The sequence below is a fragment of the Thunnus thynnus genome, chromosome 10, assembly GCF_963924715.1.
Source record: "Thunnus thynnus chromosome 10, fThuThy2.1, whole genome shotgun sequence".
NCBI classification, from domain to species: domain Eukaryota; kingdom Metazoa; phylum Chordata; class Actinopteri; order Scombriformes; family Scombridae; genus Thunnus; species Thunnus thynnus.
The window spans coordinates 14,500,139-14,765,155 of NC_089526.1; the positions used below are offsets into that span (position 1 = coordinate 14,500,139).

A 265,017-nucleotide genomic window follows, 5' to 3' on the forward strand; every position below is an offset into this window, starting at 1 on the left:
ATCCACGACAGAGTGTCTTTCTTTGTACAATGAAATGACTCAGTGCTGCTATAGGCCCATTACTACAGTACCTTAAATGGATCGTAAACCATGGAAGACATGATCTGTGTCCAAAAACACACAGACGAAATGAGCACTCCTTTCATATTCACAGACAATTAAAAGACTAATACATAAACATAGATATGACTCAGCACACGTATGTGTGAAAGAGAAAGAAAGAGACCCTCAGGTGTTGAGCGGAGGATTTACGGTGTTATGGGCTGCCTTTTATGACGACGACCCTCGGTTTTATGTCTCTAAAGGGCTCCATCCTCACTGGTGGTCACGCTGCCATCTTTGGCCTTGTTTGCCCAAGTTTGGGGGTTGCTACGGCGATTGCGACACCGTTTCTTATTAGATGACCTTTCAACACGCCTGGGCCACCCGGACAACTCTCTGCACAGTTCAGCTGTAAAGTGTAAAAGAGCCAGACAGGTTATTTCTCTAAATGCATGGTAATGAACCCAACGTCATGGTGCTTGTTCTACATGAAGACTGTTCTACCTTTCAGATACTCGTCTTGTTGGCACACTGTCCTCATACAGATCTCATTGTTGATCACATAGACCCGAGGATGGCTGTGTCAGAAACAGAATAAAATATGAATATCAGGGAATATTGTGACACAGTTTGAGTCCAGCTACAGTAACAAAAATGTATCAATCAGTTCTGCCAGTTCAACAAAGTGCATTTACTCAAATAGTCTTTTTCTTCTACTTTATACTTTTACTCCACTACATTTCAGAGGCAAATAATGTAAATTTTATTCCATCTACATTTATCTGATGGCTTTAGTTACTGTTACTTAACAGGTTAAGAATATACATTCAAAACAGGATCATACATTTTTTTTAGATCAAACTACCCAACACTATATAAAGTATTTAAAATCAGCTCTACCTCAGCCAACTACAACATTAAAAGCTGCTTACACATTTATGCATCATTAATATTAATCCAATGATGCAATCTGTTATAATAAAACACTGACAAGGGTCATTCTGCTGCACAACGAGTACTTTCATTATTTATACTTTTAAATATATTTTACTGAAAATAATAATTTGAATGCAGGAGTACTTTTAAGTAAAGGATCTGAGTACTTCTTTCACCACTGATTTTTGCAAGAGTCTGTGTGTGTTTGTGTGTGTTTAAAGTGTCCCCCCCAACTTTTCGTCTCACTCATAAATGTATAAATCACTCTGCAGGTGAATTACTGAATTAGAAAGTATTTCTGTAGAAAAACTGCAGGTCACCTGTAGAGGCAAAGCCCACCAATACACTTCTTGATGGGCCGATGAACCGAGTACATCCTGGTGCAAGGATACATCTCCTCCCTGCAGTCTGCGGAGACACAAAGTTACATGACGTATTGAAATTGTATCAAGCACACTAACAAGATGAGGCAGACCGAAACTTGCAAATTGGTGAGTATTTGTGCCAAGAGCTTAGTTTAGACGCCCTCGCTGTTCTGTAGTCACTCACTGGCTGGCAAGGGTGTCTCAGTGCTCTCTAGAAACAAGGAGAGGACACACAATCAGATTGGGAAAAACATCTTAGCAGTGACACACTGCAATGACTCACAGACTGACAGATGATATGCAGCATAACTGGTCCTGATCTAAAATGTGACATATATATATATACTCATATGAAGAGAAGAGAATTACCCGTCTCCTGGGCTTGGACTACAGCTGTGAGTGCTGTGGAACAGAAACCACATGAGGGGAGTGTTTCACAGCATTAAAAACAAACACACAGCGACTCAACCATAATTAAACAAGATGATTTGTGTGTTCTGTTTGGCAGAGTTACCGTGGAAACTGCAGAGAAGCAGGACCACTGGAAGGATGCCCATTCCTTCAACTTGTAAGAGGTACGCTTTACGAGCTGGAGGAAACCAAAGAGGAAAAGAGTCAGGATGATTTCACAGAGTGGAACTGTTCAATATCCTCACTCAGGATTTTTGTGCTGTTTATGTTTTCTTTAATCCCCTTGCAGGTAAATTCTCCCAACACTTCACGTCACAGTAATGTTTTCCCTAAAGTTTTGCTCCAGCTGAAAATACACGTGTAGAGGAGTGCTATGTTTTGGATAACAGACAGGTTGTCATCGTTGATGAATGCCTGATGTAATGCTGCTTCATGTGGAATAATCGGCTCTACAGTGTATCCTAGTATAAATTGGACTGCAAATAAACAGCTACATAAAGTAGCAGTGGGGCAAGTAAAGAAAAAGTTTAAAATGACACTATTAAACCTTTTCTAGCTCTAAAGAGTTGTTTTCCTCTATCCTTTTTTTCCTCTTTCTCCCTCTCCTCTCTTCTCTCCCGCCCTGCATCATTCCTCTCGTGATGTGTCAGTGTAACTTTGGAGTCCAAGATGTGAGTTCTCTCAAAAGAATGTGTTTTTTGTGCCCTATTTAAGCACCCCTCCACCCCTCCTCTGTTACAGTCGCACATTCTTTTCCAGCTCTCTCTTCATAGGACATATTAGTGCTTCCCCAACTGTACGATCATCACCAGCCACTCTGAGCATGACAGTTTTGCCACAAGTTGAGTCTTTTCTGCAGCAACCTTCAGTCCCAGAGTCATACATTTGCATTTAGGGAAATTTGAAACTCCGGGTTGTCCTGGTTTAACTCAGTGCATGCCTCTGTTGATTTGTTTATTCGAGTGACATGTTTTTCACTGCTTGTACTTACTGAACTTTGCATGCAACCACACACCACTTAACTATACACTACAAATTCTGATGTGAATCAGTTAATCGGGCAAGCATTCATAATTCATCTAATCAATATGAAATCCCTCCATTAATATCTTTGGATGTGTTATTTTACATCTGCAGATGATGTATTTTCCTACAGAATGTGTTAAAATCAGGTGAAAAAGATGCATAATTAACTTGTACTCACAACTTTTGCTGTCGTCCACAACTTCTTTAGTTTTTATGAATCTTTTGTCTTCTGTTTTTTCCCCTCCTTCTCTCTCCTTCTCTCTCTCTCCCTCCTCCTCCTCCTCCTCCTCCCCCTAGCCTCCTTCCCATCATAATTTTCTTACTTTCACTTTTTTTCCCACCAACCCCAATCTGGTGACAAATTCAGCATGTATGGTTGATGTCTTCATGTTTTTCTCTTCGGTTCATACGGCTTTTTATGGCCATCTTAAGTATTTTAAGTTATATATATATTCAGTTACAGCGCGCTGGACCAACACACAAAGCAAAACATTCGGTCTGTCCTCACCCAAAAAAAGTAGGGCAGGTGTTCTTGTTCATTAGATAGGCTACGTTAAATGTGTCAAGGTACACAAGTGGCAAAGGGCTAACACTAACTGTTTTATAAGATATAAAGATCAGAGATGCATGATTTGTCTGGATAGATTTGCTACTCTTATTGTAAGAGCAGGTAGATTTTTATGAATTTTGGCTATTTTATTCTCATGAGATCAGCTCAGATTTAAAGGACATAAATTAACAAAAGTATCCAACCACTCAATAGTGGGCCTCAGCTTTGACTTTTGCAATTTTTGACATAACCAGCAGGTGGAACAGCATACTTAGAAAAGCAGTCTTTGGCCTCAACATAGAGGTCAGTCGAAGTTACTGACTGTTACACTTGTCAAGGCTACTAACAGTTGAGTTAAGGCCTCTGTTAGGTTTGATACTGGATTAGTCTAATGTGAGTTTCGCCGACATAACTGAATGTGTTTAACATGGATTTCAACTCCCTATTTTATGTGTTGCACATTCCTGAGCACAAACTATTTACATGTAACTTCTCTGTCACTACATGGTTTATTGCTAGAGGAATAAATTAATTCTTGCTTGGTTTATTTGGATTTTGGGGAATGTTTATCTTCTATTAGGGGGAAATTGCTGAAACAAAAAGATTAAATGTATTTAGGGAGATCATGTCTGTCATAACAGTCTGATTTTTAGCTTCTTTATTAATTCTTTATTTATTCCTGTGAGTGATTTTGGAATAGCCACATTTCAATATTGTACATTAACAGAGGATACCCTTCAAAAAGTAAAGCAAGCTTAGAATTGCACAAGTAAATCTTTATACAAACGTATTTGCTCAGATGACCTATTTGAAATAAAAATAGTGTCACTACATAGATGCCAAGAAAGTTTGTGATCTATGATGAAGTCAAGTCACTAATTCTCTGTCATCAGCTCGGTGAGACCAACTTTGACATTTTATGCATAAAAATGTGTCCAGTTCCTCAAAAAAGACAATAGATGTGGCACAGTTTCCTGCAAAATGACAACTTTGATCAGCAGTAGTTGCACTCAATTCAGTGATAAAAATAAGTAATAGGAGTTTAAGGAATTTTAACATTTTTTTGTGGACAATTTATGTTTGTATGTTAAATATCTGTCATCCCTAAACCGCAATTTCTCAATTACCAGTTTACATAAGTTACCTTTTAAGTATTCCAAGATCCCAAAAGATGCTTTTCATTGGGACTGTTATAGCTACATTGGAAGGGAAACTTGATGCTGCATTGCCTCCCCTGGGCTTGACTAATATAAATATTGCTACACATACCCCTGAAGTCACAGACAACAAAACTCTCACTGGCTCCCACCCCATAGGCCCTAGTTGGTTCAAGAGAGAGACACTCATCATCCCCTTGACATATCGGGGCTACACGCACTGCAGGGTGAGTGCCTGCGGGGTGGCCCTAACAAGGTCGACTGGGGGAGGCTGATGACAGCTTGACAGATGGAGGCAGTGTAAGCAAAAGAGAGGAGAAGAGGAGCCAAGAGCGACGGTCAATCCTGTGAACACATCATCCTGCCACTCTGCCCATGCTGCTTCAACGTGAGAGCAACAGGGAGCTGGGAGAGGCTAAAGATGAAGAAATACAAGGAAGACAAGAAAGTAGTCAGGTGTTGGGGGAGCCAGAAAGCAATGCAGAATGGCAAACATGCCAGATAGTAAACACATGATAATCTCTTGACTTGTTTATTAGTTGGATGGCATTGCATGTAGCATGCCAGGTCTGCAATACATACTCGCTCACTGACCTCCTTTTCACCCCAGTACGCTCCTCTGATGTCTCCTCGTCTCTGCACTTCAACCAGCTGATACATTTTTCATCGTTGTTGTGTTTTCTCTGCATGAAAACAAACACGCGCACACACTCAGGGGAGCACCTGAACTCTCCCACTAGCACATTGCAATTCTCAGTAACTGTTCATTCATAACTTATAAACTAGATCCAGTGTTGCCCGTCAGTGCCTCTCAGTGTGCAAAAGCGATAATTCGAGGCTCTCTTACTGAACCAGTATCATGGCTCTCGATCCTGCTAAAACGATTAAAGTCGCTGAACGTTAACAAGGGTGGACGCAGAGAAAGTTTGGAGCGTAAGTGAAATATTAGGCCATGATGACCCGAGTGGTTTTCTTCACTGCGGGGATACATTTCAGACACTGAAATCTTTATTTGCTCCACTCCAGCCATCAATCCGGCTCTTATATCGGTGTGTGTTTTTCCAGACATCATTCTTGCAACATGTGACATCTTTTATCAGATATCTGTCGAAATATCGGTTACATCTAATATAGGTTTCCACCCCATTTTCGTCATACCCTCTCTGTTTATGGTAAAAGATAAACATTAGTTTAAAGAAACACAAGAAACTCGCTTCAAAAGCTAGAAACAAGGTAATGTGATGTGAGATATAAGATATAAAATAAGATGCTTTATAGACAGTGAATGTGACACCGTGTAGACCCTCATAATATTTTATACTTTGGTGAGCATCATGAAACTGGAATCTTCCTGATGTTGCAAATCTAAATCGAGGTTGTGGTTTTCTTGATTGGACAGTATGTCTTCCATTTTCACAAGCGTCTGAAAGGGACTGTTGTGACCTAGATATACCTACATGAGTTGAAGTAATCTCTGTGACATTTTATTTGTATTTTAGTCAGGACAGCAGTCCGCATGTAAAGCTGTCATCGTTTCCCCTGTTTTCATCATCCCTGCTATCTGTCCTCACGGACTTTGGATTTGCACCTCGATCAGCATCTTTGTGTTGGCACTCCATTGTTTCTGTGTACCGTGCCATGTGTTTCCATTTGTCAGACTGTGTTCCTCCATTAACTCCCCACCCTGCTGTCACATGAGCCTTGTTCCTCTGTTCCCAGAAAACAACGCATCCCAGACAGCCGTATCTAAAGGAGATATCAAGTGTTTTAATGTAAACGTACTATAAGACACAGCTAAAGCAGTTCTTGGTTCACATTGGCAGTGTCTTGAGAAGAGAGAAGTCCAAAAAGCGAGGGCATAAAGGCCGCCAAGAGTGAGGGGTGCACAAAGTAGATGTGACCATAGAAGCAAAGATGAAAGGAAACCACAGGGTGGCATGAGAGGAGAAACACAAGGCAGAAGTAATCAGCAAGAGATAAAAAGAGAGCAGAAACGAGGGAGTTAACAGGCGAGATGGGTCACAGTGTTCCATTAGATTGTGCTTTTACAGGCTTGTGGTCGCCAAGGCAGCCTGACTTTTGCATTTGAAGGGCTGTGGGGTGCAGATAGTCAGAGGGAGGTGATGATGTGTATGGTGTGTAAATAGATGGGGTTGGGGTCTATTTATAAATCCATCTGGAGTGGCCCTTAGCAGGGGTTAGCACAAGCCCTACTGGCATACACACTGCACATTAGCAGCTTGCTACCAACAGGGATCCACTCCAATTTGAAACTGTAATATTTTGCACGCTGTTATGTAAAAGTTAAAGTTGCAAAGTTAAATTCCTGCCATGCATTGCATTTAGTGATTGCAGCAGAAGTGAACAGAGCCGGGAAGAAAGTTTTTGTACTATTTTAGACTTTTAGACTTCCAAGGCCTTTGCCTCTGCAGTAGCAGACAGCTGGTATCATCATAGCATGATTCAGTATTGGCCTAAGTGTACAAAGTGGCCATTAGCAATACCAAAGCATACTTTTGAGGGCACCGTAACTGGAGTGCAGGTAATTTTTCAACTAGTAATTGCCCTCTGTGACAGATGTAGGACAGGAGTCCCCATGAACAGTATGGAGGTCAACCTGCCATCTGTGTATATTTCACGTGAGCTTTGTTTTACTGTCAACACATGAGTCCGTCATGTATCCTAGTACAGTATATTATAATGACAAAAAAGCAATTTTAGCTTCAAAATAATGTATACAGAAAGTGAGAATGAATATCATGTCTTTCCTACTGCAGGTTGTATGCCTGAGGTCTGTATCAATGAAACTTGGAAGAGATCACACTGGTGTCACTATCAGGTTGTATTGTTCAGTCCAATTTTAGATGTACTTCTTCTGTTCAACAGCACCTGTTGCTTCACTACGTCAGAGATGTCACTGCTCCACATAGGTGCTCTTCTTCAGGTTTATTATGAAGGCCTCACAAGTTGTTGATGATATTTCTCAAGTTTTTTATTCTTCATATATCACTAACAAGTAATTATATTGCAAAATATGAAAAAAGGGGTTGCAAGGTTGTGAGCTCTGTTGATACATAACTGAAACATAGACTGTCATCAAAACACAGTAAAACGTGCCAAAAGTTGGGGAGCCCAGTGTTCATGATAAATGATGTTTTGTCTATCATTAGGCCCTGCAGCGGGCTCCATTCCAACGTCAGGGATCAAAGTTTTTGGGAGGAGTCCTTAACACTTACATACTGTTCAGGTCAAATTTGGCCTAATTTGACATTTGAGAGCAATAAAAACACTTTTGGCACAAAAAATGAAATATTTCAACATAAAATAAAAATTTGTACACTGTTTAAGGTGACAGAGAATAGTGTAAAATAGTTGGAAACCCAAAGAATACACATTCTCTGCTCTCTGAAAGCGTTATTAAGGATTAATCACTCATTTATTAATGACTGATAAGGTATGAATAAAAATAGATTTGTAGTTCAGAAATTTGGTACAGAGAGAACATCAATGATTTAAATGATTTAAATTTGGCAACCAAATTTAATGTAATATGTCGATAAGTCATCCAAATTAAATGACCACATAGGTTGTTTGTACCTGCACTGCAGAACCACCTATTGGAGCGTAATATGCTGCTTTCCGAAAGATCCGAAAGATCATGATTTGCCTTAAAATATTCACTTGAACCGGGGTCACTACTTCCTTGAAGTAAGTCAACCGTCTTCGTCATGGCAACAGTTAACACCATGCTACAACTCACAGTTGGAAATGGGAAGCAAACAGCGGTCTCCTGCAGCTAAAGTCCACTTTTTCTATGTATCTAGACATCCACCCAAGCCACCTCCTCCTAATGAAGAAGTTACCTTATATAGACATCATCGTAACTACGTCACTTCTCCGGGTCATAATTATAACGGCTGTTAGATGGAGTCTGTCACTCAAACGTAACTATAGGTTTTTTTGGGAGACTGAATATACACCCTATAGGGTCGTTTTTCTTGGGAGGACAGACTCCAGTTACAATAGGAGTGGAGTTGTCCTCACAATACAGCGTTTTGTGTGTTTTCAGAGATCCATCTCCAGATTTAATTTAATTACAAGAGCTTTATTTTATTAAGACAACAACTCCAATACAATTTTCTTTACAGGCATTGTAATACAACTCAAGCTTTCAGACATCAAACTTTTCTTGTTTTATCTAGACTCTTCTTATTAAGACACACATATACATACTGGAATTTATACAACAATGGAAGTGATAACTCTAGTAAGAATATTTACAAAAATATTAAAAATACAGCACCTCATACTGTATACATTCATATCTATAAGCATACATAAAAAAGATATTGCAGCTTTTTTTTCAACGTCAAACATTCATCGAAAAACTATCAAAACAATTCCATGAATATGAATAATTTTATACAGACAAAGTTTATCTCTCCCCCCTTCCTTCCCTCACCAGCTCCTCTCCTACTCCTCCTCCCTCTCTTATTTTTCTGGCCTCCTTCTCTGCCTCCTCTGCTTTCCTCTTCTCCTCTATCGCTGTCTCCATCAGCCATGGCCCTCCCAGGTAGCTCAGGATCTCCTCTGGGCTTCCACGCTGCTTGGGCTGCGGGTGGAGCAGCTCGCGGAAAAGAGTCATCACAAACGGGCTGAGGCCCTCAAACTGAGAAGGCGGAGGGTTGTCACTGTGGTTTGCCTTCATGATTGTGTAACTGTCAATGTCCTCCTCACCCCTCCACTCGCCTCCCCTGATCTTCTCCTCCTGGTCAAACCACTGCTTGTATCTTCTGTAGCCATGGTCATCATGGGTGCTCTCCTCCCAGGGGAAGCAGCCAGTTAATAGGCAGTAGATGAGTACACCAAGGGCCCAGCTGTCAATAGAGGGCTCCACTGTTATCCAAAGGTCTTCCATCTCCTCCTCAGTTCCTTCACACTCCCTCCTCTCCCTCTCCTTCTGAGCCTCCTTGGCAGGCTCCACCTCGGGAGTACAGAAGGGCGAGTCATACCAGACGCCGCGAACGGTGTAGCCGATGGCCCGGGTGAGACCAAAGTCACCCAGCTTGACCCAGCGACAGGAACTGTCACACAGGAAGATATTCTCAGGTTTAATGTCACGGTGCACGAAGCCCAGAGAGTGGAGGTGCATAACAGCACCGCTCAGTTGGGACATCACCCTCTGGACACATTCTTCATCCACCCCATCCTAAAACAGAGACAGAAAACATACTCTTTATAACTTAACATTTCAGATTATATGAGAGGTCTCATTTAGGTGAAGTCTGGTAAGAACACCACATCATTGGTGTAAGACAAACTAAATCTGCGTCACCAAAGTGGTTTGTGACGCTCTTGGAAACCCCTGCTTTACTTCACATGCTTCCCTCTTCAGTCAGTGAGCAGGGTGCCCTTGTTCTTATCAGCCCTCTTAATGTTACTGGCAGTGACAAAATACAGAAGAGGGAGAGCTGAAAGCCTTTATGAAGCAAGTTTTTACTGACATAAATGAGAACTAAAAAGGGCAGGGTCAGCAGTTACATTTTCCATGAAATTCCCTTTGAGAAAGCAACAGTACAGACATATAGTATGGTCTAATGGACTATTGCATCTGATTCTCTCTGTCATGCAGATCAGCCTACAACTGTGTCTACTTAAAATTACGCTTATATAACTTAGTTCTTATTTGTTTTGTCACAGGCATAACTTTTTCTAGTACAAAAGTGCTTAAAGTAAACACTTCCCATCTCCTGCTTCAAGTCACTTTCTTTTTCCAATTATAAACAAGTTTAATCATGCTTCAGTTGCTACGAGTGGATATTGTATTGCAGCGGATATTGTAGGTAAAACAAATGACAGACATTGTCAGTAAATGTTCTGCAGATATGTTTAGTATCATAAACTATCATAATGTTTCCTCATTTGTTTCTTTCAAAACATATTTACTGTGGCAAATTAGTAGGATATAAACATAATGCCTGGGAGACAAGGTTGCAGCCTCTAACAAGTAATATTGCAATTAATATTACAACCTAAAGTTAATATCTAACAGTAACAGAGCACATGCAAGCTTTTCTTCTGCTGAAACTAGAGGAAACATCCTCTGTACTTCATTTTGCAAGCAAAAGTTCATCAGGCTGGATAATTCAATCATTAAAATGTTAAAATGTTAATGACACACATCACCCAAACTGACCTCTGACACTATTACGTTGTAGAGGTCACCATAGAGACCAGCTTGCTGGGCAAAGACATAGTAGGTAGGTGTGGAAAAGAAGATGCCAAGCGCCCGTGTCAGAGAAGGATGGGTGCAGTAAGAAAGGGAGAGATTGTATTCACGCAGGAAAGAGGTGAGAGAGGTAGACTCACGAGGGAAGAACTTCAGAGCCATCGGGGTTCCTACGAGAAATTAAGCAAGACAACTTGTTGAATTCTGAAATATTTCATTAGCTTTAGCTTTGAATCGTGTCAAAAAACTGTCATCATGGAAGGAATGAGTGTACTATCCATCACTAACACTGTGAACAAATATAACTTCCCCTTTGGGGCGACTGCATTACACAGCTACACCACAGTTGCAGCAACTCTATCCCAAAGAATGTACCAAAGCACTTCATTACAGCCACAGAAGTGCAAAAGGTTAAGTGAACACTCTCAAAAGACAGATCTGTTCTCACATAACTGTAGTACTGAGCCAACACATGTGTACTTTCTTCGTTAGAGAAAAACCTGAGTGTGAAACCTGAGAGATAAATGTACTGCAGTGGAGATATACCATTTCACTGATTTCACATTAGGCAGTAGGAGTTCAATTAGAAATACAAGCATTAGGAAATTTGATTTAAATAGAAGTATAACCAGCTCAAACTGCCATGACCTTTAACCTTAAGTCTTGCACTAACCTCTCTTTCTATGTACGGCCAACATGACCTTTCCATAGGATCCTTCTCCCAGGAGTTTTACCACCTGGAAGTGGTTGGAGACCTTCAGGGTCGACATGGACTGCGCCGACAGGTAACACAGCTCGTCAAGTTCCTGACCTGCTGCAGCCTGTTGGATACACACACACGCATACACAAATCAATATTAAATGTCATTGCATGATCCCTGCAGTCAGATGATGATTTGTTCAGTGGCGTCAAGAGAAAGAAGATCCACAGCTTGACTGGCATGTGTTGATGTTAATGATAGATAACTTCAGAGAATGAAGTTTGAATCGGAGGCTGTGTATGCTGGCGTGTTACCTGAACCTGCTACGCGGCTCATTGCGAAACAAAAACTCTGCAACTTAAAATCACATATATCTCATTCCTTGCTATAGAAATGTGCTAAAACCATTCTCATGAGTTGCAAGGGGTTTTCATTGTGTTAAAAAAGGTGGGAAAACACTTTTGCATGCTTATTCTTATTAAGAGTTGAAGGAACTGGTGCTATCCCAGCATGCATTTGACAGAAACTGGTGGAACATATTGTGTTAAGTTCCGCTGATCTGGCATGATCTCCAGTGTCCTATAGACAGGATAAACTTCAGACATCAATACAATGTCTTATCAGGGCGATCAGAACATTTGGCGCTGTCACTCAGCTTCCATCGTCATTCTGTGTTTCATGAAGTCACATCCATGATGACATCCTTAGAAGAAGATCCTCTACCACATGCCCCAGCAAATTAGGAAGGGTGTGTACGGTTACGACACACAGCTTAACACAAAAAATAAACGTATTTTTACTTTTGACCTTCCACATGTACACTTGCGTAACTGACCTAAGAGGGCAATCAATTTTGCTTTTGATCGAATTAGCCTTGTTTCTACCTTGCAAACACATTTTTGGTGGTTACTGGTTAGTTTACAAACATTACGCTAATCTTTTAAGTCTAATTATGGTAACCAAGATTTTCCAATCACTAATAAATCTCAGGTGGTGATAAGAGATGAAATGGTCCCATTTTACAATTAAGATTTATATTAGGAGATTACCTGAAAGCCAAAAAAGATAAGCAGTGCAGAAAATGAATGGATCTTATGAGTTATGAGTTGCTCTTTGACAAACAAATGAATCTGATGTGCAACCAAAAATAAGACTGCAAGTTTCATCTGGTCAGAGTGTTCTGCTTGGCACAGATATTAACAAGACAGCTCTATTTTAATAAGGGCAGATGACCACCTGTTTCAAGATCAATGGTGTACGGACTGATGTTGCTCTATCGGTGCACCAACAGCCTCCAGTTTGTATCTCCAACTTTTACTGCACTTGAGACAATTACCAAATGCAGGGAAAGTCAAATTGGAGATATTGTATTGTGTCAACTCATATTAAAGGATAATCACATTAAAAAGGTGTCTATGTTAAATCATTTATGCCATTTCAGGGTTTAATACTGAAAGCACATGCAGTGTTAAATTTCTGTATTCAAATCTCAGTTTGGTATCGTTTACAGAGCAGTTAACACATCTTATGTTTGTCATATTATGACATTCTTCAGCTGCTCCTCATTCCGCCACTGCCAAATTGCAGTGAATGTAAATTATTACATTTTGCAAATTACTTGCAAATGGCTTTTATCCAGGTCATGGTTGAACAGATGATAAATGATAAACAGATGATAAATCTTCACAGATGCATCTAAAACATTTGCAGCAAGAGCATCCTGATATTTACATGTCCTTGTAAGCAGGAGGCGATTATTAATTAAACCCCTTAGATAATGGCCTCTTGGCAGAGCAGCAAGAGATCTGAGATTCAAAAAGTCTCTATGATTTAACCGAGGGCTCTGCACAAGCTAACATAATTAACAACTTTGAAGTCCAGCGAGAGCTCAACGTTACAAGCTGAAAATCCTTCAGAGACATTGTCTATCAAACCTTTGCAGCCTTGAAGCCATGCCTGCATGTCATCTCATCATATACCTGTAGCTGCAAAAACACACACCCGACCATCTGGACAAACGGCATATAATTACAGTTGTGTGTGTTTTGCAGTTTGTCTGTTTTGTGTTTTTGCACAATATAATAATTTCATGAATATTTCTAAACCCAGCTGGCTGTCATTTAAGTATTTATGTTGGATTTATATAAAGTCCAGTACTTACTGTCATTTTCTGTTCAGTTGATTGATCTCTGTTCACTTTGTGTCGACTTTCCAGCATCTAAAGAAAAAGACCTCCTAACAAGCTGCTCTCGCTGCAACTAGCTACTGTCCAATGCTGGAGATCTGCTGCTGTTTGTCCTCGACCAGACTGATAATGAAACTGGAATTGAAGCAGATATTTTTGCCTTTGCTCCTTGCTCCCATGCAGTAGCACAGCAGCTTTATAGATGGAGGCTCATAGATGTTTACTGGAGACCTGGATATTGACTGTGTGCTTCTCCCCAGGAGACCCACACACTGCTCTCTCTCTCTCTCTCTCTTTTCCTACTCTTGTGCCAACTCTCTCTCTCTCTGCCTCTTGCCTGTTATGCCTGCAAATACGCGTGAACCAGCAACAAGGTATTTCAAACCTCTCTCTCTCTCTGCCCTTGTGTGCACGTCCCCCCCCCTCCCTCCCCCACTATACAGCAGTGTTAATGTCCCACTGTTAAATCTGTCATTCAGCCAGACCAGATTAACCCATCGCTCTCCTTCCTCCTCTCTCCTCAACTGTCATTCAGTTTCTTCCCAAATACGCCCCCCTCTCCTCCCATATCTCTCTCACTTTCTCACCCTCTCAGTCAGTCTGAGTCAGTGAATTCCCCCCACAGTGTAGGATTCCTCATCTAATCAACAGGTATGCTGGAATGATCGGAATAGGCCAACGAGTTGTATCCGTGATCCCTGCATCTTACTGGGATTACAGGATACAGTCAAGTGTGCAACTTGTGGACCCTTTTATTGACCAGTATCATTGTCCGCTCTCCCTGTATTGCATTCCTGTCAGGAGCCACAACAATGTATGTAATACATGAGATTTATTTCACCTCCCATGACACGTTTAACTTCTTGACTCAGTTAATCTCCCTCTTTTTTTATCACCATCAACAACAACTTTTTCCCACTCATCTTACTCTTGTCATAAAATCCATCTCCCTTTATCTCTTTCCAAATGCATATTATTTCCTATCATCACAGACTGACATGGCTAACAGCTGAAAACTTTGCCTTAAACAGCTTCATTCTGTACCTTGCTGTCTACATGCCAGCATTGTTTCCTACCCAGTGCCAACTGCAGGTCAGACCTCATCTCCAGATCCCTCGACACCCTCCTCCTCTTTCTGTCTACTCAGATAGATTTCCCTTGGTACTACATACTACAGGACTATTAATGCAACTGGCTCAATGGCTGTGTTATGTAACACAAACACTCGCTGCTATCACAACGGCCAATCCCCCGCTCAAGTTACTACCACTGCTGTGTTGCGACCGGTCAAGACCAACATGTATTTCCATGTTTGTACTTGCACCATAGGGTCCTTTGGCCCCTGCTGTGACAACCTTCGCCACTCCACCACCAAAACACAACTTTCATCACTTTTACTAAGAGGGTTTCTCTTTCATTCACAAATACAAAACACACACACACACACACACACACACATGCACAATGCAGAGACAATGCACACAATTATATCCTACTGGTGTGCAGAGGCACATATGTAAAAGAACACATGCTCATGACATCTTTGCTGACAGTTCCTAGCAAGTTACATAACAAATGTCTTTGCTATTTGGTTACACTTCTGTATTTTGAGTGCTTTTGACCACCAAAAAGGGAAAATGCTTACACAAGAGATGGTCCTCTTTTCTAACTCTTGCTTCTAGATAGAGATATATACAAATCTGGTGTACAACAAACATGAGCAGACAGCAAGACTTTTATCATCTCTTTTAGCTCTTTTAAAAAAGAAACACGACAAAATATTTCATAATAGAGTGTCTTATTTGTTTACATTAACTAAATCTATTAGTGCTATTACCGTACACTTCCCCTAATGTTTCTATTCTGGTACGTGTTTTTGAGAATGGTGCAATGAATGAAGTAACACAGATTTAAAGAGAAGATTAAGCACTTCAACACAGCAACAGTTTTGAAAACTTGTCAGAGAGTTTAAACAATGTGAATTGTGCCAATAACATAACTTCTCATGTATTTCATAACATTCTGAATGAAAGTCGCCTCCAAATTACAACTTCAGCATAATTCTATGATGTACAGTGTAAAGGTATTGATGTAACCCACAGTCTCTCAGTGTTGTTGTAGATAATAGGATATATCACAGAAAGGCACACTCATGAATGAGGGAAAACTGAGACACAAGAAGCATCATGTGATGAGTGTTGTTTTAGTTTCAATATAACGCAGAATGTTTGGACCAGACATGACTGCTGACTTAAAACTGTCTCAAGATGATGTTCTCATTCATTATTTAGCACCTTCTTACTGTTCTTCAAATATCTGAATCATATATTTAACTTAAAACTAATGACGGTCATTAACATGCACAAACCAGTAACAAAAAGTATCAGTATAACAGACATTAAGTAGTTTACCCAGAGATTTAGAAGCATGAGTTGATGTAAGACTGGAAAACACTGACTTTGTGTTCTTAGAGTGACCTCGATGCTAACAATCCTGAGCTTGTTTAATTTTTAGAAGGATGTCAGTTGTTTGTGCAACTGTCACTTCTCAGGTCTGTTGAAGTACTTAATTTTGAAACACAGTCATGGTTTTGTAACGGGGTTTAGCGTGAAGGAAATATAGTGTCTCTGTGACATAACAGTGGAACAGCACCTGTCAAAATAGCTTTTATGCTTGTTATAATCTCCTGCTTTTTTCCCTTAGCTTTATGAGATTAGTGTTTCCACAGCAGTGCAGCAATGCATCACAGTTATATAGTTTGCTTGCTGCAATGTTTTCTTCTGTTTTCTTCAGCCCCCTCCTCCCTGAAGAGAAGGCAAAGATGAAAGGATTAAGAGATGAAGGATGAAAGGGGCGCTTGTAACACACATGCATGCCAGCTGTTACTGTGTCGTTCTGATCTACAGGGCTTATGTGTATTATTTATGGTTCCACAGACAGGCGACTTTGAATGAAGCTTCTCTGGTTTGAAGCGAGAACTAATCCAATGGTGCCTCTCTGTGGACAGTGTGTGCTATTGCATTACTGAAGACAACACAGACTTTTTTCCATTTTTAAAATATTTTGTACCAAATTGCAACACCCTGTCTGTAAAATGTCCTAAGAATGAACCATTAAATAGCTGCAAATTTCTTAGAAAATTTCCAGGAAACTAGTATAAAGTTAAGAGACCTGTAAAAATAAAGCATTACAGTAAGTTACAGAATCAGGTTATAGCCTACATTATCTCACTCTCTCATCCCTATGATGTATTTGTATTGTTGTCTTCTCATCTGCCTCAAGAAGCTACAGTATTCTGCTCAGTGTTGGAAGAAGTACTCAGATCCTTTACTTAAGTAAAAGTATCAATACAGCAATGTAAAAATAATCCATTACAAGTAAAAGTCCTGCATGAAAAATCCTGCTTAAGTAAAAGTACATAAGTATTAGCAGCAAAATGTACTTAAAGTATTAAAGTAAAAGTCCTCATTTCATCCCTCTGACTGATATAATATTATATATGACATCATTAGATTATTAATACTGAAGCATTAGTGTGTAAGCAGCATGTTACTGTTGTAGCTGCTGCAGGTGGAGCTAGTTTCAACTACTTTATATACAGTTAATTAGTTTAGTTCAGTGGTTCCCAACCTAGGGGTCGGTCCCCTCCAAAGGGTCACCAGATAAATCTGAGGAGTCATGAGATGATTAATGGGAGAGAAAAGAAGAAAAAACAATGATACACAAATCTGTTTTCAGTTTTTAGACTTTTTCTCTAATCTTTGATTTTTGGCGAAAGTACCTCAAAATTGTACAATACTTAAATAAATGTACTTAGTTACTTTCCATGTGGATGTAGCTATAAACCCAGTCAAGGTGTTTATTTGATCCCTGATAGGCCTGTGGAACTAGTATGCAAAAAATAACAAAAATAAATAAATCAACAGCCACAAACCATTAAATAAATACACAAGAGCATGAAAGAGGATTTGAAATCTTTCCTTACATGACAGTGACATTTGAACATTTAATTAATTTGGCCAAAAATCACACAGCTAGAGCTGTAATGATTAGTCGATTAATTGATTAGTTGCCAACTATTAAATTAATCCCCAACTATTTTGATAATTGATTAATTGTTTTGAGTCATTTTTTAAGAAAAATCATTTAAGAAAAACATGTCAAAATTCTCTGATTTCAGCTTCTGAAATGTGAATATTTTCTGGTTTCTGTGACAGTAAACTGAATATCTTTGGGTTGTGGACTGTTGGTCCAAAACAAGACATTTGAGGATGTCACCTTACAATACAAACAACTTTAACCACCAGGGGCAATTTGCTTGGAGCAGCTTGTTGTACACACAACACAATAACATACAAACAAACAAAAAAATAATACAAAATGCAGCCAAAGGACAAAAGGAATTCAAAAAACAAACAAAAGAAACATCCACAAATAAGATCAATAAAAATAATATATTTATTTATATAGCACTTATCAAAAACAAAGCTACAAAGTGCTCCACATAGAATCACATAAAAACACAGCTATAAAAGTGCTAAATGAGCAACATAAAAAGTCAGCCTGACAATAAATAAAATATTAAAACCCATAAAACAGAATAAAACAATCAGGTGAAGTCAGGAACGATAAAACCACTGACACATAAGTTTGATAGCCACAATAAAAAAGACTAGGCCAAACAGTGAAACTGTGATTAACATGTTTCACCATTTTCTAACATTTTATAGACCAAATAACAAATCCAGTAATTGAGAAAAATAAGTGACAGATTAATTGGATCTTAATTGCAGCCCTACACACAGCCAATCAAAAGTTATGTCTCTGTCCTTCCTTGGATGGCTATAAACATTAAAGTCCCCCTCCACTAAAGGGACCTCTTGTTCCTTTAGTTGAATGTTTGAGCTTCACTGTGCAGAATGATGTATCTGCAGATTTTGACACTAGAAGGCTGTTTTCATGTTCATCTGCTGAAAGTGGAAAGTTTCTCTGTGCTCAGTGAAAATCCGTTTCAAAAGGCCGGGCATACAAGCATGATTAGTGACATCACGACTAGTTTTGAAGCCAATTCTGGTCTAATATTCAACTTAAACATGTGGAAACTTGAAGCCTCCCGTGCACAAACACTGAGAATGAACTTTACAGTGAAGTAGGAGACGTCTTGTGTCCAACAGTTACACTTATGAAATTAAATATATTTTCATATGTAATTTTAAGGATTTTAACAAGATAATTTAACTTTTTTTTGGTGGAAAAACCACATTATACACGAATTATTATTCAAAGTAGTATTTTAAAAAACATCTTCAAGCATGTCTGGAGGGGATCTTTAATAATATGTTATTTTGTATATATTTGTATCTTTTATTTCTTAATTTTCATTGTTAAAAAGTTATATTAATTATTCACTAGTGTGCCGTCCCAGGAAAACAAAGCTGCGGGGGTGCGGTCTTTCCTGTAGCCGAGAGCGGAAGCGGAAATTCGGCCATCTCCTCGTACATTCAGGCTACAACAGGGTCAGTACACACTTGATTTGGATATTTATTGTGCTGTGTTGTCAACAATTTTTTTGACATTTTGGCTTGTGATTTGAACGCGTACATTCCGCATTGTCCTGAAGCGGGACGTGTCCTCGTTGAAGCTCGTACAGTCTAGCAGTCCTGTTGCCAGTTGCGAACTAGCACCAGCTAGCTGCTAGCTAGCTAATCTCTCCTAGCAGCAGCAGCAGCAGCAGCAGCAAGTGATTTATTTTACCACTCAGGCTGGTCGCTAACACCAACGTCCGTTTGTATATGATTCACTGATGAAATGAGGACACCACCGTTTGTTGAATGATAGTTTGTCCGCTCATTCGTACCCAGCTACACCTTCTTGATACGCCTGTTTATACTTCACCCAGACTTCATCCAAACCCTGGTGCGGCTAATTTGAGCTAGCAGACGACAGCAGCCGTTAGTTTTGGATCAATCAACTTTATTTAACTGCTCGTCGACCTGCTTTGTGCTTACAAACTCCGTGACAAAGACGTGCTCGTTTCTACGCTGCTGTGGATGACACTGTTTGAATAAGGTGAGGGTAACCAATTAACTCTGTGTCTAGACATACAACAACCCAGCGTTAAGTTTGACTGGTTGCTGGTTAGTTAGATAACTTGGCAGGTGTGACGGGGAAAAGCTGCAGTGCTCCGGCTGAGTAATGATTGTTATCGTCGTTATCTGTCTTCAGTGAACTGGGTGGAGGTAACTTCTTCATGGAGCTGTGTAACGCCAACTGTGTGCAAGTGATAGGAGACATTAGCTATGGTGTACTGGAAACTCTTCAGCTTATTGGTAAACTTAAAGATCCCCTCCAGACATGTTTTAAGATGTGTATAAAATACTCTGCTTGGAACAATAATGTGTGTCTGATGTTGTTGTTCCACAAACAAAGTTCAGTCACCTCGTTAAATTCTTTAAAATGACATCTACTCCTTCTCCTCCATGAACAAATCCAGAATCTATAAATGTGCAAATGTTTTTCATTTCAAAAGTTTAACCGATGAACACAAGACGTCTCCTACTTCACTGTAATGTTGATTCTCAGTGTTTGTGCACTGGAGGTTTCAGGTTTCCACATCACACTTGTGGAAGTTGAATATTGGGACACAATTTGCAACAAAGTAGTTGTGATGTCACAAATGCTACTTATTGAGCCTATCGGCTACATTTCATAGCCTAGGTTAGGTGTAACTGATTTGTTGGCACTCAGTCACATGGCAGCAGTTGTTAGTGTGTCCTTAGCTGTTTATGTGCTGATCTAAGTAAGTAAAGCCTTTCTGTTATTAAAAGATAGGTTGACAATTTTTCAAGTGTGTCTTAAAACAACAGTCAGGTGTCCATATGGACACTGAAGGAGGTTTTCCTTGCTGTAATCATTCCTCCTGTTCATACTGGCTGTTAAAAGACCCCGTTCAAATGTGCTTAAAATGTAAGTGATCGGGGCCAACATCCACAGTGTGTCCACATAGTCATTTTGTGCAAAAATGCATTTAAAAGTTGATCTGAAGCTTATATGAGGCTTCAGCAGTCTGAGTTAGTCATATCAAGCGGATATCTGACACATTTACAGTCTTTTTAGCACCGAATTCCCTCTTTGTGTTTCCCTGTTGAGCTGCAGTGGAAGTATAGTAACAAGAAGAGAGACTTTGGCACTAAAAAGAGTGTAACATTGAGAGATATCTACTTGATTTGACTCATTTAGACAGCTGAAGCTCCATATTAGCTTCAGATAAACTTTGAAATACATTTTTGCAAAGAAGGAGGCTTGTTGATTTTGACCCCCATCATTTACATTATAAGTACATTACGAAGGAATCTTTTAATAGCCAGTATGAGCAGGAGGAATATGGCAAGAAAAACCTATTTCAATGTTCATTTGGGCACCTGACTTTTGTTTTAAGACAAACTTGAAAATGTGTGAACCCGTCCTTTAACGATAAAATTAATAAGTGCATACTTTCTTTTCCCCGCAGAATTATAATATTGGTAAATAAACTTTTTCTGGTCAGGGTGTCACGGATTGTGTAGCATAATCAAGACAGCGAGCAGCAATAGATACAAAAGGCATGCACACATGTCTCTTATCAAAGATTAGTTGGCATGTCTGAACTTTGAAACAGAGCTTCAGGAGTCTCTGAACTGACTGATGCAACTGTTGCCTCATGGTCAGTTATGCAACATGGTCTCATATTTGTCTGACCTACAATTATGAACATGTATGCTACGCTATATGTGTCAGGCTGATTTAAAGCACTTGAAGGTAAACAGGACAGTTATGGCCTCAGTGTATTTGTCTTGAATAAGTTGATTAATTTAAATAGTTGAGAACAGCTTATTTAAGAATGTGTTACACAGATAGGAGTCTCAAGTCCACTCTTCTTGACATATCTAAAAAAGAATAAATCCATAAAATAATTAAATAATCTCATATTTTTGTGCCTATCAAATGGTTCAGAGGTCAATCTTTGTACTTCCCTGTCACTGTTGTGTATCCAAGAAGTACTGCTGGAGGCGGAGGAATGGAGAGAGCTGTGAGTGCTCATTGGCCTGGTTGGAGGGAGATGGTCGTGAAGCGGGTGGGATGGATTCATCATCATCCTCAGTAAAGAGTTTGCGACTTCCTCCCTTAAGAGAAGGCAGCTGAGGGAGTCGCCAAGTACTGCGTTTGGAGATGATCTTTAATATCCTCTGTTGAACTTTCTCCAACTCCCTCTCTTTTCCTTTGGTGCATCCAAAGAGAAGACCATGTCCAAACACAAGCAGTGATCTAATTAGTGTGTAGTTTTTTTAAAGGCAAAGGAATAATTGAATAATGATTGGTGTAAGTGTGGAGAGCTTTTAAATATACTGACAGCAAAATTAGGTCTGTAGATGACTTGGTTACCTCCTGACGCCAGTTTCAGAAAGTTTTCATTGTTTTGCCTCCCTCTGTTGCTTTGTGACACGGACCGAAGTAGCATCTATAAGGTGGGAAAAATGGGAGATTGTGGCTGTGGAAGGATGCATCTGGTCAGCAGCAACGTGTCGCTCTGCTGTGTAAGCGATCAGACACAAACAAAGCTCAGTAGGTACCGAGGGATTCGATATTGTGCCATGAAATCATTCTCCGCATACCATTACGCCAGCAACAGCCAGGATGTTTATGTCAAATTCAGACTTTGCCATCAGTTTTGCACAGTAGAATTAATCATTTGTTGCACCAGACATTTTTCTCCCGTTTGTCAATCATTCCGTTTTGCTGATAATATTCTCACTGCAGAGCCATGTCTTATGTTAATAGTTGACAGAAGTAAAACCTTTTTTTCTCTATTGCAGCCCAGTTGCTTCAAGGTTTTATAACTTGAAGCAGAGTAACTATATTCTGAGGTGCCCTTGCCCACGGCGCTTTATTGAGTTTGCATTTGCATATTTGTGGCCCATCTGGTAGCTTTAAAAAGTCTTGCCATACTCTTATGACCTCTGTCACAAAAAAAGACTGTCATTCATCATGTTTTCGTTGTTTTTGGAACTCAGTCTTGGTAAACTCTTGATCCACCTGAACACCACATGTTCAGGATGATCATTTATAGTATCAATTTAAGGATGAGGTATATTAAAGAATGATGATATTTATGTGATGAGCAGCAGAGCGCATGTAAGAATGGTTTTAAAAAACTATATTTCTGTTATTTGGCACTAATGTTACATAGTTTACAGTGATGATACAGTTGATGTAGTTTGGACGTTTTGAAAATGTGAACATAGGTATTGAAGTTGGTAAATGATGGTAAAATCTGGACTTGAAGTTTCTTATTCCCAAGACGCTTGGCACAGTCCAGCTCAGCTAATGTAAAACCCACTGCTACAATTTAGATTTGTCAAATTAAATTATTTTCTGAGTCTGTTAAAGTATGACGAGCAATGCAAGAGGCTTTTAATTTCCCCCTGTGGCCTGTGTTGGTTCAGGAATAGTCTGTTCGTACCACCTAATTAAATGCCTTCATTTTCTATTCTGACAGAATTAAAAGTCGAAGAACCTTGACTTTAATAAGTAAGATAAAGCTTATAACAAATATGTTCTATCTCTGACTATCAACCATTTGTGGATCAGCCACAAATCATGTGATTTTCTTGCTGAATATCTGCTTTGTTCTTATTTTATTATGGTTACTTTGGAGCTTGTTGCTTGTTCTTGTATGTTTGTTCAGCTGTAACCTCTAAATGACTATGCATTCATTTTTAATGTTGATCTCAATCTTGCTCCGTAGTTTTCATCTCCCTGTGCCTGTGGTTTTGGGACCCAATGTTGCCACGGGAAGAAAAAGACAAACTGAGACACAGCACTCCGTGAATGAGTGGCGCACGAGATAGAAAAACCAACGGACAACGAAAGGAGAGACCCTTATTCTGCATCATTCTTGTGTAACAGGTGTGCATGACGCCGTGTTTCTACCTTCGCTGATACAAGTGGCCACATGATTTAAGATTGATATCTGGTATAACCACCATCTTTCACACTGATTGTTCTATTCAAGGTCCCACACTCTTTTTTTCACTCACTCTTATGCTCGCCTACATCTCCTCCAGTCTTCTCGTTTCTTTGTTTTTCCTTTTCACTCTTTATCCTTCTTGTGCTCTTTTCTTTTGTTAGTATTAACCAAGTCTTATAAATTTGTCCATGTTGGAAATATCAATGTCCTTTGCCCAGTAAGTAGTTTGTTTTTGTATCGTGTGATAAACTATGTTTTACAACCCGTCTTCTCCATCTGCTACTCAGATTGCAACAGAACTCGAAGGCCCGCCGGTTGCCATGTCGACCTCATCGCTACGGCGACAAGTAAAGAACATCGTCCACAACTATTCAGAGGCTGAAATCAAGGTTGTGTGTCTCTCTGCTTATCTGGCTTTTCTTCTTCTCCTCTCACGTTTACACCCACATCCCCCAGCGTGTCCACGATTTAAGTGTAGCCCATTTGTCTCTGTAGCACAGATGACATTATGTCACAGCTGATAATCTAATATTTTTTTTATAGCAACCTCCTCACTCTTTCCTCTCATTGCACACAATATGAGCTAATCTGATCATATAGTCCATTCATTATTTTGCGTCTCTCCATCTTGTGTGCTGATACAGTTTGCATTATTACTCAGAACAGTAAAAAAGTAACAAAGTAATGGATCAAAATGATCCTTATCACAGACAGTTTGGGTAGTGGTTAACTGAAGTTTGTCCCTTGCTGTGTTTTTTATTGTTGTTCAGGTTAGAGAGGCGACGTCCAATGACCCATGGGGCCCCAGCAGCTCTCTGATGTCAGAGATAGCTGATCTGACCTACAATGTTGTGGCCTTCTCAGAAATCATGAGCATGGTGTGGAAGCGCCTCAATGACCACGGCAAGAACTGGAGACATGTGTACAAGGTTCGTTGTGGCAATATATCACAATAAATATTGTTGCGATACATAATTAATACAGTGTACTGTACTGTATATTTTTCTATGTAATCTTTCTGTTTATGTAGCAATTAGAGTTTTTGAATTCTCACATTGTAATTTTGTGAGACTATGTAACTGTTTGTATTAGGGCTGCAGCTAATGATTATTTTAAATTATTGATTAATCTACTGATAATTTTCTTGATAAGTTGAAACCAAGTTGTCTTACTAACAGTTTAAAACCCAAAGATATCCAGTTAACCATCATGTTCAACAAAGAAAAGCATTAAATCATCACATTTAAGAAGCTTATTTTTGTAATTTTTGCTTAAAAAAATTGTGTTTGAATTAGCTCCTACATCCATTCACATTGGGTGTGAATGGATGTAGGAGCTAATAAAGAATGATTAGACCTTGTTTACTGCTTTAATGCGGTCACTTATATTACCTCAGTAAGAGGTCGAACTTTTCCATAGTTGGTGATTGGTTTTGTTTCGTATTCTCACCAGGCAATGACTCTTATGGAGTATCTGATCAAGACGGGTTCAGAACGTGTTGCCCAACAGTGCCGAGAGAACATATACGCAGTCCAGACCCTCAAGGATTTCCAGTACATAGACAGGGACGGAAAGGACCAGGTACACAAACACACCCGTTCCCACAGAACTGTATAGACACGAAAGTTAAAGTGATTAGTGAGTAAGGTCCACCTTTTGTAAAATGTCCTTGAATGAACCACAAGAGGCTTGTTTGATGTGTGCTTGCATTCCACAAAGTGTTTCCAACCTCTTGTGCAAACTTACAAAGCCAGTTGTAAAAGTGTTTTATGGGATGGTGATAGCTGAAACCGTGCTAAGTTTACAAGTCGTTACACCAACAATCAGAGGTGCCGTGTAACAAACTTTATTAGTAATTAAATTTACGGCCATTTTTGTAGTGTTTAACATTAAAAGCGTTATACTGATTTTCATTCAGTCATTGTGTGCTTGTACTTGTATTTTTTCAGGGGGTGAATGTGCGAGAGAAAGCCAAACAGCTAGTGACACTGCTGAAAGATGAAGAGAGACTAAGAGAGGAGAGGATCCACGCCCTCAAAACCAAAGAGAAGATGGCACAGACCTCCAGTGGTGAGATGGCTGCTTTAACCAGTGTTCAAACTGATGGAGTTTTGGCTCACAGCATGAAGCTCTGATTAGTTAATAACCTGAGACTGACTCTCATCTGTGCATATTTGTTTCTGTCCCAGCCTCCTCAGCTCCCTCGGCACCCAGCCTGGGGGGAAGCCTGTCAGTGGGCTCTCACTCTGGAGGGGCAGACCCCGAGCAGGCCTGGCCACAGAGCTCTGGAGAAGAGGACCTGCAGCTCCAGCTGGCTTTGGCCATGAGTAAAGAAGAGGCAGAGCAGGTAACACAGAGCCGCCTACTGGAGGGAGGCTAATGCACAGTTATATGACTACTAACTGCAGGAGTATAACTGTATCTAACTTTGCAGTTTAAATCTGTTGCAGCACCTTTGTACACAGAGGGATATTACTGATATTATTCAATACATACACCTAGCTTTGCTCTCACCATGTAACCCCCCCCCCCCCCTCCAGACAAGCGAGGACCCTCTGGAGGACGCTGAGCTTCGCTATGCAATCACACTCAGCAAAGAGATGCTCCAAAAGGTCAGGGGCAGAGAGTGTGCCCAGCTGACTGGCCAGCCAGTCATTAACTATCTGTCTGTCTGTCAATTGGAATTTCTCAAACACACATCAACTATTGATCAATCAAGAAGATGAATTTATGTTCATATTTGTCATGTGTCATTTTCCTCGAGAAACAAATTTGCATCAGACTGCAGTAATACTGCTGAGATAATTTCATTTGCTGCACAGTGATACATTCATTTGTAGTGCTTACACTAAAATAAAGTGCACTACGTAGGTGCTTTTCAAATCCTTGTCAAGATGTATTAAAAATGCACAAAAGTGAGCACCCAAGAAACTGATCAACTATAATTGAATTGTTGAATTTGCATGGCCTTGGCAAATATTAATCATAATTGACTGAATTTAACACTTAGTGATTTTATTCTTATTCTTTCCAATCTGATATCCTTTCTGACAGCATGCATTTAACTGTAGTCTTTATTTGAAATATGCCCTTTTCTTTACTGTTTACCAATCTGCTGTTGTTACTTCTTTGTACTGTGTTCACTGAGTGCAAAACTTAACTACTGTGGGAGTGGTTGGATTCCTGAACCTGCTCTGTCACTTGACTGGTTTAGTTTATAAACTAATGCAGGGTTTTTAAAGCATAATGCTGTTATTTTGACTGACTCAGACATAAGGCTGTTCTCTAGCAGAAACTGCTGGTTTCCTGAGGCATTAGTCAGTGTTGTGCTTTTGACAGTCAGTCTTCTTCACAGTGAGGTATGATAAAAGGTGACATTAGGTAGGGGTGTCCTGAGTTGATTGAATACAAGATCTGTATTAGCGCTGATCAAGGCGTTTTTTAAGATTGGTGGGTAATGGTTCAATAAAGCCTGGTACATTTACTTCCTTTTTTTTTTTTTCTTTTTTTTTTACTGTGACTTGCTGTGCTTCAGGTGGGTTAGATGAAGCTCCACTGCACTCAGCTAAAATACGCACGGCGTTGTGAGCAAGTAAATAACGAGCACCACAAACAGATAAATACCAGCAGTTTCCATGGAGTATTCATAATGACAACATGTGTCAGCAAGCACACCAACCACAGCTGCTTTTACAGCTGTACCACGCCTCTAAAGTGCTGCTGTTTGTTGAAACCGAATTTAAACCTCAGTATTCTGTTTATGTTGGAGAGTCACATCCCATCCATGTCTAAGACATCCTGCAGCATCAGTTCTACAGTTCTTTCTTTTTTATTTAAGGTAGCTTTGTGACAGCAGTTCTGAATTAGCTTATTTTCTAGAAAGTGCTTTAAAAGATACAAGCATTGTTTTTGCAGAAGCACTGTGGGAATCAGACAAAATTTCAAATTCTCACAAGCAGTGGGGGAACTGATCGATTTGTCTTAATTATCTGATTGACTGTAGATAACAATTAAAGGTCAGGTTTTCAGTCACCAACACCACCGATTCAGACTTCAGTTGTGGAATTGTAAACTGATCCTGAATCTGTGCCTTTTGGTGTGCTTCCCAAGGTTGTGTGTCTCATGTTGCTGACATCATAGTGTGTGTGATTGGCAGGAGGAGCGGCTGCGCAGAGGTGATGACCTGAGACTGCAGATGGCCATCGAGGAGAGCAAGAGGGAGAAGCTGAAGCCAGAGGAGGTGTGTGTAAAATCTGTCTATATAGATAATTTATCACTGTCTCAATTCTCTTTATGTGCATGTGCACTTGAGTATTGTGTTAGCTGTTATTTAAATCTGTTTAATGAAATCAGCCACGAATTTGAAAATTAATCATTAAAAAGTTGAAATTAGTAGTGGTAATAAGTTAATAAGGACAGCATGTTCAGTGGAATAAACCAAATGCTGAATCTTTATTGGAGTAGGAGTGCACCGACCATACAAATTACTGATCTGGCTAATTTGGAACAGACAAGTCACTTTTCACATCAGAGTTTCTGATAATTATTGCATTACGACTCCTCCCCATGTAAAAACCTGTTCAAAATTGTGTGTCCAAATCCACTATCCTTGGATTTATATTTGTCTATCAGGCCAGACAAGTCAAATATACATTTGATGTAGCTCATCAGTTGTGTGAGAGTTTAGAATTTAGGATACATTGATCATGTTCATGAATACTGTAGGAAACTCCTTGTAGCTTATGTTTGATAGTTACAGATGTAATTAACATTTTACGCTGAGAAGTTATTGGATAGTTTATAGTTTATTTATTGATTATTGGTAGTAATTGGCATGCTGAACTTGCTAGCTTAATTCAGCCTTGATCGAGTGCCTGAAGTTTCTACAGAAACCGTGTTTCTGTGATGCACACAGGTCGCCTTCATGCCACAAATGGAGTGTAAGTGAATGTAAACACCAGGTTATGTCACAGCAACTCACAGTTGTCATTTATCAAGGATGGACAATTATTTAAAAATGCTCTGGTTAAAAATCTACAGTATTTTTTGTCATTTTTATCAAGTTACACAACATTGCACAAACAAGGAACTAAGAACTGATTGATTGCTTTGATGTTTTATTCTGACTGTCAGTTGGTCTGTTTTTCTTTCCATTTCCTCCTTCTCAGTTTTATGCATTTCCTCTTTATACATTGGCTAACCTCAGCATATGTGCAGATTGTGTCTTCAGATTTGTCAGCTGTATGTTATAATCTTTGATATATTGTCTCATTCAGAGCGCTCTGATGGAGCTGAGTGCCGTCGACCCCTGGGGGGCCCCTGCTGCTGGTGCTGCTGCTGCTGCCACTGTTGGCTCTGCCGGCCCCTCCCCTCCACCCACAGTTCCTGCTCCTGCTCCTGCTCCTGCCCCTGCCTCCGGCCCGTGGGGCGCAACCTCCACAGACCCATGGGGGGTAGCATCACCCACATCCCCTACAAGCTCTGACCCCTGGGGTGGGGGAGCCCCACCCACAATAGCCCCTCCTCCAGACCCCTGGGGAGAGACGTCCAACAAAGTTAACAATGTCGACCCCTGGGGAAGCTCAGGTAAGCAGCTACAACTCTGCTCACGTGTTGCCTCTTGGGTCGGTGGGAGTGTCCTCGTGACAGAATATCAAAAGAGAAGCGTGTCCTGCTCTGTGCATGAAAGAGGATCTGAAGACCTCTCGACCTTTACTCCTCTTCACTAGACTGTTCCATTTCCTGTCTACATAACAGACACATTTACATTAAAATGTTACATTTTCTGTCATGTCACCATGCTGTCATTCATCTTCTCATTCACTCACATGCTTTCAGTTTGTAATAAGGAAAGCAGGCATGCTAAATCCATTCTCCTTCTGTGTCTAAATCAGGGATTTTTATCCTCTTGTTTCTACTCAGGACTGACTGTGGCTGTGTCTCAACCAGAGCTCTCTCTTCTCTTGCCCTTTTGTGCCTTTCTAATGTGTAAGGTAGCATCTTGTTATCTCTCCTTTACCTCCACTGAGCTTCAGATACCGAATAGGTGAAAGTAACATGGCGAAAAGCCACAGAAAATCTGCTTTCGCCCGTCCCCACTTGTCCAGTTAGTGGCATTGCAGAGGTCAAGGAGAGAAACACCTGTGTTGGAACCCAGCCCAGCTTCCTGCTCCCTCCTTATTGTGGACTGTACCTGTAATGTGTTGTGTTAACCCTCCCCTCCCCTGCGTCTCCTCCCCTCCCCTGTAGCTGTGACCCCCCCAAGTGCCGACCCCTGGGGCCCCCCAGTGCCTCCCAGCACTTCCTCTTCGGGGGGGCCAGTAGACCCCTGGGCAAGGGACGGGCCTGTCCCTGCCTCTGACCCTATCACCTCCGACATCTGGAGTGGCACCGCCAAACACACTAACGGCACAGGTACATTCACACTTAAAGCTACACGGACTCTCACAAACACTGAGGTACAGGTGCACACTTTTTGTGGGGATTTTTCATAGTTTACATATACAGATTTTTCAAGTGCATGCACACAGAACAGTTGTCTTGTCCTACATTTCATCCTCCCCAAGTATGTGTGGTAGTGCTGTTTTATATCGTGGTTTATTAGGGAACATTTTTTATTCAGTGTCTGTGACTGACTTTCATTTCCTCCTCTTAGGAGATCCTGAGCGACGAGGATCCTCAGCAACAGGCTGTGACAGCACAGGCTCACCGGTACCCTTTGACCTGTCGTCTCTTGGTTCCTCACTTCCTGTTCGTAAGACTCCTGAATCCTTCCTCGGCCCCAATGCAGCACTGGTTGATCTTGATTCCTTGGTGTCATCTAAACCCAAACCCAAACAGCCGCCGCCTCCTTCCATCTCCTCTTCATCAGCGCACAACCCCTTCCTCCAGAACACAGGTTAGTTACAGCGATCGTGTTAACGAGGTCTAATCTGAGAGACGAGAAGTAACCACAAATTTTAAGTTCAGCTTTACATTTGTTGACGGAAAGGTGAGATCAGTCTTGCAGTTTCAGGTAGAGCCATGTAGGTTCACATAAAGTATACGATTTATGATGTCAATATCAGCAATATTCGTATTCACAGTCAAATTCAATAATAATTAAAAATGCATATGCTGAAAAGACTATTTTGTTAAAGGATAAAAGGTTGGCAATATTTTATATTTTTCTGATTGTCAACAAATCTCAATACTCAAACGCTAAAATCAACATTGATCCTACTAACAAGAATCTCCTCTGTAGCCAAAGCCTGATATATAATTTGTTTTTGCCATAATCCTCCATTGTTGTCCACAAACTATTAAAAACCCATCAATGAGCCAAACTGTTACTCTGATTGATATTTCCCTTTATTATAATGAACGTGCGCACTGCAGGTTATTTGGAGTTAATCTCACGTACACGATACTGTTAATACTGACAAAGGCACCAAATGTGTATAAAATCATTGCTGAAAATAGTCCTCATCAATTTTAGGAAATTACTGAGTCTGTTAGGGTCACTGATGAGACAGACATGTTGGTGGTTTTGGTCTTTTCATGGGATTTGTTGACAATAAGAAAGACATAATAAAACATAAAAAATGAGAAAAGAATAACGTGTAAGTAAAAAAACTTAAGATAGTCTCAAAAGACTCATCTGTAATGAGGTTTTTGTTGTCATCTCTGTGGCCCTCAGGTTCATCTCCTGCTCCTGGCATGGCAGTGACTCCAGGCAGCACCATTTCCAGTAGGGGGGTTTCTCCAACACCTGCCTCCTCCAACCCTTTCGGTGTGGCCCCACCTATGACCTCCATCTCACCTCAGCCCTCATCACTTGGCCTGAGTGGCCTTCGCACCAGTCCTGTGCCTCCTAATCCCATGCTGGGCATGGTGCCACCAGGAATGGGCATGGGGCCAATGAGTGTGGGCATGGGGGCTCCAGGAATTGGCATGGGCATGATGCAGGCCAGCCCCATGGGCATGCCCTACAGTGGGCTGTCGCCTATGGCACCCCCAGGCTCGACTATGTTGGGTCCTGGAGGGGCAGCTCCTCCTCAGCTGATTTTGGGTGGGTCCACTGGAACAGGAGGAGTGATGGGTGCAGGAGGACCAGTGGGAGGCGGAGGAACGACGGGAGCAAGCACCAATCCTTTTCTTCTTTGAGGAAGTGTCACCACTACTTCGCTCACCTGTTTCCACCTCCTGTCAAACCTGCTGCCCCCTTTATTCATCCCCCTTCAACACAGTTTGTGTCCAAAAAGAAAAAAATGTCTACATCTCTATATTTAAAGAAAAAAAACAAAAAATCAAAAATTATGTTTATCTTTTCCTTCAAAAACATTACATTATTTCATTTCATAGTAATTTTTCCACATTTAGTTCCTTTCATTTCAGTATGGGATGTTTTTGGTTGGGAAATAGAGATCTATTTATTTTTGTTTTAATCCTGTTTCGTTCTGTATCGTTCTTCATGTTGTGTTTTTTTTCAGTCCTGTCTGAGATGAAGGTAAGTCTGTGAGAGCAGGAGGCATTTTCAGAAGTGTCACTCTACTATATTCTAATATTACTGCACTGAGAGAAAGATGGAGGGAGAGGGGAAATAGCCACTAACAAACTGAGCAGAGAAACTGTCGCACCTGCCACTTCCTCTTTCCTCCTTCTAGAATGAAGACAAACACTGAATCACTGAAATGAAACGAGTGCATGAAGGATGATTTTTAACGAACTCCAGACTGAGAGATGGACTGAAAAACCTGCATAAACATTTCAGGCACAATGTGGTCAAATTGTTTCAACTATTTCACTTTTAATATAATTTAATGTTAAATGTAATTTATTATTTTTTTCCAATTTTTGGGAACAAATAAACAAGGAAAATCAAACACGACGATGCCATTTAAATCAAATGCTTATTTTTTTTTCTTCCTGATTTATTGTAGAAAATAAAGAGAGCTCTGACATGGGGGGGGAAAATGATGGAATGAATGTGTGTGTGTAGCAACGTGTGAACGAGGTTTTGAATGCTCATTTGTGAGTGTGCAAGTATGGAATAGTGCAAACGCCTGTTTCTGTGTATATGTATCAATCTGTCTCCATTTTTCCTGCGTTCGATCTTATTTCAGTGACTCAGAAAGGAAGAAATGACATCCATTATTTTTGTTTTTCAAAATTGTCACTTGTATTAATACTATGTAATGTTGGGATTTCAAATGAGGTATTATAAGGGTCACACATTTTTCTGCCAATCTTATTTCACACTTTTTTTTTTTTTTTTGTTAATCAGAAGCATTAGATTTTTTCCAATCACACTTTTCATACGGGATCCCTGGTGAACAGGTCTCCCAGAGCACCACTGTCCTTGTGTTTCATCCCTCTTTCCTGCGTGGGAGGGAGAGCTACTGATGCTTCTTTTAAAAAAAAAAAAGACAATATTTCAATGAATGAAAGAAGAAGAAAAAAAAAACAGGGACTTGATGACATGCTCCATGCTGTTCTTTTAATTTAGTTTGATGAATTTATTGTTATTTTATATCAACAAGAAAAAATCTCTTTTATCGGGTAAGGTTGAACTTTGTGTGGTGTTGACTGTGAACATTCACATTTGAAAAGTAAAATGGAAAAAAATTAAAGAAATTTATGAAATAAAAAAAAAAACAAACAAAAAAAAAACACAGGATGTGTGTTTGGCTTGTTTCATGCTGCCCGTATATGAAATCTTTACTGAGTACAATAATGTGACGAGAATAAATTTACATTTTTATTTTCTTTGGTGAACAAGTTTATAAATCTACAATCCAACAGAAAACATCACCCTGCCAATTACCTGCAGAATATAAGCAAAACAAAAGCGATTACAGCATATGAATTTGAATGAAGGTGATAAAAAAAAATGTTTAACCTCAGAATACAATGTTCAGTCATATGCGACAAACTTGATCCCAAACTTGCTGTCAGAGAAGCTTCAAGATGCACGACAGTGAGGCAGCCTCTGCATAGAGTTTAGTGTAGACGGCTGTGAAGAGTCACATTTCTCTGAGAAGTTCTGTTGTCTTTTCTCCAACAGACAGCGAGAGGGGGTCAAGCGAGTAGAGAATCCCAGTCGAAGTCGTCCTGGATCTCCTCGCTGTTGCTGTGGAGACTCTTTAATGGGGGACGGTGTCGCGGTGCCATAGTCTGAGGCTGGATCCCAGCTGAGACACAAAGAGAAAAACATGGATAAATTCAGTGAACAATTAAAAGGAAGTGAGGCAATATTGAAAAGGATTTCTTTCTTTTTTAAATAACTTCTGCTTTATAACGGTCATGCATTTACTATTTTAAGAAACAGCATAAAACTCAAGAAGAGCCTTCCACTAAATTACTTACCGGCTGTGTTTGCATGCTGTGTCATCTGGGGTCTCTGGAGGCTGTGTCCCTGCATATGCAGAGCCCTCCGAGGCAGCTGTGCTCCATTGGCTGGGGGTACTGTGGGAGAGTAGGGGAGGGGCGAGGGGTGGGTGAGGCTGGCGAGAGTAGGAGGTGGATTGGAGGAGAATGGTGGGACCTGTAAGGAGTGAGGGATGCCGAGGGCCAGCGGGGAGTTATTCCCAGAATTGATCATGCCTCTTTGAGTGAAGAAGCGGTTCAGAGAATCACAGAGGGAAGTAAAGAGTGCCGGGTCCAGTGCCCAGTCACACAGCTCCGCCTGACGCATGCTCTCCAGCAGGTCTGGCAACAGAAAATAAGAGAAATGTTAAAAGGTTGGCACATCACTGCATGAAGGTTTTCAGTCCATAATGTTCTGTGGCCTTTTAGAAAAAAGTTATCATGGGAGCCAAAGCCCGTAGTAAAACTTAAAAAAATACAGATTACCCAAAAAGTCTCATTAGCTGCCACCAACTATACATTCTGGCTGGTAAAATGTTAATAGAAGCTGTTACAGTAGGTGTAAAAGACAAACATCTTAAAGAGTCAGTTCACCTAAATGACAAAAAAATGTATTTTACTCTTATCTGTAGTCTGCAGATAGTTTGAGTTTTGTTCGACTAGGTTTTGAGATGTTTGTCTCTGAGATTTCTTCCTTCACCTCAATGCAATGAAGGTGAATGAAATTTCATTTGTAGAGGTCACAGCATTAAAAACTGACATTAAACAAATTTGACAGCAAGTCATTTTATAAACAGTGTCCTCATTGCTGCAGCTTATTTTCATTGTTGAGCGATAGTTGGCTATGGAAAAAAAAAATGCCCAAAATAGTTTTCCAGAGCTCAAGTTGACATTTAAAATATTTTCTTTATCTGACGGTCAATTCAAAACCCAAAGACATTCTTTTACTATCAGATATAACAAAGAAAAGTGAAACAAATTCACATTTGAGAAGCTAGAACCAGAAAGTGTTTGTTTTTTTACTTGGGGAAAATGAAATGATTTATGATTTATGTAATATAATAATGATTTATTTATTATCAAAATAGTTGCCAATTAATTTTCTCTTTACACAATGATCTGCAGATTATCCAGGATATAGGGTTTGTGGAATGACACATTGCTACTGAATTTCTTAAATGTAATTTCTCAATGTTTAGGGAACCACAAATGAAAGTCTGTTCACCTCCAGCAGATCAAAACTTCAGCAGATAAAACCCAAACTATCCCGAGAGATAAGTGAGAAAATTATTGTTTATTTGTCATTTAGGTGAACTGACCCTTTAAACAAGACTGTTGTAAACAGCACAGACCTGGGTGACCAGTGAGGTCTATGTTTGCCCAGTCTAGATTGCTGGCGATGCGGAAGCTCTCCTTCAGAGAATCTGGATTACTGAACCAGTCAGCTGGCACCGCTAAGGTGAGTGGGAGGAAGGTAACATTAGATTTTACATTTAACATTGAACTTTCCTGTGTTATGTTGCTGGTTTGAATACAATTCAAGCACATTTGTTTATGAGAAGATAACGTGAGACTCACTGCACTGCGAAAGACGGTCTGTATCAGGAGGGTGTGCAGCCGCTGGTGGTGCAGCCGCAGGCGGTGCAGTTGCAGGCGGTGCAGTTGCAGGCGGTGCAGCTGCAGGGTGAGGAGACATTGGCAGCAGAGTTGGAGTGTGGAGTGGGGTAATGTCGCTGCTCGGCACAGCCAGGGGAGCAACATCCGCTAAAAAGAAAAGACGTTACTCATTTAAGATGTTTGTATCTATAAAGAATACTTAATGCACACAAAATACACTTAAAGGATAGTTTCACAATTTTTCAAGTCTGTCTTAAAACAACAGCAAGGTGCCCAAATAAACATTGCAACAGGTTTTCCTCGCTGTAATCATTTATACTGTTCATACTGGCTGTTAAAAGATCCCCCTCAAATGCGCTTTCAAATGATGGGGGACAAAATCCACAGTCCTTGTTTATCTATTTATCTATCTATCTATCTATATGACTCTTGATGACAGACTTGAAAAATTGTGAACCCATCCTTTGAATCCACTCAGTACTTACACTGTGAGCCCCCTCTCTCCCGCATAGTCTTAACTAGAGACTTGAAAGATGCATACAAGTCTGGCAAGTTCAGCTCATCAAAGGTGAAACGGAGCGGGAGATCAGCAAAGGAGTTTAATGAGACAGGAGGGGCAGTGATAGATGAGGGGACGGCAGAGGGAAGGGCGACAGATACAGAGGAGTGAGTGTGTCCCGACACGGTGCAAACAGGCACCGGCACAGAGTTCGAAGCACCGGAGAAAGTGGAAACAGATTCGTGCCTTGAATTAGTAGGAAAGGACAGAGTGTCATCTGTAGAAATATTGATAACAGGCAGAGGTGTAGCAGAGACAGTGGGGTTGGAAAAAACGGGGCCTGGTGGATGTGGAGGAGGGAAAGAGTTGATGGAAGACATTGAGGCAGCAGGTGGGAGCCCCGCTGCAGGAGAGACAGACGGATGAGGGACAGTGAGACTGGAGACGGGAGATGGCATGTAGGGGGACTGTTGCTGTGAAGAGAAAAGACAGGATGTTATATAAGGTGCTGTTTTTAAAAAATGCTCAGAAAACTAGGCTGTGAGGGGGGAAAAGGGGGAGGAAGTGACTTCACCTTGCATGGAGGAGGAGAGAGGGAGGCAGGATGGGGCGATTGTTGCTGGATGGCACCCAGTGGCTCTGCCTTAAGAAGCTGGTGGTCTGTGTGGGGGGTTGGTTGTGGGTGATGAGGGGAGGGCTCTCTCTCTGGTGCTCGTGGAACCTGTAACAGGGCAATGTTGGAAAAAGTAATTAAATAATTGTCAAGGTAAAAGCGGCAATAGCAAATGTACAAACACTTCTCAAAAGTCCCACATTAAAGGGTCAGTTCACTCTAATGATTACATTCAGATATGCAGATAGCTTTTGTTTGTTTTTCCAGTTTTTTGAGATACCCATTTCTCAGATTTCACATTCCAGTTCAACAAAAGCGAATGGCAAATATCCCACACATCATGCTATCATGTTTTTATAGGGACTATTTGCTTTTGAGAGCATATTCTGTGGATTATCCAGAGTAAGAGAAATGTTGTTTCTTTAAAATCAAGTCAATCAAATTTTTTTTTATTATTGCAATGCTGTGAACACCACAAATGGAATTCAATTCCCGTGTGAAATCTCAGAGACAGATACTGTATATTATATATTGTAAATGACAAAATATGTTTTGTTTTGTGGTTGTTGTTGTTTTTTTTTGTAATTTGGGTAAACTGACCTCTTTTAGGTAAATAAGTATTAAAGATAAAATGTACTAACGTATCTCATGTAAAAGTGGTACAAGTAATTAGCAATCACCACTGTCAGATAAATTTAGTGCAGTAAAAAGTACAATTAAGTGTAAATTCTGATGTCTCTCTAAATGGAAACACTAAATTTATTGTACTTCAGTAAAAAGTACTTGTACTGTGTAGTTTGTTTACACCTGTTACTATTTGGCATTTTGACAGTGTAGGTTTGATGGTAACGAGTGAGTGCGTGACATACATCCAGCCTCTCCTCTTCCTCTTCTGGATAGGGACGTTTGGGTGCCCTCACTTGATTGACCTCTGCAGGTCCGTCCATTGTCCAATAGGAACCCTAGATATACAGTACATCAGGGTCTCAGCTTCACATACGTTTAACCGATCATCTATCCATCTCACATGATGTAACATATCCTCGTAACATAAAACAAAAAAACAGTTTCACCTTGCCAGGGTCATTCTGCGGCCGAGGGACTTTCCTGAAGCATTTATTAAGGGACAGATTATGCCGAATGGAGTTCTGTTAATGACACAAAGTTATATGATGATATAAGTCAGCCAATAAGACAGCAGCACTCTTTCCGTACTAGTTGGTGATGCAAATAATATTAAAATCACTTTTAACAAATTCATACTTAAGTAGCATGGTTAATACTATTTAGGCTTACCTTCCATCCACGGCCTGCTCGGCTGTAATAAGGAAAAGTGTCACTGATCCAGGTGTAGATGTCATTCAGACTCAACTTCCTCTCAGGTGCAGCTGCTATTGCCATGGCAATGAGAGTGGCGTAGCTGTGAGGGGGTTTCCCTTTACAGTTAGCAGAGGAGGGGTCCGGCACAAGGGGTATGAAGTCTCCCCTCTCCCTCCCTCTGTCTTTCTTCTTGTCCCTCTCCCCTCCTCCTCTCTCTTTACCCGAGCGCAGGCTGCTGATTCCCAGCTGGGGCAGCCAGTCTATGCTGGTGAGACTGGAGTCCAAGTCAGAAGACATTGTCTCTTTTTCTATCTGTCCAGGATCTGGGGCATCAGATTAGAAAGCACTGGATTGTTAGTTTTTACTTTCTCTTTACTTAAAACACTGTAACAAACACTGAGAAATGCCACAGTAGATTCTCCTCTGCCTGTAATGTAAAACTGTCAACCGTTCTGTTCCTGTACTTCCACCCAGCATCAATTACAAACCAGTTGGTTCAGACACAAGAAAAGACAACACGTTTCAAGAATATGCCTGCATTTGAATGTGCCAATGCTCCCTATACTTTGTAATTTCTGAGGAAGAAGAGTGACTTGCTTACCTCTCTACAGTTACTCGAGGCCCAAGGCCTTACAAACTGTTAATATTTTATGTGGTCATCAGTTGTGCACAACTGCTAACAAACTGGTGTCCGTCCTCCCCTTCAGATCTCTCGCTTCAGCATGTCGATCCTCAGAAGTCCTCCAATCATACCTTTGGTTTGTGTAACTTTGGAGAAATACACAAAAACTTATCGGAGAGCTTCCTTTTTCTCTCTCCCTCCCTCTCTCCTATCCCTTCCCTTTCTGTCTGTACATGAATGACGTCACCCACTCCTCCCCCTTGGTGACATCACTCTTTGCTCCCGCCTCTTGTGAGCCGGTCCCACCTCTCCAGCTTGTCACTGTTTGAAGTAGAAGTTTCTGCAGCTGTGGGCCTATCAGGGTATCAGGGAAGAGGAAGAAATGATACGTTTCACCTCAGGGTATCTGCATTTTTGACCCATGACGAGGCATGAGAGTATGATACAGATAGATAAACACAACACACAAATTTAAAGTAGCAGCATCACTTTATTGAAGCATCAGTATGTTGGAAGCAGTGAGACTCTGTACAGTATGTATAGAACAGAACAATAGATGTTGATCTCCCTACAGAGCGCTGAAGAAGGCGAGGAGGCCGGTGTCGGGGGACGGGTGGGCCAAAAGCTTCTGGATCTGACAATAAAGTTGAAAGAAAATACAGTATGTTTGTCATTTGCAATACTTAATCTGGCAGTATACTCAATATGAAATCAATTATGGCATGTTGGCAAGGGTTTATGACAGAAAAGAAGTGTCAGATTTAGCTGTGATCACTTCAGTATGTTGTCTCACCGCACCCTGACACAAAGTCATCTGCAACTGGTTGACAATGTCTGTGATAATGGTGTATTTTTGGCGGTCATCTCACTGTGGTGACATGCCAAATTTGTTTTCCTGTCAGGCTTATATGTATGACACATCTAAACAAACAGAGAGCAGCTATACTAAGCACCTCCTTGAAGTTGGGGTGTTTGGCATCTTGGACCAGCTGTAGCAGAACAGCCTCTGTGGTGGTGAGGAAAGCTCCACTCTGCTTCAGTCGGGACAGAGCAAACAAACGGTCTGTCTGGCTGTGGGGGGAAGCACAAAAGTCTGTCGTAACACACTCATCTACAGTTTCTAAACATACAAATGGCAACAAATTGATATTTGAAGGGTATATATATCATGCTTTTCTTATTTCCTGTTATTTATATACTGTTATGATGTCAGATGTATATGTTAAACATGGTCAAAGTTCCAAAACTTGAGGTTGGCGTATGTAGATATGCTCCCTGCAAGTCAAAGGTCAGGGCTTCAGCCTGCTCTGAACACTTTGTTTTCAATGTTTTTTTTCTACCAGATGTCAGTTCGTTGAGCATGTCCATACACGGCCGTCCGTTCTGTAGCCTTTGATGCTAAGATTGTTGCTGAGGTTTTTCCATGTGTTGTTTCTGCTGTCTGTCCACTTTCATGTTTCGGATCAGATTTCATCTCGAACATTTGAGAAGTTGACATTTAAATCTACTACTGTTTGATTACATAGCCTCCAAAATGTCTGCCAATGTGCAGCTTTTTTGGGGGCTAACCAGTCAGAACAGAGTGGGCTCATCAGGAGGTGGGCATTAAAGAGACAGGAGCTAAAATGACCTCTTTCAGACAGAGGCTGAACCAGTATAAGATAAATAGTTTTTATAACTGTAAATCATGCAAAGATATTTCAGTAGAGTCCCACATTAAAAATACAGAACTGTAAATGTGCATAGTATGTCCCCTTTATTCCCAGTGATGGTAATACTGTATAACAAAAAAAAACAAAAATCCCCCACACCTACCTTCTAGATGAGACGGCATCAGCCACGATATGAACCTCCATCCCCTTTTCAAGCAGGTCATACGCTGTACACTGAGAAACACACAAGGAGCAGAGATAAAATGGATTTAGCATTTACACCAAACTCATTGTGCATTTATTAAGACTGTGGAGGCTCTGTGACACACCGGGGTAGAAAAGAATATCATATTATATTAATATAGCGTAATAGCTTTCATTGAAGGCAAGGAGCTTCCAATCGTCTGTATGTTCTCTTCTATGGTGCAGAGGAGGAGTCATGTCATGTAAACAGCTAAACTCCCAAAATGAAGATGCGCTCTTACCGCGATACAAGCGTGTGCCTCTATTCCGCACAGTATGAACTGTTTGGGGTTCCCCAGGGTCTGCAGCTCCTTCACCACATCCTCTGTCATCATGGTGAATGACGTTTTAGCATGAGCGGTCAGGTCCGCTGCTCCTAGCTCTGGTACTGTGGGTCCCAAACCTTTAGGGTACTGCTCTGTCAAGATGGGGGGGATGCCTAGAACACGACAGGCCTATGAGCAGGAAGAGAGAGCAGGCAGATTTAATCAGAGGTAGAGATATCTATTCAAATAACAAATAGATTTACACATGAGTAAGGCTGATAGCTGGTATGACTAATGTCATTTTCCGACCTGGAGCAGTCTGGCTGCATTGCTGACAATGTTGGTGAACTGAAAGATGTTGGGTCGGAACTTCTCTTGCATGTCACACAGCAACAGCACTGAATCTTTGGTGGAGAGCCTGCCGATGCTTGCCACTGCAAGAGCAAGATTGCACAAAAGAACAAATTGTTTTCAGATACATTAATTGATGCAACATGTTTTGTTCCACTATTAAAGGACAGGTTCACAGTTTTTCAAGTCTGTCCTAAAGCAACAGTCAGGTGCCCAAATGAATTGTTGTAATCATTCCTCCTGTTCATACTGACCATTAGAAGATCCCTTTACAGTGCACTTACAATGTAAGCAATGAGGGACAAAATCCAGTCCTCTTTCTGTGCAAAAATGTATTTAAAAGTTTATCTGAAGCTAATATGAAGCTTCAGCCATCCAAATGAGTCAAATCAAGTAGATATCTTTCAACGTTACAATCTTTTTAGTACCAAAGTCTCTCTTCTTGTTACTATACTTCCACTGCAGCTCAACAGGGAAACACTGTCCAAAGAAACACAAAGAGAGAATTTGATGCTAAAAAGACTGTAAATGTGGCAGATATCCACTTGATATGACTAACTCAGACTGCTGAAGCCTCACATAAACTTCAGATGAACTTTTAAATGCATTTGTACGGAAATGACTGTTTGGACACACTGTGGATCATTTTCATTAAAATCACATTAGTAAATAGTCTTTTAATCGCCAGTATAAACCAGGGGGTTGATGAAAATCTCTTTCAGTGTTCATATAGGCACCTGACTGTTCCTGGAAAATTATGAACCTATCCTTTAAGGGTGGACTCTAACTTTGTCAAAGAAACTGAACTTCTTTTCTTAATTGCATTTTGCATACACTTGATAAGGAAGAAACATTTCTTCCTTGCACATAATACATTTCCTCAAAGGTTTTTACTGTGATTACACTAAAGATGATAGAAACATAAATACACAAAGTTACACTTGAGTGACATCTGTAAATGCTGCAACCAAAGGACCCTCAAGGGTACTTAAAAGATGACTTACTGTTGTGGTCTTAGTGGTCAGATTGTGAGCTGGAGGAGGGGGTGACTGCAGAAGCCTTTAACTGAAAGGTTAAAGTTTTAGTTCATAGGTGACGCCACCAACTGGAAACCAATAGAAAATGTACATATTTTACTTGCAGGTGAAAGAGGAAGATACAAATTGATCGTTTGATTAAGCATTATCACAACCTTAACCAAATGGACAGTTAATATCTGAAATCGTTTTAAAATCAGTATAGTTCAAAGATAAAATAATAACTAACCTTGCATGTAACGAAGAACCCACACTAGTACAAGGGTCTCGCTGTGATAAACACTGCCTTCCCAGAAGCCTACTGACCAATAGAATTACGTGTCCTAGGGACTGATGTTTCTGTGAGCCAATAGGAGCCTGGCTAACTCAGAAAGGCGGAAACCAGAACGATTGAAGATGTCTGACAACGCAGAGTCTCCAACTGAAACGCAAAAAGAGGAGTCACAGTCACCGCCAGACGACTCGACGACGAGTGAGGAGAAGAAAAAAAGTACGAAAGCGTAATATATTGATATTAGCACTCACTTAGCGAATAATAGTTGTTTACGAGGACTGTTGCTAATGCTATAGGAAACAATTCCGGGTGTGTGACGTAAAAGATAATTGGCAGTAATGTTGGCCAATAGGATGGTTGTATTTTCCTGTTTAGCCAATAAGCCTTCAGCTTTTTAACACTGTTGGGTTGGGGAATAGCTAAAGCTAAAGCTAATGTTTATGAAGGCAAAATATCATCTGTTTGCTCTTATTAACACTTTACAGAGAGGCTATGTGTTTCTATAGTTTATTAAATATATATATCAACAACTCAGCTCGTATAAAGGGTCATTTATCAAGGCTAACAAGCCCCAGTTAGCTTTAAAACTGTCAAAACCACAGTCCAGTTTGTTGGAAATGTCCAGTTTCACGTTTAAATTTTCCATAAGTTTGCTTAAGAACTGCTAAAAATACTCAAACTTTGTAAAATTTCCTTATTGCTTTCAACTCCAGGAAACAATATTTGCAACTCTGCCACATAACTTTGAAGTATTGTATGACATATCTTATTAAATGTGTGTATTATCAACAACCATTAATCATTAGTCTAATACTAATTCTAAATTAAATTTAAGTTTATCTTTACATATTCAAGTCACGGTTAACGTAATCATCAACGTAATCATACATAGTTATTTGACTAAAATTCTACAATTGTGAATGTAAACAATGTTCAAAAACTGTAGCTCCAACTTGAACATCAGCTCTGGGCAGCATAAGTATAGCATATATTTTTGTGATTAAATTAATCCCTGATGAAAAAATAGCCTATATTTAATTTATCCAGATTTTATAACCTCATAAGAATAAATAGATTAAATGAAATACGACTACGAACAATTATTATCACTATCAATTAATCTTTGGGTTATTTTCTTGAATAAAAGATTAGTCGTTTGGTCTATAAAATGTCAGAAAATGCTGATCACTATTTCCCTAAGCCCAAACTGACGTCCTCAAACGTCTTCTTTTGTCCTGACCAGCAGTTCACACCCCAAAGATATTCAGTTTGCCATCACAGAAGACTAAAGAAACCAGAAAGTATTCACATTTAAAAATCTAAAATCAGAAAATTTGGACTTTTTTTCTCAAAAAATGACTCCAAGCCAATAATTGATTATTAAAGTAGTCAATTAATTTAATAGTTGGCATCTAATCAATTAATCAACTAATTGTTGCAACTCCAAAATGAATCTAGTTACCTTGTCTACCTAGTCTTTCATTCAAAAACTTTGATTTCAAAATTGTAGCATAAAATATGGAGAAAGGAAACCTCAGCACACTTACATTCAATGCAAGTATTAAATAGTCTTGAGAAAAGGAAATCTCAAAGCTTCTAATGAGAACAAATTGAGCACACTTATGCCCTTTAATGGAAGTCCATATATGGAAATTCAGTCAATAATTGTAGTTTCCAAGATCCAAATACATAGGAATCTCCTCAGGTACAACTAACACAAAATCTGAGAATAAATCAATATAACCAGGAAATCAAAATATTGAAAACTGATATCTGTAATGAGTAAACAAAAGGGAAATACTTGACACAAAAAATTGCAGCATAACAAATTGTGCATTAACCCCTGCACAAACTTTTCACATCACTTTTACACCATAAACACATATAATTGAGGGTCCATTGTAAAGATATGTAAATCTGAAGTATTAAGTAGAAGTGAGCCCTGATAGCTTTTGTTTTTGCACTGTAGCATAGTTGTTATACATCAATGGATTTAACTGGCATCTCTCCAGAAATTCCCCTGAAGCGTTCAAGTTGAGAATTGCCTGGACCAGTCTGGGTGGCAGCAGCACCAGCAGCAGTTTCACCTTTTATTTCTGTCCTTTTGTTTTATATAGTTGATGTGCTGTTGAAAGCGGTGGGAGACACTCCGATAATGAAAACAAAGAAATGGGCAGTGGACAGGGGAAGGACGGTACAGTCTCTTTCTCAGTTCATCGCTCGCTTCCTCAAGTTTGATGCCAGTGAACAACTGGTAAGTGATAAGTTTGTTTACTGGCTTGTCCAATTCCCAAATCATATCTTGGAGGCTTCAACAGCATTTTTCTGCTACTTTCTCTTTCAGTTTATTACATATAACTCTTTTTTTTCTTTCAGTTCATCTATGTTAACCAATCTTTTGCTCCCTCACCGGATCAAGAAGTAGGGGTTCTCTTTGATGTGAGTACATATAAACAACTGTATTTTTTTGTATTTACTGCTCATTTTCCTCACTCTAAAGCAGATGTAATGTCTTTTAGCTATGATTGTTTTAAGCAGGAAAAAGCAATAGATAAACACAAGTCACATTTGTCTTTTTGAACTCCCCACCCCCAAAAAAGAAGCTAGTCCGTGTACCTTTGAGTTAAGATTATTTTGTCACACAAACCTAAAGCATATTTACAAATGCTATTGCAACATAGTCGTACACATGTATACACAAAATACCATTTTTTTCAAGATTTGTTGCAGTACTGGCCAACAATATACTATATATTTTACTTTTTTAAATCTTGTAAGTTTAGCAAATGTGCAATGCCCTTTCAGATATTACATATATGACATTTTCAGGATTATTAACATGACATTAGCCTTAACAGTCAATTTATCTGAGACTGTTTCTTGTCTTAAAGTATGTATCACTCGGTAGAAAGTCGTAATATTGCCTCCTCCCCCCTATTATAGGAGATATACTGTATATATATACATGCTCTAACAAATAAACTTTCAGGCTTCAATCAGGAAGCAATTTTGGATACAACCCCCACTATAACTTTCTTTAATACAGTGGTTTCTTTAATATAGTCTCTTAGCCTTTTGATGAAATAATAAATTAATAGCATGAGTAACAGGCAGACCTTTGGGCCTGGCCTACACCAGTGGATGGGTCATGTGGAGCACTGACCAGCAGAGGGGGCAATAAGAGGGATTCTCCATGTGACACGTGCCAGTGTCCCTGGCCACTGATTAATGTCTCCATAAGTGACAGTAAAGACCTCAGAGTCCAGAGTTTAGTGGACAGTTGAAGGTCCCACAGCTTTCACTGCTTGACGGGCCGATATCTAATCAAAATGTACATTTTTTTTTGTTTCTTTCAGTGTTTTGGCAGTGATGGCAAGCTGGTTCTACATTACTGTAAATCTCAAGCCTGGGGTTAACTACTTCCTACACCTCCATTTGGGACTCCTTTTCTTAAATTCATCCTCCAAGCTTGCACATAATGTTGCTTTTGCTTCTTTGCAATTTGTTTTCTTTAAGTTTTTATGTATATACATATTGTAAATAAATTATTGTGACTATATAAAGATCTTTTCAGTGATTTTTTTCAAATTTGTTTTTGTTTTTTTAGGCATCGCATTTGGCATCTAAAAATAAACACTTAGTGGACACAGGATTTTGCTTTGTACAGCAGTGGTGCTGATTAGGAAAAAAGAATAGGAAAAGCCTATTCATGTGGATAAGTTGGTTGAGAGTTTCATCCCTTCTCTTAGTGTAACAATTAAATATCAGGTAAAAAACAAAGTTTTGATGTAGAAGAACCTCAACTGTAGGCGATGGTGTCTGACGGTTGGGTAGGAACTGCCACTGAAAAGGGATAGGACATAGGAAGAGAGGGGGCACCACAGCAACAGATGGACTTAGAGGGATTACATGATTCAGGATGGGTTTGTGACATAAATTCCCAAGAAAGACAGAAAAGGGAGTCGAGTGGCGAGGAGACAGACACTCAGTCGCTCTATCAGTCTTGCATCTCCATCCGACTATTGGCCAGGAGGATTAAAGGGGGGAGTGCAGCTGGAGAGGTAAGGGTCACTGATGCTCATCCTGGAAGAAGAATATTGGTGACAGATACAGAGAGAAAAGATGAAGAGGATGGTGACACGGGGAATCCGTTCAAGATGGAGCAACTAAAATCAAGTTCTTAAGGAGCTTTTTGATTAAAGGCTCTTGAACAAGGCAGAGAGGACCAAGGATTGTAGGTTTAGAGGACTGCGAGAAAGGAAAGTTGTTTGACTGTAATAGTTCCGTTGTGTTTTACCTGAAGTACTACAAGGGACAAGAAAAGGTCTTTGGTAGGTAACTAACACTGATTATTCTACAATAATTGCACTATATAACACTTGTTGCTTGTTATTTAAGTCTAGATGTGTTAAATATGTTTCAAGTGAATGCAGGTTCAGATGGTGTGTGTCTAGTTTTTTAATCAGCTTCTTAATTATTTGTAAAGACAAAAAAACCTGCCCATGCACTTGAAAACCAATAACTTAATGTTTATCACAGAATTCAGTTTATGTTGAAGAATGAATTTTCACTTTTCTCTAGAAAAATAAATATTAGTATTAAAGTCTTTATCCTGCTTGTTGATAATTCTAGCAAAATCTTCAGTGGATTAGGCTGCATCCAACTCGCTAACATGCTGTTGCCAACTTTTATCGGTCATACTTCTGCACGTGTATAATATGTTAACACTGACTGTAAAATCCAGGCTGAAGAGTGATGTTGGTAACTGAGAAGAAACTGTGTTTGGAGGCAGATAATAGTGATAATAAATGGGGGAAATGCAGTATGGAGTTCAAGTCTTATAAAATCATTTGACAGATGCATAGTTCTCTTAAAGTTGATTCATTTCAGGACACCTCGGCCTTATCCTTTGGACATTTTATAGATTTTTTTTTAAATATTTATAAAATATTCTATGTAAAGATTACAGAAATGTTCACATTTGTGCAGATTGAAGGGAAATCTTATCATTGCCTGTCAGATTTGATACATTTCCATTTTTCATGGTCAGCGTTATTAAGAAAACAGAAACCTCCCTGAGTGGGCTCTTCTCATGTAGATCAGTTATTGTTGACACTAAATCCAGCTGGTTTAACCTGTGTTTTGTTGTATTTCAGGGGCTGACAGGGAGACATCACATAACACAGAGAGTCAGCGGAGATGGCCAGAGTGCATTTCACACCAAAACACACCTAACACAATCAGATTAAAGATTAACTGGGATTACTAGCAAAAATTTCATTTGGATCTGTGGCTTATCCATAATTTCATCAAAAAAGTAATCTCTTGTTTTGCGCCCCTCTGACTTGTCTTGTACTTAGTGTCCAGCGACAGGGTTCATAATGATTGGCAGGCTGGAGTGTCTAAATCAGGAAGCAGGAGGATATTAACCTGGGTCACAGGACAGAAAACATTACTCCTTCTTATCAAAACAGCTGGGCAACTGGAAGATTTACATGACCTCAGCTAGTATAATGACTCTTACTTACTCCAGGAACATTCAACAAAGTTACATGTCACCATATGGACACCTCGGCTGAAGCCTTCGTGTGCTCCGCTCAACCATTTCATTTTACTTTCTTCCCAGGTGATCATTTGCCTTTGAAGATGTCCTGTTACTCCACTTTATGTACACAGCATTCAGTGATAAATTATATTATTTTTAAATGACTTTATGCTTTTTTTAGTACGGTCACATTGCTCTAATACTGTCAGACATCTGCTAGTGTAAAGCCTTGAAGGTTTGAGGTCAGAGGATGTATGGCCACATCAGTTACCCCAGGGATCAATAGCAGGATATCACACTAAAGCTGTCTGAGCAGCATACTGTTATGTCCTTGCATCCCACTGTTCTCTCCTAGTGTGAACCAGTGTCCATCTAAATCCCCTCTTGTTCATTTTTTCATCCCATCTGTCCTTTCCCACGTGTATCATCTTCAGGGCATCTTATCCCGCTGCTATCTCCTCTCATTCTCTTTATCTTCCTCTCTTTTAATCACACTGACTTTACAGTATTGCTTTGTCATCTTCTGTACTGTTACATCACATTTATCTCTGTTTTCCATTTAAACCTGGCAATCTTAAACCCACACCAAAGCATCTGTCCTACTCTCCCAGCTCCATCTGTGACTCTAGTCATACCTGCTGTCCCGTTTTGTCTTGTCTCTACGTGCAGTATCCTCATTCAGCCCCAACTGTCTCCCCTCTCTGTAACCTCCCCCCTTGCCTCCTCTTTCCTCCCCTGTGTGGCCATGCTGGAGCGTATGTCACGTCGCTCTCGCTCCCTGCTCTCCCTGACCTTGACCACTCTGGCTCTGGCCCTCTCCATCCTGGCTCTCTGCACGTCCTACTGGTGTGAGGGCACTCACAAGGTGGTCAAGCCCCTCTGCCTGTCGCCTGTCAAAATGAAGAACTGTGGTCAGAACAACAGCGAGCCTTACACCACAGGTACTGAAAAGTCACATTGTCTTTCACCTCTCCACTTCAAAAACTGTTTTGTGCTGCTGTGCTGCGCTTACTGATGCTTTATTCTTTCTTTAAAGTATAATTCAGATTGCTGGTTTACTGTAATTAGCCCTTACATAAATGTACATTTGACTAGCCACTTTTTTTGAGGTACAAATTGCAGTTTTTACAAGCTGCTCTTCTCATTTTGTCAAGGTTTCATTCTTAATCTTTAGAGTGAGCAAGATGTGTGGCTAAAATACTAACCATTATGCCAGATATGCAGATTCCTGCATCTCATAAACAGCTATGCTACTAAACTCTACCATTAAAATAGTTTTCTACATGTGCAGGTGTGCAAAACAACAGCAGTTGTGTGAATAGGACCATTTCAGAACATTTAGCTTCGAGTTGGCCTTGAGAAAAAGAAGACCATACCAGGTTCCCATGCTGTCAGCTAAGAACATGTGTGTGCATGAAGCTGTAGTGAGCACATGAACAGAGAGTAACGACAGTAAAGCTAGATATCTGATGAGTGGGAAAATTGTTGCCTGGTGACTAATCTCAGTCTTTGTTGCAACATGTTAAAGGGCATGTCACAATGTGTTGTAAACAGCAGCAGTTCATCCTAACTGATGTCAACAGTTATGTGATGTTTTTTTGTTTTTTTTTAGCATTTGGCTCTGAGAAGTCTCAACTCAGGAGAGCAACAAGTGAATGAAATAGTGTAGGATATTTGCGGCATTGGTGTGCTTCTGAGAAATCTGCACGATTGCTATTATTTGACAAAACAATATTAACTCAAGAGGTTTCAACTGCAATATCACAGCCTTCATAAAAGGACTTGACATGGATGGAGTTTTGTCAGCGAGTAGTCACACTCAATTTCCATGATACTTAATGTAAAACTTAATCCAAACTCTCCTAGTAACTTAAAACACTCTTTAGACAAACTGAGGTTGTTGTGTGTATACAGTACATAGTTTGTACAGTGCAGCATGTTATGTGTGCGTGGCCAGGTGGTCAGTGTGTGTATCTTCTCATAAGTCTTCTAAATGCAGCTGTCTGATTTTGACTGTGCTAAAAAAAAGTCTGCCTTGACTGTTGAACCTCATTACATAAGTATTGAATTTCTTGATCTTTGCACTCTGTCACAACAAAACAACCAATATCTAGAACTAATCCAGCTGGATTCTCCCCCTGTTAGAAACTCAATGTCCCTGGTTTTAATCTCTTTTTGCCCACCTTTGTCTGACCACGAATTTAACTGTGGCTTAGATTTAATCTGCGGGGTGTGAGGGTAGTTCCTAAAGAGAGGTTTTACACTGCCTGCTCCCTGTGCTTTATTTTTTTTTAACAGACATGCTTAATCCACGCTGAGATTAACAGTTCTTACTGCATAAAGGAATCAACTTTGATTACTATGTACTTTGTGTACTTGCACAAAAATAAGATATACCTTTACCAACAGCACAGTGGTGGATTTAACTCCCCCCTTACACTTCTAAACCTGATTTCAAACACACACGTGGCTACATGTTACTGTAAAACACAGAGGCTTGTTACTTTTGAGGCTATGGTGTGATTTGCATACTTGCAGTTGTTTTTCTGCCTGTCTCACTCTAAAGGACATACTCACCTCCATTCATTCCCCATCAACACACACCTGCATGCAAGGTGCAGACTGGAAATGACCTTTTGGTGCATTATGTTTTGCTTTTTTTCAGTCAACATATCCATTAAATATTAGTGAGCAATATGTGCATATATAGTATGCACGTCTGTGTGTGTGTATTTGCTTGCCTGCATATGCATTTACTGTACGCTTCTGTTTTAGATTCTCCTCAGAGTGGATCAGTTGTTTGTGATGGTATCTCACAGGAAGAGTGTGTTTGTTTGATGTTTGCATGATTTTGCACTCATTTGTGTGGGTTTCCTTCAACTTTCTAAAGCAAAGTCTGGATAGGTTTAGAAAATACAGATTGCTCACAGATGTGGGTGTATTTTGTTTTTTCGTGAGCTGTGAAGAAAGAGATGGTGACTGGCCCTCCGCTCAGTGTCTGCTGTGTTACTGTCCAGCCACCAACTCTATTATATATTGTATGTATTATAAGAAGATACAAAAATGAACATAAAAATGCTCTTCTCAGTGTCATCTCCTTGTGCTTTCACACAGAGAGTCCAACTCAGAGCCCCTTCAACCGCACGCTGTCTCCAGCCAGGAGGGAGGAGCTGGCCAAGATCAGACAGAGGCAGCTGGCCAATGCAGTTCACTACATCTGGGAGACGGGGGAAGACAAGTTTGCTTTCAGATACTTCCACACTGGCTTCTGGGAGAGCTGTGAGAAACACAGCGATGGTGAGAAGCACACAGGCATCCAATCATATATTAACTCACTTACTCTCACCTGGTCTCAATATTAGGTCAGCTTTTATGGTTCTTTCAACTCAAAGAATAATGTTTTCATTTTGTTCATATCTGTGAATTATGTTGGCAGGGGAGAAATGCCGAAGCTTTATTGAGTTAACTCCTGGAGAAACACAAGGTGAGCTTTGTATCAACGAACCCTCCTGTGCTGAAAAATATTAAATTATTCTTTTCGACCAATATTAATGTTTTTTTTCTATGTGTTTGCGTGCATTGTGTGTGTGTGTTTGTACATGTTGCAGGTGTGCTCTGGCTGTCAGTCATTTCGGAGTTTACGTACATCGGCCTACTGGGGATGGGCTTCTTACTCATGTGGCTGGAAGTCCTGTGCTCCCATAAAGAGATGCACTCACTAAAGATCAATGCTTATGCAGCTATCTGTACTGTGCTATCAGGTGAGACCTGGTGTACCCTTCAGTTTGACATTGTGTTGTGTCTTTTTTCTCCCTACACGGCCAGTAATCCTATATCTATCTCTTCATCTACAATTTACTTGGTCATCTGCTTTTCCTGGACTTAGTTGTATGCTTTTTCTTTGTTTCATCACCCATATAGGTCTTCTTGGGATGGTGGCCCATATGATGTACACCACTGTATTTCAGATGACAGTCATTGTGGGCCCCAAAGACTGGAGGCCTCAGTCCTGGGACTACGGCTGGTCATTTGCGTAGGTGGCTGCCGATCAGAAACAGCATAAATGCTACAAGCCGATATTGTTCAAGCATGTGCATAAAATACTTGCTTTACAAGCTATTATGATATGCCTCTCTTCTCTTCTAGTCTTGCTTGGGTGTCCTTCAGCTGCTGCATGGGGGCTGCCGTGGTCACTCTCAACTCCTACACAAAGACCATCATTGAGCTCCGTCGCAGACAGAGGCTGCGTTTGGAGGAAGCAAGAGCCGCCACTCACGCCCCATCCTACGATGAGGTGGTTCCAGGGGGCGGGCTCTACTCTGTCAGTGGCCTGCTGCAGTGCCCAGACGGCATGATTGACGTGGCGTGGGCCCCGAATGGCAGTGTGGTTGGAGTGGGAAATGGGGACGTGCCAACGTTGGTTTTAGTAGGAGGCTGCGGGCCAGAAGGGTGTGAAGACTGTGAGAGAGAGATGGACGAGATGGAGGAGGCCATGGACCGAGCTGATTCACCTTGTTAAGAGATCAGTTACTCCCAACAACTAAAAAAGGGCTTAAAAACTGAAAAAGGAAAGACATTGTCGACATGCTGGAGTCAATGTGAGCAAATAGATGCTTTTATTGTTCTCCTACATTCGACTTTCAGTGAAGTTTGGACGTATTTATCAGGTTTGAAGGACAATGATTGATACATATCTAATATGAAACCCACAACGTACTGTATACAGTATGTAGGCCACACTGACATGCAAGACTGCATGTTTTTCTGGGTATTTCTCAGTGCCTCATGGTAGGAAAGCAAATGTATGTCTCTGTATGTAAATGCATATACATGTTTGTATTATTCATTCTTTATACCTTCAGATGAACTTGCAATGTGTCAGTATGAGAGTCATTTTAATAATTCTGTTATTTCACACCTTAGACCGAACGGATGTTTCTTCTCCTGTTGATACCCAACAGAACAGCCTGTCCTGTAGAGTAAATGTGCAATTTAATCTCATTTATCTGAGTGGGACATTCAAAAAGTGTTCTTTTCCACACTCTTCTCTCTACTGTCAGATATGGAGGAGCAGTCTTTTACTACATTTTTTGTTTTTGCAATCTTTGTGAAGTCAGTTTTTGCATGGATTCTTCCATGTTTTTGCTCATTTGTCAAACTTTGAGTATTCTGATGCAACGCATGTATCCCAGATGATACAACAAACGCGGTCTCTCTGCAGATGCACAGACAAACCCATACGATAGACACATAGAGATAGAAAGATTACAGAGATTTCGAAAAGTCTGCTCTCTGATGTTGAACAGAAGATTATGTGTAAACCAGTAATCCCGAGTTGGATGGAAAGAAGGAGAAACAGAGTGAGGAGAGATGGGAGGCATGTGAAAGGATGGAGAGGGAGAGGGAAAGGGAGAGGGAGGGGGGGGTCGGAATCAAAGTTGAAAAGAAACGCCGGCACGCACACCCACCGACTGCACACACACACTTGAACAACAACACCAGTGTGATGTGTACAGTGAAAACATCACACTTTCAAGGTAATTATCACTTATATATGGACATTCCACTCTACTCCTCACATGTCTAACTTAAAATTGTCAAATTTAAAGCTAAATAAATTTACCTTGAATGTCTGGAGGTTATACATTTGGGATAATCCTGGATTTACTGTCTGGGATAAATACAATTGAAAACTTAAGACCTAAAGCACCATTTTTGTCAACCCCCAGCATTATGTTACACAGTATGTTTCTAGGTCAAACAGATTTTTTTTTGTTTCCCGGGTCAGATAAATAACTTTTTTTTCAAAGTACAGATGTATGAGCGAACCTTTATTTATTTTACAGCGTATAGATTACAACACACAAGAGCTAAACCTCTTGTAGGACATTTCCACTTCTGTAAAAAAAAGCTTTAATGAGCTAACACTCAGGTATGAGACTGATATAATTTTTTTTATTAACAATCAATTTATCTAGAGCCAAAATGTCATTTTAAACATTTGTAATATTTATGATACACAGTCTTTGTATATATGGTATATGGTTATATTCTTCAGCATTCATATTGGGTTATTGTAATTGCTTGGCTGTACATGTTTTAAAACATTATGTTATTACTTGTCTCTATTAGCCTCTATTTGATATAAATGCACTGACAAACATTAGTAAAACAATCTCACATACAGTATGATGAAACTTACTGGAAATTTTAGTTGCGACCAAGACACTGCATAGAAGAGTATTTACATAAAGGGGATGGATGGATCAAAGAGGGGAAATCATCCGATACTTGGTGGAGGAGAAGAGGAGGAAGTATGGAAAGGGTCTAACAAGACAAAAGAGGGTCACTTTACTGTTTAAGTGGTTCATAGAGGATAAGACGCATTGCATTTTCATTCTCAATCACTCCTTGGATGAACTCTCCTTCAGCCAGGCGCTCTATGAGGAAAAAAAGAAAGAGTAAGAAATGTTAGAGAGGGAGGAAAGCAGTAAAAAAAGAAATACAGCAACAATACAGCTCATCTAAGAAATATAGTCTTATCTTCTGTGTGTGTGTGAGACAGTAGCATGCAAGTGGAATCACCTAAGGTTTCATCATCTATGGCTGTATAATAAAGCTTGCATGACAAAAGTGATGCTGTAACTAGGGACCAGGTGGATTTATTGCTTGTATTGTTGTTAAGCCAAACAGCTGATTGTAAAATGTAATCTTCACTACAGGATGTAGGAACAGCTGTTGAGGAAAGGTAGTAAGAGCTTAAACAGATTTTTATCTCTCTCTAATATAACTACATAGTGATGAGAACACAATGACCTGTCATGCACAGTGGGGGCACAATGTATATACATGCGTGTTATTTCCATTACCGCTGTCTTTCTTTTCGAAGACCGACCACAGCTTGTTGGCTCTCTTCTCGGGTGTGTTCTCATCCTCTGGTAGCAAGGCCTGCTCCTCCTTGGGGATCAGCTTAAATATGGCCTGTGAGAGGGGGGTTGGGTATAAGATGGGTGATAATGCTCCATCATCTCTCTCATACAAATAATGTATAGAATATCAACACAGTACATAATACAAATGTGTCCAAGCCAAGAAGCATATCGACTTTAGGATGAGTGAGTGAGCTCTGATGTTCTATTCTTTTACATACAGAGAAAAGTTACCAGCCAGCATCGTTGTCAGGAGCCACTGTATAATTTGTGCAATTTGGATTAATTAAATCTTACAGAATAAGGTAGCCTGCACATTACATTTGATCTGCCTGCCAAGTGCAACTACAAGAGCTATCCTAGAGGACTTGAGCATCACAATCTACATGAAGACTATAAATTGTTGGTTCTGTTAAAATTATTAATCGAATACAGCAGGCCGCTGCAGCATGATTCAGACCTGTGTGTCATTTTTCACATGTAGTTCATCTGCTATGGGCCACTTAGAATCCAGACGATTTTAAATGACTAAATGATTGTGTACTTCACGTTCAGCCCTTAAGTGTGTGTCCCACTTAGAGAGGAAGCACTCATCTCCCACACTTAAGACACCTAGATTAACATGGATTAGTGCCAAGACTCAGGCCACAGGCCAAACACTAAGATGTCATCTCTTTTCTCTCTGTGCTCTCCCTCCATCTTGCCCCTCTGATCCTGTGGTCTGCATAGTTCAGTCTGTGAGCTTGTAGATGACAAGTACTTACCGTTGAGTTATGAAATTAAAACCAAGCAGTGTCAAGCTGCAGCGTACCCTCAACTACAGTATACTTGACCCTGTTTACACCCTTTTATTATTATCCAGTCTGGCGCTTGAGTGTACTCAAGGCTAGACTGGTTAATACTGAACTGAACTAATATTGGCTATTCCTGCTTTAAACCCACATCTAGAGCAGATGAGGTCTTTAAGGGTTATTCTTAGTTTCTGTGCATATAGCAGATCTGACTGTTTCACAGACTGGGAATAATCTCATTTTGTCATAAGTTTTTGAGCTTTTATAAGGGCTTTAAAATGTAGCTATTGTGCACAGTGGTTGTAAACATAATGCAAATGGACTCAGGCCAGTTGGCCAGGAGTTAAATCCAATTACAATGCCAGCTGGATTCCTGACTGATCTGTCTAAACCCCTTATGATTCTATCATCACTTGTCTTAAATCAGAAGACAAGAAACGCCCATCAGACTGGGTTTTGATTATAGAAAAACAATGGCTGGCATTTATCAAAATTAGCATAAAAAATAGTCCAAAGTGACAGCCTCACATATAAAAGAAACCTGGATTAGATTCAGGGATAATGAGCAAACTCTCCATTAGCTAAACCTGTAATCACAGAGAGGAGGAGGGAGTCTGTGGCCCAAATGAGCAGGCAGTTTGTTCTGTGATCTAAATACCATGAGAGGGATGGCCACTTTCAAACAGAGGCAACACACCGTAGATGGACTTTATGAGGCGTAGACAAAATAACAGGAAAACCTGACAGTAAAATGCAGTCCAACAATAACATGACTATCTCTCATCCTTTCATTACTATCACTAGTGTCCACCACACCCCTTTACCTGGCAGATCTCTGTCACTTCTGTCTTGTTGATGTATCCGTTCTTGTCCACATCAAACAGAGAGAAAGCCCACTCCAGTTTTCTGGTTGTCTTCCCAGTGGAGGTCATGTGCAGCGCAATGATGTACTCCTTGAAGTCCAAAGTGCCGTCATCGTTGGTGTCAAAGGAGCGAAACACATGTCGTGCATAGCTCTTGGCATCGCTCTCAGGGAAGAAGCGGGAATAGATCTCCTCAAACTCTTCTGGCGATATACGTCCTGTTGGGCACTGCTTCTGAAAGTTCTCATACCACTGGCAGATCTCGTGTTCAGTGAATTTGGTGCTGAGCTTCAGGTCCTCCAGGATTTCCTTTGATATTGCACTACTTGTAGTATTCCCCATGGTAGTTGATTGTCAGTTCTCTGTCTGTTCTGTGACAAACTTGCCGGCAAGTACTTGCCACTGAACTTCTCCTTTATTTTTGTTCACAGGCTTGTCCTCTTCTTTTGTTTTCAGAGGCCAAACTGAAAAGTGATTGCAAAAGAATGTTATAAACACATGTAGTATAGTCCATGTATGAAATCCTAAATTTATAAAAAACTACTCAGCAATCAGAATGATCAAAAGTGTAGGGAAGGCTTACCTGTGTGTTGATCGGACAGACGATGGCTGAAGAATTGAGTGTCTCAGCAGTAAGACAGTGAGAGATAAGGAGGGCAGGGGGAAACACACTCCTACTCTGGATGACTGGGTTAATTCTGTTAATGCGGGATTTAAGGTGGCTGAGCCTTTGACTGAAATGAACCCCCAGATCCTAATTTTCTCTATTAGATCTGGAAGTCTGGAAAGATCTACATTGTATGACTGTGTTCAGTTCATTCCTTTATTGAACTGTTTAATAACTGTATGTATTCTGATTTATTGCTTAACCCTCCTCTTGTCCTCGGGTCAATTTTGACCAGGAGGACAACAGGTGTCATTATGTGCTGTCATCAAAAAAATTGAAATGGTTTCAAAACAGTATCCTGACTAAGAAATTATGAATTATTTTAACTATAGTTGAGATCAGAGGAAAATATGTTGATGGATTATGGCAGACTGGTATATGTAAAAGTTTAGTCAGGATACTGTTTTAAAACCATTTCAATTTTTTTGATGACAGCACATAATGACACCTCGGTCAAAATTGACCCGAGGACAACAGGAGGGTTAATAATTGTATTTAAAGAGAAACTTATAGGTAGGTTTTTCAACCTGGACCCTATTTTCCAATCTTTTTGTGTCTAAGTGACTGATGGGGACAATACTTTTTTAAATTTGTCCAGTATTGTGTGAGAACACTGCAACTGGCAACCCTGAAAGAGGCTGCAATGTAATCTGATGGGGCAATAGCACCTTGTCAACGTATACGTCCACTAAAAGTGCTTGTTTTTGCCACTGACATGCTCAGATTGTTATTATAAGTGTCTGACACCATTATGGAAAGGACCATACAGAGAAATAAAATGTTTTCCTTTACCTTTCACTTGAGCCACTCAGTTTTTTATTGTGTCTAACTAAGTTGCTCAAGGATAAGTTTCGTTCTGAAATCTTGAGTTGTGTTGTCGTCGAAATTAGCTAAAATATTCAGCCATCACTTTGAAAATCTTTTAGATAAAACTAAGCTACACTTTCTGTACGCCAATACAACAAACTCTTCCTGGCACTCCAACTCTGTCATGGCTGAAGATTTCAGAACGAGACTTCTTCTTGAGCAAGACTTTGTTGGACACAATAACAAACAGACCGGATCAAGCAAAAGGCAAAGAAAAACATTCTAAATCTCTGTAGGGTCCTTTCCATAATGGTGTCAGACACTTACAATAATAATCTGAGCATGTCAGTGGCAAAAACAAGCACTTTTAGTGGACATATACATTGACAAGGTGCTATTGCCCCATCAGGTGACATTGCAGCCTCTTTCACAGTTGCCAGTTGCAGTGTTCTCACTCAATACTGGACCAATTTCAAAAATTGTTGTCCCCATTAGTCACTTAGACACAAAAAGATGAGAAAATAGGGTACAGGTTAGAAAATACCAAAGTTTCCCTTTAGTAACTCAATATTAATCAATAAACGGAAGTTCTATGCCTTTCAGTGCACCTTTGTAGTGAGGACCCCTTCATGAGAAGAATTTGATCGCACACTTAACATTACTTTAAAAAGTAAACTGCCAAACAGATTTGCAAACATGTTCCTGTGAACAGTGAACATGGCTCCTGGTAGAGTTTCAAGGCTAGCTTTAGGGTGTTCGGCAGCATATAGCCGCTATTTCAGTGGTGGCCTTTCAATGGGTTTAGTTGACCACTGACAACTAATTCCAGACTACCATCTGTCCAAGCAGTTAAAGTCCCTCTCCCTCTACCTACAATCCCATCTACGGCCCTCACATCATCACTGCCGGTGTTCTCCGTGCATGACCTCCTTCCTGTCCTGCATCCTAGCTATGATATTGCTTTACTCTTGCTGACTTTTCTGCTTGGCCTTGTTTACTAAGCTAAGCAGCCCTGTCATCCCTTCTCTTAGCCTTTTTTGGTCCCAGGCTCAACTTGTATTTCCTTTTTCCTCATCAAAGTTCTAGTTCATGCACTAAAGGGCTGTTTCACTCAATGATCCATACAAACATGCGCAATGATTTCCCTGCCTATATTTATGTAAATTAAGACTTTTCTTCAGTCTTTCTTCAGGCTTCTCTGTATATGGCCTCCATCTTTTTGGTCAGCAGCCATCACCCTACAGGAGGGGTCACAGCAATAATAACACTTTGGCAGACACATTTACGTCATCAGTCTGTTTTCTTTGTGTCTATTTTGATTAGACTGAAAGTATTATCTTGATTGTCTTAACTGTTAGGTTAACCTAACAGGGAAGTGGGGGCACATAGCAGACCTCATGTGTTACAAAGGATGTGTATATAGAAAGATTGCAGATGAAAGTATTGTTTGTCAGCATTTGCGGCCTCTGTTATATGTACCATTTTTTTTTTATATTGCACGATCATCAGCCATGCCTGTTTTGCAGCAGGATTTACTTGCTCCATAAATATGCTTAGTGAGTCCATCTATTGGATTACTCATGCCCTGTCCCGTCCCACCCGATCCAACACTTAGCCAATTAGCATCATCATCATCCTGTGACTGCCATGGCCAATAGAATTACCCCCTCCTCTCCAACAATCCCCGACATCTGACCTATACCCTAGGCTGGGCTAATTTGCCAGAGCTGGAGCAAACAGGGATTTGTAGTCACTTCTGAAATGTTTTTCTCCTTGTGGAAAATGTGAGGATTCATGTGATGTGGATGTCTGGCATTTAAGCACAATATAATTTAATAAAGAAACAAATGAAAATAATTTCTTTAACTATTACACTGCAACACTAAATGTAATATATATTTCACTGCAGGCAGTTGCATATACTACACATAAAAAAATGTGTAATAACAGGTGAAAGTTTGTCAATAGCGGGAATCAACACATCTATAAATACCTGCAATTAGACTTGTGACTCACCACTGGCAAGATCCCAGGTGTCTAGGCAGCATTATAGAGCATTAATGGACTTTATCAAGCTTCACCTGTGTTACAGCATCGAACTGTCAGACAGTTTTACGTCAACACTGACATATATACTGCAAATAAGCCCCACTCAGTGTCAACACAGCGGGTCTGGCTAATGTATTCATGTGTTTCTTGATGTGAATTATGAAACAAGGTATTTGTTTGCAATTTAAAGGTTTGTCCTGAATGAACAGCTCAGTGAAAATAAAAAGAATAGAGAAATTGTTTTCAGAATAGCCAACAGTTCAAGGAGCATATTTCCCAATCGTATTTTACGACCGTCTCGTGGTTAATTAGAGTCAAAGTTTTAGGAGGAAGAGTTGCTACCGTTGACATGTGCTAAATAGGAAAATGTTTTAATAGCTCAAACACAGCTCAAACAATGCCTTGGTGGGACACAACTCAACTCTTAAGACTGAAAGATAGAGAAACAGAGGAAGGGAGTAGTTCCTAGATAAATATCAGCTAATGGGTTATAATGAGGCTTAATGACAGACGAGAGCTTCCTTCTGAACGCAAGGAAAGAGAGGAACAAACAAACGATGACAACAATCTTGACAATTGTGTCTACCATCTTGTAAGGCCTCATGTTGTGACGCATTGGATAAAGGTAACAGCGTTCGGCCCCCTGCTCCCATTTCTACATCTATTGTCCAAAGAGAAAGTCTGAAGCACTTTTAGGCTTTCGCTGAAATCACTCATATATCTGGATATTTTCTGCTGACATCTGAGCTCTCGATTCAACACTGAGGTAAGCAATGTCATACTTTTTGTATAAAATACAACATTTTTGTTTTTCTAAAGTTATCAATATTAACACAATGTCCTGCCTATTGTCTTGACTGCAATTAACCAATCCATCAGAATTTCTGGTGTAAGCAAATACCCCACTCATATTATAATCTATCCAACTGATATGAAAGATATGCAGCCCAAAATATCAGGTATCTTTGGGATCCTGGGATCTTAATTTCAATTAGGGACAAAGCTTAGAGGGCTTGAACAATTTTGGTTGCACAACATGATTATATAATGATAGACCTGCTAGTACCCAATGGATTGAAGAAACTGAGGCTTATGTTTTGCACTTTGCTGAATAAGGCATTCATGCAGTCTACAGTCTTAAGTGGTTCCAAGGGGGCAGGCCAAAGAAACAAAGATTTTACTTTGTATCTAAAATTTTATTAAATGGCTTTTTCTCCTAAATTATTTTTCTGTATTTATTTTACCCAGCTAGCCAGTCCGTTGTCCAGACATTACAAATTTGTGTTGTACAGCCAAACATTGTTCACACCCATATATATTTATTTTAAATTAAAATAAATTTTTGGGAAATGTGTGTAAACATGATAAAAGACATCTAGAATATTTCCATTTGATGGAAGAGTGTTACCATAAAACAAGAGTCTTAGATTTGAATATTTCACTCAGTGTAAGTAAGATGGTTTGTCCAACCTTAAAGCTATGTAAAGAAAATGTGTTAAGAGGTTGATTGGGACACTGTGTTATGTTTTAGGGGTAATCAAGAAGAAGAATCTGCATGCAAAATCACTGTTGGACATCTACCAACGAATAAAAACATGACAAGCAAGATGGAAACCCTTGATCCTTCTGCTTTATCAGCTGTCATTTCTACTGTCACCTACGACCCTAAATCTGAGACAGTGACCTTACCAGGAGGGGTCGTCTCAGTGGCGGGCATCACCGTGGTGACCGGGGGTGCTGAACTGTCCTGTGGATCATGCATGCTGGCCTTTGGTTTTTGGGGAACTCTCATTGGATTCAGTTGTGTAGCTGTCGGGCTGTGGGACCAGTTAAACCAGTCTAAAGGGGGAACCTCTCACTTACTGATCCTGGGGTTCGTGATTCTCAGCCTCAGTTTAGTGGTGGTAGGAAGCGTGGTGGCGTTTTACTTCCTGACAAAGAAGAAGAGAGAGATGACCCGACAGGAGAGAGAAGATGGAAAAGAAGTTCTTGTAGAGGAGAATGAGAGAGTAATTAAAAAAGTCACAGTGTAATCAGTGGTAGAATATCAAGAAAAGGTATGAAAAATATGCACAGATTTCCAAATGGACTAAATAACACGGTCATGTTGGGCGGGGAATATCATTCCTGTTGTGCTCAAGTCTACTCCATGTCTGTACCACTCTTTACTTAAGTAGCACATAGTAGTATTCTCACCACTGCCTTTACTCATGATGCCAGTATTTTCATCCTCACAAGTGTCAATTTTGCATGTACCATGTAGACAGAACTTGTAATGTTCATATGGTATAGTAGAAATGGACTGTATGTAAAATGTATATATTTGTGTCTGTGAGAGATGGAGAAAATGGAAAAAAGGGAAAGAAAAACAGACCACAGGATTAATACATGGAAGAAGGAAGAGGATGAAAATAATAAAGGACATTGTTACAGAGAATAGAAGTCTGTTAAAAGGTTTGTTCACACGAATGTCACACACACAAAAACATATTTTCTTACCTACTTATAGTGGTATCTAGCCAAGCAGATAGTTTTGGTTTTATTTGCCTAGGTTTTAAGATACTTGTGTTCAGCTACAACCTTAATAAAATGGAGGGGAAGTGTTTTTTATTTGCATTGAAAAATGACATTTGAGAAACTCAACAGCAATGTCTTTTCAGAAACAATGTCAGGTTACTGCAGATATCCAACAGGCATCACTGTCAACAGTTTGTATAAAGTTGATTGTATAGAAAGTTGTTGACAGAGAGATCTTAGGATTTTTCATTTTTAAAAGCTTTTTTAAAGCTTCACTGTGTGTGCAGGTGCACAGCTATGCAGCCTTTCAATAAAGGTTTAAGACAAGAGTTGGCCTTTAAGGTTTAATGGAAGCAGTGGTTGACCTGTTAAAACTGTAGTGAATTTAACACAAAAAAAATCAACAACTGTGGGTCAAATCAGAAAAAGATGAGATACCATGAACAAAAGTTAAGCCAAAGGTATTGTAAAAATGAATCAGTATAGTAACAAGAAAACAGGATTCATAAAAGTAAGTAGAACTAAATGTCCAAATAGGCACATCTCAATCATTGATTTTATTATTTACATCTGTGCATTCCCCACTGTCAAAACTGTCAAAACTAGTGAAAAAGGCTAATTAGTCAAAATAGCTTTAGTTAGCATGCAAGTATCACCAGTGAACAGAACAACAATAAGTCCCCAGAGGACGTACAACACAATAATTCATCTGGTAAACATGTACAAAAAGTAAATTCAGAGTAAAACACATAACAACTGTCAGTTAAACTGCAACTGCTACAGGACTGTGCCAGTAGGGGTTGCTATTAGCAACAGCATGAATAGACATTTTGACTTGTTATTGCAGGAAAAGGACAAGTGGAACTGATCATGTTAAAGGATAGGTTCACATTTGTATAAGACAATCAGGTGTCCATATGAACCCTGAAAGAGGTTCTTGCTGTAATCATTCTTCCTGTTCATACTGGCTATTAAAATATCCCCTTCAAATGTGCTTTCAATGTAAGAGATGAGGGTCAAAATGCAGCATGTCCACACAGTCATTTTATCTAAAGCTTATATGAGGCTCCAGCAGTCTGAGTTAGTCATATCAAGTAGATATCTGCCACATTTACAGTCTTTTTAGCACAAAATTCCCTCTTTATGTTTCCCTGTTGAGCTGTTGTGGAAGTATAGTAACAAAAACAGGAACTTTGGCACTAAAAGACTGTAACATTGACAGATATCTACTTGATTTGACTAATTTGGACAGCTGAAGTTTCATATTACCTTCAGATAAACTTTTAAATACATTTTTACACAGAAGGAGTCTTGTGGATTTTGGCCCCCATCACTTACATTGTAAGTACATTATGAAGGGATTTTCTAATGGTCAGTATGAACAGGAGAATTATGGCAAGAAAAACCTGTTTCAGTGTTCATTTGGGCAAATGACTGTTGTTGTAAGACAGACTTGAAAAATTGTGAACCTGTCCTTTAATAATGGCTCAGTTCCATTCAAGGTCCAAGGAAGCCATACTGGTGAGCCACCATGTAATATACCAGGGTCATGAACTTGGGACTCAGCCATCATTAATATTCTTGATTGTACCTGTGTGTTTACTGTTTTTACATGTCAAAATGTCTGCTGTGAAAAAGGTATATAACATCTATGCATAAAAGTGAAACCTGGCATTGCTACGAATAACTTAGGTTAAGCAAGAGAAACTATACTAGATATTAAAGTAAGGTCAAAAAAGAAGGACTTTAAATTTAAAGGCTTCTTGGTGCAAGTCAACAGGACAAGACACCAACAGCCATAGATATCAACAGGGTGAGGAAAGAGGAAGGAGATGACAGGGTAAAACAGGTAAAATGTGTTTGTATCTCCATCTGCTGGAAGTAAAACGAACTGTACACTCATCCATTCTTTGCTATGAGTTAATATAATAAATACTGTGTAGTGTTGTTTCCAACTGCCCCTCACTGTGTTAAATGGCAACTCTAGCTCCAACTGTTGCCCAAGTTCTGCAAAGATGCTTCTATAAGAAATGATGTTGCTGTCATCTCTTGTGTCTTGATTAAATCTGATACCTGAACAATAGTATCTACTGGCACCATTCATAATGCAAACACTGTTATCTTTCTGACACTGTTTCACTGACTTGGAGCGACATATTGAAAGAGGCTAGCTAGCTCTCAGTGTTTTTTCACACTTTATCGAGTACATGAATGAACATGAGGTACATTCTTGGGAACAAAATGCCAGAGATATAAAACAATACATAAGAAAAAATAAATAAATAAAATAATGAATAAAAAATAAATACATAAAATAAATACGTCAAGTCAAGTCAATTTTATTTATATAGCCTAGCACCAAATCATAACAGAAGTTAATTCAGGTCACTTTTCATATAGAGCAGGTCTAGACTGTCCGCTTTACAATATTATTTACAGAGATTCAACATTTCCCCATGAGCAAGCACTTGGTGACAATAAAACAATAGAATAGAGTTAAAGAAAGACACTAAAAACACTCATCAACAGTTTTTACAGCATTCTTATCAGTGCATAATTGAATGGTCTGTAAGCACTGCTCACATTCTTTATGGAAACCTGAGAAGAGAGAGGTTTCTTGTTGGAAATTACACTTATGAATATGAAACTTGATGATGTAAGCTCTTTTCTCATTCTTTTCTGTTGTCACTTTAAAAACCCAAACAGTACATGTTCATGCAATAAAGCAAAATAAGCCTCTTGTCACAGTCTTTTAGTAACTATGCCAAAATAAATAAGGGACAGCTTCAACATGTGCAGAACAAAATGAACACTATACATTAACATCATTCTTAAAAGTCTTTCAGGGTAGAATTAGTGTATAAGCTTTAAGCCAGCTCTCAGGTATGTGAGGCATTTCGACAGGTATAGTTCTTGGACAATTTACAGATCACCTGACTGCCTGCTGCAGCCTTCTTGGTCACGTGTCATCGTTCAAGTTTCAGGAAACTTTTTTTTCTCCTTCTGAAAACAAAACTGCCCATGTCCCGCCTCCTCTCCCCGCCTATTGGTTACAGCCTACAATTACAGCGTTCTGATTGGTCAGACGGTGGATATGTGCGCGCACGTCAGAATCAAACAACACCCCCTTCTTTAAACTCGTTTATGTGTAATTGATATCTTCCACCGAAGATATAAAACGCCTGGAATTTCATTGTTTTGGAGCAATGAAATGAAAGTTATTCCGGAGTCCTCCGTCAAGGTGAGTTTGTTAAACGGCAGCTGAGCAGCACGACGACTCGGCTTGTTTTTTTGGCAAAGTCTCAACTTTGTAAAGTCGCGGCCAAACATCTCAAGGTGTCCACTGTCAGTCATGTTACTAATTTATACAGTATGTCAATTCAAGTGAGTCATTTTAATCGATTTGTGTTCTTCTTAGCCAGCCGTTAAGGCAGATTAGGCTAATTATCGACTTGTGTAACTAACGCTAACCTGTCGCTGTCCTTAGTCATGATTGAGTGTCTACATTTAGACTTAACCGTTTTAATATGTGTGTGTGCTATTTGTGGGGCTGTTACACACACACACACACACACACACACACACACACAGGGAGAGAGGGAGAGAGAGAGAGAGAGAGGGACACTCACTCCTTATGATAGAAGTTTAAATATTTAAAAGAGACACTTTCTTTCATATTCTGGCTACATACCAAAGGAGCTTTGGAGCACAGTAGGAAAGCCTAAAGAAAACAAGTATTGTAACAATAACCATAAATCACATTCAACTTTGAAATAAGATACCATTTTGTTGCCATATGTGTAGCCTTATTGATGTTCTACTTATGATTATTTTCATTATCTGTTATTCTGCTGTTAATAATTTGGTCGTCAAGAGACAGTGAAAAATGGCCAAAGTAACATTTTGACATTTCTTGTTCAGTTCACTATCAATTGAGACAATGAAAAGCAGGAAATCTTTAAAACTGAGAAACTGAAACTAGGGATTGTTTGACACTTTTGCTTTTTCTATCCATTGGTTAAGTTGTGTTGAGGTTATGGGCTGAGTATGTTCAAACCACTGAACTGCTGATATAAGTATAAAGGGAAATCCATCGAGACATGACTGAGTGGCTGAGTGTAACAGTATGTTTACATACATCTGGAAGGTTTCATTGAACATTTAACAGGTTTCTGATCTTTAATAATGTCTTTTGAATATAGACCTTGACTCAAAAACCATTGGTATTTAAATTTCATCCTACCTGAACAGGTACTTTGTTTTTGTTTGCTGTTAAACAAACCGGGTTAGTCACGGATTATAATAGCAGAAAACCACATGACCACATTCCACCAATTATGAGCTTAGAAAAATTAGGTGGAAAAAAAGAGAAAAATGCATGTCCAAGCTTGAATACTGCACAGAGAAGTTGACTGTCCTTTTGCAATTACGTCGCAGCAGTGTAGAAGAGATTTCCGTCATATATCATTAATTTTCTCCTTTTATTTTTCAGGATGGATTCTAAAACACCTCCTGACATCAGATAAACTTAACAGACAGCTAGCTGAACGCAGCCTAAGAGGATGCTGCTCCTGTCAAGTACAAATGGAACATAAAGTTGTGGAGGATGGGTGGTGTTGGTGTTAGGAGAAATGTTAGAAACTAGTTGTATTAGTTGGAAAGGAAATATAGTCAGGAGAACAACTTTTTGCCACAAAATTGGCTCATAGATTTGTAAAATCATTTACCTTTTGGTGTTGAGTCAGGGAGTCCATTTTGACACTAAATAAAGCAGATAAAAATAATTGGCTGATGGAGTACAGTGAGAGAGTTCTGTGCGGGAGCGGGGAGGTGGAGCTGGATCCCAACATTGTGAGTGAAGAGGCAGGAAAACTGTATTCAGAACTACAGGTAAAGAAACCCCTATTTTTTTCTTTCTTTTAATAATTTCCATGTGAAAATATGCCAATGTTTTTATTTTTTTGAATGAGATTGTTGTGATCACACATTAATGTTTTCTAACTCTGTTGCTTTGCCCTATCACAGACAGTTATTGAGACCCATGGTGAAAGTGTGGTGGAGTCACTGGTACCCATATTTGTGTGGGTACTGGAGGGGCTGGCCAGCTGCAAAGCCCAGCTGAGAGACAGGGAGGAGGAGGCGGAGAGAGAGAAAGCAGAGCGAGAAGAGCTGCTGGAAAGATACCAAGCTGAGAAAGCACTGAGGAAAGAAAGTCAAGAGGTGAGAAATGATGGATTTTTGAGTATTGATGTTGTATGTTATAGCATGACTTAATTTACATGTTTTTTAAAAGCTGTTGAAGTGTGTGTTTGACTGCTGTTAAATCATTTTGTTTCACTTCAGAGGTATCTGGAGCTGGATGACCAAACTGAACAAGAAAGAAGAGCCATGAGAGGGAGGGAAAAGGAGCGAGAACGGCGAGAGAGAGACCTAGAGAAGAAAGCGAGAGAGCAAGCTGATCAATGTGCGTATTTGAATATTAATCCAGTTTTTTCATCTTTCGCATGCATATCATGAATAGATATATTTTAAACCTTTGCTGAAGCTGAGATATAAAGTTTTTAGTCATACTAAATTAGATCCCTTGGCTGTTTCTTGTTTTATCACTAGAGAGGGATGCTAACACCTAAAACTACATTTGTTGCGTTTGTCTTGCAGTGGTGGCCTTGGAGGAGCAGAAGGCGAACCTGAATAGAGAGCTGAGCACACTGAAGCATACTTACAACAAGGTCAGATAGTGCTGTTTAGTCTAAAAACTATCACCATAAACACCTTATCATACAATACTTAGCTCATGTTTTTGTCAGCATTTTCCTTCTGACATATCATTGCCCTTCTCCACTTTAGTTGGCTCACACACATCGGGATTTGTTGGAGAAGAGAAGGGACTCTGAAAGAGATTCACCTCTAAGGTTGTTCTGAAATAAATATTTTATTTTATTTCCTGTAATGAACCATACACGTGCTACTGTGGATCATAGCCAACAACAAAATCAAGAAATCAGACTCCAGGTCTATGCTACATTGAATCCTTTGTTGCATGTTACCATACATTTGTGAATTTACCAATCACTATTGCATAACATAACAGTAACAACAGTATATCTAGTTATTAGCACAGTATGTACTGTATTAAACTAAAAACGACAGTTTGAAGGCCATTTTGCAAATGTAAATTAAATTTAGCCTTTCGGTCACACTAGCCACACAACATATGAGCACATTTGCCATGTTTCATTGCTGTTAAGCATAAGTCTGGTGATTTTCTATATTTTGATTATTGTCAAAAAATCCCATGAAAAGACGAAAAGCCAACAATTGATCATACTAATAAGTATTGTCTGTGTGCCTGATATAGTTTATTCCTTTGTGCCACAGGCCTTCTTTTTTGTCCAAAAACTATTACCATTCCTATCCAAAGATCACATACACAGATGCACTACTTACTGTTTTGAATGACATTGGCTAAAAACTACAGTGCCCAGTTGTTTTAGGAAATGACTTTGCCTTTTGAAAAAAAGGAATTTATGTCTTCAGTGGGAACCAATGGGCCACTGACATGATAGAGGATTTATTAAGTATTGAGAGATGACACATTGTGTGGTTTTCATGGAATTTGATGACAACAAGGAAAATATAGAGTAATATCAGCTTCTTCATTTAAATGAAATATTTGCAGAAAGTATTAGCTAATTTGTCAGAAAGCTATACAGTTGTTGGTTGATGTTAATCACAAGTCACATGATTCAGTAATGATTCAGTAATGGCAAGAGTGTTACAGAAGTGTTGCAAAATGTAGGAAAGAAGCACAAAATTCATATTGTTCATTCAACTGACTGTTACACTGCATGTCACATTTAGGAATCACATACGTCCCAAGAATTCTGAATTTCCATCCATCCAAGTCTCGTCAGAATCCAGTGTTAATGATAAGGTAAACAGACTCTATTTATCTGTATTTTGAACATATTTAATATAATATTCTGACAGAGAAGTAGCAGTTGTCTCCTGCTCTTTTTTTTAGCAGACTATCCAAAGACCACATTCAAACTCTGGTCCTCCGTGTCTGGAAGATCTCCTAGCCAAGGAAGAAAAGGCGATTGACATTGCAGTGAAGTCCACCTCAGATCAGTTTGTCAGTGACATCATAAGCTCCACTCCTGAACTGAGACAATTTCATGGCTGGGTGGATGCAAGGTAATAATCCGAAACCATGAACTTAGTTTTGTTTGTTTCAGTTGGAGATTTGAGTGGAAAGTATGTGAATTATGTTTAATCCTTAACTAAACCACATCACATCAAACATTCCTGTATTTTCTCACATTTCTTACTCTCTTCTTACTTTTATTTGCCATCATCATCATCATCATCATAATCATCATCAGCTCCCCAGTTAGACCCAACACGGAAGAACCAACGAAAAATGAGTTGGAGACCAGCTTGGAGGACGAGATGAGGGAGGTGGAGGAGGAGAAGAAGGAAGGAGAGAAGGAGTGTAAAATAGAAGAGCAGAAGGAAGGAGAGATGAAGGAAAAAGCCGAGGAGGAGGTGGAGGAAGATGACAGCATGGAGTGGGAGCTACGCAACACAGATTCAGTGTTCTCTGAACTGTCAGAGCTGAGTCGGGATTATGTGGAGAGTGTAGACCGAGGGGCCAGCGTCAGAGGTAAATGCACATTTATAGACATTTTTCACAAACACAGTTGATGCACTTTCCCTTCATGGTAACAAGGGGTTTGATCAAGGGTCACAAAACTGGCCAGGAAGTGTATCAGTCAGTTAGCATTTTGTGACCCACAATCAAATAGTTGTGCTTTCATCCGACAGCAGAGACAGACAAACACACCCATCTTTAAGACAGAGCCTGTTTTTGTTATATGTTGCATTGAAACACAAAGTAAGTGATCGCAGACATCGGAGGTGACAGAAGGTTCGAGTCTAAAAATAATCTGGCAATTGTGAGAAACTGTTTACACCAAGCTAACATGAAGTGCAAGTACATCAGTGAAACACGTCTCCTCCGTCTGTAGGTTTCATTAAGTTCTACTTCCCTCTTTACGTTTGCACCATTCCCTGCAGAGCCTTTTGTTCTCGGATGTGATTGCAGAGTAAATAGTGATGATAGATGTATTATCATATTCCTGTCAGAGTTGTATGTGTGCTCAAGCATTTTTTTTTTTTTACACTTTTTCTCTCTGTGTAGGTAGTGCAGACCAGTTTGAGGAGATTCTTTCTCAGTATGAGGAACTGAAAGTCACCAAGTGAGTCTTTTATTTAAGTTCTTTGACCTTGTTACTAGTCCAATGTGACTATTTGAGTGTTCAGGGGATTTTCCAAATACTTCTTGCTCCAGTAGACACAAACTTACAAGAAGAGAAAAAAATTTTTGTCACTCATTTGTTGGAACTATTTGCTTTCTTCACCTGACCTGATCTTCACCTTACCCTGATCTGATTGTTAATTTCTGAATAACCTTCAACTTTCTGAACTGTTTTTTTTTTTTCCCCAGTGAGTTAGTAGAAGCTGCTCGTAAGGCTTTATTATCTCGGGTAGTGGAGCTGACTGATGACCGTTCGGCTCTCAAACTGGAAGTGACCTCACTTCAGGAAACAGCCTCTCGATTAGAAGGCCGGATGAAGGAGAAAGAGGAGGAAATTAAAAGGTGTAGAATATTGTTTTAGATGTTTTCCTTTAATTCTCGATACTTTTGTAAATTGCAGGTATTTTGTTATTGTAAAATATAAAAACAAGAATTTTGCACTTTGTATTTTTTTCATAGACTTCGGAAAGAACTGGAGGCGTGCCAAGCTGAGGATCCTGATGTAAGGAGACTTTATGATTTTAAAGCTTTAATCTACGGTATCGCAAAGATTTAGTGCAGCAGTAATACTGCAATGGTGAAGCTTTTCCAAAATTCAGTGGCCGCTCTATATTAATGATGATGATATATAAATCTCATGCATTAAATCGCATCAATCGTTCAATTCAGGCCTCTCTACCTACATCCATGCGCCACTTCTCTCGTTCTGAAATGGCTCGTGTGGTCATGGAGAAGAACCAATACAAGCAGCGTCTGTTTGAGCTGCAGGAGGCAATCAGACGTAGTCAGGCACTCAGGTAACTATGCTACTGAATCAACATAGTTGTGTAGATGTTTTTTTAGCTCTGTTATGTTATTTGATGTAAAGTTGATGTCCGTTCCAAAAGAGAGGTTACAATATCAATTGTGCATCTGGTTTTTGCCTCCAAACTCATTTAGTGTTTTTTCTTTCCTTTTTTTTTTTTTTTTGCAGAGCAACAAAGGAGGAGAGGTTCACAGAGGACAGGAGATCAAGTGTTTGGAAAAAGTAAGTGTTTGTCTTAAAGGGACAGTTTATCTAGGAATAGAAATGTTGACACTATAGTGGCTTCTCATCCTCTTGTTGATAAAAATAGCAGTGAAGGTTAGATGATGTTCTCATAACACACGAGAGTTGGCCGCTGAAACTTTGTTCCACAAAACAACAGGTGTGCTGCTGCGTGCCAGAGAATAAAAGAGGCAGTAAAGCTGCCTCAGAATACTGAAATATTGTAATTACTGATAGAGTACCTTAAAACAACCCGATAATATCGGAAACAGTTTGGGTGTGTGTATATATATATAAAAACAAATGGGGAAGTTGAATTTTGAGTGATATACCTTTTATATGTTTGTTATGTTGTCTCGAGCTACTGTTACCACAGCAACCTATAGTTAATAAACATACAAGAATATCAATTACAAAGCCAAAAGGATTGTTATTCTCTTCCTTACAGCATGAAGTAACTCTGTAGCACTCGGTTTCTAACATAGTCACCAAAATAACTACCATGTCAGGGTCTATTTGTTTAGAAGTACTTGAAAATGCACATGTAAATGCAATGTACATAAAGTGTACATTACTGTTCCTCAAGATTGCTCTAAGGCAACCTAAGCGTTCAAGTGAAGGAGCCATGTTTCGATTAGGTAAACTGTGACAGCTGAGCAATACATTCCTGAGAGGAAGGAATCTTTGCTGTTTTTGGATTCATTGTGAATCTGTCAATTAAGCCACTTGGCAGTAAACAGACAAGACAGAAAGACTGAAATAAACGTGTGCCAAGTAATTTCAAGTTTGGTAATATGTTGTAGTCAGATGTTTTATGATCTGTATAAAATATTGAAAATTGTTTCTTTTTTATTAAAGGTTCAACCGTTTTTTTGGTCTGTCCAAGGACCCATTAATCTTGCCTCAGGCTCCTGCATTTGCTCTTCCAACTTCTCCATCACTAACTCGCTCTCCTCTGGGGTCTCCACAGTTACAGGCTGTCAGTCAAACTCAGGCAGAGTAAGCTGGCCATGTCACTCTTGCATATGCTCTTCTATTTACGCAATGATTTGCAACTAAATGAAATGATTGTAAATGGTTCCACTGAGCCGATTGACAACAGAAACATTTTCTCTAGATCTGCTTCTCCTGCTGCTCTCTCGCCTCGTGTCAGGAGGAGGGAACTCTACAGAGAAATTCGCTCACACATTTGGGGAACACTTGGAAAACGACAGATACACGGCTGGAGCACGCCGCTGGCAAACACACAGGTAGGAGAAAGACACACACAGGTACACAGAAAGGTGCTAATCTGAGAGGGAATGTTGAAGAGTACATTTAAAATGGGCGAAAAGCTTCACAGGGTGTAATGTGAGTGAGAATTGTGCATTTTTGTTATCATACTACATTAATTTTAACCAAACCAAGCAAAGAAAAAACACCCTCCAACCATCCTGCTGTTAAAATTGTACAAGCTACACCTAATTTATCACAGCGTTGAGAAGACATTTGTAAATTTCCACGATCCTAACAATATCCTTTTGATTAAATGTCATTATTATAGGAATCCCAGGAACCGGTCCCAGAGCCTAAAGATGTGCCTGTTTTAGTGCAGCTTAGGCTGTTGGATCAAAGAGACTCCACTGCTAAGGTAAATCTTGTCCCTGCAAAATTCTTGGACAAGAATGCTGGAAGACTTTATACCTCTGATGCATTTAAACATAGTTCTTAACTTATTTTTTCTCCTCAGCTGAACTGTGCTGTTGCAGTCACACCTGAGATCTCAGGAGAGGCCACAGTATGTCTGTCATTATCCTGGTTAAATAGCAACTGTAGTCACATGCTAATCACCATGTACAATGCCATCCAAACCATAACTAACACTGCCCAGGGACAAGTTCTTTCATGCCACTCATCTCTCCGAACTCCATATCCATCCCTCTCTGCCAGTGTTCTGTGTGGGTAGTTTCTGGCCCTCCCTCCAGCAGCGATATTACAGTGATTGATCCAGCAAGGTCCAACACAGTACTGGATCAGTTCAGCCTCCCTCCCACAGCTCCTGCCCTCTGCATCTGTGCTGTGCCTCCCATAGGTCAGTGCCAGTATAATGGTCTGCAGCGGCTGCCTACAGACAACATGTCTAATGTATTCTGAACATGTATTATCTCCTTCCACCATTCTGACGTTTAACAGGAAACACTGAAAAGTCGACACTGCTTATTTAGCTTTTCCTTTGACACAATATGTTTTGTTTTGTTATGTCAGGTGACGCCACAGGAACTGTGTGGATTGGAACTCAGGAAGGAAGGTAGGATCTGCTGAATAAGCAGCTCACTTCAATAAATAAGACTCTTGTTGGCATAGCACTCTCACCAACTCTTACTCTCTCTTTTTTTTTTTTTTAACCCTTCTTCTTTCTCCCTCTGTCTCTCACAGTATCCTGGTACACTCGGCCTCTGCTGGCAGGAGGCGCTGTCTTCAGTCTGTTTCCCTCTCAGAGGGCATTCATTCGCTCACGTGAGTTCTGTCTGCTGTGTTTGAAGTATATTTACATGAAAATATACATATTAGCATTTTTATTGTCTGTAGTAACATGACATTGAGTTATCATCATGTCTTTCTCCAGAAATGTGTGAAAATAAGCTACTTCTTGTAAACTCAATGTCACAGGTATTCCCAGGGTCAAGTGATAGCCGGTCTAGCTGATGGGACTTTAGCTTTTTTCTCACACAGTTCAGGTAATGGCTTTCTGTTTCCTCTTCATAGTTATATCTGACTGTCTCAGCTAGTTTATCTCTCAATTTTGCATGCTTCACAAAACTTAATGTTTGGTGACGTAAAACGATGAAGTGCTGTGATCGACAGGTGACTGGAATCTGCAGTCACACACAGTGATGCCGCTCGGATCGAACCCTTTGCAGCCTATTCGCTGCTGCCTTGCAAAGGGTGGCCGCTTGTGGGTGGGATATTGGAACAAGGTCCATGTAGTTGACATTGACAGTAAGACAGTTGAGGTAATAAACAGAGGAAGTACGTACAATGTATTCAGTGTCACATTCAGACTGTCTTTTGAACTCACCGTCATTATTTCCTATTATTTTACAGCAAGTATTCTCAGTCTCTGAGCGCAGTGAGCAGCAGGTTCGTTTCCTTTGTGCTGGTGGAAGTGGTGTTTGGACGTCCTGCCGACTTGACCCAATCCTCAGGTTGTTTGACTGGTCAACTGGACGGCCGCTGCAGGAAGTTGATTTTACTGCTTTGGTCACTAAAACATTGGGTACTAAAATTTTCTTTTTGTTATAAAGCAATTTTATGTGTAAATAATACAATGCTTTACTTATTATTGACCTCATTTATGCCATATCTGAATTACAAATTTAAGTTGTTTTTTTTTGTTTTGTTTTTTTTAGTTTGGGTTGTTTTGTTTGAGTTTAAGCTCTTTCCCACAGCTCAGCTAACACATTTCTGTCTGTCTCTGTAGGCCAGTCCTTCCTGACACTCTCACCTCTTCAGATCTCCTCTCTCATTGTCATCTCTGGCCGCCTGTGGGTGGGCACAGGAGGTGGTGCCGTCTTCTCCATCCCATTATCTATAAGTGAGTTTTATGCAGACCAAGACTATTGATACTTCATTTTTACGTTGTTAGAAATGCACCTATCTCTTATTAACTATATTAATAACCGTCCATAGCATCAGAAGCGGTTTCTATCCCATATTGCTCTATTGCATCAGCCCAGCTGTGTTACCATGGACATCGACAAGCTGTCAGATTCATCATTGCTGCACCTGGTAAGGCTCATCATGTTTTCTCAGGGAGCTCTTGCAAAGAGTGTTTGCATGCTGTATTTTTCTATTAGTGACTTTGTAATCATGTTTCTTCCCAGGTTGTTTGATCACCTGCCCAGGCAGCAGCACTGTCACTACCTCTCAGCTTATCCTCAGTGGAGGAGAGGGCTACATCAACTTCCGCATTGGTGAGTTGAAGAACTGAAAAATATAACAGTTGTATAAAGTTTAAATCTGTCTAATGTGTTGGATCAGTGGTTGTGTCAAATGGCTTTTCAGTTTCAGTTTACCTAACTGATCCACTTTCTCCTACAGGAGACGATGCAAATGATGGATCGGCTGAGTTGTCCCAAGCTACACCTCAGCGGTCTGAACGCAGTCACATGATCATCTGGCAGAATCCCACCCCTCCTTTGCCCAGCCCTGCCCTCTGATATTGATCATCTCCCAGATCTGCCCTTTTGGAATAAAATGAAGATGCAGCAGATATAGACTGCTGAGACGGCACTGGCAATATTGCTTTCATGGAAGTGAATCAACCACCTTCTCAATGTGACAGCAATAAAAGTATCCTCTAAAAGATGTATATGATATAAACTGTTTCATTCTTGTTTACCTCATTCATTTTGTACATCTATCTTTTGACTGGATTCATCCAAAAGGATGATGCTGCCTTATTGTGTGCCTTCATCTGACATAATATCGTTATTGTGGAATTTGTCAATGAGTCAACTGTTAAGATCTTATCCTCTGTCCTTTGTCCTTCCTCCTGCATGGTTATAGCCAATTTCTTCCTTCGCACTAACAGTGCATTGAGTTTCACTGACCCTTGTTGCTACTCGCACAGTGATCCTTCACATCCCTCCTCCATTAGGGGGGCAACATTTGTTATAAATATTTTTATCATAAAGTTTAACTTAATAATGTGGCTGCTCTTTAAGCAGCTGTCTTCATACTTGTTGTTAACTGTGAACTGGAAGCAGGCATTGCTCTCCTCTCAACATAAAGACAATCAGACACTTTTTATCTCCTGTTGCTGCATTGAGATTGATAACTTCTTTTCATCACTGTTTTTGTTCGCTTTCTTTTTCTTGCATTTTCTGTTGTGAGTATTAACTCAAATTCAACCCTTTCATATTGCACGTGGTGTAATCGCAAATAACTGCACATTTTAAATGTGTGTCTGTTTATGAATATGTGTGATATCCCATCTTCTTCAAGAACAATTGCAGTGTTTGTCCTGAGAAATTATTTATTTGTCTTTGCTTGATGTCTTTCTGTGGATGTCATGAAATGCTTTGAGTGTCTTAATTTCTTTAATGTTTTATTTTGATTTCAGGATATTTTGTAAAATAAGGGAGATAATGTCTTTCAAGTGTCCTATGCAGTATTTATATGCAATTACAAGTGCACATTATGTCGTTAAAGCTTCTCCTTATTCTTATTGCAAATACAAGAAAGACCTGAGAACTGGTTCTGACTCAACCTTGTGCAAACTTGATTACTGTCATTAAAAATATCTTGAATGATTCATGTAGTGACTTGAATTCTGACCTAATGTGGCGCAGCAACACCACACACACACACACACACACACACACACAGTTAAGTCAACAGATGAATTAATGCTTGTAAGGAAATAATGCAATGCAGATTGATCTCTTTCATCTTCATATATTGGAATACATAGAAATGCCTATTACATTACAATCCTGAGTGTAGTCCACATACAAAATCTTAGATGAGATGATCCACATTCTCACTGATTTCCTTATGAAAAGATGAATCACACTGACAAACAGTTCTTTCATGGGAGCGAGGTGTTTGTAAAGAGGATGACAACCAGCGATGACACTCCTTTGCCTCAGGCATTTTGGCCTGCATGCTGGTTAAGGACAGCCCTTCATGCAACAGTCTTTGGTATCTTTGGGTTCCACTTCTTATGTTGGGCTGCTGTGAGTCCTGGGGATCCGTATCCTGCGGCTCAGTGAGCGGGCAAGGCGGTCCACAGCTCCACCAACAGTACCCCCCAGCTCCTTTTTGGAAGTCAAACCCTCAATGTTGCCACTGTACCACATGACCCAGCCTGCTAGGGAAAACAGCACAAGCAGAGCTCCGCTGTACACCAGCAGGTCCCCAAAGTCCCGCCCTTGGATCTCCAGTGGAGCGAAGACCCCTAGCAGCAGAGATATCACACCCAACAGGTCCATCAGCACAGCAAACACCAGGGCCAGCTTACAGTGGGACAGGCCGTCATACTTGGGTGCCATGCCTGCACAGAAAAAGAGAGGGGAGGATGTCATTTGATTGTGATTGTGGTTGATTGGACTTAGCATAAAAGCTGCAATTTGCATTAAAGAAATATATATTTTTTCGTTTTAAAACAATATGCAAATTAACTGCAGCTTTCCTGAAATAATAATAATAATGATCTGATTTTTTTTTTCAGATGACATTAATTACATAACTAATAATGTTTTGAGAAGAAAATAAGTTAACATTTTGCTATGATGGTTGTTTCTTACAGTAGTTTATTCTTGGTAGGATGAGGGTTAAAATAACAGCAGCATGAAAAAGTATTAATTTTTAATACTGGCGTCTGTTTTCTTTGACTTGTTTGGCATACAGGACAGGTGCCACACCTGCTTCAAGAGCCTATTATCACTTACACGGCAGCAAAGTCTACATTATTACGAATACATTTGTAGAAAACATACACACTTACCTTTATGTTTCCACATTTGCTGAGTATTCAAAATGTAAAAGTATTTATGGTGGAAATTAAGTCTTTTGAATCTTTCAGGCTCGAGTCTGTGAAGCCACCAGTCAAGTGAAACCTGACACCTCGTCACCGGATTTACCTGTCCTGCAGTCTTTGTCAAGCTGGAGGTGTGTTTTCCTCTGTGCATATTTTAAACATTGACTATTTACATACAGTCAATGATTTTAACATTAACAAATGAAGTAATACATGTCATAATTCTCACATACAATGTTATTTTTATATATTTACAAAAGCCACACCGCTTTAAATAATGGCATTCGCAAATTAATCTGTAAAAAACAATGTTTTTGTACTGAAACAGTTAATAAAGGTCTCTGCAGTACTGTTCTCTCTTTCTGTACAGTAAACTGCACCCCATTAATTTTATTATCTCCGGAAATGACGTAAGAGAATGTTGGGAAAAAAAGCCATAATTGTTATTGTTAGCTTGTTAGCTAGCGGACGAACTCGTGAAATGGAGATATGACAGAGTAATAACGTCTTATTACATGTGCACGATTAAGTTATAACAACCGTAAAGTGGTATGTACCAGTTTCTGCACAATATATTTGTATCACGGGGGATACTGGGGATGTCTGAATGACGGGATGAAACACTGAAATGTAGATAAAAGGATGGGATTGTAATTTTATATTCACAGCTTAATTCTTGCTAACGTTATACTACCAGGCTAGCAGGCCGTTACAAACTAATATATGAGTTACACATCCAGTTAAACTGTTTCAGTTTATGCGAGCATGACCAGAAAGGAGTTTATGATAAAATTGGCTTTGTTTTACTGTCTGTCTGCACATAAAGTATGACAGTAGTGGAAGCTGGCCGGTGAACTATGAGCCACCACTGCATGTTTCAAAAGTCGTCTTCTGTACAGTGCAACAGTGTGTAATGTCTCAGATAGTTAACAAACATAACAGGGTAACATTTCTAATAACTAATCTATTGTTCTCCTCCTTGTCTGGGGTATGGAGATGGAGGACGGAAACAGGTCAGATGCTGCCTCTACATCCAAGAGCCACGCAGGCTCACTCCACCTGCAGAGTAAGATTGAAAAGTAAAACTGATTTTTTTTTAATGCTTTTAGAGTAGGTTAGGCATGATTCATTCATTACTGTGCACATTTTCTCCCGTTCAGCTCCAAAAAATGAGGACACCTATGAAATTGCCATCCCCTATGAAGAGAGCAACTTTGAGCAGCAAGGATTTTTCAACCAGAGTGATCAAAATTTTGATGGTGAAAGTCAAAATCAATATTTTGAAATACACTTTTAGAGTAGAATATCTTTGTTGTCATTTTACAACTAAGTTTCCAATTTCTGTATTGATTGGTAAAAATAGAACATCTGTACAATAATTATTTTTTCCTTTACACAAAATACTGATAATTTCCCAAACTATACTGTTCGTCCTCCTCAGAGTCGCCTCCATCTGCTGGCCCATCTCCAGTTAACAACTCATACATGGTGATCACTAACCTGCGGACCCAGCTACAGATCTCTCTAGAGAAAAACTCTTGGCTTCAGAAAAGAATTGAGGACCTGGAAGAGGAGAGGGACTTCCTCCGTTGCCAGCTGGACCGCTTCATCTTCTCCACAAAAAGCCAGGGACAAGATCAGAGTCAGAGCCAGTACAGTAACGGTGAGGGAAGGAGACAGGTGCGAGGTGATAACCTGACAAGCAAGAATGAATGAGTAGAGATTGATTAAAAACAGAACTTTTGCTCCAAATCTCTCGGGATGGAAAACAAATTCTTACCTTTTGGCATTTCTTTCCCTGTAGGTTATGAGTCTAGACGATTCAACTGGAGGGGAAGAAGAGACGAAGATCGTTCTGCTGGTACAGCAACATTGAGTTTTTCATTCTTAGATGTAGCTGTGCTTAAGTATAGCCTGTTTATTGTTAGGAAAGTTAATGTATCTCATCTTAGATTGCAGATCCTCATTTATCACGACTGCATTCTCCTTACAGAGCTACAGAAGACAGACACACAGCATTTCCCCTCTCGTCAGTTTATCCAACGAAGACCTGGTCCTCCAACTATGGTGCCTTCCAAAAACCATGTCTCCAATCCCATAACTAATCAGCTTGCCTCTATGAATGCTTTGTTCAACTCTACGCAATCCCAGGCCCTCTTGCAAGGCCATAGCCATAGCACTCCAAGCACTACAGTCAGTGGCAGCAGTGGCAGCAGTAACAGTGCTACAAGGTCATCGATGAATGAAATGAGCGGACATAGCAACGTAGGTACAGGTAATACAAATCAAATGGCATAAAGCTTTGCATCTCTTGGAAATGAAAAGAAATGTAAAAAATAATGTTTTTTGTGGCTTTTATCTCGTGGGTTTTACTAAAGAGATTATTTATTGTCTCATCAGATTCTCTTTCACTCCTGGGAGAATCTGACGAGTACTTGGAGCACGACGGTTACCTAGAGGAGGAGGAATTGATATCAGGTGAAGATGTCATGCCAGATACCATTAACAGCAACAGACACCAATTAAAGAGAAGACGGGTCTTACGAGCCCCTAGAGAGCGGCAAAGAGGTAAAGGAAGGATTTTTGCAACAAAAACCAACATTTCATGACTAAACTATAGTCTGGCATTACACTGCTATAGCTAACTCTCTTGTTAATCCTTGTTCTTTAGTAAAAGATGCTGCTGGAGTGCTGTTTCGCTACAAGAAGATCCTACTTACATATCAGCGCCTGAAAAATATGTCTAAAGCCTTCCAAATTCATGGTGTGGACCGCAACACGGTGGCTTCCACCACACCCATTGCTGAGCTGCTGCTAGTGGCCCCAGAGAAGGTGGCAGAGGTTGGCGAGTTCGATCCATCCAAGGAGAAGCTGCTGGACTACGCCCGCCGTTGCTATACTGCCTTGGATGAGGAGACGCTCAGCAGGGTGCAGGCCTTGAAGAAGAATAACCTGCTTCTGCCCATTTCCTACAGGTTCAGACACTGAGAGGAGAAACAGGTCAATGGAGGTTGTTGGGTTCTGCTGCAGCAGGCCCGCTCCCCTCTGACGCACAGAGATGTCCAGAGGCATAAGTGCCCGCTTTCTCAGTAGCCGGGATATGGTCATGTTAACTGTGGTTGAGATCCTTTTTTTTCCAGACAAACAAACTTTTAACATCTCACTTTTTTAATCAATATTATGTACAGATACATGAGTTTCTTCAACAAATCCTCACCATTGCCCCAATAATACTGAGGATGTGGGGGTGCCTGCTGACACAAACACACGGGTCTCATTGCTCAAAAAGCAAAGTGGCATGTTAGTGTGATTCAGAATTTTTGGTTAAAGATATGTGAACTACAATGTGTCTTTGCCATTATGATTATAGAGGGGATTCCTTTTCCCTGGTACTTAAATGAGTGTAACCAGCTTGACTCATTTTATGTTTCAGCTGTAAGGTTACCTGGAGTTCAGTTATTGGTTGTCGAGATTATTTCAGTTCCCGACAGCCATATATGATTTATAAGCATAGCAATTTGTGTCACTTTATTTGTGTGCAATCCTAAAAAAATATGGTAGCTTTCAATCACAATGTCTGTGTATGTTAAAATTACACTGCACTGCATTGATTTTGTGGTATTATATCATTCTTTTAAGAAACCGTGATCATTTCCATGTGTTTAGATTGTTCTGTGTGTATTGTATTATTTTTGTCATTGTCATTATACCCTCAACCATTTTCACTTGCCTTAAAGCAGTTTTTGTGACTGCCTGGTATGAGAGACATGATAATTTTGGGTCACTTTCACTCTCTGAACACTCACTGAATTAGAATCCGGGAGTCATTTTGCGTTCTCCTTTCCTTTCCGTTTCTCCAAGTTTAAAGGAGGGGAGAACTCTTAAAGAGAAGAAAACGGATACAATCATGAACTGACAATAGGGAAGACTAGTCCGACATTATGTGGTGCAAATGCCTTTTTCACAGTAACATACTTCTGGCAACACAAGACACTGTTGTTTTTAGTTTAATACAGTTTAAATACAGCCACAGACATGTTGGTGATATTGTAAGTGTTTGACTTGTAATAATATCTCTACCTGTTGGTCTTGGGCCCAGTTTTAACAACACTACTGCTGCATTACTGTGTTCCACTAAGGGTTGTACCAAACCTTTTTGTGAATTATCTGCACTAAAATACAGTATATGCCACTCCTTATGCTTCTGGTATTGAAGCTCTTGTAATGCTTTTGTGACAATAATACCTTTTGTAAAATGTGGTACAGAGCATTTACAATGATAAACTGTACTGGCTATTTGTAACATTGTGTAACTATTGGTTCTGTGTGAAAAATTGTGGACATTAATCACACAAACACTTTTACAACGAGAGCAACTAGCTTGTACACAGGGATGATCTATTATTGCTTCCTAATATTCAACTACAAATGCATGTGAAAAGAGCTCTTTGATGGTCTGTAGTTTGTAGAGGTGTTGTCAAAATTCATATTCATTCAAAGCAGCAGACATGTTGATAATATTGTATGATAATGTGTTGTGTTTATACTGGTACAGTGAAATAATAAGAACCCTTATATTAAAACAGATATGGTTAGAGTGGTATACAGTGACTCTGGGTTTAAATTAACCTATTTTCATAAAAGTAAACAGACATAGGCACTCCAATCTGTGGCCCTAATGCCATTTTCACTGTCTGATTGTTTCTACGGATAAAAACGACGGACTGTAAGGTGCAGTGTAGCTGCTAAGCTGACTTGGCAAAATCACATGAGTGTGCAGTGTTTTACAAACAAATCTGTATGTCTAATTTTTATCTCATGAGTAAAAAGTGTATCACTGAAGCCATGCCTATCATTCACCAACTGCGTATGAAGACTGAAATGTTATCAAAGCGTATGATTTCTTACAAAATGTAGATTTTTCAATCTGTAACATTCAGCGTCACCACTCACTGAAAAAATACTTATGATTCACTACCTGTACCGTTGATACAGAAATGTATTAAAACATTTGATTTCCTACAAATAATGACATCTTATTCTGTTATGTCCATCACAACCACAATGAAAATTCTCATTGTGCTAAAATCTTTCTATTACTGTGATTGATTAGGGGGTTTTTTGTGTTCTTTGTGGCATGTTTTAACCACTGTGTGGTGAAGAATTACAGAGCTCATTCAGTCACTGGCATATCTTAAAGACTATATAACAATATAATCCCACCTAGTACATATATAAACAATTATGCAGAGAAAAAAAAATTAAGCATCAGAACTGGACGGCTGGCTTAACTTATTTTCATTTCCTCACTTCAAACAATGTAGTCGGAATCTTTGGGAATAACACTGGATATGATTTTTAGGACATAAAAAGAATGAACTATTGAACTATTGATTCACAAAATTAAACTCCCATCGCAGATTTTGGTAGTTTGGCAGGCGAAAATGAAACTTAATATAGTTGGAAAAAGAATAAGAAATGAGCACAGTGTAAACTTCTCTTTGTCACTTCAATGAGCATATTGTTTTTAATGCCTATATTCAATATTCTGTTGTTTATTTTTTTCATTATTATTTTTTTATTGTTCTTTCATTTTCTCTTTATTTCTTATGTATTGTTTGTGAACCTCCCTGGCGTTTTGTTCCCAAGAATGTACCCCAAGTTCACTCATGTACTCAGTAAAGTGGTTAAAAAAACAAACGAACCTAAGTCTAAAGAGATAAAAGAATGACTTTTTTAAGCACACACAAAAAAAGAAACCAGCCTAAGTCTAAAGAGATATAACAATGACTTGTGTAAGTAAAAAATAAAGTAAGTCTAAAGAAATATAAGAATGACTTTTGTAAGTAAAAAAAATAAAAGAAAAAGAAAAAAAGGAACTAACCTAAGTCTAAAGAGATAAAAGAATGACTTTTGTAAGTAAAAAAAATAAACTAAACTTAGTCTAAAGAGATAAAAGAATGACTTTTGTAAGTAAAAAAACAAAAAAAAGGAGGATAGAAACTAATCTAAGTCTAAGGAAATGAAATAATGTCTTTTGTAAGTAAAAATAAAAAACTTCAATGAAGGTCTTTTTTTCCCCACTCACTCACCGGAAACCTGTCATTCATCAACTTCCGGTGTCACGGGGTACCTGGGAGACGGAGCAAAAAAGCGGGCATACCGATATCTTCTTTATTGTTTTCGCTGGCCTTAAAGCATTTGAACGCGTATACTTTTGTCTTTAAAAGTTTAACAAACCGCGCCGTGTGGGCCAGTGACCCGCCGGGATTTGTATTTGTCTCGTGAAACAGTCTCATTCATTCGGTTTTGGAACCCGCGAGCCGCCGCGCAGCGTCGCGAGCAGCAGGCCTATTCTTCTGGCTACAAGCTCATGAGCTAACGTTAGCAGGCTAACACATGAGAACACGTTTTCTGTCCCAATGACTCTGCTTTTACGTTGTAAATAAACACCACACTGCTAATGTGTGTGCCGGTTATTAAGTTTAAGTAATTCTGTTGCTAAGCGGGCTGCTAGTTAAAGAGAGTTTACTTGAGCTACATTAGCAAGCCACCTGTTTTTTTGAAGTGTTGTTCACTTTGTTGCTAGCCTAAGCTAGCCGTCGCCAACTGAATAACGCAGTCGAGGAAAACATAGTAGCCTCAACTCACAGAGATGTCGGACTTCGACGAATTTGAAAGACAGCTGTCTGAAAACAAACAAGGTAAATGAACCAGTTTCACATCAATTACTGAAAACCGCTATTGATACTGTCGATTGGAGCAGCCGCCACCATGTTACCTAGCAATGGATGTGTCTATTTACTGGAACACTGTATTAGCCAGAGTCGTCAGATTCGATGTGGCTGTACCATTTCTGTTGCACTCGTCATATCTAATGTCAAATGTTGTCCGTCAGTGTTAGGTTTCTGGAGTGCATCTGAACTTCTGTAACTATATCGATATAGAAGTAAGTTAACTCGCGTTGTTTCTGTATGCAGGGTCAGGCTATAACATGGTATGCTCCTGCCAATGCCAGATGACTGAATGATTGGGACAGCTAGCATTCATTCTCTGCAACTGTTGTGTCTAGTGAACATTCATAATGCAAGTCGTCCATACGTTTGATTTCGTACTGCCTTCTGCCACCACCCATAGCTACTACAGTTATCGTACATTAAGCTCTCTTTAACCTAGATTTACAGTCACACGCATTACACCACACCTCCGTAGTGGATAATGTTAGTCTATGTATGTGAATTGCATTTGTTCTGCTCAGTGTGAGCTTGATAAATTATACATTTGGACAAAAGTTCAAACTACATACGCCTGTTTTGTCTGTTTTGTTTGGATACATTGCGTAGATTGGTAACTAGTCAAGTCAATGTCATAGCATTGTTTAGCACTTTTCATACACAATGGCAGTTCAAAGTGCTTAACATCAGCATAAAAGCAATTAATCAATATGATAAAATCATTTTAAATCAAAGTTTAAAAATACAGAAATAAAACAATTAAAAATTAACACCATATAAAAAAAACTCACACACAGAGAAAATAATAAAAAATAAAAGGGGAAAAAATGATAAAGAATTTAAAAGCAGTTGTCCAGCCACACACACAGGTAACAAATTGGCCAGCCATAAGCCTGAGAAAACAGAAAGGTTTCAAAGGTGCAGTGTGCAGAATTTAGTATCATCTAGTGAACCAGACTTGGCAGAAATGGAATATAATGTTCATTAGTGTGTTTTAATTAGTGTATAATCCCATGTAAATAAGAATCGTTGTGTTTTTGTTACCTTAGAATGAGCCCTTTATATCTACATAGGGAGCAGGTCCTCTTCCACGGAGGCCACAACATTGCGCCGCCATGTTTCTACAGTAGCCCAAAACAGACAAACAGACCAAACACTGGCTCTAGAGAGGGCCTTTCTAGAGAGGTTCTCCTGCACACTTAGAAGGGGAGGATGGGGGGAGGGGTATTCAGTTGATTGTGATTTGCAACCTCACTGTTAGATGCCAATAAATCCTACACACTGGTCCTTAAGTTTTCGTACAAACTTGAGAACAGTAATGACTGATCTCAGGTCATCTGGTAGTTTGTCACCAAAGTAACTAAAAGGTCCCTCTGAAGACCGGGATCTTGCTTTGGTTACAGTTAGACGACAGCTACCAGATGACCTGAAGGGTCTGGTTGGATTGTATTCAGTGAGCAGGTCAATAATATATTGGGGAGCCAAACAATTAAATATTTCATAGACATCTATACAGCATACTATTGCTAAGAGGTGTGATCTTATTATAGAATTGCTACCATATACATGCACTATCCTTACCATGTGAAATGTACAGGATATACTTACATATGTTGGACAGATGCATGTTCACTGGTGTTATGCATCACCTTTCTAATTTCAATCTGAAGTCAGTTACTTTACTGGAGTCTTAGAGATGAAAACTATGCAGATGTTTCTGTTGACAATTATTTTTATCCCTGAATTTCTTTGTTTCCATTTTTCCATTGCCTACTTGTGTATGTGATTCCTTTTTATGTACCATTCTGTAACTTAACAATCATTCTGTCCCTCCAGCTGAAAGGGACAAAGAGAACCGCCACCACCGCCGCTCCTCTTCCCGCAGCCGTAGCAGAGAGAGGAAAAGGAGGAGCAGAGACAGGGATAGACGCAGCAGGGACCGCCGTGGGGACAGTAAGGAGCGCAGACACAGACGCAGGTTAGTACCTTCACATGGGCTGGGCGATATGACCAAAATCTCAAATCCCGATTTCATATCCTGATCATGATACCTATCCCGATATAGCACATTTTAATTCAATGAATAAATAGTTGGTCCGTGCCATGATACTTCTGTGTCACATCTGTAGCTGCAACCATTAATCGATTAGTCAAACGGCAGAAAATAAAGTATCTGTTTTTCGATATTTTCTGACATTTTTTTAACCCTTACTATTCGGGTCAAATTTGACCCATTTTGACATTTGAAAGCAGTAAAAACACCATAAATGACATTCGTTAAGCCTGAAATTGTAGTGGTCTAGAATATACAAAAATGGAAATATTTCAAAATTATTTATTTTTGTGCAGCTGATATAAATATTTGTACATAGAGGGTGTTCTGGGTCAAGTTTGACCCGTATTTATTCAAAGGGATTTTAAAGAGAGGGTCAAATCAAGGTAAATGGTGGTTATGTGGGACCTTCAAACTGTCACGACAACTGCCCGTGTTCCCACCATATTGCTACATTTGCAAGGGTTCTCACCTAGGTGGGAATCTGCACCTGCAAAAAAGCCTATAAAAAGTAACAAATCAAAGCCATCAATTACCATACAACCAACATAGTGGTCGCCACAGTAGCACAGTATCACAAATCTTACAGTCTCAGAGTCAGTTGCCACAAGGGGACAAAAGAGGGAGATGCAACTTCTGCAGTAGGGCATGTGATTTACGGTCAGTGTTGATCGATGTTTTCAATGGTTATAATGAAACCTACCGTACAAAAACATTGTTGCATCCTCAACTTTCAATAAAATTCATAGAAATAATTATGGCTGTTTTGTTCTCCTGTTTTAGATAACATGAGATCCCAATATAGTGTGATAGTTGAAGTATTTTCTCTATAAATGAATAGTGTCAAACCTAAAGAAAACACTCTCCTCCCTCTTAAACATGAATGAAGGATTAATTACCCATTTATAAATGACTGATAAGATATATATATATATGTATGGATGCAAAATACATTTGTGGTTCACTATCTGGTATAGGGACTAATTACTGATTATAATACTTGAGCCGGGTCAAAAATGACCCGCTCCATACTATCAAGGGTCAGAATATGAACAGTATGTAAGGGTTAATGAAATGATTAACCAAAAAAAAAAAAATCAGTGATAAAAATAATTGTTAGTTGCATCCCTAGTCACATTATCATGTATCTCTCCCCACTGGCCTTGCAGTTCATGTAATTACCACAGGCAATGGGTCGTTTCAGTCAAGCATATGCAACGGCTGAGAATGGTGTTGACCATATTAATTTGAAGAAGCTATTTTTATCTCCGCCAAGCGTAAGCCTGGAGGAGATCATGTGTTTGGTCGTGTGTGTCCGTGTGTGTGTGCGTGTATCTGTCCACAGCTAATTTCGCATACAACTGGACCCATCAGCCTAACATTTTTTGTGCACATTTATGACTGCATGCTCAAGTACCTCCCATGGTTGCAGTGATTCACAATTGTTGAAAAAACAATTTTTATAAGACGTTATTTACCGCCATTGACTGCTACTCCTCACTCCTCTTAATTGACCAGTAGGGGCCGCAAGTGATCAACAACTTCAGCAAAAGGCATTTCCGCCAATGCCTTTTGAGCATCTTCAGATTAATTCCATACCCGATATGTAATGATCCACTAAAGTTAGGCACAATATGAGATGAATAAATCCCCGTTAGCTTCACTTCTTGACTCTAAGCAAGCTGGGAGGGTCATTTGAGTGAGATTCAACGCTTCTTTGTTTGGGAGAGGAGAGGAAGGTAGGCAGGGGGTTTTATTTTGTGCGGCGTGTTATAACAAAATGTTCTAAATAAATAACAATGTTTAAATTGAGAAGTTTGGACTTATCATCCCATTTATTGCTACCTTATTAAGTTTATACAGTTAGGCGAACCTAGGAGGAAGCTTTGTTACAATACCATTACACTATTCTATGCATCTTAAAGAAAACTGAGACTATACATGTCCTCAGAAATACCAGGCGGAGGTCTGCACTCTTCTAGTTTGGTTCTGGTGCTGTTTCATGTGTAAATAGCCTGTTTAGCAGATGCCTTAGAGCAGGGTCACATAGACGTACAAAAGCATGCACACTTTTTGGACTTTGGCATCCACTCTGAGTGTGCGCACATGGATGCCTTTTTGCCACACCAGCATGTCTTCTCTACACTTTGTACTTCCACTCTTGGCACCGAACCAGTCGCCTACTGTACTGTAGGTGGTTGCAAATTCCAAATTCAAGCAATTTCACTCAGAAAATGACATTTAAAATCCATTGGCATTAAGCATGCTCCTGGCATCCATTCAAAATTTTGGGTGTTGATTTTGTCTCAGTAACACAGGCTGAAGCTATTCCTGGCATCAGTGCAAATTCATAAAAGCTTAAGAGCTGTCTGCAGGAAGTTGAAAAATTTGTGACTATAAAGTGTAGCAGTTGATTTATTTTGGCTGTCTTTAGATGAGCTAGTTGGGCTCTGTGAATTAAACCACTAAAAGTAAACCGTACTTTGATTAATGAAATGTTATTTTATTAATAAGAAAGAATAATATTTCAATAACAGGTTGACTTTTTATGTAGTCTATTTTGGACAATGTTATGTTGATGTTCTGTCCCTAAGCTCTGTGTCACAGGTACTAATGACATTGTTGTAATTTTGCCTTAAGCTTGTAGGACAAGCTTTTGGACACAAAACAACAGCAGCTGCAACCTTTTTTACGTTCTTGATCATTTCAAATGTTAGCACTGAATATCAAAACAAAGTTATAAGTTATAAAATGTCTAACAAGAATTTCAGATGCATCCAAGAATTACAAATCACACAGACTGCAGTTTATCTCCCGGGACACACTCTGGTGCAGAATAACATCAGATGTTTTTTACACTGGCCATAAAGCATGTGTGAGATTGTGTCATGTTGATTCTGAGCTGCAGTGTTTGATAAAATCTCTTTAGGCTTGTTGTTGTGGGAAAATTTTCATACAGATGCGAGTTTTTCCCACAACACTGCCAACCATAGTGATAACTACTCACCATGTCTGTCCTATATCTAGGGACACATGCTCTCTTATGGACACGCAACACATGCACATCTTTCTGAACATGATTGGGAAAGTTGAGGATAACATTTTCTGAAAAATATGCTTTCCTCTAGATCAGATATTAACAGTCAAACCTATAGATTACATTTGGACCAATATGCTTTTCAACAGTGTGAAGTGCATCTATATGCACATCTCCATAGTGGCTACTTCAATAGATTCTCTTGTTGGATGTGACCTCTGCCAGTCATCCTTGTTGCTCCTTCTTTATTTTAAATACATTACTGGTGGATACATTTTCTCTTGTTGTAACAGCCTGTGTCAGCACTTGGTCAGAAGATATACAATTTGACCCCTCCCACTTAACTTTTGCTTTCATTGCACCATTAATGGCTCACAAATGGCATTGAGAGAGAGAGAGGCTCACTGAATGTGCTGTGTTGTCATTTGAACTCCAAAGGATTCTGCGCTTTTAGAAATACACAGATGGCCAAGGCTCCTGATAGATGTTTGTATTTGGCGAGGGGTCAGAAATTTAGGCTCTAATTTTGTGACAAGGAAATGTTGGTGTATGTCATGATTGATTTGAGAGAAATGTGAAACCCTTCCAATGTCATTTCAGCTCACCATCCAGCTACCCCCAGGACAATGCTGGAAGGTAATACAGCAAACTTAACACAAAGCTGGTTTGTGCATTATTGCAACAACTGCAATTAAATGACGTGCCTCTGATTCTATGTACTATTGTCTTATTGTGTAAATGTCTGGATGGGGTTTGCTATCCCTTCTATTCCCTTCTACCTTCATTTTTACAAGTTTTACAATGTTTTCATTGATGCAAATCCCCTCAAACTTTCCTAGATTTTGTTCTATATTTTGCATATATTTTTGAAGACATAGCCCATCATCGGCTCTAGTAGTTTTGTGCAGACCTAATAAGAGATTTCTGTTCACGTGTTGGCTGTTCTTCTTTTACTTCACCTCTCCTCTCTTCATCCTACAGTCGTTCTCCGCATCGTGAGAAGAAGAAGAAGGTGAAGAAGTACTGGGATGTTCCCCCGCCTGGTTTTGAACACATCACTCCCATGCAGTACAAAGCCATGCAAGGTAACTTCTCAATTTTCTTTTTTGATTACGTTTTAATAGGGTTCCTATTTACAGAGTTGGAATTTTGTTTTGTTGTTACTAACATATGTTTAGTGCAACTTTACCTTACAATAGTGTGTCAGTAATATGCACATCAAGCACCTGTATGATTGGCGTAGAAAATATATTATTGAATGTTTCCTGTGTTCGTCTTTACCCCCCAGCTGCAGGCCAGATTCCAGCCACAGCCCTCCTGCCAACCATGACTCCAGATGGCCTGGCTGTTACTCCCACCCCTGTACCTGTTGTGGGCAGCCAGATGACCCGGCAGGCCCGCCGACTGTACGTGGGAAACATCCCCTTCGGGATCACAGAGGTGAGGGGAAAAAAACAGCTTTTAGTTTAGATTAGATAGTTAGATTACCTAAAGCGTCTCTTTCATCCCGGTGGAGTTCATCATTTCTACATTAAAGGTGCAGTGTGTAGAATTTAGTGTCATCTAGCAGGACGGACTTGACAGCGATGGAATATAATTTTCATAAGTATGTTTTAATTAGTGTATAATCCCATGAAAATAAGAATTGTTTTTGTTACCTTAGAATGAGCCCTTTATATCTACATAGGGAGCAGGTCCTCTTCCGCAGAGCCCACCATGTTGCACCGCCATGTTTCTACAGTAGCCCAGAACAGACAAACCAAACACTGACTCCAGAGAGGGCCTTTCAAGTTTTTCACAAGTTCGCAGCCTCCGCAGAGCCTCCTACATGCTTGGAAGGGTCGGGATATTCAGTTGGTTGCAATCGGCAACCTCACCGCTAGATGCTACTAAATCATTCACGCTGATCCTTTAATTGGAATAAATGGTTTTCTTCATTTCATCCTTGCCTTCTGTTTAGGAGTCCATGATGGACTTCTTCAATGCCCAGATGCGTTTGGGTGGTCTTACTCAGGCCCCTGGAAACCCTGTCCTTGCAGTACAGATCAACCAGGATAAGAATTTTGCCTTCCTTGAGGTGAGATAATACGTTCATGAACATATCATTTATTGGGTAAATCTATGAATTTAAGTTAATGACCTGTATTTTTTTCTGTACAGTTCCGCTCAGTGGATGAAACAACACAGGCCATGGCTTTTGATGGCATCATCTTTCAAGGCCAGAGTCTTAAGATTCGCCGTCCCCATGATTACCAGCCCCTGCCCGGCATGAGCGAGAACCCCAGTGTCTATGTGCCTGGTACACAGCCAATTAATGGTTTTTACCTCTACGTACTGTTGGCATAATTCATAAATAATTTGATTTTAATACAAGAGCTTGCTCTAGTTGTTTCTCTGTTCATGTTTCTCACTGTCATGTTTGTCTCGTGTAGGTGTGGTGTCCACAGTGGTGCCTGACTCGGCTCATAAGCTCTTCATTGGTGGCCTGCCCAACTACTTAAATGATGACCAGGTCAGTGTGTGTGCCTTAAAGGTAGAGTCAATGATTCTGGAAAAAGATGTTGAACACAGTATTTGTAAAATTCAGCGAATATCTCCTCACAGTTTGCTCGCTGTCCCTTCTGTATGCTGTATGCCCTGGCTCTGTAAATGGGAAATAAACAAAATTAAAGCTGCAAGCAGTAATGATCGGGCCCTCGCGCCGTTGTGTACGTCGTGTTGGGAGCAGTCAAAGTGCTTCAGTCACAGGCATGTAGATGTCTCTTATAGCAATTTCCTCTGTCATGGCGAAACATCAAAACTCAACGCCACGCCACGGCCACACGCTTCAACGATAGCTAAATTATAGCATATTAGGCACATTACTGCCACCCTCCGCTTCGGATTGTAGACCAAATATTAAATCCTACACAACAATCCTGTCTGTCTAATAAACTCAAAAAAACCCCCAAAAAACTGCTACTCCACCCACTTGGCAGGTTCATTAAAGTTTTAATACTGACCTAGGAGGAGATAGCGTTTATTCAAGGTCCAAAATTGGCACAAAGTCATACTTTCATGGATGAATTGTGGACTTCCTGTTAGATTTAGGTCAGGGGTGAGATTAGGTCAGCGTATGATTTGTAGGTCCTGATGAGACGAATAATTGAGTTTTGGTTCGACATTCCTACGGGCCGTGGCGGCCATTTTAGTGACATAGGTGACACATTGTAGAGCACATTTTGGCACTTTGGGGATAATTTTTACATTTTATCAAATTTTTCACCAGACCTGATGTGCTTGCCAAATTTGGTGAGTTTTTGAGCCTGTTTAGTGGGTCAAATTTAGGGTTGAAGTGGCGGATTAATAAAGAAAAAAGAAAGAAACAGAACAGATACAAGAGGAGCTTCGCCCCTTTGGGGCTCAGGCCCTAATAAACACAACACTATTCCAGCCAATCAGCAGGGGGCGTCTGTGCTTGTGCACAGGACAGCTGTCTGTGTGAGGACATGACAGTCTCCCGTCTCCAGCACCCATTGAATGGCGGGAGGGAGGGAGGGAGAGAGGCTGTGGCCAATTAACATAGAAAGTGTTTTCTTATGGAAGAGATATGCTTCCATTTTATTAAATGTATCAGTACACACTGAATCAGAGACGAACCCCCTGCGTTTTTTATGCTCTGAGTTTATTTCTGTCACCAGTATTAGCTGCTTGGAAATGAATACTTTGACAGTTTCTCTAAAAGCCCACTATAGTTTGAGTTCATTATTGTTTCAGTGGATTTAACACAACACACAAGTATTTTACTGTACTAACTTCCGTGGTCCTTGATTTCTGAGACTACAACCTTTTTGAAAGGTGTAAACACTCTTTTGGTCTGAGTCTCATCCTCTGACACTATCCCTGTATTAAACATTTTCATTAAAAGCTTTTTACAGTTCTGTTTATTGTGTCATACTGAATTTTTGGAAATAACTGAACCTGAAGTGACTCTTGTGCCTCATGTGTCTCAGGTGAAGGAGCTGTTGACGTCTTTTGGCCCCCTGAAGGCCTTTAACTTGGTGAAGGACAGCGCTACAGGCCTATCTAAAGGATATGCCTTTTGTGAATATGTTGATGTCAACCTTAATGACCAGGTAACCACAAAAAATAAGTTCACAGGACATTGTGACATTTATTATTCCCCTTTTTAATAAACAGACATTTTTTTAATGGAAATTTGTCAATTCAACCTTCTACAGGTATTTGCGCTCTGAGTTACAGTATAATTGAAAACCTTTATCATTTCAGGCTATTGCTGGGCTGAACGGCATGCAGCTGGGAGACAAGAAGCTCCTGGTGCAGAGAGCTAGTGTGGGATCCAAGAACGCCACTCTGGTAAGTGTCCAGGGGCTGGACAGATGACAGCAGGGTGGTGGGAGGCTGGATGCTCATGTAGAATTGTTACAAGAGATATATTAGATGTTATAGATATAGATGGTAGAAGAATAATTCCTTATTAGATCAACGTTAGCAATGTATCTGCTACACACAACAGTTTTGTGTTAAAGTGTGTTTACATTATAACACAAGAAAAATTTTTGCAAACACATCAGCTAACGACAGCTGAAAACAGTCTTTGCATTTGTGTGAATTTCAGTCTGTCATTGAAATTCATGGAACTTAAAGGGAAACTTTGCCGATTTTCAACCAGCATTGTATCATTACAACGTGGGTAGTATATGCAAATGAACAATGTTTAACTTCCCTCCATGTTGCCTGCACCCAGAGCTTCACGTTCATTTGTTGGCAAAAGTCTCAGACTTTGGAGATCTGCCTTAGACTATAAACTATGTTTCGTCATATTCTGTAGTGGTGCCTTCAAGGACTGTCAAAGGTGGGTCTCGCAAAACACCATGTTATGCTAGCAATAGAGAAAAGCAGACAATAAAATATCATACTACTAAATACTTAAAAATATCAGCATATTTGGAAGAAAACTAGTTTAATGATACAAGGCCGAACATCGCACTGTGGAATCAGACACAACAGAGTGTGGATGAGAAAGCGACCATGGTAGCTATGTTAGAGCTGTGAGCGAGAGAGAGAGAGAGAGGCGCCGCAGTTAGACAAGCGACTGCAGCATTGACCAGTGCGGAGAGAATGCTTTGTTTACTGACGGAATATTATATTGGACTTTTCCAACTCTGAATACAGATCAGAACTATAGCGACTGTGTTACCTGTAGCTTAAGCGCCTGCATTCAGCAAGAGCATTATCCAGTCCTGGCTCCTCATCGTCCAAAATGGGTAAAAGAAACAGCATTTGGTTGCAATTTCTCACCCCTTCGTCCATGATTGTTTCCCAAAACAAGCTGAAATGAAGACGACAGAGTCGGAGGGTTTTTTTGATTGTCCATTGGCACTGTGCAGCACGCGTTTAGTTTGTAATGATTCACATAATGTTAACTGACTCCAGCACACTGTTTGTTTTATGATCCTTGCACACCGGTGTGATATATCCAGACTCGATGAGGAAAAACGTTTTGTAAATGGAAAATAAGCCTCAGTAAAAAGATATAACGCAGCTCCCTAACTTTGTGTCTGTACTTGCTGCCTACGTTCTGTAAATATACTGTCAGTAGATGATCGGACAGGACGTGTGCAATGCATTCTGGTTGTTGTAGGATCCCCCCTTAAGAGCGGTGTGGGCAATCTACAGCCTTTTTCAGCTGTTTTCTCTAGTCATAGGGCACCAATTTCAAAAATAATTGCACATTTCTACTACATAGGTGACCTAGTTTTTAAGAAATAATATTTACAGCGGTGAATTTTCCCTTTAAAACACACTAGACTGAATGACTTTTAAACTCGTGTTTCATAATGAGCAACTGCAGTATTGTCACTATGTACTTGTCAGGATTTCCACAATCAAGTCAAGCTCTTTTCCTTCAGGTTTATTAAAAAAACCAGGAAAAAACAATCAATGTTTTGATATAATTAACTTTACTGGTGTTTGTCCTGTCCACCATGTAAGAAAATAATCATGATTTAACACATAATGTATTTTCAGATGAAGAAACAAGAAAACACTATCAATAAATAAAGTACATCCAGATAAGCAGCATGAAGCTGGATACAAAATCAGTTTTCAAAACCTCTTTTGAGAAAGTGAGTTTTGATTGGTTATGTAATCTTAAGTCCTAACCCCCGTTCCTTACATTTTCTGATACCCAGTGGTAAATAAAAGCAAAACCAAAACAAGATATGAGAAAATATTTTGTAATTTACAGGAACCAAACAAACCTTTCAGGGATTTCTTAAAAGTTTTTTAAAAAACTAATCTTTTTTTAAAACCTCTATTTATCCAGGAAGTCTCTTGAAATGCATTATCTCATTTCTAATAGAGACCTAAGAGTGACTTGGCCAAATGGCAGTGAAGGATAGATTAAACAAAGTGGCATAAAAAAAACATTCACATTATGCACAGTAACAGAGGACCTGAGATGCATAATAACTTGCAACAAGCTGTTATGTAAAATATGCCATTAACCTTGTTCTAACCTTTGCGTCTGTCCTTCCAGACAAGTATAAACCAGACCCCCGTGACGCTGCAGGTGCCAGGTCTGAATAGCTCAGTGACTCAGATGGGTGGTCTGCCCACCGAGGTGCTGTGTCTGATGAACATGGTGGCACCAGAGGAGCTGCTGGATGATGAAGAGTATGAGGAGATCGTGGAGGACGTCAGGGACGAGTGCAGCAAGTACGGCCAAGTCAAGAGCATTGAGATACCTCGACCTGTGGACGGCCTGGAAGTGCCTGGGACCGGCAAGGTATGAACTGTTTATATCTGACTCAGTAATCCAAAGTAGATGTTATAATATATGATTTGATGATATGCTAAATGTTGTTTTCTACACTTTTTTGTAGATCTTTGTGGAGTTCATGTCAGTTTTTGACTCCCAGAAAGCCATGCAGGGGCTGACAGGAAGGAAGTTCGCCAACAGGGTGGTGGTGACCAAATACTGCGATCCAGACGCATATCACCGCCGGGACTTCTGGTAGAGGAGGCATGAAGAGAAGTGGGGGTGGGGGAGGGAGGGAGGGAGGGATGGAGGGGGATGTGTACTTCCTATTTCCAGATCAGATCCCTCTGAGTGATTTGGTAGAGCAACATTTCAGGTAGATCTGAGAGTATTAATCATTTGGCAAATGGCTTTGGTGGTATCCAGTATATCATTTGAGATCTACAAAATGTCTAGCAGTTAAAACACAGATTTGGACTTGGAGGAATGGGAAGGGTTTATATTCAGTCCATAACAAAGAGGGGCTAGGTTTGGGTGGTGAGGGTATAGCTAGGCGGGCAGGGGAGGGGAGGGTGGGGGGGGGTGTCAAAGATTTTTGAGAAATGTGTGTAATAATAGGTCCAGGTTGGGGTCAACAATTTTTATACTTTGTGAGACAGGGATGTCATTTTGGGTGGGAGGGGGGTGCCACACTTTAAGGTTTGTATTTAAATGGAGGTAGCCTGTTTTAAGTACATTAAGAAGGAGTTACAGTTGGGAACTAACTGGACTATTCCGATTGAGAAGAGGGATGGGAAAAAACAGGAGTGTTTATTTGTGAAAGGGAGATGTGGGGGAGATGGTTGAGGAAGATGAGGGCATTTTTGTTTGACCATCTAATGTAGATATACAGTAGCTGTAACATCCACTTCGGTTTTGCCATCATCATTAGAAAGACGAGAGGAGACTCCTCATTTTTTGGATTTTTTTTTTTTTCCTATGTTTGGACTTCATAATTTCTTCATGTTCCTTCATTTTCGTCAGACTACTGCCCCCCTCAGGACGATTGTTAGAGAATCTGTCGTCTAAATGGACTCTATCTGAATGTCAGCTGTTATTGTTCCAATACTGTGTGTAGCTTCACTGATTTGAGCTGTAATATCACCTTGTATTCAGGCAGCAGAATAACATGAACTGCAGAAAAGAACGTTTAATTATTCCAGTTTGATTTTCTTTTCTTTTTTTTTCTGTTTTCTGTCATTTTCTTTCACGTCCATCTTTTGTGCACAGCTTTTAACAGGTGCGATTGTCATGTCTCAGCAGTTCAGTCCTGTAATATTCAGAGAAAATAAACAATGGAAGATTGGGAGAGGCAAACAGATTGGTATCTAATAGGGGATTTATCTATTCCTTACCAAAAAGCCTTAAATATTATTCCATGTCAATTCTCTTTGGAAAGAAATTCGGCTTGCCCCTCTATCAATGCTGTATGTTCATAGCTGTCACTATCTTGTGCTTTAGCCTTGCATTACCAGTTCATTTTACCCTGTTTCCCTACAATTTTGGGATGTAAGCTGTGTTGGACCCCGTTGTTTTTTTTTTTTTTTTTGTGCAACGTCTCACCTCTTTGACAAGACCAAATAAACACATGACTAATACTTACGACTCATGTTTTACAGATGACTGTTGATGGGCACTATGCTACAGAGTGAAACCAAAACCACCACTTCTCTCTGTTCTGTCAACTCTCAGCCTGATTTATAAAAACAAAAACAAAAAACAAATTAGATAATTTGATAACTGATGGCTTGTCTATGCAAAAAAATGAAAACTAAACAGTGTTGCAACGGCTTGTTTCAGAGATGAATGAATCAAAGCCTGCAGAAGACGACTTACTATCATACACCTAATTGAATTTCAGCAAAATTCATCTGTTATGATTTTAAGTAGTTACTTTTTAACTGAGGATTTTCACTAAGAAATACTTGTTGGTATGTTAAAAAGTTGTCCATATGTACTTAAACAAAATCTGCTTTTCTCTCATCTCCCTCATCTTCTGCCCTTGATTCTCTGAGGACCACATGTTCACACTGTACGGGCTTGAGACTATACTTTCATTTGATACTTTGGGTTGCTTAAAACAGAGCTGAAGAGAGATTGTGTCAGTGATAACACTTGAGATGTTCCTCCTTACTTTCTGAAGTCTGCTTTTTCAGTGTCACTGTGTCATTTAATTTTTTTTTTCTCTAAAAAAAAAAATGATTTCTTAAACTAATTAAAACCTAAAACCACATCTAGTTTATAAAAGCTGAAACAGTCTTTCATTTGTCCAATTTGTTTTCAGATGTTGATTAAAAACTGAATTTACATGATGCCTTTTATTTGTTGTGCTCCTCTCTTACGCACTTCCACATCCACCAACCCACTGCAGCACACTTTTATTCAAGTATTCAAGTGGTGACATTCACAGTTAATCATGGAGATGGAGTAGACTGGAGCCAAGTCCGGTCAGTTTCATTCAGTTGATGGCATAATTTATCAAGCCCTGTAGTTAATGATGATGTCCAAGCGATGGAGCCATTTCACAGTTACAAGTTATTTTATCAGATTGCTTAAAGTAAATTGCTATATATTACTTCTCATACTGCAACAGAGTGTGGGTGAGTGTATTTTCCACAACTCAAATCCTTGCATCCCATCGGCTCCTTTATTGCTGAAAACTCAACTTCTTCGAATATGTTTTTGCAAATATATACTTTACATATACAATTCAAACAGGAAAATCTTCCAGATCATTTTACAATGCTGCTCATCTTATCTTAAAACAAATTCAGAGGTTTACTCTTAACCAAACACTTCATCTTCCTAAACCTAAACCTTACCATACCTAAACATCAGATACTATCATAAACTTATGGGACTCTTTTTCTTATTTGGTTAAAGTTACTTCTTCCTTAAGTCCTATAAGACATATTTAAAATAGTCTTCTGTCTCTGTTTTATTTATTTATTTATTTTCTCATGTCATACCCTGTGTACATATAATTTGAAATAAGCACCTTTGGGTTTTTTTTCCCCTCCCTGGACATTAATTTTAATGTTATTTGAGTGTCATTTGGTTGATTTTAAACCTGTGTATATAAACAAAACTAATATTTACACCTATTATCACATAAGTTAATATAATTATGAATTGCTGGAGAAGCATCTATGCTTGCTGTTTCAAAATCCGCCCAGATATCAAGTTGTTTTGGCCAATGCTTTTTTATTTCGATCAGTCCACATGAGTTCACAGTCCCGGTCAGCAGCAATAAATGCCATAAAGGCCGTGTCCACCTGGGATTTATTCAACAGGGAGTTCCTGTAAAACAGTTGCAGGAAATCATCAAATCTCTGACATGAAATAATGTCCTGTGTCAGCTCTATACTGCCCATTTCCATCTGCATCGCTGCACCCCACTGCACAAGACCCAGCAGCAGGGCCACTGATGCAACACTCTATACCCTGTTCCCTGAGGGCGAAGATAAAAAAAAAAAAAAAAACAGCTCTGCCGGGCTGCTGGAGCCATATCCACTAGAGGAAACATGTTATACTGACCCTGCCTCTCTTATAGATCAGGAAACTCAGGCTGTCTAACATAGGACCTATTAAATGTTATTAGCAGCCCTCCCCGGGCCTGGTGCTGCAGTGAAGATTGTAAATACATTATCTCCCTCTAGTGGTGAATGTCAACCTCTGTGATGGTCATTGTCATTCTGAGCAGTGCTCCCCCATTGATCCTCATTCAGAAAGATAGAACACTGCAGCAGAGGGAGAGTGCAACACTGAAGTAGGATGGATGCGGTACTCTATGTACATGGGCCAGTTTGCATTCAACTTACAGGAGTTGAGATAATGTAAACATCTCTGCCAATAACTCAAAAACACAGGTACAAACAGAGGTCAGGTTAAATGCAAATATGCATTTTTGATGTCACAGTAGGAAAATCACTGGTGTAAATAATCAAATGAATGATGGCTGAATTCCATTTAGCTGCTTTAGTTTCAAGGTCCTTGCTTCACGCATGCTGGTTCAATGTCACACTGGCCATGAACAGAGCCATCGTTAATTGTTATTAATGACACGTGCTCTGCAAAAGGTCTTAGCAGCGCTTGTCAATCTTGGTAACACCTTAGATTACGGTCTGCAACATACAGCATAATCACTCCCAATTTACAGTGTAATTTTCTGTACTAACAGTGTACCAGTACAGTAGCTACCGATTCATATATGTAGGTACAAGGAAAGATTGAAGTTAGGAAACAGGGGTTTACAATCTGGTAATTTACAAAAGATTTATGCTGCAGGTATATTTAAAAGATCCCCTCCAGACATATAAAAAAATGATCTGTTTGGAATCATAATGTGTCTAATATGGTTTTTATACAAAAAAAGTTGAACCCTGTAATATTAGAATGGGTATCTGTTAGTTACAAATGCTATAATTATACTACAGTATAAATTCTTGTTAAATTCTCAGATTGAGTAAACTGACAGAACTGGACAGTGTATGTGGGATCCACTGAAAGTAAACTACTGTGCCTGTATTATATGGTAATGAAGGAACGTGTCAAGCAGTGCAACTGTGGATCAATGATGTGTTTAGTTTTTTGGACAACAATGTGGCACAGTGGGATAAGATTTGTCAGGCTTTGGATACACAAAAAATACCAGAATGATTTGTTTGGTTGTGGTCTTTTCGTGGGACATTAACAAAAATACAGATACATATAATATCGCTGGATATTCTCCTTTAATCGGGGAAATATTCTCACTCTCCACATATGAAATGGATGCAGCTATAATGTGCACAAGTGTGGGCAATGTGTGCATGGGTGCATGGGTGCATACATGCATACGAGCATACATGTGCACAGCTCAGCGTGTTCAAGCATAAATCAGTACTGCTGACAGGGGCACTTGAGTGATGTCAAGAAAAGGTTGTTCACATCAGCATACTGTAGATTATTGATGGCCTCGGACTGTCTGTGGACATTTTCTATCAATCTCGTATGATGGAGGAGCCGAGATAGGCTGTGTAATTAGAAGCAAAGTCATTTTAAAGAATTGACACACATATGTGCATTAAAACAGATAGCTGTCCTCCAGATTAATCAATTTATCATGGCTGTCATGTGCCCGACATGTTTCCCATATCTCTGAGAAAGTCTAACTGCAAACTGCGCCAGCCACACTGCAATCTCTCCAAAAAAAAAAAAGGAACAGGAACAAGGCTTGACTGTTTTGGACATTGTAGGTGTTTATTTTCCTGTCACAGCCTACAGCCTGATTCGTCCCTTTCCTCCAATTCTTTCCTGTTCTGTCTCTCTGTCCCTGGCTCACTCTCAGTTTGCATCACAGTCCCCCCCACCCCTCCCCCCCTCTCTCCCCATCCCCCCTCACCCTGCCCTCCCAGAGCGTGGCTGGCCGCTGGGGTTGGCCTCTCTCTCACTGTGCCACGTATGTAACCTAAACTGTGTAAGAGCCAAGCAGGGCTGGGCCACGAGAAAAGCTTTCCACAAAACCAGGCTGAGACTCAGAAATCTCCCAGGACCTTGTTTAGTGAGGAATGAAATAGGGCTGCACAATATCGTTTCCCTCTCCCAACATCTTCATTTCCGGATGGTGTAGTCCATATTTGCATCTACTGTACCTCGGATACTGTACCTCAGACCTTTTTATCCCACTTTCATCTTCTTTTTCCCATCTTTCTTCCACTTTATTTCTCTGTCTCCATATGTGTCTCTCTCTCTGTTGCTTTTTCTGTCTCCCTCGTTTCACTTAAACTCTCTGTCTCTGTCAGATTTTCACCTTCCTCACACTGTATTGTGTTGCTGTAAAATGCTATCCTGGCCCCTCTCATATAAACACAGGCTCCTCATTCGCCCTTACTTAATGTCATTAACAGGTGGCTGTCAAAAATAGACATGTACACACACACACACAAACAGCGAGGCCGTCACAGATACAGACATGTTTTTAATGGCTGGGCTGTCATCGTGTGCGTAGACCACCCTGCAGCACTACTGGTCATTGATTTAAGATCTACAACATGTATGGAGAATGAAAAGGGTGCTGTTGAGATTGAAAAGGAGTTGGAGGTGCAGTCTGGGGGCCAATACCAGTGCACACACACACATTTAATCATGAACCATATTAACCAACCAGGCTGCAGCCCCCTCCCCTGTTACACTCACTTTCCATAACTCTTACGTACCTCCTTCCCACCCCTTTTCCCTCTCTCTCTCACTAACTCTCTCATCGCTATTCTGCCCCTCTGTTAACTTTCAAGCTTCTCTTCCTCCTGAACTGAACAACACACACCAAACAGGTCAGACTTATTCCTCTTTTAAGTGTATTTTTTGCTTTCTCATGCCCACATGTCACACAGGTAGTGGTGGGTATTGATGGAGACATGATAGAGAGAGTTTCTCATCTCCACAATGTTTACAACACAAAATGCACTCGTGTGTAGCCTACAGGTTTATCTTCTGCTCAGCTGCTAAAGAACGTAGGTCAATGCACCATCGTTTATGTTGTATTATCAACCTCAAAAACACACGTGTATACATGCTTTGGATCGTCTGGTCTTACAAAGTGAGCATTTGTCTGTGTTATCCCGCCTGTAGAGTAGCCTGACATGTCTGACCCCTCTGATCATCCTGTGGTTAATATGGATGTAATGTGATCGAGGTTTGTAATTCTATGACCACTAACTTGGCTGTCAGCAGCTGCAGTCTTAATATTCTTTATTACAGTTAATGCTGGTGGGGTATTCTAATACATGGCTGCTATTCCAAACCTGTGGTTCCTTAGAGACATGCGTATATGCTTTAGGTTAGCTCTTGATATTAGAAGATCTTCACAATGCTCGCTCTCAACAAGTGCTGGGTGACGATGTTATTGTTTGTGTTGTCTAAATAAATGATTCCAAGCAAGCTGTAATTAAAACCTGCTACAATAAGTAACTCAAGAGTTTGTTTTACTCATATGACAACAACGTTATGCAGTAAATGACACCATGTTATGATAACACAATATATCTATATTAGAAAATATCCTCACAAATACCCTTGATGATGATTTTAACCACATTGTCTCTACTGTTAATCATACAGTAGTTACATTAACTAAAGTTTAATGTAAACACTGCCAGTGAAATACTTTAATTTCTAGACAGCATATTGCACTTAATATAAATTTAATGCAAAATACTGTATCACTGCAGACAAACATAAAGCCTTGTATTTAGTGGGTTCATGAGGTGCATTGCCTATATAAAACCTCTGATGCTGTCAGCGCAAAGCTTTGAATTAAGTGATCCACCAACTGTGTGTGGCCTGCTGGTGCTGCCTTCCTAACTGGCAAGGCCTGTAGCCACCACTATGTGACCTGTTGGACTGCACGGCAGAGTTAATTACTGCACCCCACACTCTGTCAAAGGGTTCAGGCTTGAATTATCACCTCTCATGCACCCGGCGCAGTACAACCACACCGTTGTCACTCACGTTGTTTAAACTGCTTTGAGGGCCCCTCACTCACAGTTCGGAATAGTAAAAACGACTTCATAAGCCGGGACATAGCTACAGTGCGTCTGCCAGTAACACACACACACACACACACATATACAAAAAGTCAGCCATGGCTGCAGGTTTCTAGTGTTTGCTGGTACACGTAATGCAGGATGAGAGGTATTTGTGGCAACCCATTATCCCTTAGATCAGAGGGGATCTTAGTCTAAGCTCGAGATAGTGTACCTGCTCAGGGAAGAGCTCTGTTGTCAACTCCTGTGGGAAAATAGAAGATGGGAGGTCCAGTCTGGCGCTGTGGTGTTATCTCTCACCTTGACCCAGCACCAACCAACTCGACTAGCTCATCCAGCCCAATTGTTTCTTCATCTGAAGCAAAATCTGCCTTTCAGGGAAACGCCATATGGCTTATCTATTGTTGGCTGAGAGCATGTCATATGGCTTTTAGCAGGGAATACTGTAGATGCTGATAAAGCTGTTGGAAATTAAATATTACGCTGGTGATGAAAGGATTTTGCTCTTGTGAAGCATATGCTGGCTGCTCTTTCATCTTTTGTTTCATCTCTCTGTTTCAGAGGACTGGATGGAAAACAGACACTGGCTCTCCTGGTTCTCGCCTCCATCTCTCACCATTTTATCATTACCTCACTTTATCCACCCCCTACTTCACTGTGGCTTTATCGCTACCTTTTTAAGTCCAATTTCAGTGTCCAGCCCACTTATTTTTACTTGATGCTCTGTTCTTTCTGACTGCTTTTACTCAATTTGCCCATCTATCACAGAATAGCACCCTAAACACCCATCCCCCCATTTTCAACTATCTTTACCGTTCTTACATTTTCTTGTCTTTACATCTTCTATCTGTCCCTCCGATCTTTAACCTAAGTGCCCTGTCTCTTTCCCCACTCTTCCTTGGACATCCCTAGTCGAGATCAGTATGTGGTCCAACTTCTTTGTGCAGCAGGATGAGGATGGTCGCATTGGGGTGGCAGGGGCTATCCAAGGTGGGGGTTTGGGCGGCATGAAAGGTGGAAGGGGACAGAGGCGAACCAACAGGATGAGTGACAGCCTAGAGGGGAAGATCAAGCTGGCATTCTTCGTGTCTATCATTGGTGTGACCCTGACAGTGTTGGGCATGGGGACAGAGTTTTGGGTGGAGCTGGCCCAACCAAAGAATTTCAATGGCAACCAGACCTGCCAGATGGCGCATTATGGCCTGTGGAAGGGCTGCATCCGCACCCTATGGGTGGCTGACATAGACCCAGAGAGGACAAGCTGCGGCCCCACTGAACTACCTGGAGGTGAGACTCTGGCTGTGTGAGTTTGTGTTCAGCTGTCTGTCTGTCTGTCTGTGCTGTCTAGGAGGTGAGCAGGTGAGATTTCTGGAGGGAATGTGTCTGTTTTGTTACTCCGACTGTCTGCTCACGTCTGCTTTTCTGCAGCTGAATTGCCCAGCCATACAAGTCTAACCTTAAGGCTGCCTCCATGCTACAGTATGAAAGTGAATTGATAGAAAAAAGGGTCAAAAGATGTTTTTGAGAGGTTGCAAGTTGTTGACATCATTGAGAAAAAAAAAACATGTACACTTAATCGCCACAATTTTTCTTTGCCATCACTATTGATGTGAAAACAGAGGGAGCAGGCATAACTAATATGATGTATGCCCTCTGGGAATATATGTACATCTGTAGGTCTTTTATCTGAGCCCATAAGGGATTGAGGAAATGCCAACACCGTTGGTTTTAATAAAAAAATATGCATCCCAACAGTAAAATCTTAAAATTTCTGAGCGACATATTTATGATTTTTGATTTTTTTTTCCCCGTGCATACATGTATATCCTCTGTAATCTTGCAAAAGAATAGAGGGGATGGTGGTGTATGTGATGCCGCCTGCATACATATGTATCTAGGTCATCCTACAGATAATGTGCAAATTAAATCATTAAAGAAATACGATGCTCGGAAACAGATCCAGTGGAATGAGACATTGCAAGTGTTGGACACACACAGTAATGCTGTTTTCAATTGTTGTCTCATTGCGACAACACAAAGCAGCGCACAGGTACATGTAACATCATACAATATAATCTCTGTGATTCACAACATTGGCAGTGTAATGAAGCATTATTAATTTCAAGGTTTTCCCCTGACTGGGTACCTAATCATCTACTGTTGTACACACAGTACAGACAAGTGATAAAAGGGCAGACCACAGGTTTATTGTGTTGATGAACATCCATGTTTAGATTTGTGACAGCTCTCTCTAAAAGCTCTTTATTCAACTTGACCGTGGTTAGGTTCTCCAGGGTGCGTTGATTATCTGCATAATGACCTATTTCTGTCTGAAAAGCGAATGCAGGATATGGAGAGAGGCAGGTATTGGAAGAGCTCAGATAGAGATAGGAAGGCTTAGCAGGAATCACTGCCTATCTCAGGAAATCTGCTGAGACACAGCAAAGCTCTGAAGAAACTCTGACAACAGGACAAAATCTCCCCTCATATAGCAGAGTTGTGGATCACATATACATAAGTACTATTCACATACATCACCTTGAACGATGTGTCACAAGATTGTTTTTCTATTCAGCTTTCAAGGATTCATCTTGCCTGTCAAAATGATCCACATCTCTGGCTGCTTCTAGCGAGCAGATATATATCTATGCCTCCGAGATGGTCTGTTGGTGTGTGAGAACAGCCAGTATGCTTCTGACAATCTTTCTCACACGTCCTAACACTGTTGGCCCATGCTGCCTGTTGCAGATGGCCGTGGGCTCGTCATGTTTGGAGGAAAACAACTGTTTTGCCATCTCTGCTTCTCTCTGTTTCACATCCCTGTTTACACATGCCTCTGGCTTCCGTCCTGAACAAAGTGCGGCCCGCTGATGCCGTGCCTGTCATCTCAAGACCAGCTATCCATCTTTGCTGCCTGCTGGAGAGGAACATGACGGCTTAATAATTACAGGCTCAGCAGGGATAGTGATAGCAAAACAGGTTGAGTGTAATAGCATAATGTGTTAAAAAAAAATCAGTCGGCTGATAAATGGTGTGTCTGCCTCAATAAAAAAAAAAAATCTTTGCGAATGTGTTCAGGCACAAACATATTTGTGAGTGAAAGAGATGTGTGAGAATGTGTGTGTGTGTGTGTGTGTGTGAGAGCTAGCATGTGGTCATCTTAAAGCACACATTCAGTGGGTGAATATCTTCACTATGCACTTGTGAAGCCAAGTGGAATCTGACTACTTCACAGTTTTTGTCTAAATATAGAGAAGGGGAAATGAGGGAGAGGGACAGACAGGGACTGAGGGAGAGTGTATGTCTAATGCAGTATTAAGCAACCCCTCTGTGTTCCTCCCCCTCTTGACATCTCCTGCTCCCTACACCTCCTTCTCCATCTGTGGCTCCCCTCTCTCTTCCCCTGCTCTCACCACCCCTCCATCTGCCCCCAACTCACTACTCCTTTTCCCTGCTATCTCATCCTCTGAGCCTCTATCCATATTTCTTTTGCATCCCCCTTCGTCGCTTGCTCACCCCCCCATATCTTCTCCCCCTCACTCCTTGTCCTTCTGCAGCCACGCCTCTCCATTTCTATCCTCCATCTGCCCCTTCTCTCTCTCTCTGTCTACCTCTCTTTCTCCCCCTCTGCCATCCACTCTCAGCGTTTTACCGTCTCTCACCCTCTCTGGCGGCACCATATGTGCAGTGCTGGGCAGTGTCTGTGTGTGTATGTGTGTGTGTGTGTGTGTGTGTGTGTATGTGTCTCTGGGTATTCCAGCTAATGCTCGACAATTGGATATAAATAGGAATGATGCCTGGAAGGACAGAGTGCATGGATGCATAGTGGGCACATCACAGAAGACCAGCGGCCATCCATAGGAGTGTGAGTGTGTGTTTGTCTTGTTAGTCTGATCTTTTCTCTTTACCTACAGAATCCAACTGCACCTACTTCAAATTCTTCACCTCTGGGGAGAACGCAGTCATATTCAAGAAGACGACTAACAAGAGTGAGACATTCACATACCCTCCTCAGTTCCCCTGCAACCTTTGTGACACATACAGATACAAGCTGAAGTTACACTACAGCCACTATCAATAAAGATGTTCACTGGTGGGCTCAGAGGACCATGCTGGTGGTTTTTGCATGTTTTAGGCCATTAACCTCTGTAGCCACCCATTTTGTGCAGTAAACCATAAGCTATCAGACTGATGAATGTGTTTACCCTGCTGCCCAGGCGGCCCACTGGTTTCAGTGCAGATTTAAGATCAACTGGCTGAGACTTGAAACTTACATCACAGTAAACATACTGTAAAGTTTTGAAAAAGTCCTTGTTGGTGCATTCATGCTGTGATATGCAGTATATATATGTATATCAAACCTGTTTATCATCACTTGGATAATGGGATCTGATAGTTTTAGCCATGCCAGCAGTGTGGCTCTCTATGGTTGGCGATGTTGGTCTTGATCTGTTAGTCACAACTTTAACATCTCAAAAACTTTTGGATTGCCATGAAATTTTGTACGGACCTTCATTGTTCCCAAAAAATTAATCATACTGACTTTGGTGATCCTCTGACTTTTGCTCTTGCGCCCATCACCAGGTCAGTTTTTTTAATAGATCCAATATTTTGGTTTATGACCAAATACCCCCACAACTAATGACATTCCCATCAGCCTCAGTTGTATTTTGTGTTTAGTGCTAATTAGCAAATGTTAGTATACTGATACGCTAATGGTCAACATAGTGAACATTATATTTGCTAAATATCAGTAAGTTAGCAATGTCATTGTACACATGTTAGCATGCTGATGTTAGCATTTAGCTCAAAGGTGCTGGTGTGCCTGCTCTCTTAGTCATGTCTCCCTAAAAGTGGTTGCAGTTTACCAGCCAACTTGCACTTATCTGAATTTCCACCAAGCACTCGAAGACACCAATAGGGAAACTCTTAAAAATACTAGACGTGGTGTCAAGAGCATTATCACAAAAACAAAGTAATGCAACTTTAACAGAGCATAAAGTTGAATAAATGTTCACTGTGATGATTAATTCACAGTTTTAAGTCTCTGCAGATTCATTTTAAAATCATACAGGCATGAACAAATGGCTGCCATGGAATATAAGAACAATGCATTAATCCCTCTAGGTATTGTTGGCAACAAAACCACAGTTGTAATAGTCTGTAATATATTGCTTTTATTGTTGTTTTATCACCTCCTTTTTGGCTTCTTCTGCCTTTCACCAACAAGACTCATCCCTAAAGCTCATATCTGTTGTGCTTTAATTAATAAATTAATATCTGTGTGGTGGAGTGTCAAAAAACACAAAACTGGCACTGGCTATTGTGAAGTGTTGATCAGTTTTTTGGGTTGCACCTGTCCAGGTTTCCGATGCCAATAAAATTTGTTTTAAACAGAGCCAGTACGGGAAGTGGCACAATTCACACCATGTTTGTATTTTTGACACATCAAAATGAAGTCGAATCAACTATAGGCCCAGTAGAATCAAGTTTTTGAGTTGAAGTGTTGAAATGGTTGATTTTAATTAATGGCTGGTTGGTTTCCAGTTCACAATACCTCTGTCATCATTGCTGCAGACTTCTGAGAATGCATGAACATGCATGAAGCTACAGATTTCAACTTTAAACAAACTTATTTTCACATATTTTGTCATCCATTTTTCCATTTTATCCCTAAAACATATACACACATAGATGAAAGATTGATTCTTTGATTTAATTCAATTCTAAATGCTCTTTTCCTCTTTTTATTCCTTGCTCCTCTTCTTTCTAGGCTTGAATCTAGCAGCAGCTGTCTTGGCATTGATAAGTCTGACCATGATGGTGATGGGCGCCATCTGTATCATCATGTCCCTCAGCAAAGGAGTTCCCTTCTTTCTCAAACCAGCATCCTTCTGTTTTATCCTGTCAGGTGGGTTCAGGGTTACCTCACTGACTGATTACTAGCAAGACAATGATTTGATCTTTATGATCAGTTGTAAGATTTTAATCTCTTTCAACCCTCCATTATTTCTCTCCACCTTTGCAGGCGTCCTGGTCCTTCTCTCTATCCTGATATTCCACCAATCAGTGTTGGCCCTGCTGTCCAGTGACCACTCCATACCAGTATACCATGAGCTGTCCTGGTCCGTGATGTGTGCAGGCTCAGCGGGAGCCATCCTTATTTTTGGAGGTCTCCTTTTCGTCATCCTCTCGCTTCCTTTCAGCCCCTGGCAGAAATGCTTGCAGCACAAAAACAGCGCCACTTAGCACTCAGCACTTAGCTAAAATATGCATACAGTATTCTTGATGTCTTGCTTGAGATCCAAGTGTAAAAGTCTGTTTCCTGAGGGGTGCAACTTTGAGCTTGCTTTTGGCATTTAATTTGTCAGAGCGCTCATACAAGGTCTTAATTACATAAATGAAGAGAAGTCAGCAACACATGAGGAAACCCTCCAGGTTTAGGTTTTGCAAACATTTGTTCCAGTGTTTTTAGTTATAAATAGATGGAAGGACTGACAGGGCTCCTGCTAACAGTTTAATATGAAGCTTTATGTGTGTTTACTTAAACAAGTATCACAAATAGACTTGTTGGCCTGCCAAGAGCTGTACAACCACACATAAATCTAATGTCTCTGCTAGTATAAGGAAGGTGAATAAAACATTTTTTTACATGCTCAGCCACTTTTAAATCTGTTTAATATGGAAGCCCATTTCCACAGAGGAGGAAATATAAGTAAGTAAAAATATAGAGAGAAAAAACATGAGAAGTTTGGCATGATGCAAAATTATGAGATTGTAAGTCAAAGTTTTGACTTATTAAATCAAAATGATCAGAATCTGTTACAAGGTACAAAGAATGTGTTTTGGCCTTTATTTCCACAAATGTAACAAAGGAGAAAAAGAATAAAAAGAGAACAAAAGTAAGGTGATAATAAATAATGAAATAAAACAAAAATATTTTTAAAATTAAATTTAAAATATGTAATATTTTACTGTAATAGTTGTGAAATGGGATATAAAACTTGGAATTAAAGATTGATTGTGCAAATGATGGATACTAAATCAGAAATTATCACACAATATCCCAAAATTTTGCCTTACTATGAGTTTTTTTTTATATTTATCATTCTTATTTTTTTCCTGATGGAAATGTTCTTCCGTAGTTTGAAATTTCATAGCACCATCAGTATGTATCACCATCAATGCAGCAACATATATTTTGTTTTTGATCATGCTTACAATCAGTATGGAGGGGGTCTATTATCTATTACATATTGCCTTGCCATATGGATAGAGTCAATACTTAATATTCTAGCAGCAAGTGCAGCTTTTCACACTTGATAAACAGGAGACTTTAGTTTTCATTATTTATTACTTATGTGTGTTTTACAAAAATTATTGGGGGAATACTGCTGAAATTTATCAGATGAATGTATGTTGAATTAAATCAGCTGTGAGAGGATTTTGTATATCAGAGAATTGTATGGACTCACTATGTACATAACATGTATGTGTTTATATTTTATGAATGGTCACTGTTTTGTAGTGTCGTCTCCAGTCACTTTATTTGCAATATGTATACAGTAAATACACTTGATCTTTATCATAGGATGATCACCTTATCTCTCTGCTGGGAAATGCTATTTTACGAAATATATGCTGTGCTTATTTCTACTTGTATAAATGTACAGTTTGTGGCACCAGTTTTAGTTATCATTAAAGAGATTTGACATAATATTTCTCTTTTGTTTGCAGGCATGACACTCGCTCTGCCCTCAAACTTGACATTCACCCATTTTCACCCTTCTTCCAACAGTATGACTCCTAACCTCTTTGCCAAACATCCCCCTCCCCCCAAAACCCGCTCCTCTATAATTAGGCCAGAGCTCATCGCAATGCATTTCACTGCAGAGGTTGGGAAACCTTATCCTTGAATTTCAACTATGTACCCCCCGGCCTACTCTCATACCTCTGTGCCCTCTCATCTCCTCCACCCCTGACCTCAGTGCGTCAGTTTCCCTGCTGTCTCCAGGGCCCACTGGTCACTACCCCTCCAGCCCACCCCCCCTCTGCCCCACACACAGACTGATCAGAGATGTCCCAATAACTACTTTCACACCTAGCCCACTAGGGAGTGGAATCACATATACTCACATGCTCACCTGCACGCACACACACACTTTGACACATGTATGCTTTTAACTCCCAGTGAGAAGAAACTGAATCCACATGACACACTATCCTGGTTGTATATATAGCTGTTAATAGTCCTACTGAGACTGTGTGACAAGTGTTGCACATGCACTAGTTGCATGTTTATAAATGGAAATGGGCTTCCTAGAGTTCTTGATAGAAGACGTGTAGATTGTCCACAATAGGTTGAAAGTCATAGAGGAGAAAAACCTCCTGTGGTATTGTTGATATATTGCCAAAAATATAAATGGCCAAATACTTAAAGGACAGGTTCACAATTTTTCAAGTCTGTCTTAAAACAATAGTCAACTGCCTAAATGAATACTGAAATAGGTTTCTCTTGCCATTATCATTCCTCCTGTTCATACTGGCCATTAGAAGATCCCTTCATAATGCACTTACAATTTAAGTGATGGGTGACAAAATCCACAAGCCTCCTTCTGTGCAAAAATGTATTAAAAAGTTTATCTGAAGTTAATATGAAGCTTCATTAATTTAGTCAATTTAGTCAAATCAAGTAAATATCTTTCAACGTCACCGTTCTTTTTAGTGCCAAAGTTCCTCTTTTTGTTACAATACTTCCGCAACTCAACAGGTGCTGAAAAGACTGTAAATGTGGCAGATATGACTAACTCAGACTGCTGAAACCTCATATAAGCTTCAGATAAACTTGTAAATACATTTTTGCAAAAAATGACTGTATGGACACACTGTGGATTTTGGCCCCTGTCACTTACATTGAAAGCACATTTGAAGAGGATCTTTTAATAGCCAATATGAACAGAAGGAATGATTACAGCAAGGAAAACCTGTTTCTCTCTTTATATGGGCCTTGTGAATCTATCCTTTAAACATTTGTTACCGTAAACTGTGAAGAGTAACAGTGCCTGTGTAGTAGATTACATGAGTTTGCTTTGGCAACCTCTCGCCGCTGCATCACTGTGACTGTAACAACATTGCAGAAGGTATGATAATACTAGGCAAAGACACTCCAGATAACTAATCCTCGAGGCTCAGGGGCACTGCTAGGAATCTCAGGCCCGCTGTCAAGATGTGACACAGCTGCCTTCCCCCTGCCCGAATGCATTTGAAGTATCATCTCTTGTCTCTGAAGGGACTCCTCCAGCTTGATCCGCTCTGGAATTGCTCCCACTTTCCTCCTTCCTGCCAGTGATGATTCCTCTGAGGTCACGAAAAAAGGGACCAAAGTAGACCTTGACTGTATTTCATAATTGTTCATGCAGAAACATGCATAAGGTACCAGATGGGCCCGTCAGAAAAAAGATGATGTGCTCAGGTAGGGCAGTGGTCATTGAAAAGTACACTGAATTAACTTTCAGTTGCTTTTCTCATTATCCTCTTTGGCAAATACCGCCCATCTGGCACTATCCATATATTTGCAAATATTATCTGCCCCAGACTGACAGAGAAGGTCAAAGTCTTTTTAGGATCACAGCATGCTGAAGATTAGCTGAGAGTCCTTGAGTAACTACTAAGAGCAATGTTTGCTCACTAATGATGAGCTGTGTGTGTTATACAGTGGGGGAAGTATTCAGATCCTTACTTAAAGAGGACATAACATGCTTTTTCTGATTTTCTGTCATTTATATACTGTTATAATGTCAGATGTTGTTGTTGTTGTTGCTAAGGTTGTTCCATGGGGTGCTTGAGTTTTCCACTAGTGTATGTACAGATGTATTTGTGGAGTTTATATTTCAAGTAAAGAACGAGAAAAAGACATGAAATCCTACTACTATAGTTTGTTTATGTTGCCTGTTAAAGTCTGCTAAGGGGCTAATCAGCTAATCAGAAAAGAGTGGGCTCATCGAGAGGGGTTTTTTAAAGAGACAGGAGCTAAAACGGCCTATTTCAGACAGAGGCTGAACTGAAGGGCTGCATAAAAGAACAGTATAAGATAAATAAGGAGTTTTTTGAACTGTAAAGCATGTAAAGATATTCAAGTAGAGCTCCAGAATACAAATAGCGACCTGCAAATGTGCATGTTATGTCCTCTTTAAGTAATAGTTGCAATACAACACTGTAAAAACAATCCACTATAAATGAAAATCCTGCAATAATAATGTTACCTAAGTAAAAGTACACAAGTAGTATTAGCATAATGTACTTATCGTATCAAAAGTATAAATACTAAATGCATAAAAATGTCTCCTGTAATTTGAATATTATTAGTATATAAGTATAAGTAGTTAATCAATAATATTGCATCCTGTTTTATAAGCTCATTACGAGTTTTGTATGTAAAATCTAAATTGGTAAAGATGGTAAGTACAGCTTTCAGATAAATGCAGTGGAGTAAAAAGTACAATATATCTCAATGAATTGTAAGGAAGTAGAAGTATGAAATATAAAGCACGAAATGGAAATAAATTGTACATAAGTACAGTACTTGAGGAAGCGTACTACATTTTATCACTAGAGCCTGTCGACAAACACTCTTGAGAGATACTCATAACATAAGCAGAAACTAAACATATAAAGAATCTTTCTTTAGAAGGTACATGTTCAGTGTGTACTTTGTAAGAGACCCCGGCCTCTTTCTCAGCAAAAAAAATCAATAAAAGACAGCAGTCTGAGTATGTATGTTATTGTTTTTTTTTTATAAACTTCGTGCAATACAGTGTTTAAGTTTATCACACATTTAGATAAACCATAATCATTTTTCTAGATATATCTATTCTCAACTACATACTATTCATATTGCCCACATAAATGCTATCTGTGTGCAGTTTTATCACATTATTCTTTTTCTGAAATGAAATCAAAGAAATGAAAATGTATAGAATCTGGAAGCGTCTGGTTGTTTTGTTTCTTCGTTACATCATGTAGCAGGGGGTGTCCATGGTTCAACCCGAATCTGCAGTCACTCGGTTTCAAAGAGAGAGAGAGAGAGTGGGTGGGGCGGGGTGTTGGGGGGGTGGGTGGGGGGGGGGTTGTTTACATGTGTTTACATTCTCATCAACATAAACAGAACGGGTCAGAGTTCGGACTCAGGAGTCAGCGGTCACAAAGGAAGCACAGTGAAAAGAATCTTTGGGGAGGTTAAGGGGTCGTCTCTGTGGGGACTCTGTTATTGGTCATGTGACAAAGTAGAGGAACACTAATCATGTGACCAGTTATGGGCAGGGGAGGGGCCCCGAGAATGGTGGCACAGAGTGGGGCGGGAGGAAACCACCCAACAAGAGTCCAGGGAACAAAACACTTCAGTCAAAACCTGCCCTGCCCAAAATGCATACCATGTTTGAACAGTGGTCCCGAAAAAACATATCTATAGACTTTACAAATATATGTATGTGTAAATTACAATGTACATGTATCTTTTCAAAAGTTTTTCTCTATAGTGTTTTTTTTAAACCCCCTGAACAAACATATACATATTGTATTTTTTGCCACTGAAAGTGATGAGTTGCATGTGTCACTTTGGGACTTTTCATAGAAAAAAATGATTCGGTTTTTGTTTTTCTGCTCAGGCAGCAACCTTTACCTGATCCTGTACAAATGTATTCTATGTCTCTTTTTTCTGCTTCCTCCAGTCAGAGGTTTCTGTTAATGCCCAAGAACAAACATCTTCAACACGACTATAGCTACAAGTACTACTGTTAACACTGATTAGAATGAAATAAGACTAACAGAGGCCCATAGAAAACTCAGACTCATAACAATGAAGTTGGTCAGTTGTCTCAGTCACTCACATTATTGTTGCATTTCTTTCGGTATCAATATTGGAAGACAATTTACAGTATTCACATCTGACTTCATGTTATAAATGAAAATCATATAATTAAGGGGGTAAAAAAAATAATACAGGCTCTCATTCTCCCACATATTGTGCACACTCATGCTTGACATTTGACACAGTTACACACAGCTCACTGAATGTCCCAGTGGCTCTGCATGGAAGAAATTCACAGTTAAAGTCGTTGAGATCTAAAATTAGAGTGAAAAAAAAAAACCCCAAAACATGAAAATTAAATTTTCATTCCAAACTATGGTGTTTGCAGATACATCTAGCCTGTAATAACACTAAGAATAATCACAACAACAATTTACATTAATGATGATCTGGTTAAATTAGCAGTAATATTGCACAAAAAAATATGTGAAACATTTTCATAATAGCCCAAGGTTAATTGCGTTTGATCATTAACAAAATAAATCATTTCTAGCACATTAAAATATCAAAATAGTTTCATTGTGAAAGTTCATTGTTGTTGTTATTATCGCTCTGTTATTACTCTTCTTCTTTTTGTTCTCAGTGAGATTGAGTAGACTAAATAACAGTGAACATGGAGGGAGAGATATAACATTTCACCTGCATGTCTGTCTTTCTATGCGTCTCCTGTTAAGCCACACAAACACAGTGCTCCTCTCTATCCTCCCTCTTTCACTACTTCCCATCCTCCTCGTCTCCCTTCCTCCTTGCCTCCCCCTCTCATATGCTCTCTCTACACAGGCGTTGTCTTCCTATTGAGGGTGTTAGAGTTGCTCTCCCTGTCTCCCTTCAGCCTGTCCAGAGTCCCCATCCCTCGCTCCCTGTCTACTGTGGATGAGGTGAAAGGTGGGGGGCCAGAGCCCACTGAGTTGGGCATTGGCGCATTGGAGTTGGAAGAATTGGAAGGGTTGTGGGACTTAAGCGAGGGAAGTGTACCACTCATCATCACTCCCCCTCCACCTCCATCCTTTGGGAAGCAGTTGTGGAGCTGGTAGAGTGTGGCCCTGTCCACCGTTCCATACATGGGCGGCAAACCCCCGAGTTTAGGGTCGCGAGACAACGTGTAGAGGGAGATGTCGCCTCCAGCCAGGGCCGTGTGGGAGCGAGAGTGGGGGTTAGGCAACGTGGACACTGAGATAGGACCCTGGGAAAGCAGCGCAGATGGTGGGAGGCCAAAGTTCTTGCCCCCACCTCCCCCGACAGGTGAAGGGTCTCGGGAGCGAGAGGGGTCGGTGGAGCGGGACGAGGAGCGGGACCTGCGGCGGAAGCGGTAGCTGGGCAGACGGAGCATGGCGTGCGTGGTGCTCTTGAAAATGTCGGTGCGCGAGCGGCAGCGCAACTCCTTGTTCTTCTCGATGTAGATGTTGACAGCCAGTACCCCCACCATCTCAGCCATGATGAAGGAAAGGCCTCCGAAGTAAAAGGACCAACCGTAGGAGTACTGCCACTTCTTATCCTCGTCCTTCTTGGGAGAGATGTCCCCCAGTGCAGCCGAGATGTACACAATCACACCAATAATGTTGCTCAGACCTGAGAGAGCACAGAAATACTGTATTTACACAAGAGCTAAACAAACTCAGACAGACTGACTTACTATTCTAATAAACAAATTCATGTGACATGCTATTTTCAATTAAGATAACTGGCAAGATGAGGGCTGAATGTTAAAATCTCCATTAAACTGACATAAGTGCCTAAACACAACGCGACACTCCCAAACAATTCATAAAAACTGTTATGGCAAGTAATATTCCCCAGACCACGACTTGCACATGCACATAGACTTCCACACAAGCAAACACACACATACAAGCACAGATACATATAATATCTACCCACAGATGAACATACAATATCGTTAAGTTACCTGCAGCCACGAAGAGAATCCCCGCCCCCAGGATGATGTTCCTTTTGCTCTTATAGAAACGACTAGCAGCGATGCACACCCCTCCCATTAGCAGCAGGATGGCACTGAGGATGGGGAAGATGTTGGAAGCCCTGACTACCCCTGCACCGAGGAGAGAGTAATGGTTAACAGCCAAAACAAGAGAGAGAATTTTCTTGAGAAACCCTCGCCCATCTGTTACTGTAGAGCAGAATAAACAAAGTAATAACCACAAATGATTAACTAATACTTCTTAACCCATGTTTAGACAGTGCGAGGATGTAGAGTAATAGGCATAAAGAAAATAAAAATGTTGCTCTATTAGAAATATACACAAAATTCTTGGTGGAGAAATTAATTACTGAGTTCCCGGCACACAATTGAATCAAACCCTTCCCATGTGGCCTTTAGTGCTTTCAGGAGGTCTGCCAACCATGCAAACACACACACACACACACATTAACACTCCTCTCTCATCTAGGACAACTAGGCCACGAGAGAGAAAATGCCACCTAAATGCCAGCAAAATGCCTCTGCAACATTGTAAACAGAACACGAGCTTTTCTCTATGTATGCACGGGAACACATGTAGCATATCATAGAGCAGAATGATATCACTGCAGGGCACTGAGTGCAAACTAGGGCACCCCATCTCCACTGACTTTCAGTACACATTGTCACATGTTTATTTCTTGCTGAGATAATCTGTTGAGGAATGAGCAATAAAACAGCCAGATTAAAATCAGTTTTAGGCTTATTTTCTTTCTTTTTTTTTCAGGCTTATCACGACTTCCATGCCACTCATCATCCATGCCTAGTAATGCTGGTGTTGACTTACGTAGGACGTACTCTGCCCCGTCATGGTCAAAGTCTGCATCCTCTGGGAAGTGGTTGATCTGAGAACACACTCCTCTCTTCACTCCTGAGATGTAACAGGAGAAACAGGGGTGACCAGACACAACAAAAGAACAAAAGAAGAACTCAAAGAGAACAGCAAATATCCTCCTGAGAGACAAAGTGACACCTAAGCACGGTCATATCTGTGCCATAAAACTCTTTTTTTTTTTTAAACTTCACATACATATAAAGAACATCACAAAGGTTAATGGCTCCTCTAGGAAATGCAAGTTAGCAATGCGCAGTCTCCACACACATTCAGTACATACACACATCGAAATACATACAAGTATGCAGACACAGTGGCAGACAGATAACTACCCGCCGGGGTCTTGCATGTAGACAGACAGACGAACGGAGGGACGCACGTACGATGATGACAGCACACCACTGTTGCTGATGGATGGATTGTGAGAAAGATGGAGTGATGGGATGAAGAGACACAGACGGAGGGAGAGACGGACAGATGCGGGGTGAGCTGGTCTCTTTCTCACAGCTCTTATATTTCCACAGGTTGGTCTGTAAAGAAACAGATGGAGGTACAAAGGGGCGGGACGTCAGTTGAGCCACACGGATCACTGTTATCTTCTGCAGACACAGGCTCAACAGACTTCAGACTGTTTCAGGTGGTCCTCATACACATTCAAGGCATTTTCTTGAAACAGTAATGTAAGCACATGGTTTCCTGAATGACTTACTGCATCTAAACCACTGCATCTCCACCAGCAACTCATAACATGACATAAAAGTAGCCCTAATAGCTGGGTTGTCCTCACAAGTTTATATGCTTGATGAAAAAAAACCCCTACAGAACTGAGAAAGAAATCATTGACAGGTTATTCAGAGCAACCCCACACTCAGTAAACCTGCAGAAGAGCCAGAGAGAAGGACACATCTCTATCCACAGCATAATGTGCCACCCACCCGTGGGCATAAATCTTTTAGAGCTAGCATGTCCTGCATTTCCACTCCAGCTACACCTCACTGCATCACTGCACGACTACTGAGCGTCCGTCTTGGCTGAATACTCCACAGACATCAAGGATAGTTGACCTCTAAGCCATGCCAAGAAACTGTCAGCTTTACTGCACTGCAATGTGAGAGAAAAGACTGAAAGAGAGGGGAAACTACAAGGCGGGGAAGAAGAAGAGGAGAAACCAGTGAAAGATGAAATATAACGTTTGGGGGAGTGAAACAGAGGGATAGTAAGAGTGAGACAATGGAGGGAGTGGGTGGGGGTGCACTGCAGTAGTGCTGCAAGGGCTATAGCTTATCTCTAATTGGCTGCTTTGCTATCAGGAAGCTTAGAGATGAGGACAAATTAGCTTTGTACAATGACCAAGCCCAGGATGGGCCGGGGACGCTTTACGAGTAGAGCCAAGCAGGTTTTCCTGGAGACAGACGAACCTCTACCGCAAAAGGCACAGATCGTTAACTCACACCACCCCTTTGGTTGTAGCTGCTTCACTGTTCACTCTGTCCCAGCCTTTACTAGCCTTTGAGTGTCAGCCAGGCAGTGTAATGTATAATGAATTAGTGGCTTGTGTTGCAGTGACAAACTGAAGATTGAGAGATGCCATTTTCTGTATCCTCTGTCACTTGGAACAAGAAGTCGATGGGTGGCGGGGTGAACACGGGCCTTTGTTTCAACATTTGGATTAAATTACTGCAGCCTGAATCAAAGACAATGATTAATGGATTATTCTGAGTGAGGGTTACGCTTCAGTATCATGCAATTATCCTGCAATTATGCAAAATTGTTTTCTTGTCACTGTGGCACGGTCCAACAAATACCAGTGGAATGTGTGTGTTGATGCTAATAATGATTACTTAAGTTTCCTGATGTCAAGTGAAAGACTGACACTGCTGAACTTCAGTCAGTCAATATATTTCTGCTTCAAAGCTTTGACATTGCCACAAGGCGAGAGGTTTTCATTCCACAGCAATGAGTTCAGTTCAGTTGGATTCATAATCACTACCCCCAGTGTCCAACACCACTAATTCAATTTTGGTGAGTGTTAAACAGTCAAATACTTGTCACAGCAGAGGCTGATTACAACAAAGTCTAAATACAGAACTCTCCATCTCTACAGTGTGCTGTAATGAACTCCTCATGTTTGTATGAGCTGTACACCGTACACAGTTTATCAGTAACTCCATCTGCTGTCTACATAACAGCAGATAAAGAGTCCAGTTTCTGCCCCCCCCCCCCCCCCCAACTCCAAGCTGGGCATCACTTCAAGTCACACAAATCCCAAACCCTCAGAGCTCAATTTGAATTATTCCACTGGGAAAATACTATCCATTCCCTCTTGCCTGAGATAAGAAAACGAAGACTAAAAAGAATGCATAAAGGACAAGATTGACATTTTGAGAAATATGTTTATTTGCCTTCTTGCTGAGAGTTAGATAAAAAGATGGATACCACTCTCATGTCTAAATATGAAGCCTGGCAACATCATGATGATGACTAGACTCCAAGAAGTGACTGAGCCTGGCCAAGAAGTAGTCTGATACATAACCCCCCCGTAAAACCACAACATCTCGTTTTAACCCTTTGGTATTTGTATGCAATAAACAAACTTTAAAGGTGCTGGTAGATGGATTTTGTTACCTTTAGCCGGGTTTACTGTGGTAACGATCTTCTCATCTAACTCTGCAAGTATATTTCCCAAAATGTCTAAACTATTCCTTTAAATTTTTTCAGTCACATTAAATCCTCAGTGCACTCTGCTTTATTTCTCCTACTCAACCTTAGATAACAACAAATCCTGGGAACAACAAGATCTAGTCTGCCCAGATTTGGATCTACTTAAATGCTAAATGGCAAGAAAGTAACCAAAGCTGCATTGCTTTATGTCAGTTTTTCCTGCACCCTTCTAACTGAAATTAACAACCAAAGCACACTTGTTCACATGCATCTTCATCAACCCAAATCCCACCCATACACCCAAGATGTCTCCCACAACATCTTCACTACCTTCCAGGCAGCATATCCTCCAGAGTCCAGAGTGGGTGAGCGCCCCAGGGTCCTTCTTGTCCTTGTTATGGGGGTCGTCCTGGGTGACGTTGGCTGTGCTGTTGCAGATGAGGGCACGGGAGTACAGCCAGTAGTCCGTCCCTATTGCCACCGTCATCAGGCCGAAGGCAGCGAATGCCCCCACGGTGGTGAGAAGGATCTGGATCCCCTTCTCACACACCATGCCTTGAGAGAGAAAGAAAGGAGGAGGAAGGGAGGGAAACAGAAGAGGAAAAGGGTGGATATTAGCGGTGCAAAAGAGGAAGAAGAGAAGGCAAACAAGAATTTATCATGCAGTTAGAGATTGAGGAAGAATGGTAGAATAACCAAGCAAGAGTGTATTTATAATCATAGATAAAGTGCAGTTTATTAAAAAAAAAAAACAGACAGAAAACATGTAGGTGAGATGATGAGGGGCACGATGATGTGAGGGGAACAGGTGGGAGGAAGAGAGGGAGGCAGTAAGAAAAGTGAATAGGACGCGGATGTGGGAGGTGCACAAGTGGCTCTATGATGTGTCCTTGGAGGAGAGTTGGATGACTCTGCTGACTCCGCTTAACAAGACAGAATTGATGTGAAACACAACAGATCACACCCTCCCAATCTCAGTCTACTCCATATTCATGACCCTGACACCGTTCTCCCCCTCAGAATCAGCAGGGCTGGACATGAATGCATAAACACACACACACAACACACACAAACACACAGCTATCATGAGATCACCTTGTACCCATGAAAGTCTTTATTAGAAAGGCGATGTGGATGCATTTCTGCATGCACGCTCCCACACAAATAACATTATCAGATCAGATTGACCCATGCATGTCTGAGCTGCTACAAGTCAGCAGCCTTCAGTCGCTACTGTAAACTACATATTCTCTTCTACTTCCAACACTAGAAGTTTCCCTTTCACACTGATGAAACTGATACTGACAGAGACTGTAACAGAGTGAAGCAATATCTAACGCAAAGTGTGACAAGCAGAGACTTACCTGACGGCGAGTTTCTATCCTTCGACTCAATTTTGAAATCTTTCTTTTCCTCGTCAGTGAAGAACGTGCTGTCCCCTCAATCCGGACAGCATCCATCGACTGTTTTCACCCGCTCCCTTCTCTCCTTCGTGCGCTTCTATCTCTTTCTCTCTCTCTTTCTGTCTTCCTTTCTCAATGGAAAACTGGTGCCGGTGGAGGTTGTGGCTTGGACGGTTGTCCTGTTCTCCGTCCGTCCTTTGTTAGCAGAAAGCTTGCACCAGAGAACCCATGGTTACTCCTCTGCTGCTGCACATGAAATAAAGCAGAGGACAGGGACACTTAGCATTTTGTTAGTTCATTTAGTAGTTTTAGGCCCTGACGTTGTGGATGAAAACAGAATAGGCAGGATTTAAAATGAAATAGAAAACCATTGTCTGTGTATATTCTCCACAACACAATCTTTTAGATTCATTTATTTACAGTTAGGCTGACAAATCTGTTGACATGTTTCAGCAGAAAGCCTTCCTAAGAGCATGTATGACAGCAGTGAGATGTCTGTTTTGGCTGCACTGCAACAGCAGGGCCAACCCTACAAACTTGAATGTCTGTCCGACTGACTGAGTGATAAAGTTACACTATTGGTCGGCTGAAGTCAGCCGAATGCCGCTGAAGCTTGGGACAGCCAAGTATCCCACAATGCTTTTCGCACCAAATGGTGGCTATGGCGGAGATTGTGAGCCAGGCCAAAAGCTGTTGTAAATTTCGCTTTAGGACTGTTAATATGTCACTTAATTAAGTTTTAATATTTTTTCAGGCGAGAAAGTAACCATTTAGATTCCCAATATGTGGTCAGTTTATCCAAATAACACCTATTTGGAAATTTGTTCCAACGTTTTTTGAGATGTGATGAGCCATTGGCCGGGTGCCAGCCAGTCATCTCAGCTGCTGGCAGTCCGAATCCCGAGATGACCAGCCAGACAAGGTCCGTTGTCATCCCAAGGCAGAGTCGGACTGGCCTTTCCTGAGCACGGGAGAAATCCCGGTGGGCCGGTCGCTATGTGGGCCACTTGAGCAGCCCGTTATAAAATACAAGAGCCTCTTTTATCTTTTCCCTTGATGTCACCAAACATTTAATTTCTTGTTTAGACAGGCTTTATAACTTTATCTGTAAAAATAAGCCACACAAGGATAAAAAAGGAGGTCTGTGTCTCTAACTGAAGGAGGTCTTAACGTTTTGGACTTTTCCTCATTCAACCATATTATCAAAATGAACTGGATCAAAAGTTTCTAAAAGATCCAGATAGCATGTAGAATATTATCCCACACACAAAAAGTAGATGGTCTTAATTTTTTATTAATGTGCCCTTACAGTATACTGTTAGTAAACTCAGTATCAAACTCTCCAACTGTCAGAGACAAGCTCTTATGTGTTGGTCTCTTCTATATCAGCACAACTATTCTCCTCACAAATGTTTTTTATGGAATAATGTCAATATCATATACAGAAACAAACATTATTTTTTGAAAATTGGTTTAACAACATTTTATTAAATAGCTGTAAAACAGTATCTTGAAAAGCACTCTGTAAATAAAATGTATTAAATATATTACAATGTAAGATTTTTTGCTTGAAAAAATGACAAACGATTAAAGGATGATTAAAATAGTTGTAATTGTCTGTCAATCAACTAATCAACCTACTATCTATGATCTACTAATTGTTTCAGCTGTAAAACTGTATGATCTTTATTGCAAAGAGGCCAAACTGTATAATTAGAAATATAATCATTTTACACTACAGATGCTTCTTTTTAATGCTGCAGAGCTTTGCTGTTCCTGTGTTTGAGCAGATTGAGTAATTATAGTAGTGACAGTATTAAAGGCTAAAGACAGAATGACTCTAGAGCGAGTTGTACTGCATCTAGTCTGAATAAGAGGAGCAAGAGGGGGAGGCAGAGAGGACCAACCCGACATTGTTACCATAGCAACATTGAATTCCAAAGTCTGGATCAGCATAGAGCGAGGGGGGGAAAAGGAGAGGGGCAGGCGATAGATAGAGGGAGAAAGAGGCAGAGAGAGCAAAGCAGAGAGAACAGAGATGGGAAAAAGAGGCAGAAATGAAGGGGGAATATTTCAAGTCACTACCATGAGTGTTGACTCTGAGACTCAGACAGACAGACAGACAGACAGACAGACCAGTGCGCTAATGCTCTATCAATAGATATGTGTGTGTGTGTGTGTGTGTGTGTGACCACTGCGACATAGATGCTCCCGGACACACACACACACACACACATGTGCACACACAAATACACATGAATATGCCATCGGTTACTGGAGAGGGAATGAGAGGTTAACCCCTCTTTTGCTCAATAAATAAAGAAGAAAATATGATATGATGAAGCAGCACACATTATTCTACAAACATGATTTAGCAGACATAATGCAGTGCAGTCAGGTCTGTTAATATTTGATGATGCAATATGGCACCGTGATCAAAATAGGTTACATCCTGTTTGCATTGTGAGACCCAAAACAGAGCTGCCTAAGAGACAGAAGGAGAGATGGAAGGAGAGACGGTGTGTTGTGTGTGTGTTTTTTTATGTGTGTGCACATTTCCTCCTCAGTGCATCTGAGGATGGGACTAGTCCAATCTTATTGAATCCCAGTAATGTTCCCCTCAGCTCCCCTCAGTTAGACAGTTAGCCTCGTATCTCTGCGTTCAGGCTCCTTATTATGTAAACTGTCAAACGACACCACCACAGCGTGGCTTATTTATACATTGTGGGTGCATACTGTATGTGCAAGCAAACAAGTGAATGTGATTGTGCATGTGTGTGTTTGTGCGTCGTATGACCTTCCAACCCTATCAACATACTGCCTCTCCCTGAGGAAAATACATATCTAGAAGGGATTACACTATCTCCAAGGCCTGAAAACGCAGTATGTGTATGTGTGTGTTCTTTGACTCCGGTATTTAATGAATGACCTTAACAATAACCTACTAAGTTATTCCCCTTAGCAAAAACTCCCCTGTGTAGAAGATCATAATTGCCATTTAATTATCTGTAATTTCTATTTTCCACCAATAATTAAAAAAGAGGGGAATGAGGAGCAAGTGCAAGAGAGCGTGAAAGAACAAGAGGTCAAGAAAAAAAGAAAGTGTGAGAGTTTAACTAATAATAACTAATAACTTGAGTTATAGTAACGAATTTGGTTTAACTGGAGAGAAATTTTGGGTAATTTGGGATTTAGAATACAGATGGATTTAAGAAATATAAGTACACATTTGCCTTTTTCATAATGCTGAGCTACCTTATCCTTAGTGATGCTTTTATAGTGTGTTTGGATCACTCAGGAGGACTCTGGGCCAGCCAGAGGCCAGTTAGCTTCAGTAGGACGCACTGTAGCAACACAGGCCAACAGTTTAGCTTTGGGAGCTGGTTGCTGCAGGGACCATTACGAGACCAGGCCCTCACTTGTCAGAAAACTTCAGATGTTATCAGATCTACCTGCGTGACTCATTCCCAGCATGACAGAATACCTCGCTCGCATAAAATTCAAGTGCACCCAATGAGTTGTGGCTCCAATAATTCAGCCATAAATCACACAGGAGATTTGAATTTTGTAGCAGCTGCTCCATTACCTATTCATTGCATAAATCAACTACCAAACTGCTTGTTGAATAAATGATGACATCTATATGTTATCCCACACATGTGAATGGCAACGGCCTTGTGTGAGCATGCGAGAATGTTTTCAATGTAGATACACAAGCGAGTCACACCACATTGTTGCATGTCCAGGAAATATGTCTGCTTGCCAAATAACCTAAATAAGGACTGTAGCTTGTGAAAAAAAAATCAAGACTGTAATGTAGCAAAAATGACATGAGCTTATACTGAATGCTTGACCAAAAAAAAAAAAAAAATGCACTAGGCCTACTTATGGTGACAGCTCTAAAAATACAAGCAGCGTATTCTATTCTGAGTGCTCGATGGCAGCAGTGAACATTAAGAAAACATGCCTAAATATTCAGAGCAGTGGCTCTTGGTAGCTGAGATGATTTCCCTTCTTAATCATGAGAAAAAGCTAAACACCTGAGCTCACTGCTGAGATCCCACAGCTGGCACACACACACACACACACACACGCACACAAATTTACATGCAGGCCGACACAAACACACACACACACACACACACACACACACACGCAGGTGCATAGAAAAAGATCAACACGCAAACAAACACTTGGCGTGCAAGCACATATGCAGCCTCAAACCCCCCACTACTGTCAAAATGATGACAATAAAATCATAAAATAGGTCATCTTTAAAAAGGCACTTCAAAGCATAGCAGAATTTCCATTAAGCTCGTGTGAAGAGTCCACCAAGATCCTCAGACTGCATGTGACCAAAGTCCCTGCCTGTCTGAGCAGAACAGCCTGAGGAGGCAGTGACAGCAACACCTTGGTCTAAGAGGCTCCCAAAATAAAGTGTCTCTGGATGACCGGACACTCATGAACCCATGAACATATGCTTAAACACATGTGCACGTGCAAGCACGCACGCACATGCATAAAAACACCCATACTCCACTGAGAAAGAACTCTCTAAGTGCAGATCTGAGACAAAGAAAACCCTTGAAATTTATTGTTTTTATACAGAAACAAGTGTCTTAATTTATTATCCTGCCATATAAATGCAACAGAGGAGAAAGAAATTAACTGAATACTTGCAGCTACTCAGAAAAGACAGTGGTCCTTAATAAAGACAGCAGGGCTTCTCTTGATCTACTGTGGCTTGGATTGTGCCTCATTTGTACATTGCTTTGGACAAAAGCATCAGCCAAATAAATCCATGTAAATGTTAACTAATGATTTTTTTCATTTTAATCTATAAAATTTCCAATTTTAGACAAAGTGACAAATATCGATCACCGTTTGTTCAAAGTGACATCCCAGAATAGCTTGTTTCATGCAACCCGCTGCCCAAAATCAAAACAAAGAGCAGAAAAGCAGAAACATTTCACATGTGAGAAGCCAGAACCAGCAAATATTTGGTATTTTTGTTTGATAAATGTCAATTAATTAATTGATTAATTGACAAATCGTTTCAGCACTAACAACACCTACTCTATGTTTCCATAGAAGAGGCTGCAACTCAAAATTTGAGCAATCTCAATCACACAAGCCAGTGGCTCCCAAACATTTTGGCTTCTGACACATTACACTGAAGTATGTTTACTTGCTAACTTGTCACAGGTTTCATAGGTCTCTGATGGGGTCCGTGCAATCAAAGAGTTATTTTTCCTTCCCAGTATGTTTTATGTGAATGCTTTTAGAGGCGTGAAGATGTTAAGTTTTACAGTGATTCACAATCAAAAAACAAAGATTAGATAAAGTGTAGCATTATTATGTTTCATGCGTTCCTATCCTGTTAATCATCTCGCAGCCTCTCAGATTTATCTTGTGGAAACTGATCAACTGACTGATAAATCCTGTTAAAAACGCTGGTGAAGTTGTGTCCAGTGAACTTAGTTTTTAAATGATAATATTCACATCTGAGACTTTCACACATGCAAACTTACAGATATACACATCCTGTTTCTTATCAGTGAAGAGGCTTTGGTCACAGGTCCCACATTGTGCCTCCAGTCCAGTGAGCATGCCTGCCTGTCAAACACTGTGTCTGTTGTGTGTTTACGCTGCACGCCGCTGAACAGACGGGGCCGTACAATATATCACTGACACGATATGGTTCAATCACAGGCTCTTACAACCCTGCTCTCAAAGGCTGCGCTAACTTGCGTGAAGCACTTAAAAACACCAAAGCTGGGGGTTAATTGATGCACGGGTCACAGCCGGTGAGACAGGAATCAATTAGAAAAGCTTTGGATAAAAGCCTCTGCACACTGGAATTATAAACAATGTTGTGTACTGAATCAGCAGGATCTCCAAATACAGCCAGCCATGAGTGCAAGCCATGATTTGCACTCACTAAGGTACAATAATACATTCATGTTTACTTTGTCAAGTACAATAAATATGCAAGGGTTTGTATTTGAAGAAGGTACAAAGTAATTGAACGTTGTATGTTCATTATTAGATTTGTTATGGGACCCTGATATTATATATTTAAACTGAGGTATTTGTGTCTGTTCCTCTCAAACAGTGCTGGGTTTCCTCGTGATCCCCGTCTGAAGAGAGGAAGGAACACTGTGAAGCCTTAGACCATCAAGAAAATTGCAGCAGAGGCATTGATCCTCTGAACAATAGCTACAATAGCTACATGACAGATGTGATGATCATTGCAGAATTGCCTCTCCTCAGAGAGAGAAACAAGAGAGTGAGAAAGAGACGGACAGACCTGACCACCAACCAGAATTAGAGTGAAACAGCAAAAGACGAAACAAGCGGAGACATTCAGAAGTTACAGAGATTCTTTTTTTTCCTGATATTTCTGGACCACTCGCGCATTAGATGATAATGATTTGGCCGGCGCTAGAAAACAACTAGAGTCTGTGTGGGCTACGCACTGATATTGACTGCAATGAGTCACCTAACAGCGTAAACAGCAGATTGTAGAGCTGGCTGAGAGGTTTTGAAAGTAATCCAAAATCCACAGAGACAATCATTAAGGTCACACACACATCACACACATAGTGCAGGCGGTTTACCACGTGGGAAGTGGAGGGGGTGTGACCAGCAGACGGCCGGGGGCCAACCACACCTCAAAGAAAGATTCACTGATCATTGATAGAAAGATGACAATGACAGAAACAAAAAAATATATATATACTTCCTTTTCAATGTTAGGAAAATGTTTGATTTTTTAACTGCTCATAATTAATCTTAAAGGCCCTTTAAGGTGCAAGAATGAGCAAACTTCAAAAATATAATGTCATGAAAAGCCATAATCCTGCAGTTATTGTTCAGATCAAATGCTTTATGTGAACTCCACATGTTGTAAGATGAGTATTCTCAGTCGTACAGAATGGCAATTATGCAATTAACGTTTTTATCTCCTATTATAGTAAAATTTTAGCTCACAATCGCTGCCCACGTTCTAACACCAGCACTTTACTTGATGAGGGAGACGATTTAAATATATTTAAAAGTTTAACTTAATCCCTGTGTCACTGCCCACATCAAGTGGATCTGCATTACAGCCTTAAAAGCAGGTGGAAAGGAAAAGCCTGTTCCCCAAAGTGAAGGGAGGCAGCAACTAAATCCACAGCTCAGCAGGTAAACGCATGTGCTGTAGTCACTAAAACCGCAAGTGACCAGTGACTGCTCCAGCTGGTTATTTCACATCAGGTAATCATAAAACACACACACAAACAAACAAACAATAAACATTCAGAGTTGTACCTGACACGGGCTGCAGCTCCGGAGATGACAGGTGTAGCTCACTACCTTGTTTTTGACTCTTGAGTGCTGCAGTGCACACTCCTAAAGCATCTCCTATTCAGACATTTCACTCCACCTTTAGCCCAGATGTGATCTGAGCTGTAATGGAAAAATGAATGATTGATAGAGCGCCAGATGTTTGCTGCCCTTTACCTCAATCCTGGACCTGATCTGTCAGAGCACAGAGCACAGGTTGGCCAGTGAGAGGAGACAGTGGGCTGAAAAAGAAAACGAAATCTTTAAAACCGCATCAGATAACATCATGTGGCCAGGTCCAACATGATGCTAAGATGTTGGCCCTGCGCTGAGAGCTGCAGAAGCTTGTGTGCAGACCAGTGATTAGACACATACAAGCTCAGAGCTACGGGGCTGAGAGCGTGCAAAGCTCAAGTATAGTGATGCGGACTGCGGTGCATTCATTAATAGAGTAGCTACACACATCACCCTGCCTGCATAAGCTATACACGGTGGAAAATGGACGCCTAGCATCAAGCGGCCGGTACAAACTCAGTGGACTGGGACACAAATCACACACATCAAGACGCACATAAAGAAAATAACTCCTGATTGTCGGATAAGTAGCCGGACAATTCAGCACATACAACAGATATATTAGTCCCAACACATGCGGTGCGGTTGCAGAGAGCGCTTCAAACGAGCTATTATAAGGGTTTCATTTGCATAATAGACGCTGCCGTCGCTAATTATAGGCCCGCTCAAAAAAGGTAGGAAAATTATAATTCAGGATTTAATCCGCGAGGTGGTAGAAGAATGAGAATTATTATCATTGTTTTTTTTTCTTCCTCTAAATTCCTATCTACACTGTCAGTAGTGGGCTAAGTTACAGGCAACGTGAGACAAATCAATGTGGCGTGTAAATTACACCGGATGAACTGTGATCCATTAGGCTGCAAAGTGAAAACAACAGTGACACGGTGTAATTAATATCATTAAAGAAGCTTGTAGAGGTCTTACCTGCAGGCTTTCCTTTTTTGTATTTTTTTTATTTCAGAGATTTTCGCAGCGCGTCGCACTCCCAAAGAGAAGGAGATGGAGGGAAAAAAGAAGAGAGGGGGTGGACGGTGGATGGGCTAAATAACGGGTCTATCGAGGCAAATAAATAAATATATAAATAAATAAATAAATAAATAAATAGAAGAGGGGGGGTGATGAGAAAATAAGAAGCACGCGAGGGACCGGATTCTCAATTCCTGATTAGATTCAAAGCAGCCGGTGATGGAAAAAAGGGTCGAACATGCATTTAAAAAAAAAAAAAAAGAAGGCTAATACAAAACACGTCACTGAACACGGATTTGTCTACAGTGGATGTGGCCGCTGCTTGTGTGTGTACTCGGGGAGAATGCGTCTCTCCCCCCCCCCGCCCCCCACCCTCACCCTCCACCCCCACCACCACTACCACCTCCCCTCCGGTTGGACGAGCGCTCGCCTTGCCTGTCTGCTCTTCTGTTTCTCCCACACTGAGCCCGACGCAAGCAACTTGTCGCATCCCACCAAAACTCCTTAATGATGTGAGTGATGACGGATAATGTCAGAATCGACACAAGATGTAATCTACAAGATCACAGTGAAGGTTTAAACCCCCCTATCCCCAACCCCCCACCTCCTCCCATATTGAGAGAATTGGTCTGGATGTGCTTATTGGAGCGTGCGCCGCGTGCAGGGGTGTGCGTTTGTAAGTAGCCTATTAGCCATGACATGACCAGGTTATGTAGGACCCTATGTGTGTTATAGATGTCGATTTTTTTTTTCTTTTCTTTTTTTTTTTTTTGTTGTTGTTGGAGAGCGACTCGATGGAGCGCCAGTGGGACACTCTTCCTCTGTGGTAATGATGATGATGAGGGCCGCGCTGGTAGTTCTGGGAAATGCAGCAGCACGAGTGCAGCCCTGCAGAGAGAAAGAGAGATAGTGAGAGGGAGAGAGAGAGACAGAGAGCGAGATAGAGAGAGAGAGAGAGAGAGAGATGTTAAATCATGGAGTCAAATATCTACAGGTCAATATCACTGTATCGATACAGACAGACATTCAGCAGGAGTTCTATAATAAATGGGATAACTGAGCATCCTATCATTGCCATAATTATTTAGTCAAATGACTGTACTGATGATAGACCTTGCTTTTTATGATATAAATTGTGTCGCACACACACACACACACACACACACACATACACACACACACACACACAAATATAGATACATACACATAGCAGTTCAGATGCACAAAACTGAGCGGACAATGACCTTCAATAGTTTTAAAATGGCTTTGCTGCCCAGTTCACCCCTTTCTCTCTCTCTCTCTCTCTCTCTCTCCCTCTCTCTCCCTCCCTCTCTCTCTCTCTCTCTCTCTCTCTCTCTCTCTCTCTCTCTCTCTCACACACACACACACACACACACACACACATACATGCACACACACAAACATGTACACAGAAAAGAGAGAGGGAGAGAGCTAATACAGAGTGACAGGTCTTTCATGCAGTAATGGTGATGGTGAAAAGAGAGATCCACTCAACCCACACTGCACACACACACATATAAAGTCAAACACACACTAGCACACATGCGTGTAGAGACAAACAAAAAAAGGAGACAGAAGCAAATACACACACACAGGCCTGCGCGCACACACACACACACACACACACACACACACACACACACACACACACACACACAGAGTGAAAACTACATTATTACAGAAAAGTGGCAACAACCACAAGTCACAATTTAATCTCAATTGTTTACACCAGCAGTCAGGCTTCATTCATCAGGAGAGACGCTCACACACACAGAAAACTCTCATTCCTGGAAGTCAGACAGCAGAGTGCTCGCGCTTTTTAGTTTTATTGACCGGTGGATGTTTGATGTTTGACTTCCTAATGTAACACCTCTCTCTCTCTCTCTCTCACAGACACACGCACATACATCGCAGTTACTAACTGCCTGCATCATTCACATTCTCGTTTTATTTCTGGATTGAATTTCAGATCATTTTGTGATTGACTGTGAGTCTGCAAATCTTTAATTTCAGATTGCATTTAATTTCTAGTTTAGTTTTTCCCTTGTTAGTCAGAAACCACACACTGTTGCTCTTTGTATTATTAGCTGACCTACACAGCTCCCTCCTTTACTCTTTGTGACCTTGACCACAAACTGGCAGGCTACTTTTTTCCACTGTGTAAAACTTTAAGACAGAGAGTTATTGTTGTTTTATAACTGTTTTGGAGAAAGAGAAGTTTAATTGAAGGAATTTTCACTTCACTTTTACTGAAGACACTTGAAATTATGATTTATTTGAAAATTTGATGGCAGTTTTTTTAGTCGTAGGCTGGTTATGATAAACTTTTACTAACCTTCACGCATATGTAAACACATATTCCAGCAAAAGCAGGCACGCACAAGCGCATACACACACAACACTGATCAATTGTTGCCCTGAGGCTGTGGTGGCTTGCCGTGACTGAGGAGGGAGCCTGGTTAACACCCAGTAGTTCACTGCAGTGCAGTGTGCATTCACTTACTATGGTTCCCTCCATCACAGAGACCAACCAGAACAGCAACCTTTATATATCATATTCATTTCGGTTCAATGTGGACTCACGTCACTACAGTTCATATCAGAGAGATGTTTTCAAGGATTACTTTACTATACAAATCAAAAATAATATTAACCATATCTAAAAACATATAACATCAATATATATATAAGTTATATAAGTTAAAGATTCAGAAGCAGATAATCAGAGGGGGCACAGAGTGAAATGAACCCATGTTCAAGGTTTTATTTCTATTAAGCAGAGTAGTGAAAGTGAGTGACAGATGTCAACACTTTCAAGAACAGTGATCTTATCACAATTGCTATTCAATTATGTAACTCAGGATTATACAGCATCAGTTCCATTGAAGCATCAAAAAGCATTTGTTTTTTTTTTTCTTTACAGAGATGGTCATGTGCAAGAAGACTAGGCTTTATGCAGAAGCAAGCGTAGCTACACCCTTTTATGTAATCATGTAGAGGCAAAGAAAAAGGCTGGGGGTAGAGAGGGAAAAACAAAGAGGTACAGAGACGAAAAAAGGAAAGCACTGCCGCAGTTTAAGAGGCACTGAATGATTATCGACTGGTTTTAGAAATTAAAACGAGAAATGGTTCATGTAAAGGAAGAAACAGAAAGAATACATCCTGCTGTCACAAAGGTCACAATGGGGTCGGCAGTACACTAAAGGTTGGAGAAGTGGACTTTTGACCAGAAGGTTTAGAAGAAAGAAGATCTAGAAAGAAGTGAAATACTTTGATCTTTTCTGATAGCTACTGCAGAGGTGCCCTTGAGCAAGGCACTTAACCCCCTAACTGTAACAGCAGAATCAACAGTAGAAGGCTGCAGTTACACAGGGCGTCTCCTTTATAATGTAAATGTGTGCAACTGTATGAATAAAAATCAGGGCAACATTGAAAAACCGCATTTATGCTTCACAAAAAAAAAACAAAAAAACAAACCCTGAACAAAGGCGAAAATATGGTGATAACTCCATGTTCTCTTTATATGCTCCCCTGGATTGTAAGTCTTTATTTCCATCCCACACATCTTCTGTAGGACATCAGTGTGTTTCCCTCTCTCCAGCATCACAGTGATAATGAAAACCAGCCATTACACAATGAAATGTTGGTTTAACTCTCATTTCAGAGACATATCGTATCGACATATCCATATGCATGATGTGCCTTAAAAACGAACAAACAAAAAATAACTGCTCTAAATTAAAATACTTCTGTTTTTGATGTGCAGGTCCTTCTTGTCTCGAGAAGAGTGAATACTCCTGTTTACTCTTCTGCATCTTTGAGATACTGTACAGTATTTAAGAGCAACTTGATCAGAGCAATAAGCTTTGGGAGCATCTGAAAATATTCCTTACATACTACAAACCTCCCACAATATAACCGTATTTTGTATATTTGTGTTTTGCGTTTACACAATTTCATATTAGGATAAAACACCCTACATTGTTGTATAAAACAGACTGTTGAAGGAAAAGTCAGTCTCACCCAAGGGGATGTTCAGAAAGTTTAAAGGCAGAACCTCCAATACCTGCTGTAACATGCAAGTCAATCAAGAGAAAATTAATCAGCAACTATTATGAATCAGTTCATTGATTTGTTGGCTCCAGCTTCTCAAAAGTGAGGATTTAATGCTTTTCTTTGTCGAATTTGGCAGTAAATAGTAGAAATTTGAATGTGAATGTGTCCCATTTTTCACTATTTTCTGTCTATTCATAGACAAAATGATTAATTGAAAAAAAAAAACATACTACATTTTCATCAAAGCAAAAATGTCCAGATACTCCAGAAACATATGGCAATGATGCACTGTTGCAAATGGCTGCCAAATGTGTTGTTTAAAAACTGTCTATGTAATGTCAAAAACAGAGGACCCACATGTCACAAACAGTTGCATTGTTCTTTGAGTAATAAGTGCAAATGTAACTAATACTTTCATCATATAAGTTTCCCAGATATATAAAAAAGCTAATATGCTTTAAAAATTATTCTAACATGTCTTTAAAGCATATATCTTGATCCTTTTTTGTTGTGTTCATAACTGCATTCTGACCATCTTATGAATAGACAGCAGGTCCAGTCCAACCCATCTGTGCTGCAACATCGACTGACACACAGTGCTGGTCAGTGATGAAGGAAGTGTGCATGAAAAGGTAGTGAACTAGTCCCAAAGCTGGTCCAGGTCAGTGCAGAAAGTGTCCAGTAGAGGGCGTCACAACCCTGTATCAGTATCCGGATGGTTCTTTCTTCAAACCAGCATGCACTGCATCCAGAGGGTATGTTGTTGGTTGTAGTGCGCCTGTTTCAGAGTCTTCATCCAAAAGCAAGAATGAGTCAGACATTTTCTTGATGTGACTTGGTCAAATTGTGCCAAAGCTTCATTCATAATTTACAACAGCTATAGAGAAGTCCTCATGAGCAATTTTATCTACAAGAAGTTAGAAATTTGTATCTTAAACAAATATGTAAAACATAAAGTTGATTACTCTTCATGATATTTCAGAACATCATCCGCCTGCATCTGTATTTTCTTTTTTTACAAATGTTAACAACATTCACATACATTGTTCTCATTTCAGAGTTATTCTATAGTTAACTAATATTTTTTAATAAATAATATTATTAATACTACTTTGAATCTGGATTGATGATGTAAGAAATTCAGACAAGAGTATATTTAACCATATTACCGTTTCGTAAAAAGGTACATTGTCCATGTATTTGCATGAATCATTTATCTATAAAACTATGTGCATCCTCAGTCTTTGTTATCTGTGTTTTGCATTGTACATTTCCAAGTGCATACAAATTTCCCGCAGCACTGCAGTATCTTCGTATTATACTGCAGCCCCTCGCTCTCTCCCTTCCTCACTCTCCCTCTCCTGCATCTCCCCTGTCACTCACCTAACATCTAAAGTCTTTCTAGGAAACACTCTTTTCCCCTCTTTCCAGCATGAAAAAACCTGAATTTCTATTTTTTTTCCCTTTTCTCCTGTTTCTATTCCTTGCTGTCATCGCAGTTCCTGTAAAATGTTTCTTTCAGGCTCCTTTGTCCTTTGTTCATATTGTTCCAAAGCTACATTTCTTATATTTGGTCACCCCGCCCCCCCCACTACATGTCATATGATCTGTGCTCCACATCAGCCTTTGATCCAAGCTCAGCATTTGATCTCATCCACATCTAAATGTTCAGCATACATGATGATGAGGAGTCACTGTCTCTCCTTCCCTCCCCAGTGCTCCCTCTTTCTAACAGGGGGAGGCACTCATGTGCATGTGTGTATGATAGTGAGGGGGGTGCACAGGCGATGGAGGCATGGCCATGGGAAGGGCCTGGCCTTGGGGATGTGAGGAGTGCGACCTGGGCAGGGTGTGTGTGGAGGGGTATCCAGCAGACTGTGGGGGCATTTGGTAGCTCCCTGCAGAAGAAGACCCTGAGGGCGGGCTGCCCTGGATGCCTGTCTGAAGGTTGCCTTTGGGCGGCGCCGGGGGCGTCTGATTGAGCTGGATGGAGATGTCGCTGGAGGCCTCAGAGGTGCTGCGGCCTCGTTTTGGTGGGGGCCAGGAGGACTCTGGGTGGAGGTACTGGCCGCTGTAGTCGCTGCTCTCCGACAGGCGGGGGCGGTAGAGTGCAGGGTGGGGGCGGTACATCTCTTCCTCGGCGTAGCGCTTCATAAAAAGATAGACTGACATCACCCCGGCCCCCTGAGACAGTGAGTGAGAAGAGGAGAGGAAGATGGGGAGATAAGATGCCACAGGGAGAGAGGGGTTAGGTTACATAAATGAATCGAGCTATGAGACAAAATAAAACTTCAAAAAAATAGTAACAAGCGGTGGCCGGGGAAATCAGATTAAAAGTGACTGATAGGAAGAAGTGCAAAAAGGATGTACAAGGCAGAAAGGTGCAAGGACTCTGTATATGTGCTTTTGATCGCTAAGGATTGAGAAAGATGATGGTATACTGTGTGCTTTACATTCTTGTAAACTCATACAACGTAGATTAAAATGGTATGAAAATCAAAAGGAGGATATGAGAATGTGGAGAAAAGAGAAGATGGTGAGAAAAGAGTGGCAAGAGGAGGGGAGGAGGTTTAGTTCACACTGAACTGTCCACTGCACCACATTAAGAGCAGTGCTGCTGCTGATGATGGGAAAGAGGCAGAAGGAGAAGGGGGAGGGGAGAAGGAGGGAGGAGAGGTGGGGAGATGAGCAGAGGAGTCACATGAAACTGCACCATGCATGGATGCACACATGAACTCACACACGCAAGCCCTGCAGTCCTGCACATAACCATTGATACCTCACATTGTCTCCAGAATACTTATTGTCTTAACTGCTTGCCAATTCAGGAAATATCACTCGTACCATATAAATTAAAATACATTCTCTGCGTGTAGCGTATGTATGCAAATAGTTTTCTTACCCATATTTTTTACCACTCAGTTACACACAGAGCCCAGACTGACCTCTTTGAGCAAGAAGGAAGAGGCAGCGAAGGCGAAAGACCAGCCGTAATGGTAGTTGAAGAACTGCTCGGGCTCCCTGGGCCGGTTCATCACCTCATCATTAATACTGGAGATGTAGAGCACCAGGCCCACCACCAGACTGAGGCCTACACACAGCACATTAACAATGACAGAGTAAGAGAGAGAAAGAGAGTCAGATGCAGGGACAAGGGAGAGCAAGGAGGTCATTATATAACTATCCAGACATCTGCACCAATATGGCGAGACTTTAGAAGCAAGATCAAGAGAGAGAGAGATGGGATGTAAAGTGACCACGCCAACCAATTAGCTTCCAAAATGCTAACATTAATAAAGAGATGGAGGAGAGATCGAAGAATGAGAGAGAGAGTCTGTGTGAAACATAATGAGAGACAGGAAGGTTCATTAAAAATGATTGAAGGACAACTAAAGATGAATGACTTCAGGAAATGAAAGATCTTTGCTTCATTTTTACCTCATAGAAGCGAAACAAAACATAGCTCATTCATGCGAAAAAAAAAAGTGTGGCAGTAGTGTAATTTCCTGGTAGCATTGTAGTAGCAAAAATAAGTTTTTTGCTGAGAGAACTGGATGATCCTCTGATTCAAATATTTGGCTTATCCTTTTTCTCATGTTGGACTTTTTTTTTTTAAGTCTCTCAGCTTCCTTCATCCCCTATTTGCATTTATTTAAACTAAGCTAAACCATTTTCATTCTTTTATTCATCCCAAGATCCAACAATTAGCTGATAATCGATGCCAAAAATGCCAAACTTTCCAGAGTTCCAGCTTCTTCATTTTGAGGATTTGCTGCTATTCTTTGTCATATGTGAAAGTAAATTGAATAACTTTGAGTTTAGGACAGTAGATTGGACTAAACAAGTAATCACCTGGAATATACAAAAGTGTGATGGGCTTTACTCACTATTTTCTGATATTTTAGACTAGACTACACTAGAATAATTGTTAGTTAATATTGTCTGGATTTATACATTTAAAGCTTTTGTCTCCCCCTTCTGGCAGCGAGAGTAAAGGGGGCCCTTGGCTGTGATTGCCTGACACAGGCATGCAGTACTCTCTCATGTGCACCCTGAATGACAAGCACATAGAGAGGGCGGTCCACCGGCCCAAAATCTGATTTTTGATGGCCCACCAGCCCAGTATGCCTGATGGCCAGTACACCAATAGACATAACCTACTGTTGCAGCTGTAAAACAGTGGGTAACTTGTTTTGAGTGTCACACAACCCCTGTGAAATGACTCGTTTCACTATCAGAATTTGATCCATTCGGACCTATAATATTTGGAAAGTCTAGAAGAGCTGCACGATTAACGGCCAAACAGCCAGTGCAAGAATGTCGCGTCCGACATGATATTTAAAAACTCCATATACTGTGGAATACAGAGAGATTTTTCTGGTGGTGATAGGCTTAATCAGCATTGTGTGAACTCATTTGACAAGGGCTTGAATGTAACGGACATTCATTTATATGTAAAAGTTCCGCACTGCAGGTTCAAATTTTGTTCTTCTCGGCCTGACACACTTTTTAAAATGCAGCATACTGTGAAAACATTGGTGTGTTCAAGTCAGCACTCAGTATAATCATTGTATGGTAAACCAGACTTGGCTTTCAAAACTGAAAGACCCAGAAAACATCACATACAACATTAAATACCCCCACTTCAAGGAACATTCACATGCTCTCTCTTTCCTGCCTTAGAAAATGTTAAATGCATGAGGTACAACATATGGCCAACATCGAAGAATCAATATTCGAAGAAAGCTGCATGCTGTAAGCAGCGAATAGGAATATTTTTAGCTTTCACTGCAATATTCAAATGCACCAGAGCTGTCAAGCTGTTCTGCCCTTTACATAAACGGCTGGTTTAAGAGGTTGTGTTGTCGATTTAAAATTGAAAAGCATGGAAAATGCAGAAACCATGCTGCTGTCAATCCTGCAATGACAGAACATCTTTGTCTAAATAAGTAACATCAGAAAAGAGGGAAACACACAGGCATGCATATATGAAGCAAGTAAAAGAAGAGAAAGTGTGTTGTATATGCGTGTGTGAGACAAAAGAAGGAAAAAATTGAGATAAATTTAGTGTCTGCAAGCAAGCATAAGCAATATTCTTATGGTGTTTGTGTGTAAATGAGAAACAAAAGTCACAGAAAGAGGAAAATAGAACAACATCAACCTCTAACCAAGCTTGAACAGCTGTGGCTACATGCTGTGTTTTTCCTCCCCTCTCTGAATTCTGTAATATTAACCAGAACATGGTGTCACTGCACCCCGCCTGCCGACCCAAACTACAATATTTACAAGACCACCTTGACAGTGATGCAAGCAGAATAGGTTTATATACCACTCTATAGTCCACACACACACCGCAGACCCAGTGACTCAGAATACTGAAAGAATAAACTCTGAATGAAGGAGCAAGTAGGAAACAAGAGGGAAGAGAGGGACTGAGAGGGGGTTAGAAACGGAAACAGCAAAGAAAACTGAGAGGCTGGATGAACAAGAGAAGGGAGGAGGGGGAGGGGAGGGGGGTGAGCAAGGAAGGCAGGAGGAAGAGAGAGGCTTAGTGCAGCAGAATATCTAACCACTGAGAAGCAATTTGATACACTTGCCCCTTATTATCACCCTATTATCAAAATACCTCATAAAGTAAAGCACTGTGACACTTCCAGCACAGGCTATAAACATTACATAACCCCCCCTTACATAACAACTAATATTCTGCTGCACCCTCTATCAGCAAGTCCCTGCCACAGCAAGCCTGAACTGTTGTAGCAGACTGTTGTTTGATGCTCCTCTGAGCACTGCAGTACTGCTTCCTTCTCAAACATGTCAAGCGAAACAGCCTCCAGAGAACATGGGCTCCAATTTGGCACCTTTACTTCATTCACAGAGTACAAGAAATGGAAACATTACAGCCACCTGCTGTTCAAGGAGGTTAACTACACTAATGCAGATAATTCAGATGAAAAACCTGCTTATGATACTGTGGGAGGGCTGGGTGATATGGACAAAATCAAATATCATAATATTTTTGACCAAATACCTTGATATCAGTATTGCAACAACACGACTATTGGTTCCTTTACAAAATACTGACACAATGAGATTTTTGATAAATAAACATCAGTAATGTGGATATAATGACTAAGTGGGTAAAGACAAATAATAGAACAACTAGAACAGTCTTGTAAGTTCAGAAAATTACATCACCTTGCTCAATAGCAACCTTTAAAACCAGGAAAAGACAACACTTATGCCATATATTACGTTATCCAAAATCTAAGACAATATCTAGTCTCATATCATGATATTGACATAATATAGATGTATTGCTGAGCCCTAGGAGTATTGCATGTACTGTCACAGTCACAAGTTTATGTTTTTGTCATACTATCTTAGAAATGTGAGGAAAGCCTAACGGTGAAGTCGATAAAGTAATGCAAAGTCAAAATGACAGAGGAGCTCAAACCCTGCGGGAGTCTTGAAAACTAATCCAGTCACCTTTTCTGATGACAGCCTACACACCTGCCTGCATCATACACTAAAAATAGAGCAGTGATGGAGTGTCTCCATATGTGACACAGGACACACCAGGCTGCGGTAATCAATCACAGAGTGAAGGAATAGTGACAGCGGGACATGAGTAATGCTGCCCAACCTGAGAGGATGAAGAAGATCCCGGAGACAAAGGCCAGGATGGTGCGCTGAGGCCGGATGTGTCCGATGTTACTGATGACGAAGGCCGTGAAGACAAAGAGCAGTGACACCATCGGGAAGGGCGTGGCTGTACGCACCATCTCTACAGGAAGAGAGGTCACAGTGTTAAACAAAGTTGAAGGGATGTGTTCTTAAACTGCTGGGAGAGGTGAAGATTAATGTTTCTGGGTGTTAAAACTATTAAATGTATAATATTAAGTATGCTAGGTTTGGTGGTGGCTGGCTGTTAATTCTGTCAGTATAACAGAGAGATGGGAAACAGCTTTTTGTAAGGACCAATCTTAACAGGATTTATTTATGGTGAAGTGTCTTTGTAACTCTGGGAAACAGAGTCGTGATATAAAAAGTTACCAAGATGGTACAACAAAACATTGAAAATAGTTGAATACCTGCTAGATTAAAGAGTAACATGAGTGAATTTCAGCTTTTAATCCATTTTTAATCAGCATGCTCTGTTCCTACAATGTAGCTGCAAATATTCAGTACTGCGAGTGGAAAATATAACCTGCAACCTTTCATTGTGTTATTTACCATTTGAAAAAGCAATGATCAAATGATTGTTCTAAATATTTTAACAATGATTTCTCCTTTTTTTTAATATTAAAAAAAATGATGACTGTGAAATTTTAGGTAGCAAATTTTTTTTCAAAATTGACTTATAGCATTTTGGAATGAAATCTTTTATACAGACATAAACCTCCTTTAGAAAAGGAATTTCTGGATTAAAAAACAAAAATAACAACAAAAAAACCCCACTTTTTAAATGTTGATTTTCTATTTTAATCTAAAATATATTAAACCAGGCAAATAACTTAATAAATAAATGTTTTTAAGAATGAACCAGCTTTTCCGAATCACTTTAACGTAGTTCATCTGATAACTGTTGGAGAACAAGTGATATTATGCAGGGCTTCAACTAACAGTTATCTTCTTATTTTGATTAATCTGTTGATTATTTTCTCAATTAATTAATCTATAAAACATCAGAAAACTATGTCCATTAACAAATATCCATCACAGTTCCCAGCATCCAAAGTGATGTCTTCAAATGTCTTGTTTTATAGACCAACAGTCCAAAAGAGTCCAAAAGCCAAAGATATTCAGTTTATAGTGATATAAAACCAAGAATTTCATTTGAGAATTTTGCTACTCTTTCCTTAAAAACTGGCTTAAACTAATTATCAATCATCCAAATAGTTGCAGATTAATTTTCTGTTGATTAATTAATCGACTAATCTTTGGAGCTCTAATATTGTGTTCAAATTTCAGTACCCACAATCAATCAGCAGGGGGACTCTGCATTACTCATAACTGCAGACTCTCCCCAGATGATGTGTAATGTCACTGGGTTGTTACATGTTTTACTCACTGAGGATGTTTGCAGTGTTTTCAGTGGTTATCTCTATATCCGGTTCGGTGAAGTACTCCGACGCAACACATCTCCCGTTTTCTGATCCTGAGAGGAAATGCACGAAATGGAAAAATGTTGGGAGTTTGCTTTTAGGATCAAAGTCAGTGACGCATGTAGAAACAAAAAAATCCTAAACCAAAAAAAAAAAAGCGTGTGGGCCTATGCGGTCCTGCTCACAGGTAATGTTCATGTTTTGTGACAGCTATGATTCTGGAGGCTACAAGCTTGCTATCTCTCTTTGCTCCCCTTCCTGATCTCTCACTCTGCTGGTCTGTTCTCTCTCTTTCTGTGTGTTTGTCATTGTGATATTGTGTACATATGCACAGACACGTATCAACACTGTTTGGATGTGTGTGTGTCTCCATATATGAGCATGTGTGCATCTCCTGCAGTCGTCCTTTAACTTATAAATGTGAGTATTGTGTGTAGTTGTCGTACAGTTGAGTATCGTCCTACCAGCCACGAAGCAAACTCTCCAGAGGCCAGAATGCAGGGCCATCTTCACCTCCATGCTCTGGTTCTGCTGGAGGATGATGCCCTCCACTACAATCAGCCAGTAGTCTGTGGACACGGCCACCCCCACCAGCAGCAGCCCACAGGCTCCAAACACTGTGGACAGGATGGTCAACGCACGGCTGCTGCACGAACTCATCTGGAGGGTAGAGCAAGGGGGTGGGGGGTGTTAGAGCAGAAGAGGCATTGCACGTCAAAACTGCAGAGACAAAAATGTAGGTAAATATGGAAGGGTCACAGAGGGGAGGTCATTAGGGATGGGGAAACACTGAGACAGACATACAAAGCCACACACATGCAAACAGCTGCTGGCTAGCTTCCTGTCTCGCCTTGTTATCGCTCAAGATGAGTTAGTGACACATCCGCTCGCAACCAATCCTGTTAAAGGTCAGCGCAACAGATGATGACTTCACGGTAAACCAGTGAAGTTGGGCAAGGACTTAAAAAACTGAGGGATAGATAATAACACACTCAGATCAGGACGAGGGGGGAGAAGTCCTGTGTGACTCACACATGGTCTTTCTGTGCCTTAGTTCTGGCTGACTGGGAAGGACTTCACTGCAAATCCTTTGAGCATGCTGTCTGTATGCATTTGTGAGTCCGTGCAGTGCATGTTTGTGTGCGTGTGTGTGTGTGTAGTCTCTGCTTAATTTGGACCACTATTCACTATCATCAGCTTGACGAATAATGGAGAGTAAATGCATATGGGAAACGCAGAGCATGTTTACTATAATCACATTGAGTTGAGTTATTATGTGTTGCACTAGGGGGATCATTACTTTCATTTTACCTCATACCTTCCATTGTTAGAAATTAGTGAGAAATTAGAAATTAGTTTCACTTTTGCTTTGATTATTTTCAGATGTTGTATTTGTATCTGAGTGTGATGGGTGCTGATCTCTTTGACCAGTGGTTTCTTCTCCCTTTCATGCAGTTGTTTTGTACTGATTTACAGATACTTCCTTCACAAAAACTACAATGTTTTAATACTTTTGCACATTCTTGAGATTTATACACCTGGTGGCCATTTAATTAGTAGTCTTTAATTAGTAGATAGTGTCTCTCAGTGGCTGTACATTTTTCATGGCGCATGCATGCTGTGAATTTCACATTGTATCTTACAGACTGTGCAGGCCACTAAAGAACTTAAAGTACACCAAAGTCACTTAAAATGAAACGTGACACACAGCGTATTATCTCTGGAAGATTGTGGCTGTGAAACACCTGCTCTGCACTGATACACTCATTCACTCAAAACTACTAGTGTCACAATTTCCACATAATTACACACACAATGCTTTCTACAGACTGAACTGTAGACAGGCAGTTAAATGAGTTTTTGTCATTACGTATTTGCCATTTGTTGTAGCAGGAAATGTTTTTCTACTTCTCAATTGTCCAGTTTTGGCAATCATGTACTGATGATAAAGACAGTTCATCCTCATGTTCTTACAGTTGCTAACAGGAGTGATATCAGGCACGTTCCTCTGCTGATATAACACAGCTGCTTCAAGGTTTTGAAGAGACATGTGTATGAGCCTCAGCCCTCTGCAGGTCACTGTTATGCTGAGCTGTTATTTACATACTTGTGGCCTGTTTAACTGTCACTACGAAAATCTCCACGTTGCTGCAGCTGATCTTTTTCTAGTTTCTTGCACCATTCTGTGTAAAACCTGACCTGTGTAGTGCACAGAAAAATCACATGCCGGTCATTGATTCAAAGCCACATCATTCACACATTTTCTCCATCTAACACTTCTGCATCTTGTCTGCAGGCTTTCACTAAGTCACTGTCTTTACGAGTGGGCTATTTGCATAAAAATGTGGAATAAAATACATCATCTTTAGGCTGACAGTAATTAATTTAACGCTGACTATTTATCAGGCACTTATGAAAGCTTTGAAAACAGAAAATTAATGCGAAAATACCAAATTACGACATAAGACCCACTTTATTCTTCTTCCTGTCTCTCTTTTTCTAACAAACCTTCAAGTCTTTGAAGAGCGGAGTTATAATAGATACAGTAATTCTAGTGGGGAATAAACTCTTAAAGATTAAGCTTGGCCCCATCTTATCTGGACAGCCATTGTGTGAGACGTGACCACTATAGAAGTAACTTCAATTTCTGTGCGGCAGCGAGGATGAATAGAGCTTGTTTTGTGAACAAGGCACAGGAATGATGTGTAAGAACAGAGCTGGCTGGTGCTAAAGGGTACACATCAGAGAAAGCCTCAGAGAAATGACAAGCTTGGGCATGTTCGGACTGAAAGAAGCAGATGAAGTACAGAGTGAGTTACTAAGGGGGCAGACAGATGTGAAGGAAAAAGTATGAAATCCAGTTGGACAAACAGAAATGAAAGATGTAAAACAAGAGCAATCATAAGACAAAGTTATGCAATTTACAAATGGAAGTACATAAATCTGAGATGTGGACAGTTTTTTTACTGCCCTGTCTTTAATCAGAGGTTGTGAATTGAACAGCAAACCCAGAAGTGGCCATCACTGCAGCTGACACTTGGGGACTAGTGAAGGGATGACAGGGGTAAGGCCAGAGGTTGGGCACACAGTTGCAATTTGAGCCAGTGTGAATCAAAAACAACTCACTCAAATGACATATGACTGAAGCCACAGAAGGAGGAGATGTAAAGACAACCAGTGAGCAGAGAGTGAGGCGGCAAGAATGAACAATCACACCTTCCAGCAGTTGGACGATGTGCCAAAGTGGTCAGGAATGAGTGTGAATCAATTGGAGTTGCAACACTGCAGAAATGAGTGGTGGTGCCTGAGTGGCTCTTCTAGACTTGTTCAGCACCACGGACAGCACCCTCATCTCTCTCATAGACTGCCAGTCAAAACAGCAGCCGAGCTGAAGAAAACACAACATGATCCAACAGAAGAAACCTCATCCTGCTGGTTTATAATAGATCATGGATAGATAATCCATGTATTCTACTCAAATCATCCCCAAAAAAAATCCACTAAAGGGCTGTTGCAGCTTTTGGAGATTTGGGATTGAGATTGAGCGTGAAAAAAATTCAGTTTCCGTTAGATTTGTGATAACAATCCCATTTTAGCGCTCTGAGACAGGCCCCTCAGCTCCCTCACCCAGAAAGTAATGAGCCAATTGAATTGGTTAGATAGGAGCCACAGGGGGACAAAAGGTTTAATTCTCTCTAATCTGTCACAATCTACAGACTGACACCACCTCTAAGCCCCTCAGGAAAGAGAGACACCAGGAGAAAGAGGGCGTGATGGATAAGAGGAGAGGATATGGAGATGGTGCTGCTGAAAACATCCAAGCAGAAGTGGCAGCAGAAACAGAGAAGTAACTGTATCTGGAGAGAGTCTTAAAGGCAGGAGCAGCAGGAGTATATGGAGCAAATATAGGTTAACACAGGGAAAGACCTTGGCCCAAAAAAACAGAAGTATAGAAGAAGAATACCCTACATGGACGCGCACGACGGGAATGCGCCTACACCTGTGCTAAACTAACCAACCTTGACTGTTCAGCATCGCAAACGCAGCCCGGGAGGACGATGAAATCACTCAGTAGAAAAATAAATGACTTCATAACGACTAAATGAAGATATCGTGACTCAATGGGTGGGTTTGCTCATGATCTCTCAAAGCATTTCAGCTGCGCAGCCCACTCCAATAAAACTCACACCATTTCCACGGAGTCAAGCGGACACTAGTTAAACATCTTTGCACAATATTTCCTGTAAACTACATGTTTGCGAGGCGGAATCTGTATCCTCGCAGAGAGGCTGAATGAGGCAGTGATGTGCGCATAGGATTGTTTAGAAAACCCCCCTCTGCTGTCACACACACTCACACGCGGAGTTTGGAGATGATAAACACAGACCAGGGAACATGTGAGCGACTCAGACAGAAAATCGGGATGAAATGGGGGTGAAAAAAATGAAGAGCTGCTTAACGACTTGGCATTCAGGTAACTGTGGTTTTATTGCGCGCTCTCAGATGAAGATGAGCGTTTGTCTTTACGCTAACACGACATGAGGACACGTTATGAATGCTGTCATCATGAACATACATTTGACATGACTATAAGTCAGGTTGAAAAGGCGCCATCGTCGCAATTACTGCCTTAAAAGCACAACTGTAGTTATTTAAAGGGAAAAAATACTCACCCTGCCACGAGAGTCGTGCGCACACGTCAGTAGCCAAGAAACCTCACACCAGGGAGGCTTGGTGGATTTTGGTCTTCCTCCCCCTCTCTCTCTCTCTCCCTCTCTCTCTCTCTCTCTGTCTCTCTCTCTCTCTCTCTGTCTTTCTCTCCCCCCCTCTCTCTCTCTCCTCTGTGTGTTTTCCCTTAAGCCCCCTTACCCATCCTGTAAATCCCTCACTCTCTCTTTCACTCAATCTGTCCCAGGCACTGCGGTGGATCGGTTCAGCAAGCTACTTTGGCTACAAAAGAGACATAGGAGCAGGAGGGAGAAGTGTTGGGAACAGAGAGAGAGAGAGAGAGAGAGAGAGAGAGAGAGAGAGAGAGAGAGAGAGAGAGAGAGAGAGAGAGAGAGAGAGAGAGAGTTAAAGAGATGGGGGGGGATACAACTGTATTTTATCTTATCATATCCTTTTATTATCCTTTTACCTTTTGTTTTTGTGCAGTAATGTTGTATAATGTAGTATAGCTCATGTTGTATAGTATATATGGCTTTTATTCTTACATTTTTAATCATTTTACTTATATTGGACTTAATTATGATCATACCATTTAGGTAAGATTTAGATTTGTGTGTGTGTGAGAGAGAGAGAAAGGGAGAGAGATGGGGCAATGAGTTTGATATGAAGGGGAGGAGATAAAAAATATTTACAGTTGCCTTAAGTTAAGTGAATAAATAGTAGAAAATATATACACAACCTGTCCTGTAGTACAATAAAGTTCATTTATGACTTATTGAAACATTTTTATTTAATCCCACATAATGATCGAACAAGAGAAATTGGACAGCTGGTAACCTCTCTATCTCCCTCTCTTTCTTTCTTTCTCTTGTCGTCCCTCTCTTCCTCTTCCTCTTGCCCCCCCCCCCCCTCCTTTGTCTCCTGTGGTCCATGTCCCTTGGTCTATTTTTAGACTGCTGGTGGAGGGATCCTATATTTTTAGTAACGATATCAATAGTCTACAGCACACTCTGACCTGAGGGCATGAGCGACAGAGAGAGAGAGGAGAGAGGAGAGAGGAGAGGAGGGGGGTGAGAATTAGAGATAGAGGAAGAAGAGACAGCAGTGAGGAAGAGTGATGATATTGTGTCATAGTGACAGTGAGTGATGGACTGCACTCACAACTCCAACCAGAGAGAGATGAAGGTTCAGTTACACAAAAGCAGATACTGTCAATTTGATACAACTAACTACTGTGTTGTAGGTTGGATGTACAGTTTATATCAGAAAAAGAGCCTCATCTGCCACTTTTTAATTTTATCATTACTGGAATGAATATAAAACTCATTTAAACATTTAAGTCACACATCCTGATATGATAAGTTCTGAATTACAGCATAATAAGGGACATCAAAACTAGGATGCAATGTTTTAAAATGAAAATACACATGTACATCTGTCAAAATTTCTACAATTGCACTGCAAGCAATTTACTTTCCACCACAAGCATTCGTCACTTCAATGCCTGAACACTAGAAGTAGAGAATATATAAAACGGATCATAATGTTGATGTAAAGGCCCGGACAAGACAAGACAAGAGGAGATACTCGTATCAACAGACAACAGTAGGGGGTATTTCAAAGAGATAATAGCAACAACAATAAATTCTGACACTATGATTTATAGAGATTGGTGTAAAACAATGCAGTAAAGTATTTACAGCGCAGCGCTGACAGACAAGACAAACAGTGAAGAAGAGAGATGAAGGGTAGATAGAGAGGAAGAGAGGGCGTAAGAGGAGGGAGGTAGGGAGGGAGATGGGAAGTTGATGAGATTTTAACGTGAAGGTCAACTTGTTATAACTCAGATCTCTAAGGGGATATTAGTCCCATCATGATGCTGGAGGGTTTGGGGGGGGGGGGGGGGGGGCGGTGGGGGGCGAGGAGAGAGTGTGAGGCTGCTTCAGAGGAGGGAGTGAAAGTGAGATGCCTGAGAGGTGGTTTTGCTGGTTCGACAACTACAGTACCACAGTAAATAGAAGGGTCAGCATCTTCTCTTTCTCTCTCTCTCTCTCTCTCTGTGTTTGTGTGTATGTGTGTGTGTGTGTGCGCACATGCTTGAGATTGCACTTTTGTGAGTATGTGTGAAAGTGAAGGAAAGGGAGTGAGCGTGACAGAGAGAGGCGTGTGGAGAAGACAAAGCGAGAGGCTGTTTGTTTCCCGGCAGCTTCACACAGAATGAAACACTTCACTGTTATTGTTTTATTCAGTAAGTTTATTTCGATGTTCTTTTTTTGCCAGCACATAAAAACATAATAACTCAACTAACAGATACATAAATGCATAAATTATCTATTGTATTATCTATTATTGATTGTATTATTTATTGTATTGATGTATTGTGTGTTGTGACATTTGACCTCAACTCAAACTGAATCACTGCTCTGACCGCTTACAGTTGACCACGATTAAAGGGGTACACACACATCTGCATTTACACAAATATGCAGAGAAGAAGAAGAAAAAAACATAATGATGCTTCAAGGGAAATAAAACATATTTCTGTGTAAAATGACCAGCTGGTTTATGAGATAATAGCACTGAGACTGGATTATTAAACTGTATGTTTGCAGCCAACTGCTCTGCTCTTATAGTGTTTAATGACAGTGCCGCTGTTATTTTTTCCATGTATTGAACAGTCCCAGTGAGCCTCACTTTTAATTACAACTAATCAATGCTGTGAGGACGTCATTACACAGCAAAAAGCTTTATGATATGTAGCACAAAAATAATAAAGTGCCTGTACCTGTGCAAGCTAACGAGCCTCTTGTTTCAACTGGAGAAAAAATTCTTGAGAGGCGTATTTTCTGAGACTATAGAATATTTTAATGCAGTTGTAGGATATCTTTAAGGAGCGCAATTACTGCAAATTGTAATATGGATTGTGCTATTCCCACAGCTTGCTCAAGAATAACAGATAACAGTTCTATATGAATTACAAATGAAGCAGCTCAGAGTGTGGTGGTGAAGCGAGGACTTCCTCCCAGTGATTATGGAGTCAGGCAGCGTGGGCCTGGGCAGGGGGTAGCACTACATTAATTGTCACATCGTACTCGCTGTGTTGTTTCAGCGTCTCAGTCGGTCAACTGAGGTCACTGGTGTGACGCTAAACTGAGCGCTACGCCAGAGGAACCTGACTACTGAGCGCTTCCACAGGATGACTGTCTAATTGAAAAAAAAAAAAGGCTACACGCTCAGTTTGCGTCATAGTCAAAGTGTCATTCAGCCAGAACGACTAACACATTCACACACAGAAAAAGAGTGAGATAGATATTTCAAAAGACACATTATAGTGCTTCTGTTGCTGAATTACTGTACTGGCTATAAACACAATGTTCAACTGGAATACACCTGCTAAGAAACCTCCTTTCTTTTTAAACATTTTTAGCAAAATTATTTAAAAATGATGTTTTGCCTACTATGTGGTTTGTAGCTGTATGAGAAAAAAAATGTAATTGTTTGGTAAAATGTGGCTTCTCATAACACAAGATGATTCTAACAAAAGTAATACATGGAAACAATTTTATTGTAAAGCTAAATAGGTATATATTTTTGGATAATCTAGTACTATAGAAAACTAGTGTGTCAAAGAAACTGATTCTAAAAACACGGCATGCATAGGGATGAAGTATGTATTCATTTATCAGATTCAAACTACAGTACTCTTATATCAAGTAAAGGCATGTCTTACAAAAACACTCCAACATGGTTACATCTATATCGGTGCTGTTTGCATTGCTGCAACATATTTGAATCTGTGACTAGCAAGGTAAAGTACACACATCAAAGAGAACGCATGAACGTGAAGGTGTCTTGGCATTGTCATGTAAACGTCAGAATTTGGTTATGAGAGGTTTCTGTAATACTCACTGCTAGTGCTCATGTTCAAATTCTCTCTTACAGTATAAAACTACTATTAGTGGGATAACAGGGTGGTTTGGGTACACTTCGAAGGGGGGAGCTATCGGGTTTTGGAGCCATTTTCAAACGGCGGTGAGAGGTGAGGGGGCAAAGTCTGGGTTGAGGAAGGAGAAGCCCTCAAAGTCCTCCTGGTTGATTTCCGCAAGTACATCCGGGTCAGAGGGAGTGAGCGCTGATGGAGCCGCTGTGAAGAACTGGTCGAAGTTTTCTCCTTTTTTCCCACCCTGATGAAGATGAAGAGAAGATTAGCATGTATATTCACACATGTGTGGTTAATACTGATTATATTCACGCCATCCATCAAAATATAAGAGAAACCAAATTATAAATCCACCTCCATAACTCTCTCTCACCCACACTTTCCGTCTCTCTCCAAGGAGCTCTTTACCACACCTAGAAAGTAAGTGGCTCACATCTCTTCTCCAGCTTCTTAACAGCATTTGACAGCCATTCTGCTGGATGATATGAATCTCATTTGGCTAATGGGCCTGGCCTCTAACCCCTGAGCATACTCAGCTCACTCAAGGCGCACCTCACCATTGACCAGTGGGCCCACAAACTGGCGTGTGGCAGGCTAATGATGACATACATTTGCATATGGGAGGAGTAGGCAGGGCCCCAAGGTCAGAGGGTCCTCTCTATTATGACTGGACTGTCTGTTCCATGGCACTCAAAGCAGATCTCTAGGAGCCAGCGGAGGTGATGAAAGAGAGAGAGGAGAGGGGGAATGGGAGGGAGGGAGGCACACACTGTTTGAATAGAATAAGAAAAGAAAGGAGGGGATGAAGCTCCCAAAATGGCTAACACAAAGCGGAGAGAGAAAGAGGAAGTATGCAGGGAAATGAGGGAAAGCGTGGGAGTTTGAGAGAGAGGAGACAGATGGAAGAAAGTGACAGCTCCAATTCCCTAAAAGTGTCCTCGGAGAAGCAGAGAGAGAGAGAAAGAAAGAGAATGGGGGAAAAGAAGAGAATGACAAGAGAGAAAGAAAGACAGAGAGAGTTTGTAGTCCATCTGTTCAACTGACAGTTCTGGGTATGAAGGGTGGCTGGATCTCCAGTCTCTCCAGACGGTCCCAGTCAATCCAGCGGAAGAATGGATGCTCCCTGATCTCTCTTTCCGCCTCCTCTCCTCCACCCAGACGCTTGGCCGGGTGCTTTGTCAGGAGCTTTGGTAAGAGCGAAGAAAAGGAGGGGAAAAGTGGGAAAAGAAGAGTGTTATCAATCTTTTCATCTAACTCTCGACAAGACAGCGAATAAACATATTCCCCAAAATGTTAAACTACGTCTTTAAGTAGTCAACAGTGTGCATGGTGAAACTGAGCTGTATTCTTAAAGTCGCCCTCCAGTCATAAATATGTTTTCCTTCTTGTTCCTTCACTCGATGTTTGAGCTTCACGGTGCAGAATGATGTATGTGCAGAGTTTGACACTAAAAGGCTGTTTTCACTTTCATCCGATGAAAGTGGAAAGTTTCTCTGTGCACACTGAAAATCTAAGTTTAACACATGTACCTATGAGCATTATTTGTGAAATCACAACTAGTTTGGAGCCAACCGTGGTCCAGTGTACAACTTACAAGTGTGATGTTGAAACTTGAAGCCTCCAGTGCACAAACACTGAAAATGGACTTTTTAGTGAAGTAGGAGACATCTTGTGTCCTGCAGTTAAACTTTTGAACTGAATAATATTTGCATATTCATAGATTCTGGATTTTTCAATGAGAGGGAGATCTTTAAATATTGTTTAAATGTATTCTTTAAATGTAATTTAATGTAATTTCATTTAATTTGTCTGATTTACATATGTACTTACAGTATCTTGATAATGCATGAGTACGAAGAAAATGAATACTTACTCCCTTGCAGATAGCGACAGCTTCACGTGACAGACTTTTTGGGTATGAGACGCATTGCTCCATGATGGACTGAAACAGCTCCTCCTCATCAATACCATCAAAAGGTGGCTGGAAGAGTGAGGCAGAGAGAGAAGCAGTACAGTTAAGAAAAGAGAGTATCCATGAAGAACCGTGGGCTAATTGAAAGCAAATACATTGAAATTAAAGTTCTTTGAAACTCTTTTGAAGTGATTACAAAGAACGAGTACTGGAGGCTTAAGAGTCTGTGCACACGGGTCTATTGTTAGGATTAAGCTCAATGTTACCTGTCCTGCCAGCATTTCATACAACAGTACTCCATAAGACCACCAGTCCACTGCTTTATTATAGGGCTGATATGCCACAATCTGAAAAGGATGGAGAGAAAAGGAGAGGAGATAAAGAGGAAGAATGGCAGTGTAGAGATAAGGGAGTGGGAAAAAAAAGAGAAAGCACAGTCATAGCAGTCGGCTGCTTGGATGATATTCAGTTATCACAGACAGCCGGAGTGAAAAGCAGAGCGAGCGAGAGAGGAAAAGAAATGTATGGCATTAGGGGAGGGTGAATGTATGAATGAGCTTAGAAATAATCAACATGTGACTTTGGATTTGTGTGCTTGTGTGTGTGTGTTTGTTTGTTTCCCTGGTGTGTGTGTGTGTGTGTATGTGTATGTGTGTGTGTGTGTGTGTGTGTGTGTGTGTGTTTGTGCAGGGGGCTGAGCACAAGGGAACAATTCCCAGCCCCTGGGGAAATATATTGTATCTCTTCCAAAATGGCAGATGCAGGAGAATCAATGGGTGTTTACATAAGAGAGTCAATACCCAGGGGTCCCATAGCAAAGGTTTACAATATCAAAGACGTGCACAACAGTCACATACTCTCTCTCTCTCCCTTTAGTCCGCACATTAAACATGCTGGATATCACCTTCAATCACTCCTTCAATTAACTTATGATCACTTCACAGAGACACACATGCACACACATGATTTGTACTGTAAACATTATACATCATACAGTGATGATATTTTGCATATCAAAGGGGTGTCAAGAAAAACCACCTCCACTGTTCTGCAGAATTTCAAAACATCTGATATTCGCATCGACATCGATGACATCTCTTTCAGTTAGTTTTCAGTGGTTTGTCTCACTTACAGCCCGTGAGTCACGGGGGAATTATTCACGGGGGAATGTAAGAAAGTACATTTACAGCTTTTGACAGCTTTAGTTACTAGTTGATTTTAAGGTTAAAATTTATATACGTTTATAAATTATTCTGTATTGTTAAAGATTAAACCAGCAGTTCCCACCTTTTTTATCTTGTGAGCTCCTCAGTGTGTAGTAGTACAGTAGCTCGTGTTTCAGATGTTTACAAGTTGTTAGCAGCTCCATTAAAGAGACATTTCTCCTCTAAAAGTCTCACATGGTTTCATTGAATTAATTGTTCAGGGCCCAAAGAGTAAAATTTTCTTCACTTTCTTTCCCAAAAAAGTAAAGATTAAAGAAAAGTCTGAAAAATGAATCCAAATTTATAGCAGAACTTTGTTTTTTCTTCTTTCCTCCACCATTAATCATCTCACAACCCCTCAGATTTATCTTGAGACCCTTTGGAGATTGAGCAGCTACAACAGTAAAATGTTGCTTACACGTTGATTCATCAGTGTTAATAATGTACTTCATTAAACATATTTAATATATCAGTCACTGCAGAGGAATTCCTACAAAACTAGTACTTGTACTTTTAATACTTTAAGTAAATTTATCTACTAACTGATTTCTGTACTTTTACTCAAGTAAATCTAGGACTTTTACTTGTACTGGGGTATTTTTACATTGTGGTATTGCTACTTTTACTTAAGTAAAGGATCTGAGTACTTCTTCCACCACTGTACCACTGTACACTTGGCAAAATTGGTGATACAAGGTCTCTGAAGGACAATCGTGATTTCTGTGCAACGTTCTGGTCGTACAGGCACACACCACTGCTAATTGAATCATGTGAAGTTAATTATTCAAAAATGCTGACAAGGTCACAGAGGACGGAGGAGATGAGAGGAGCTGCAGCACAGTAGCTCGCTGTCTCACAGCGCTGCAAAACAGGTCAAGCAAACGAAGAGGCGAAGACAGAGGTGAAGTGAGTGGAAATGAGGGATCTAAGGAACAAATAAGGGAAGTTCAGGAGTTAGCGTTGACGGTGGAGAGAGGGCAGAAGCCAGTGTACCTCAGGGGCGATGTAGTCAGGGGTGCCACAGAAGGTGCGTGTGGTGTCGCCCTCAAACATGCCCTCCCTGCACATCCCGAAGTCTGCTATCTTTATGTGGCCCTCGCTGTCAAGCAGCACATTATCCAGCTTTAGATCCCTGAGAAAGGAGGAGATAGATCACACAGGTATGAATCATTTTGATAGATAACATCTTTATAACAGTCATTAGCTACAAAAGACATGATAAATCTGTGCCATGTCTGTGTGCTGCACTGCGGAGCAACGACAGTGCCAAACCAGGCCACGTTAGATGAGCAGCCCATTTCTTTACCTGTAGATGATGCCTTTGCTGTGGAGGAAGAAGAGGCCGACTGCTATCTCTGCTGCATAAAACCTGGAGGAAAGAGAAAGAGGAGAAAGGAGGGTGGTATCATTTCTAGTTGCTTTATCTTTCAGAAAATTGGCCAAGGTTTTCAGCTAATTCAAACGAGGATGATGACAAGAAGAAAGGAAAGAGGGAATGGAGCTCGAGAGGATGATGAAAGGGAGAGTAACAAAATAGATGAAAGGCAGGATGATGAAGAAAGAAAGCTAGATATGAGCAACAGGGTAAGAATTAGTTTTAGATGATTGATCAAAGATTATTGATTAGATGAACAGCCAGGGGGAGGGAAAATGTAGATGAAAAGATGAGATTAGTGGGAGGAGAAAGTCGTAGGGAAAAAGAAGAGGGCTGGTACTTGAGTTGATGACTTTTTATGAGTCACCAGGTGTAATGAACAAAGTGAAGAGATGAGTGTGTATGTAAAGGAACAGAGACTAAAAGAAAGGCAGGAGATGAAACACTGTGTAGATGTGATTAAAGGTAAAAGGAGCTTTCTGACAACATACGCTGCATGAGCCTCTTTGAACTTCCCGACTATCTGAATGTGAAACATCAGGTCTCCCCCGTTGACATATTCCATCACATAATACAGACGGTCCTGCGGAAACAAAACAGACACACATGGACACACACGCACTCATAGTACATAATCACCTCTTGTCCAAATTAAAAAGCAATCTGTTAAAACCCCTCCTCCAGGACCAAGGACCTTGTTAAAGAAAGCAAGCTAATTATTTCATTTATTAATCGAAATCCTCAGCCAACCTGGACTGAAATAACTCCTGGGAGGACTGCGCAGTCAAAATGTCAGGCAGGTTTATGGACAATTTAATGAAAGTTATGTGTTTCATTTGGGGCCCTATATACCTTCTGCACACACACACACACACAGATGTGCAGGACACACACCTCAGTCTGGAAGGCGCAATAGAGCGATGTGAGGAAGTGAGGGCGAGAGGAGAGCGCCAGAACCCTCCTCTCCACCAGGGCGCTCTCCGTATCCTCATCCTGGAAGAGAACGTCTTTCTTCAACACCTTCACAGCAAACAGACGCTCGCTGCCTCGCTCCTCTGCCAGCAGCACCTGTGACAGAGAAAAAGACAGAGAGAGAGAGGAGAGAAAGTTACAGTAACAACAAGGAGACAGACATCCATCCCAAGAAATTTAAAGTAGCGACTGTATGTCTTTAAACTGCTGAGGTCCATAAATAAACAAAATGTATATTTATAGACACTACACCGACTGTCTGGTGTCAAGAAAAGAAGAGAAGGACGAGCTCATTTGCTGAAAAAAAGCATTTTTAAAATAAACTTTATTTTTATAACTTTTTATAACTTTTTAAAAAATTCCTCACTCAGTGTAACACAACAGCTGTTTTTTCATTGCTTTAACACAAATACATTTAGTGTTCAACACTCTTGAATGCATCTCTCACTACAGCTTTATTTCTTACTCTAGATTAGAATTATGCATGTGCTGTAATGCTGCCAGTAGAGCGTGTTTTTTTTAGGTCATTGTGTTGTAAGTGACAGGAGGGTGTTCTAGTTGGGAGAAAACTAGTTCTGCTGTTTTAATAAAATGATGTGCTTTTGAGGCACATTTAAATTACGGGACGTTTGGGTGCATCTCGTGCATGTAATCAAATTATTTGGACAGATGCCTGAACAAGTTCACTGCTGTTACTGAATATAACAGTTAATTAAAGCTGCTTTGTGCTTCCAGATTTCAAGACACATTAATGTCAAAAGTGAAAAAGCGAAGCTGCTCTTGTGTTTTTATCAGACATTAAAAACACATTCAGCGGCTATTTTCTCACTCCTGTGGAATTGGTTTGTAGCTGGTTGTCGTGAAAGCTAATGATGCAATAATTTTCTACAATGAGAGCCACATGACCCTGGTTATATGGTCAAAAGCACTGGGAAGTGCTGACAACAACACTGTTTAAAATTTTCTGGCCGACCTGCAGTGCTGAGCTGTAATGGTCACTGGCTAGTGGGGATAACGGATCTCATTTTACTTTCAAATAGTGGTGAATAGCACAGAAAATTACACAGTTTTATTTTTCAGAAATCAATGTGACAACACAAAGGTGTTTGTGAAGAAGGCTGTGTGTGCATGTACTTTGCGTGTGTGTGTGTGTGTGTGTGTGTGTGTGTGTGTGTGTGTGTGTGTGTGTGTGTGTGTGTGTGTGTGTGTACGCAGGGCTATTGATGAACTGCCAGTCACTGAGAGGAATCCTGTTGTCCTCTGTGATCATGTCTCTGCAAACGGGACCCATCACCCTCTAGAATACTACAAATCTTAGCAATACAGTCACATTCTTCTCTTCTTTCCCCCCCTTGTTATCCAATTTCCTTTTGGTCATTTTGTCACTTTTATGCCGCGCAGTAATCCTTCTCTCTTTTTCTCTATCTCTGTCTCACTTTGCCTCACTCAGCAGCCGTGGGGTCTGTCTCTCCTTTCTTGGGTCGTTCAGTTTTTTTTTTTCTCTTGTCTTACGTAAGTAGAGTCTATTTCTCCTGTCCTCTGTAGACTCTCCTCTGACAGTTATGAAACAGCACAGGGGGATTTCAGAGGAGGAAGAAGGACTCAAAACTTCACTCTCTTCATTATGGCTCATCTACTGGGGAATTAAAGAGAAAATGGAGAGCAGAGGCTCCCTTGAAATGACACCTCCAGGAGGACTGCCTGCCTGTGTGGCATGTGGGAAGCCAGCCAGCCTGAGCTCATGACTGCTGACAACACAAAAGGGTTAAATAACGCATTTGGCAGTGGAAGGAGAGCCAATGAGCATGTTAGTAAGAGTGGCGATTTGTCAAAGAAATTCTACTTTGCTGTGCCCAGGAGCTCCTTCAGTAGATGAAATGCCACTTGAAGGTCAAGTCCATCGATAGAAGAAATGATTTACAGCCAGGAATAATCTTTGTTGTTTTCAGCATGAATGGGCTCTTTGATATCACTTACAGCTGTTGGATCACAGGCGCTGATTGTGTGCAGAAAAGATGACATTTCGTCTCAGTGGCTGGTGCATTTACCTTGCCAAAGCTGCCTTTGCCCAACACCATGAGGAAGTTGAAGTCATGGATGCTCACTTTGACCTTGCTCGGCCCTGGGGTGTGGACAGGTGGACAGGGCTGTACAGGTGTCGGGGACAGGGCCACAGGGAATGGTTCAGACTGCGGGGCAGGTATAATCTGAGGCAGAGGGGGTGTTGTAGCGTCTGGCTGTGGCTCCTGGAGAATCGTAGCAGGGGGGTTCAGAGATGAATGGTTGGCACACACACACACACACACACACATACAAACACACACAAAACATAAACACCAGACAAACTGAACCCCTTCTTATCCCCAGTTTTTGGATTATAGTCAGGCAGAACAATTCTGCACCCTGGTGGAGACAGAGTGTAACAGAGAAGGGAGGGGACTTAGTATAATTTATTATCTCATTATTTACCTACAACACCAGGCATAAATCTTCTGAATTTTTTACTAAGATAGAATTGTAAGCAGAGGGACAGTTCAAGATCCTAACCCAGTGTGAGCAGTGGCAGCTGTTGTTTATTAGATGTGGGTAATTATAAGCTGATAAAGGCTATGCCAAGGATAAATTGTCATTAGCATGGTAAAAATAAAGGGCCCCTTCACTCTCTGGTGAATACATATAAATATCCCCACTTTTTGTTCACCATGAGCACCGATGGGCACTGAAGGCTTTATTGTCCGTGCAGGAGCATGCTGCTTCCTACCTGCAGGTCTGGGTCTGGCACAGGGATGTTGTAGTACTCTCCCTCATCTTGGGCCAGAAGTTTGAACCAGCCACTGATAGGACGCCTGAAGATCTCACTCACTCCGAATGACAGCGCTCCCATGAAATCATTCCTAGATGTGCGGTCCCAGTCCCACACCTCCACAGACAGACGCCTGTCCCACTGGTGACCGCGCACTGAGCTGGAGAGACCAACACAAAAACTTAAAATCACTGGGGAGAGTTTGCTCAGTATGAAAACAACAGAACAACACACATACTGTGCAGCCACAGTATGTGCCACAGGAAAATATTGCTGTTATTTTTCAATTTTATGCCATTTTCCAGATTTTAAGGACATTTCTTAATATCTTAATTCTACTGAATATCATTAAGCTGATAAGAGGAAAACTTGTTCACTGTTAATGTACAATAAGATATGTAAATTCAAGGATCATCAACTTTATATTCTGTCCTCAGTTTTTCATCTTTCACAGATATTTTTCACCTAGCAACCTCAATTTCTGGGACATTTCATCAAACCTATAGACCCCTGGAAATGTCCCATCCTGGATTCAAGTTCACATGTACTCACAAGGTGAAACTCTCATTCCAGACGGGATTGAGCGTTGAGCGGATGGTCTTGGTCTTCTGTTTGCTGTGACTCTTTGGGTCCGGAATCAATTTCAGTTTAACATACGGGTCTGACAGGCCATTTGGATCCATGGGCATCAGGTTACGAGCCTCCCGCACTGGAGAGAAAATAGATTATTAGAAAATCAAGAGAGAGAAATCCTTCATTACCTGTGTAATCCTGGTTTTTATTTCAAACCAAACCTCCCATTACATCCCCTCACCTGTGACGAAGATGTCCTCCTTCTCTCCTCTGACGGTCAGGTGGATCCTGCCTCTCTTCTCTGTATGGTCTTGGCCACAGAGGCTGGGAACACTGGTCTCACACCGCCGATGGACGTTCATATCACAACCTCAAAGTACAAAGATACACATACAGTACATACATCAACACTAGAGCTAAACTGATAAATCGTCCAGGCTGATATATGAGCTATATATTGGCTTCAGTGAATGTCAGCCAATAAGCAACAAGAAATTTCAGTACAAAAATGCCAAAGGTTTGTTTGAGGTAATTTAGAAATAGTGTCAACATTATATAGTTTGTCCACCAGAGAGCACTGAAGTGTCTTTGTCAACTGGAAAATGTCCCACTCTGTACATACAAGGGACCCAAAAAGCCCCAAAAAGCCATTGAAAGCATGGAAGCAGGGTGTAGTTATCGGATTTCCTGCAAAGTAGCTTATGTCTACAGCATATTGGGACTGAAAGGGAGAAGATTCGCCACCGTGGAAGAAGAATCGTAGGAGGCTCTTGACACAGTGACAAAAGATGACAACAAGAAGTGTTTCCAGGAATGGAAGAAGCACTGAGGCAAGTGTATCACATCTCGAGGAGAGTAGTTTGAAGGGGTTTAGAAAGGTGCTTCTTATAGATTTAAAGTTACAGTTTTTTTTAACAATTCTCTGAATTTTTGGGTCCCCCTTCGTATGCTGGTCACAATTCTTTAATAACCAAATTTACCAGATCTTAATTAAACATATTTGTTTATGTTTTGTGTTTATGTAAAAGCAATTGTATTATGTTTTTTAGATTATTACAAACCAGATGTCGGTGGTGACTTTCCTACTATACACTTGTGATTTGATGCATTCAAATCACAAGCTGTGCAGTCCGTGACACATTTTCCATCAGTGGTTGATCTGCCAGAGACGGTAGGCAGACCTAACGCAACAGACTCGCTCTTCAATTCGCTTGTGCTAGCGCAACTGGGGGTGGAGCTGTAGCAAGGTTACATTGCTTTCTCCGTCTCTCTCCTCTGCTCCACTCCGTCTATCTCTGTGTCATGAATGTATAAATAGCTGCAGGTCTGTGGAGCTGAGTTTTGGCTGAGTGGTCAGCGCAGTTATCTGTGGTGTGGGCGATCAGGGATCAAGACCTGGTATGGGAGCCCTACTTTGTAAAATAGTTTATTGAAGAACACTTATTTTAACACTTTAATATCCTAAAAGTAGAAGTGTAATAAGAACGAAAACAGGATTGTTACACCTATTTCCACTTATATTTGAATACAAATACAAATAATTTTGCTGCCGACACAAATACAGACTCGAATACAAATACTGGACTCTCTACACATCCCTAACAGCGACACTGTTTGTATCTCTGGGACTGAGGTCGAGTGAGGTCCAAAAACACACCTGCAATTACTGCTTAATGCCATATGGTGCTGCCAAAGAGAGCGAAACAGAGATCTCTGAGATTGCCACTTTAAATGGTCTTACATTAACTCCCTGGAGTCTTGTTCTAACCATAAGCACTATTAGCCTGAACTCAACACTGACCCCAACCTTAATCTAACCCCTCACCTAACCTCCATTAAGTCAACCATAAAATTTGGTGCTTAACCTTGTGTGGACCTGCTTTTTCTCTCCAGATGGGAGGCGAGCCCCTGTAATGCCCCTAATATGTTATTAGTCCAAGTACACACACACACACACACACACACAGATAGATGAATATGTAGGGGAACTCACAGGCACATTTCATGCCCTGGTGTATGAGGCCGTACAGCAGCGAGCCGCAGTGGTCGCAGAAAGTGGGACTGGAGTATGTTTGGATCTTAAATGTGTGGTGACTCTTCAGGTCCTGAAATACAACAGAAACAATCTGTACTGAGAATTCACACAGGCATTCATAGTGACTAGCGAGATAATGTGGGGACACGCGCACACACACACACACACAAACACACACAGGGTATGATTAGTGGGAAAATGTTGAGTGGGGTATTCATGGTCAAGCCAATTAGATTTCTCCACTGGGAGAGGACATATAAATGAGAGTGCATCTAGGCAAGGCTGAGTGTGAGTATGTGTGTATGTGTGTATGTGTGTGAGTGTGTGTGCGCGCTGTGCAGAGAAGGATGAATCATTTTATCTCTCTTCAGCTCATCAGACCCTGTTTTCCCTCCCTCGTCACTCTGCGCCAGTATTTAAAAACACCATCACCCTGTTTCTCCTCTTTCCCTGTCTGTGTGTGTTCCTTTCACTCATTCATCCGTTTTCACTCAAACACTCAGTCACACACACACACACACACACACACACACATGTTCCCCTTGACCTAATTTCTGATACAGTTTATTTGGTTGGGGGAAAAACGTGAAGAAAAGACAAATCTCCCTGAAATCCTCAAAATGCCACAGAGAGGAAGACTGAGCAGTCTGTTGCTCTCTCCCCCCTCTAATTCTCCCTCTTATCAGTCTCTCCCACCCTCCACCTGTATCTCCCCGACTCTCTATCTCCAACTCCCCGCATCTCCGAGGCCTGTAGGATGACATGACATGTGTGCAAAATGTCACAGATGGGACAAGGTTGCGCAACGCGAAGGTTGTATGGATTGATGGATGAGTCACGCACACATTTCACTGGCAACAAGCTGATGGCTAAATATGATGATGTTGGTGTAAATCTTGACAAAAATGGAAAACAAGAGGAAAGTAGGGATGTGATGGATACACTGAAACATTTGCTCACATCTGGTCTGGGGGCTGCCACAGAGCCAGGACAGGTGAAGGTCACAAACTCGTGACATCTTTTGTGGACCACAAAACTGCAAACTAAAGTAAACAGAGAGAAAAATATTGTCAGAAATGAATAAATCGCTCACACAGAGAAAATCATCTGAGAATATTAAATACTGAACACTGGGTTTATCTCTACCTTGACACTGGAATCCCTGTTTGCCGATGCCCCTGAGTAAGAAAGGCACATAGATTAAGACACAAAGAAAGTCTTCTCTACTCTTCTTTAAGGTGGAATATTTTGCTTCTGAGACTGTTTCTCAGCCAAAAGAACATAGATAATATTGCAAGACAGAGATAGTACTTTTGCATTATTCCATGCTGTATTAAGACCAACAGACATGCAGGCACAAGTTGAGAGAAAAGTCTTTGTGATTGAAAAAACAAACAAAAAAACACCACAAGCTGTGTTAGAAACTACCAACTTGATCAACAAAGTCATTATGTGTGATGTTTGAGTGTCTTTCTACTCTAAGCTCTGCTGCTGACCAGGTCAAGTAGAGCAGTGTCAATTATTGTCACACGCACACACACACACACACACACACACACACACACACACACACACACGGACAAACACAATTTTCCTGTTTCCAGAACTGCGGTGTTGGCTAGTTCCCAGTGTCTCCTCAGAGCTTTAATTGAATAATTAAAGCAATTGATTGACTAAAGAGTCCACTCAGCAGCTCGCCTGTTGTGAATCAAGTTTTTATTAGGAGCTTTAGAAAAGCAGATGAACAAGACACAAGCCGAGAGCTCTGCCACAATCACACTGGAGAGGCCCAGGGGTTCATAGGAAACTGACCATAATCACTGATCTACAATCAGTTCACCAATCTCGCTGAGCAATAATTAAAGACGAGGTTGCAGAGAGTAATCTGATCCTTGATCAGCATTTAACAGCAGTCTCTGTCTGCAGCATTGAGCATTTGAGGCCAATTCTGCTTTTTGACCAGCAGAGAGCATTAGAGAACCAGGTTTGGAGAGGATCGGCAGCGTAGCCAGTTGACCGAGATCACAGGGAACTCAATGCAGGGGATAACTGCATTATAAATTTAATGTTGTGCTGACAGATGAAATTAAGTAAGAATTTCCATGAAAAATCATCAGATGACCCTAATAAACTGACCAGAATACCTGAAAACATTCTAGGTGATGTGTTTATTACAAATTACAAATAATTAATTACAAATGAAATAATAAATACAGTGAAAACCCTGTATGTTGTTGCAATAGTCCCTTTTCATTGATTTTTTTTTCTTGATACAGTAGGAAAAGCACAGATGTACTACTGAGCCATTGTTAGTGGTGTTAAGTAACACCTGTGCTGTGTTTCCAACCGTGACGTGTCAAAATGTCTGCTGTGAAAAAGTCCTGCTGGAAAGTCTGTCCTTAGATGGGTTTTATGGTCTTATTTATGGATTTTCAGTGTTAGACATATGACCCTTAAAGACAGCAGGTTACAGCCTCCAACCACGTACAAGATATTGTGAGTGTGATGAGGCAATGTCACTTTTTAATCTTTATCAGATCTTTTCACTTCATAATCAAAGGCTGGAGGCCTACAAGACACAAATACTCATTCCTTTTCAGTGCCTGAATTAACAAACAAGATATTTACATCTGCATATTAGAATAATCTTTTCTTAGTCTTTAATTAACTAGCAATCCCCCTTTGGGGCTCAAACACCAAGGTTGAGAGCCACTGCTGTGACACCCTGTGTGAAGGAACGAGTTTTCACCCTGAACTAAGTGCTGCTACTGTGGCCAAGACAGCAGCCAGTTGGAGAAATGTCCTGAAAGCTACCCAGAGGCTGCTGGCACATGCACTGCCCTGTATCCGACATACACCCCACCATATGTCCAACACACACACACACACACATACACACACACACACACACACACACACACACACACACACACACACACACACACACACACACACACACACACACACACTGCCACGGCTTCACTGGACAGAATGAGCTCACTGCATGCTTGTCTGCATTCATATGGAAGACTCAGTCTTCATATGAATCTCTATGTGCCTGCATGTCAGAGATCTACAGCAACAAAATACATTTCTTCCAGAATCTACCTGAGAACAGTTTTGACGCAGTGGTACCTTACTTAACTATTTCTAATTTTTGTGAGTTCACACTGCCTCTCCACAACCTTTCAGATGGGAATGTTGCAGTTTGTTCCACTGTTTTCACCTGTAAATATAGATTAATATTTGCCAACAAAACATATTATTTTGTGAAAGCCACTTATCTCCAAAACATCAACTTATCACAAACTACGAAAAGCAGCCCTGTTATCAGCTTTGTGACAATGCATTTTTCACATAATCCAATAGGTTTTTAAACAATTTATTAATCTTAAGAAGTAGGACAATTTAAATCCTTCAGATTATCAGAAAAATTCAAAATCACCAAACTAGGAGATTTATGGTTTTCACTGGTAAGCAGCAAGCTTAAACATCTACAGTTTATAATATATGTTGCTGTATATCTAGCGCCATCTGGAGCACCTATGAAAATAAAATACTCCTCACATATTAACACATTAAACATTTAACAAAGCAGCACTGATTAAGCTCCATAATTCCTACTTTTTAGTTCATTTTACAGATTACACTTCATTTAAAATCTGCACATTTAGTGAAGAACATTTTTGAATGCAGGAGGTTCTAATACTTCTAATGAAGTGTTTTTTATGTTGTGGAATTACTACAGTATTTTAAAGGGGAACGATTTTACACATGATGTTCAGCTTACGAGAAGTACTACTTAGCTTGTGAAAACAGTTCTGTATATGTCTTTTTTGCCTCTAGAGGAGCTTTCCAAAGTCTGAAAAAATAACCCTGAAGATGCCAGAAGGATTCATTCGATTTGGGCTTGAGACTCACTTTTTGTTAACAGAGAGCCTGCATTACAAACTTTATATAGTGGTTGAAAGAAGTTGGTATTTAGGAAGTGTGGGGTGGGATGGGGGCTGATGAAAGCATTAGTTTCAGCATCAGTTTTGGCCATTCTGCTATTTTAATCTATCCTACTGGAAATAATAGCGTGTCTTAAGTTCTTGCATGTGTGTTTATTAGTGTGTAGTGTATGTGTTAATGTCTGTGTGTGAGCACATGAAGTTGCTAAAGTAACTGTGTGGGCTGCAGTGTGGAGGTGAGGTTATGTGATCAGATCAGGTCAGTGTGGTGGCTACAGAGTGTAGGATGTTTCTCCAGCAGGCAGCTGGAACTGGTGAAAGAGAAAAAAAATAAAAGTGCAGAGAAAGTCAGAGTCAGATGGAGGGGTGGGATGCCTGAGGAGGCGGCTTATGAACTGCCGGGGTGGTGTGTGCAGTTATGTGCGTGTGTTTATGTGTGTGTGTTACCAGATGAAGTCGGTGCAGTGGCTGCAGAAGGTGGGCTGTTTGAAGAAGCGGGCCGTGAACTGATGGTCTTTCACCTCGACAATCCTCTTGTGTTTGAGCGCTCCCTTCCTCTGGAACACAGGCACCTTGGGTGGAGGGGAGAGGGGCGAGGGCAGAGGGGAGGCACTGGGGGAGGTTGCTGATGGAGGGGAGGCCACTGTCAGTGGGGAGAGGGAGGGGGAAGGGGAGACAGGGGTAGACATGATGCCTGGAGGGATACAGTAGAGAGACGGGAGGAGGTAGGGAGAGAATGGATGATGAGTGTCAGTGAGGAGGGTATAGAGTTGTACAAGCGAAAGACCTTGAACGTGGGAGAGGGAGGAGGGGGGGACGCAAGGACAGGGAGGAGGAGCAGGAGGAGGAGGGACGGAAAGTGTAATGGGTCACAGTGGAGACGGGAGGTGTATTAATGGCACATGGGACGTAGGGAAGGGAGCAGTGAAGGAGTGGCGTGATGGAAAGAAAGATCCAGAATAAGGATGAATGGACCAGATATGCAGAAGAAGATGGAGAGAATACAGGGAAAGCGACAGGTACGGAGGGAATGAAAGGAAGAAAGGGTATAATGAAGGAGACAGGGAGGTTAATTCACATACAAAGACAAAACTCTCCTAAGAGACTCTGAGACACTAAACGATTAGTGCAACTCATTGTGTCCCACATACTGCTTGTCCATTCTACCTCCAATACATCTCTTGCTCTCTCTTTACCCCGTATATCTCCAGCTTCCTGGCACCTATGACTACCACCCGCGCCCCACCGCCCCTGGGCGTCAAGTTAACAGTACCTCCTGTTGCCATGTCAACAACACCCCCACCACCTGCTCCAATATTAGAACCTGTATCCTCTCCTGAGTTCCTGCCTGCCCTTATTAGCAATTAGTCCCATTTCTGAAGAAAAGTTTGGACCAGAATAATATGTATACGTCTATAGGGAATGAGATGTGCTGGAAAAAGTGCAAAGCGGCAAATATTAGCCGGAGAGATTGTGGTGCGTGTGTTGCACGCTACTAAATGATAAATGAAACACCAACAGAGATTTAATGAATAAATAAATAAGCCCATAGCAAAAAAACATGCCAGAAAAAATGTGATGAAATGATAGCGCCTCAGCAAAGAAGCAAGAGCAAATCAATCAAAAGGGTGAAGAAGCGAATGGTGGGGAAAATGGGACAGTGCTCAAAAATTAGTTAAATAATGACAAGAAGAAAGATATGTTCTAAAAATGTGTGCAGACCCATACGGCAAAAACAATAAAGAGACAGTACCTGAATTTGTGATTATTTTGGAGGAAAGGCTCGCCTGAAGGACAGCTTTCTTCTCTTCCTCTGCCCCTTCTCTTAGTCCTGCTCACTTCACAAGAAAGGCTAAAGTGTCACACCTGTAGTTGGTCACCTCAAAAAAAGAGAAAAAAGACAGAAGAAAAGACAGAAAAAAAACAAGAGGAGCAGTTCTGTGGCAAGTGAGAAAGAATCAGCCGAAATAAAAAAAAAGGAAAGGAAAACCTATTAAAACAAAAAAGAGAAAGCAACAGGCATTTCGACTGAGATTCGAGCTTTCTAGGAACCAAAGATAGAAGAGTGAGGTGGTAAATATCCGTTAACCCAGAGGCAGGGTGAGGAGGAGGACGAGATAGAGAGGTGGTATTCTCTTTCCAAGATTGATTCTGTTTTTACTAAGAAGAGGACAAGAGGTAGAGAGAGAGAAAGAGAGAGAGAGAGGAAGAGAGAGAGAGAGAGAGGAGAAAGATTGAGGGGAATAGGCGGCGATTCATTTTGAAATCTGGGTTACTTCTCTCAGGAGAGGGTGAGGGTGGTAGAGGATGGAGGACGGATGAGACAGAAGCTGCCATTTTGCCACCACCGATACAGTATAGACAAGCAAGCGCCAACTGTCTCTCACTACTTCTGATGCCAGAAGGAGGGAGGAAAGAGAGAGGAAGAGAGAGGATCCAGTCTGGAAGATAAGAACAGAAAGCTTCAGTGGTGGAAACTCCAAGAAATGGCTAGTTAAGCATGACACGGACAAGTTAAAAATTGGAATTAAACAGTCACTGAGTTTGCAGCAGATCCAGATGACTGAAGGATCAACAGGCCTGTGAAATAAACAACCCTGTTAATGTTTTCTGCACCACTACAGTTAACAGCATCTTCACCGCATTTGAATTTCATTCTGAGATCAGAGCAAGTGGTAGAATGATAACACTGATCCACTGTGCACTGAAACCAGGTCAGCTAAGCCTGATGGGAAGAGTAGTTTCCAAGAGAGAGGGGCTGTTTGTCTATTACAGCGGAGTATACTGTGCATGTGTGTGTGTTCCTGTGTCAAGCCCATTGATTGCTCACATGTTGTCAAGGGCGCACACACATGCAATGACCTTTACACACACACACACACACACACACACACACACACACACACACACACACACACACACACACACACACACACACACACACACACACACACACACAAGTATGTCGAATTGTTTTGACTTGCATTCACTCACCTGAAGCAATTCTTAACCCTGTAACTCAATGTTGTGGGAATCAGATTTTTGTCCTCAAATGCGAGTTGAGTCCCCATGCAGTGATTTTCCCCACAATTTGATTATACAAGTATAAACACACTCACACATACACACAATTAATCACACTCCATGTGCACGTGTGGTCTAGTGTATGTGGACAATCCTGGGAGATGAGAGCAGCAGGCAGGATGCAGGCAGGCAGGGGACGAAGGGGTGGATTGCAGTGGGACGAAGAGACTAAGAGAGGGAGCGAGGGGTTGAAGGTCTAATTAATGGAAATGTAGGTTATTAGTCTCCTGATGAGGACACTGGCAGAGAATTAATTAACAATTATAATTAGCAAGATTGTTAGAGAGCAAAATGGTGTCAGCCAGTGAGATAAGAGTGAGCTAGGGTGCATGTGTGTGTGTGTGTGCGTGTGTGTGTGTCGGAGGGTGTCATCATTATGCCAGTCTTTATTTGAAAAAACAGCTGTGTGAACATGCCCTGTCTGACAATGATATATGTCGTTTCAGCATTAGTCATGCAGAAGCAGCAGCTGATTGGAAATGATAAGGGGCTTTCCTTCACACAAACCATCACCAGACCTTTCTCTATAGAACCGCCATTACTGTCTTCATTTTCTGGCCCATAAGACTCTTCATCGGTCTTATCTCGGATGAGTCATGTTCTTGTTCTGTTGTCACAAATAAACGAGGAAGTCACATAGTAACAGAGAGAGAGAGAGAGAGTGTCACAAAAAATATGAGCTGGTAATATCTGTAGACCGTTCGCTCCTCAGTAATCAGTGCATTGGAAAACAAAGCACATAAACAGCTCACAATGCTTCCCCTCCACGCGGTGTGATGAGTAAGCACTTGTGGCTCTAAAGTGTCTGTATCAGTGCGCGTTTGCATGCCTATCAGAGCATGCTTTACAGTGTTTGATCCCGGGCCATAAAAAGGGAGCCGGTGTGCAGCCAGCCAATGATACATTAAGGCTGTAAACCACGTACACACACACACACACACACACACACAGCAGTACGAAAAACAAAGATACATGATTAAGTGCAGAGGGAAAAGCTATAAAACAGACTTCAATTCAAGATGAAAGGACATATATAGATCAACAGGAATAAAGAAAAATGAGGATAAATCAATCTGGAAGGCAATGAAGTCTCATTTTTGTCATCACCATCACCTCCAAAACCAAGGCCTGTCTCTTAGTTTTAACCATCTTTAACAGTATTATACAGTATGACAGCACTAGAAGCTGCTGCTATACTGATCATGAGCACTGGCTTTCCGTGCCCCGAGCCCCCCTTTTCTCTCTCTCTCTCAGTCTACAGATGGCTATCTTATTATTTCTGACCATGGCTTAATGAAACAGAAAATTCTCCTCCGATGGAATCTTTTTTGGGGGAGCAATCAGCACTTCACCAATTACACGCATCCATTATCGTCTAACGAGCACTCACTCGCATCAAGCACCAGCTTCAACCTGGCTGAATGGCTGGCTGGCTGGCTTTCTCCTCCAATGAAATTAGGGTAAATTGACTTGCCTAACTGTTGTTTGTGGAATCAGGGGAGAAGTGGTGTCTGAGGTAATCATATCTGCCTGTTAAATTTGCCTCTTCAGAACCGATTGGCTCTGTTTGCTTGTATTGGTTTTCTGCTGGGGTGTGCTTCTATTTGCTTTTTTTTTAATGAAGAGTGGTCCGCTGTGTTTTTGGAAGAGAGCAACAAACCGCCACGCCAGTCAGATGAGTCATTTGGCAGGCGATTAGGCCTCGTCAACACGGCCTACAAACTCTCAGTGCTGGAGCAAATAAGCGCTCTCTCCATGTTTATTTTACTGTTGACCTGCCTCTCATCTCAACAACAAATACTGCTAAAACAGAAAAACATACGGATGAATGAGAGACAGTTGTGAAAATTAAATCAAATCTACTACATGAAATTATGGATTTTAGTTCCTGGACGAGGAAGTGGGGAAACCCAAACATATGAGGGAGCGGTCTGTGGAAAGAATATTTTACTCAATTTGTTATTTTATAGTCTTTCACTGGCTGTGATGCATTCACAACTCTTTACACGCTACATAATTTTAGTCTCAGGAATTATGTTTATGTCCCATGAGGTGATAACCAATTAATTTTTTGTAATTACTGTAGATGTATTTGTGTCTATACTCTACAGTATGTTAAGTCTACTGTCCTCTTATAGATGCTACTGCTTGTCATTTTTGGGGAAACCCTTAAACAACAGTATCAATATTTCCTGATTTGTATATTTTTTTGTCAGTTGAAATGACTGTTTATTTGTAGTTTCAGTTTTTTTTTTAAATTTGGTAAATAAAATGTTTGTGTCTCCACTGCTTAGAGGTTGAGTTTGAGGCCTTGAGTATAATGAGTTTTGAACCGTGGCCAAACCAACAGATCATCCACTAACATGAGCAAGACAGGCATTTGAGCTGAGACGTATTACTATTCACAGTATGTGCAAAATACTAACAAGAACTCAAATCCTCAGCTGTGGGCTGCAAAACCTTTCTCACTGCTGCAGGGAGGAAGAGACGGTTGTGAACAAAATGTGCTCAAGGGGAAGGATGAAAGCAGGAGGGCAGGAGATTCAGGGTAAGAGGGGCGATTGGATAATGAGGCGATGGGAGAACAAGGTAAAGTCTGAGGATATCTTAATCTTCATCCCAGTTTTCTAGGATGAATTCCCTTTGGGCAAATGGCACACACACAAAAAAAAAGCACACACACACACACACACACACACACACACACACACACACACACACACACACACACACATATACACACACACAGTACACACATAGAGGCAAACAAGAACGTAGTATGAATAATTATTGTGTCCTAGATGTGGTGGTAATGTTGCTTCAAACATATTGGCTGCAGCAAACAGCAAATTCATGTTTCCGTTGATGTTACTACTCCATCTTAAGGACTGTTTGCATAGACAGCTATTAATTCTTCCTACTTTACATCCTGACAAAAGGACAACAGAGTAAAACAAATCTGTCAGCATCAAAATACCAATCAAATAAAATATACACAATAGATATCAACATTAGAGCTAAAATGATGAGTCAATTAATCTGTTTGTTAATCCACAGAAAATTAATCAGTAACTACAGTATTTTGACAATCAATAAATTATCTTTTCAAGCGAAAATGAAAAACATTCTCTGGTTCCAGCTTCTCAGATGTACTTTGAGTCTGTTTTGTAATTTAAATCTGTTTTCCTCTATTTTCCATTATTGCAAATGGTATATTCATGCTTTTTGGATTGTTGGTCGGACTAAAGAAGCATTTTTAAAATGTAAACTTTGAATAATTATGAAGGGCATTTTTCACTATTTTCTGGCATTTTACAAAGCAAATGATGATTAATTGAGAAAATAATCACTGGATTAATTGACAATGATAATAATAATTAGTTGCAGCCCTTACCTGCATATTTTTTATAACCTCAAAAAAGCTAAATTGATAAGCAGTGAACAAGTGTGTCATCACATGTAAACTTCCTGTATCTTCTCTGTCATCACTGGGGCAACATGTGAGATGGACCAGTTGGCATAATGAGGTACAAAAATAGAAAATACAACTGCCCCTTCAGTGTGCATAATATTTTGAGCTTTTACACAGATCGCACGATTCACATTCACACAGTTCCTGGTGAATCAAAATAAAGGGACAAATTTGCATTCAAGATGGTATTTGCATTACTGTGTAAACACTCTGCATTCATTACCTTTACAAATAGCTTGGGATGATAAAAAGCGTGCAAACATGCTAACATACAGACACATTTGTGCACACATTTTCTCTCTCTTGCTTCCTCTTTACTTGTCTCTCTCTCTCTTTCATACACACATACAAACACACAAACAAATAGTGTGCATTATCCGCTGTAGGTCAGTTAGCTCATTTTTCTCTGGTTGGGACACAGTGTGGCTCATGTGAAAATGGAGGAAGAGAGAGATTGGCTGTGTAGATGGAGAAAAAAAAAAGCATGAGATGAAAGGATGCTTGGGTGTTTTTTTTCAACTTCAGAGATCAAGACGATGAGTTGTAGAACCTTGCGGCACTGCACACATGATGAAAAAGAAAGCAGCACTTGCTTTCCACATGTACTGTATATGTGTAGATAGATAGATAGATAGATAGATATTTTTACAATACATTTATCGTGTAAGAAAGACAACTGTGTCGGTAAAGTGAAAGAAAAAACAGAGAAATTTACGATAAAATGCAGTAGAAAGGAAGATCCACTGGGAGGACTGCAGGATTTTAAAGAAGAGATAACCAAGGATAGAGTAGAGCAGAGCATAAATGAAATGACAGAGCCAGTCAGAGGAAACAGAATTGAAAGAAAATCAAAACAGAAAGACAAGGAAACCTGTTACTGGCGGAATACCGAGGAAAGATGGAGGGTGAGAGGTGCAGGAGCATCAGGACACTGCACTGCATAGCAAGAGACAACGCTTGTGTCGCTAGAGAGAGAGAGAGAGAGAGAGAGACAGAGACTGACGGAGAGAGACAAAGATAGAAAGAGAGTGAGAGAAAGTGTTAAGCCCTGCACCACAGACATGCGTTACAAATCCCCAGGGAGCTGGTGGCAGATCAGTACAGGATCAATCTGCCGCACCTCAGCAGGGACGCAGCGCACTCCTTCCATTCCCACACACCACTCATGAATGTGTCACTGCACTGTATGTGTGTGCATGCCTGTATGTGACCATGAAGTTGGAACAGAGGCGACTGAGTGACTGTAGCAGTGAGGAGAGAGGAGGGGGCATGGAGAAAATGGAGAGCAGGTGGAAGGAGGCAGGAGTTAAACAGGGTGTTGAGTTCAAATGTTCACAACAGACCGATCCAAACCATATATTTTACAACTTCAAGATAAAAGCATAGTTGAGCAGCATACACTTGAGATAATGTATATTTAATCCAATAAAACTGTATACTTTTATGTGAAATCCATTAAAGCCCTAAAAAGCAAACTGTATCACTGCTGGCATCTAACTGTGCCCCGCTCTAAGATAAATGATGGAAGCAAGTGATAGAAATCCCACATGGGAGATTAAGGATCAGTTTATCCCCCTCCACTCTCCCATCATAGCCATTAGAGAGAAAAGCATAACACTGACCTCAGATCAGTGTTTGGGGACACCATGATCCAACTGCCTGTAACTCAATCTTATTAGAGCGTTAAGTCATTACAGCATGTACACACAGAGGCCTCACAATGCAATTAGCCATTAGCCCATCACACTGACAAAGCATGGCTAATTAGCAGATCGCAGACGCACAGGGAGCAGAACAAAACATATTTAATATCCCCATCAACCCTCTTGCAGAATATCATGTGTCAGGTGCTGTTTAGGTTTGTTTTTTTTTTTTCATGCTTGGTTGAGCTTGATTTTAAAGAACCAAGTTTGTATTTGTGAACACATTTAACGCCAGCATCAAGAGATTTTCCACAAAGGACAATGAAAGATGAAGTTAGTTTCATATATTTGCTGTGTTCGCCACCCTATTGGACTCTATATATTCCTGATATAATGACTTCTATCCATGAGGGGTAAAAAAAAAAACACAAAACAAACACAATGAAATAATAAAACAAAAAAACCAAGGGCTATCAATGCAAATATCATCCTACAGAGGTCTAAGGATGACTTGCCAGAGAGCTACATCAGGGTCAGGTCTGTTTAAAATTCTGTTTTGATCAGCAAATGCACATGTGTGTGTTGTAGTAGAAATGGAGCCGGTCAGGTGGCTTTGCCTGTTGGCTGGAGTTGAGAGTTGAGGCAGAGTGTTAGGTGTGTTGCTCTCTTTGAGGGTGAAAGAAGTGGATTATGTTAGGTCAGCTCTGGCCAGATCAAAGCAAAACTCTGACAAGAACCGAGAAACCTCTGAGAAATATGTGCAAGCAAGCGTGTGCGCGCATACACACGCACATGCACGCACACACGCAGGCGTGCACGCACACACGCACACACACACACACACTTTGGCAGAAGACTGCCTGTCAGAATGCCAAAAAACTACTCTTTGAGCTCTCCATAAATTTACTTTGAAGGAGTTCTGACTGGGTAATAGCTTGTATGGAAAATACTGTCATAAGTAGGAATACACACACACACACACACACACATACTGCACAAACACAATCTCAAAGCCCCTTATTTATAATCGCATTCATAACAAAGGAATTGGAAGGAAACACAGCACCACTGAAATTAATTAAAGAGAATCATATTTTATGAAGCAATTCTCAGGAAGTAAGTGCAGCACTGACCCTCCAGCCCCACCCCAGACAGACAATGTCAAATAAACTAACACATTTAAATTAGGGCATAGACCAGACCAGTCTGGGCTAGGAGCAACATCACCCTACTAGCAACCCGCCTTAGCAACCCGTAAATAGGCCTATAGTGTTGGAGAGGTTACTAGAGCAGAACTGGGCCTTGTACAATGCTGGAAACATACACACTGGTTTCTGTGGGTATATGTGCCCTGTCACTCTGGTAGGATAAGGTTCTCATGGTGCAACATGCAGACCCTGGACCTGGTGAGTACAACGCATGGCACTCCTGTATTTCCTTGATATAATTCATGGCCGATTCAGCCAATGAGGACCCTGTTTGAATTCTGGAGCACCACTCGTATTGCTTCCCAGGTCACGGGCCAATAGAGAGAGGGGATGAGCTTGAGGCTGCACCAGGATCTCTTTCAAACTCAGGCACTAGACAAGCCTGGAGCACACTGCACTAGGCTGGACTGGACTGTTCAATGCATACAATTTGACCAAATAGTAAATCTAATAAATCAAAGCAGATTAGGACAACAAGGTAAATCAAAAGCGGAGCAAGTCAGCAAAGAAAAACAAATTGAACCTGACGAATTTAAACAGAAACTGATGGATCAGAACAGGCAGGACAGTGCAAAGTAACGCAGGACTATACAGCAAACACAAGAGACAGAAAGCTCAAAACAAGCAGAACATTGCGAATGTACTTAACTTCCTCAGATAACCAAATCTCTGAATCAAATTTTATCCAAAAGACTCTACATTTTCAATAAATTAGAGTAGCTACAGTGTGTGTGTGTGGTGTGCATTGTGTGAGGTCACATGTGTGCCTGTGTGGGACGATCAGACTACTTGAGGCGGTGCTTTAGATTGCAGCTTAGTGAGGGCTAGAGGAAGATGAGGATCATTGGCTGAGTGATGTACGCATTGTGTGTTAAATATGCATGCACAGCAAAATGTGTGTGTGTGTTTTTCAGAAATAGCAGGAGGGGAAAAAAATAGAGGGAGAGTTGAGGAGAGCACTACAGAATCATGCTGCAGTGGGCTTTTAGACATGATTACTGCACATGCAGTACACATACATGGCATAAAACACACTACTCTCCTGACTGGTTTCAGGCTGTCAGTGATATGAAGGTTTTGGGATGACATGCAGGGATGCACAAACTTAGGTTTGAAAGATTAGCTGATCAACATGATAGAAACATTTTTATCATAGCCACTTCAAGCCAAACCAGTCCAGTCTAGATCAGCATAGACAGCAGACACGTCACCACCATGCTGCCCCTCAGCACTCCTTCAAAGTGAGCTTTTAAATATTTCACCTCCCATTGATTAAGGTCAGGACTGAGCAGAGGGGAGCATAGCAGATCTTTGACCAGTGCTTTGGGGAAAGTGAAGGACATTATGCTATATTACCCAGCAGGCACCAGGTGGTGGCGGTGCAGAGGACACCATGGCAACGCCATGAAAATGCCATGGCAACACCATAGCAACTGTGGCCTCATTTGCTCGCTGGTGGTGTGGTACAGCCCAGACTTGCTACAGTGGCGTGGTCGTCAGATACACACTTCAGTCACATCATTAATAGTAACATTGTTCATTAATTATTTCATCAATCAATTAATTGATCATCATCATCAACAATCAGTCAAAAGGAGCAAGAACACAGTATCTACTGGTCTCTGTTTTTTGCTAAGTGAGAGACAGACAGAGGAATGAGCTGATTTAAAAAAAGAAAGTGATCAAAGGAAAAAAGCAAAGGTCAATGGATGGGGTTAATTAACAAAGAGATTGCCATATGATAAAACTTTAAAAAGAGGATAGGTGGAGAATGTTCATAGCTTGTTAATGAAAACCAGGAGAAAGAACTGCAGAGGAGAGCAGGAAAATGCAAAAGAGACAGCAGACTGTGAGAGAAACATCCTGATGTGTAAAAGCAGTGAGTGTCAAAAAGTAATGTTAGGTAGTACGAGAGGAGTGACAGACTGATAGCTATAGTAGATACAGATGAATAGAGAGTTTAGACTTTTACTTGTCTTTTTTGTCACAGGCACTAATGTCTTCACAGTCATATAGGAGGAATCGAAATTCAAAAATGATTTCAGTGTCTAGAATCGCTACAAAGCTAAAACATTTAAAACTATTTCATCTAACACTTCCTCCAAATATACCAATCTTAACTAATATATATATATATACCTGTATGTATATATATGTATATATTTATTTGTACATATATATTTCTTTATAGATAAATGATAGAATTCAAATGATAATTGAATACAATAAAATATCTCAGTTAAATCACAGTATAACATGGTACATTCTCAAAAACATAGTATATTTTAATATATTCTTTTTTCTCAGCATAAAAGAAAATAAATAAAACAAAATAAGCAAGAGGGTTTTTAAGAGTCACTTCTGTTCATGCAGTCACAGACTTAAGTATTAGCGCCTCAATAGAAATCAATAATGCTCAATGACATACCAGGTTTAAGCCCTGTTGATTGGTTGAAAATGACTGTGTTCTACGACACAGGAAGCAATCAAACTGTTGCCGTGGTTTCCACTGTTGGGGTGGAGAGTAGAGCGAGCTTACTACCTCATGGAAAAGGTGGCTGCCCTGGGTCCTAAGCATTTGCTACAATTGAACTACACAACCCTCCCATGACAAATCTTTGAGATTTCATTCAGTTAAACATGCAATGATTCTGGGGCTTTCCAAAGGATGAGGAAATGGCAAAAGCATTTCTCTAAAATAAAGACAGATTGTTTTAAAAATTGCCCCACGCGAACTAGAAAAAAGCAATCCATGTGCAGATAAAAGGTACTGTCTGCCCTCACTGAAAGGCAAAGGAGTCAAAAGGGGAATTGAGAAGGTCAACTAACCCTTCGATCTGTGACAACATGCACAAACACAACGCACAGTCCCTCACATAGCAGGTCAACCCCCCCTCCTTCTAGCCGTTATCAACAGCATCCCAAAAGCTACAAAGTCTAAAAGTAGATGTTCTTTTGCTACATCATGTCAAAGTTACATTCAACTACAATAGAAGAAGAGCTGGGCTGTGGCTGGTCTTAGTGTGAGAGATGAGGTGGATATGTTGACCTTATGAAGATGGAGTCTATCATTGCAATGTTGGCAACGTTGGCACAGTTTACACTGTAGATGGCTTTTGGCACAGCTCACAGAAGATGCAATGCTACAGTTCACTACTCTCTTATGAACACATAGCACTTCGTATTCATATTGGTCAGCCAGAGCCAGGTGCTGTGGACTCTAACTCATAAATCACAATCACATCTGACCAAATTAGATTATATCAATCCAACATGTAAGAAAATCACTGAAGATGTGGAACATCTGACTGCGGCTGAAACAAATGTTCTCATTTTAAAATAGACAACAACAACAAGAAAAGAAAAACAATTACAATGTCTCAGATGCAAACAGTTGTGCCATTGCATCCCTGTCACATTGAAGGTGGGAATATTGCTCAAAGTCAAACAGTCATCTGATAATCTTGATAACAGGAGTTATTATTGACTGCATTCAATGAAGTCTCAGCTATTGTGCACCTCAAATTGGAACTCAAAACATTCACAGTAATTTGTTCAGTCTTATTTGCCAAAAGGAAATAGTCAAAGTACAAGATTATTTCCTCAGCACAAGTGTCTGTGGTACTTTGTTATTTGAACCTTGGTTACAGTGAATTTTATTGTCCATAATAGCAACATGAGTTAACATCAAGTGATTTTTTTTTACATGTCAGCAAAATATGTGACCTGTAGATTGTGCAGTTATAACTGTGGCACACACGTCTGAAAAATACAATTGTGCTTCATGTAATCCATCATCTACAAACTCTGCCAAGGTACAGTATAGTAGTGAAATACAATAATATCCTCGGAGAGCTTTTACAATGCGCTGCACTTGATTCAATTTCCCTCACTTCCTCTGAATCCTCTGAATATATCCTGACTAGCCACTTTCATAAAAGCAATAAAGTTCATAGCTGCACACCCCTTGCTTTGTATTATGCAGCCACAATTATAAAATCCACTAGAAGCCTCTTGCACAATTGTCTCCGAAGCTTATTTGAATATTATACAGCCATCTAGTGCCAATTACAGATATTGCACCAATCACCCCCTTGATCCACTTATATGATGGTGAATTATGCGTTGTGGGAAAAAAAAGATGGGTCTTTCTCTATGAAAACAAATTACTTGAAAAAAAATCTTGCTTAAAAGCTCCTGTGTGGAAATTTGGCACTGCTACTGAATCATTCCCACTTCCAACACTAGCCACATCCAGCCTCCTCTTTATTAAAACACTAACACAGTGAGAGAAATATATTGATAGAATAAAAAAGAGGGGTGGGGAGAAAAGTCTGAGTAAGAAAGTAAAGAAAAGACAGACAGAAAAAGAAAATCTGCTACATGTCTTTTTTGTTCTTATTGTTATTTCTCTTTTAAAGTTCAGTTTTTTGTTCAAATACTTTGATAATGTGTGTTCCAGTCCTGCTTGGACCAGAGGCGACATGACAAGCTCCAACAGGGAGGAAGAGAAGTTGTTCCTGTTCAATCTGATTGGTTAAAAGGGTTTCTAGCAAAACATGACATCTCGTAGATGGTCCTGGGGTAGAGCTAGATGGGTCTGATGGTGTCATGAGGTCAACGGGCAAATAAATAGCACTGTCCTCACTGCCCAGTGAAAGGTGATCAGGCAGACAGAGTGCATGAGAGAGGTGACTGCATTGCTTTTCATAACAACTGATTTACAAAAGGGAAGAAGAGGGGGCAGTCTCTCCAACACCAAGAAGCAGTCCACCAATCCAGTTCAAAAGCCAGCAGCCAATGAGGACAGGGAGCCAGAGTCTCTGGACCAAACACTGGCATCTTTCGGGAGAGGGTGGGTCTCTCTATATCCCACCAAGGTGTGTTCTCAAAGCCAGAGGGAGGGAGACGTTTTGAGCATATATCTGTGTGTGCGCTCGTGCATGTGTGTGTGTGTACAAATATGACATCATTACTCACAGGTTGGAGACTATTCTTATCCATAGTTGTGACTCGGGGAGGGGAGGAGAACCGAAGATGACATCACAAAGCTCAATTCTGAGCGGAGGAGAAGTTCTGGGGCTGCTGTCCCCGGTGATGCAGCCTCGCCTTCACTCTCGTCGTCATGGGAACCATCCAAACGGATGTAGCTCACCCTGGTGTGGCATCTCACCGTCGCCCTCACGAGAACGCGTACAAAGGAGCGGGTGGCGGTAGTGTTGCTCTCACACTGAGTAGTGTTAGCAGTAGAACTACTGTCGACATTAGTTCCCGCAGTCATGGTCGCTAATTGATTACCTATGGTCACCAAGGCAGCCATATCTCTGGTGTCATCCCTGGCTCCAGCTGCCGTGGCAGCATGGTTCTCAATAGCAGTGGTGCTTACTACGTCTCCCTCTCTCCTCTCCCCCTGTCATACCTCACTCTCCAGGCTGGAGAAGTGGGCCGACCCTCGGCGTGAGCACAGACTCTTGGCTTTGAGTGGCAGGTGAGGGGAATAGAACCTCCGTGGCTGTGGCACAGAGCGCAGTCTCTGATACTGGAGTTTGGCACTGGCCGAAGCCTGAGCCTGACCCTGGCTGGCCATCCCTACCCCTGCTGGTGGTGAGACGGAGGATGAGGACGGCGGAGGCGGGATGGGCATTGGGAGGGAAGTGGGAGACATGGACGGCTGCTGGGGTGGCGACGGTGAGGGCAGAGGTGGATGGTCTGTGGGCTGTGTGCTGAGGCTGAGGTTAGATTGGCTGCCTGATTTGGCCTGACTGGGATCTGGTTTGGGAGGCAGAGACTTGGGACGAGAGCCCCCACTGAAGCTGTGGCAGTGGGGGAGAAGCTCTTCCTGGCTATGCGAAAGCGCAGTTGTTCCTCTCTTGGAGTGGGAGGCATGCGAGCGGCTGTGGGGATGTGGGTAAGGATGAGGTTGGGGGTAAAGGCTACAGGAACACATGGTGGCCCGTCCTGTCTCCTCCCCTCTGTCCCTAGCTCTCCCCTTGCTCTTCCCTCCTTCACCCTTCCACTTTTTCTCTCCTTTCACAGGGATCTTGTCCATAGACCAGTATCTTCTAGGTGGAGGGAAGGCTGCCGGAGGTGGCGGCCAATGTGAGCCCAGCCCCCCGCTCCCTCCTCCTGATCCCCAACCTACACCTGGCCCTGAACCCCAGAAATCAGTACCAATCCAGCCCTCTGCCCTTGTTCCTAGTAAGGAATCATCTCGACTGTTGATACTGCCCCCTTTCTCTCTGGAGGGGTAAGTACCAAAGAACCACCCTCCTCCGCCTATGCCCCCTATTCCAGTACTGCTTCCCCCTGCACCTCCTTCCCAGTACCTTTCAAAGCGGCCGAACTCCCCTGACGAGCCCTCATCTGAGTAACTGTCCTCTGGCCTTGCCCTGTCCCTCTCTGATTCAGACACTGCCCCCCTACCTGCCCTCCTTCCCCTCTCCTCCACCCTCTCCCTCACTCTTTCCCTCTCGTCCTCATCCTCATCATCATCATCCTCATCATCCTCAGAGTCCCACTCATGGAAGGAGAGCCCTTCTCTTGTCTGTGCTTTCTCTTTTTCATAATGCATTAACAAAGGACGCCGCTCTCCGACTCTACCACTGTCATCCCTGTCCATCCCTCCACTTCTTCGCCGCTTATAGGAAGGAAGGAGTGGGTGGAGGGATGTTGGAGGAGTATTAGAGTCATCTCCTCTCCCGTTCACCCAAAATTTGACTGATGCAGGGAGTTTGTTGAGGTTAGGGTAGCGCTTACTGGGGGTACGATGTCTGGAATGCGGGCGTGAAGATTTGGGACGCCTTTCCCTGCTTCTGCTGCTATCCTCCTCTTCCCTGTCATTGCCCTCCTCTCCTCCCTCTCTCCTGACTCTCTCCCTCTCTCCTTCCCACGAATCCCGTCCCTTCTCTCCAAATGTGCTCCGATACTGAGTAGAAAAGGAAGAGTAGTCTTGCATTCCTTCTTCTCTCTCTCCCTCTGCCTCTCCTTCCCTCTCTGGCTCTACATCTCCCTCCTCTGGCTCAGAGCGTTTTCCCCCAGTCGATTTCTTCCTTTTCTTTGTCTTCAGCGCCTTCTTCTTCTTCTTTTTCACCTTTCGCCTCTTCCTTTCTCTCTCTCGCTCTCTTTCCCTTTCTTCCCTCTTTTTCCTCTTTTTGTTCTTTTTCTTTTTCTTCTTCTCTTTCTCCTTCTCTTTCCTCCTCTTCTTTTCCCTTTTTTGCCTCTCAGCATCTCCACCCACTCCACTCCTTTCTCTCTCACTCCAGCTTGCCCACCACTCTTGAAGTTGAGACAGTTGGCTCCCCCCTCTCTCCCTCTCCCGTTCCCTTTCTCTGTCACCCCAGGATGTGCGTGGTTTCCTGGGGGGTATGGGTGGCGGCAGGCGCCCGTGGCTGAGGGAACGAGGCCTGATGATTGAGCGTTCCCTCTCCCTCCCCCTCCCAAGGAGGAGGCTTGACTCTTCTGTCAGCTCCTCATCATCATCATCATCCTCACCATCTATTCCTCCAGTCCTGTCTCGTGTGCTCCTGGAAGAGCTGTAAGAGTAAGTTGGAGAGGTGGAGCGAGAAGATGAGGCAGATGACGACGTGGATGTGGATGAGGTGGTCGACGAAGAGGACGAGGAAGTATAGTGCAAGGATGCGGAGGGAGAAGGGGGGGTATAGGAGGGGCTGAGGGGTACTGGCACAGGAAGTGAGAGTGGGGGAGAGAGGGGGCGTGCCCTCCTCCCTCCTCCCTCCCTCACTCCATCACGTGCTCCTCCCCTCTGCCCCAGGGGCAGAATGTTCTCGTACAGCGGCCCTCCGGGCTCTTTGGGCTTCTTGGGCCTGCGTTTCCTCCAGAAGGATGAGGGGAGAGGGGGAGAGGGGTGTGGCAGCGGGGGTGTAGGAGGCAGAGGGGCCTGACTCTTAGGAGGCAGTCTGGGAGTTCCCAGAGGTTTAACGGCCCCTTTCCCCTGACCTCCGCTGCCACCTCCCACCACCCTCTTCCCCACCCCGTGGTCCATGCCCTTCTCTGAGTAGAAGGCCACACTGGCTGGAGGGGGCTGGGGGTGGCCCCTGGGCATAGTCTTGGGGGTCTGGGACCCTGCCTGCTGCTCCATGCAGGGCCCCAGTCCCTCAGGGTCAATGGGACCATAGTATCTCTTATAGCCATCAAGTCCCCCACCCCCTCCAGCAGTTGAAGCCCAGTTTGGTGGGACTTTCTGACCAAAGGGTCCCATGTCAGTGATGGCCCCCCTTACAGCCATAGGGTTGGTGGCTGTAGCAGATTTGGGCAGCCTCCAGCGATCCACCACAGCCAGTCTGCGGTCTGGCCGGGGCAGGAAGGTGGAGCAAGGGAGGGGTGCACCAGCAATGGGGGTGTTAGACGGACCCAGTGCTGTGCCGGAATGCACCACAGTGGGAGGAGAACCCGGTAGAGGTGTTTTGTAGACGGGCTGTGGTTGCTGTTGTTGCGGTTGTTGCTGCTGTTGCGCCATGGCAATGACTGGGTTTGTCATAGACGTTGAGACAACATGTGGCTGGGAAGGGACTGTAACCATCGCAGTGTGGTGATGAGTAGGCAAAGATTTAGCTCCACCTGGTGCTGTTTCATCCTCAAAGCTACAGCAGCTATACATGCCCTGAGAAAAAGAGAGGACAAATAAGAAACATAAGAAACAGTATTATTCAGAGTAGCATGAAAGAAAAAATTAAATGTTGCTTAGAAAATAATAGTTCAGACATAGATTGGCAACAAATGTTACAACATAGATGTGTACAGATGCAGCAGATATAACTACACACGTACACAAGAAATTGTATTACTGTAAATACATGAGAGATAGCGAGAGGGAGGGAGAGAGGAGTGGAGAAAAATGGATATCATAAAACAACAATCCAAAGAAGTTCCAGTTTTCAAAAGAAATGCAAGATTGCTGTTTTTCAGATAAACATCCATTCCTATTTATAGTACAGTAGTGCATTGTTTGGTTAATGAAATTGAACACATAAATGCATAAATTAAACACAGTAGTGGAATTGGATAAATTATTATCAGTGAAGCCACAATAATCACATGTATATGGTGTGGGCTGTTTCTGTCAAGGTCACTGTCAAAGGAACAGGATATCCAGGGTGTAAGCAGAATTGAATTTCAATTAATCTCCCGAATTGACTGAGTGGAATTGAATTGACCTCAGACCTCACGCTTTCCAACACTCACACTCGGTAACAGATAAGGGCACACACAGGCAGGAACACACATGCTTACACGTGTGTGTGCATATGGCTACATGCACAGCATTTTGGTTCCATAGACGTTGTCCTGTTTTAGTGTAGCATAGTTTTCATGCAATAAAATAAAGGGAAACTCATTCACTGGTTGCCACAAGAGGTTTTTTTTTGTTGTTTTTTTTACAGAGTGAAAGTTAAAGCATTAGCAGTGGGAATGTGGATTTAAAATTTGGACAAAAACAATTTTCAGAATGTCTGCAAAAAAAAAAAGTAAGACACATAGTGTGCTGGCGCAGAAAAACACTAGACATACACAGACAAAAGCACTTACCCTACTGATTGCCAGGAGAAAGTCCAATTTTCCAGAGCTGGTGGCCATGCAGTGGCGCAGCTTCCAGTAGACCAAGTGTTCCCAAGCAAACACCAGCAGACTGAGGCCCATAGCCACCAGCAGCATGTAGAAGACCCCGGCCATGTTGTCAATATCTAGTTTACTGCTCATCACCTCAATTTTGTCATTATGGCAGATACCTGATAGCCAGAGGCGCTCCAGCATCTCAATCTCATCTGGAAAGGGGATGGGTGGGGAGGTGGGGTGGGCAAGGATGAGGAAGAGAAGTGGGAAAAGGGAAATGGATGAGGTTAAAAGGGTGTGGTGCACAAGGAAAGAAGGGCAAAGAAAATGGGGGAACATAGGCAGTGGAGAAGAGTAGGATTGAAATGTGCAATAAAACAAAGAAAGTAAAGAAAGACAGGACAAGACATAAAGGGGTTAAGAGATGAGAGAAGGGATTATGTTAGAAGAAAAGTTAAAGCTGGGAGGCTTGAGGTTATTTCAAGGTTGTAGATAAATAGATTGATAGATAGTCAGATAAATAGATAGTTACAGAGGACACACAGAGAGACAGAAAGGCTAATAATAAGCATTAAAGTACAGGTCTACAGTAATGCTTGCTGTTTGCCCATTATCCAAGGTGACTCGTCAAGGTCAGAGGTCAGTAAAACAAAAAGCAGCACTGTGCCCAAAGTAACAAAGAGAACGGAGACTGGGGAAAGAGAGAGTTCAAAACAATCAAGTAGCTCTGAGAAGTAAAATGGCACAGACAACCTAATCTAAACATTGTAACCAAGAGTAAATGAGGAGAGGAGGAGAAAAGGAGACCAGGAGTCACAGTGAGATGGTTGAATAGTTTGTAAAAAGCATGGAATAGGGAGAGAGAGATGGAATAAGAGAGTTGGGAAGAATGTTTTATATAGGGAGAGAAAGCGCAGCATTCTTTCTCTGTCCACAAACGCGTCAGGGGAAATGAGACTGACAGAGAGAGTTGGAGGGAGCTGGAACAAGGGAGGCAGAGATGGAGGACGAGAGGCTGAGATTGTGTCGTTATGACAAACAGCGGGAACACTCCTCAGCTTGAAAAGGATGAGAGGAGAGAAAAAGAGGGAAGAATGTGAAGTGAGAGAGAGAAAGAACTGATAGAAAGGGACAGAGACAGAGTTAGAAGATCATAATCATTTAATTGTGCTGGAGGTATGGTCAGAATCTCCATCAAGGTGGTAAAGCTCTGGGGGATTCAAGATTCCCATCTGTTGACCTACCAGGAACCAGGCAAGACCGTTTTACCCACAACTCTGCCTTTTCATTTATGATCTCACTGACCTAACGAATCTGAGCTGCCCTGCTAAACCTGTGATAGGCTGCGGGGGTTGCTGGTGTAACCATAGTGATGGACAGCCAGAAGATGCAGCGTATGATTCATGATGGAATTAAAGAGGCGTATTCTCCAAAAGAAGTCGTAATGAGAGCTTTCTGTTACACTAACAGCAACGGCAGGGTGAGCAGAACCGCAATAACCAGGTCTAAGGTTTAAAACTTGGCAAGTCACACATCCACTTTCAACACCACACTGCTCTGTGAAAACTCAAGCTCTAGCTTTTCATTTGTGCCATCATTAGCTGTGCTTGCGTAGCTTAGATGAAGCAGACTCAGTCATCTGTGTGATCTGGCTAATGTGTCTCCTGTAGAACATCATTAGCCCATCAGCCGTGGCCTCCAGCTAAAGCAACAGATGGACACAGTGCTACTGCAGCCCACTGGCAGACTCAGGTAACAACTCCCTGTCTCAGATTCACTCATACACACTTATGTTCCAAAACACAAAGGTTTGTTTTTAAGTGTAGCCTATTGGAGAGGATTTTTCTGTGTCAATGACCTTCAGTAGCAGCTGTGTGTCCAAACATGAGCCTGATGTGAGAACAGCATGTGTCTTAGTGAAGGAAACAGGTAGTCTCCTGTCGGTCCTCCACTTCCCCAGCTGAATTCTTTCTCTAAGCTCTAATTCTCATCTTATGGCTTTCCTGCCATTTGACTTCCAGTGATTCATCTTGTGCTTCTTCGCCTCCCTCTTTTGCAATGTGACTCTCCTCTCACTGCGCCTGTTTCTTCCCTCCCTTAGACCTTTGTGATGGCAGTTGTCTCAACCTCTCAGTCGCAGCCAGCTCAGGCCTGCCAAATCTGACAGGTGTGTCAAATCCATACTACACCTCTGTCGTTCCTGCCAGGTCAGGTCAGGTAGAGCTGGCATGCTGCAAACACATTGTTGGCATGCACCACAAAGACATTATTTAATAAAGGAAACTGTATTTGTGTGCTTTCATGTGTGGGGGCGAGCACATGTAAATGGGCCAGTGCCTGTGTGTGTGATGCATTTTGCAATGTGCCAGATGTGGCATGATGCCAGACATGTCCAGAGTCGCTGAGCTCCCATATTTGTTGAGCAGTAAACCATGACCCGTACAATCCTGTGCTTTTATCACAACATGACAAACCTCTCGGCATGCATTGCAAGATTCCTGAAAAACACCCTGCCAGCCAAGAGCTGCAAACCCAGTTTCCCACATTTTTTTAATATCTATTCACTGAATAATATATTCTTGGAATCAAAATCCTGATACTGTGCAAAAAATAGAAGTCGATCTGATAAGAGCAAAAAGGGAAATCTTGCTACTCAGCAGTTTTGCCTTTATCAGGAAACAAGTTGTAGTGAGATCAATGGACCATTTCTTAAAGCTGTGGTATGAATCACTAGAGGCAGCAACAAGGAGAACAATACACGCACAGGGTTGACAAAGCAGTGGTGGACATCTCCAGTGGCCCTCGATCTTCTAACGCAGTTGTAAAATGATATGACTCAACATGGCATAGTACAATAATGATGTAACACTGTGACATGATTTAGCTCAGCTGAAGGTGTGATGCCGAGTCCTTGAGCCGCAAGGCGATTTTTGAGATGCAGCCTTTGAGGCCATGCTGAATGCAAGTCCTCCCTCCCTCCTTCCACATCCAAACAAACTAATCCTCTTCCTTAGTAATCCACTTCAATAAATACCTTCATACTACTAGAACCCTCAGCATTCAACACCATCCTGTAACTAGATCCATCCGGCGTGCACAGCTGATGTTAAGGGCTTTTGCTAAACAGCAGCAAGGACAAGGACATGCACAACACAGAAAGAAAAAGAACTGAAAGAAACAACAGACATAGCATGTCAAGGCTGTCTGGGCTCTCCGTTTTTCTTGCACACACATCCTTTTCCAGGTCCAGCTATTCAGCTCCAGACACCAGTCTTATTTAATAGATCTTGGCACCAAATTGGCATTATCAGTGTGTAAGCAGCTAAAGTGTCGGCGTGCCAGAAACAGCTAAAGGGCTTTGTCCGCCACGCCATAAGCAAAGCTGATTTAAAAAACGAGGAAAAGCCAAACAAGCAGCATCCGATTGAGACAATGAATGCGTGTGGTGGACTGTGTAAAATGACAATCAAGCATTAGTGTACTGACAACTATTGCTAAAAACAGATTCTCTCTGTCACACACAAGGAACCTTCCTCCCATGGATTAATCCTAAACACTATGTGCAGCAGGACAAACAGCATACTAATAATTCTCCCATAGCTATCAATTATTCAATTATCCGATCTGTTTTCTATAATTCCTTTTGCTTCAGTGCAATATTTACACATCTCATGTTCAGGGTATTTTCAGGTGTTTCTCTTTGCTTATTTTTTTTCCTCACACTTCCTCGCTCTGTCAGTCTCAGCTAATCTGTAATGAGTGTAAATCTGTCACCGCACAAGTTGTGATGATCCTTTTTTACAACATTGACTCACACAAGTAAATCCTTTTTTTTTTCTTTTACCAGCTCGAGCAGGAAAAAGGGATAGAGAGTGAAAGTTAGAGAGATTGAGAGGAGTGAAAAAGAGGGGAGGGGCATGTGCACTTTCACCACAAGAATCAAGACATTTCTGCAATGCTTGGAACGAACAAATAATACTCCTCTTGCTCCCACCTCCCCCTTTATTTCCCTTACTCTCAGACAGCCAATAAAGAGATCTACAAACATCTTTAATAGCACCATCAGCCCTCTCCTACATACCATTATTCCCTCACTCACAATCAACACACCTTACAGCCATCGCTCTCTCCACACCTTACATTCACCCTCATCCACTTCTCGACATCCTCTCATTCATCTACCCCCTGTGTCCTCCATTCACCCCCCGCCGTTGTTCTATTCTTTCACTCATTTCTTTATCCTGTCATTCTACCCATAACCTTCCCTCTGCCCCTCCATTGTCCTAATTATTTTCCTCTCTTCCCTCCCCTCCCCATAGTTCTTACCATCTCCCACCAGCTGCAGCAGGGCCAGGTCAAGAGGACGTTTCCAGCGTGAGTTTTTGTGCAGGGCGATACCGTAGCCTGTGGTGGCAAAAACCTTCCCCGAGCCTATGGTCATCACCTTGGAAAAAGGACAATGTGCAAATATCAGAAAAAACTGACCAAAAGGCAGACATATATGTCTAATCTGCAGTGTGTGAGTTATTCCTTACCTTACAACCTTCGTCCTTCCTGGCCATATAGTTCAATACTGCAGCATCATAAATAAAAGCATCCAGTTTCCTGTAAAGGGATCAAGGGAGAATTCATTCATCATTTAATGGGAGAGAGGGAACAGAGGGATGAGGAGACTGGCCGAGGCAGGGGAGGAAGTAAAAAGGTGGATCTTTGTGATGTACCAGGGAAGAGAGTTGGGGTGCAAAAAAATATGGCAGACAGGCACAGAGAATGATAGAGAGGCCATGAAAAGTTAAATTATAACAAGAAAAGGGAGGAAGGGTGGAATAGTGAAGCAGGTTTGGTGGAAAGAGTGAAAACACAAGGAGAATAAAATAGGCAGAGATCAGGGAAAGATGTGTGAGTGAGCGGGAAGGTGGTGGAGGAGGTGGAGGGGAGGAGGAGGATGGGGATTTATACGGTGCGAAGAGCGCAGTGACAGGGAGAGAGAGAGAGAGTGGGGAAAGATTTACACACTTCAGGGGGAAAAGACATGGGATAGAGCCAGAGAGTGATGAGGATTATAAAGTTTAAATACAGACACACCAAGAAAGCACACTGGGAGGGGAGAGAATGGACCAAAAAAAGAGAAGAAGAAAGGGAAAGGAAGAAGATAAATGGTAAGATATTAGGGCAGATGAGGAGTGAGAGAGGGGGGAAGATAAGCACTAAGCAACAGAAAAAGACAGCAGGAGAAAAGCAGGAGTTTCTCATTTTTGTGCATGTTAACACTGAGTTATAATTGTGGTGTCAAGGCAATGGGAAGGGAGAAAATGATGACAGAGGCTTAGGATAAAGTAAACTGGGATTATCCAACACATGACGGGTGATAGAGATTCCACTAGAAACTGAAGAGGGAAATGCTGCTCGCACTGTGTGGGTGGGTGGAGATAGCGGTGAAGGTGGAGAGAGGGAGACTAAAGGTGAGAGAATCTGTGCAGGGAAGCAGGAAGTGTGACAGAAGATGTGAAATGTTAGTCGAAGTTGAAAAGAATGCCACTGTATAGTATGGCCTGCTAGTGCAAGAGTTCTAACATAATGAAACCACATGACAGTCCAACAAAAACAAAATAATAATAATAATCATATATTTTAGGTACATTTTCTTCAGATGGATTGATGTAAAACAGGTTTTGTCAAATTCTGATTAAAATGGGGCAGTTATTAGTACATGTTTAAGCCATGTTTAATCTGAAGACAACTACAAATCTACTGTGCATTTTTCTTTTGTATATTCTTCTATGTTAATTAGCTCTTTTGCATGTATTAATGTTTTCTTTTTAAACTTCAGGATCTGTACATCATAATTTGTTTTGTAATTTTTTTTTTCCCCACAAAGATTTTATGTCTCAAGTAAGCAACAATATCGTTTTTTATTGCACAGAAGAAATTTTAAAAATGTTAACGGCTTCCTTAATTCAATAATTCAATAAACTAAAAGAAAAAGAGCAAGACAGATCTAGCAAAACACATGATCAGGCTCATGTTGTGGCAAACACACCCGGTCTTGAGGTTCAATATGGCGTCCTCCACTCCTCTCTGGTTGTATTTGCCCATGTACTGGTGCATGTCTGGGTAGTTGGAGCGGATGTTTTTTTCTGTGCTCCCGTTGGGCACCGTGCCAAACTTCAGAGGTGGGTACTGCTCCTCGGGATGCTGAAACTAACGGAGCAAAGGGAGGCGAGGGAGGGAGACGGAAGGGGCATGAGACACACCAGGCTGTGCACCAATCTGTCTGACCTATTTCTGTCCACTTTCCAGACTAACTTACAACACTCTATGCACAGTCAAATCTTCGAAAACAGAGCAGACCATGGACTTAAGTAGTATTTAGAACTGTCTTTTAAGTATTCCAGAACTGTGGTAATTGAGTTATGTTCAACAAGATTTTATTCATTTCTAAATTCCTGTGCTTTAATCAATTTAACATTCAGATTCATGGGATTTGGCTCATTCTAAGACTTTAATTCTCCTTCTGCTTTCTCTATTTAATCAGTATTCAAGCAATGAAGTACCTTCTTGTCCGAGAGGCCTGACACTGTGTCAATGTACTCCTCCTGGATCATGAAGGCAGCCAGGTTAGCTGTGTATGAGGCCAGGAAGATGACGGCAAAGAAGGCCCAGATCAGCACCATGATCTTGCTGGTGGTTCCTCTGGGGTTCTCCACTGGCACAGAGTTGTTGAAGACAATGGCCCACAAAAGCCATACAGACTTTCCTATAGTGAAAGTAGAACCTCCAGCCTCTGTCCAAAAAGATGAAGAAAGGGAGAAAGAAAAGACAGAGCGAGTGTAGAGAGTGGTTGTAGAAATAATTAATTTTATCCAGCCAGTACACCAGCACAATAGTGTATTCAGTAGCATGTGAATATAGTGAAGCAGCCGATTCAAATTAAACTTCCATGAACGACCTGTAAAATTGGTTTACCATATATAAAAATACCTAGCAATCTTTTTGAAACCAAATCTCATAAGGCAAAGACTATATGTTTTGAGGATGGTAGCTTTGAATTCAGCTGCTGCATGATCTTACAAATGATTGAACCACACGGTGCAAATCACCATTCAAAGGGCTCAAATGCTCTGCCTTTATATGTCAGGAGTAAAGGAGGAAGGAAGTAGAGAGATGAGAGTGAATGAGTGGGATATATGGGAGGATGACAGAGAGGTAAAATTATGTAGAGCACAGCAATCATGCAGTAAAAGAGGCGAGTCGGGCTGCGTATTGGACCGAGGCATCAGGCATACTGAATATCACAGGGGTACAAACTATGCTGTTGAATAATAAATGGCTGCTTCAATATCAAGAATACTTGGATGCAGTTCAACATACTGTAGGTATAATTTCCTCCTCACCACACTCACACTTAAGGATTCAGGGCGACGCATTCAAAATGTCCTTCAGTTCATTTTGAATGTAACGACTTACCAATCAGACAGCAAGAAAACAAACTCAGTAGAAACAAAAAGGTTCATTATCATAATGAAAAATCAATTTGACTTTGAAATTTGTTAACCACATTCCAGAAGTGCGTTCAGTGTTTGTCCATTTGATCCATGTGGCAACAGTGATGGACTGCACGCAGACCCATCTATCAGACTGGGAAACACAGACAGCTTAGTCCCATCACTCACTTTTGCCAGTTTGCAGACTGCGGTTGTAGCCCACGGGACTGAAGAACTCAAAAATGAAGACAGTCACAGCCACCACGGTCAGGCACATGACGAACATCATCACCCACACCGCTGGGCTGTAGGGCTCTTTAGAGGGAAACAAAAGACTTGAATAAACACACAGCATATGGGCCTATCAAACAGTTCTGTACAGCATTATGAAATCAAGACAATATAAGATGAGATAAGATGAGATAAGATAAGATAAGACTTTATTGATTCCCAGAGGGGAAATTCGCATGTTACAGCAGTGCAGGAAACAAGGAAACAGATAAGAACTAGGAGTAAAAAACACAACAAAATAAAAAGTCAAGTAAATAGAACTCAATCCATATAAATTATACACATTAAAACACTTAGGCTACATACATGACCTGTAAAAATAGAAATATGCTTATTATTATTAAATTATCATTATTATTATTATTATTATTATTATTATTATTAAAGGGGAGAAGAAAGTTGCATAAACCTAGTACATTATGTACTGTAGAAAGTGAGATGAGCCATGTGTGCAGTGAAAACAGAAACCCCTGGAGTAAACATAGTCTCCAGAAGTCCATAAACACTGTTTCTTTTTTTTTTTACAATCATCTCCATGCTGTCTATAGGCCAATAACACTTTTCTCCCACTGGAGCCTTGAGTCTGCTGACAGAGTGAAACAAGTCGGACAAGAGCTGCTGAGAAAAAGTAACGGCTAATCTAGATGTAAGGATCAGCAGTCAAAGACTGGAGCTTTTTATGCAAACTTGACACTTTACAGTTAGATAAGATTCTGTACATGAGTTGGACGCCTCACATAAACAGAGCCTCTTACCTAAGAAAGCGGACGGTGATACAGTTCCGTTGCTACGGGAGACCATGACACTAATCCCCGTCTCCACAAAAGGGACAGAGAAATCCACGACCTCTGACCTCTCCTCATTAATAGTCAGCGAGCCAATGGCCATGTCTGCTCGCTTGTACACCACCTAAAGGGGACATCAGGCAGTGGTAAGAGAGAAACCTAATTATGGGTAAGTGTGTAGAGCAGGGTTACCGACAGACAAAGCCAATCGTTTATAGACCACAAAGAGTTGTTTCCAGGAGAGATACTGACATTTCTGCATCCTGACCCTTTGTACACCTTAAAATGTGCCTGCACACTCCCCTTAACTCTCCCCCTAACCCTTCCCCTCCACGCCAAAACAGTGACAGAAAGCTGAAACTGAAAACCACAGTCACTGAAAAACAAGACTAGGTCAAAACCTAGTATATGTCTGGACCGTGTATGGTCAATGTGTGTAATTGTGGCCAATGTTTTACAGGTATAGTCAGTGGTAGTGTCGATAACTTGAATTCCTGGATATTAAATGTTCATCTGTAATTTTCTGTAGTGGTCCCAGTAATATTTACTGGTAAAGTGTACTGAAGTAGCAGATCACATGATATAGTTAAGCTAAATTTGAGTTAAAAAAAATAACAGGTTATAAATGCATTTGCAAGAACAATACTTTCTGCTCATATTTTGGGATGTTTGATTTGAAAGAGAACCTATTTTAATTCTAATTATAACTATTCTAATTATCTGTTAACTCCCCCTGTTCTTTCATCTGTTTCTATCACTCCGCATTGAGTGTTTTGTCAGAGTGATGGTTGTTTGGGGTGCTTTAACTGTGCACTCTCCCTCATGCCTCTATGCACCTTTTTGCTGCCTCTTTCCTGGTCGATGATCATGGAGGCTGTTGTGGAAATTGTAAATGAAGGTTTTGACAGCATTTTGGGTGCAAATTCAGGAGGCTCATCTCCGCCCAGTTAACGCAGATACAATCAAATCAAGCGCACCTGCAGAGCAGCTGCCGCACACTAAATAGCCTACATGAGTCATGAGTCATGTTTTACCTGCAAGACTCGTGCTTTAATCCTGTTGTTCATTGTTTGGGATGTGAAAACATCATAGAAATAAAAAGTTGCATCCTGGTAATAGTTCAGTTACCATGGAGCGTCTCTCCTGCCGGCTGCTGACGGTGCTGTCAGCCGGAGAGTCGATCACACTGGACGGTAGAAAAGGATACGCAGAGACGCTGGTACGCATCTGTTTAAACAGGGCAATTAGTCGACTTTGCTGCGTTTAACACCGGAGCTGAGAGTGTCAGAGCTCGGAGCAGGAAACAATCACTCTGCGTTGCGCTACTGTCCTCCACTTCCATCATATTTTGAAAGAGCAATGGCCAATGAGGATCTCCAACGTTCAGGCGGCTAACCAATGGTGTAACTTCATCACTCACTCACTCACTCATGGACAACGGCGGTTAAAGGGCTGATCTGTGGCCAGTCCGGTCAAAAACAGTCAGTGTAAAAAGAGTGACATTGAGAAAATATTTGACAAGTGTCATTGAAAAACACATTAGAATTAAAAAAATATCAAAATAAAATAAGATAATAGGATTACAGGTGCATGGTCAAAAAATGAGCAAGTATAATATATTCATGTTTTATTAAAAGCTTCATTTTTTTAATGACTGTGTTTTATTATTTAGTGTAATGTTTTTCAGAGCCAATACAACTTTTTTCACTACAAGTGTTTCAATGCCAATGTTCCTTTTTTCAGTTCAGGTTTTGTTTTCAATGCCAAATTTTATTTTCAATGCCATAACTTAAAGTCACTGTTCCGGCTCCATACAAAATGAGCTAGGGCACGTCTCCTCCCTACCACCATCTAGAAAAACCTGAAAACCGCTGTGTCTGCTGATTGTACAAGTGAAATGTTAATCTACATTAGACATGGCACATCCGCTCTTCAGGGCAAATCAGCAGAAAAATGAAGCGAAGCAGAAAGCAAAGCACCCTCCCCTCAACTTTGCCAAGTCTCTGGATTACCTGATCAAAGAATGGCAGGCTTTGGAACATCTGATCAAAAGACAGACATTAGTTTGAGAAAACAAAATTCGCTTGGCCTTTTGCATGTGAAAATAGATTCGACAGACAGCTCTGGCCCGGGCTCAAGTTATAACTGATGGAGCAGGAGAGCGCAGTGGAACTGTTTTGAAACCCGTGACAACTGGCATTTGGCAAGTTCCCTCTGGGACAAAGACAGAAACAGCGGGGTACTTCAATGAAACAGCAGCCTCTGTATCGATCTCGGTATGTGTGTGAACACGTGTGCATGCTTGTCTATTTGTATGTGCCTGTTTTTATTTTTCTGCCAGTATAATTGTGTCTTTCTTGATGGGAGATCATGAACTTCAGTGAGTATTGCCAAGAAAATATCAAGGACTAATCCCAAATAGCCAGGGGGTCTTTGACAATGTGTGTGTATGTGTGTCTTTTTGCTTCTGTGTGTACAAGGATGTGTCTCCGTAGATCAACATGCTTTAGGGACGTGTTTGCAGAAGCGTGTGTGTTCACCGCATGCGTTTGCCATCATGCTTGTCCATCTAATTTGTCTAACTGTGCATTTTCTCCCATCTATCTCAGTGTGTGTGCTTGTGCACATGTATATGTGTGTAATAAATGACAGCTGTCTGATTGCTGGCAGTGGTTAAGTGGCCATAACTCTCACAGCGATTGATGTGACACATAGCGTTTAACTGGTCACCCAGGAGGCAGGAGCACAAGCTGAGAAATGCTACTATATGGCTTGTCAATAGAAAATGCTATACAAAATATGCAGAGGAACAAATGGGAAAACCACACATACTCCTCTCACAAATACGCCAGTGATATGGGACCGACATTGAGAACACATTGCTCACAAAGGCAGACAGGCAGAACCACAGGCACCCCCCCCCCCACACACACACACATATAAACCAAAGACTTGCCTCTCCAATCATGCCGTTCCAAACCCCATCAATTTTCTTCCCGTGTTTCCCATTGGTCACTAAGTAAAGGTCATAGGTGAAGCCGACAATCTTAGCCAATCTCTTGAGGATGTCAATGCAGAAGCCCTTGCAACACTGCTTCATGGGAGCCACACCCTCATGGATGGCGCTGTGAAGAAGTCACGAAAGAAAAAGTCAGTAAAGAACAGACGTGAAAGTGAAACACAAAATGACTAAGAACTGCATTGTGTTCGGCGTGTAATGGTCTGGTTCAAGATTGGATTAGAAAGGACAGGACAGGACAGGACAGGACAGGACAGGACAGGACAGGACAGGACAGGACAGGACAGGAAAGGAAAGGAAAGGAAAGGAAAGGAAAGGAAAGGAAAGGAAAGGAAAGGAAAGGAAAGGAAAGGAAAGGAAAACGAAATGGTCACAGAGAAAGTGTACTGTTGCCAAACCCTTGGTGACAGGTTTGATCGACCAGTGTAGGCTAGGTGCTGTCATCCCTTCAGAAGCTGATGAACCATAAAGCTTCACTGTGGTCATATCTGATTCCAGACCCCTGAGTCATTCCACTGATCCTCTGGAGAGCAGTCTGTTATTGATTATGGTCAGGGAGTAAAGAGACTACAGTTTTGATAGGTGATTGATGTCACCTCAATTGGAGGGCATCATGACGGCTTAGGAACTCCATTCATAAAGCAGAACTAGAGAGGCTTCTAGGACTGCAGCCAACAATTATTTTGCGCTGATTATTTCCTCGATCTATCGATCAACCGCTTTGTTTATAAAATGTTGGAGATTAGTGAAAAATCTTCTAATTTCTCAGAGTCAAGATGACATCTTCAAATGTCTTGTTTTGTCTGACCAACTGAAACCCAAGGATATTTAATTTACTATCATACATAAATGGATGAAAGCAGTAAATCCTTACATAGGAGAACCTGATTGGCTTTTTAGTGTTTAGAAATTAACTTAATTAATCAATTATCAAAGTAGCTGCTGATCAATTTATTGCCGATCAACTATTTGACCAATTGTTTCAGCTCTAGGGTATCTATTCTTTTTTCTCCCCCTTCACTATCAGTTTATGTTTTGAGTGAAAATTATCATATGAAATAAGTCAATAACATCACATCCATAATAAAACACAAAAAAATCAATTTGCCTTTTGCCCAAAGGATTCAAACCTGGCATTAAGGGGTCGTCTGCAGGGCACTGAGTCACGGATGCAAGTTCCAGATGCAGGGTCTGCCAGCTCCACAATAACAAATGGCCTTTCCTCCAGCGTGACAACGCGCAGGTGCTGGGCGTCATCAGGTGGTTTAAGGAATGGCCCGTAGCGGGACCAGGCTGGGTACCGGAGCCTCAGTACGCCGTTCTCCCACCAGCCTACCTGGGGAGACAGGCGAGAGAAAAATTAGACAAAAGGTGGCACATATTTCTATCAAAGACAGTATTTGTTCTAATGGATACTACCTTTGTTTATATAGTAATGATAAACAAGACCAGATAATCTCTACAACAGTATTGAACACAGCATCAAAAGTACATTAGAAACCCACATTTGCCTCAAGATACTGGACCCAAAGGTTTTCCCATGTAGAATGACATTTGAAGTTTTTATAACAAAGTTTTTCCATAGGCCATATGACAGAAATCAATTCATACAGCCATATTTGGAAACAGAGATGGATTGTTGTTTTCCAGCCTGAGAATCAGGTCAGTTTTTTGGGTAACAGGCTACCATTTCCATCATCAAAGCTGTTTGTATTTGAAAGGAGGGATAAAGTCCTCCGAACATCTGAAAATATCTCTGAGAGGAAGCAGAGCACCATTTTATGTTGCACTGTAACACATTAATTAACATGTTTACAGTAATGTGATTACTTTTTCAGTCATGAGTAGTGATTAGTAATAGTTAAGTATTAGTAGCAGTGTGACAATGACATTGAAGCTTCAACGTCTCCACAAGTTTAGTAACCGCACATTTGGGTCCTTAGCTTTCTATACATAACAGCATGATTATGTCAGGTGAGGCAAACCTTTATGGTGGAAATCAAGATGTTATTTTTACCTGTTATTCAGGAGCAGGTTTTATCATTAAAGGGTATTTTTGTGCTTCCACAGATGTCTCCTGTCTGCCCATAATTATAAAATGTTTGTCCTGGGTCGAAACCAACGTTTAAATGCAATATTTCTATATATTGAACCTGCACCTGCCATGGCACGAGCAGCGGATTTAACGTACGTTAGAACCGTGCTGGTAATACTGGATTTAAACCTTGGTTTCAGGTTTCTTGTGCAAAACAAATTCTATTGAATATAGAAGAAAACAAGTAGAAAATATTTTACTGCCACAATCCATATTCACTGTTACTGTAATCCACAAGGAGTATTACTGTATTACTGTACTGTCCTTAAACAAATTGTGTTTTTCTTACATCTAAAGGCACAAGATACTGTCTGTATTGATTGTGTTGGTCATTTAATATCAAACCAGCTAATGAACAGAAATATAATCACGTTTATATGTAGGCTATAAGTACAGTATTTTATATTGTGATTTATTAATTTGCTAATTTTGAAAGTTGGCATCATTGCCGACAACCTCTTTAATTTTCACTCTTAAATATGAATGCTCACATTTTTAAAATGAAACTCAAGAAAACTACAGAATAAAGCTATAAAATCAGAACAGTGTTTTACTGTTAAGGAGCCACTCTAACTTAAATGTAGACTTTTTTTTCATTTAACAGAATATAAAAGTTTGTTTTATAATTATAACAATACCATAACCTACATTTACACAGTCACATACATAAAGACTTATACAACATAATCCAGTACAATCCCATACAAATACCCTGCAATAATCATTGTAGTAGACTGCATAATTTTGTCCTCCCTTGTATAATACAAATGGGGAAAAAGAACTTGAAAAAGAACACAATCCAATGCAGCAACGCCACAAACTATGACCACAAATGACTACTGAGATGAAGGAACATCTCTCTGACAGTCTCAATAAAAAACAAATATTATAAGCTGCATGACGGTAGTATTTACTGCAGGGCTATGGTACCAGAATGTATTATATTGTACAAGTATTATACGGGTAATTGTGCCCACTCGCTCTATTTTAGAGCACTGAGCCCTAAATATTCATTGTTGTGTGGGATGGGAGCAATTACCTGACACATTTATGCATGTGCAAAGGCCACACTGATTGATGATGCAACAGTGGTCATCTAGATATGCTGCACTAGTCATTTAGTGTTGAATCGGACACTGAACAAACAAACATTTTCATATTATAGCTCTGAGTTGTATGATAGCAACTAACTCACAGATTCATGACTGCACAAACGATGGGCTATACAGGTTGTAGGCAGAAGTAAACAAGTCTCCATTACTGCAGTGGCACCTTACTTGTTCACCCCAGTATGTCACTGTAATGTAGATAAAGCATTACACTTTTTTGAGCGCTACTGCGTGGAAATATTTTCAGGAGATCCTGTAGAACCAGTTATATATGTTGAAAGTGTTCTCATCAAATGCTATTAAAATACAGCTCATAATCTACAAAAGTCAAGCTTTTTAATGAAAATGAGTCCAGTTTTAACAGACAGTTGGACTTATTTTGGGGGCTTTGCTATTATCAGCTGCTAAAGCACAGGCCTCAATTTTATTCTCGTAAATCTCAGTTAAATCTTCATGTTTCAATCGTATTCTGAGCAAAGGACCGACCAGGGACCACTAAAGACAGGGTGATATAAATACATGGACTGTGTGTGAGTAGCCACCCTGCTGAGCTTGGTGATACGTTCCCTGGCTTAAATTCCACTTTTACAGTATCATGTGTAAATCCAGCAGCAAGTAATTCCTGCTGGGTTTAAAGGATAGGTTCACAATTTTTCAAGTCTGTCTCAAAACAATAGTCAGGTGCCCACATGTGTATTGGAAGTTTTGTAAATGGGAACTGGATCAGGAACAGATAAGCTAATGGCCAATATGAACAGGAGAAATTATTAAAGCAAACAAAAAACTGTTCAATATGCATAAGCATCAATATGCATTGTGAATTTATCCTTTAATTAACTTCTCCAAACAGCACTTTCACATCCTGACTGTGGAGGTCAAACAGAATGTTAATGTAATTTTTTCCCAGAGCCTTAACTTATTTCAGATTTGTGTTTTAGAGGAAAATTCCACCAATTTTACACATCAATAAAGCCTTTTGTGGCTCCAGTGGGAGCTATGCAAAGTCTGATGAGTTACCTCAAGTGATGTCACTTGAGGCAACGAAGTGTCATTGTGGGTAATGTAGGCTCCAAGCTTTGAAAAGGAAGATGAATGCATAGTGAAAAAGGATGATATACCTAGTTGTTCTGCATCAATTTTGATCCTTTTTTAAAAACTGTCCATTGTGAGTCCGACAATGTTATTGGAGAGCAATGCTACATCAGCTGAGTACTCTTTTAAGACTGAATAACTGGCACCTTAACACAGATTACTTCCATCTGTCGGAGGGAGCGACTGCCGACCATGATCAACCCAAGCATCCGTACTTTCACTGTCAGCGTAAATGTGTTCAGTTCCACTCTGCCACAGCAGTAATGGCGGCGGCGCTTCAGAGTGCAACACATAAATCAGATTCATCTGTACTGAGGGAGCTTTGGTGACAGAGGTGGCTCTGTTGCAAGCAGAAATCCCCATCCCTTCAATTTGGCTTGGTCTGATTGATGAATTTTTATGTCATAAGCTCTGGTCTAAATGCATTTTCAAGGGCATTTACACAATTGAAAATCACACGTACACAGGGTAGACCATGGCCTCAGATGTCATGTCAATGTGATTTTTAAAATCTATTTGTGAATGATGCTGTGAGACCACATTGTTCTGTGTCCACTGTTGACCTGAAAATGTCTGTCAAGCATCCCTCTGGCTGTATCATTGTCTCCCCCTTTGCATTCTTTATATGCACTCTGGATGTGCTGGATGCTGGTGCCTGGGATATTCAGACTTTTGAAAGCAGCACGAGGCAGAACCACACCCAAGAAGATTCAGGCTTTTGTGAAGCTTCCTCTTGCAGCATCATTTGACACATCTTGGCATGATCACCTGATAACAGTCACGTCTGAGTGTCGTGACAAGTGTGACTGAGGCGACACACACACACACACAAGAAAATGCACATACATACAGTCAACCCATGCAAACACACACAAAAATACACAAGAATATACAGTTAACACACAAACACACATACAAATAAAATACACATAAGAATTTGAGTGCTTAAGCAGGCCAGTAGAGCAAAGTTTGGCCGCTTCTTGCAGCCTGTCTGTGTAATGCAAGCTCTGGCAGTGAGAGAAGGAGAAGGTGGCTACAATGACAGTATTTCGACTGCACTTCGACCGCAACGCCACAACAGACATTCGATCAAAACACTCTCAGGGAACACAGACAGGAAACAGATAGAGCTCACTGGAGAACATGCTATCCAGAATCCAGAAAAATGTACATACTAAGAAAAAGAACAGGCAGAGAAGATAACCTTGTTTTGGAGCAAAAGTTAGTGAACTGAGAACCACTTTACACCAAAATATTATCCTTTAGCAGTTGTGAGTGGCGTTAATTAATGTTCATCAATTTCTGGTAATATCCTGGAACATATATCTCTGTGTGCTGTCTCCATAGCAGAAACAAGCCATGCTAATGCTAGACAACCTTCAGTACTAGTCTGCAGTGTTTCAGTAAGCTAAGCTGGGTGCTCCCGGGCTCTAGGTAATGGTGCAGTCATTGTAAAGAGAACATTAAATATTCAAGGAGAGCCAACAGCGTGGATGTGCATAATAGGCAGATACAGGCGTCTTATCCTCATTTTGTGTGTGTGTGTGTGTGTGTGTGTGTGTGTGTGTGTGTGTGTGTGTGTGCAATAGGGTTTATGCAAGAAGGGTGTAAGCATATGTGTGTAAGCATACAGTATGTGCCCTCATTTGTGACATGTGGATGTTGGTGTGAAAGCTTTAAGCATGTGTGTGTGTGTGTATGTGGGCGGGTTTTGTACCCTGGGTTTGCACAGAGTCGAAGGACCAGCGCAGGAGCTTCTAATTGAAAGAGATTTGAGGGATATGGCAGGAGTCAGCATGTTACAACACACTGAGACTGGACTCTGGTGGGCTGTTAAAACCAGCAGGAGGCTGAAAACAATCAATGTGTGTATTTGTACTTTTGTGTGTGTGTGTGTGTGTGTGTAAGTTTGTGTGGGTGCATCTGTATTTGTGTGGTGTTTGTGATTATGTGCAGTTGTAAAGTGTATGTTCTGATAGTGTTGTGTGTCTTTATGCATGTACAGTGAGGTGTAGAGGTGCTGGTGTGTGGTTGAGAAAATGAGCATCGCTCTCTTTTCTGACACTGACAAGGGTAAAATCCCGGCGTATTAAAGGGAAAACATCTCCAACAGGTGACAAGGCTTCGTATTAAGGATTTCTGAACAAACCACAGCTTTATAGAATATGCATGACATGCCAGGGGTACTGATGCATAACATACAGTTATGTATACAAGACACTCAAACGCACAAAACAATGGTGAGTCTACAACTAGATGGCAGTGATACCCAGAAATCTTCAGCACTACTTAAATCTGCATTTTACAGCAAAAACCTGAGAACACAGGCAACAAATAGGAACAATCAGCAACTATTGATCAGAACAACATCAGAACAAGTCTCTCTGCAAAATGACAAAGAATGAAATGTGTGAGTACATGTGTATGACTGCAGGGCTGCAGCTACTGATTATTTTCATTATCGATTTAAGAATAGGTTCACATTTTTTCAAGCCTGTCTAAATACATGCATGCCCATGCTGTATGTATATTGACGGAGTTATTGGTCACTGTAATCATTCCTCTCTTCATACTGGATAGACATGACAACATTTCCGCAAAAATGGTGCCTTAGGATCGGAGGAAGAGCATTTGACCATTCAGCCGAGGCTCATGTAAAGTTTCAAGTCCAAGTTATGCAAATCAAGTGAGTATCCTCCAAAATTATGGTCAGTTTTGTGCAAAATTCTCTCTTTGTGTTGTTATTCCACTGCCGCATTGCTACAAGAAAACACTGTCCAAGGAAAGGCAGAGGGAATTTTATATTAAAAAAATGTAACTTTAATGCAAACTGGAAGATACCCCCTTGATTTGGCTAACTCAGAGTGCTGAAGCCTTGTGTTACTGTGGGTTCAGCTGCACTATTTAGTGCAATTTTGCAAGGAACAAGGACTGTGTATTTATGACCAGTTAGGAGAGGGAGAATGATTATAGAGAATATTATGTCTTTGAATATACACATAACCATGTGTATATTGGGAAAAATAAGGCCAACTGGGAAAAATGTGAATCTATTCTTTAATCCTTTAATCTTTTTTTCAGTCAGTCAAATGATGCATTAAAATTTCCCAGAGCCCATGGTGATGTCCTCACATTGCTTGTTTTGTCAGACCAACAGTCCAAAATCAAAAGATTTTCAGTTTACGTTGATATTATTAAAAGCAGAAAATTCTCTCATTTGAGAGGTTGGAAACAGAATTTCTTGGCATTTTTGCTTGAAAAATTATTTAAAGGTGCAGTGTGTAGAATTTAGTGGCATCTAGCAGAATGGACTTGGCAGCAATGGAATTAAATATTCATAAGTATGTTTTAATTAGTGTATAAGCACCTGAAAATAAGAATTGTTGTGTTTTTGTTACCTTAGAATGAGCCTGTTATATCTACATAGGGAGTGGGTCCTCTTCCACGGAGCCTGTTGCTCCGCCATGTTTCTACAGTAACCCAGAACGGACAAACCAAACACTGGCTCTAGAGAGGGCCTTTCGCATTTTTCACAAGTTTTACAGCCACCGTAGGTTCTCCTACACACTTGGAAGGGGAGGGTGAGGGGAAGGGTATCCAGTTGGTTGCAATAAGCAACATCACTGCTAGATGCCACTAAATCCTACACACTGCACCTTTAAACAATTATGAAAATTGTTTATGACTAGTTTTCTGTCAATCGACCAATCATTTCCGCATTATATGTGTGTGTGTTTGGGAGTGTGTATATTGTGAGAGTGTGTTTAAACCAAGAAATAGCAGAGATACAGAGAGACAGCAGCAACTGAACAGGCACAGTAGGAGAGCACAAAGTGAGGTCAAATGGTCAGCAGCCAGCTTCTCTCCTCTGCCTCAGGCACTGATAGCCATAGTGAACTTTACATGAACATAAACCCATGTGACCTGCCTATCCTCACTGTCAGGTTTATATTTTTATTTTAGATGCCAATGCAGCACTGATCATCTAGCTCACATGGACAGATTAAGACTCAAGAACATTGCTTGAATCAGCACAAAATCTGCTCTGGGTTCAATTGCTAGGAGCTTTTGTCCTTCCAGTTCATCACAGAGGGCAACATTAGAACGACACACGAATCTCAAGATTCACATAGCAGTTTAAATAATATACAATCAAGTGTATTATGGTTTAAGAAAAAGCATGCCCTTTTCTTTCTGAAGTCAGACTAAATCACAGCATCTAGGTGGAGACAGTCAGAGCTTGCCTGTCAATCAAATTTACAACCACATGATTAGACGCAAAGAACTGATGTCATGTCCTTACATCTTCCCATCCACGTCCAGGTGTCCAGGAAATTACATCCAGGAAGGGGTTGGCCAGGTAACCATCACTATTGAAGGAGTAATCTCGCCCACCAAGTGTGATGTTGCTGAAATACCTGCGTGATGATGGATGGAGGTAAAAGGAGAAAGCAGACAGTAACGATATGACAGAAAACACAGAATATTAGTAAATTATTTAATTATTGTCTTAAAGGATATGAAGAGATAAGAGAAATCCTACAGCTGGTTTTGATGCAAGAAGCCTTCCCTATTCTCTTCCCACTTGAAACTAAATCACAGCACCTCTGTGGTGACTGTCAGGGCTTGTCTGTTAATCAAATCTACAGACAAATGATCAGACACACAGAATTGTCAGGATCTTTGAAGTCAAACGACTGCTGCTCTCTGCATCGCCTGCAAGCTCTATAGTTTGTATGATAATCACACAGGACAAACCTTCTAATTGTATTCTCATGTCAACTTGCTGGCTTCAAAACACAGAACCTGATAGATTCATGTTTTTTACATGATGAAAAGCCTCAGATGGAACAGCAGCTTGTAGTTACAGACAGTGAACAGCAGGTAGCAGTGCAAAAAATGGAAATGAGAACATTATCTTCTGTTCCTAGACATAGTTTATAAGCAAAGAAAGAAGAATTCATTCATCATTGCCCTTTAATTGCCACACTGTTTGTGTTGTGCTTTATTTCCAAACATTGCTGCAAAGCTACAACTAATGAATTCCATATTTGGCTTATTGACTAATCTATCTACACAATATCATGTGTGCAGTGTGTATATGGAGCAAGAAAGACTGGCATTAAAAATGAACCAAGATGATATCCAGGACCACTTGGGCTACCTGTTAGAGTGTGCTGCTGTCTGTTTGCACAGCCTACAAGGAATATATTAAAGCTGTCTCATTAATATACATGAGACATGGTCCGCTTGCTACAGATGCTGGGGTAATTTCGCCAACTCACAACTACACGCACCAACAACATCTATTTTGCATGGATGATAGCCACCTCCAAATTCAGATATCCCCTCTGCGCCTGCTCTCTGACACTGAATCTACCAACTCCACCCACATACCTTCCAACTCATTCTGGCACAAAGCCAACTCGTTTCATAGAATACACCTCATCCTGTCTCAATTTCTTCTTCTTCCACTTTCAAATATTCTGTCTGTAACCTGCCAACTGGCTCATACTTACCCCCCAACCTTAAATTTCTCTTGCTTCCCTTTTTACATTCTCTCTTTTAGAGCTTTCCTCTTTCCCCTTATCTCCGTCTCACCTCATCCTGCCCCGCAGTCTCTGGGTCTGATTGGCATCCGTCATGCAGTTGGTGACAAAGTTTGGCCCACCCGTTGTTCCGTAATCCTTGCGCATCGCCACTGCCCCATGAGTCAGCACAGACACACCCCGAGCAATCCTCCGGCGAGGTTCGTCCCTCCAGCCCTGGGGCCGCACAGCAAACAGAGCCCGGGGCAGGCTCTCCATGCCTAAACCTGAGAGAGCTGGCCCCACAGCAAACCACATGTGCGAGGCTCCGGCCTGACCGGCGGCCCAGGCAGCTCGGAAAACCAGCTCAGCCTCTTCCTGGGAGCAGTACAGCAAACGTACCTGGAGGACAGTAGGAAGGCAGGGAGGGAACAGGGACGAGGGGAGACACACACACACATACACTCTAGTGAGATAAGGAGGGGACAGGGGAGACGTGGAGAGAGACAGGGTGGGAGAAGTAAGGGGAGAAAGATAGAGCCGGAGCAGAGGTGCACCTGAACGGGAGGGGAGGAAGTTGAATAGAAAAGGCCCTATCAAGAAAAAACAAGCGTGCTGGGGGAGGTAAGAGGAGAGATAGCTGTAAGCTGATGTGATAAGGTTCATGGGAGTCAGGCGTATGATTCAGAAAGAGAATCGGTGGCTGAGAAGCAGACACACCAGAAAGAAGGAAGACTGCATGGCTGCATGTGATGTTTGCTAACCAGGAGGTACAGGAGGCAATAGGGGCCAGTGCTTAATGAGCTTGGGCCTGATGAAACAAGTTACAGTTATGAATAATGAAAACAGGAGTGAAGCAAGAAAGGGAAAATGAAACAACCGTAGTGGCAGGCGAAACAGAGAGGGAGAGGCAAGGGAGGAGGGATGGGGGGGCGGGGTTAAAGACCAAACACACCTGAGGGAAAACAAGGGGAAAGAGGTTAAACTCTGACATATGTTATTAAAAGCAGGGTGGAGGAAAGACCTGGAGACAACAGGAGACAGAGGGGGGCAAAACGAGCGGATGGAGGGAAGTAATCAGAGATGGGGAAAACAGAAAAGTCACTCCTCGGAGAACGGAAAAGAGGAGAGGGATGTAGCGGAGAAAAGCAAAAGATGACATATTTTGGTGAAATAAGGGCCTGGAGAGATAAGAGATATTTGCGAAAGACGGGGTGGGATGATGGAGCGAGGCTGGGGAGAACGAGAAAAAAAAAAACATTAAAGAGAGAGAAAGGCAACACAGAAAGACAGAGCAGTGACAGTAGATGAGCTCTCTGCTGCAAGTGCTGAGGTAAGAAGGGGTGAGGAGGGAGAGGAGGAGGAGGAGGGGGGGTTAGAAACTGACCAAAGAGGGTTTTAAGGGGTTAGAGGGGAAATGGAGAGAGAAGGAAGGGATCGACAAGAGGAAGATGGAGCTGAGCTGAGAGGGGAAAAAGGAACAGAGGGAGGGTGAGGTTAAATGCTGACAAATACCAAAGAAGAAAGAAAGGCTAAAAGCATTTAAAATAAAAGAAATACATACAAAATGACTGAGTGAAGGAAAAGAGACAAAGGGGAATCGAAGGACAAAAAAAAAAGTAAAAGACAATTCTTTCATGGAGGAGGGGGGTCAGGGAAACAGACTGAAAGCACATTTTGAGAATTGCGCCTTCATTGAATTTTGAACTGTAATGGCTTGGCAAAACAATCCTGCCTGTATGCCAATAAACCTCCAGTGAATTAGGCAGGGAATGAGAGTGACAGAGGGGGGGAAGGAGGGGAAGAGGGAGACAGAGGGTGACAGACAGAAAGGGAGACTGAATTAAGGAGGGAAGGAGAGAATCAGAGTTATAAACAGACACACACAATATCTAAAGACGGGAAATGGAGAAAGAGAGGAACATAGAACAGAGAGAGAGAGAGAGAGAGCAGAAGAAATACTGACAAGGCAGAAGCTGGAAGAGGAATGGAACAAAAGATAGACAGTGAGAGATTTGAGTAGAAATTGACCCAGAGACCTGCATCAGGCCATCTACAATGTAGAGGACATTACCATACTGTATGTGGCAGAAAGAGAGAGAGAGAGAGAGGAGAGCATGTAATGCAAACATACACGGCATCACTAAGCAATCACAAGCATTTATTAGCCCTGCAGTAGAGAAAAGCTAAAATAAGGGGGGTTGTGAAAAGCAAGAGGGTTAAAAAGCAAGCACTGCGTATAGGCAACCCGCTGCAGGCAGTATGTTATATTAACAGTGACACTAGCAGAGTGGAGCCTAAGGAATCCAATACACATGCACACACTCACAGATACAAACACACGTACACGCTCACACGCAGAGCAGCAGTGGCCATGCTGGGACATTAGCGATGACATTGAGACCCAGACTAAACTGAGCCAACGGAGAGTCGAGTCTGTGGCCAGGAACACATGCAGTAACAGGGATGGACGAATGGACTGAAGGAATAAAAACTAGCCATACAGAGATGGAGGTGTGCGGGAAAGCAGCAGAGGAGAGTGAGCTTGTCTCCAGGCAAAGAATAGCAGAAGGGGAGGCAGAGGGGGGAAGGAGGGAGTGGAGTAAGCATAAGATACAAAGATGAGTGAAAAATTTAACAGGTAGATCATAGAGGTTAAAGAGGAGGTTTAAGGAAGGATGAATGTGCGGGGAGGGAGATAGACAAAGTACGGAGGGAAAACAACAAGTTGATAGAGAAAGCTACTGCAAGGAAATTGGGAATGTAAGTTTGTAAGAAGTAAGGAAAGGAAGGAAGAACGAGCAAGCCAGTGGGGTAGGAGAAGGAGAAGGAGCAGGTTTATGAAGGGATGAAATACAGCAGAGGTACAAGCCAAAACCACAAGTCATTTTTGGACGTTAAAAATCGCCTCCAGACATGTTTTATGACATATAAATGTGCTCTGCTTTGAATAATTTGTATCTAATCTTTTTTCCACAAATAAAAACTCTGTTAAAAATTCTTACAATGACATCTACTCCTTCTCCCTCACTCAAAAATCCAGAATCTGTGAATATGCTAATATTCTGCATTTCAAAATTTTAACCACTGGATGCAGGATGAAGTTTACACATCACGCTTGAGTAAGCTGCATATTGGACCACGACTGGCTCCAAACTAGTTGTGTCACAAATCTTGTTTGTAGCTGCACGCCTTAGAAGGAAGGAGAGCACAGAGAAACTTTCCACTTTCAGCAGATGAATGTGAAAACAGCCTTCTAGTGTCAAACTCTGCACATACATCATTCTGCACAGTGAAGCTCAAACATCCAACTGAAGCAACAATAAATAAGTAAAAGACATTTTTGTGTGGAGGAGGACTGTAATGAATCTCTGCGAATTTAAACGCCATAGAAAAGATTGTTGGAACAAATCTGTATAGATGTGTGAAAACGGTGACAAAAAATAGGTTATTTTAAAGTTAAATAAAGATAAAGAGTGAGTGGATAATGAGAGGAAAATAACTATGGTGTCATGAATTGTATACGGTGATGTACAGGCAGAAAAGCATTTTATCCCAGGATTACAGCTCTGGAGGTGAGATTTTACAGGCCATGTTAATCTCCTTTAACGAGCAGGTGGGTCACTCATTATACACTCTCCCTGTGTAGCCAAACATTTTTCAAACCCACAAAACTTTATTAAAAATGTCAAGCTGAATTATGGAGAAGAGTATATCAAATAATGCACAAGACAACTAGAATATTTCCATTTGTTGAAATGGTACGGCCATTATTTCACTCAATGTAAGCATCATACAAGCAGATACAGAATATATTACTGTATATGATACTCTCAGACAGTGTGGAATAGGATGGTTTTCCAAACTTAAAGCTACTTAAAGAGAAATGAATGGAAACTGTATGTTAAGTGGTTAACCTCTTAAGCATTTGAACTCCATAACTCTTTGTACAATGCCACATGACAACCAGCCAGTAAATCAACCTGACTCGTGGTTTTTGTTGCACCGTTGAACTCTTTATGCCTTTGGCAGATGAGAGGGGAAGAGAAGAACAGAGGGATAGAGGAGAGAGGGGAGAGAGAGATGTGGAGGGACAGAGGGAGAGACGAAGAAGGAAGGAAAAAGCTGGGAAGCCACCTGTCAGAAAGGGGGCCCCCAATGTTACTTGCAGCACTTCCTCCCCTTTCCTCCCCCCTTTTCCCCCTCCCTCCCCCCTGTCTCACCTGCGCCTCGTTCTCCTTCAGCAGCCTGCGCGTGCGTGACCCCCCAGGGTCGTCAGTCACGTTCAGGATCACCACACTCTTCTTCTCCCAGCCGATGAACGAGCCGTCCGTCAGCCCCTCCACCACCGATAGAAAATCTTGGTAGCCATGGTGACGCGTGGACACCACAGAAAAGGCTGTCCAATCGTACTCCTCCAGCACCTCAAAGATGACCTCTAATTGGAGGGCAGTAGAGGAGCTGAACTGGAGAAAGATGGAACCTGATTCCTGATTTGGGGAAGAGAGCAGCAGATTTGGTTAAAAATCTCACTGTGAAATGAATCGTTTATAGTTGCACTGTGTCTAAAATGCAGCTACAATACAGTGACTAACAGACAGACTTTTCACTACAAAGAACTACAACTTTCTGGACTGCTCCATCTTTTTGCACAACATCGAGTCATCATGGGGCTTGAAGTTTTTGTGGAACAACAGCACTTGTGCAGCTGCAGGGCTAAAACAGCACGAATTCTCCTATGACGTCCAGGAGGGAGTGTTTCTAAAAAGTCTGTTCAGGGGATGAGAGGGGAATGAGCACTAGGCAAGGGTACATCTTCAAAGGAAGTTCATCAAAGTGCTACAATTTAATTCCTCAAGAGTAAATGGTTAAAACGTGTATTTGTAAGCACAAATGTGATGCTTTTTGTTTCTTTTTTCCCCTGTTTGGTGGTAAAAAGCATGTGACACTAGTTTCTCTGATATACACACACTCGCATAAACTCATACAAATATATAGTATACACACACACACACACACACACACACACTCTTATTCACTCATACACACATTCATGTCTGCTCATTGCCTCCCTCCCAGGAACATCACAGGCACAGCCCCAGTTGGTGCCATTTACAGATCAAACACTGCAGAGTTTCAGCAGATCAGCGACCCTGACCTTCAACTTCCCCTCCGTCCCACCGGCACTTCCCCAAACCTTTTCTTCGCCAAGAGGATGCGTGACATTGTGACTTTGTAAGTTGTTATGGCAATATAAGCAGCTCTCTCCTTTTATACTCCATCCATAGTGCTGTCAATCCATACTGCTTCTGTATACAGCACACACCTAATTAACATTGTGCCACTCGCCAATCCTCACATTTTGAGCTACACAATCACACGTCTGGGACATCTGCCCTCTTGTATCTCTCTGATTCTCTCTCTCTCTTTCTCTCTGTCTCACACTTACACACACACACACACACACACACACAAGCTTCAAACATTTCCTCTTCATTCTCCCACCCCAACCCCAACCTCCCTCCTCCTACCTGTGGCATCCTCCCCAGCCCCGCTCCCCCTCCTACAGCCACTATGGGCAGTCCTGTTTGCGCAGAGACAAACTCCAGCATGGGGGCCAAAGGACCCCAGGCTGTGCGCGGGGGCCTCTCCTCTTCATAAACCAGACCTTGCAGGGGCCGTGCCGCCAGCAGCTCACACAGCTGGGACAGCACCGTTTTAGGACTACTGTCATTCACCTGGAAGATGAAGGGAGGAATGAATTAAGAGAGAGCAACAGAGAGAGGGATAAAGACAGAGAGACAAATGAAGCTTAGCTTAAGTTCAGTCAGGAAGACTATATTTGCATGCTGGGGTCTGTAGTTTTATCTCTCAAACCATCTGTCATTCCCATCCCTCACGCATGCTCACTCATAATTTCCTTGCTGTCATTCCCCTGTGTGTCAATTAAGACTTCAGCTGTTCACATCAGCTGGTCACTTCTGACCAATAGCACTGTGACACACCTTTATTGTCAGCCTATCACATCGCGGCTGTCTTTTTAAATATGTTTTCTCCCTCTCTGCCTTAGTGCTTTCAGAGTGCCGTTTTGAGTGCCCCACTACCACCTCCCCATCACTGCCCAGTCTTCACAGACTCATCAGTGCATCACTTCATCAACCTCATCAGCCTTATCAGTAGAAGTCATCAGCCATGACTCCATGGGGGGGGGTTTATCTTGCTGCTGCTCAGGACTGATGTCCCTTGATTCAAAATTTCCCTGTAAAGTCTAAGTGCCAAAGACTTGACAATACTTAATCATCAGTATCATCTGTATAATAAACATATTCTTTTTGCTTCATTCACTTGTCTCTCCTGATTGAAATAGAGTTGACCAACTAGGGCAGTGTGTCTTGACTTTGTGTTATTCATATGGAAGGTGTCTGTGCCATGCATGACATATCCGGTTAACAATACGAGCTTTGGTCAAAGAGCAGAGCCAGATGCCCGCTCATTCAGCAGGGCACACACAACTGCAGCAGTGTGCTGCCCATTCAGCTCAAATAATGAGAGTGAGCATGAATAATGGATGGCCAATGGCCATTGTTATTCCCTTCCTTCAAGTAAGGCTGAATGAGCTGTAGGTAGAGGAGACAGTGTCCAACCTGTAGCCAGATGACGTTAGCAGAGCCCCACTGGGTGACCACGCTCTCCCCCAGGGAGCCGTATACCCGGCCAAAGCCAGGGTAGAGCACCCTTCCCCCGGGCCCCGCCACCGCCGCCTCTGCCTGCACCGTAGCACCGGCGTGGATCACAGCGATGTTGAAGTTCATCATGGCCCCTGCATCACGCTCTCGCGGGCTGGGCCGGAGCAGGAGGTGGGGGGAAGCGTCCACCAGACCTGCCCACTCTGCCAGGACCAATAGGAGAGAGAGAGTAGGTATGGCGACCATGGCAACCTGCCGAGGGGGGGGAGGCAGATATATATCGCACTAAGAGAGGGTGCCTGAAAGAAAGAGAGACAGCAAGGAGAAGAAGAAGAAGGTGAAGAAGAAGCAAGAGAAGAAGAGATTAAGTTAGACTCAAGTGTTTTTCCCCTTAAAACGTCCAGTACAGAGGACATCAAATCAAATCAAGAGAGTAAAAGAAGGAGAACAGAAGAAGGAGGTAGAAAGTAAAACACAGAGAGAGGGAGGTGTAGACAGAGAAAGTGAGAGCGAGAAAGAGAGAGAGACAGAAACTGATCAGAGATTGCATACAGGCAAGACAGAGTAATGAATTTTGAATCCAATCATGGGGTAATAAAAGTTAGCTTTGGCTGGAGAAAATACTGGATGAGGAATATGGAATGCAGAGGGGGGAAAACAATAGAGGGAAGGAAAAGAAAGCAAGACAGAGAGAAGATGAAATGGGTGCTATTTAGGCTGCAGGCTGAGAAGGAACAATATGAGAAAGAGGGAAAATAGAAAGTGGCCGTTAGAGGGAAGGAGGGTGAGAGAGAAAGAGAGAGAAAAAGAGAGAGAGAGGGAGTTAATAGCAGACAGAGACAAAGATGGGGGCGGAGGTGGTTACTGTGCTGCATGAATGATAACAACAATTAAGATCACTGTAAACATGCTCGCCCTCACACAGTTGCATCCACACACAGACATATGCATGCAAGTGTTCGAATGTACACACACACACACAAGATAAATGCATGGATACACTATGCCTGTAGAGCAGCTTAATGATAGAGATATGAGGGTTAATGCATTACGCACATACTCACACAAACAACCACACAGAAAGATAATGACTACCTGGGAGATAGCAGGGTTAATATGTGAGCCACACACACAAACACATACACACACACATACAAAAACACAGCACATCATTTTCAATTTACTTCTGGTGCCAAGTGCCCTCCCTCCCTTTCTCCATTTCCTTCTCACTTTCTCCCTTCTCTCTCGTGCTCCGTCTTTTCATATTCCCCATCTCGTCTCCCTATTTCCATGGCTTCAGGTACCAAACACAACTGCATTGATTAACAGGGGCCCGCTGACATAATATTCCCTCTAAAGTCACTCTCCCTCTCTGTGCCTCTATTTCCCCTTTCCTCCTCTCTATGTTTTTCACTCTGTCTTCATCCGACTCTTCTCGCTTTGTCACAGTCTGTCGATTCTTTGACCCTGATCAGTCTTTTGGATAGAAAAGAAAGCAGCAAGGAAAAGAGGAGGGGGTAGTAGAGGAAAAAGTGAGTGGAGAAAGGGAGCTAAGAAGGGAGACAAGGGGATAAGGAGAGGACGAAGTGAGGTGGGATGTTGGGAGGTGGCATAAAATATGTGAGGAGAGTAGCAGGAAAAAAAAATATTGATTAGTGGGATGTGTATACGTGTTTGGCCTAAACAAATACACTGCCAAACCTCCAGTTTTGAGTGACAGGGCTGTGGGTATGTGTGCATGCATATGTGTGTGGTGGTGGGGGGGGGTTAGATAGAAAGAGAGGTAGAAAAAGAGAGCAGTGGAATGAGAGGGCAAATGAGGGAGGCCAATAAATGGGGGTAAGAAAAAGAGATGGAGGTGTGGAGAGATAGGGAGAGACAGACCTGTTAGTAGGAGAGAGAGAAAAGGAGAATGTAATAATGAAGGGGAGAAGGAGAAAAACAGGGCTTTGTTGTTTTTTTGTGTTCTTTAAGGCGAGGAAGATGTGGCAGGAAAGAATGGGAAAGACAGTGAGACAGAGATAGAAAATGAGAGCCAGAGAAGAGGCGGCAGGAATACGGTACATCATATCATTTGGTGGAGATGTATTCTACCGTACTGAGATCTGAGCCATTAACTGTTAGGCCTGTCACTGTATTTCACTCTCATGAGGTGTTTACGTTGCACTGCTAAACCAGCGTGTGCCATTCCACCACGGCAAGCCTTGTTGGAAGTGTGAACATAGTGTATTACTGTATACAGTATCCACTTCCCTGCAGAGCATACTCTGCCTGTTATCGAACAGCAACATCTCACTGAAGCACGCTGTAATAAAGCAAAGTACAAATAAATTATAATCAAAATCCTCATTTAAATATATCTTAATTTATAGTTCATTATGTGTTCCAATCTGGGAATTTCTGCAAACTGAATCATAAAAAGCGTGCAGTGAGGGGGCTTACTGTGAACACACACACACACACACTGAAACACACACATACACACAGACAGAGAAGGACAGGGAGAGTGGGAGAGAAAGAATGAGAGATTACTGTTTCATTTGATTTGCTACCGTAAATGAATCTTTTGTTAAAATGCAAATGTTCGCATTTTAGTATATTTTTTCCCTTCTAGCTTTTAAAACGATCGTCTCCAGTCTTTGGAGCTTCTTCTAATTCAATAGAGTATGATACTGCGTATATATTTGGCAAGGGACTGCCTACAACCTATAGGGACTGTTTAAATTGCGATGAGTTAGTTAAAAAGTGTTTTCCTTGAGCAGGATTCAAGGTAAGGGATCAGCTAGTTATTGAGATGGGAAAAGTAATTTTTTATAAACATTATGTATTAGTATTAAGAGTTTTACCAGGATCTCACCATTGCAGGAGTTTGTAATATTTGGAAATGGTGATAACTTTAATTATTTATGACACATCAGGATTGTGTTTTGAACTGTGTCACCACCAGTACAATGAATATTATAATGTATTATCTTCTTAAATTTGACAGTGCTGACTACAAAAGAAAAAAACATGAAACTGAAAACCTTTCAAATTTTGTAGCAGTTCTTTCTTTTGGTGATGTTTTCAGATGTTGAAAACTTTCAGTCTATCATGGTTCATGCATCTTGTCTAAATCATTATATCAGCACTTAAACTAAAGTATTTCTATTGTATGGTGGTAATCTCTCAATTTGTCAATCACTGTAATAAGCAGCTTACTGTATCTACAGTATAATTATTTTTTCTGCTGAGCCTGTTTAGTTTGTCTTTTTAAACAAAGTGACATTTACAGCACCACAGCAGCCTGCAAACATGCCAGAGACTGTTAGAGGCAAACTAAAAACACCTTCAGGAATATTTACCGAGCACTTAAGAGCGGGAATATTCTGAGGCTGACAGACAGCTTATCAAGAAGATGAGAGAGAAAACATTCACACAGGCAAGCCAGTCTCCTCTTTCTCTTCCAAAATTGCCAGCCAATGCTTCACAATCAAAACACATCTTATCATATCTCTGTTTAAACATTTCATTTACATTGCATAATGCATTCACTGTGATTCCAGCTGATTATCTAAAGGAAGTAATGACTACTCAGTCCTTCGTTAGTTTGAAAGAATATCAAAACAGTTTTGCAGTTTTGTGTAGCTGAAGGCAAATCAACTACTCTGAAGGTATATCTTCCTATAGAGGAAAGCGGCAAAGGAGTGTATTATTTCTCCAACCACCAAAGAGCCTAAAAACTTGTATAGCCTCTAAACACAAAATAAAAAATTGATTTTCAGTGTCAGTGTGATGTTAGGGGGAACAATCACAATGTTTTAGAGTTTCAGATCCTCTCCTTACAGCTGCAGCGAGTGCCTGCGGTGACTCTGGAAGAGTGAGTCGCGAGAGAGGAGGGAGCCGCTTGGGTAGAAGTCAGTGCTGGCATCCACACCTCTCTGAGCCCCTTTTTCCCCACTGAACTCCAATGGAGGCAGTGTGCCAGACCTCGCACTGCATCGGATCTGCTGGGGGAAATGTGAATAGGGAAGGAGTCTGTGGAGTCTGGAGTGTGGAGTTGTAGAAGTGCAGTGTTCAGCGTTGTGTTTAGCCCACATCGGGGCTCTGCTGCTTCATTCCATTCTGTCATGCAGAGTAATGGACCTGCTCCCTGCTTCCTATGGCACGGGCTGCACTGAATCAGCCCAGGCAGCTCTCCACAGCCAATACAAAACATTTGAAATATATGCAGGCTGGTATATAGTCTACATCTACTGTACACCATTAGAAGAAATTGCACCGTCTCTGTGAGTCACTGTAAGTGCCTAGAATAAGAAACCCTCCCCCTGAAGATGAAGACTATTTTTGCTTGTTTCATTCGTCCACATTTAAGACCGCAGTGTGCTTGAGAAAACTGCTGTATGTAGCTTCTATAATTTCCCTGGGTCCATAGCTGTACCATAGTAAAAGATAAGATAAAGTGCCAGCGCAGTGTGGTACCCATAGTGTGCATATATGTGAGCGTATCAGTGTGTGTGTGTGTATGGCTGTGTGTGTGTGTCGTGCAGGGTAATATGGCAGTGTGGGGGAGCAGAGGAATGAAGAGAAGAGTGCAGCTGGAGCTCAATGCTCCTCGTGTTAATTGGCCCATACTTCAATCACAGCCAGTGGAGTGTGTCCTCTCTGACGGAACAGATCCTCTCTCCCTCTCTCTCTCTCTCTTTCTCCCTCTCTCTCTGTCCTGCTGCACTTGTTCACCCACTCATCCATTCTCTCACACACTCTCACTTTACACACTCACTCACACACACACACACACACATATACATGGTCATGAGCAGGTTTGCAGACACACTCCCTCACTCAGTCTGTCTCACTCGGGCACTTGATTTGGTGTGTTTCACTCTTTCATTCATCCTTTCTTTTACTCAGTTACTCTATCGCCTCACTCTGCAGCATCTCACTTTCACTAACTCTCTTTCCCTCTCTCTCTGCTCCCACAACTCCTCTCCTGTTTTTCCCCAGCCCTCCCCCATTCTTTCCTTCCACACATGTCTTTGTCCTGTACTTCTTTCACTCTCTACTTCCTCCCCTCCCTCACTTCCTCTCTCTCCCCATCTCTCTCTCTTTCTCCCTCTTTGATCCTTGTCGAGTAGAAGAGCCACCAGGCAGGCAATCGGCTCTTGTTCCCATTGTGCATAGTGTGCAGAGTGATCGGCGAGTAGCGCAGCGTGCAGCAGCAGGGCGTACAGTGCTGTGTGTGTTTTTACTGCATGGCTGTAAACAGCAGTAGTAAAGCATTGCTGCTACTGCCTCTGCTGCCTCCCCCCGTGGTCTTGATAGCTGTGGCTATCATAAGCCATTCAACTGACAAACGATGGAGTCATCTATCAAACCATTCTGACACCAGGTCCTCATAGGGACGCACAACGCACAATATTTGTAAATTACACATGCCACAGGCTGATAACCAGATTAGAGCTGGTCGTTTTTATAAATGTGACACCATTTTTTATGTGGAACAGTTAAATTTGAGGGGCCAGCTGATAGAATATGGAAAATAAACTGTGGCTTGCACGTTTAAGACAAATTGTACACATGCAAACACACACATTCAGAAACACACTCACAGGCACACAAATATAAGAATATCAGGAGCATTGTTTTTTTGTCCAGCGAACACATATTCTTTCTATTATTCTGTTTAGCAAATAAATGCTGTAGAAGGTGTAAAAAGAATATTATTTTCTTATAAACTGTACTGTTACAGGAGAAGTGAAATCTCTCTTGGTTTTGCATGTCAAACACTCACTTCTAGCTGGTAGTCTCCATTTGTCCTTTTCATATTTTGCAACCTTTTATAAGAGCAAAATGAAACAGTCACCTTGACATCTCACTTTGATGTTTCTTCACAGCAAAACGGCATTTTATTCTGACATTTCAAGGCCCTTTAATTTCCATGTGGTCGTACAAGACACGTCTCACTCTGAGGTTCAGAGTATCTTGCTTTTAATTCAAATTTTTTTTTTTTTATGGATTCGGATTAAACACCTCTGCCAAGAGACAGTGTCAATTAATTGGACTTCACTTCCGTACATTCTGGGGATACATTTCATTACTTGAATGGTAGGACACTCCTTGTTTTTCTTTCCTCTATGGATTGATGGAAATGAGATGAAGCTGACCCTGGACCCCGTCACAGTGTAGCACTAACAATTCTCTGACCTAATTTTTTTTAACAAAAAAGAAAATGTCTTAGTCCTACCCGCTGTGGTTTCTGACACACAAGACACTTGCAGCGTTCTGAATGAAAAGCAGTGACTGGAAATCACATCCATTACGGATGATCATTACTGAAATATTTGACATTACCACGTCTCATCTCTCTAACTCATAACATTCGGCACGGGGTGTATAATTACCTAAGTGGAGAATGTGTTTAATTTTCCTTTAATATAACCTCGCACATGTCTAGTAATTGCAGTAATGTTCTAAAATGAACTCATGTAACCTGAGAGGAAAATCGGGTGATAAAAATAAAGGGCTGTCAGTGGTTTTACTTTGCCGTTACAGCCTGGGCATCTTGAATTATTCACTTTGTGTGTGTGTGTGTGTGTGTGTGTGTGTGTGTGTGTGTGTGTGCGTGTGTGTGTTATCTTTTAACTCCCTGTCATTCATTTAATCCTCAGGACATTGACAGCTACATGCGCGCGCGCACACACACACACACACACACACACTATATTTTTTGAGTTATACTGCATAAACAACATTAATTTGCGTATGAATGATGCTCAGTCAAAAATTTCAATATTGCCTCTATTTTATTTTCTCTCTCACTTACACACACACACACACACACACACACACACACACACAGAAAACATCAGTTACAAATGGTTTACTACTCTCATGAGACTTCAGACATAAATATCAGTAAGGTCATATGCTTTCATGTGGAAAGGCCAGTATCTAGGGAACTTGCGTCAGGGATTGTCATGACAGAGCGCAGGGTATTATTTCAATAAGCGTAACTGGCCCGTACTAACTCGACTTGAATGAATAAAAATGGTTTTGTAAGGAGACCACATAGTTTGTATGCCTATTGCCAGTGCTTGTATAATATAAGTGCTTCCTTTAAGGCAGGCCAAAGAACACGAATATTTCATTTCCCCACCTCAACACCTGACATCTAATACAGCGGAGAGCAGAGGACTGCAGCACTGCTCTCTGGCCAGCCCCCTCTGCTCTGCTCCCTTGACTATAATACTACATAATTTACTGGCTTTAATGTACATATAAATTGATTTCTGTAGTTGCTTTATTTCTCCAAATCCTCTGTCAAGATGTCCTTACAACGCACGACCTGGGGGATTATCTTATTATGTTTGTTTTAAAAGGAATAATTTCTTCCAGCTCAACCTTTTACAGGCATCCAGAAACTCTGAGGGCTTTGTGTTTGGGGAAAATAGCTTCAATATCACAGCACTATCAATGCAATGCAATCATCTAAGAATAAACACGCATTCATGCAGTACATTTACATAATGTACTGTACATTCATGAATGAAATGCGTGGTTGATTGTTGTTTTTTTTTTGTTTGTTTGTTTTGTTTTTTTTTAACAAGCATTTAGATTAAAATCAGGAACAAATTGGATGAAAGATTTTCAGCTGATTCAATGAGGCACTCAAAATAAGCCTGGGAATATTCCAAATTTACTGGAATCATGTTATGGCACGGAGCAAATACTCTGTTTTTTTAAACAATAACATTAAATGGATTATTTTACCTTTCCCTCTCGAGTCAGTAGTAGTGTTTCACTACTCTGCTTGCACCAGCGTTTCCATTAATTCCCTCATTGATTGGCCAGACACTGGGATCACCTAGCCAGATCTAAATCAGTCACTAATTAAAAGAGCAAGATGAAAAGCAGCCGACACTGCAGCCCTTCAGGACCTGTAAGGTGAAACATTCTGTAACAACTACAAACTAGGAAGCTGCTCAAGACTCTCAGCAGGAAAAAAGAACCTAGCTCTGCATAGTAATGATTCACAATCTTATTCTGCGGATAAACAGATTAAACTGGTGTGGGAAACCTTCACTGATAACTATCGCGCCTTTGTACAAGGTCACGCACAGGCAGGTGCGCACACAATCACACAAGCGGACATGCATGGATACACTTTACATGTATGGTTGATCATGTACAGATACTCTGTCACACTTATACATACACACCCAAACATTTAGCACATCTCAAACTAAAAGAGAAACTGTAAGCTAGTCTCTTTCAGTAGCAGGTGCCACATGTTGCTGAAGTCAAGCCGGATTCAGTCTGCTTAAAATCTAACGCTGCATAACAATGTTGGGCATTCACAGCACATCTGGCTCTGCCCCCGCTCATAACCAAAGGTGTTAGAAACACTTCTGTCAGCCTGTCCTATAAATGTTGGGGGATCAGTTTGGCTCAGGAAATGCACTCCCATGTAGACAGAAGCCCAACAGGGGAGATGAATTTGAGGATCAAGACCAGTGAAGGTTTTTTTGTGGAGCCTCAAATGATTCTCAAGAGTAAGAGGTGGTGAGAGGTTAGTGAGGGGAATGTCAGAACCCTACTGTGTTGTCTTCACACAGCCAAATCTACAGTTGACGCCCGCTAATCCTGTGACGTTTGTCCCACAGCAGCAAATATGAAATCACTGTCTTCTCCAGCTTTTTTAATGTTTTGACACATGAGGCAACAGTATCTCATCAGAAAAGGAGTTGAGTCTGAGAAGACCACAGCTCTTTACGCTGGTTTAACGTCATATCTGACGGACTGTAATTAGCCGAGTGGGGAAAACTATTCACGTCAGCCTCCTAGTTGTAATTCAAGAATTTCTGACACATATGATACGTCATACTTCTGAAAAAAGAACCACCTTCAGTATCAACAAACCCGTGGCAAAAATCCTGGAATGCCACCATCACTGGCAGTGGCATCTAAATAAAATCTAGTAACACTCAGGGTTATTAAAAATGAATGATACAATGTTTGTTTTCATCTGGTTTCACTTGTTAACGAACAGCTACAAATAAGTAACAATAAAAATAGCTTATTTATACTTAATTTCCATTCCCCTCTTGCGAATAACCATCTTGGATTAATGCATTCACACTCTCAAGTTGGAATAACTTCCCTCTCTGCTAATAGTGCATCTTAACAGTTAATCAGCAGATTTATTATTTACGTATAGATGACATAGAGCATCCAGTGCCAGGAATTGATCCTCTTGCTATTTCCCATCACTGCTTCATGCAAAATGTGTGAATGAGTGTCTCTGTTTCCCAAAGCTGCAGCCTTTGATAGAGAATATACCACAGTTAACACTGAACAGATCACATAACAATCAACTTGATGAGCCCGATCAGCACCAGTCCAAGGTTGGGGTCATTTATCGGCTCATTCGGAAAAATTAGATTGAAATTGCTATTACATAATTGAAAAGAGAGCATTCACTCCTAATCACCTTTCAAGAGATAGACTAAAGAAGGCTTCGATGTGAAAAAATTTTCAGAATTTGAATAATGAAACCTCACAACCTGAATTGAGAACAAATTAATCCTGACCCTGAGTCAGACAAACTGCATTCCAAGCATATTGTACATTTCATTCTTTTCAGTGTCAAAAACCAAGAGAGGATCTGCAAGACTGTCTCAAACCAAAAGGCCAGTTTTAGAAGCTGGAGCTATTTACATGACAGAGATGAAGCACATTAAAACAAGCACAGGAACATCAAACTATCTTCATCAGAGGCTTTCTTCCATCTCTGTACTGACGTTCCCTCTTCCCTTCTTGTCTTCCTTTTCTTGTTGTACTGTAGATAACATGCTGTGCAAATTCCATTCAGGTGCAAACACACATATTTGCATTTGTAGCAGCTGTATAGTTGGCACCTGTTTATGAAGGAATTTCACATTCAAACTTGAAAGAAAATAGAGCAAAGCTATTTTTACATGAAGTGATAAGGCAATAAAACTGTTTCAACTTTGTCCCTTGTACCTACACCTAGTAAATCCAGCACAGTCACTTCAATACAAAGCCTGCTATAAATGCCAGCTCCTTGGTTCTTTGAGAAGAGAATGACACAGGGTTTTAACAAAGCTGGCCCCATACATGCAGTGCAGGAAGTCTCACAGATCAGGAGGCATGACACAGCAGCCCAGGGTGACATGCGACATGGGCCGCAGACACAAGCTAACATAGTTTTTATAAATGCCCCCATTTCCTCTTTTTAATAACCACTTATGCTGTCATTTCCTGCCCCATCCATCATCATGAAGGACCGCACCACACTGCTGCTAAACGCTGCATGCCGCAAAACATTCCTGCACATTTCTCTATCTTTCTTTCTTTTCATCCTCCTTTCCTGTTTGGCGTGTGTGTGTGTGTGTGTGTCTATGTGGCGTGCACACAGATATATATATACAGAAGAGTGTATATAAAAGTGTGAATCCCATGGGCAAAGTCTCGGGTCCTCTCTCATCCAAAACTGTGGCTGGTGTTTGTGTGCAAGTATGCTTTTCGTTTGTGTGTGTATTTTTGGGTATGCTCTCAGTGTGTGTGTGTGTGTGTGTGTGTGTGTGTGTCTCTGACTGCATACCCATGGGTCTCTGCCTGAATGTACTTTTTGAGAGTGTGTGTGACTGTGTATTGCATGCAGCCATGTGAAGCTGTGTGCCTGCTAGCTGCCTCCAGACTTGTATTCCCAAAACAAGCCACGGGGCTTTGGCACAGGTTTGTGTACGTATGCGTGTGTGTGTGTGTGTGTGTGTGTGCACCTGTTTGATAGTGACTGCGTGCAAGGAGTGCACACTAAATTCTCTCTCATTCTTCTGTGCGTTTGTACCTGTCTGTGTGATTTTGTTTATGAATGTGTCTGTCTGTCTGTCTGTCTGCCAGCCTGTCCATCTGTCTGTCGGTTTCCATCTGCACCATCTGCATCAAATGATTTCCTGTCATTCTATATACAGCATGTGTTTGACTATTTACTGTTGTTGCTGTTCTTGGTCTAGAGTTGAGCTGCAAGTGTGCCAGGGGCGGCACTTCAGGGTTGCCAAACCACAGCAGCTGCCACCTTAACAGCAAAGAAACCCTCAGATAAAGAATTCCATCGGTATTAAAGTGATTAAAGTTTCTACAGCATCCTAATTTTGATTAAATATTGATTATTGCCATACTGTACCATAGTCCACTCTGAAAAACTGCACTCTAATCATACCCGAAGCAGCACTTGTACTTCTAACTCTCAGTTAGAACTCTTCCCTCCCTCTCAGAGACACACTACTCTATAAAAACTTGTTGTGAACAGAGCTACACAAATGATGCCCAGTTTCCCATCTTGGTATTAGATAATATTTGTTTTTCCTTCAACTTGTCATAATCAAATACATCATACTTACCTATTACATCTAATTAGTGAAAGGTAAAGTCTTATGAGTTGCCACTGATAGCTTGGCAGCCCTGACAGAACACAATCAGCAGTGATTTGCTGTACCGTCACTAATGTTTGCAAGAAAGCTGTTTTGCTAATGTCGACTAGCAGATACTGTTGAAATCAGAATTGATTAAAATTGTTTTAAGTTGAATATTATTTAATGGTTTCACCTTGAAATTCAAATACATGCAGCAAATACTGGAACTTAAAACTCTTATATGACATTACACATCTGGAGCTCCCTAAATAGACAACAGATGTTTACAAAAGGTTTGAAACACTTGACACCATAGACTGTATATGAAGTTGGACGTAGCGAGGTGGGTCACCCATTAGTTTGCACTGGAGCTGGTTTGAAGCCCAGAGTTGCTGCTCATGGCACCATCTTTTCCAGTTGGAGCCAGGACCTTCCAAATAATGAGTTGCCTTTCATATTGTGGAAATATACCCCACTACATGAGACCAAAGCGAACACTAACGTACTGGGAACACCAGTGCAATGCACACTTGGGCTAACATTAGCTATTTTAGCTAAATTGTGCTTAAAGGGCAGGTATCATAATCAAGTAACATTAAACTACCAAAATATTGCGACAATAGTCCAACTCAGTGCATGTCCCGGAGCCAGGGAGAGCAGCAGCTGAGCGAACTGTCATTGACAGCTGTCAATCAACACCACAGACATCAAAGCTACTATAAGTCTTCAAATGTTACAAATGGAGCAATAATTTCCAAAATGACCACCAGCACACTTATTAGAGGGCCCAGATTTAGAGATTGAGAACATAATGAATTATTGAAAAAAAAAAATTATTTATTTAGTGTTTTTAGAGAGAAGTTGAGGGATTTTTTGGAGCCAGCATCTAATGGCCATCAGTGGTTTGCACTTTGTGCTATTTCCGCATTGGTTTCAGTCTCAAGCACTGATAGCTGCCACTAGCTTGATAAACATCAGCAATGAAACATTTCTGGTTTTGTCACCCGAGCAACCTTTACCCTTTAAATTCATACTTTTAGAGAACTGACATGTGGTTTCTTGATGATTAAGGACTAGCAGTAGAGTATAAATACTTGTACAGTATTTTAATCTGTATTTTCAGTTTTAGGTGTATTGCACTGTACTGACTGATAAAAGTTTAATTTTAAGGCACAACTGAATTCTATGTTTATGCCTTTATTGGTGTTTACCGTCATTTAATGTTTAAAAACCTGCTTCTCTCAAAAATAAAGTCAGTTCATGCATTAAATAAAAACTATAGTGTGCAATTTAAACTCCAGCACAATTTAGGCTGTAGAGAAAAGTGAATCTGATAAATTGTGTCCCCTGCTGATTTCAGTGGAGGGCATTCTTTCCTGAAATTATGTATTTATTTAACGAGCACTGTAGTCTGAGATGTTATCACTGAAAATATAGATTTGCAGTTAATGAGTTAGATTTATTTGTCATTTTTAAGGAAGCCTTCCAAGATTTTTTTCAAGATGAAAACAGCATACTGCATTCAAGGTTTTCAATTTAAAAAAAATTGAAAACCTCCGTCACTTCCGCTTCACATGACCCCTCCACCTTCCTGCCACCACACGCATCAAATTCTGCTCCAGGCCAAAGTGAATATGCAACACCTTCATCAATACAACCCAGAGAAGAGTCCAGAGAAGAACACTGGGAGAGGGGAGTACTGTAATCGCTCCAAAACACCAGCCTCTGATCTTGTTAAAGACTAATTGATGTTCTATGTTAACAAGCTTTACCTTAATTAGTGGTATTAAAAAGAACACTGGGTGCAATGTGTGGCGAGGGTGGGAGAGGATTTTGGGTGGGCGGCAGAATTGAGGAAACTATCCACTAATGTTGCATCAAACAAATGATGAAAGGGGAGGCGGGAGAACGAGAGGGAAGCGGAAACTGTGCGGAGGAAGTCACAGGTTGCAGGGGTGAGAGAGGAGACGGAAAGGATTGAGGCAAGAAGAAACAAGGGGATTGGCAGAAGAAAAGAGAGACAAGCAAAGGGGGGATTGAGCTAAGCTTGAAGGTTTTCTGTGCAAAAGTCAATGAATCAATAAGGTGAAATTGATGAAGAGCAAGGGGGTTAGAGAAAACAAGCACACAAATGTTGACTCTATTCCTCTCATCTCTTCTCCTGTGCCTTCCAACCATGTCCCCCTCTGATATTCAGTTCCAACCAGCCCTCTCAGCCCACCCCTTACTCTCCCCTTCGTTCTGCTGCCTTTCCAATCTCTCACCCTGGCTCTCCCCTCATGCCTTCTCTCCTCTACCTCGTCGTCCTCCTCCTCCTCACACCTTCTCTCATCTCTCTCTCTCTCTCTCTCCCTCCACACCTTCTGTCTCTCTCATCACCTCTCCTCTTCCCTCCCCTCCCCTCCTGTCTACCCCCTTCTCACAGCTGGTACAGTACAGATCTCTCTCTGGGCAACTGTACGACAGATCGGCGGAGAGAAGGGGGGCTCTACTGACACTGAAGGCAACACTTTGCGGGCAGCAGTGCATGCAGTCGGCTGCTGCAGTACGCCTGTGTGTAAATTTCACAGGGCTTGCAAGGGAAAAATGATAAACTGAATGAGAGCACATCACCTGTGGGTGAAAGAGCTGATTGAAATGGATATCAGCTAGAGAATTCAGCTGAGAGAAGAGTGAGACACGAAACACCCCACAGAAATGGGAAAACAAACAACACATTAATTCCAATTTCCATCTGGATAAATGCATTCAGTGGCCCCACAATGCAGGCCAATACATTTGATCTTGCTACTCCCAATCACTGCAGCAAATCTGCAAGGGAAGCAACACTGTGCTTCTCCATTTTACAGGTCAACAGCATGATCATCTGCCTTGGTAGTCTCTATGGTCCAGGGCCTTTTCTTAAAAAGAAAAACAAGCGGAGATGCTGATGTTTGTGTCTGTTATTCACCTCTCCTCTAATAAAGTACTGCAAGGCCAAAACAAAAGTTATTTGGGCACCAAAGGCGGCGCAAATTTAGAAATCTACCAACAAAGTGCAATCTCTCTCACACACTCCTTCACCCAGCTGGAAAAAAAACAACAGAAAAACCCGCCTGCTCCAGCTGTCTGAGAGTGTTTGAGGCAAGTCAGCCCGTTGGGGAAGATTCCTCGGTGGCAACAGAGGGATAACTGCGTGCTGCCATACGCCCAAATATTCAGCGTATCGGGATATAAATAGATCAAGAGGAAAAACTGATCGGCAATCTTGCGGGCATAGCGGTGGCTATACAAGCAAGCAGACACGCACACGCACGCACGCACACACGCGCACACACACACACACGCACACACACACACACACACACACACACACACAATCATACACAAACACACACTCACGCACTAACATTGACCACGCAGCCTGAGAAAATGAGCATCAACAGATATGATCACCTCAATTAATACATCCGCAGCAGAGTGAGGGGGAAACTGCAGCCAGTACCGGTGTTTAAAGACTTAAACGGAGCCCAAACTCTTTCTTTAGCTATTAATAGCATTGAAAATTCCTGGCAGACAAAGCCTAAAGGTTTAGTCTAGCATTATGATTAATTGAACTGCCGGTAATCTGTGTTGTGTGTGTGTGTGTATGATTGGAATATGTATCCCGGCTGCTGTGAGGAACCTATGCGTTAGGGGGGCTAAGAGGCTTGTGAGTTTTCAGGCGCAGCAATGACAGAGGGGTCAAAGCCCCGGTGCGCCGGCCGTTTCCACCTTCTCCATCCCCGGCCATCCATCTCTCCATCACAGGCAGCTGTACAGATGCCGACACCCGAGCCCTCTATTCCTGTCTCAATGACGCGTAGCACCCTATCACTGCCCGAGCTGCAATTAATCTAAGCAGTACTACGAGTCTGTGTGCGTGTGTGTGTTTGTGTGTGTGTGTGTTGCGGGGTGAAGCGGCGGAAAAATGCCTCCGCACTGCAAATATCATTCAAATAAATGTACTTACTGTTTTTCACCAGCCTTTCCCCCCTCTTTTCCTGCGTCCCTCCATCCTTTTTCACATCCTTCCTTTTTGAGGTATCCGTTTTGCGGGTGTCCCCCCCCACCGCTGCCGCCGCCGCCGCCGCCGCCACCACCACCACACACACACACACACACGCACAGACACACACGCTAGGAAAATATATATCTAAATATATATATGTTCTACATGTATTCAATTTCTCCGATCTCTCTTTACCTCTCTCCCTCCCTCTCTCCTCTCCTCTCTCTCACACACACACTCTCTCTCTCCTTCTCCCTCTTTCCCTGTTCTTTTGTTAAAATTCAGTATATGCGCCCCGTCACCTAGCAACCGTCAACCTCTCTCTCTCCCTCTCTCTCTCTCTCTCTCTCGCTTCCTCCCCCCTCCCTCCCTCTCTCCATCACTGGCGACACGTGTTGAATGCTAAACTTAGCGGTCCGGAATAAAATTAATAAAGGGATGGACGCTCTATATCTCCCCCTTTCTCTGCCTCACCCCATCTCCCTCCTTCACTCTTGCGCGTATCATAATGCAATATAAATATTTACTAGAACCACTCAGCCCTCTCATTGCGCCCCCCTCCTCTCCTCCACCTCTCTTGCGTCCCTCCGCATTTTCCTTCCCTCCCCACCCCTGCCTCCCTCCATCCATCCATCCATCCATCCATCTCTAGCTCCCTCCCTGCATCCCTCCCTCGCCGTCCTGCCTTTTCTCCTGCCTCATATCGCCTCTTTCTGCTTCTCCAAGCAAAACGGAGGCGCCACACCAGCGTCTGTGGATCCACATGTGAGTGTCACCCTGCCCGGTGCGTCTTTGCATGGAGAGCTGCAGCGTGCGTGCCCGTGTGTGAGTGTGTGTGTGTGTGTGTGTGTGTCTGTGTGTGTGCGTACATGCGTGCGTGTGAATGAGAAATCTATACCACTACAGTAGCATGTCAGTGCCCATGTGTGAACAGCTTGCAGAGAGTGGAGGAACACTGCAGATCAGTTAGTGAACTCCTCATTTTTGGCTTCAGAGTTGAAATATTTGTATGTAAGTTTTTGTAACCATTTGTTGATGAGTAATGAATCAGTAGGCTGTGCTAAATTATATTTGCATTACAATGTTTTCTTTCCAAATGTGAGGCTCTGGAGAAACAGAGAGTGTGGAGTACTTTAAAGAATATTATCTATATGCTTCTTACTGTCAACAAATCTCACATGCAGAGCCAAACCAACAATTAACTCATCCTTACAAGTATTGTGTGTGTATCCAAAGTCCGATAGGCTATATCTTATTCCTCTGTGCCGTAGACCTCTGTTGTCCAAAAACTATTAAAATCATGTCAGTGAGCCACACTGCTGCACTAAGTGACATTTTCCTTCACCACGAAGACTTTGGGCACATTATTTTGTTTAGAAACGGATCCAAAGACTAATAACAGCAATCACGTTTTCATTCTCCAGAGAGCAGTTCCTTGTACAGCAGATGCCACTGCGCATGTGCAGGAACATGGCTCCGTTTGCAGCTTTGCTGGTTTGTTGTGCTACATATCACAACCTCTTTGACTAAAACACAGTATCACGGTTTGTGAAATAGTCATGAAATTTAATCTATAAATTCGTGCACATGGACATGAATTTTCCATTTTTTTTCATGAAATTTAGCACGACTTTAAAACTAATGTATTTCAGTTGGAAGTATCTTTCATGCCTGCACCACGTTTTTATTAAAAAAATTGTTTTATGGTGTGACAATGCTGTGGCTAAGGGCTGGTTAGGTTTAGGCACAAAAGCACTTGGTTAGGGTTAAGGAAAGATCATGGTTTGGGTTAAAACAATCACTTGAAACATTGTTGGAAGGGAACTGTGTTCTCCTGCAGCAAAGTCCACTTAATCCACTTTTTACAAGTAAGGATCTATCCATCCACCCAACCTGAATACTGAAATTTATCACTTTATAAAGATGTCATCTGAACCGAACCACTTCACAGCCTCTTTGAAAGTCGTGCTGAGTGTCGCAAACAAAAATGGAAATTCGTGTCCATGTACACAAATCGATTAAATTTCGTGACTATTTCACTGCCGTGATATTAGGCTGCAATGTAGCACAAAGTGACTGAAAACATGATTGCTGTTATTAGTCTTTGGAGCTGTTTCTGAACAAACTACTGTAACCAAACTCTTTGGGGAGAAGGAACATGTCACCCAGTGCAGCAGTGTGACTCATTTACATGGTTTTAATACTGTTTGGACAACAACGGAGGTCTACGGCACAGAGGAATAGGGTGTATCAGGCTTTGGATGTACACACAATACTCGTAAGTAGGATCAGTTCATTGTTGGTTCTGCACGTGGGATTTGTTGACAATAACAAAAATATAGAAATCACCGGCTATATCCTTTAAATTTGGGATGTGCTGTTATCTTCCTCTCAGTCATCCTTGCTCTCCTCTTTCTCTTCCTCTGTGTGTAAACTTGCATCAGCACTAATCAATGGACCAATAGTTAACCTAAAATCATGAGCAGGCTCAGTAAAAGATCTTATGATTAGGGTTTAACATTTTCAGCAGACTTTGGGTTATCTTTCTTGATCACACACTGAGCATGTGTGTGTGCAAAAAAATACACACAGATGCTCATATAACCACACACAGAGTGCTTAAATGTAACAACTGCTTTAGGACACACAGGGCAAAGGTCTCGCTGGATTGATAGAGCTGTCTCGCCCCTGGAGGGTTAGTAAATGATGGACGCACACCTTAGTTCCATCTAATTGAACAATCATCAATATGAGACTGACTCCAAGGCGCGCACACACATGCAGCAGAAGCCATACACAAGGTGCAGTATTGTGTAGATGTGTGTATAGTGTGAACACAGATCAATGCCTGGAGGCGTTGTCCCCTTTATCAGACTTGAGATCTGTCCTGTGGAACCATCACTCTCCCAAACCCAGTCATCATCAGGCCTGCCTCTGGTCACTAGTGTGTAAGAGTGTGTGTGTATGTGTGTGTGTGCATGAAAATCACACTGACTACATTTTATTTGGAAATTTTAATGTTTTTAATGTTATTCTTAAAGCATCAGTTCACCAAAATTACACACACACACACACGAAAAAACAAACAAACAAAACAGATTTTCTCACTTGCCTCTATGGCCATGCAGATAGTTTTGTTTTCTGCCTAATACAATGGAGTCTAATTTTTTTTTGCGGTTCTCACAGCACTGAAAAATTCAACTTTAAAAAATTCAACAGCAACATCTCACTCCAGAATCAGTGTCCTCATTACTCTTGATTATCTGGAGAACAAGCTGTCAACAGTTGTCACAGTTTTCCTTTAGTAGAAAATAGTTAAAAATAAATAAATTAAAAAAAACTCCCGACATAAAAGCTGAGTTCTGATTCCTATGTGGATAAATAACACACATAGAAGTGACCCTTTAATCCACTGACACAGAAAAGTTACACACACAACAAATGCAAACATGTAGGCTTCACTTTGCTCACACGGGGGCACAAATTATGGCTGCAACTAACAATTATTCTCATTAATGATTAATCTATTGATTATTTTCATGAATAACCAATCATTTATACTATAAAATGTCAGAAAATAGTGAAAAATATCTATCACAATATCCTAAATCTCAGTGTGATGTATTGCTAGTTTTGTCTGACCAACAGTCCAAAACCAGCAAATGTTTTGGAATTTTTATCTTGAAAAATGAAATGATTAATTGACTATCAAAATAGTTTTCAAGTAATTATCAACAAATTTAATGACTCACTAATCGTTTCAGTTCTAGCACAAACACAAACAAAGGCATGCACACACACATACTGTACATACCGTGGTTTCCACCCGGTTGTTTCCAGCCAGCATGTTTTGTGATGGAATGAGCATGAAGTTGCACTGGGGACAAACAACTAAGAAAATAAACTGCTGCTACTTACTCTACATGTACACTGATGTACAGCCAGTTTTGGGACTCTGTTCATATGGCAATAAAGGTTAGGATGTGAGGCGATTAGGCTTCAGATGGTATAGACGGACTAGTGCCCATTGTTCCTGGGCCACATGATTTGTGATAAGGTATCCATATCTGGTTCAGTGGTGTGTTCACTGTCGCTGCTGTGGTATTAATAGGCCAGATACACATCAGCTATTCATATTTTCTGCTACGGGGAAAAGGTGAACCAGCCACTGTACTCTTCATATTCCTCTTGTTATCTGTATTTGCCACATGCATTCATCTTCATTTGCATTCATCAATCAATTCATCATCACAGCTCACCCATGTGCACCTCTCTCTCTTCCTTCTGGTCTCTATGGCGGTCTCTCTCGTTTGCCTACGGCCTATGGTAATATTGGAGTGGTAACATCAGGGTTTATGAGGCATGTGATGGCATGCGTCATCACTGTATTTATTCCACAGTGTGTGTCAGTATGTTTCTGTAGCACACAAAGACATACAATGAGTACATTTACATGATGTGCTGTTGTGGTTAATAAAGGTTCGATGTGTGGTTGAGGCACATTACTCTGTTGATGTCTGTTTTTCACAGTTCCACCTCACTTTAACATCTGTGAGTGCATGTGTGTGTGTTTGTGTGTGGTTGGTATAGAGAGAGAGTGAGAGAGAGAGAGAGAGTGAGTGACAGTTTGATCTTTGTTGTTTGGTCTAATCTGATGTGACTGGGCTCCCTTATCTCTATTTACGCATCTGTTTAGCGCTGAGCTAACAATCAAACAATAAGTTTCTCTCTCTCTCTCTCTTTCACACACACACACAAATACACATACTGTGTACACAGAAACACAAGGATGCACTTGAAATTCTGGACTCCATAACAACATTCCCACCTATTTTATATTTTATAGAAATCATATTTAAAGAAAAAAGCAAATGTAATAAATGGAATAGATTTGTAAATGAATGTTTATTATGCTTTTAAAAAATATATAACATATAAAATTCAACATGCTGAGATGATGCACAAGCAATAAGACAGCAGTGGTCAATAAATAGTGTTATGACTTCATTTCTGAGGAAAAGCTTCTACTATAGTAGAAACAAATTCACCTTTCAGTAAGCTCAACACCAGTTAATGAAGTTTACTGAGCATGTGATGTTTCCCCCTTTTGTAACTATTTCTGTTCTTCCAACTCTCTCTGGTGTACTGAAACATTTCTTTTGCAGCAGTCATTTAAACACTGACAGACCCTGCAGCAGTGGTGGAATATAACTAAGTACATTTACTCAAATACTGAACTTAAGTATTATTTTTAGATACTTATACTTGTGTATTTTGATTTCATACCACTTTATACATCTGCATACTCATCAGTTTGTACTTTTTACTTCATTACATTTATTTTACACCTGTAGTTAGTCTTTATTTACTGTAAATAATAAATATGATGTGTTATAAAATATGATACATTGTAATAGATTAACTATCCAGTATATAAAGGAGTAGACTGTAGCTCCATTGTGACCAACTACAATGGTAAAATTCTGCTTGCATTCAGTATTAATGCATCAGTAATCTAATGATTTAACTGCACTGAGTTATCTATTTTTCCTTTAAGTACATTAAGTATCAATAGTACTTACCTTTAAGTAACTGTTTTATTGCAGGACTTTTATGGGCGGCACAGTGTTGCAGTGGTTAGCACTGTCGCCTCACAACAAGAGGGTTCTGGGTTCAAACCCACCAGCAAGATGAGGCCCTTCTGTGTGGAGTTTGCATGTTCTCTCCAAGTACTCCGGCTTCCTCCCACAGACCACAAACATACAGGTGAGGTGAATTGTTGACTCTAAATCCCCCCTGCATCCCTCTAGGGTATAAGCAGTAAAGAAAAAGGAAGAATGGAGGACTTTTACTCATAATGGAGTATTTTTACAGTGTGTGATTTTACTAAAGTTAATTCACGCTCAGTATTAATGTGCTATTGGGAAGGACCAACATTTTGAGCTTGCAAGTTGGATGCTTAATAACTTCGCTTTCATTTACTATTTTATTGGAAAATCCAACCCAGAAGACAAATGATAAACAAATGTAGACTGCCTGCAGCTTAAAAAGCTGACGCAATAAACTTAGCAAATGCTACTTAAGACTCTGACTGCCAACAAACATAAGTAATAAAGGTGCATGTTCATATAAGTTTTGTTTTCACATAAATAGGATTTTTCTAGCTTGGTGAGACCATTAAATTTTTCCTGGAAGGGATTTGGCTTTCTCAAAAACAACATGAAAACAAGGAGAAGCAGGTGAAACAGGGACTGAAGACAACATTTTCATTTCATTTGGTGTCTCAGGTGGCGAATGTTTTGAACATTGTCAAACTATTTTTACTGTATACATTGATATTTACATTAAGGGACATTTGTATTTACCACTGATACAAATACTCTTCAAATAATGCTCATCACCAAACCTCAACCTTTCAAACTTTTCACCCCCCTCAGCATCTGCAGACACACACCATACAGATGTTGTACACAAGCAATTAAAATTGATTTGTCTATAAGTCAAAGTGCAGTTAATGAGGTTGATAAAGACAGAGAACATTTATTTATTTTTTTTTTTAATCACTAGATTCCTGTCGTGTCAGGTCCCATTGACAAAAAAGACAAGACAGGTGAAAGAAAGAGGTTGACCACAAAGGGAAAGAGACAGGTGATGAGAGGAGAGGGTTACTCATGTCTCAGAGGAGTGGTGTTAGACTGGCAGTATAGTCTACCTCAAATTGAATTTGGCATGTTCCCACAGGCCAAATGGTGGTTTTGAGTGCCACATTTGGCTTTGATCGCTGCAGTGAGTGGGGGCTGGTCGGCTGAACTTGTTGAAATATTCCCATCGCCTTGTACACCAATACACATCAGGTCTTTTTTTTTTTTTTTTTTTTTTTTTTTTGCGGCTCTGTTGTTTCCTCTCACTGTGACTGGCAGGTTCCTCCATCTGGCGTGGATGTTGTTAAACAAACAGACCTCGGGCCGCAGGGAATATACTGAGATTTCCACACATTGCCGCATTCAACAGCCGTTTGTGAACTCAACAAATTGCATTTCTTTTGGAGTGTAGGACTCAACTTAAAAGTTGTTGGAGTGACTTTCTGTTCCTGGCTGGACCGTGATGTATTAACATTAAAGACATGAAGCTTTGACAAGGAACAAGACAGTATGGAGGGTGTAGATGAGGGGATGGGGGCCTTGTTATAGGATGGAGACAGAAAGGAACGAAGGTGATTGGTGAGGAAGCAGGCCACAGGCCACAGCCATGTTTTTTAAAAGAGAAGCCTTTTTAGCTCTTTCCGCCTTGCATACTATATGTGTGCATTTACTTTGCATTCAGTCGTTCAGTCTATCTCTCATTCCCTCTCCTTCCCACTCCGCACACCGAGCGGAAAGTGAGGGAAAGTGGCAATTGAATTTCCTTCCAATGGCAGTGTGGAATAGGAAAAAAGTGCAGGGCCACAGTGCAAGCCTCTATCTCATGCAGACACTGAACGCAGCCTTAATCCATTCCTCTGCCCTTCCCTTTCCACACATACTTGTCTCCAAACCCCCTCCACTCCATTCCTGGAATAAATTATTTCATTTCTTTTTGGTCCGCAGCATTTTTATTTGTCTCTGTGGCGCGCCTCAACTTCTGTCCCTGTGGAGAGCCCTGATGAATGTGTTGGGCTCACACCCTCTGATCATCCCTGCTCTGAACGCCTTTAGATACACACTGGCTTCTGGCTGCCTCCAATGCACATAAGGACTCTCTCCTTCCTTCACCCTCCTCTCTCTCTCTTCTCTCTCTCTCTCTCTCTCTCACACACACACACACACACACACAAATACACAAAGCAATAATGAAAGCTGTAGAATAGATCTGGATTCTTTATCTTTTTCTTCACGCACACAAACTCCATAGAGACAAAAACGCATTTTCACTCTCCTCTGTGGATATGAGCTTGTGCTGCTGCTCCTTGTTCAGATTAATGATGACATTTAAGAACACTGAACAATTTCAAATAACATCAATAGTTTATCCGGGAACATACATACAACAATGTATGGAATTCAGTCTGTATTACTGAGCTCATGAATATGTAGAAAAGCTGCAAAATGAATTATTCTTTTTTATAATTGGAAGAGAGAGTCTAAGGACATGATTAACAGAGCAAGAACTCTTTGTGTGTAATATCATGTGTTCATATGGTTGCATGCGTGGGGGCACTGAACATGTGTGTTTTGAAGGAATTAATGAAGGCAGTTGCGCTTTCTCTTGTGCCAAGTTATCATGTCGGGGTGCTGTGCTGATTGACATGGTCTGGAACGCTGTCTGGGACCCCTAACAATGTTGGATGAGACCTCATCTTCCTCAGTGGCGTGCGCGTGTGTTTCCCAACGCGACATAGCTTGACAACACAAGATTGGGATTCGATAAGGATAAGTGAGCGTACTGTTTCATCCAGGTCACCGGGGGGATTCACTTCTAACACACAGAGATTCACACACACACACACACACACACACACACACACACACATAGAGACCACATTCCCCCTAGCAGGAGGTCCTCCAGTGGTATCAATTAAGGAACTGGTCCAATCAGTGTCAGCTAATCTTAGCACCAGCTTGATACCCAACTACAAGGAGATTAAGATTAAGCTTACATCTTAACACAGAGGAGCCAGCCACACAAACATATACACAAAAGACCCCCCACTCACAACACATAAAACACACATTACACATCTCAACACACAGAGATGTTAACACAACAGCCTCGTTTTTGTCTGCTGTGAAGTTGCATCTGGCGGCATTTCTGCTTTGAGATGCTCTGTGAACAGAGGACAATAATGGAATGTGTACTTTTTCTCACTGTTATTTTTCTCTCCTCTTGTCTCCCCCTTTGCTAGGCTAAAGTCTGACCTAAATACTTCAGGTTTTTGATGATTGGACCAAAACAGAGATCACAGGCGTCCAGCGGGCTTGTCGTGATAGTGGAGAAAAGGGAGGGAGGCTGAGGATCCGGACACACTCACAGAAAGATGCTGGTATTACCACATTTCATAACTGTACAACACGGAGCTCATAAACCAGTCAAACCTTATCCCCACAGACCGCTGAATTCATCATCTTAAATCTTACTCAAAGCCTTACCTTTCACCCTGCCGTGAGATGAAAAAGCTGCAATGTATCGGCTCTGTGCCCTCCACCAAGCCACTGCTAATCCCGGCCTGGGCGGGAGGGGTCCATCATTCACACGCTCAGAGGGGACACCAGAGAACTTTTGCCCTTGGCTTGTGACCACACCTTGAGATTGAAGAGCCGGTAATGCAGCGATGGCAGCTGGCCCACCAGTTAATGATGTGCTTTTTCCTTTTTCAGCTTAATACAGATCTGTACTGCTCACCATCATCACTGTTTTGACACATAGCCACATGCACGCACACGCACACGCACACACACACACATTGTTTCTCTGCCAAACACACACACGCACATGGACACAATAAGAACAGGAAACATAGAGGTCAAAGAACGATTCAACAGTTTTTTAAGAGCATCCATTCATTTTTCATTTAATGACATGAGGCGATGTGATAGGTGTAATCACCGTGATGAAGTCCCCTCCAATTCCATCAACACCTGCTCCTTTGTACCGCAGGACAGGATATAAGAAAGGGCAGCTCAGACCAGAAGAGTTTTAAAAGTCTTTCTCTTGGGTAGAAGGCTTCCTCAGCTGAATTTTACTCATCAGTGTTAAAAGATTAGCTGTGGAGCTAACCACCAAAGTCATAAAGTTACCTGTTATGATATAATAGTGAGATTTTATTATAGTCATTAATCTTAGTTTTCTAAATTAAATGTTTCCCAAGTAGGCAGGAATATTTTTATTTTACCTGCAAAGTATAAATCATCAGATTAGTGCTGTCTAATGCATCTAAAGGTGCGTAGGAAAATTTCCGTCATTCTGTAAGTAGCCTAATAGGCATGTCTGGCAAAGATCTAAGACCAAAACACTGCATTTTCAATAAAGGTAGTGCTGACGGTGTGTGAGAATTTAAACTTCAATTCATAAATAAAAATAATTTGCAAGTTAAACAACAGACCTGTCAAAATAGTAGTTCTCTGAATTCTACTGTTGCTGTGCCTTGAGCTAAATGCTAACATCTGCATGCTAACATGCTCACTATGATGATGCTAACATACCGTTTTTAAGTAAGTATAATGTTTAGCATCTTTGTTTAGCATGTTAGGATGCGAGTATTTGCTAATTAGCAGAAAACCCAAAGTGCAGTGGAGGCTGATGGGAATGACATTAGTTTAGTTTTGCAGGAATGATGGTGACACTACTGTATATGGAAAGTTAAGGGATCACCAAAGTTATTCAAATTCATGTCTTTGGAGAAAATGCACATCTCTCACAAATTTCATGACAATCCACCCTACAGTCAATACATTTCACTCAAAACCACATATCAAGCTCGTGGTGGTGCTAGAGGAAAAGTCAGGGGATCACTAAAGTCATTAGGCTTCATCCTCTGGGGTCCATGAATGTCTGTTGTTGTTGAGATATTTCAGTCTGGAAGAAAGTGGTGGACCAACCAATCAACACTGGCATTGCTTAACCACATCACTAGTGTGGCTAAAAACATTAACTTGTCTAAAACTTCTTGTCTTAAACTTGTCACCTCTGTATCATATATTCAAAGAATACAAAGGATAAATCTTAGACTACAGTAAACGTCCATTTCATCCGATGATCAATCAGGAAACTAATCTTTTGATCAACTTCATAATTGCAGGATCAGTCATCCAAGAGTGCCACCATTTCTCACCATAGTTACCGTTAACCCTGTTCCCAAACAACCCGGAAACCACAATTAGATAATCAATTGAAGTAATCAATGACTTGATAAACTGCTGAATACATGTCTAAGTCACCACCAATCATCCTTTAAACTGTGGTGATGCATGTGCTGTCAGAGCTCTGTGTGCATTGAGTCCAGAGAGAATAGAGGCGAAGACAAGCAAAGCACACCTCAGCTCTCTGAAGTGGCTTCCCTTCTTCTAAACACTGATCTGATAAGATAAGAGCAAACCCCACCAGGAATTTGTTTTCACTGCTCTTTCATGGTAGAGCGGATGATAGCGAAGACATGTGGAGAAGAGAGCCACTTTGGCCCCGTCTCAAGACACTAAGAAAAGCAAGTGAATTCCACCAGAGAGGAAGAATCCAGAGCCAGTTATTGGTTTTGGCCCCGTCAGACTGACCCAATGAAGCCAAACATCTGCTTCTCTTATTTGATGGGGAGGCAACAATATGTGCTTGGCAGTCACCGTCAGCGCTCACTCACACAAAGGGAGAATGGCCCGCGACTCAAGGACAGACACGGGCGAGAAATTATGACTGCTTCGATTCCACTACTCATTGACTAAACACAGATTCAATTAAACCCAGCTGAAGGTCACGAGGTAATACAATGTAAGCGAGTCTGGCGCTGTGCTTAATGGAAGTCCTCATGGCTCTGGTAATATTTAATCCAATGGCCCATCCTGACTACCCACGTGTGTCAGGCATTTATATACCATGAGAGCTGTCATAACCTGAGTGTTGGGAAAGAAGTGTCACAGTGGGGAAGGGGCCTGTCTGAGGAATGTGCTTCAAATTCAAAGACTAATGTTAACAACCGTGTTACTTAATGTTGCCAGATATAGAAAGATAATAGTGTTATTGTTGAAAACAGTCTTGGCGACAGAGAAGAAAGAACAGATAGTGATCAAAGAGAAGGAGGGGGTGACACAGGTGAGGAGGTAGTAAAGTACAGTGGGCGGGGAGTGGATACTATGGGAGGGAGAGAAAGGGGGAGGGAGCGGGAGAAAAAAAAGAGATAAGGAGGAAACAGGCGAAGGAATTTGCGAGGAACTGAAAGCAGCGGAGGGCGGTTGAGGGGAAAGGGAGGAGCGCTGAGCTGTCAGCAAGGTTACACATGAGAAGTCTGGGGAGGAATTAAAACAAAAGCACAGAGAGGCAGGGACAGAGTAGAACAGGTAGAGTTGGTAAGAAGTAGGTTTCAATCTCACCTCACAGCTAATTACCACTTTCTCACTTTGGTGCAAGGAAGTAAACAGAAAGTAAGAGAGAAAAGCAGAACACACAAACAGAAAGGGCAGCTGAAGGCAGGAGAGGAGAAAGCAGAAGTAACAAGAAAAGGAGGGAGAGAGCGGTTAAAAAAAGTCGTGTCCAGGAGATTAATTGAGGGAGAGAAAAGAAAAAAAGGAGCGGCGAGGGAGAAAAAGTAAGAAAACAGCAGATACTCATTGACAGAGAGGACTGGACTTAACTCCATGGACTACTGACATCAGCAAAACAAGGGAAAGAAGAGCGTCAGAAAAGAGGTCACTGCGGTGCAGCAGCAGTTAGCTTTCCTGAGAGTGTCTACTATGCAACCAAGACAGCTGAGATAGACAGAGTCAAGCACAGAGACTCAGTTCTCAAAGACAAACTCTCTGTAACAGCACCATGTTGATGAAAGAGTACCGTATATGCATGCCACTGACTGTGGATGAGGTAAGTGTGTTTGTCTTTCCCACACTTTTTCTGTCACACACACACACACACTGAGTTTTCCCCTCCAACAACTGTAAATTGGAAGACAAGAGGGGTTTATATTTCAAATGTGGAAGTGTTGTTTCAAGTTGTAATCTTGAAAGTGTTAATGTGCTGATAAGAAAACTGCCAACAGAGCACACAGACCTCCTGTAGCTGCTCTGTGGGAGCTTGGCACATTGGGTAGCGAGGTATGTTCAGCACCAACGGACTCGGCCAATCTGACGGAGCCGACGCGAAACACCTGGCCGGCAGCATCATAGCACTGCTGTTGTGTCTAAATTATCTCCCCCATCTGTCTCCCTCTCTGCTTCCCTCGCTCGCTGAAGCGCTCCTCGCTGCACAGAAACTAGTTGGACTGGTTACGGCTTGGCCAGACCTAAATGCAAACAAAGGCATTTGGCCTGCAGGTTTGTAAACAAAGGAGATCCCGCCAGAGGGAAAAGGGGGGAGGAAGAGGGAGTTATGCGCCAAAGTGCCCTTCAAAAGAAATGTCCTCACCACCTCTTATACCGTCCCTCCGCTCCCTCCCCTTCAATTCTACCTGTTACCATAACAATGACAGTGACAAATAGCAGTCCAAAATAGGATTTACTGTATCAGTACAGGGCACACAGAAACTTGAGCTTGCAGCAAATCCTCTTTCGTCTGAATGTAATGCAAGTATAACTGCAGCTTATTTGAGGCAGTGGTATCAAATTGTGACATTTACCTTAGTGCAAGCCATTTACAACATCCTAAACTGTGCTCCACTTTTAAGGGGTGCATTGTTGATTTTCAGGTATGAATTATCCAGTAAGCACTCCTGTAACACAATATAGCTTGGTGATGTTGAAGAATGTTCACTATTGTATTCTACTGTGAGAAAAGCAGACAGGTGGCAGCTGTGGTTTAGGTGACAGAGTTAATCACCCTTTAATTGTAGGGTTGGTGGTTGTAACTCAGCTTTGATTCATATGTTGAAGTTTCCTTTAGCGAGATACTGAACTCCAAGTTGCCCGTATGAAGGAAAAATGTAAGTCACTTTGAGCAAAAGTGTCTGCCGCGTAAACATAATGCAATATGAAAGTGCTCATCTAAATTACACAATAATGTGCATTATATACTGTATATTTATCTAACTTTTTTTGGGGGGGGGGGATTAGATAAAAATGCTTGTGGTGGTTATTCTGGGAAAAGGTTTTTGTAAAATGTTGTTTTGCAAAATCTGTCTCATTTTCATTGTCAGTGATCCAATCCAGGGTTACATAACAAACTCAAGTCTTTCCTTTTATTACTTTATCACAAGTTTCTTTTTTTAAAAAGTTGCCTTGAGCATATTTTTTAAATCATAAATTCTTTCATTTTCAGTTGCTGTCACACTGACACTATCTGCAGAGTCGCCGCCCCTCAGTGATGAGCTATATTTACACTTCATGCAGGAATTTATATCAAACTCACTGATTGTAAACCTATCCTCACCAAGACAGTATGAGGAAAATACATGCCAAATACTGTCAGTGAATGAGTTTCTCTACACATCTGTCATCACAGCTTTTCAGAGTGCGTAGTAGTGATTTAAGGATATATAAGTCTTTCAACTTCCTGCTGAAATTAACTAGAAAAGTGAAAAAGATCCAAAACCTTTGTGTGGGATGGGCTGACTACTTTGTAGCATGTAAGTCTTAAGACTAACACGCTACTTTTTTTTTTTTTTACTGTGTAAAAACATCCATCACTGTGATTAATTAAGTTCTATGAATACTCAATAAGTAAATATTGAATGTTGACATTCCACAGTAATTGGAACAAGAAGGAGGAGTGTCACAGTGATTTCGACAGTGTACAGTGAAGGATGACAAACTGATATCTGCCCTCGTCTTTCTCTCTTCCTCCCCATTTTTCTCTGTTTCTCCTTTTAATTAAAATAATACTTTAGTGGCACATCGATATAGGGCGACAAAATGAATTACATTACGGTGGCCACAGCAGAACAGTTTGTGTTTTCAGTATAATTTTATTGCTTTTTCATAATAACTTTATAAACAGAGTTCATCAAGCGATTTGCAATTAAAGCAAACATAATCATGTACACAGAAACAAGTTATGGAGGAATACAAAGAGATACTGTAGATTGCAGCATCAGTGGAAAAAAATAATTACTGTGTAATGCACGTCATTTTAAATTGCTGAAAAGACAACACTGATTCTGTCAGGCTGAGCTCATCCATAGAGCCGGTGCCCAAAGGCATCGTCCTCTTTCGACTCACTAACACAAAATACACCCGACTCATTGGCATCAAGCTCAAACTAGGCCTGCACTAGACAAGAAAGTCCCATCCCCCCTAATTTACACACCATGCATTCACCCTCACTGGCCAAATTAAATTTTGATGTCTGATATGGTCACTTGAGGGAAATCTTTGTACACAGCAAGTGACTATTTAAAAAATGAAGAGCAAATACAAAACTTGTGCCTAAGCAGCACTGAGTAGGCTAAGTGCCTGTCGAGACAAAACCAGACTCAGCAACTGTGGCTGAACCTGCTGCCAGGATATTTTCTGTTGTTGTTTTCTCACCAGCTACTAAGAGCTTCCACTAAGTGGGTGGTGCTTATTATAATTACTTCAATGGAGTGCGCAGTTTATTGATTTGATGTGACCGGATGAACAGACACGTAATACATGTTGCATGTACAAAGTAGACAGAAATAACAATACAAATACCTGCTCAGTTTAAATTTTGCAACACTGTCTTTATGCATGACCATAATCAACAAACACTTTGTGAATGAAACTGACCCTGCACTCACTTTGATGGGAGATTGAGGATGATGGAAGATGATTATACTTTCAGCTTCACGTTTTCTCATCACAGTTTTGTTTTTTTTCTCTCTTTACCCCATCCCCCATCTTCACCACTGTAAACCCCATCCTAAACCTCTCCTCGGGTTCCAGTATAGGATTGGGCAGCTGTACATGATCAGTAAGCACAGCTGTGAACAGAGTGGTGGGGGAGAAGGGGTGGAGGTGGTGAGGAATGAATCAGATATTCATCCCCAGCACGGCCCAGGACAGCTGACCGAGAAGCGAATCTACCTCAGCAGGTAGAGTGCACTCTAATGATTCTGTTGCTGAACTATAATTCTGCCAATTTGAAAACTGAGCTTTATCCTCAGGTTGCCAGTTCTTCTTCAATCTTTGATCTCTTACTTCACTGTAAAGCAGGTTGAAGGTATCACTACTGACAAGCCATAAGAGATAAACAGCACAGTAATAGCCATACTACAGTGGAACCTGCCTACATCCAAAGTCCAAATACCAGAAACATGTTGAGGCCTATACTGTGGGGTTACAGTGGAAATGTTATTGTACTGTAATGAGCTCATTGGCCAGAAAACAGTTCAAGTATTTTTGATTGTGTAAATACAGACTGGGAAAAACACACCCACGTCATCCTGATGGTGGTAATTATAGGATATGTGGGACATTTTTAGCCTCTGATATTTATCTTCTATTGTTGAAAATACATCAGTGTATTAAAAGGTATTAAAAGCTATTCATACCGTAACCATATGCACAATAAGCACAAATTATCAGGTACTTTTTGTTAATTGTTAGTCATACATTCAAAATAATGGTAACAATTTACTTTAAATCCCCCTATTTAGCATTTAGAAGCAGTATGTTAACAGGTAATAAATGGTTTATAAATGTTGGGCATCCATAAATGCAGGCTGGTGTATAAATGGATGATGAATGACAATACAATAAAATACAGATGTAATGATATAAAACATGTCTTAAAGGTCCTATATGTTAGAATTATGAAGCAATTTACATGTATTAATTGTTTTTTATTGCCAATGAGTGAACGAGTTGTAAACTCTAAAGATGAGACCTTCCACAACTTTGTTGGTTGGGTCTATCAGCCTTTGGAGAGATTTCTATGTGAAGGACCTGGGCCAGATTTTCTGTAAAAATCCAACGGATGTGACGTTTTTGCATGCTGCAGAGTGCCTAGCCTCTCTCCAACTAACGTCAACATATGACCAACACCCACCACAATAAAAACAGGGCTATCCGAGTAGAAACACCCTGCAGATATTGGTTCTCCAGCTAATGAGACAGCTAGCTGCCTCCATCAACCACTACGCATTTCACAACAAAACACCTCTGCAATGACAAGTCGCCCACTCCCGAGCACACACACACACAACTAAAACAACATTATTTCCTCAACAAAGGAGCAGAAAACAAGCTCCAGAGCGAGAGCAGAACATAACTTAACCCTTTTGTTTTTCCTGTTGGTAGTCCAAAGGTGGTAATAAGCACACATTTCACAACAAAACCACAGTGCGTTGCTCCCCAGGCAAAGCTTGCTGAGCCGACCGGTGTTTAGTAAACACGACTGGTAAAAAATAAGTTGGCGGCTTGTGGGTGGGGTCAGCTTTCTGGCAGAGAGTTAGATGAGAACATCTCATCTAATTTTCTGGTATTGATCTTTCTGGCAGGAAAATATAGGCAAATATAAAGCCACAGCTGGCATCTGGTTAGCTTAGTTTGCATGAAACAGGGCAAAACAGCTAGTCTTGCTCTGTCTAAAGGCTACAAAATACAAAATGCAGCTACTACCGCCTCTCAAGCTCACCAATTAGCATGTCGTATAATATATGTTGAATCTGTACAACAGCAAAAAAAAAAAAAAAAAGAAAGTGTAAAAATTACAATTTGAGGATTTACGGGGGTTATGACTGTTTGTTAGCTGGGAGCAGTTACCAGGCAACCTGCAGTGACTCCAGGAAGTTATTGCTGCAAGCAAAGAAATTGTCCGGAACGTAAACCCCTTAATGGGCAGATTTTGTAACCTTTGGAAATGAACAGGATACCCTTTTCCCCTTGCTTCCAGTCTTTATGCTAAGCTAATCTAACCGGCTGCTGGCTTCATATTACCATACAAACTTGAGAGTGATATTGATTTTCTCATCTAACTCTGCAAAAGGTGAATTAGAGTATTTCCCGAAATGTAAAATAATTGCTTTGATGTGCTGTCAATGTGCCACTTCAACTCCAAGTATTTATATTTTTTATAAATACTTCTTCACTTTCCATTACTAAACATCATACCCTTATGCAGTCCATGAGCTGTGGCTGAAAGCTCCTCAAGAAATCTTTTAAGTAGAACTCGTTGGTGGACACTGAGTTAAGATTTTTTTTTTTTGCTAAACTACTGCTTGCACGTTTAAGAATGAACCTTGAAACTCAATAGTTTTAAACCCGCCTGTGAAGACCAGTTTATAGACCAGTTATGAATGCTTCAGGAGAAGTACAAATACATTAACAAACACTTAAAAATGCATTTATGTCTACTTAAAACTATATTATTGTGCTTTATAATATACTGCTTATAAACCTTAAATAGGATGGGTTAAAATAAGAAGTGCAGGAAATTGAAGCATGACTGTAATGGCTGTTTTACTGTGGTTAAAGAATTATTTGATATTAACCCCTAAACCAGTGACAGTTCATCAATCTATTAATTGTGATTATGATGAAAGCCCGGTCTGAAAACAAGCAGAATTTTCTTTTAACTCTAAATTCATTTCCTAACCCTAAACTCACCTCACTCATTACCCTAATGTAACCTCAACACTAATTCTAATCACCACTATAAACCCAAGGCCTAATTCTAAAATAAACTCTTAGAGAAGTAAAGAAATGTTCTCACTGTGGAGGATTTTCCTAATCTCTGTGCTTGTGGGACATTTAGTCCTCATTAGTGAAGAAATGCCAGAACACACACACACATTTGTATTTCTATCTTTGTGAGGACCCTTATTAACATAATGCATTCCCTAGCCCTAACAAATACAAATAAATATCTAACTCCATCCCTCATCTTAAACTGAACCTAAACCTTTTTCTAACCTTTAAAACCAAGTCTTAACCCTTAAACAGCTCTTTGAAGGTCCTCACATTCCAAAAATGTCCTCACTCCCGAGGTCTAAATCTCAAACTGGTCCTCACAAAGATAGACATACGAGTTTACACGCACACACTCTTAAGTACAGTGAGTGCAGAATGTATCCCACCTCAATCATGTTCTGACATGTGACCTAGAAGCTACAGTTACAATTCATCACCACAGGTGTAATTGGGAATGAGTCATACAAATGAACGCTGTGGTGAGAGTAGCCTACAGGTAATCTGGCTATAAATGGCACAAAAACCACTTAGAATCTCTCTGTCTCTCTCCATAATCTCTCTCTCGGACTCTTACCCACTCTTCCACTCTCTCCGACTGATTCTTATTTCTTCTTGTTTTGGATTCAGTAAACTGCCGTCTTGGGCGAAAGCGTTCATCCCGCGATTCTTCTATGTGACAGAGAAGGCCTGGAACTTCTACCCATACACCATCACAGGTGCTTGTGTGTTTGTGTTTGAGTGTCTTTGTTTGTGTTAAACATCAGGTTACTTTCACCTTAATGCATTATACAAAACTTATTTACTTTTAACAGCTGGTTTTCCTGGTACCATCAAATATTTATCATTGTGTATGCATGTATTCCCCTGTGGTACCATGGAGCTATTGCGTGTTCATGCATGTATGAGTAACTAATGCTGTTTCTCCCTTTCCATATTGAACGTCCCTGGTGCTTCAGAGTACTCAGTAAGTATTCTCACACTTCATTTACTGTACATGAATGCAACAGAGCTCATTCTCATATCTTTCCAGTATCAGATGATCTAATCTGCACTAGCATCCACTCTCTGTGTCTCTACCCCTCAACTCTTTTTCCTCATTTTTACCTCTTGTCACCCTGTAGGTATCATTTCTCCCCAAGTTCAGCATCCGTATTGAGACGAGATTTGAGAACAACAACGGCAGTAACGACAATGTAAGTATGAGGGAGAGAGAGCGAGAGGTGAGAAAGATGGAATGATTAGAGGGGCAGGGGGAGAAGACAAAGAGAAGGAGAGAAATCACAATTTTCTCTACAGCGCAAAGAAAATGTTCATCAAATTGATGTGCCCATTACAAGGAAAACAAGCAAAGCACAAAATGCACTATTGGCAGATCTATTAGCCAGACATGCAGCGCGGTGAGCACGGCTGCCATGCTGCATTTTGTCCAAGGCCAACACACATAAAAATGCACACACAGACATTCACAAGCAATTGCAACTCTGTGTGGTTCTGGTGCTTGCGCCCGGTAATCAAGAAAGTAACAAGACCCAACATGTCAAAAAATGGAGATCTGGGGATCTGCTTGAGAGAAATGTGGTGATTCCTGTTTCATGTCACTGGTTGTTAAATGTTACATAAGTTTATTCCAAACAAACACCCATGACCTACACACATGATCATGTAACCTTCGAGGCTTTCTGTTTTTCTATGAATATATACACCACACAGAAGACAGAGCGAGACAATGAGTCTGACGAGAAAACCGTGAGAGCATCATGCCCTGAGCATGTTGTAGAGAGCAACACAATACATCCAGCTAATGCAACACATTCCATGAGAGGGAGCAAGACCTTGGGTAGACACAGACCAGAGAGAGAGCACCACAGGAGCGTAGCGGGCTATTATCTAACACCAGGTTTTTTTTATTTGTTAGTTTTCAGCTGTGAAATGTACAACTTCGGCGGAGCATTAGAACAAATTTTTGACAAGGTCAGATAAAAGTGCGCCCACCACCCACCACCATCCCTCTCAAGGAAAAGTGTATTCCGCCCTCATAACTCTTCTTTTATCCCTCTCTTTTAATATCCCTTCTGCATCCTTGTTTTTTTTTTCATCCTCGCCCGCTCCTCTCTCTGTCTGTTCTCTCCTCTGCTCACTCCAGTGTAAGTTGCTCCAAGGGCCTCAGGGTGGGATATAGAGAGGGGTGTTATGGTGTGTGACCTCAGTTTTCAACACAGTTACTCATCTACTCTCATCCTTTCCTCCACTGAGTGAGTGAATGTATATGTGTTTGAGAGGGTGTGTGAGTGTCTGCTCTCATTATACTGTATGACCTCCCCGCATCTGTTTGAATGCAGGTGTTTGGGGACACACCGACTCCAGCAGAGGATGTGAGTGTACTGGATATCCTGAGTGACCCCATCCCTGAAAAGCACTACAAAGAGTCGGAGGTACATACTGTTCTTATATTAACACACAAACATATACTGTTGTTTACTCTTTTGAATCAAGAAAAAAAAGTGTTTTAATTACATTGAAGGAATGGTTCAATATTTTGGGAACTATGCTTTGGGAAACTGGGAGGCTGTTGTATAAAGGGTTAACCACAGTTAAATGCTGTAGCCAATCGTAATACATGTTCAACAGATATACTGGACAGAAGTTGTGGGGCTTGCTCCTGATGAAGTAAAGTCTTAACAGCAACCTCACTTTCTGCCTTGTTATTATAGATAACTTAACATGGTGTCAGAATAAAGCTTAGAAAAGTTATCTGAAGTCGCCCGAAGGGGGGAGAAGGATGTGCCTCCTTAAGACAGTCAAAAGCCCTCCTGTGTGAGAAATAGAATTAGTGAGTAGCTAAATGGGCTAAACAAGCTAGCAGTGTCGAAAAAAAATTGTTGGCCAACCATAAATTAAGTAAAAATAAGTTGGGGAATAACACAGGAAACAGGCTGTGGATAAGTCAGACAAAAATAAATGAGCAAATTAACAGAAAACTACGTGAAAGGCAGAAAAGATGAGTGAGCCAGCACAAGCAGCAGCAGCTCCAGTTAGCAGTGTACAACTGACCCCACCAGCAAAGTCTGATTTTAATAATACAAGTGAATGGTCAAAGTGGATAAGACATTTTGAGCGCTTCAGAATAGCATCAAGCCTGGATAAACAGACACAAGAATATTGAGTAAATACACTGATGTACACTCTAGGGGACAAAGCTGAGAACAAAATGAATGTCTTGCCCTTAAATGATAATCAGGAAAAATCTTATGAAGATGTGAAACAGGCTTTTGAGAAACACTGTGTGAGCAAAAGGAACATTACTGTTGAGTGTGCACGGTTCAACAAGCACAATCAAGAGCCTGGAGAAAGTGCTGAAGCATTTATTACTGCCGTCCATAGTCTAGCTGAACATTGTGCATTTGGAGATCTAAGAGAAGAATTGATCAGAGACAGGATTGTTGTTGGCCTAAGAGATGAAAAACTGTCTGAGTCATTGCAATTAGATCATGAACTCACATTAGTCAAAACTATAGCCAGGGTGCATCACAGTGAGGAAATAAAGAAGCAGCAGCCAATACTACGTGGCAGCTTAAATGAGAGGCAGTCAGAGAACTTAGATGCAAGGCGGCAGACCGAGAGAGGCACAAAAGGACAAAAATAGAGCCCACAAGTCAAGCCAGAAAATAAAAACAGAGCCACAGGTTGTGGAAGATGTGGAAATGCAACAAATCACCAGAGGAAGGACTGCCCCGCCAAAGATGCAGAATATCACAAATGCAGATTCTGCAGACCATTGAGCAGAAGGTGTCACGTTTCTTGGTGGTCATTCAGATTGACAGTGTTGAACATGAGAGGACAGAAACTCTTGAGTTGAGTGGAGAGACAGCGGAGTTCAAATTCGACACTGGAGCTGGAGTTAGTTATTCTGAGCCACCACTAATCTACAGACAAGCATGGGACGCTGCAGCCGCCCAGGATACCCCTGTATGATCCGGGCAGGCAGCTCCTGGACGTAAGAGGATACTTCAAATGAGAACTGGAGTTTGGAAACAAGACAACTGAACAGGACATCTATGTGGTGGTCAAACTGATGAAACCTCTGTTGGGGCTTCTAGTCATTGAGGCCTTGACTCAGGTCGGAGACAACATCAGAAATAGTTACCCCATGGTGTTCAAAGGTTTGGGGAAGCTGAAGGACCCATACAAGATTGAACTGGAGCCAGGGGCCACACTATATGCCCTGTCTGCCCCACGTTGAGTCCCTCTCCCACTGCGGGATAAAGTCAGGGCAGAACTGGAAGGCATGGAAGCAATGGGAGGGATATCTAAGGTCACTCAACCCACTCTGTGGTGTGCCGGCCTAGTGGTTGTGCCCAAAGCAAGATCAAAGGAGAAACTCAGGCTGTCTGTAGATCTGACACCCCTGAATAAGTGGGTCAAGAGGGAGAGACATATCCTACCAGCTGTGGATCACACTCTAGCTATGATCTCAGGAGTTAAAGTTTTCACCAAACTGGATGCCACATCAGGATTTTGACAAATTCCCCTAACCGAAGACAGCACTCTCCTGACCACCTTCATAACCCCATTTGGTTGCTACTGTTTCAAAAGGCTGCCATTTGGGATCTCCTAAGCTCCAGAACATTTCCAGAGATGGATGATGCAAATGCTGGAGGGCTGCAAAGGAGTGGTATGCCACGCTAATGACATTTTGGTGTATGGCAAAGATCAGGCTGAACATGATACCAGGCTGCAACAGGTACTCAGGAGACTGAGAGATGAAGGGCTAACAAGGACAAACGTGAGTTTGCCAGGAGCAAAATTATGTTTCTCAGACACTGCATCACCACTGAGGGAGTCAACCGTGACCCAAGCAAGGTCAAAGCCATTCTGGAAATGCCGGATCCGACCTGTGTTGCCGACATCAGAAGAGTGATGGTCATGGCTGATTACCTGGGCAAGACCTGCCTCATCTGGCATCATTCACACAACCTCTGAAAGATCTTCTGTCTGAGAAGACGGAATGGTATTGGGGAGCATCAAACGAGAGGCTTTTCAGAGGCTGAAGTCAGAACTCAGCTCATTCGCTGTATACTCATCCAAAGCAGAAATGTGTCACCTGATGCATCGTCCTTTGGTCTTGGCACCGTACTGATCCAGAAACAGCCAGACAGTAGTGACTGTAAGCCAGTTGTGTTCATCTCTTGAGGTTTGTCTGATGCTAAGAAACACTATGCTTAGATTGAGAAGGAGGCATTAGCGGTGACCTGGTCATGCGAGCACCGGCAATCGTACCTGCTTGGTATGACGTTCACAATTGAGATGGATCACAAAGTTCTAGTGCCCCTACTAAGTACAAAGGCGCTGGACAAGCTTCCTCCTCAAATCCTGAGATTCCGACTGAAATTCTCCTATGACATTGTACATGTGCCCTAAGGCTGCTCATCACCGCAGACACACTGTCACAAGCACCAGTGGAGCACATGGTCACTCAGGCAGAAGAAGAGCAGGAGGCAGACATCCAAATCTTTGTGGACCCAGACAGTCTCTCCCAGCTACTGAAGTTAGACTGCAGCAACTTGCAGAGAGGCAGAAAGAAGACACCATCTCCAATACACTAATCCACAACTGTCTAACTGAGTGGCCTGACAAAGCCCACCTGCCACCTATAGGACCTTACTAGAAGGAGAGACAGAACCTGTCCCTAGCTGTGGATGTTCTCCTGAAATGAAAAAGAATTGCCATCCCCAGCTTGTTAAGAAAAGAAATGCTTGACATCCTCCATCAGGGCCACCAAGGGATAGTCAAGTGCTGAGCCAGGGCCCGCCACTCAGTCTGGTGCCCAGGACTTTCAGGTAATATTAGCCAGAAAGTTGGAAACTTTCCTATATGCACAAAACACAGAACAACACAGAGGGAGGAACCCCTGTTGACAACTTCTATACCTGAGAGACCATGGCAATGTGTGGAGACAGACTTATTCATCTGGGACAAGAACACCTACCTTGTAGTGGTTGAATATTTCTCTCAATATATTGAAGTCGCCCATCTCCATGTTGCATCAGCCAACACAGGCATATCGGCTCTGCAGAACATCTTTGCTCAGCATGGGGTCCCAGAGCTGCTGATGTCAGACAACGGCCCACAGTATGCCTGTACTCTCTTCAAAGACTTTGCCAGAGTGTGTGGATTCACTCACATAATCAGCAGCCAAAGATACCCACAAGCCAATGGAGAGCCTGAGCGAGTTGTGGCCACCATGAAAGGCTTGTGGAAAGAGGGAGGAGTTCATTCTAAAGCTTTACTTGTCATGGAGAGTAGCAGGAAAAGGACCCAAATGCCGGACAGCAAGCAGAGCAAATCTGAAGAAATTTCTTTATTCTGAGATTGTGCAGGCAAAAACAAAAGCTGGCTGATCAAAACAGAATACGGGACAAGCAGATCAAACTGAACAGGACTGAACAGACAGAACAAAGGATCCAACAAAGACTGAACTGAAAACCAGGACTTAAAAACTAACTGAACTAACGAGGAGATGAAGTGCAGGCGGGGAGATGGGCGGAGAAGCTCAGGAGAGGGAAGTGAGGCGACAAAACAGAAGAACAGACAGGGAGTCTTGGCATTGATTCTGCAAGTCTCTGAAACTCTTCTGGAGGGATAAACACCATTCTTCAAACAGATATTCCCTCATTTGGTGTTTTGATGATGGTGGTGGAGAGCGCTGTCTAACACGTCAGTCCAAAATCTCCCATAGGTGTTCAATTGGGTTGGTCGGTTGGGTCACTGTAGGGGTCAAGCATTCAGGTCTGTACCAGTTTTTCCTTTAATTTGTCACCTGTCTGTGTGTTACAAGCTCAGACAGACACTCACGTCCACCCAAGAGACTGAATTTATAAAGGTGCAATGTTGGTGAGAAACATAAGTGTTACATGTGTTGCAAAAAAAAGAAAATGACTTGGTTTCAGTTAAAGTGGTTATGGTTCAAAAGAAATGAATGGGATCATTAATGTGAATAAAAATAAGGCTAAGCATTTTTTCTTGTTGTTAAATGCTAAAAGAAAAGGAGAAAGAAATAGATACTAGTTCAACAGGTATGTGGAAGTTGTAGGGCTTGTTCCTGACAAAGTTAAGTGTTAACAGTAACCTCACTCTCTGCCTTGTTATTATAGATGATGACAGACCAATGCCACTCTCAAGTCTTTGCACTAAGTATAGAGCTAAAGGCAAGGGAAAATGAGCTTTTAGCTTAACTTAGCATGAAGACTGGAAGACGCCTAGCTAGCCTGGCTCAGTCCAGTTCAAAAATACAACTACCAGTATCTTGTTGATTTAACTTGAATACAAAGAAATACAGAAGTATAAAAGGGAAAGACAAAAGAAAGAGGTAGATATAGAGGAAGGAAGTCAATGCAGCTAATCACTGGTTGCAAAGCAGTAGTTACAGCTCATAACTCTCCATAAAGACACAATATGTCTTTTTTTACATTGCAAAGAAGCATATTTCCTAAAATGCTGAATTATTTGTTTAGGAAATATAGAAATAATGTGGACACCAGCACACAAATTATCATACAAAATGCAAAAACACTCTTTTTCTTTTCTTTACTTGCTTGTGTTTTTGCTTCTGAAAGAGCATAAATCAGTAATACACCCACACACTTTTCCCAATCTGCCCAATCTTCATTCCCTTCCCACTAAGTCTCACACATTTTTACTGCCAGCCAGTCCATAGACCCAAAGGTCAATTCACAGGACTGGTACATGCAGATAAACACACATTGACACAGGTGCAGATACATAAATAAGCGCACATGCATTCACGTACATGCAAAAAAAAAACAAAAAAAAAACGCAAGCACACCAATCTCATGGATTGCAGTCATCCTTTGGTCATAGATGCATAATGTATGTTATCACACTTTTCTCTTATGAAATGTGTTGAGCAACAATCTGCTTCCACCTCCACACACATACTGTATCATCACACTCACTCTCTCATACACATACATACACATCCATAGCTTCCCTCTGAACATGCCTCAGAGGGCCAAAGTTTCTGCAGACTCAGCAAGTAGCATATAGACCCACTGTTTGCTCTTTGTAGGACCTGAGTTGCTGGCAGTCAAGTAAAACTGGCCGAGGGCCTCTGGAGAAAGGCTGGATAGAGGACCACAGGCCCATTATGTGCTCCTATAAGAGGGTGCAATGCAGCTTCGAGGTCTACGGCTTCCAGACCAGGACTGAAGAGTTCATACACAAAGTGAGACAAAGTTTTCTTTTTCCCTGTGCTGATGTTAAGGGGGTTGGATCAAGATAAGATCTGCAATTAAAGATACAAGCTTTTACAGGTGTAAGACAAAGTGAAAAAATTAAAATTTACATCTAATTGAATTTAATGAAGTGTTCTGCTCAATTTGAGTATTAATTTCTGTATGTTAGAGTCTTTCACTTCACATTTGGAGTGAAATGATGATCCTCAACAATCCTGAATGATTATTTGTTATTTGAATGTGCTGTGTTGCATTTTGATAAATAAATCATTAACATATTAATTTATAGACATTAGTATTATTACCAAGTCCAACGACAAGAAGGTTGTTAGCCCCAAATGACCTCTGCACTGTATCTTATGTAATGCACCACTGGGTCAGATTTATTAGGATTTTTTTCTGTATTCTTTCTATTCTAGTCTTCTCTGTATTTCTCTGGAAAGTTTTCAGAGTTTCTGACTATGGAGATTGGTGGATTAAGTTAAACAGCTAGTGGAAAAATCACTTTCACAAGAAGAAAAAAAATGCTCAGTTAGTAACGTTATTACTGTGAAGCAAGAGTGTTTACAAGAAATGGGGTCTTAGTTCAAACAAAGCATATAATACCACTGAGATTAGTAAGTTTCCACTTATCTGAGATAAGGTACCGCTTATCTTAACCATGTTCTCATTTCTGTCAAGTAATTACACAAAGGTATGGCCATTATATTGACAATGACGTACTGTAAAATAATGCTCAATGTAGCATTTAACACAGAGCTGCACACAATGAATGTAGCATTTTAATGACTTTGTTTCTTTCCCGCCATGTTTTTGTTTTCTGTATCATCTCAGAACATCCGGGACATTCTTCTGGTTGGCCACAGGCAAGCCGTAGCGTGGGTAGACGAGTGGCACGGTGGGTCAGAAAAAGTCACAATGCAAATGTTTCACATTAAGATACAAAATATAACAGAGCAGTGCAGTTTTACTTTGTTGTATTTTTAAATATAACTTTACCCTCAATATACATGCGGTGAACTTTAATACATATTTGATGCTCTATTCTAATGCAGTGCGTGCTGTGCTATCCCCCACAGGGCTGAGTTTGGAGGAGGTGAGAGAGTACGAGCGGGCGATGCAAGAGAAGACCAACAGCAAAGTCAAATCAAGCCAGAACAACACAGGTGGGGTTGGAGCTCCTGACCTGCACTGTACAGAAATACCACAGAGAATCGGGAGGGGATGGAGGGGGAGGAGGGGAGTGGGGGAGAGGAGAGAGAATACAGCTGGATATGAGAGCTGTGGAGGTAGAGAGAGATGGAGGTGAAAACGGAGTGTAATGAGTCGCACAGTAGATGAAAAGAACAGTAAGTTTGAAATGTATAGTTGTGCTCCACGGTAATTATTCTTGCATTTAATTTCAGCATAATAAACAGCAGATATACTGTAGCAGAGCTGTGAGAATGTAAAGAAGAGGAGGCACAGAGAGAAAAACACACAGATTCCCATCCAAGGCACACATTTTTGGATCATTAGGAATTTACAATACATCTGAACAGCTATTTATTTACCCTGCCATGTAATCCACTGCTGTCAATGGACTGCATAATAGCATGAATTAATAACTCTTTAATGCTAACAGGCTTGAGCTGAGGCTGGTTGCACCACTAGTGCTTTAGCTGTGCCCTACAAGTACCCAGATGGCTGGTGTACATCTGTGAGAGAAAAATGGAGAGGGAAGAGCAGTCATAAGGCATTTCACAACACAAGGAGCAGTGAGGAGGGAGAGACAGAGGGTGTGTGCCCAGAAAAGGACGACAGAGAGACAGATGTAAAGGACTGAATAAGAGTGTAGACTGGCTCATGAAGTGATAATGCCACTGCGTCGGTCTGATAAACACTGTAATGCAGCCACCTGCTGAACTCTCCCCATCACCAGCCCTTGCAACATAAATAACCAGCCATTGCAGCACTTAGCTGCAAATGTCAGGCCTGGTGGAGTGTGTGGGCATATGTGTTGTCTGTGTGTGTGTGTGCGCGTGCATACGTGTATGTGTGTGTGTGTGTGTGTGTGTGTGTGTGTGTGTGTGTGTGTGTGGTCACCCTGCCCCCTGCTGGTTATTCTGGTGAACCTCAGCTGGATGTGAGAGATATCAAAGGTAGAATTCCCAATATGGCCCGTAGCATCTTGCTGCCTGCACTCTGCATGTACGCTCACTCTCTCTCTCTCTCTCTCTCTCTCTCTCTCTCTCTCCTCTCTCTCTCTCTCTCTCTGCGATATTGAGAGACATCAAGCTGCAACAAATCTGCAGTCATTGCTCAACCTGCTGCAGCTCGCTGCACCGCCATGACCCCCTACAGGCCAACCGCTGCTACTGCGTGTATCTCAGCACAGACCGAGTAATAGTTTTCATTTCATTCATCTGCTGTAATAAAAGTAAATGGATGTCATTTACTCTAGAGAGTCTAATAAAAAATCGGGTGTGTGAGTTGAATACCAACGAGGGATTTAACTAACTGTAATCTAAGTGTACAACACAGATTTTAAGTATACTTAAACAAATTGAAAACTCCAACACGGTTCTCCATTTGTTGCTTTTCTTCTCAGTGCCTCTTTCACTTTTCTTCCTCTTTTATCTCTGTCCTGTTGTTTCTTGCAACTCATGTGTATCTTATTGTTTCTCCATCTCTCTGCCTCTCAGTTTCAATTTGCTTTATTGGCATGACATGTTAAATTTATGGACAAAGGGAAAAGGAGCAATAAAAAAAATCTCTTATCTGTCTATCTATCCTTTCTTTCTTTCTTTCTTTCAGGCACACCAGCTGCCTCTCGTCCTGTTTTATCTCGCTCCATCTCCGTGACAGACGAGCGTTCCCTGAAGAAGATGGGAGTGACAACTGCAGCCATGTCTGACCCCTCGGCCTCTTCTGTGCCGCACAATCCCATTCGACTCAACTCCACCCCTGAATGATACCTCACACACACACACACACACACACACACACACACACACACACACACACACACACCCCTACTGTACAGTGCATACACACAGAAACCAAAGTCAACATTCATCAGAGCCATGTAATGCTATTTCTCGAACACAACCACATGCTGAATATAATCACATTGTAGAGGTTACTTGTTCTCCCAATTGTACAGCATTAATGCCACACAAATACTATGTGCCTGCTCAAAGACAATTTCTACTGTCACCAGTGTCTTCAACAGCCCGTAAATGCAGTGTATTTCAGAGCTTTCTCTCCATTCCTAAGCTATCATGAAGCTCACTGACCACCAGCAGGGCTCTACGATTGTTTCCCAGCCCCTGGCCAGAAGCCTACAGACAGATGCATAAGGAGTTTAATAGAGTGGATCTAATGAGAGAGCAGAGGAGAAGACGGGGGAGAGGGGGAGAGGGGGAGGGGGGCTGTCAATGCTATGGATCTGCTCTCCTCTCCAACTCAGCCAATAGGTCAGGCCAGGTGTATTGACAGAGGGCAGTGAGGCGTTGTATTGGCTCCTTGATCGCTTAGCTGAGAGTTGCAAATGGGTCAAGCCAAGGCTAAACTTCAATTATGAGTCAATGATCTGACCATTTATAAGACTATTAGCTTAATTTTTTTATGTACATTTAGAGGAGAATGGGTTCTAATCATCAGGGATGTTGGCATGATTTCACCGATTTGATGCATATAATGCAGAAATAGTACAGTTTACTTTTATTCTATTTGTTTTTAATTGTTTATTTGTAATATTAAGTATGAGGATGAATCAAGTGGAAAATGTATGAGGAAATTGCACTGTATAGTCTTTTATAATGGATTTATATCAATAAATACAATTTCTTTCCAATGAAAAGGTTCACTAGTGCCGTGATATCTGCACATATAAGTGAAAAAAATGGACTCCCTTTTGATCAGTATTGACCTGTAAAGATGGACCAGCTGCTGGCCCATCACAGAGCTCACATGTAATCTACTCACCAATTTCACACTTGTGTGCCATGTGGAAACAGCTTCCAGCAGCAGTGGACGTGAAAAGAAGCAGCCACTCGGTCCGGCCTAGTTTGGCTCTGTAGCTCGTAGCGGTTTTCTCTGCAAGACAAGGACGAAGAATAATGAATGTTTAACAGATGCAGGGTTGTGAGTTGGGCGTGTGTGCATGTCTGTCATCGCTGTATCACTTTATTGTACAAGACTTCAGGACAAAAGCCCAGGCTTGTCACGGAGAGACTTGGAAGTTCATGTGATTGACAGACATGGCAGCTTCCTTTGAATGGTGCATTAAATAGCTCACATTATGGGGCTCATTATAGGCGTCTTTTATCCATACAAATCAAGAGCCAGTATGACAATTTGTTATTAGGTTCCCGACAAAGGGCTGCAGATGTGCATTCACAAACACACACACACATAAATACATAAATACATGCACGCAAAACTCTTTCTCAGTGTCTCTTTTTACAGTAGCAGCAGGAGGCTGATATGAAAGAGCAAGTGCTCAACACAGCCAGTCCTGTTCACAAGTGCTGCAGAGGGAGCACAAACTGCCAGCTCTACTGCATTAACATTACCTCTTTCTCTTCTACTTCTTTGTCTCTCCCATTAAATTTTCTCTCTCATTATTACCGTCTCCGCTATTCTCCTCCGCTCCCTCTCCTTTCTCTCCGTCCTCCTCCTTTATTCTCCCTCTCTCATTCTTGAAATATCCCTTGATCTCCCTTTCTTTCGTTTTTCTTTATCTGTGTGTCCTCATCTGCGTTCCTCAAGAGGGCCTCTAAAGAAGATGTACTGTGTTCATTATATGGAAATGTTCCCCATGGTACATTATCATAGATCCTGACCCTGTAGCGCTGAATCATCCTGCTATTCCCAGTTCGCCCGTCAGACCCCACAAATAGTATGGCAGAGGAAAGATGGGACGCTCTCCAGAGTTGCACTGCCGTCTGCTCCACTAACTGTACTGTACATGTTACGCCCTGAAAAGGGGAGATAAAAATAAAGACGCTCTGACACGATGCTTCATCTCTGGCAGCTTCATTGAGAATGTATTATTTTCTGAAGTATTTACATAGGTACACAAGTTCTTTCAATATTTTTCAACAATAATGTGCATTTTCTTTCCATTTAAAGGTCAACTATCCAATCTTATTTTCTTCTTCTCTGTCACCTTTCTTTTACAGGTAAGTAAACAGGTAAGTATATTGTCATTTCTCACTTTTTCTTAAACAGGTAAAATCAAACGTGACAGGTAAATATTTATGAGAATGGTCTATTAATCAATAAAGAAACTTGAATTGTCAAACTTAAATCATCTGGAGTGAAATAATGATCCTCAACAATTCTGAATGATTATTTGTTATTTGAATGTGCCATGTGTTGCATTTTAACATAAATGAATCAAGTCCAACGCCAAGAGGGTTGTTAGCCTGAAATGACCTCTTCACTGTATCTTATGTAATGCACAATTGGGTCAGATTTATTAGGATTTTTTTTCTGTATTCTTTCTATTCTAGTCTTCTCTGTAATTTCTGGAAGGTTTTCAGAGTTTCTGACTATGGATGTTGGTGGATTAATTTAAACAGCTGATGGAGAAATCACTTTCAACACATTTATCCTCCACAATGAAGCAAAGCAATGAATCATGAAGAAAAACCAAAAACACTAAGAGCAAAACTAGCGATACCAAGTTTGCAACGTTATTACTGTGAAGCAAGAGTGTTTACAGGAAATGGGGTCTTAGTTCAAACAAAGCATATAATACCACTGAGATAAGTTTCCACTTATCTGAGATAAGGTACCACTTATCTTAACCATGTTCTCATTTCTGTCAAGTAGGCTAATTACACAAAGGTATGGCCATTACATTCACAATGACGTACTGTAAAATAATGCTCAATGTAGCATTTCACACAGAGCTGCACACAATAAATGTAGCACTTTAATGACTTTGTTTCTTTCCCACCATGTTTTTGTTTTCTGTATCATCTCATTCTTCTGGTTGGCCACAGGCTAGCTGTAGCGTGGGTAGACGAGTGGCACGGTGGGTCAGAAAAAGTCACAATGCAAATGTTTCATATTAAGATACAAAATATAACAGAGCACTGCAGTTTTACTTTGTTAAATGTCGTGGAAATAAGCAAAAATATTGTGTAAAACATTAGTATCCATTTGTCTCTTCTAGTTGTTATATTCTTTGTTCCTTATCATAGACAGTTACTTAAGAAATGAACACACAAACGTATTAGTAATTAACCACACACATCAGCACAGTAAAAGTTAACCACACATATACATTAGCAACCTCATACTCTGCATGCGTGTCTCACTGAGTTAAGCATGATCAAAATGTACACAATGGGCCAAATCCACAAAAATTGGGTTGCGCTGCATTTGCACCCGCAATCTGCCCCGTTTGAAGGTCCTATTCACAAAAGATTTTGCACCAATGATATGCCATAAAGTTTTGCATCTGAGTGCAATTTGCCCTTGTTTTGCGTCTGGTTGAGTAAGTTGAGCTGTTTCCAGTGTTTCAGGCTTTTCTCCACACAGACTGGTCGATAATGAAAACTGCAGAGAGCACAAAAGCCTCAATTTGCGTCACAAATCAACTTTCATAAATCAACTTTTTTGCTTCTTTTACTCCTCTAGTATTTCACATCTATAACATAATCTACTGAAATGTCAAAGTAAAGCTATTAATGTGACTCAGGCAGGTCAGACACGTGTTAGATTAATGTCTGAATCTTACAATAATGTCGTTCAGGTGTCACTGAATGTATCCGGGATGTCGCAAAAACTCAGTACTGATGTTTCTGTTTGTTGGCCACAGCTGGCTGCAGCATCACACAGCAGCTGAAACGATAAGTGCGTCTCCAAACTAAGAAAGAGGCTGCGTGCATTTACGCACACGGCACAGCAGCAGTAACTTCATTAACACTGGATCAATCAGGATCTGACGATAATTAATACTGTTTGGTGTGTAGGTGTGTTTGGCTACACACCTATAGGTCAGCTGTTACACCCAGATTCCAGGTTTATACGGTGGACTTGTTTGTAATGAAGCAGCCCCTTACTGTATGGATGAATCCTGAGCTCCGTCAGCGCTGTTATTTTTATTTTTATATCCGATATAAGCCCACAACCCCACTTGATCCACCCATATCTGACTGTAGATTTCGCCCTCATTCAATATCAATTCAGTATCATTCAATACCTGACAAGCTTGAAGATTTGAAGAGAGAGAGTGAGTGAGGATTGAGTCTGTTTTTGCAACGAGGCTTATTTGCATAGAAAGGGACCACTTTTGCGCCAAATGTATGAATGTTACCTAATTTACATACATGCAAATGCAACAGGCGCACCATGACGCTATTTGCTTGGCAGCGCAGTTTGCGGTGCATTGTGAATTACACGCTATCTTCTTGCCTCATTTGCACTGGTTTAGCGGTCGCAAAAGCCGCGCAATCCTTTTGCGGATTTAGCTCAATATGTGTTGCACCTCTGCTGGCCACATGCCGCAGGTCAAGCGCATGCGCAAAACCGCTAAGTAGCAGATTCGATAGGTAGCACAAATCAACAGAACACCTGCCAATGTTTGAACGGAGTTTAGCTAGCTGCTTAACAGTGTACCAATTAACAACCTAAAAATCAAAATAATGCTTCCAAAACACTCAACATTCAATCAGCACATTAACAAAAACAAACAAAACAACTTAGCAAACATATTCCAACGTTCAAGAGCATAAATAATCATTTCGTACCTGAAAAGGAGGGATATCAATAAAGATGCTTCGACGTGTCCTTTCCGACAGCTTCATTGAGAATAAGGCCGACAGCTCCCCTTCCGGCCTCTGCAGGCATGAGTAATCAATCAATCTCTCAAAAATGCTCAACAACTAGATCATAGATTAACTCCTCTGGCAGTTAGCTATCCTTATACTTTTTAAATCTGTTAGCCTTATTTTTTTTTAACATATTAACCTGCTTCTTTAGGGCTTAAACATTTTAACCTCTTTCTTTAGGGCTTAAACATTTTAACCTCTTTCACAAGACTTTGTTTTGATAGGACTTTTTACATTTATAGTTATGATCTATTTATAAATGAATTCCCTTTTGTGTCTGGATCAGCTTCCTAATAAAGTCAATCTATCACACACTCCCCTGCAAAATAAGATGTCGTCCCAACAAAGTTTATGTACCAAGGGTTCTCAACCTGATATGTTCTAGTTGTCTCAACTGTCTCTTCAGGGTGATAGCAATGCAGTGACTGTTTTTGGCATGGCGATAAATATGGATGTACTGCCTTATACATGACTCCATTAAATCCAGTGATCTTTTCGCTTCAGTCAAACAGTCTTTTTCTGTACTGAACAGCCCAAATCTGTTTTATGCCTTGTATCCCTGCATGAATAAGGGTCGCTAAACTTGTGTGTCTACATTGTCACTGGTTGAACTTCTCTATATAGTCTGAGTTGATACTGGTAAAGCATTTCATGTGCTGCACTATAGCATGCTGGAATCCCAAAGTGGTCATAGGTGAAGATTTTAGGGGCTCATCTTTCTCTCTTTGGTCGGTCATGTCATTGTTCTCTGTCATCTTCATCTGAATCTGGATACGGGGATACCAGACTCTCATCT

The 265,017-nt window shown here is 41.2% G+C and overlaps 19 protein-coding genes and 1 long non-coding RNA gene across 35 annotated transcripts; 9 read left to right on the plus strand and 11 right to left on the minus strand.

The window, feature by feature from the left end:
- Positions 1-6: 6 nt before the first annotated feature.
- mfap5 (microfibril associated protein 5) lies at positions 7-3,074 on the minus strand. Its single transcript, XM_067601262.1, has 7 exons — positions 2,959-3,074; positions 1,858-1,932; positions 1,713-1,745; positions 1,528-1,554; positions 1,299-1,386; positions 547-620; positions 7-451 (listed from the first exon to the last, which is right to left on the minus strand). The coding sequence occupies exons 2-7, from the start codon at positions 1,898-1,900 to the stop codon at positions 300-302; spliced, it is 417 nt and encodes a 138-aa protein (XP_067457363.1). The 5' UTR covers positions 1,901-1,932; positions 2,959-3,074; the 3' UTR covers positions 7-299.
- Positions 3,075-8,571: 5,497 nt separating this feature from the next.
- On the minus strand, positions 8,572-13,965 carry sbk3 (SH3 domain binding kinase family, member 3). The gene is made up of 4 exons (XM_067601264.1): positions 13,579-13,965; positions 11,390-11,537; positions 10,684-10,886; positions 8,572-9,696 (listed from the first exon to the last, which is right to left on the minus strand). The coding sequence occupies exons 1-4, from the start codon at positions 13,633-13,635 to the stop codon at positions 8,923-8,925; spliced, it is 1,182 nt and encodes a 393-aa protein (XP_067457365.1). The 5' UTR covers positions 13,636-13,965; the 3' UTR covers positions 8,572-8,922.
- Positions 13,966-19,011: 5,046 nt separating this feature from the next.
- epn1a (epsin 1a) lies at positions 19,012-32,477 on the plus strand. Of its 3 annotated transcripts, none has more exons than XM_067601267.1 (13): positions 19,012-19,118; positions 23,387-23,547; positions 23,896-23,997; positions 24,379-24,537; positions 25,061-25,189; positions 25,558-25,678; positions 25,798-25,955; positions 26,149-26,220; positions 27,765-27,848; positions 28,885-29,194; positions 29,858-30,022; positions 30,264-30,506; positions 31,287-32,477. In XM_067601267.1, the coding sequence occupies exons 3-13, from the start codon at positions 23,929-23,931 to the stop codon at positions 31,751-31,753; spliced, it is 1,977 nt and encodes a 658-aa protein (XP_067457368.1). In that variant the 5' UTR covers positions 19,012-19,118; positions 23,387-23,547; positions 23,896-23,928; the 3' UTR covers positions 31,754-32,477. The 3 variants fall into 3 exon arrangements, with proteins under 3 accessions (XP_067457368.1, XP_067457370.1, XP_067457369.1); XM_067601268.1 differs by lacking the exon at positions 19,012-19,118 and adding an exon at positions 19,138-19,671; XM_067601269.1 differs by lacking the exon at positions 26,149-26,220.
- An 856-nt stretch (positions 32,478-33,333) lies between these two features.
- foxj2 (forkhead box J2) lies at positions 33,334-38,857 on the minus strand. 2 transcript variants are annotated; one of them, XM_067601270.1, is made up of 10 exons: positions 38,606-38,857; positions 37,981-38,327; positions 37,758-37,832; positions 37,554-37,646; positions 36,646-36,792; positions 36,058-36,544; positions 35,534-35,719; positions 35,308-35,409; positions 33,956-34,297; positions 33,334-33,780 (listed from the first exon to the last, which is right to left on the minus strand). In XM_067601270.1, the coding sequence occupies exons 2-10, from the start codon at positions 38,299-38,301 to the stop codon at positions 33,668-33,670; spliced, it is 1,866 nt and encodes a 621-aa protein (XP_067457371.1). In that variant the 5' UTR covers positions 38,302-38,327; positions 38,606-38,857; the 3' UTR covers positions 33,334-33,667. The 2 variants fall into 2 exon arrangements, with proteins under 2 accessions (XP_067457371.1, XP_067457372.1); XM_067601271.1 differs by lacking the exon at positions 35,308-35,409.
- A 239-nt stretch (positions 38,858-39,096) lies between these two features.
- On the minus strand, positions 39,097-42,494 carry isoc2 (isochorismatase domain containing 2). 2 transcript variants are annotated; one of them, XM_067601283.1, is made up of 7 exons: positions 42,405-42,494; positions 42,143-42,203; positions 41,097-41,221; positions 40,764-40,976; positions 40,442-40,512; positions 39,580-39,697; positions 39,097-39,260 (listed from the first exon to the last, which is right to left on the minus strand). In XM_067601283.1, coding segments are annotated over exons 2-7 (594 nt in total). In that variant the 5' UTR covers positions 42,144-42,203; positions 42,405-42,494; the 3' UTR covers positions 39,097-39,194. The 2 variants fall into 2 exon arrangements, with proteins under 2 accessions (XP_067457384.1, XP_067457383.1); XM_067601282.1 differs by having other exon boundaries at positions 42,143-42,243; positions 42,405-42,491.
- Positions 42,495-42,541: 47 nt separating this feature from the next.
- On the plus strand, positions 42,542-46,037 carry atg12 (ATG12 autophagy related 12 homolog (S. cerevisiae)). Its single transcript, XM_067601287.1, has 4 exons — positions 42,542-42,665; positions 44,567-44,703; positions 44,826-44,888; positions 45,806-46,037. The coding sequence occupies exons 1-4, from the start codon at positions 42,572-42,574 to the stop codon at positions 45,863-45,865; spliced, it is 354 nt and encodes a 117-aa protein (XP_067457388.1). The 5' UTR covers positions 42,542-42,571; the 3' UTR covers positions 45,866-46,037.
- A 114-nt stretch (positions 46,038-46,151) lies between these two features.
- si:ch211-149k23.9 (germ cell-specific gene 1-like protein) lies at positions 46,152-53,167 on the plus strand. The gene is made up of 6 exons (XM_067601281.1): positions 46,152-48,935; positions 51,109-51,291; positions 51,431-51,478; positions 51,603-51,755; positions 51,916-52,027; positions 52,141-53,167. The coding sequence occupies exons 1-6, from the start codon at positions 48,740-48,742 to the stop codon at positions 52,511-52,513; spliced, it is 1,065 nt and encodes a 354-aa protein (XP_067457382.1). The 5' UTR covers positions 46,152-48,739; the 3' UTR covers positions 52,514-53,167.
- A 645-nt stretch (positions 53,168-53,812) lies between these two features.
- Positions 53,813-57,305, minus strand: rcvrn2 (recoverin 2). The gene is made up of 4 exons (XM_067601284.1): positions 57,161-57,305; positions 56,539-57,041; positions 54,864-54,975; positions 53,813-54,434 (listed from the first exon to the last, which is right to left on the minus strand). The coding sequence occupies exons 2-4, from the start codon at positions 56,917-56,919 to the stop codon at positions 54,346-54,348; spliced, it is 582 nt and encodes a 193-aa protein (XP_067457385.1). The 5' UTR covers positions 56,920-57,041; positions 57,161-57,305; the 3' UTR covers positions 53,813-54,345.
- A 201-nt stretch (positions 57,306-57,506) lies between these two features.
- LOC137191299 (transmembrane protein 100-like) lies at positions 57,507-62,180 on the plus strand. Its single transcript, XM_067601285.1, has one exon. The coding sequence runs from the start codon at positions 61,696-61,698 to the stop codon at positions 62,131-62,133; it is 438 nt and encodes a 145-aa protein (XP_067457386.1). The 5' UTR covers positions 57,507-61,695; the 3' UTR covers positions 62,134-62,180.
- A 95-nt stretch (positions 62,181-62,275) lies between these two features.
- On the plus strand, positions 62,276-77,260 carry si:dkey-17m8.1 (C-Jun-amino-terminal kinase-interacting protein 4). 2 transcript variants are annotated; one of them, XM_067601265.1, is made up of 28 exons: positions 62,276-65,858; positions 67,110-67,507; positions 67,643-67,837; positions 67,961-68,081; positions 68,276-68,346; positions 68,465-68,529; positions 69,479-69,551; positions 69,642-69,814; positions 70,003-70,283; positions 70,821-70,878; positions 71,127-71,279; positions 71,397-71,439; positions 71,607-71,734; positions 71,911-71,964; positions 72,823-72,963; positions 73,082-73,214; positions 73,508-73,594; positions 73,694-73,741; positions 73,894-74,035; positions 74,209-74,251; positions 74,380-74,460; positions 74,614-74,681; positions 74,809-74,957; positions 75,049-75,220; positions 75,425-75,538; positions 75,634-75,732; positions 75,828-75,917; positions 76,045-77,260. In XM_067601265.1, the coding sequence occupies exons 2-28, from the start codon at positions 67,409-67,411 to the stop codon at positions 76,161-76,163; spliced, it is 3,000 nt and encodes a 999-aa protein (XP_067457366.1). In that variant the 5' UTR covers positions 62,276-65,858; positions 67,110-67,408; the 3' UTR covers positions 76,164-77,260. The 2 variants fall into 2 exon arrangements, with proteins under 2 accessions (XP_067457366.1, XP_067457367.1); XM_067601266.1 differs by having other exon boundaries at positions 69,645-69,814.
- Positions 77,261-77,383: 123 nt separating this feature from the next.
- On the minus strand, positions 77,384-78,543 carry LOC137191301 (transmembrane protein 238-like). Its single transcript, XM_067601288.1, has 2 exons — positions 78,455-78,543; positions 77,384-78,001 (listed from the first exon to the last, which is right to left on the minus strand). Exons 1-2 carry the CDS (start codon positions 78,468-78,470, stop codon positions 77,670-77,672), a joined length of 348 nt encoding a protein of 115 aa, XP_067457389.1. The 5' UTR covers positions 78,471-78,543; the 3' UTR covers positions 77,384-77,669.
- Positions 78,534-84,362, plus strand: ccdc106a (coiled-coil domain containing 106a). 3 transcript variants are annotated; one of them, XM_067601279.1, is made up of 8 exons: positions 78,534-78,618; positions 79,484-79,553; positions 79,648-79,746; positions 79,929-80,174; positions 80,292-80,348; positions 80,481-80,762; positions 80,888-81,055; positions 81,159-84,362. In XM_067601279.1, the coding sequence occupies exons 2-8, from the start codon at positions 79,484-79,486 to the stop codon at positions 81,473-81,475; spliced, it is 1,239 nt and encodes a 412-aa protein (XP_067457380.1). In that variant the 5' UTR covers positions 78,534-78,618; the 3' UTR covers positions 81,476-84,362. The 3 variants fall into 3 exon arrangements, with proteins under 3 accessions (XP_067457380.1, XP_067457379.1, XP_067457381.1); XM_067601278.1 differs by lacking the exon at positions 78,534-78,618 and adding an exon at positions 78,646-79,036; XM_067601280.1 differs by lacking the exon at positions 78,534-78,618 and adding an exon at positions 78,649-79,036 and having other exon boundaries at positions 79,929-80,150.
- Positions 84,363-84,584: 222 nt separating this feature from the next.
- u2af2a (U2 small nuclear RNA auxiliary factor 2a) lies at positions 84,585-99,425 on the plus strand. 4 transcript variants are annotated; one of them, XM_067601273.1, is made up of 12 exons: positions 84,585-85,191; positions 87,058-87,199; positions 90,912-90,947; positions 91,293-91,396; positions 91,600-91,751; positions 92,272-92,388; positions 92,472-92,628; positions 92,744-92,823; positions 94,304-94,426; positions 94,581-94,667; positions 96,853-97,101; positions 97,199-99,425. In XM_067601273.1, the coding sequence occupies exons 1-12, from the start codon at positions 85,143-85,145 to the stop codon at positions 97,331-97,333; spliced, it is 1,431 nt and encodes a 476-aa protein (XP_067457374.1). In that variant the 5' UTR covers positions 84,585-85,142; the 3' UTR covers positions 97,334-99,425. The 4 variants fall into 4 exon arrangements, with proteins under 4 accessions (XP_067457374.1, XP_067457376.1, XP_067457377.1 ...); XM_067601274.1 differs by having other exon boundaries at positions 84,586-85,191; positions 92,472-92,610; XM_067601275.1 differs by lacking the exon at positions 90,912-90,947.
- Positions 99,426-103,305: 3,880 nt separating this feature from the next.
- Positions 103,306-112,353, plus strand: cacng6b (calcium channel, voltage-dependent, gamma subunit 6b). Of its 2 annotated transcripts, none has more exons than XR_010930384.1 (6): positions 103,306-103,424; positions 105,198-105,923; positions 108,551-108,625; positions 110,410-110,547; positions 110,665-111,355; positions 111,466-112,353. XR_010930384.1 is itself a non-coding variant. In XM_067601289.1 (6 exons), the coding sequence occupies exons 3-6, from the start codon at positions 105,560-105,562 to the stop codon at positions 110,883-110,885; spliced, it is 798 nt and encodes a 265-aa protein (XP_067457390.1). In that variant the 5' UTR covers positions 103,313-103,424; positions 105,198-105,231; positions 105,549-105,559; the 3' UTR covers positions 110,886-112,353. The 2 variants fall into 2 exon arrangements, 1 of the variants encoding a protein (XP_067457390.1); XM_067601289.1 differs by having other exon boundaries at positions 103,313-103,424; positions 105,198-105,231; positions 105,549-105,923; positions 110,665-112,353.
- A 3,053-nt stretch (positions 112,354-115,406) lies between these two features.
- cacng8b (calcium channel, voltage-dependent, gamma subunit 8b) lies at positions 115,407-132,122 on the minus strand. 4 transcript variants are annotated; one of them, XM_067601292.1, is made up of 7 exons: positions 131,705-132,122; positions 130,883-130,947; positions 123,338-123,622; positions 122,304-122,528; positions 119,265-119,348; positions 118,409-118,549; positions 115,407-118,071 (listed from the first exon to the last, which is right to left on the minus strand). In XM_067601292.1, exons 4-7 carry the CDS (start codon positions 122,524-122,526, stop codon positions 117,275-117,277), a joined length of 1,245 nt encoding a protein of 414 aa, XP_067457393.1. In that variant the 5' UTR covers positions 122,527-122,528; positions 123,338-123,622; positions 130,883-130,947; positions 131,705-132,122; the 3' UTR covers positions 115,407-117,274. The 4 variants fall into 4 exon arrangements, with proteins under 4 accessions (XP_067457393.1, XP_067457394.1, XP_067457391.1 ...); XM_067601293.1 differs by lacking the exon at positions 130,883-130,947 and having other exon boundaries at positions 123,338-123,619; XM_067601290.1 differs by lacking the exon at positions 130,883-130,947.
- A 4,815-nt stretch (positions 132,123-136,937) lies between these two features.
- Positions 136,938-144,591, minus strand: LOC137191304 (voltage-dependent calcium channel gamma-7 subunit-like). Its single transcript, XM_067601294.1, has 5 exons — positions 144,396-144,591; positions 143,898-143,984; positions 142,470-142,610; positions 138,769-138,914; positions 136,938-138,007 (listed from the first exon to the last, which is right to left on the minus strand). The coding sequence occupies exons 1-5, from the start codon at positions 144,589-144,591 to the stop codon at positions 137,552-137,554; spliced, it is 1,026 nt and encodes a 341-aa protein (XP_067457395.1). The 3' UTR covers positions 136,938-137,551.
- Positions 144,592-150,872: 6,281 nt separating this feature from the next.
- Positions 150,873-169,908, minus strand: prkcg (protein kinase C, gamma). 2 transcript variants are annotated; one of them, XM_067601295.1, is made up of 16 exons: positions 167,815-169,908; positions 164,561-164,592; positions 164,375-164,457; positions 163,373-163,484; positions 161,621-161,749; positions 161,359-161,515; positions 160,765-160,966; positions 160,052-160,249; positions 157,926-158,099; positions 157,523-157,614; positions 156,963-157,025; positions 156,650-156,788; positions 154,718-154,798; positions 154,413-154,520; positions 153,584-153,724; positions 150,873-152,783 (listed from the first exon to the last, which is right to left on the minus strand). In XM_067601295.1, exons 1-16 carry the CDS (start codon positions 168,054-168,056, stop codon positions 152,622-152,624), a joined length of 2,115 nt encoding a protein of 704 aa, XP_067457396.1. In that variant the 5' UTR covers positions 168,057-169,908; the 3' UTR covers positions 150,873-152,621. The 2 variants fall into 2 exon arrangements, 1 of the variants encoding a protein (XP_067457396.1); XR_010930385.1 differs by lacking the exons at positions 150,873-152,783; positions 153,584-153,724 and having other exon boundaries at positions 154,433-154,520; positions 154,718-154,901.
- A 9,105-nt stretch (positions 169,909-179,013) lies between these two features.
- On the minus strand, positions 179,014-230,188 carry LOC137191307 (glutamate receptor ionotropic, NMDA 2D). Its single transcript, XM_067601296.1, has 16 exons — positions 229,839-230,188; positions 214,389-214,729; positions 213,276-213,482; positions 211,968-212,234; positions 207,818-208,146; positions 206,520-206,634; positions 199,051-199,256; positions 197,858-198,026; positions 194,872-195,025; positions 194,015-194,140; positions 192,896-193,125; positions 192,382-192,542; positions 190,877-190,946; positions 190,668-190,785; positions 186,318-186,553; positions 179,014-185,394 (listed from the first exon to the last, which is right to left on the minus strand). The coding sequence occupies exons 2-16, from the start codon at positions 214,674-214,676 to the stop codon at positions 182,188-182,190; spliced, it is 5,883 nt and encodes a 1,960-aa protein (XP_067457397.1). The 5' UTR covers positions 214,677-214,729; positions 229,839-230,188; the 3' UTR covers positions 179,014-182,187.
- Positions 230,189-232,854: 2,666 nt separating this feature from the next.
- On the minus strand, positions 232,855-264,289 carry LOC137191309 (uncharacterized). Its single transcript, XR_010930386.1, has 4 exons — positions 264,141-264,289; positions 260,362-260,472; positions 239,003-239,324; positions 232,855-235,683 (listed from the first exon to the last, which is right to left on the minus strand). It is a non-coding gene; the product is annotated as an uncharacterized lncRNA (long non-coding RNA).
- On the plus strand, positions 241,837-260,184 carry pitpnc1b (phosphatidylinositol transfer protein cytoplasmic 1b). The gene is made up of 9 exons (XM_067601298.1): positions 241,837-242,417; positions 245,393-245,541; positions 248,768-248,864; positions 249,262-249,333; positions 250,480-250,572; positions 256,227-256,382; positions 257,227-257,290; positions 257,472-257,558; positions 259,189-260,184. Exons 1-9 carry the CDS (start codon positions 242,370-242,372, stop codon positions 259,344-259,346), a joined length of 924 nt encoding a protein of 307 aa, XP_067457399.1. The 5' UTR covers positions 241,837-242,369; the 3' UTR covers positions 259,347-260,184.
- Positions 264,290-265,017: the final 728 nt, after the last annotated feature.

What these genes read in the sequence shown, in the direction of transcription:
- mfap5 (XM_067601262.1), bottom strand. Translation starts at nt 1,900, where the DNA reads ATGGGCATCCTTCCAGTGGTCCTGCTTCTCTGCAGTTTCCACG. An exon ending in AGTCCAAGCCCAGGAGACGG is followed by an intron (nt 1,555 to 1,712) that starts GTAATTCTCTTC and finishes CCTTGTTTCTAG; the next exon opens with AGAGCACTGAGACACCCTTG. An exon ending in GGTGGGCTTTGCCTCTACAG is followed by an intron (nt 621 to 1,298) that starts GTGACCTGCAGT and finishes TTTCTGACACAG; the next exon opens with CCATCCTCGGGTCTATGTGA.
- sbk3 (XM_067601264.1), bottom strand. Translation starts at nt 13,635, where the DNA reads ATGCTGGAAAGTCGACACAAAGTGAACAGAGATCAATCAACTGAACAG. An exon ending in GGCCGTACATAGAAAGAGAG is followed by an intron (nt 10,887 to 11,389) that starts GTTAGTGCAAGA and finishes AATTTCTCGTAG; the next exon opens with GAACCCCGATGGCTCTGAAG. An exon ending in ACAACGTAATAGTGTCAGAG is followed by an intron (nt 9,697 to 10,683) that starts GTCAGTTTGGGT and finishes TCTCTGTTTTAG; the next exon opens with GATGGGGTGGATGAAGAATG.
- epn1a (XM_067601267.1), top strand. Translation starts at nt 23,929, where the DNA reads ATGTCGACCTCATCGCTACGGCGACAAGTAAAGAACATCGTCCACAAC. An exon ending in ATTCAGAGGCTGAAATCAAG is followed by an intron (nt 23,998 to 24,378) that starts GTTGTGTGTCTC and finishes ATTGTTGTTCAG; the next exon opens with GTTAGAGAGGCGACGTCCAA. An exon ending in ACTGGAGACATGTGTACAAG is followed by an intron (nt 24,538 to 25,060) that starts GTTCGTTGTGGC and finishes TATTCTCACCAG; the next exon opens with GCAATGACTCTTATGGAGTA.
- foxj2 (XM_067601270.1), bottom strand. Translation starts at nt 38,301, where the DNA reads ATGTCTTCTGACTTGGACTCCAGTCTCACCAGCATAGACTGGCTGCCC. An exon ending in AGACCGTCTTTCGCAGTGCA is followed by an intron (nt 35,410 to 35,533) that starts GTGAGTCTCACG and finishes CACTCACCTTAG; the next exon opens with CGGTGCCAGCTGACTGGTTC. An exon ending in ACAGCATGCAAACACAGCCG is followed by an intron (nt 33,781 to 33,955) that starts GTAAGTAATTTA and finishes TTTGTGTCTCAG; the next exon opens with CTGGGATCCAGCCTCAGACT.
- isoc2 (XM_067601283.1), bottom strand. An exon ending in ATGCAGCCAGACTGCTCCAG is followed by an intron (nt 40,977 to 41,096) that starts GTCGGAAAATGA and finishes TCCTGCTCATAG; the next exon opens with GCCTGTCGTGTTCTAGGCAT. An exon ending in AACACCCCAACTTCAAGGAG is followed by an intron (nt 39,261 to 39,579) that starts GTGCTTAGTATA and finishes CTTTATTGTCAG; the next exon opens with ATCCAGAAGCTTTTGGCCCA.
- atg12 (XM_067601287.1), top strand. Translation starts at nt 42,572, where the DNA reads ATGTCTGACAACGCAGAGTCTCCAACTGAAACGCAAAAAGAGGAGTCA. An exon ending in GAGTGAGGAGAAGAAAAAAA is followed by an intron (nt 42,666 to 44,566) that starts GTACGAAAGCGT and finishes TGTTTTATATAG; the next exon opens with TTGATGTGCTGTTGAAAGCG. An exon ending in TTGATGCCAGTGAACAACTG is followed by an intron (nt 44,704 to 44,825) that starts GTAAGTGATAAG and finishes TTTTTCTTTCAG; the next exon opens with TTCATCTATGTTAACCAATC.
- si:ch211-149k23.9 (XM_067601281.1), top strand. Translation starts at nt 48,740, where the DNA reads ATGCTGGAGCGTATGTCACGTCGCTCTCGCTCCCTGCTCTCCCTGACC. An exon ending in TATCTGTACTGTGCTATCAG is followed by an intron (nt 51,756 to 51,915) that starts GTGAGACCTGGT and finishes TCACCCATATAG; the next exon opens with GTCTTCTTGGGATGGTGGCC. An exon ending in GACTACGGCTGGTCATTTGC is followed by an intron (nt 52,028 to 52,140) that starts GTAGGTGGCTGC and finishes CTTCTCTTCTAG; the next exon opens with TCTTGCTTGGGTGTCCTTCA.
- rcvrn2 (XM_067601284.1), bottom strand. Translation starts at nt 56,919, where the DNA reads ATGGGGAATACTACAAGTAGTGCAATATCAAAGGAAATCCTGGAGGAC. An exon ending in AAGTGACAGAGATCTGCCAG is followed by an intron (nt 54,976 to 56,538) that starts GTAAAGGGGTGT and finishes CCCCTCTCACAG; the next exon opens with GCCATATTTAAGCTGATCCC. An exon ending in CTTCGAAAAGAAAGACAGCG is followed by an intron (nt 54,435 to 54,863) that starts GTAATGGAAATA and finishes TTTTCCTCATAG; the next exon opens with AGCGCCTGGCTGAAGGAGAG.
- LOC137191299 (XM_067601285.1), top strand. Translation starts at nt 61,696, where the DNA reads ATGACAAGCAAGATGGAAACCCTTGATCCTTCTGCTTTATCAGCTGTC.
- si:dkey-17m8.1 (XM_067601265.1), top strand. Translation starts at nt 67,409, where the DNA reads ATGGAGTACAGTGAGAGAGTTCTGTGCGGGAGCGGGGAGGTGGAGCTG. An exon ending in AACTGTATTCAGAACTACAG is followed by an intron (nt 67,508 to 67,642) that starts GTAAAGAAACCC and finishes GCCCTATCACAG; the next exon opens with ACAGTTATTGAGACCCATGG. An exon ending in AGATCAAGTGTTTGGAAAAA is followed by an intron (nt 71,965 to 72,822) that starts GTAAGTGTTTGT and finishes TTTTTATTAAAG; the next exon opens with GTTCAACCGTTTTTTTGGTC.
- ccdc106a (XM_067601279.1), top strand. Translation starts at nt 79,484, where the DNA reads ATGGAGGACGGAAACAGGTCAGATGCTGCCTCTACATCCAAGAGCCAC. An exon ending in GGGAAGGAGACAGGTGCGAG is followed by an intron (nt 80,175 to 80,291) that starts GTGATAACCTGA and finishes CTTTCCCTGTAG; the next exon opens with GTTATGAGTCTAGACGATTC. An exon ending in AGACGAAGATCGTTCTGCTG is followed by an intron (nt 80,349 to 80,480) that starts GTACAGCAACAT and finishes TTCTCCTTACAG; the next exon opens with AGCTACAGAAGACAGACACA.
- u2af2a (XM_067601273.1), top strand. Translation starts at nt 85,143, where the DNA reads ATGTCGGACTTCGACGAATTTGAAAGACAGCTGTCTGAAAACAAACAA. An exon ending in AGAATTTTGCCTTCCTTGAG is followed by an intron (nt 92,389 to 92,471) that starts GTGAGATAATAC and finishes TTTTCTGTACAG; the next exon opens with TTCCGCTCAGTGGATGAAAC. An exon ending in TGGTACACAGCCAATTAATG is followed by an intron (nt 92,629 to 92,743) that starts GTTTTTACCTCT and finishes TGTCTCGTGTAG; the next exon opens with GTGTGGTGTCCACAGTGGTG.
- cacng6b (XM_067601289.1), top strand. Translation starts at nt 105,560, where the DNA reads ATGTGGTCCAACTTCTTTGTGCAGCAGGATGAGGATGGTCGCATTGGG. An exon ending in CCCCACTGAACTACCTGGAG is followed by an intron (nt 105,924 to 108,550) that starts GTGAGACTCTGG and finishes CTTTACCTACAG; the next exon opens with AATCCAACTGCACCTACTTC. An exon ending in CAAGAAGACGACTAACAAGA is followed by an intron (nt 108,626 to 110,409) that starts GTGAGACATTCA and finishes TCTTCTTTCTAG; the next exon opens with GCTTGAATCTAGCAGCAGCT.
- cacng8b (XM_067601293.1), bottom strand. Translation starts at nt 122,526, where the DNA reads ATGGTGTGTGAGAAGGGGATCCAGATCCTTCTCACCACCGTGGGGGCA. An exon ending in GAGGATATGCTGCCTGGAAG is followed by an intron (nt 119,349 to 122,303) that starts GTAGTGAAGATG and finishes GTTACATCTCAG; the next exon opens with GAGTGAAGAGAGGAGTGTGT. An exon ending in CGGGGCAGAGTACGTCCTAC is followed by an intron (nt 118,550 to 119,264) that starts GTAAGTCAACAC and finishes TCCTCGGTGCAG; the next exon opens with GGGTAGTCAGGGCTTCCAAC.
- LOC137191304 (XM_067601294.1), bottom strand. Translation starts at nt 144,591, where the DNA reads ATGAGTTCGTGCAGCAGCCGTGCGTTGACCATCCTGTCCACAGTGTTT. An exon ending in AAACACTGCAAACATCCTCA is followed by an intron (nt 142,611 to 143,897) that starts GTGAGTAAAACA and finishes CTCTTCCTGTAG; the next exon opens with AGATGGTGCGTACAGCCACG. An exon ending in GATCTTCTTCATCCTCTCAG is followed by an intron (nt 138,915 to 142,469) that starts GTTGGGCAGCAT and finishes TGCTGTGTGTAG; the next exon opens with GCCTCAGTCTGGTGGTGGGC.
- prkcg (XM_067601295.1), bottom strand. Translation starts at nt 168,056, where the DNA reads ATGTCTACCCCTGTCTCCCCTTCCCCCTCCCTCTCCCCACTGACAGTG. An exon ending in ATTGCGCCTTCCAGACTGAG is followed by an intron (nt 157,615 to 157,925) that starts GTGTGTGTCCTG and finishes TTGTTTCCGCAG; the next exon opens with GACCGTCTGTATTATGTGAT. An exon ending in CTGACTACATCGCCCCTGAG is followed by an intron (nt 154,799 to 156,649) that starts GTACACTGGCTT and finishes CATCCTTTTCAG; the next exon opens with ATTGTGGCATATCAGCCCTA.
- LOC137191307 (XM_067601296.1), bottom strand. Translation starts at nt 214,676, where the DNA reads ATGGTCGCCATACCTACTCTCTCTCTCCTATTGGTCCTGGCAGAGTGG. An exon ending in GGCTGGGGAGGATGCCACAG is followed by an intron (nt 212,235 to 213,275) that starts GTAGGAGGAGGG and finishes TCCCCAAATCAG; the next exon opens with GAATCAGGTTCCATCTTTCT. An exon ending in AGACGACCCCTTAATGCCAG is followed by an intron (nt 198,027 to 199,050) that starts GTTTGAATCCTT and finishes ACTTCTTCACAG; the next exon opens with CGCCATCCATGAGGGTGTGG.
- pitpnc1b (XM_067601298.1), top strand. Translation starts at nt 242,370, where the DNA reads ATGTTGATGAAAGAGTACCGTATATGCATGCCACTGACTGTGGATGAG. An exon ending in TGCCACTGACTGTGGATGAG is followed by an intron (nt 242,418 to 245,392) that starts GTAAGTGTGTTT and finishes CTCGGGTTCCAG; the next exon opens with TATAGGATTGGGCAGCTGTA. An exon ending in ACAACGGCAGTAACGACAAT is followed by an intron (nt 249,334 to 250,479) that starts GTAAGTATGAGG and finishes GTTTGAATGCAG; the next exon opens with GTGTTTGGGGACACACCGAC.